This window comes from Parasteatoda tepidariorum, chromosome 3 (assembly GCF_982258835.1).
Source record: "Parasteatoda tepidariorum strain Cologne lab strain chromosome 3, Ptep-v5.0, whole genome shotgun sequence".
Lineage (NCBI taxonomy): Eukaryota > Metazoa > Arthropoda > Arachnida > Araneae > Theridiidae > Parasteatoda > Parasteatoda tepidariorum.
This window is the reverse complement of record NC_141757.1, coordinates 66,193,839-66,482,196: the sequence shown is the minus strand read 5'-3', so window position 1 is coordinate 66,482,196 and position 288,358 is coordinate 66,193,839. Positions and strand designations below refer to the sequence as shown.

The window sequence follows — 288,358 nt, the reverse complement described above, 5'->3', positions numbered from 1 at the left end:
AATCAATTAAAAAAAATCAGATACTGTTACTTCAATAGAAATTTACCAGGAATTTAAAAATGTTGAAATCCGAAATTTATATACACTGTTTTAATTCAATCAGTGGCGTACGCAAGGGAGGGGTTTAGGGGTTTAAACACCCCCCTTGAGCTCAGATAAAAGGGCAAAAATAACAATTTTTGCAGAAATTATGCGTGCTATTATTTTTTAAGACTATATATTTTTATTTGCCTTTTTTTCTCACGGTATTTCTCAGAATACTGAAAAAACATTTACTATAATAGGGTTGTACTTTTGAAACCAAATTCACGTGATACTGTTACGGACTGGCTCCTTTCTGTCCTGCCAGTACAGTTTTCGAGACTAGCTGTCATTCGCGAGGTCTTTACGCGTTGATTCTGGAATCCTAGACGTTCTGTCAATTCGAGAATTTTGAAGATGTGGTGAAAAATTATATAAAAGGGGGAACGGAGTACAGTGGAGTTAGTTAGTCAGACTAAGAGTTATCTCTGCCGCTTGTCTTTCGGAGCTCGTCGCTAAATCTGTTTTATTTTTGTCTTAACAAAAAGTTCATTCAATCGCCGAACCGGTCGTCGCCACTATTTCGACTAGTGAAAAAATCAGTAACAATACCATTGGAGATGCTGTGCTTATTGAAGTTATTCATTCCAGCTCGAAACTTTGAGATCCTAGCATAGCGGATATTTCTGTGCCAATATATGTATATATATATATATATAGATATTTGCTGTTCTTGGATCTTTAGGATGTCAAAACGCAAGACCTGAAATTAGTGAGGTGACAGCATCTAGTACCAATGTAAGTTTTTCTGTTGTACAGAAATGTGATACTTCCGTTGAAGAAAACGTTTCTAGCATAACAAAATCTGATGAATGTGAAAGTGGTCCTCAAAGTGTTACTTCCCACCCATATGACATTGGACTTTTTTCAGAAGATATTACATTATGTTCCTAAACTTAAAAAAATCAAATCAAAATTTAACTAAACAATGTTGTCGAAATAAAAAGTTAAATTGTCTAAATTAGGGAAATAATAGTGCTTTATTACAGACACGAATTACTTTCAGTAGTTTCAGAAAATTATGAACAACCCCCTTGAAAAAATTCTGCGTACGCCACTGAATTCAATGCACAAATTGGTGAATAGACGCGATTCTACTATTGATGAATTATTTATAATTCAGTATGTCATAAATGGAATTAACGAAACTCATTCTGAAAAAATTATTCTTCATGAGGCGAATTCATTTTAAGAATCTAAGCAGATATTGCGTACGTATGAAACTGTTGTCAGCAATCGGATCAATAATCCTCAAACGTCCAATCTTCCCCATATACATGATAGCCTAAAACAAAACAACTATAGCAAACCTTCAAAACTGAATGTTTCAAAATCAGCTAAAGTTCCTCAACGTTGTATTAACTGCAATGATATCGATCATTTATCTAAATAGCGTTCTAATCATTCAGGAGGCCCCAAATGTCTATCATGTAATCTGTTTTGTCATAAAGCTACACGAGTGTGACAAAAATAATAATTCTGTGCCTCATGCCAATGTAAATACTGTTCACGAATTTCCTTCTCATATTAATAGGTGTTAAGAAGTAATTATTTCTAATCATAAACTTAACGATTTAAAAGATATACAAGTAGAAATTTGACATTGCTAAGAAAAGTAGACGCACCACCATAAAAGAAACACGAAATTGTTTTGGCTTTTCCTAAACAAACATCATCGGTTCCTTTGATTCAGAAATTATTATCGATGATTTCCCTATCACTATTTCTGTTGTGCCGAATAATTGTAAAAATTACGATCTAATAATAGGCTGCGACGTTATTCAATAAGCAAATCTCTCTATTTCACTAGCTGGAGTTCAATTTTCAAAGATTTCTAAGCCCTCTGATACTGTAATTGAAAATTATGTTATGACAATTGCTGATGATTCTCCCACTTATGATATCGGTCCTAACATTTCGAAACAAACTCGTGTAAAAGTTGAGCAACTTTTAATGACGTATTCGCCAGACAAGACGAAAACCGCGAATATTGAACTTGATATCGTGCTAACTGACGATGAACCAATTTTCCATAAATCCCTACGTTTGCCATTTGCTGAGCTTGATTGTAGACGAACAAGATGACGAATGGGTTAAAAATGGAATTGTTGAACAATGTTCATCTCCGTGCGCTATTCAAGTTGTACTAGTTCAAAAAAAAAGAAGGTAAATCTAGAGTTTGTATTGATTTTAGACGTTTAAATCGAAAGTTAATTAAAGAATAATTACCCTCTACCTTTAATTGATAATTTTAGATTGTCTTCAAAATTACAAAGTTTTCATTACACTTGACCTAAAAAATGAGTTCTTGCACGCTCCGGTCAGTGAAAGAAGTTGTAAATACGCTAGTTACACATAATGGTCACTATCAATTCAGACGTATGCCCTTCGGACTTAGTAACGGTTCAACTTTTATGCGTTATAATTGCTATTGTTATACCGGCTGCTAATGAATCTGAAACTCTCGAGTATTTCGAAAGTGTTCTTGACGTAGCTCATGAACTCGAAATAAATTTTCAAAAATGCCAATTTTTAAGTAATAAGATTGAATTTCTTGTACATGTAATGGAAAACGGTACTTGGACACGTAAGAGAAACCCTTCCCCGTCCAAAACTAAAGCCGTTCTCAATCATCCAGATCTCAAAAATGTAAAAGACGTACGTCGATTTTACGGACTTACTGGTTATTTCAGAAAAGTCATGCCTTCTTTCCTATGTAAGGACAGCCCCTTTCAGTTTCAAACATATCAAAAAGCCGCATTTCATAAATTAAAATACCTAATTTCTCAAAAACCTCTCTTAAGTATTTTTAAACACGCATTTAGAGCTGTGTCCATTTTCATAAACACTCATTTTGAGCTGTGTCCAGATGTAAAAGCTTACTGTTGATGTTTACATAATTATTCTGCTTATATTTAAAGATATATTGAGAGATAAAAGGAATTTATGTTCACCAAGTTAGAAGGTTATTCTAACCAACCATTTGTAATACAAGTAATTTGCTTGTACCATTTGAATAATGGTAGAAGCAAAATTAAAAAATTGTTGATTAGTTAAAATATTAAAAATTAATAAATATGTACTAAACAAATATAACTACACTAACATGCATGATAATATAAATAACTAAACAATATTGAAAGTTTATAGAAACAGAGTGGAACCGAAATAAAGAATTTACTTGCAGTTTAAAATAATAATGAATAAAAAAATCGCACACTGAATATAGACCACTCACTCATCACAAATTCTTCAACTTCCCATGAAGTAAGAAAGCTAAATTTTGGATCATGTGTTGAATAGAATTAAAATAGAACTTATAATAATCGCAATTTTTTACAAAGTACAAGTATTTGGCTGGAACTAAATCAGAAATACAAAATTGTTCTTAAAATAAGTCAACTGATCGCAGCATCTTAAAAAAAATTAAATAAACCTAAACCTTTTAAACCTAACAAAATATTTCAATTTTAACTTTCACTTCATTTATGAAAAAAGCTCCAATTTCCAGACTACTTTCCTATTTGTAATAGGTCATAGCGATTAAAGTTAATAAAAATAAGAAGAAAAAAAGTTTCTCATGCTGGTGAAAGAAGAAAGATAACCTTATAAGGAAAAACCTAAAATAATAATAATAATAAATAGCAGCTAAAAAATTATTTCTGGAATGTCTCAACCTTTTAAAGCTTTAAGCAACTGTTTTGACTTATTCATTACATAAGGGTGTATGCTTAAGTTTAAACAAAATTTACATAAAATTTTTACCCCAATAAATGTTACCATAAATTTATTCATAAGTTAATTTTTTTTAAAAAGAAAGAAAAAACTCATGAGAATATTTTTATTATGAACATTATACAAAACAATGAGATATTTTCATTCATAACGAAGACACACTTCAATGTTGTGATACAATAAAATATAACACTGGTCTAAGGTTTTTATACATTCATCTTGATTGAAAACAACAGGTCGTAAAACTTTATGGGTAAGACGAGCAAAGTGACCACTTTTGATAACTGAAACCGTTGGATGTTGTCAGTGTAGCTTCATAGTCTGTGTCTGCTTTTAAACTCATTTTAATGCATATATGATATTATGGTGAACGCTCCATTGTATATTTAAAAATAATGGATGTCATAGCAACAGTGGATTTTTCTTACATAAGTCCATTTAAAAGTGTTTCTAGAAGCTCTTCTTTCAGGGAGAATAAAAAAGCTACCGTTTAACTCGTCAAAGCAGAGCTCTAATTTTAAACTATTATATTTACTCTCTTGCTAACAAGAAGGGTTTAGCATACAATTTTAGCATACAGTATTTGCTATTTTTTAAAAACTTTATTGTGTAATATAGACGATGCCCTAAAACATATACAGGGTATAAAAAAAAAGTCTCCAAATGCGTAAATATCTCAAAAATATGCATCAGATTAAAAAAAGTAAAAATTTATTTATTCAATTTCTTTAAAAGTTATTCAATTATACAAAACTCGACCTTCCATCTCAACCCCTGAGGCAACTTCCACCCCAAGCTTGAGGACATTTTGAAATTATAAATTAGGACTCCTGTTCTTTATTGCAGATGAGTATTCTCCAGAAAAAAGTGGCCCATAAGTTTGTGCATTTTGCTTCACAGATGTGCCATGAAAAATAAACATTGGGTACAAGCTGCTTAAAATGGTGATGTCTCGAGACTGATTATATTAAGAACATAAAAATATTTTGCATTAATTATTTTCAATTTTTTTTTTTGAAAAAGATATTGAACAATTTTTTTTTTCAGTCTAATAGATAGCATTTCATTTTAATTTTTGATGGTACAACTCCTCTTTGAAGCAAAATGCATATACAAATTAGTTTACTTTCTCACCAAGAATCCGAATCTATCCTAAAAAAAAATAATTAAGAGCTAATATTTAGAATTTTAATGTTGCTATTCATCTTGACTCTAGGTGATGACAGCGAAAGATCATGTTTAGTAACAATGGATAGCTTTTAAAAAACATTAAATGCGTGTGTCTATTTTCCCTTTTTCAATCCGATGGCTTCCAAAAAATTTTTTGACATCCAACTTGTAAGCTATTTTTAACAACTGTAATATATTTGGGAGTTTTAACACATAGTACTACTTTCTTTAAATGGACATTATTTCTTTCTGAACTGATTATTTGTCAAGTAAGTTAGGTACTAGATTACATTTCTGTACTTACACCATGTCAAACATAACACTAAGAGTATGTACTCAGAAAGCAAGAAAATGTGTATTCAATATTTTAAATGGTAAAAGAGCATATTGATTGTGACAAAAAATGAATTAGGATACATTATTTGCTTTATCATCTAAAAATTGAAAAATGATACATAATTAATTTTAAACCAAATCTTATTATGGGCAACTTAACTTATCTTCCACTTTAAAGTAACAACATGGGTATTTTTTAAAAAAATAATAACTTTTAATAATTAGTGATGTTGGAAAATAAAAACCTTAATGAACAATATATTAGTTGTATTACAAAAATACACTAGTTGCAAGACAAACTTGTGATTACTACAATTATCAAATAATAATATTACATTTTTAAAAATATATTATATCTTTTCTATTCAGCGAAATAGATTAAGCATTAACAATATTCTAAAACATAACAATTTGATTAATTTTCAAATAAATTTGAAAAACTTAATTAAAATAAAAAATAGCTTACACTTGTTTAGAGATACATATATAAGAAAATTATGATTTTTTTCATTGATAAAAGAGTTAATTCATGTTAAAAGCAGTTAGCCAATAGCATAATTTATTGCAGCTCTTTAAAGGCATGGGATGTAATGAGACATTAAATAGTTCTGTAAACTTTAATAAAATATTAAAAAGCAGTCGTACTGAAAATTAAAAATTCATACTGATAAATTCAATGGAAAGGATAAATTACACAATAACTTCAATAGATTGAGAATGTTGAAATAAATATTGCAAGTAAATTTAGAATGGAAACATCCAACATTTTCAAACTGGTCATTTGAAAAACATAAAAAAACAATATTTAAATTTCATATGAGATTTTAAATAATTAATCAGTAACACAACAATTTTATTGAATGCATTTCTTGAAATTGACAAACCTCATTTTATTCTACTAAGATTCAATACTCTCAAAAGCATTAAGAAAACAGATTCACAAAAGGCACGCATAATTATATTCATTTTAAAAAGGTTAAACTCTGATTCTCGTTGTTACTTCTCAGTTCTCTACAGCAAAATTTTTTTAACCAAATTAGCATTTATTAGTACTGCTTTGTAAATTGATTGTTATCCTGTTATGAAAACCAGGATCTCTCTATGAAAAATAGTACTTTGCGGAAAATATTGTATACAATTGCATTACTTGTAAGTCAATAGGTTTTTAGGACCAATTGTATATATTTCAAATATATATTTCATTGGCTATTACAGTATTCGATAATATGAAAATACCAGGTCTAGTTAAAAAAAAAAAAAAAAAAACACACAGAATTGAATAATTTTCTGTGTTTCTCACAGAAAGCCAGGTATCTAATAACATAGAAAAATCGGTTTTGCTATGTGGGGAAGACTGCAGGTTAAAATACGACTTTTTACGTGCAGAATCAACAATGGGTTAAATTTTTAAATACACTTGAGGAAAATTATCAATTTAAAGATACCGTTTGAATAATATTCACAAAAGAAATATCAAAAGTCATAAATGAAAATAGTTGATTACAAACTTTTTTTTTACAAGACTGTTTTTTCTTTTAAATATAACTGCTGAAAGCATCAAAATGGTAATAATAGTTTTATAAACAAACAGTTATAATTCTTTCTGTATTAAAAAATTTTTCCAGGCAAAAATTAAAAAAAAAGAAGAAAACTTTTCCTTCTCGAAGTATTTCAACTTTTTAAAAAATTCATCAAGTCTCCAATATTACAGTAAGTTAAATTACGTAAACATAATACAAAAGCTAAAATGACACAGAAACTATGATTCTGCCGTGATGGGTGGTTGCAATGTACCCTCTTCTAATTGCTGTTCTTCTTTAACTCTACGATAATAATTAGCTAAAGTGTGATGAATAGTGTCTTTAGAATATTTACATTTAGAACTGCCACAGTCACAAGTAAAGTATTTGTACTTGATTACCCAAAATTTCTCACAATAATCAAATCTGAAAAAAAAAAAAAAAAAAAAAACATTATTTGTGAAATATGTTATAAATACATCATTTTTAACAAAATAGTTATAAAAACAACTATTCTTTATAATAATTGCTTTTAATAAATATTTTATTACGTAGATGCCTATTTTTTACATAAATACTATTACTGAAAAATTAAATAAAAAGCTAACAGCTTTCTTTCCTCAATGAGGCCACAGCCCATTGTAGGCCTTTGTCTTCCTCAGAATTCCATTCCTAGCTACCCTATTTTTAGCCTTAAACTGGCATAGGGCATGTGGTTGGTCAACAAAACAGAAATTCAGGGGTTTAATTTTTCCTTTTACTTACTTCGCAAAGAGCCATTACAGCTATTTATTTATTATTAAGCATTTTAGTATTCATGGACAGTACGCATGCATTTTTTTAAACATCTGAAATACTAATCTTGACTTACTTCCATTTAATCACTAAGTTTACGTAATTAGTCACTGAGTAGATAAAATTTGGAAAAGGGAAAGCTTTTTATGTTTTTTCTTTACAGTAAATATTACATACATTTTATAAACAATCTCTTAATTATTAAAGATAAAAACTCTTTATTAAAAACTATTAATTAAAAATTAAGTATTCAAAAGAAAAATTTAATTTAATTTTCTAAGTACTTGGATGTGTAACATAGTTTGCAATAAATTTATATAATGAAATTATAATTTCTCGAAACTCAAAATAATTTTTGAGTCTACATTTTTACACCAGTGAAAAATTGGAAAATGTTTTAAAAAAACTCACACAATTAACTTTTACACACTAAAATACGGAAAATTACAACAGAAGAAAAAATTTAGATAATAACCAAACTTACCCTAGTTCTTCATATTGTTTTATGTCTCTAGAACTGAAGAAGGCTATCCGAGGAAAATTTAGATCCTGATGATCAACATACATTTTAACAGGGACTAAGTTAGGTTCACAAAGATGATTTATAAATCTACTAATATTTCCATAGTATCGAGCATCTAAACAATAGGTTTCTCCATCCTATGGAGGAAAAAAAATCAAAACAGCTTCTATTTTTTACTTGCATTAAGAACAATTATGACTTTATTTAATTAAATTTCACTAAATTTAACGAAAGAAAGTAAAATATTTTTTTGCGATTTCAAATAAAGATAAAAAGAGATACAGCAAAAGTATAAGGACATGAAATTTTATCAAACAATGCAAAAGTAATATTTTTTCTTGTTTCACACTTACTCGATTGTCTAGATCAAATAAATACGAATCATCAGCTCTTTTATCAGCAGCAGAGTCAGATATCATCTCACCCACATACCTAAATTTTATAATAGTTTTTTTTTATTAGATATGCAATTACATTTAAATCATTTTATATCAAATTTGTAAAAAAAGAAATAAAAATAATTCTAAAATATTATTTAATATACACAGTGTATAGTGAAAAAAAATCTCAAAACAATTTTAAACTTGTTTCACTTTAATGGAATGTCATCAATAGACTGGAATAGAATAAATGCTTTAAGAAAATACTAGAATTTCAAAAGTTAAAGTAGAAAATTGAAAAATCATGATTTATTATGATAGATCATCCATATAAAAAGTAACTAATTTATTATGAAAGAACTTACTCGCAAATAAATGTTCCTTTGGGGATATCTTTCAATGTTCTAACACCCCATCCTTTTCCTCTGGTACGTATGAGCTGCAGCCGACAACTATATTTAAAAAAAGAATATAATTTATCGTTGACTTTTAAAGGTTTATAAAAAGTGATAATAGTTAGAAGTAAAAATACAATAAAAATTGGTCTAGAGCTCTAGACCAAGGGGATAAGCAACAACAACAGTAAAAATAATACTTGTCACAAATGATTTTTGATTCAAATAATAATTTAATCTAAAAAAAAAATTCTCCTTATAAATGATTTAAGGCTGAAATAATACTTCAGTACAAAAATATTATTTGCTAGGGATGATCTTTGGTTCAAATAATAATTGTATACTGGATATAATTTGTGATTCAAATAGTTGAATAATTTTTATGACACAAAAAGAAATTAATAAAAATTTAATTGTAAAAAGAAGTATATAATTTTTGTATATTCTTCCTTATATAATTTTTTAATTGTAGTTGTAAATTTTTACAATACACTAGTAAAACTTCAATATTTTAAAACTTCAGAGGCAAAGAAAAACTACAATAAAGATGGCTGGAGCCATTTTAGCTCCACTCTTTAACTTAGTAATTCTAAAATAAGTTAATAAAAGTATTAAGTATTTTTGACGTTTCATAATTTCATTCAATTTAAGTGCCTATTTAATCATTCATGTGTTAACCTTAAAGGAATATATATAGAGAGTACTTTATACTCGGAATGACGAGGTGGGCCACAGTGATTCCTAAGGTATTTTGGTCGGTACTCCATAACCCCAGGTAGGTTTGGGTACCTTTAATAGGTATGAGGTATCCGCAGTTTCATTAAAAACACATATGTATTTTAACTTAATATTTGTTCTTATTTATAGAAAAAAGTACAATCAATTATATCAGAAACTAATTTTGAAACTAATTATATCAGAAACTAAACATTTTGAGGTATAATTAAAAAGTCAGTCCTCCAATTATCCAATTTTTTTGTATCAAATTGTTATCAAATCAATTAAATTACCATAAGAATTTTAATGATCCGTTCTCTAATATATTTCATATGAAATTATTTATGATTATATTCCATGATTTTTGATGTTTAATTGATTTACACAAAAAAAATCTGGGAAGGACCAGACTGGTCCCTTAGGACTTTTTAGGTATGTTGAGCCTTTCTACTGTTAATGCTAAAAGACAAGCTTTTAAAGACATAAACTATTAAACTGATGAAAAGAAGGAAAAAAAGAAACACAATTGTAATACTAAAAAAGAATGAACTTGTTCCAAAGGATACAAAAAAATTTTTTTTTTCAAAATATAAGAAATAAATAACAAGTGTAAATGAACAAATTGAACATTTCTTTATACAAAATTTCCACATTTAAACACTGGATTTAAAACACATTTAACTTTTTTTCACATTAAAACATTTTCCACATTTAAAACATAAACTTAATGATTACTAAAAAATAAAACATAAAACAATAAATAAAACTTACGTTATGCCATTTTGGACAACTCTATTTCGACAACTAAGTGCCCAACATGAGCAAGCCCGATTACATTCAAATAACATAGGTGGATCAACTAAATTAAAATTGGGCAGAAGCAGGCCATCCTATAAAATAAGATAAGTTTAATTAATCTAACACTGCTATGCAATAGAAAAATCAATTGTAAGAAACAAAAAATTAAGTATTGAGATTTTTATGCAATTCACTTTTTCTGAATAAGCTACTTATTGCTAAAAATATTTTTTTTATAAGTTTTTCTGACATTTTATTTTAAACTTCATAGCATTAGAAAGGACAAAAAATAAAAAGTTGTCAAGTTGCTTTTCCTGAAATCTATTGTTATTTAGTTACATTGTTTTTTCAATTGCATAACAGAATATTTTTAATTAATCATAACAAACTAAAATATGAATCTCAATATAAGGAAAAAATAACCTCAAAAGTTACACTGAATTCTTTGAAAAAGAATATTAAATTAGGCCATTCATTGTAGTCGATTTAAGTTGGGTTTTTTCCTAAGCTCGAAATAAATTAAACTATTGTGCTGCTGATTAACTTTTTTCTCATTTTTATAAAATATTTAGCTTCAGTTAATTAAAATAATAATTAAAATATAATTTTTTTTAAAAATCAATAAAAACATATGATATACATAACTTACCTTATCATACCAACACTGGTAACTAATGCTTGAACATACACAGTTGGATGACGAACAATCATCTTCACAACTGCAAGACTGAAAAAATACAGATATATTATATATGAAAAAATATATATATTCAAAATAATATATTTCTTTTTTATTAAGTTATAAAAGTATTTGGAATTATTGTGAAAATCTTCTTGGATTAACTACAGTATATTCTTGATATCTCAAAGATTAAGGAATTCTAAAAAGATTTAGATAACAAGTTAAAATGTAAAAAAAAATGTGTGGGATAGCATTTTTTCTTGGGACACAGTAATGTTGAGTGGTGGTTCACGGTGATTTTTCCAAAAAAATTCGTTTTTTACCTTGAAAAGTATTTAACATAACAAAGTTTTGACAAGAAACTCTTCAACATAAAAATTGCAATTAATATTAAGTGGATATGTAAGATTTATTAATTTTTTTAAATAATGAGGTTTTTGAGATATCAAAGTTCGATATATTGAAAGTATACAGTACATACAATTTTTCTCTCATCTTCAAATATTCAACACAATTACATAAATATTTATTGTTAGTATGTTTCCTTTGCTACTTTTATCATAGTTTTCACTCATATAAAAATATTAATCATTTATGATAAATTGATTTAAAACAAATCAAGGTAGATGCAGTGCAAATTAAAGTAACCCAAAATCAAATATTTTTTTGCACAGCTAACAAAATTTTTACAGGCTGAGAATATTTTGGTAATGAATAGCTAATTGAGTAACTTAACTTTTGACAAGATAGAAAATTAACACTAATGTTGATCATTATTATGAGATAGGTTGGTATAAGTTCAATATCACAATAGCCAGATTTGGTGAACAATGATGAAATCACTTATTCAAATTACTAGATTAACAGTACCCAGTCATGGGATGTGGGCAGGGTGGAACTGGGCCGTGGATGCTGATCGAGAGTTAAAAATAAATCTTGGGATAAAAAAAAAAACAGTCTTTCCAGAAGATTTGCTACTACTAGTGAAATGTAGTATTTCTCAAAAACTTCACATGTCAAACTCAAAACAGTAAAATAACATAATAAATACAAACTTATGAAACCTAATTCCATTGCAATACAACTAGAACAATCTATTTTTTATTGATGTCTGGTGTATTTTTGAATTAACTTAAGTGTAATCAATACAACAGTAATGACAAAAATGATTACTAATTTTTTTAAACGTGTAAGCACCTTCTAAAAAAAAAACTATGAAAATTGAGTACCTGCAATGATGTTATAGTTCTGTCAATGTTCAGGGGCGTTGTTTCACAATTTTCTGTGACATAAAGGAAGTCTAGCGGTGGACCTTCATCATCCACTTCATTAACACAAGGTATAGCAATTTGCTCTTTGCCTCGTGAAATGTCCCTGAAATCAAAAAGTCATAAATTTACATAGTTTCTTAATAAATAAAACAAATTATCATAACAGTAAGTTAGGAAAAATGTGAAAGACTAAAAGTGCATATTTATAAGTTTTTCAAAAAATAAAACTTACTTAGATAATATTTTTTCGGATCTATGTTGATATTTTCCAGCAATTTTTTTCAACAACATGTTTAGACTTAGTGATAAGTGAGTATCACTAGTCTTATCTATCACACACTAAAAAATAAAGTTTTATTTTCATGACCGAGAATTAAAAATTAAGAAAAAGAAAACAGATTATAAAAATAGCATAGCCTTCATGAATCAATCCTAATACCTCAGCTGGTAATTGGTTGTTTTTATTTCGTATTTGGACATCAGCACCTCTAGACAAAAATAACCTGCATAAAGAAAAGAAATATATATTAAATAATTTCATAAGTAAGCAATGAAAAAAAAAAAATTATGCAAGACAAAAAATAAACAAACACTTACGTGACACAAGCTAATGCATCTTGTCTGGCTGCAATATGACTAAAAAATTAAAATTTTAAAATCATTAACACAATGAGCTATTTTAACTTATTTCAAATAATTCAATATATCAACACTAAAAAATATAATAAACTCAAACAACATAAACTATATTATTAAGAGTATCAGATATCAAATAATAGTTATCCTTTATATATATATATATATTATAAAATTTTACTTACAAAAAGAAATACAAACTTTAATCAAATAAAGCGTTAATATATTATTAATTTCTTTTTCTCTCAAGTTTTTGACACGATGATGTGTTCTTAAAATATTTATTTTAAGGAAACATTTAATTAATATATCTGCCAAACTTTGAATGAAGGTCTTTGAGACAACTTTTAAACTTTCCAGATATATTTCCCTAACATATATTTAAAAACATCTTGTAAACTGTCATATCTTATAACTGGGAAATATTCCGTTAAATTCTGTGTAGAAAAAATTTCTGATATGACTTTTTATAATTATTTCAAAAATATTACTCATAAAAATGTTATTTTAATAATTTTATTACTCTGAAAGTAGTCTGATAGCACTGATCTGAAACTGGGAAATATTTACACACCCATTGATTGATTAATATTATATTGATTTTTTATATTTCAAATTGTAAATAATTTATGGATATTACAGAACCTTTGTTAAGAAATTTCTTTTTCAATTTTTTAAATAAATGGCAATATTTTTCTTGGTTTCAATTCTAAAATAAGGCACACAAACTTAAGATTTAGGAACAATTCTTTTTTTTATATTTACAATGGAAAGAAAAATAGCTGTAAAAAAAATCTTATTTTGAGAACATAGACAAAATCAACAAACGCAATATAATTCATTATAATTTTCCTTTATTGTTATTGAAAATGCATAAATCTATGCTATAATCAGTTTTAAATCTGCTTATTATTAATAGTAATCAGAGATCATTAATAACCATAAACTTGGGTTATTGGTAAAAATAAATTAACGTTAATTACATAGACAGGTCATTATTAATATGAAGTTAGGTAATTATCTATAATAACTGGTTAATGTGATAAATTCACAAAAATTATTCCCTTTAACCAACTTAATTGGTTCTTATAAATAGCCCTTTATTGTTGCCAATTAAAAAAGAAAAAGCACACTTGGGATCAGCCCCTGACCACGTTTTATAAGAGTGCTGCACTATGAGCAAACATTGTTTAAATATTATATTTGTACGAAGGGTTTAAAGGGCAAAGATAAATTAACTTTTAAACAACACCAGTATAGGGTACACTTGTCAAATGTATTGCTGGCAATAGCCTTTAACCTTATAATAACAATAGGGTACTTACATTTACTAATATATTTTAATACAAAACAAATTACGTTTTCTGAAAGCTTTTTTTTCTTCTTGTAACAATGTAAGTTACATAGATCAGTAAAATCTTTATTTCTGAGCAACACAAACTGACTAACACAAACAAAACATTTACAACAATAAAAAAATTGATAAAAAAAACTATATTCATGCTAAAAAATGATAATAATTTATCAAAATTGAAACATTGAAGAAATGGTCTTATAATTTATCAATTAATATTCAAATAGTACAAAGATAAAAAAAAAGAGAAATTTCTTTTAGATAATATAAATATATTATCTGTGTATTACTGAATTTAAGTTTTTTTTCCCCAACTGAATGCAGCATACAATAAATTATTTTATTAAAAAAAAGAAGAACTAATGTACTTACAGTGGGGTATCACCTCTTTCATTTCTAGCATTGATATCACAGCCATAATCTAAGTATAAGTAACTTATATCAACACTGCCAGAGAATGCTGACCAATGTAATCCTGTATTACCTTCCTAAAAATTAAAATAAGATAATCATTTCAAATTTCATTCAAAATTGTAATTGTAATACATAAGACATAGAATAAGCTTACTTTATCAAACCATTAAAGAATAAAAAAGTTTAATAATTAATGTATCTTTTATTTTTTTCTTCAAGAATTTAACTTCAAAATTCTCAAAGTTTCTTCATGTGTAAACTACTTTAATTTTGACAATGTGAACAAAATTTAAAAGTAGCCCCAAGGATTCATTAAGACAGTAAAAAATGTCACAAATTTTTAACTTAGTGATGAAAATTTGCATTAATCCATTCTTACACCTATACATTTGTGGCAAGAAAAATAAATTTTTATTTCTCAGTTTTCATATTTCTTTTGCACCAGTTTTTCCCTATCTGTTTATTAAACTTACAGTAAAATAATCGGAATTAATTATATTCAATTAAATATTTAAAGAATTTCATGAGTGCAAAAGCTCATGTAGCACATATTGCAGCTTAAATTTGATTTATCTACTTAATAAAAGAAAATACACTTAGGTAGCAAGGGAATGAAACAATTTTTATAAAAAAAGAAATTCACATTTAAATCACAAATCCCATTCTTTTTAACCAGAAATCTGAATCAATTAGCTTCAATTTAGTCACGGATGTTTATTTTCACTCCTCTTTTGCTTTTACTATCTTTTCCCACCTCTCCTCATTAGAGTGCTCCTGATATTATAAATAATTTATATTTATAGCAATGTTAAAATTTTATTGCAAAGCTTCTTCATTTACTTTACTTATTACATATTCTTTATGAAACAGAAAATAGACAGCCAATTTTATTTTTATGAATCTGGATTACATTATTTGAAGATAACGCATTGCGCTATTAATTATGAAAATCAAAATAAAATGACAGTCTCATCCTCTTAGTAATTATGATATACTCCAGCATGGAAACAGGCACTACAGATTATCACAACACCTGCAGATTATTTCCCACCACAAATTGTTTTCAAAATAAACAACAAATTGAAAAAAAGTTGCTTAAAAAAAGTAAAAATTGGAAAGAAAATTATTTTAAAAGAGTTTTAGAATAAAATGGAAGAAAAAAAAAGATTTTTTTTTTTTTTTTAATCTTTATTTATGAAAAATTAGGAACACTTTTCTTTTTTAAAATTTGTAAAAAATTTGATACTGAAATAAAGACACTTAATCATTATCAGCAAAGTACTTGTGATGATAAATGAATTTCCTTTAAATATCTTAAAGGAACTTTAAATAGGCACAAATCAGAACATCATGAATTACATTTGTAATTTTTTTTTAAATTAAAAGATTTTATTTTAATATTAACATTAGCATGTTCATCCTTTTGTTCTGATTTCTTTATTAGGCTTAGTATAAACATTCGTTTTTTCTTCTTTTGCAAAAAAATAAAGTATGATTTATGGAATTCATGTTAAACTTAAACAACTAAGTTTCTGAACATAACTGTATTATGATTAATATCTGCAAATTTTACAAAATTTGTGTTAGATTAGGCTCAATTTGTAAAATAATTTCTGCCTGACAGTGTCAAAGTTGCAGATAAATCTGATTTCTTGAAGATAGAGCTGCATATTGACCCTGTAAATCCTACGTGAGTGGGCCTATAACTATAGTAAATTCTACAAAATAGTTAAATTGCAACAAATAAAAACAAAATAAAAAAATAAATAAAAATATCTTACACTATCTTTAATGTTAGGATTAGCCCCTCTCTTTAACAAATATTTAACTACTTCATAGTGGTCATGTTCAGATGCCCAAACAATAGGTGTCCAACCTCCATCATCCTAAAATGAAAACATAGAAGTTAAGAAATATTTTTAGCATTACCAAATCAAAATGTCATAATAAAATGATGACTTAAAATATACAAGACAATGTCACTTTACATACATGTTAATCAGCTTTAAAACTAAAGCTTTCAAAAATATTTTTAAACATCTTGATCATAAAAGGAGGAAACAAAATATTAGTGTTCTTTGAAACAATAGGAGAATTTGAATAATTAGAACAGTTATACACTATTATTTAATAGTTGTTGAAAATTGCAACAATTTCATAGTTATTTAAAATTTCAAGTGTTATAAAGGAATAAAAATTCTCTAACTTTAAACCATCCTCTAGGTTACTCAGATAACTTAAAAGAATTTTTGTAACTTAAAAAAAAAACTTTATTTGTACTAATTAATTAGCATAACAGAAGTTACTGCAGGAGATATCTTTTTTTTTTATAGTGCACTGTACACATAAAAATTACTAAATGAGCAATGTGTAACAGTTTATTTGAAATAAACTATAAAAATCTTTGTTAAATGGATATCAATATAAAATATTATGTACAAAAGAAAATAAAGGAAAAGTATGTTACCTGAGCATTTATATCCACATTCCTAGAGCTCATCAACATTTTTAATATGTCTAGGTTTCCATTTTTAGCAGCCATGTGAAAACTTGACATTCCATTTTCACCCTAACAAATTCATAAAATAATAATCAATTAATCATGCTGAAATTTTAAAAATTTCAAAGAAGGCTAGCTCAAATTTTAAGAAATTAAAGTCATAGAATAAATGCAAAATATTAATGGGTTTATAAGACAAAATTTATTTAACTTGTCTTGTGAAAAATAAATAATATGTTTTAGTACATTTTAAAATATATTCTCTTAAACTTTTTTTTTTTGATGCACTAGGTAAAATGTTCATCACTCAATTATTACCCAAATACATAGTGTTTTGATAAAAAAAAAAAGAAACAACATTACCAGTACCAGGTAAAGTTATATTGCTTTTTGCAATCACCTTTATCATAAATTTAATTTATATTTTCCTGATAAAACTAACATTAAGGGAACAGAAATTAAATAAAAAATCAACTGGATTACACAGGCATAGTTTTTAAATACAAGAAACAGTGCAAAAATAATATAATACAATAATTAAAGAGATAAGAAAATGGATATATTAAACCTCTTCTTTAGTCACACTGTGAATATCTATACAAATTTTCTGCCAACAGAAAATTTGGATTGAATTTCAGTAAAACATTTTGTAAGGTATCTATCAATTATCGCAAAATATAATTAAGCTTTTTTTTTTATTCTGAAAATAATTCTTATGGTTATGTTATTAATTTTAATTGCTTTTTTTTTTTTGAAAAAATAAAATAATTCACAATTGAAAAAAATTAAATAAATATTAAAAGATTATTTAATGTAAATAAACCTGCAATAAGTAAGCAATAGGTTAGATTAACTGCAAAATAGCAACAAAAATTATACATAATAAAAAATATTTAAATAATTTTTTTTTCTTCTAAAATGATATTTATCATTAAGCTTTCTTGTAGTACTGCAAGTTTGACAGCAAACATAAAATGGAGCTTTTAGTTTTTTATAATATAATACAGCTATTATAAAATCTGTACTGAAACATACGAGTAAAAAACAAGTTATTTCTGCATATAAATTTATAGAAAAATCTAAGCAACGAAATTCTCTAAAATTTCGAAAAAACATCCAACAAATAAAAGTGTAACTTATCTTGTGGGCCATACAAAATGTAAATTAATATGAAAGATTATATTCAAACTTACTTTAAAATCAGCTAATGCCCCATTTTTAATAAGATAAAAAACTACATCTTTATGATTATTTTCAACAGCTAGCATCAGTGGAGTGTATGTTCGTTCATTCAATGAATCATTAATTGCTCCAGCCTGTAAGAGTAAATGAATATGTACTTAACCTAAAATACCATAATTTATAATTTTAGAAAAAAATTAATAAAATTTAACATTTGCAGCTAAAAAAAAACTTGTTGGGATATACAGTTATCAAACATATACACATTTATATTTAGGCACAACTCCTAATTTACACATTCAAACTGAAAACTTTTTGCACTTACTTAATGGAACAGCTACAATCAATAACTATCCAAACATACACATAATTAGAAATTGTACACTTTTTCAAAACACAGCAATTTAGTGAAACACTAGTGAATTTGGAATTTTAAGTATGTACTGTACTGAGTAACTTTCGAAAATCTCCTTGCTACACGAAAGAAAATTCTTTTTCAATTCCAGACAAAATAGATACTGTAGTACACTTGAAAAGAAAAGCAACATTTCTTTAACAGAAATTTACAAGAATGAACTTTTTCCAGCTATTGAAATATGCTATAAATTAGGGTTTATTAGGTTATTTTGTCTCAATTTCAATTGAGAAAATAGAAAAAAAAATTAAATTAAGAAATTCATTATAAAGGGGTTAGTTAAATCTTGGCCCCACTGTACAGCTTTAGACGAATTTCCTTTTATTAATTTTATACAAAATTTAATTTTAGCAAAAAATGTGTTCACACACACGCAAAAGAGAGAGAGAGAGAAAAAAAGATGAAACAGCTGTAGCAAAAATCACAAATATATTTTCACAATCATCTATAAGTTTTTTACCTGTATAAGTAAATGAACTACAGTAGTTTGACCATTAGCAGCTGCAGCATGTAAAGCAGTATCATCCTCATGATCAGAAAATTTTAAGTTTGGATCAATTCCTCTGGCTGTAAGGAATTAAAATATATATAGAGAGAGAGTATTACATTAGAAAATTTTACAGTTTTTTTTAGTGTTGTTTTTATATGTCAACTAATGAAATTTCCCATGAGAAAACAGTTGTTAAATACGTACACATAATAAATTTCAGAAATATTTTGCCCAACATAGTGTTGTTTTTAAAGGTCAACATAAATTAAATGGATTAATTTCTGCCATTATTTTAATTATTCGATATTAAAACAAAATGTAAAGTAGTTCTAAATTAAATACATTAAGATTAAAATACTACCATTAAATTGAAATGAAAACTATAAAATGAAAATTATTATATCTCATTTTTTTAAGCAAATGAAAAAGATTTCCCTTCTTTTCTCTCATGCTGTTTAATTTTCACAAAGCAAATTTATGAAACAAAACATTGCATTATTATTGTACATTGTATTACATAAGTTTCCATTGTATTATTACTTTTTAAAATTGCTCTTTCAACAAAGTGAAAACTTATTTTTGAATAACAACATAGGTGCATTTGTACTTTGTACCCTTATTAATATTTCAAGGTAAATATAATTAATACTTTACAAAAAATAAAATCTTAATTATTCACTTGCTAATAGCATAATACACAAAAACATCGTGTTACCAACATAAAAATCATGTTTTCCACAAACAAACAAAATTTTTGAAAAATATTTTTTTAAACAGTATGAAAATGTGGTTCAACATTACAATTTTTGTGAGCCCTTCAATTGGAAATTACAAACATTTATTTTTCATAATGTTTGACTTTCAGGTATATCATGTTCTTCTGCTTTCCCTCTTCGAGCAAAATATAATAATACTGTTTTTACATAATAATGAATGCTATCTTTTAAGTTTAATACCTAATATGTTCAAAACTTTTAATAAGTCGCCTTCAGCTGAAGCAGTATAAAATTCTTCATGAGTATGATAGTTTGGAATGTCACGATTTTCATTCATCATTTGAAGTAATTTATCCAATTCATCTTTTTCTGGTCCATTTTTCAAGCCAACTAAAATAAAATAAAAAATTTATTTTTCAAATTGAAACAAAATAACAAAAAATACTGTCTCACGTTCATCATATTTTAAAAGCAAAAGAGATTAATTTTGAACCCCAATTTTAGATAGAAGAAAAACTATTGAATCATAAACTAAATGCACACATACTGTTTGCAAAGATAACCACTTTTAACTTTAAGTAAAGTAAAAGGTAAAAAATACTAAAAAATGTTAGAGATTGGAAATTATATTGAATTCTCAAAAAATAAAATTATAAAAATTTAAGAAGTTTTATTGCAGTTTATATGAATGAAAAGAATTAATTTCCAAACTCACCAGATGACAATACTTTTCCTGTGTCTTCTATTCTGTAAGAAAAATCAACAACTTCGTCATCTTTCATACGCTCTACAGCATTAGAAATTGATATTCTTGCTTTCTCAACATGGGGTCTGAAATTGCAAAAATGTGGTATATAAGTAATGAAGAAAGGTTGCATAAGTATAAGCAATTACAAAGAATCAAAATCATTTGTAATACAAATACTTAATAAATATGCTTATATAAATAGATGCTTAATAATAATGCATAAATATATGCTTATATAATTATATGCTTAATAAATATGCTTATATTAAATAGCACAAAAATATTGAAATAAATCAAATAATTTACATAGAAAACTTTGAGAAAATATTTTTTAAATTACTTATAATATAAAACCACATAATAATAATACATTTTATACATAACATGCTGCTGTGTGATTCAGCTATAAGTATTCATATTTATGAATTTTAACATTAAAAGGTCCTCTATTGAGTAATTAATATTGATTTCAATTTACCCATATCGTAGAAGAATTTTCTTTAATAAGGTTGAAAATGATCAAGTACAAATTTAAAGAAAATGGAATTGTTGTGGAAGCCATTTGCAAAGATTATTCTCAACAAATTAATCTGTACTTTTAATTTTTTTTAATTTTTATTTATACAGATTGATACTTACAATGGTTGATTAGTTAGCTGACTTAAGAAAAATGAAGGTGGACTAGCCATATGCATTTCTAAAGTGACATGCTTTAAACCTGAAGTTGCACCACAATGCAAACAAAATGTCCCAATGCCTTCTTCTTTGGACTGACACTGCTCATGATACAGGTGAACAACTCTACGTTTATTTTTAAAAGTCACACATTGGATAAAAGAGCCCTATTGGGGAATAAAAGACATATTAATGAACTCATGCGATTGAGGTAGAAACAAAACAAATTAATAAGAAACACAGACCTGTGAGCAAAAAAGACCACAATAAGGACAAGAATGGTGATGTTTAAGCCTCCATAAATGCATTTCACACATAATAGTGAAAGGTATTTTCACTGAAGTTCGAACAAGTTTATTAGTCACTACAGGATTAGAGCATCCAACCAGCTAAAATAAAAAAAACTACACATTTAAAAAAGTTATTATTATTTTACAAAAAATTAAACACATTTTACACAAGACTATCCCTTGTGCAAACCTAACAATAACCAAACTTTAAAATAGTGCTATCAGATTACTTTCAAACTATAATATTAAGAGTAATAACATTATTTAAATATCATTTTTATGAGTAATATTTTTGAAATAATGCTAAGAGTCATATCACAAACTTTTTCTACACGGAATTTATCGGAAATATTACATAAATTAGACATTACACCTAACATTATTACTTTTCTTTAATCAAATTGCCTCAAACATAACAAAGAATAACACATAAGCAAGAAATTATCTGTTAAATAGTTGCAGGTTTTGACAATTATTTTAAATTATTATTTTATGAGTCAGAGTTTAGAACTTACCTTATCATCAATAGAATCAACAGCTTGGCAAAATACTCCTTCTTCCTCACTTCCTAAATTTGCCTCATATGTATCACCTTCACAAGTACAATTCATTACTGGAGACTGACGACTATTAAACTAAACAAGGAAAAAAAAAACAATAAAATTTAGTACAAAAACACTCACTAAATTAAGCATAGTTTATTATTCTATTATTGTTGCAGAAATATGTTACGATACATTGAGTATGCTGTGAGATAAAATTATATACAATCAAATCTTATTAATATGAACTAATTTTTGATTCCTTATCAAATTATATACAGATACATTGCTTTTAAGCACTTATAACAAGGATATGCGTAATGCGAAATATCTTTAAAGGTGAAATCTAGGTCAAAATATTACGTTTAACGCAAATTATACATTACTATTTACTTCTGTTATCGTAGGGGAACCTGAGTTTGATAACAAAAAGAATAAATATTTTTGATATTGTTATTTTTAGTGTTGATTATTTCATCATTACTGATGCAAAATGAAAGATAATAATTAAATCAGTCTTATGTCTTCGTAACTAAAATAACTTTTATATTGAAAAAGTAGAAGGAAAAAAAAGCCTTTATATGAATGTGGAGGAGGAAGGATATTTTTTCAATAAATCCTAGTCTTTCATTTTTTTTAAACTAAAAATAAGATATTTTGAATTACAAATGAACTATAAAATTATTGTAAAATATACACAAACATAACAGTAAGAATATTTAATACTTTCTATAAAATGAAACAAGTATATAAAATAAAACCAAGGAATTAGTTAGGTTTATAGTTTCTAAAACACATAGCAATATGAAGTAAATGATACAAAATTTTAGAATCCCTGATTTAAATAACCAGTTTGTTAATTTTTATTATCTGAAATATAACTAATGCTTAATCAATAACTGTTTACAATTATACTTCATTTAGTAAAACTAGAAATATTATAAGACCCTACATAAAATAAATCATTGTTCTTTATATATAATAAGCCCAAATTTTTTATAAATAAAATAAAATTAGCTTTGGTCTAATTTTTCAAATATGTTGAGTTGCATTAAAAACTTTTTTGTGTTTTTGAGTATGAAAAAAAGTTTCTCAATTTTTATTACTATTTAATTAATACTTACAATTATATCAATTTTTGTAATGGGGCCTTTCTTTGCTTCACTGTGAGTAATCGGTTGAAATGTCTCAATAACATCTGAAATAAAAATCCTCTTTGGAATTCTTTCTCTGACAAAAGCAATATAAAAAAGCAAGATTATAAAAGTATCGTATTTTACCTTTAGGTGGATCTGGCTTTGGAACAGGAACCTTACGAGGAGCAGGCATAGGATTTAAAGAAAGTAAGCCAACTTCTGTGTCCACAATATCATCTGTGAAACGTCGTTTTATACGTTGCCTGGATTTCACACAAGTTGCAATGGTGGATTGAGCATCAGAATCTATAATTTTATAGAATACAAGTCATTAGCAGGTCTATACTATCAAAAACAAGTAGCTAGTTTAGCTTGAAGCAACATCCAAACTAAAATATATTTTAGAAAAAATTAATTTAGCTAAATAATTTTTTAATAATAAGATATAAAACAAACTATGAATAATTTTAAATAATACATAAAAATAATATTGTACCTTTTTCTGGACTTTCACTGGGGGAAAATACTCCTTCACTATCTTGTTCATCACCACTTTTCAAAGCATTGTCCTGTTCATCACCACTTTTGAAGTTATTGTCTTGTTCATCACCACTTTTGTTATTACTGTCCTGTTCATCCCCACTTTTGACAGCACTGTCCTGCTCATCACCACTTTTGAAACCATCAGTCATTTTTTCATCTTGATCAGATTGATCATCTTGATCTATGTCCATATTTTCAGCAATGTCTTTGGAACTATCATTTATTTTACCCATACTAGAAGAAGAATCCATTTTTTCAGAATCATTTAATTCATCTGTAGTTTGTTCTTCTTTAACAGATACAGGAGATAGCACTTTGGTCTTCTCACTTGAATTCTCTCCTGGAGATTCTTTACTAGGAAAAACAGAATTTGAAAAACTTTCATTGCTTATATCGTCATATTGCATTGTTTTAGGAGTTTCAGATAAGAACTGTTTTTCAGAGTTAGCATTATTTGAATCATCCCACTGCATTTGATCTAAACTTTCAAGGACATCAGCAACATTTTGGATTGACTCACTACACTCACTTACAATTGCAGATTCAGGCTTATTTTCATCAAGTTCGCAGCTTTGTTCAGTATTTTCATCTTGCTGCACATTGTCTTCATCTTGCTCAACATTATCTTCATCTTGCTGTATATTGTCTACACGTTGCTGTATAGTGTTTTCATCTTGCTGATCAATATTTTCTTCTTGTTTTGCAACAGTTTCAGCTGGCTGAGAAACATTTTCATCAGCATTTTTACTCCTGCTTGTATTCTCTTCTTGCTCTTTTACCTCATTGAGTTTTTTGTCAGCATCTGTGCTAGTAACATCTTGTTTTGATTCTATGGTTTCTACAGAAACTGGAACAGGTGAATTTCTTGAATCGACATTATGGTCATCATCAGCGAGAGATTTTTCTGAAGCACTATACAGATCTTCACTCATCATGCTATTGCCTTCATCAGAATCAAGATAACTACTATTTTCAGTGCCAGCAAGACTGCAGTTATCATCTTTGGATTCATCATTAGATTTAATTATTTTTCGTTTCTTCTTTGACAAATATAAACCATAAGTGCCTCCACGAAAAAACCTTTTCTTCTTTTTCTTTAATTTGCCACTAGAATTGTTACTTTGATTTAAATTACTATTATCTGCATCATCAACTGGAGATGAAGAAACTATTGAAGTAGTATTAGAAAAAGTCAGTTGTCTGGAGACGGATTGGAGACTTTTATTGGAAGAAACTTCATTAGCTTCACTGACATCTTTACGCTTATCACTCAAAGCAGCACTTTGATTATTATCAGAAGTTTTTCTTAAACCAGATCTTAGACTAGATGGAGCAGACTTGGCTGCGTGAGTAGGTTGTTTCTGTAACCTTCTCAATGGCCTTGATGATTCACTTTCTGCAAAACTCTTTTTAGCCCTTTGATTTGATCTTAGTCTCTCAGCAGGATTTTCACTCACAGCATCCTTTTTTGTAATATTTTTTTCTGACTCAGATTTATTTGAAGTCTTACCATCTTCAGTAACTTGATCTTTTTTAGCTTCATTTGATTTAATATTTTTTCTTAAAACTTGACCCAGAGGAGTTTTAAGAGCTGACATGATATTTCCCTGCAACTTTTCCTTGGCTTGTGAAATTAGTTCCGATTTTTGACTTTGTTCTGCAGTTGATTTGAGCTCTTGACTCTTGCCTCTTAAAGATACACCCTCTTTACTTTTTAGTTTTTGCAAAATTTCTTTCTGTTTACCATCTCCAGGTTTTGAAGCGCACATTTTAGCCCGACCTTCACCCCTAAGCACTGGGAAAAATGTAGTTATTTTATGGGAATTTGAAACTGAGCCACTTTGTTCTTCTTTGGAAGTTCCAGAATCATCTTTAGAGGCATTCTTTATTGCAGGGCTGTTAGATGGTGTGGATGCCATTTCATAAATGTGTTGCTATATGTTTGTTTCCTAGATAAGAAAAAATATATGCACAATAAGTAATCAATTAATAAAGATTGTAAATGAAAATTTAAAAAAAAAAAGAGTTGAGCTAAAAACTGAACTATACTTATTCAGCTGCAAACATACAATAAACACAATTCATTCTCACAGAAAAGAGGAAAACTAAAATATCTAGCCATACTGAGCTATTGTTAGTTAATATTTAATTTAGCTACTGTTTTAGACGCTTAACATTGCATTACATTTTACTTTAATCTAAGGAATTTATTCTTTTAAAAATTTTGCATTGAATAATTATTATGAATACATAGAAAGCGCATTGAAAAAAATGATAGGAAAGAAAATTAAACAGTAAACACCTAATTTAAAAATAAATTATCTTATTAACTTATGACAAAAAATACCATGCAAGATGAATTACAGTTCAGTGAGAAAAAGCAAGAGAGTTGAAATTCATTATAATTACAGCACAGAATTATCTTAAATATGTGATGTTGATGACTTTATTTGAAAATACTGAATTGTCCATATTTAACCAAACAGTTTCAGTAAAATTTAAGACTAGATATTAGCCATACATTGTAATTTTTTGAAAGAAAGAATTTTTTTTAAAATTTAATGAGTCAGATGTTTAATTTTGTTAATAATATTAAGTATTCCTACATTTTACCAGATGATTTGGTTGGGACATATGAACAAATTAAAATCTAATTTATATAAAAAATATCAGGCTTACATCAAATAAATCCAATTTTTTTATTAAAAAAAAATCACAAATTTTGCCAATCCTGAGAGTTAGAGCAGTATATTGATTTTTTTTAAAAAGTGTATAGGTACATTTGGTTTGCTTTTGATCAGACTTAAAACAATTTTATTTAGCTTTTAATCAACTTTTATAAAAAGTTTAAAAGATAAATTCTAAATAATTGTAATTTGAAGAGAAAGAAAAAAAATTAAAAAACAAATTACATTTTTACATTCTGCTTAATGAATTCTATGTGAGCAATCTCTGCATACTATAACTTATAAAGTGAACTGAAATCATTCCTGAGTTAATTTATAGTGTTTAGAAAGGAAAAAAATCTTAAATCTATTACAAAATAAATATTTAATCATAAAAATTATTTATTTAAGGAACATAAATATTTAGGTACACCTTGTTCAACTCAAGGTTAATGGATAGATATAGTTGTGTTCTTTCTAATGCATTTTCTAAATTAAATAATTAAAGGGAGAAGGAGTTTTAGAAGAATTATCACACCTTTTTCTCTTAAAAACTTTTGTAAGCACAAAAAATTTGATGAGAACAGCCATTGACAAGGAAATAACCCCAAAGCTTTGAATTATTCTTAGGTTTTACTATGTTTTGAGACTATAAAAGTATGAAGGAAACTGAGACCAAATACAGGCCTTAGTTATAGTGCAGATGAAAACTTTCTTGTTTGAAAACACAGAAAGGGTTAATATTCATAAAGTAATAACTAAATACAGAATGGGTTTTCAAGCAAATGGAGTATCGGGACTGCATTCAGGCTCAGTGTTCAACTTAATTGAACCTCAGATATGAGAATCAAGATTAAGTATAAAGAGAAAGGTAAGGAAATAATTATAATGAACAGTATGATAACTTTTATTTATATTGTGTTTTTATCAAAAAAGTGATTTAAAAACTGTAAACTGATAAGGAATATTATTACATACAGAAAAATATTTATACATATTTTAATCCTGACATACTAACAATATTCAATTGAACATTAGAAATCAACATTAAGAAAAAAATGTTCTATTGAGCATTTTTTTCTTCAGTACAACAGTAATTGAAAAGTTATTGAATTTAACTACCAATAAATGTTTAAATTTGACTCGAATCTTGTTATTTCACACGTTTGAGTAATTATTTAAAAAATATAATTAAATATTTGAGTTAGCGGTCCACTGACCGTTTTCACCAAGCTAAACAAAAACAATTCACATATGTGCAGTTACCGTTAATATATGTTGTAAAATAAAAATTATTAAAATATTTAAATAACTTTTGATTGAAGTAATGTATTTTTAAAAAGTATGATGGTGAAAAAAATGAAATTTATGCTTGCTTTAGGTGATTGTTTTAACACCTGAAGGCTGGGTGTAACAGTTTCACTGTGACTGTGGTTAAATCTTGTAAGTAAACAAAACAATCAATCAGTAAAGATCATTCATTAGATTTAGTTATAATTAAACAAGGGAAAGTATATCACAATTTTTTTCATATAACCATGATAGCTTACAGAAGGCTTGCAAATTTTATTCCTCTTGCTGTAAGAAATTCCGCAGTAAGTTTTATGCTTCTTATAACTTTTATTCTAATTTTCCTCAAATTTATGCAAAATTTTATTTTAAATTTTGCATTTTTATACTATACAAAATACACCATGAATTAATTGGTTTTCTTCGAAATCAATGTCTAAAATCATTATTTATTGATTCAAACACATTTTTGATTGTCAAAGTATTATGAAAGTCACCTTTAATAGTCTATAATTCAAATATGGAATTAAATTATAAATAATCTCTTGATGGAAAAGGAAGATTCAGAATTAGTATATTGAAGAAAACCTATTGCCATTTTTTACATTGTAATTAGATCTCTACTATTTCTAAACCTCTAGCTTTGCGATATGATGACAGAAAAAAATTTATTAGAGCAATAATTTGGCCTTATTTCATTTGGTCAACAATAGAGAATATGATGTTATTTAAAAGTTCTCTAAATGGACTGAGTAATTCTTTTTTTTTCCCTTTCCTAACAGGTTTATTCTCACTCAAGAAGATTAAAAAAAGTAGTCTGCCAAAGCACCTGTCAGCATTTGAGAGCAATTGAATACCGCAACTATTTTACATCAAAAAGTGAGTATTACTGTAAACTGCTAAAAATCATAACAAAAATGCAAGACATTTTTTGTCAGTGAAAAGTCATTAGCCTACACAGAGTTCAATTTTATAAAAATATCAAATATTATGGTAATTACACTTATCTCATTTATAAAACTTGAGGTGAATATAGCGAATAGTGAATGCATTATATTGCATTGATTTTATTTTATAGTATCAAGGTTTCAGATTTTAGTCTTTTAGATGTTAAACTGGTTACAACTAGATTTCAAATTATTTCATAGAACATAATTAAAAATGTTCTGATTAATGATTGTGATTCTGATTAATGAAATGTTCTTTTATGATTGTTGCAAATTATTATTATTATATATATTTTTTTCAAATAACAAACTTTTCTACCAAGTTTTTTTAAAATTATTTTTCTATTAAAAGAAAAAGCAATAAATATTAGTTTAATCATCTATGTCTGAGGTTGTGAAGCGGCTGTTTATAAATTACAAGCTTGTAAAAAAAATGTGTTATTTGAAATAATAATTAATAACATGTAATACTGAATTATTAAGAGTGAGATTAAGAGATTATTCAATTCAAAACTACTAGCCATACACTACATTGCTAACTATGAAAAAAAAGTAGTGACTACAGTAGTTTCACTATATGTAGTGCACTACTTTGGGCTATCTGGTCGGTCTCTTAATCACCTATCAATTAAGTGCTTAATGCAAACTGGATGTATTTACAAACGTAGGAAATTTTTTTTAAACTAATTTTCTTCCATTTTTTTTTATACTGCAACCTTTACATCACATTTTATAAAAGATATGCTTAGTTTTTAAAATTAGCAATCCTTGAATTGTTGTTGTCAAAAATAACTTTTCTCTCATTAATAGTTTTAATGTATATCATATTTATTTATTTTTATTTGAAATTCTAAAATTTATAATGACATTGATTCTGAAAATACTCTACTTTTTAAGCAAACTAAAAAAATTTCCCTAGGAAAACTAGCAGATATACACAATTTTTAAACTTTGAGGAACAACAATTTTCTTCATAACTTTTATTAAGGACTGGCAGAATAACTTATTTTTCTAAATTTTATTTTGGGAATCTTGATTTAGTAGCTAAAAAAGTTGTGTGTTTGACCTCCAAACAAACATAAAATCTGTGATAGTTTTGTTTTGAACTTACAAATTATGTATCATACTTCGTTAGTTTTTTATGTAAAGATTCTAGTCTCTTTTGAGGGGTCTGCTCAGGCCAAATTTACTACCGTTAAGCAGTACCTTCACAAATTCAACTTTAGAAAAAACGGTAGTTTCACAAAATACTTTATCTTAAAATTTTATTTTTGTATCCCGTAAGAAACGATAAATTTCTATTTTTACCATATTTTTGTGTTGATTTTTTTTATGAAATTTTTATTTTTGACAAATTATGACTAAATTTTCACAAAATAGGTACCTACCAGAAAAACCTAGACAGTCCCCTGCCGTTACAAACTATTTTTTTTCTGAGGCAACTTCAACAGAAAAAAAAAATACCAAAATTTACAAACAAATACTGAAATTTATGAATACATTGATATTATAAATTTTAAGTTAAACAGAATGATATTTTCAGATCATAATTGCCTTTTCAATACAATAGGCCCAACACATAAAATAATCTAACTCAAACTAATTGGAAATTAAACTTTGATGCAGATTTTGGCAACCAGGATATAGAACTAGTAAGATTTGGCAGCAAGAAGAATGACCTGAAAAAATGTTCTAGAGAAAGCCACGGCCCAACCGAGGCTGTCATAACAGTGATAATAATTATAGTCTCCAAATACCCAAATTTCTCTTTTAATTATTTAGCTTGATGTGAATTATTTTCATTCTTATAAGCAATAATTATCATACAAATCAAAATTAAATTTTTATTTCTTAATTCATTAAATTCTTTTGAAGACCATCCAAAGATTAAAATAATAAAAGTTACTTAATTCAGAAATATTTCATGCATATGTAGTTGTGATAAACTACACAAATGATGAATATATTTATAAAATTTCACACATTTTTAATCACTTTTGAAATATATAAATTATGTTTCATCTAACTTTTTTTATTACAGTTTGTTTTGGAAAACTTGTTAGCTTTAATTTATCTGATATTGGAGAAGGAATACGGGAAGTTACCCTCAAAGAATGGTACATTTTATCTTTTTATAATAAACTTCATCTTACAGTATGAAACATGTAAAGAATATGTATTATAACTACTTTCTAATCTAGGGCATTGATTCAAAAACTGACTAATTGCTTGTTCCTTTTTGCTTGAATTGGCTTCATTATTTATCTATATCTATACATATATACAAGTATTTCTTACAAAGATATTATCAAATCAAACTTTTTTATTTATTTAAAACTATGTTATTTTTATGCTACATCAGCTGTATTGTTTTCAAAACATGTTACCTCATTTTCAGAAAAAACTGTGGGAAAGCATATGGTGCAGCAAAGATTTTGCTAAACTTTGAAAACGACATGTTTTTAGGTGCAATTACTTCTGATTCGTTTTACTAAAAGTTCGTCCCTATTTAAAGTAAAAGTAATACAAATCTCCACTGTAAAGATATACATATATAAAAAATTTGTGATTAGTAATTGATTCAGTGATAATAATTCAACAATGAATTATAACCAAAATATGTTTTCAAGAATGCACCAAATAATATTCAGAACATTTGACACACTATAGCATGTAAGTGAGATTACTAGTTCAGAAAACATTGAATAAATACTTCTTGTCTTTTTAAATAATTTGCTAAAATGCTGCCTAGAAATTAGAAAATTAAGGGACAAGACTGACTACTTTGGAATTAAATTGTTATGGAGGTGACGGTTTAACATGTTGACTGTTGTACTTGGGAGTAAAAAAATAATTTAAAAGTTTTTAAAGTTTAAAAGGGAGTATCTTGGAAAGTTTCACTAGAAAATTTAATTTCATAAAAATTGAGCAATTTGTGATATTCTTATTACCATAAAGTTCATTAAAACTGATCTTCTTTATTTTATCTGTGTTAGCATTGCTTTAAAAATACTTTGATAATCATATTTATAATTTGTTGTTAGTTAATCTATAATTCTTATTTTTTATGCATATATTTATTAATTTTTTACCTGGGAAATAGGAATGAGATTATTTTATATATTATAGTCATTAAAGTACTTCTCAGTTATTGGGATCATGCTTTTCCAAGTTATTGCCAAAGAAATCATTACACACGCATGTACATGTAACTATATACTATACAAGTATATTTATGGCAGTCTTGGCTATATGGTCTCTATAACAGATAAATACCATCATTATTTTTATTAGCTACTTGTTTAATATGATATTTCTAGATTTTCAAACAAAATTCATTTAAAAATTGAGCTATTTTTAATATGTTACATAGGTATGTCAAAGAAGGAGACAAAGTTAATCAGTTTGATAGCATTTGTGAAGTGCAAAGTGATAAGGCTTCAGTAACTATTACTAGTCGGTTTGATGGATATATTAGAAAATTGCACTATGAAATAGACAGTACTGCTACAGTTGGCTCACCTTTAGTAGAGATTGAACTGTTTGAATCTGGTAACTGTATTTTGATTTATGTAATTGTTTTTATATTGAAAATAAATAAGATGAATTGAAATTTTTATACATTTGATTCTCAGCAAAATGTACTTTTTCTAGGAAAAAGTTACCTTTAAATAATAAAGTATTTAATTTGGTTTTGCTACTTTTCTTCTTCTAATGCCCAAGTAAATTTATTCCCCAATTTTTTTTTTACTGTTAATGTAAACTTGAAAAATGATCCTATGTAGTTGATGCTAATTTATTTGTCTTATTAAATATTAACTAACTATTTGCATTATTGCTAATTATTAAGAAGCTAATTTGCATTATTGCTAATAATTAAGAAACTAATATTTGACTTTTAAAATTCTTATCTTAAATTTTACTGTTAAAAAGAATTGCACGTCATAAAAGGTTTCTATGTCCTGATTTTCCTGTTTCAAAATATTCTGTTTTTATTTGTCCTAATTTTTAACATTTAGTTCTGATACTTTAGTTATTTATTTTTTCTGAACATACCACTTTGACAAATGTGCTATTTTTAAAGGATAATTCAGATTTTTGAAAAATATTTCATTCAAAAGAAATCAGAAAAATTAGACATAATGTCAAAACTAACGTTTTTATTCAAATAATGAAACCTGAAACATATTTCAAATGAAAAGGAGTTACTGTGAGCAACAAAATCCCTGTCTTTATCTTCCATTTTTCTTTTAAAGAATGAATTATTTCTGAATCAATATTGGAACAAAAATTATCTTTATTAACCCCACCCTTTTTACGGAATATTTTTCTCAGTGAATACCTCTTTTCATCGTAAGTCAGTAACAGACGCTTGTCCTTCAGGTCATGAACAATAGGTATCTCAAACTCTTGAAGAAGAATTAACTTTTTAAAGAAATAAAACCTTTCATCCCCATTAGATTTTTTTTTCTTCATAAAAATATCTAACTCTCCACTTGTTGAAATTCAAAATATGCCTAATAAAAAAAAAAAGCTAAAAACTGTAAATATCCTATTGTGGCTCATTTTATTTTGATGATCTTTGTAACCAGATAACCACACATTATGTTTTCTTTAATTTGTATACATTTATCATTTATTCTTTAGTATGTAGATTTTATATGATATAGTTTTGAAGTAATATATTGTTGCATGAAAATAACTCTAAATATCAGTTTATGGTTATTTTGATCTCTTTTTATATTGAGGGATCTATTTCCAATGTCAAGAAAATTAGGTTCTGATTATTCTCCACATATGTATGTGGGAGATTGCACCACTTTATATAATTTCTGATCAACTTTTTTCCATGTTTGTTTTATATTTTAATGAGATGAGTTATTGTATTTTTTTTTTTTTTTTAATGTTGTGGAGAGCTAAAAAAATATGCCTCACAAAGCAAAATTTTCAGAGCAGTGGATTATACCATTTTTTGCCCCTTTGTTTCAACTTCTTAAAAATTGTCTAGTGTGTATTGCACCAAAAAACATCTTGATTTTTTTGTAAAATGTTTTTCTTAATTTTATTATGAAGCCTGCCATCTAGATTATTACAACAGTATATTACTTTCTTTTTCCATCAACATGGTATTTTACAGAATCTGTGGCTTGCTATCACGAAATGAAATATTTAGAAATGTGGATTGCACTATTTTTTATAGCCGTTTGTTTCAACTTCTTAAAAATAGTCTACAGTGCATTACACCAAGAACGTCCTGAGGTTTTGTGAAATTTTGTCCTGTCTTTTAATTTGAACCACTTTGAAGCCTGCAATATATGTTATTACAACAGTAGATTTCTTTCATTTTCCATCAACATGACATTTTATGATGTTTGTGATTGCTATCTAAATAAAATTGTTCAACTCTAACTTTCAGTATTAATTCAAGAATTAAATTGTCAAGTTTCAAAATTTTTATTTAACTAAAATTATTATATTCCATTATGTTTACAAGTTTTATTATTAGATATATTTAGTATATCAATTGTTTCATTCATAATTATTTAAATAGAAGGGAGTTGCAAATTTTTTTTTTATTTTTTTAATATTATTTTTTTTTTTATGTGTCTAGATGACTCTGAGGAGCAGATTGATCAAGTTCAAGATCAACTTGCTGCACCATCAGGCTTAGAAATTGACTTTTCTAGGAAATCTGCCAAAGTTCTTGCTGCCCCTGCTGTAAGACGTATAGCAATGGAAAATAATGTAATTTCCCTTTCCTCAATTAGTCATCTTGTTGCTTGAATGGAAAATATTAGAACAAAATTTTTCTATATTTTGCTTTGCAGGAAAACTGCTTTATCACAAAATTAACTAGTTTTTAATGTTTTTCTTTTCATAACTAATATATATATATATATATATATATATATATATATATATATATATATATACATACATATATATATATACGAAGCAATAAACAACAAAAGAAAAGAATTTAAAAGGAAGTTTAAAAATTTAAGATTTATTAACTGCAAATGATCTGCAAGTACATAGAATTCATAAAATATGATGAAAACATAAAGAAAACAATAAAAGAAGCCAAAAAAAAAATAAGAAAAAAAGGATTTTTAATTAAAAAAAGAAAAATTATTAGATGTAAAAAAATTTTAAAAAAGTGAAAATTAAAAAATTAATGAAATAAATAATAATTAGAAAAATTTTAACTATGAAATGATATCTTGTAGTCAGCCCACATAATTATAAGTGCAAAAAATAATACTTCCTAATATTGCATAAATATAACCAAAACAAAATATTATTATATCAAAATACTATTATGTGAGGAACACCAAAAAAAGAAAGACTGATTTGCAAATATATTTTTATCAAGAAAAAATGCATAGTAAAATTCGCGAGAAAGCTGCAAAGGCATTGTGTATTTACAAAAATCTTGCGGAAGTGATTATAGATGCAGTGGAAAATCTATATAACGCAATTCTCCTACCACACTAGCTGTGAGGGTGTAAACAATGATGTTTGCAGTTAAGAAATTTCTATAACTAAGCAAGAGCTATAAACTTTTTACATTTGTTATTTATTTGCTATGAGGTTAAAATTTCGAAAGCTAGGCGAACCAAAATTTATTATAATTTGTTTGTCGTCATTCTAATAATGCAGTAAATTTAAACTTTTTTCTGTAAATAATAATTTTTTTTTAATTTAAATTTTATTTTAAAGCATTTTATAATTGATCTGTTCCAAACAAACATTGCCATATTTAGTAGGTAAGTTTAAAGATAAGTAAAATGATGTATGTAACACAAAATTCCATAAATCGCAAAGCCCCAAATTTCAAGGTTTTGTCTTTGAAAGATCTTGTCTACTCTTATTGTAGTTGAATTCTCTAACATTCACATACTTTGGTAATATATAAATTTATATGTGAATTCAATTTTTAAAAACTATTGCTTTTTAAAAATGTTTACTATTTTGTTTCTGAATTAGATTTTGAATTATTGTTCTAATAAACTTAAATAAAAATTTGTAATTATTATTTTATAAATTAAATTTGTGGTTTTAGAAAAATATTTTAAAAGACTGTTGCAAGACATCACTTAATACAATGACAAGCCACCAATAATTGTGTATAAATGCATAAGGGTCATTCTCATGAAAATTTTACATTATCCAGATTTTTCATTTTTAGTTACTGTAATGTTTACATTTATTTTATGAAAGAAAAGGCTCATTTTTAAGATATTATTACTTTACATTTAAATGTAGAAACTTTACATTTAATTTTAATTCTGAAATGATATTCAGAACTTAATATTCATTTTATTTTTTTAAGTTGTTATGGATTGTAATTTAGACTTTATGACTTGCTTCTATTTCAATTAATTTTAATGTTTGTCATGACATCACAATATTTTTCTGCAAATTGTATGCTGCTTTTCATGTGTTTAGGTGAAGCTTAGTGATGTTAAAGGAACAGGAAAAGATGGCAGGATAATGAGAGAAGATATATTTGCTCACCTTGAACTTCTTAAGAGCAAAGAAACTATTGGTAAGGGATGAAAAAAAGAATCATTTTATTAGTAATTACTAAGCTCCTTACTTTTAAAAAATTTTATGAGTATCGATTTACAAAGCAAGAATCCAAATATGTATAGTAAAGCTTTTTTTATCTATCCATTATGCTTTTCCAGTACCCAGAACTAAAGGCCGTCAACAAATAACAAGAATAGCCACCTGTGCACACCGCTTTTAAATCCAACTGTATTCTTATGTTCGATGTGTTTTTGGTACAATGATCCTAATAGGACTTATGATTTCCTAAAAGAGTTTGTGACACATTTGCAACTCTGTATTAAGACTGAAGGGCATCACTTCGAAATATGTTAATGTAGTACTGGTAGTAATCTTTTTATATTTATTTGAGCTTTTGGTTTGTGGTATTGTAAGCATTAAAATGGTGTGTATGTGTATAAGCGGCTTCTTGTCACCTTGTATTCTTTGCAGTTCTCTTATTGACTTTCCTCTTTATTGCTCATTAAAGAAATTGCAAAAAGTAGAAAAGTATTTTGACTATTTTTCCTTAAAATCAAACTTATTAAAAATTTAGGAAAAAAACAACATCAAGTTTATGAATGTTAATGTTACACAGCCATTTCTTTTTGCCATCATTGTGGATAAAATAAATGTAAAAAAATTATGTAAAAAATTGCATCATTATTTTCATGTTGAGTGCCACATCTGTCAATGGTAACTAACACTGAACTACTTCCTGTTTTGGCCGTGTCGGACACTAATGACAGTAAAATATTTAACTGACAGTGTAAAATACGATACAAAATTAAAAATTTGCATTGTTTTAAGAAATTACTAAAATTTTAGTTAAAATTTACTTAATTTTTATTTATTACAAATCAAATTTTTGTTCATTTCCATCTATTTCTAATGTAAACATTCCTATACTTAATTATGAATGCTTCTAAGCAGGGCATGTGGCTTAGTGGAAGTTTCCTTTAAAATATGTGCTGCGTTCAATTTGTTAATCAGTGTTAAAATTCCCTGGAGTTAGACAGCTGACAAAAAAATATTTTATGCAATATTTCTTTGTCTTTTTTATTGTTAATCTTTTTTTGCAGCTCAAGTATCCAATGAAATTTCTATGCAGCATTCTCCAGAACAAATTGTTAAAGAACTTACAAAAGTGACACTGCCATTTGTTGAGCAACGTGAAGAAATGCCTGTGCAAAGCCCTTTACCTGCTGGAAAAGATGTAACTGAAGTGATTAAGGGGTATAAAAAGGCTATGGTGAAAACTATGACCAAGAGCCTCTCTGTGCCAACTTTTGGTTATTCTGATGAAATAGATGTCTCTAGATTTTTTGAACTAAAGGCATTTTTTAAAAAAATGATGGAGGAAAGAGGCTTAAAGTTTACTTTTATGCCTTTCTTTGTAAAAGTAAGGAAACTGCATTCAATTTCGCACTGTATAAAATATAGCAATTATTATTGATTAATATTTTAAAAATGATTTTGTTGCTGTTTTTTTAAATCATTGTTCACGTCATTTTAGCATGTTTGTTTATACATATTTTTTTTTTAATTAATTACATCTAAATAGCCCTTTTAATTACCTATACCCTATTTTTATTGATTCCTGTTCTTGTTTCCTTGCTTTTATGAAAGAAGCTTTAAAAATATATATTTCTTTATTTGCCCATAGTAGAGACTATTGACATTGAGAGACTGTTTGTAAGAGTAATTTATAAGAAATGTTATCAAATTCTTTTAAAGAATGCTACATTTTCTACTGCTTTTTCTGTATAATTTAGAATTTACCAATTTTGTAAAATGTCACAAATGCTTAATTTTTTTTTTATGTTAGAAATATTTTTTGAAAAAGAGTAAAAGTAAATCAATTGTTTTTACTCTTGCTTTAATATTAGAATGTTTTGTTGTATTTATAAAAAATAGAGAATTATACTTAAATATGAAATAATACTGAATTAGGACAAAAAAAGCGTAATGCTATATAAAACTTTTTCTATGGGAACTCTACATGCATTTGTGTGCAAACTTTTCTGTGAATGACTGTTTAAAAAACAAAAGTTTTATTTATTTTCCAAACTCCCACTTGGAAAAAACACATAAAATTTAGAAGAAATAGTAATAACTTGAAAAGTAAAGTGTACGAAAACATGAAAGCAAATGAAAAGCAATTATACAAAAATCTATTAAGTATACAGGTAGAAATCTCAATGAACTCATTGAAGAACAAAATGCAAATCAAAAATTGGTTTAAAATTAAAATAGTTTAATCATATTTTTATAAATATATTTGAAAATGAATTTTGGGCATATGTTGCTTTAGCCCTTTCCCAGATTTGACATAGATTTTGTTAGAATGCTACATCTTCAAACTGACTTTTAACAGATTTTTATTTAAGAATATGATTTTTTTATATATTTATTTTATTTTATAATATCAGAACAGATCAACAGCGGAGTATTTATATAATCTGGCTATTGCTAATTATGCTGTATATACTGACCAGATGCAATTTGTCGACATAATATCCATTGCAATCCCTTTTATTTTTCTTCCAGGCTTTATCTTTATCCTTGCTTCAGTTTCCAATTTTGAATGCAACTGTTGATGAAAAGTGTGAAAATATTACTTACAAGGTAAACTTACATGTTGCATCATTTACCCTTTGAAATATTTTGTGAGGTTTAACAAAATCTGAAAATATGCAATCTTAAATCAATGTTTCTTTTGTCTAGTTAGTTTTCTATCTTATGTTGATAATCATTCATTATGAACTATTTGACATTTTTTATCTTATTTAGTTTTGCTTTAGAAAGTTGGATTTTGTATTAAATTGATGTAGCAATGTTTTACTTTTATGGAGTCAATTATGGCAATCTTAATTCATTTCTTATTACTTTTTAGTTTCTAAATTAAAGAGGTATTGGAATGCAGATTGAAATATTCATTGAATTAAAAGCTCTTTTAAATGCTTTATTTTTGGATTAAATGAATGCTTTGTTTAATATTTATTTCATTTAAATTATTTTTAAAATTCATTTTTATTCACAAATGTTCCTCATGTACAGATGATAGGTCTTATTTTTTTACTAAACCCATTTTGATTAAAGGTTAATTTAATAATGTTTGTTAAAATAAACATTAAAAAAAGCTTTCTTTTATTTTAAAACCTTAGTTTTAAATGGCAAAATTTTTATGTTTCAAGACCAAGGGTTAAGAGCAGTTTATGTCCATGAAAGCTGATTCTGAATAAAAAATAAAGGGTGCATGCTCAGACAATGCATATTTTCACTACATGATAACTTTCTAAGTAGAAACTGATTTTCCATGTTATTGGTTTATCAAAACGTAGTAATCTTAAAAATCCAACAGATGGCGATTCAACTGAAATTTTTGTAACAAAATGGACATAAACGTTCTTCCTCCTTGATTTTCATTTGTTTTCTTTCTCATTTAATTTGAAAAAAAAACTGTAAATAACAGATTATACACTTTTTTGTGCAATAATAGTTTGAATAATTTTTTGAAAGATGACCTATTAATCAATCAATTTGAACAAGTGAATATAAAAATTTAACCCTCAATACAAATAATTTTTATCGATAAAATTTTTTTTCTTCCGCAAATAAAACAATAACTGTAAAATTTCTTTAGGCATTGTAATGCTTTCATTGCTGAACTAATTGGTTGAATTATTTTTTAACTACTGTACTACTTGGACAACTTGATACTAAACCAGTTTGTTGAGCAAAAAGAGTCTTAGCTAAGTTTACATATCAGATGATCGCACATCAGATAATTGTTTTGATATTGAAATTCTTTTTTCCCCATCTGATTTTAATAGCAATCTTATAATGTTTTACATGAAAATAATTTTCGTTAAAGCAAACTATTACATTTGACAAACATTATATTCAATGCATGAGAATGAATTATGTGTTTAAAGTTAAATGTTTCTTTTTTTAAACCCTATAAGGCATCTCATAACATTGGTGTAGCAGTGGATACCATTCATGGATTGATTGTTCCCAATATTAAAAATGTTCAGCAGTTGAATGTTCTGCAAATAGCTTCTGAATTAAACCGACTTCGTGATTTAGGTAGCAGAGGTAATCTTGGACAAGGCGATTTAACTGGTGGAACTTTCACTCTGTCCAATATTGGATCTGTAAGTTTATTTTAAGAATATTTTTCCTTATTTTTCTAATATTCATTATCTTACATCTGGCTTAAGCTGACTTTAACTCTTGATCTCTTGTAATTGCTATGATTTGTTTGAAATTCGCGTCTGAAGTTGTTATTCTTTTAATCTTTACTGAATTAATGTATTCATACTTGTATTGATTCTTGAATTATATGTCACAACCTGCATATTAAGGGCGTATATGTGGCATATAATATGCCACAATCAGATACTATGTGTCACAACCAAAGTTGTGGCATAACTTTGGAAGAATTTTTGTGTTGAAAAAAAAAATTTCTTAATTAGAATTAGAAAACTTCTTTAGACTTTGTAATGTTACCAAAGGATTAAAAATATGATTCATAGATTATAATTTAGTTCTAATTGTATTTATTATAAAAAATTCTTGTTTTAATTAGTTAAGATGTTTTTAATTATATTTTTTAATAAAACGTCATGAATTGCTATTTAAAATTTTGGAACCTCTTCCTAAACCATTATTATGTTTATATAGGTATAAATGCATCTTTAATTGTATGTTTGAATGAACTTTTAGATTGGAGGAACTTACACCAAGCCTGTGATATTTCTTCCTGAAGTAGCTATTGGAGCAATTGGTAAAGTTCAAGTAAGTATATTTTAATTTAATCTGCAGAAATTTTCACTTTTTTTCATTTTTTAACATTTAATTTTTTTAAAAAGAATTTTAATCTGAAACTTGGTCAGTCATTTTGTTGAAAATCTGTAATCATGGTCTGTAATTTTGGGAAAAATTTTACTAGAAAATCTGGGAATTTCATTTCTCAAAATAAATAGTAACCTTGACTTATTCAGTTCATGTATACTTCAAGATTTCAATGTTTTGCACCAAGTTTACATCTTTACAGTTTTATAGGGAATTTCGCATTGTTCTCATTTGTATTGTTTCTTAATGAAGATTTTTGTGTTGTAGAGTCTTCCTAGATATGATGACCAAGACAATGTTGTGAAGCGTCATATTATGGTTATCAGTTGGACTGCTGACCACAGGGTGATTGATGGTGCCACCATGTGCCGATTTTCAAACCTATGGAAATCTTACTTGGAAGATCCTGCATTTATGATTTTGCATATGAGATAAAAAGGAAAATCAACAACATATGACATTGTTCCTTGTTTCAAGTTTTGAAAAATTTATAAATGTTAGTCTTTTTAATGTGTTACACTTTTCAAAAATTTAATTTGTTTTAATATTTTTTTAGAGAATATGGGTGATAAAGCTAGTTACAGTGCCATTTTTCCTCTGTTTTTCATCGTTAAAGTCAAATCAAAACATTACAAAGCATTTTTTTCTTAACTGCTATCTTATAGCTAATCAAGGAAATCAAATTATTTTTACTGACTTTATAAGTGTTTCCTCGTTTTTATTTTTAAATTTTTGTCCAGGTTTTTTATATTTTCCATTAAAATTGAGTTTAATTGGATTAAACCTGAATATAAAATTAATGAAACTTTAATTAAATCAAACTAGGTTTAATTGAAAGTATTTATTTATTGTTCATCGGTTATAAGAGTTAAAAAGCTATATTCTTTTTTAATTAATAGTAATTTTTCATCCATACTTTTCATAAGATAAGCTTAACTTCTAATGTTATATTTTAATAATAAAATTGTTTAATGTACAATTTCAATTTCAAAAATTATTTACAATTCGCAACTAATAAATCATCCTATTGATAAATCATCCGGTAAGACTTCACAAATTTACATCAAAAGAGTGATGGTGTTATAATTTCAGTGTTTAACAATTCTCATTTCTTGCAACGTTTGGTTCGGTTTTTTTTTTCCTTTTTTTTTACATCCTAAAATTAGTTTATTTCAACTTAATGAACAAGTTTAAAGATTAATAGGATTGAAAGTGCTTAAAGTTTCACAAAAAAAAAACTTTTGCCATTTGTTAATCAAATCCAATTCTTTCCACTGCAGTTTTAGATCTGAGCATCCTTGAATATTGCTTTGTTGTTGATGGAAAATCGCATGCCCTGATCGTAAAGAGTTTTGTGTTGTGCCAATTGCTAAGAGCGAATCTTTAATTTCAGTTCAATATGCATTTTATTTAAAATTTGATTGTGTTCCTCTATGTGGCAACAGCATTTGCTGATGGTATTCTATTACTTTTAGCTATGGGAAAAATCATACAATATCATAGTAAACATATGCCATATAAATAATGGTGCACATTTTAAAAATTGTTATGAAGAACTATGTTAGTTTACTTTCAATTTAATGTATGATTTGTTGTAAAACTAATTAAACTGTTAAAATATATCATTGATACTGAGACTTTCAATTTAAATCCCCCTGTATATTAGTTATTGAGAATTACCTTTCAACAACTTGATCGATTTCCAAATAACGCTTCCTATCTTGTTTGAGCTCTGTTTTTGTTTACTTAACCAAGCCAAGTAACAGTTATCATAGGTTGTGTTATCTTGGCCAGAGTTGTCTCCAGCATTTAAGGTAAGGGGTTAATATCTATAAGTTTCCCTAATGTTATTTTTGTTCTTGATACTCTCAACAATATTATCTTCATTCATTTCATTTTAAGCATAAATTTTACAATTTGTAATATGCTTCTTTATGTAAGTTAGTTTCTCTTAAAAATTTTGTGTAAGTTAGTTTTTTTTTTTTTTTTAAACTTACATTTCAAAATATTTAATACCTAGTCGTCACTCTTAATAACTTTAACTTCGTTTTCATTATTTTTTTATTGTATAATTGAATACGGATAATCTATGTATAAGATCATAGCTGACATCTCTCCTTATGATTTGTCTGATGGAATGTAATTCTCAAGATTTATTGATACGTGAATTTATTTTTAGAATAACAATTTTTGCATTTATATAATATATGAATTATACTATATGTTATAAATATTTTTGTATTTAATGTTATATGTTTTATATTTAATAAAAAAATATTTTGCATATTATTTTTTGCTTTATTCAATAGCTTAACATGTACATTGAATTTTAATCAGTAAGCTGAATCCTTGGATTTGATGCTTATAATATTTGTATCACCCTTTTTGTTATAAGAACTAAATTTATCCTGAAATATTACCACCTATTATTACTTAACAAAAAAAAAATTTTTTAAATCGTTAAGTGCTTTTTTTTTGTTCATTGTGCATGTGCTGGCAATTTGACTCCTACGTAATGCATTCCATAACATTTTATTTTGTGCAAATATGCACTTGTGTGTCATATGCATTAATTTATTTATTTATTTTGTTTTGCAAATTAACTGCAATTTTCTAATTTTAATATTTTTTAAATTTAAGCGATGCATAATAAATGTTCATAACTATGGAATGAAATATAATTTTTCGAATTGATATTTGAATTCAGCGTGACTTATATAAAATTTACTGCGCAATATTTTTGCTATTTCAAAATGCATTTTAAGCTGTATCAAAATGAGTTTAAATATTTTTTTTTGACTAATGCATATTTGTCACATTTTTTCCATGCATGTTATGTTATTTCGACAATTTCTCACAAACTTTTCAGACAATTATATTGCAATCATTTCAAATTTTCGCAACTTAAAATTGCGATCCATATATTTGAAAAAATTAATACAATGATTGTCATGACATATATCCTATCCCTTCTAATATCATTTAATAATTAAATTTTCCATTATATTTGATCCTCTAATAATTTTCTCAATGGAAGAATCCAGAGTTTCTCCACAGCAATAATCTTCATCCTTTTTATAATGATAATAAAGTATGTTTTTTAAAAATTATTCTAGCAAAGTTTGTAAATATGTGCAAATAATATTTTGAATTATCTTTTAAAATCATAATTTGTAATAATTATTTATTATAAATGCAATTAAAAACTTAAACTTTTTTCTCACTTCAACCATTTTCTGTTCTTAACCTGCATATGTTTTTTTTTTATTATTATTTTTCTTTCAGTATCCTCATATACTGTAATTGCTTTAAATATCACCATATTAATTTAATAAAACAGAAATAATGACAGCTTTATGAAAACAAGCTTTGTACAGATTTAAAAATGTATATTTTTTTTTGGAAGAAAGAATTCAAGTAAATATTTAATTTATAGAGATGGAATATTTAATTCCAAGTGTTTTTATTATTATTAACTTTATAAATGTAATTTGCAGATTCAAAATAAAATGAAATATCGATTTCAAATGAAAAAATATATATTTTTGTTATCGTTTTAAATTAATGAGGAATATAACATTAACGAGTCAACATTGTCTAGTAATGCATAAGAACTTGCAATCATATGAAAAATGTAAATGACGAAATGAAGCTTGGGATTTTTTTCAAGAGATTTCATATAGCTAAGAAATTGTAAATAAATTCATTTACAAGCAGAATATGTTAACTGATGAATTTACTTTGCAGCCAAACATATTTTTTAAATTATAAAATACCAAACGTTTTTTTTCTTCAGTATTTTAAATAACTCAAGTTTGGTTTTGTGGTTCAGTATGTATTTTCTGTTGACAGTGAAATCTTAGTTTTAAGACTTATTTTCGAACAATACTATCATAATTTTCTTAACTGAAAAAGCCAGAAACAAATGGATAAAAAGTGTAAAACGTCGTCTTCGAAAATCACATCCCATTTTATATATATTTTTTTTTTAAGAAAGTAAGAAATTGATTATGAACCGAAGAAAAAAAATTAACAAGGAATATAATCGGAGGTAGTTTCAAATTTTAATTATATTGTTTTATTCTTGAATTTTACAAATATTTTGAGTAATTTATTAACGTTTAATGTAAATGTTTTTACATTTAATATGGTTTTCAAAAATATTTAATCTGTAGTTTCTTTTTAATTTAGTTTCTTATTATGCATAAAATAGTTACATATAGCTAAATTTTAATATATTATTAATTTGTATATTTTTAACATGAACTAAAAACAGGTAGATTTCCATATTGGTACCTCTGCGCCAAGTTTTCAGGCAGTTTCCAAAATCAGGCAGTGGCATACCAGAAACTTAAAAATGGCAGTTTACAGCCTTCTCGATTGATGTTGGTACAAACTGTTGATATGGGAACTACCCATTAGTAAAATGGGTCTTGATTTGGATTTCATGCTCACTTTTCAACTACAATAATCAAGAGTAATAGTAAACAGTGCGCATGCGTTGCTATGGCGACGACTGCTGTTTGATAACTTCTTTAGAATTTTTTTTTCACTTTTAATTTTGTTATGCATTAAATTGGTGAGTATTTGTGAGATATGGGACCAGAGAGATCCCATAAATACTTCTTGAGTTGTGTATAAAAGAGAATTTCATCATTAGAAAGATATTTTTGTTTTTATTGTTTTAATTAAATATCAGAAATTCTAACTTACAGTTCAAACTGGATCGTTTTCAATTCTAATTCAGGTGAATATCACAAATAAAGAGGGTCCCAAAAGTTAGAGTTGAAGCAGCAACAAAAAAAACGATGCCAAGGTCTAAACTTAGTCTGAAAAAGCCAAAGAGCGTAGACGGGAATACCTTAAGCGTTAGACACAAACGGAAAAACGAAAGGATTCCGTTCGCAAGCATGATGCCCGTCCCTCACAAAAATACCATAGTGGTTGAGAGAATTGGACCCTACCGAAGAGCGAATGGTGACTTTCCGAACCCCTTTCATGCAAATAGGAGAACTGGGTGTTGATCACCAGTTAGGAATAAAAGGATCCATTGTCAACGTACCCAATAAATTGCGCAAGACTGTAGACTTTTTTTCCACGCAATATAAATGATTCATTCACTATTCATGCAAAATTGAATAAAAGCCTAACTTTCAAATCATATTACATGTATGAACTTGTGATTCCGAAACGGGTGTTTGATGCAGCTTACAATCTGCATCAAACACCAATTTGTACCAATCCAAAAATGTTAATATTGATCGTGATTAGCTGTTTAATGTATATTCAGTCATCAAAAGAATTTACAGAGAATGTGTCTGGAGCTGCATTTAAATATGTCTGCGAAATTGTGTACCGAGCAGTTCAGGATTACCAGTTAAAGATATCCAAGAAAAAACACAATGAAAATTCTTTTCCAAAAAAAATTAGACAACAACCATTTTGTCAATGGGTAACCTGTAATCGCCGCCACAATTTTCTTCACTTTGTAGTGAATCGTATTTTATTACTTTCTTTTTTTCTCTCGATGGATTCGGATTCTTGACCCTCATATTATATTTCGTATTATACGATTTAAAACTACTATAAAGGTAATTAGTACGATCTACATCATATTTCCGTGTTATATGTAAGCATGGTGTATATATTGATGCAGTTGTAGTTATAAACAGAAGTGACTTTATTTCAGGCTTTTACTTTTTCCCATCCTTATTTTACGTATTCTAATATTTTTTTTCTTCCCTGCCCTAGTTGGGAAAGATGTAAGTTCTTTATTGTAATTATATTTTTGTATATAGGCTTACTTAAAGTATATATTTAGTTCTTTTTGGTTTTCTTTTCGTTCAGTTTTGACATAAAATCAAGGCGTCTTTTACTTGGCCACACTTTACCATGCAATTTTAATGGTTCGAGGGTTTTGATTTTTTCTAAATATCGCAAAATAGGTAGACATCGTTGTAGTTAATAAGACAAGATAATTACATTATGAATAAAAATAACCATACGTTAAAAATAAATGTGGAAACGAAACGTTTAGTGTAAAAACGCATCTTGTTTAGCACAAAACAATGTAATAATCGTTCTTTAAAATAAAACTTTTCTTTGAGATACAGAAGGAGGAAAAAATACCTAAGTTAAGACGTGACATAACTTGTTTTTCTTTGTCTGCGTTTATTTTTTACTTGTTCTTTTTTTACTTCATTAAAAAAAAGGATTAAGTGTACCAACTATAAAAATGTAAGAAAAAGGAAGATCAAGACAAATTTAATTGGTTTTAAAAACGAAAATGGAAAAAAAGGTATAAAATGAACAACAGGATGCAACTTTTGTTCGAATTCTCTTTTTCGATCAGTGTCTCACGGGGATGGATGAGTGTGTTTTTAGCTTTGTAAAACACAAAAACCTAACTTTGAAACTTTTTCATCTTGATTGGAATCAATTTACAGTTCATAGTTTTCTAAATTGAACACAATTTGAAAATTCCTTTAAGTTTCATTATAGGATTGATAATTTTTTTAAACGCAAAGTTTTGTGATTTTAATTATTCATCCCATTATACAATTGTAATAAAATAATAAACATTTAACATAAGAAGAAGAAAGAAAGTATAGGTTATTATTAGACAAAATTCTTTCATTTAAGATAACAGGTATAAAAATGTTTATTCGTTAACCCGATTAATTGAAAATAGCTTTATAACTACAATACACCATTATACTAATTCTCGATTCAAATTTTATGTTTTACAAACAAGTGAAGTAAATAAATATTATTTAAAAGGGGGAAGAGAGGAATAAAATAGCTCTTAAAATTTAAAGAATATGTCAGTGGGTTTAAAAAAAAATAGCGCCATTTTTATAAAATTGATATAGTCAATTTTAATACTTTCTTAAACGTGCAGAGAGAGAAAGAGAGTTAAGGAAACAAAAGAATAGAGGAGAAAAACTTATTTCTCTCTATATTAAAAAATTGTAAGAGTCCCCTCCGTTGCTATTTCGGGAATTCAGTTATGATAATTTTTTTTTTTTTTTTTTTGCACGAAAACTATATGACTTAGAAATTTGAAATGACGATATGAAGAAAAATGTACAAGGAGTATGATGGAATAAAAAAAATGTAACATTCGTCAATGATTTCGAGAATTGTTGGAAAATTTCGGGGGAACATGCTGCGCGGACTGCTCTGCAGCAACTCTGCAGTAACTTTCACCTCTATACTACCAAAATATTACTTATATTATTTATAAATAATATCCCACTTATATTTTTAGAACCATTCGGGAAAGGTTCCTGAAATTTGGACTGTATGTTAAAAGGGGAATTTAAGTCTCCGATCCCAAAAATTGTTCAAAAGTTACAATAGTTCGGAAGGAATATTTATTTATTTTAGCATTAGACATTTATTTGAATTAAACTACAGATGATTCAGTTTAATCAAATATTTTAAAGATAACATCAGTGAAGTTTACAAGGAAAAAGAAAATTTTATTATACGTTCTTTAATATATATATATATATTTTTACTCGTTATGTCAGGTAAGTTCAAATATTAACGTTGATGCATTTGAGGACTGCGTCATCTAATTAGTATTTCTAATATTATCTAAGATCACATATTTATTTTTATTGTAGATTCGCTTTTAAGGGTTTTCTTTAGGACTAAATAGCTTAAAAATCAAGGGTAATTGAAATTTAAAAAAATAATTTTTTTACAAAAAAAGCAAAATTATTTGAGAAATTTGTTTAGGGGAACCGTCAAAAATGCTAAACTATTAATTGACGATAATGGTGTTTGAATAATTTTGGTAGTATTAAACTTCAATTAGGGGAGAGTCGGGTACCCCCGCCCACAGTCAACTTCATATGTATAGAATATTTTTTCAAATCAATGGGCCATCGGACATTAATTGTTATATTAAAAAAATATTATTTTCAAAGTTTCAAGTATTTATGCAGCTGTTAACATGGTAAACAATAGTTTTGAAAACATGTTGAATACAGTAGTCTTGAAATTAAGAAAAATTGGTTGAATGTTTCGATTAAACTTCATTTTAATACCAAAAAATATTTTTTTTTTTTTTTTTACATACAGGATTAAAGTATGTAGTCTTAAGTTTAATTTACACGAAGAAAGAAGTTTATATGTGAAAAATTGTTCGAGTAATTACAAATTTACAAAAAAATTGGATTTCGGGTAGCCCCGCTCACTTGAATGTCGGGTATCACAGCCCAAGTTTATTTCGTAGATAAATGTACGGTTGCAAAGATTATTATTTAATTGCTTCAAATTTGAATGTTATATGCATTTTTAACAACAAATATTGTTGTTATTAAATGATTGTTATTAAATGATAGAATTCACTAAAAGTATATAAATATGTAATAAATAAAATAATTTTGTGATAAAAATGATAAATGAGGTTTATCTATTGTCACTACATTGATCACTTTCATTTATACCTGAAAAAAAAGTCAAAAAACATAATTTTTGTAACTGGGCGGGGCGCGACTTTACACATTGTCGACTCCCGGGCACTTCTTTGGCACCGTATTTTGAAATTCGCCAATCTTACATTCGCCAAGTCGGCTTTCAAATTTTCTCGCGAAAATCTTCGAATTTTCGAATTCGCACATGTTTCACTTGCGATATACGATTTAAAAAGCGCATGAGTGAACATGAGGTGTTAATAAATTTAGCTGCTTTAAAAGTTTTTGTGTATTATCATTCTCTTTTTATTCGGACTTCCTGAAACACATATTTATTTCTTACTTTTTTATTTCCTTTTTAGGATAAAGTTTTGTTGTGGGTGTAGGATATATGAGTAGGGTATAGCTTTTTAATTATTTTTATAAATTTATTGCAAATAATTTATGGTTTCTTTGCCAAGTATGTGGACACAATATTCAATAATGCAGCAGGGTTTTGTACCTTATTGTTTAGTTTTTAAAACCTTTAATTTAAGTAACTACACAATTTATGAGTTTTAAGCATTTTCTTTTTATATACGTGTAATGAAGAGGAGATTGTTGCTGTCAGCTTTATGCATAAATTTATTCTTTTTTACTTTTCTGACATTGATATCTATGATTAAATTTGATGTCATGATTCCCATTTGCAGTGCCAATAATATTTGCGTCCAAACAATTGTACTTAGATTTGACACTTTTTTGTAAATGTTATGTCCCAAATGATAAATGCCTTCATACGTATTCCTTCATACGTCCACAGCTTTGGTAGCCAAGACTTAAAAATTTATGGCAGTTAAAGTATATTTATGAGGTGAACACAATTTTGATTAAAGAAAACTTTTTATGATTTGTAAAATAAGAATATAATGTAAACAGTAAGCATCAACTTTGACATTCTCATATCATAACTGTATAACAATTTAAGGACAATCTGTTTATTTATTTCTGATTCATTAAAGACAAGATATTGAGTCAAATAAGAGAATCTTAACAATTTTTAAATTTAATAATTTACTTTAAATAAAGAAAGTAGTTTTAAAGCAATTGGGTTGAAAGGCTGAGGACTTACACTTTTCTCAAAAAAAAATTAATCGATGTTATGATAATAAAACAAAACTCTTGCGATCAGTTATCTCAGCAAAAGTAAGATTTTTATTATCAAATAAGAAACAATTATTACCATTCTGCAAGGAACAAATAAAATAAAATATGCCATACAGTTTTCAGACACACAGACTGCATGACAATCTGAGAATAAATATTTGAACTTTTAAAGCAAATTACATACAATAAAAGCTATTGTGTAAAAAAAAATTAAAAAATAAGTTGTTACAAATGAGACTATTATATTATTCCAGCAACTAAAAAATTCTTTTGGAATTTTAAGGACTAATGAATACCATTAAATAATAACAGAAAAGTTTTCTGTGTCTCTTTTGTCTCATTTTTGAAGCAGAATATAAATTAAAATACACATCTCAATTTTTCTGATCCTGCTTTTCTCTGAATCGTTCTTATTAAAATAGATGAATGGTGTTAAATTACGTTACCTTAAGTTAGTAAATGTGTTTTCACACTTAGGAGGAAAAAAAGGCCTAATTTTAGATTGACAATAAATGTAATAATTTTAATAGTATTTTTTCCATATCCTATTTAGAAGCCCAAAAATTGAATAAAAAAATTATAAAATATGTAGACCAATTGTTGAGTTATAGAATCTAATAAGTTAAAGTTGTTATAAAATTATGAATAAAAAGTTACAAGATGGATAAGTTATGAAATTAATGAAGCATAGAATGAAAGGATAAATATATATAGCAAAATATATGATAAAATTAATTAGGAAACAATTAAAACGAAGGTGAGTAATTTCAGATATATACAAATAATAGTGATAGAAGCAAGAAAAATGGAAAATATCGGAATTTTCCCTGACAAATTTAAGAAACATTAAAAAAAGTTAAGCAGCCACAACTTTAAGTTTTAATAAATATGATTTGATGTTATAAAAAATAAATTAACTACACGAAAATAGTAGTGAGTATGTCAGAGATTTGTTTCTTTATGTCATGGCTTTACTAAAAATATTTTTTCTCCTTGTTTTCATAATAGCACGCATTTTACAGAAAATATTTGAACAAATTTAATGAAAATATTTTCAAATAATATTACTCTGTAATATTGTCAATCAAAAGTTGTTCAGTATAAAATATATGCAATTTTCTTAAGATATTGTAAGCATTTTGAAGAATACATATTTTTTCCAAAATAGAAACAATTGAAAAAACCTGGTAAAAATGAAGGAAATGAAAATAATTATTTTTCAAACTGCGTAAAAATTTTTTTAATAGTTTTATCTTTAAAAATATGTACACTTAATAATGTGATGATTTATATAGGGGATTATTTTTTTAAACTTTGTTTATTAATTAAGATATTCGAAAGAAATTGATTATTCTGAAGATATAAATATTTTATTACTCCAGATTTTTATTTAATTTACAAGAATAGTTTCTATTTGAAAATTTTTTTAACCGAAATATGTATGCAATTAACTGAAATAATTGTGTGTATGTAAATTTTTCTTCCTCTTTCTTTATAGAAGGACGAAGTATTTTGTTGTCGATATTTGAATTTTTCTAGTCTTAAACGAGGATAAAATTTTAACTTAATTCAACAAGCAACTTTTAAAAATATCCATGAGCGCGAAGATTCGTTTATGACTTTTGCGAGCGCTGTATTGAGGCGAGCGTAGGGTTGCCTCTGAGTGAGGGTTACTAGATAAGGCGGTGAAACAGTTGACAAATAAAACCGCGGCGAGTGGAGGTGCCCGGGAGTCGACAATGTGTAAAGTCGCGGGCGGGGCTACCCGACGCATTTTGAAAAGAGCTGAAAAACATGTTTTTTAAATTTCTATTTTTTTAAGTTAAACTATTCTTTTTTTGGTTTATTCTTTTTGCATTATTTAATTAGATGGTTAAACAATAGAAACATCCAAAAATATTGATTATTACTCAATATTATACGGAAATATAAGCAATACTTCTTAAGTGGGCGGGGCTACCCGACTCTCCCCTATTAGTTATTACATACCTGCCAACTCTCCCGGATTTTGCGGGAGATTTTATTTTCATATTTAAAGTGGTAGTAAATATATACTATTTTTTCTTTTATAAATTTAATTTTTAAATGATTTTGATCACCACTATTCTTACAAAAATTAAGCTTATATAATGCGTTACTATCATGGTTGTCAACTTAATTTTTTTCAAATACAACGTATTTGTTTGCAACGTATTTTCAAATACAATAATTCCATTTTAATACCACTGGGAAAAATGATAATGGGAGGGATTAAAAATTGGCAGGTCTGGTTATTAATTGAAGCAAAATAAGCTATGTTCTAAACCGCAACACTAATGGACACATGTTGCTAATTCGTTTAAGAGAGCGTAAAAAGTCGGCAAACTATTATTATCGTCAATGATGCTTAATTATTTTTTGTCATAGGTACCAACTTAAATTTAAAAGAAAAAAAAAGGAAAAAACTATGAACTAAAAAACAAAATGTGGAGAATAGGTACTTATTCGTTTCGGGAAATCTTAACTAATTTTTTCCCCCGTAAAAAGAACGGGTATTCAGCTAAATTATGAATAAAAACAAACTTGGAATTATTTTAGCTTTATTAATTGCGTCCGTATATGTTTTTCACTTTCATGTAGACTTGTGTATTATTGATTATTTGATTATTTACTTTATTACATCCTGTACGAAAAAGAAGTATTTGTCTTGTAGATAGTAATGTAATTATTAAAAGCAAAAAGAAATAATATTACTATTTAAGAATTGTTTTCGTAAGTTGCTAACGAACAAAGCATTTGCAAAGAAGCTTAGATAATTGTTTTAATGTAATATTATTAAATATAAATGTAAAAAACAAATAAATATAAATGTAAAAAACAAATAAATATAATAATTTCTTAGATAAAACTTTTTTTCAGCGCTGAAAAATTAAAATAATGTTATAGTTTAAAGAAAGAAAAAAAACTTAATTCTTTTGTTCGCGTGTGTTATATTTCTTATTAATTTCAATAAACTAAATCTTCTCTATAGAAGCTGATTGAGTTTTTTTTTTATAAAAAGGATTGAAAAGGGAAAAAAAAAGCTTCTTCAGGATTTAAACCTCTAAACAAAATACTTCATTTACAGAACACTAATTATCTGTTTTTTTCCTTTAAAATGTTATTCAAATAAGTTTTATTTTTACTATTGTTCTTTTAAGTTAATTTTTAGAAGATTTTTTGTTCTTTATTTCCAAACATCCGGTTCTTTTAATCCTTTGATAAGTTTAAATTACTCTCACTCGAAGAAACATAGTTTCTCTTTTTTTCAATGCTTGTAAGGAATATTTATTATTATTATTTAAAACATTTTATGTTTTGTTACTTTCATAGAGACGTTATGTTAACGAGCATTTCTTCATGAAAATGTATATTTTGTTGCGATATTGAATTTATACAATTCTTTTGTAAATAGGCAAAATACAAAAATAAAAATATTATTGTATCATTCTTATGTATTTATGCATTCAGAAATGAATTTCTCTTAGTAGTTCGTCTGGGATGAAAAAATGTGTATGTTTCTCTTTGCTTTATTCGAAGTAAGGCATACTGTATAATAATTCAATTCATATTCTAAGCAATGTGTTCCTTAATGCGGATCTTTATATGTATCTCTCTCTCTCTCTCTCTCTCTCTCTCTCTCTCTATATATATATATATATATATATATATATATATATATATATATATATATATATATATATATATATATATATATATATATATATATATATATATATATATATATATATATATATATATATATATATATATATATATATATATATATATATATATATATATATATAGAGAGAGAGAGAGAGAGAGAGAGAGAGAGAGAGAGAGAGAGAGAGAGTTGTGCATTAGCAGTCACAAACTAATTTCCATATAATAAAAAATTTGAGTACAACTGAGTAACAAAAATTAAAGCTCTGATCAATCCCTGTTAAGATCTGTAAAAACAAGGGAGAAATTAAAATCATATAAAGCTAGCATATTTGAGGGATAAAGCTTGAAAGTGAAAAGTATACTTTTACTATAGTAGCGGTTAAGAAGAGAACGTTTGATCAAAGTTCGGCAAAGGATTAGATCAGAGGTCGCCAAAGTGGTCTATATAGACCCCCAGGGGTCTATTTAACAAAAGCGGGGGTCGATCTGAGACAGGGGGGCGAGTGGGGGTAGATTCGAATCGGAATGGTCGATTGTGGGTCGGAAAAAAAAATTCTCAATACGCAAATCACACATGCCTAATTAAGTATGTAAAATTTGTGAATTTTTTTATATAATTGACTCAATATCAGTTTCTTTATAAAACATAAATTAATAAACATATATTTATTGGGGTGAAACAAGTATTTACGTACCACTGCGCAGTGGCACGAACTCAGCGCAGTCATGCATATGTGCGCTTGTTCAAATGTCACGTGTGACGAGCATTGACGTTACAAATGCAAATATCATACGCAGTTTCAGCTATCTTTGCAAACTGTGTTGAATATTTGCAGTGTCATTATTAAAACTTTTATAGTTTTGGATAATTAGTTATTGTTTCGATAAAATCATTCGTTTGGTTTAGATATCAATTTTAATTATCAATGCACATAAAAGAAGGTAAGCATTAATAATATGGATAAGTATAGCCCGCGACAAAACTATAGCACACTTGTATTTTTTTACGAAAATTACAAAATTGACCAATTTTGACGAAAATTAAAATTGACCAATTTTGAACCCAATATAGCGAACCTTGCAAAAAAAACAAACACCAGGCACACCCATCTCATTGATCAAGAAGCAGTAAATCTTTAGTTACTTTACTTATTATATCTACTTATGCATAATTACTTATTATTTAATAATAAGGTATTTTAATTTCAATATTAATATATTTTTCATAAAACTATTGTTACACAATGTACTATTACTTTAATAAATGTTTAAAATCATAAAATAAATGTACAAACACAGTATCTAATAGAGTTTTATTTTAATTAGCAGAAAGTTACTTTTGTGGGGGTCGATGGAGATTTCGAAAAATTATAAAGGGGTCGATGATCAAAAAAGTTTGGCGACCCCTGGATTAGATAGTCCCTATCCATGACCCGTCCTAGATTATAAAGACTACAGATAGGACTTGAGACTATGCGGAAACGGAGCAAGTGTTTTGAGAGACAGTCGTATGGCCTGTGGCGAGCCTGAACTCAGCCATCAATTTTTGACTGGGCCATTTTGAGACAAACGATAATCTATTTTTTCAAGATTTTTGAATGTTCTTTTTGAACTCCTCAGACGTGGTATTTTTTATGAATCGTATTGTTCCAATATATGTACTGAAATGAGATCTTTGTTGAATCAAGGTATCCTTTTTGGCTAGTGAACTAACAATCTCACAGTTGTGGATTACAGATCAAGAGTAGGAGGTGTTACCTCGAATACCTTCCTTCGTATATGCTCTCCAGTCATAAAACAGGTATTTTATGCTTGATTTTTTTTTTTTTTTTTATAAAAAGCTCGGAAGTTATACGATGTTCAGACGTTATCAATTCTTTGACTTGGAATTGTATAGCCTGTAGATTTGATTAGGTTCATCTGTTAAAATGTTCTGAATTTCTTAGTATTGAGACCAGAGGTTGCAACGAATAAGCATATCCCTATTTAGCATTTGTGGAAAAATCACAGAACGGATATTTAAAAAAGTCAATAGTCAGGCCAAAATGCCTTTATATAAGTTTTGGATGCAGCTTTAATTTCTTTAAACATAACATAATTTCTATGAACTTAGAAAAGTGGTTTTGCAGTACAATCGTGGAAATATTATATATAAGTCGAATATGAATTATTTTCGGAAGAGCTTTAATTGATCTGTTTTAATCCCAAAAAATAAATAAATGAATAATACTAATTTTTTTTTTTAAATTTTAGTCGTATATGTACTCTTGTAGAAACTTATTTATAGATCAAAATAATCATAAAAGAAATCTTGATTAATGACATTCAAAGCCACTTTTTTGTCATGAAACGTATAATAATGAATATGGTTAGACTCTTAGAGTCGTAGAGACTGTGGTTCAAATCTTGGTGAAGGTCATTTGAAACATTTCTGCAATGTTAGTGAGACATTTCAGAAATGTAAATGAAAGAGTTTATTAGTGAATGCGTAAACGAAAACATTTCTATATCTTAAAGGAATAAACGCTTAAGCATTTTCAAACTTCAAAAATATTTCAAATAATTCTTTATGTTTAAGTTATAATTTGTTTGGAAAGAGGGAAATATGGTCCTTAATTAATTGTGTTTCGAATCTAAATTGCGTGTGGGTACTTTATTGCCATATAATTGTGGATTTTTATTGTACGCTTGAATTGTACGCTTTCATTTTGATGAAGATCATTTGAAATGCACTGTGTAGATTAGTTCATAAATGTAACAATTGACATAATTTGCGGAATTTTAAATTTTGATGTTTTCTCTAATTAAAGAAAATTATATAAAGCACTTTCTATTGATCAGAATATTAGTGATTCAATTTTTATATACTATACTCATCATTGAACTTTTAGATGGACGTTATAATGCTTCGCAATGTAAAATAACTTTTTCGCATAAGTCTTGAACCTATGCATAATAAGTCATTTTTCTATTTTCATTAAGCTGTAATAATTCTTATTTTGGGATAACAGTTTTTAATAACTATGATTTGTTTGTGTTCAGTATAACAGTATTATTATTTTAAATTTATATTTTTGTTAAAGGGAAAAATTGTATTGGTTTCATATAAGAAAGTGTATCCATGCATAGAAATGCATCTATCTAGTCTAACAAACTGTATATTTAATGCAAAATTAATTCTAAAAGATTCGCTATAGTTGTAGCTGATGATAATTAATGTTGGAATTCCCTTATTTCAATGAAACTCAAATGCAGTAACATCTAGCGGATTTATGAAAGATAGAGCTGTTTATAATGCAACAGAATTTATTTACTAATTTATTTATTTGAAATGATGGAGCTCATTTACTGTAACTAACCCTATCCATTACATTATTAAGTAAATTTTAAAGAAAAGCCCTATTGAGCAATAACAGACAATACATCAAAAGTTATTTTCTATGTGTAAAACAACTTTTTGATCAAAAACTAAAGGTTTGAACCTATAAAATAAATTCAGTTTAAAAGATCAAATTATAACTATTTCTAATTGATGAAATTTATTGTAAATTGAATCAAACTTTCTTTTGTAATTTAATTAATTTTCATTAAATTACTAACTGTCTTATGTTCCAGTATGGTTAAATTATAAGAATCTAATTAACTAATAAATTAATTATTTACACTTACGCTGTTCAGGTTATAAAATAAAACTAATTATGCGTGGGCAAAATTGTTTTTTTAGCAAATATTTTATCTTTTAAAATCGATTCAGTTTAAAAGAAAGAACTGTGATTATCTCTAATTGATAAAATTTGTTCATTCAGTCAAACTTTTCTGTAAAATATATTTAAAATTCCATTTAATGAATAAGTTAATTTGTTTTACATGTATAACGTATTTAAAATTTCACTAAATGACTAAATCAATTTGTTTTTTGATGTATAACATATTAAAAATGACATTGAATGACTAAATCGATTTTTTTTATGCATAGCATATTTAAAATTCCATTAAATTATTAAGTCATTTTTTTATGTCCTGCATAAGCAGGAATAAGGAAAATATCTGTACATACTTTTTGATTAATGTCGCTAACCCTCTTTAAGACCAGTATTTACGTTAATTAGGTTAGTTCCAAATGCGAAAAATCCCTCATTTTTCGAGACATAAAAAACATCTTTCGATATCCCCTACATTAACTATAACTATCTGTACAAAGAGCTACTTGAACACAGCCGTTGACTAACCGAAAGAATAATCTTCGTTTACTACATGATACATGGGAAAAAAGATTTTTCAATTAACTTATTTAGTGAGTTACGAGTCTGTATTTATAACCTTATCAAATGATACTTCCAACATATAAAAGAGTTTCATTAATTAGAATGAGAATTATTCTCGGTGGAAAAAGAGATTCATAACAATTGACAGGCGATTCGGTTGCGAAGTTAAAAGAGGGAATTGGGAAAGTTATTTATCTCATTTGCTAAATTAACTTCATAAATAAGAGAATAAATGGGAACAGAGATTCCTGAATGTGAGAAGAATTCAGGCTTTGCGAAAGGATTTTGGTCCTGAGTAATCAGAATTCTGGGTGTTATTAAATATTGTATGAGGTTTCTTTTTCTTTTTTTAGTATGAAAACTCTCTCTAAATTACATACAAACATCGAAATATAAAATTTGAATATTATGCAAAAACTTTTAAAGAAACTTATAAAGAAACTTATAAAGAAAAATAATAAATTGTATATGATGCCAAAGGCAACAAAAAGAAAACAACGTTTTTTAAGTTGCAATATCAAATAAAAAGTGCTACAAAACATTAAAAATAGCAACAAAGCGCATGTATGTACAAATGTTGCTAGTACGAATGACGCTACGCGTTGAGTCGGCGAATGACAAGACTGGTAACACCAGACTTTCTTTGTATAAATAAAGGATATCTAATTTTTATGACATTACTCACACCGCTGGTATGGAGTTGGGGGTTATGAGTTCGATCCTGGGAACGACTAAGCAACTGACATATATAAGCAGTGGCAAGACGCATTTTGAGTCTGTTGTTGCTGTAAGTTTTCTCTTTGGTGGATTTTGTATAAATGGAGAGAAATGCACCAGCGTAGATGCTGTCCCCGTCATCTGTCTGGGGTCAGAAAAACGCATGTCGCTCCTACTATGGCTGTTAAAAGATAAAACACGGAAAAATGGGGCTAGGAGTTGAGTTGGGTGCGTGCGCAAAGAGAGGTTTAAATGTGATTTTAAAAATGTGAAATGCAGAATATCATAAATGCAATGTTTTTCAGTTTCACTGACACAGTTACTGGATGTAGCAAATGCTTTTATTTTCTATTTTGTAACATAGCGTTCATGGCCCTTACTAAATTTACTATAAAATTTACATTAAAAACCTTTAAAAATTACCAGAAAAATGTTTTACTTTTTATTTTGATAGTTATGTTTAGTTTTTATTTTTACTCTCCAGAAGGTATAAGAAGATGGCTTAATCCACATTCAATTGATAACTTGATAGCTACAAGAGATACTCGTAATTAAGCAGATGGTTATAGGATCAATTTAAATTCATATATGTTAATGCAATTGCATTACACATGAATAAATAAATTTCCCTTATTAGTTTCAATCGCAAAAAGTATTTGCTCTTAAAGGAATTCACATTGAATTAAAATACGATTTTTCTAAAATTACATAATTCACAAGTATTTTCTGCATATTGCTATCACAGCTTTATCCATTGGCAGTCATTTCTTTCTTTTACAAAGGTTGCGCTGAATCGCCTAAGAATACAAAAGAATTTTACACATTTACAAACGAACTATACATTGAAGATGCAATGTAAAGAAGATTGATTTTAAAGCAGGATTTCATTAAATCTGTTTCGAAATATGTTTAAATCATGAGTATTTCTGATTCACATTGAAAGTTTAAATCGAAAATGCGATTTCCGAAAAATACGAAAGCGTTAAAATGTTTCCTTATTTTACAAAAAGTTAAGAAACATTGGAAGAAAAGTGACTTTTTTAATTTAGAGTGTATAAAATTCAGGACAAATAACGCTAGTTTTATATGCAAAGATCAAACTATTTTTATAAGATATTAAGTTTTCAAAAATTAAATTAAATTTTTTAAAAAATCAATATTTTTAATACAATTTTTGAGAATTCATTTTAATGCATTTGTAGATACTTAAGAAATAGTTTTATCTTAAGATAATTCGTATATATGAAGAATATTGCACGCAGAGAATGGAATTCTGGTGAAATTACCATTTTGTATGGTAGTGAAATTTCTGGTAAAAAATTCTGGTTAATAAAGCCAATACATACTTTATTTAAAACATACATTTCGGAATTTTTTTCATATTGTAACGGGGTATCGGTAGTTCTGGATTTCAGTCCTTATTACGATACATTTAATAAAAATAAAGAATTGGAAAGTAAATTTAACCAAATAAATGGCTTTTATGACGTGCTCTAAGATATGATAAAATTACCAAATTTTCCAAATTTGATCACATATTATAAAATACTTTATAGTTAATTTTACCAAAATTATTACCAAAGCGCTTCAGTAAAAATTATCGACTATTTTAGTGTTCCCTTAGAGTCAGAAACACGGTAAATTTCATCATATTCCATTTGTTTCGACCATACTTTTTCCCCTGTGTACAAAGCGCAAACTAATTTGATCTAAAATAAAATAAAATTGGGTGTTTCTTCTACTCGACATGTAACAGAGATTTAGAAATAATCAAGATGAATCAGATAAAATACGATAAGGCATGAACTGTGAGGAGACGCTTGGTTTGTTTTTAATTAGACTAGACTCTACAGTTTAGAGTAACAATGAAAAAACTACTTTATAGAATTATAGTTGCAGCAGTCTTAAGTGGAACATTTGGTTATGTATTTAAAACGACTAAAATCACATATGATACTGAATTCCAATGGATTGTAGAAAACCTAAACGAATTGCCTGGTGAATATAAGAGCTTGCCTTTATTTCAATCAAAAAACAATATCTTTGATGGTATACTTATTTTAACAGCAGATACTCGTCATAATGATCTGAAGATTAGTCTAAATCCCCAGAAACTTAGAGAGCAAGTCAGAGTAAATGGAACACTTGCCTTAAAAAATTCGACTGATCATATTATTTCGAAAGTGAAAATTGAAAAAAAAATTATCCACAATTATCTCAACCATTTATTACTTCACATGAATATTTTGAAATTATTTGGAACTTCTAGTTTGCCAGAAGTGTTTGAAATTCTTAATAATACTTTGATTTTGGACTTTTCTTTAACAGTTACTGCACCATTTACGAAAAAGGTAAAGGAGCTTTAAAAATGTTTTTTTTTCATCAAAGTAAAATCAAAACTTTTATCAACAAAAATGGAGACATTCTAAAAATGAAGACATTGTTAATCGAAGAATATATACCGAATATAATATGCAAAATTTCTACGAATATTAGTACTTATTCTTTATTTTATTAAACAACTTTGACTTGAACTTTACTTTTTTATTTAATAGGAATAAAATTTTAATCATTATTACAGACTTTTTACCCTCCTGATGACCAAGTTTTAAATAATGGCATAAAATGCAATTTTTACTAAGCACTAATGTTTACCTATCGCTACTGTAATTCATGAAATGAAATTAAATTTTTTAGTTGTTTTAATATATTACATAAAATCAGAGTAGTTTTAATTTTTATCACTTTTCATATGTTGAAGTATATTTTTGTTTTGTAATTCTTCCCATTTTTCTCTTGAAACCGAATCCACAAGACTCAAACAGTAAGATATTTTAAGTGTTATAAAACTGACAGAAATCCAATTTTCTACCTGTTTCAAATATTTTTATTGTATTTTATAAATTTTACAAAATTTTTTATTGTATTTAAAACCAATTATGTACTTCTTCATAGACAGTCGTTTTATAAAGACATACAAGAAGAAAAACAAATCTTAAAATATTATTTCTCAACAAATAAAATTGAACTTGATGCTGTACGGGTGGTCTCAGAAGGTTAAATGAAAATTTAATAAATTGCTCTCATAGTAAATGATAAATATTTTCAATTTATTAAGTTTGTAAAGCATTAAAAAAAATTCGAGTCAATTTATTGGTTTTTGGTAGAAAAAGTTGATTTATTTTTATTTCACAACATATATTTAATAAGTATAATTATTAATATTTTGTAATAGCATTCAGAGAAAAGAATTTCAGAAGATATTTATATTTATTTTGAAAATAATTATGCTTTTTATAACTTAATAGGTCACGATAAGGATTAGTTGTACTTAAAGTTCAACTAGTAATGCAACAATATTTTCTGTCACTGAAGTCATTTTTGACATAAAGGATGTATGTATATCCATAGTAAGTATGCGATAATGCATACATAATTTTGAACTAGTTCACTAACAATGTATCCTGTTTAATACATATTTTTATAATGAACAATCAATGTGCACATATTATTTTTATATTCAAATATGGTAATTATCCCATTAATGTTCATTAAAATAGTAACTTATAAGGATATGTTTAAAAAATAGGGAGAAAATTCTATTGAAAAAAAAATTACTCATTTTTTCAAAAAAAAAAAAAAAAAAAAAACTCTATAAACTGCTCTTACTTTGTTTTTTGTTTGTATTTGAATACTTTTTTTTATCTTTTATGACATTGTTTTTTAATTAAGATGCCTTTTTTCTTAATATTTTCATTGCCTTAAAAATTCCAAATACTTTTGTTTTTAAAATTAATTAATTCTAAATATCATCATTTCTTAATTTTCTTTTAATCTTAAGAATAAAATTTTCTGAAATTAATTAAGGATTTTCACTTGCAATACTTTTCTAAGGTATGAATAAAATTAATTGAGTTCTACGATGTAACTGATAAATTATCATAATAATTACATAAAAATGCATATTGCTATTAAAATATAGCAATATTATATTTTGTAAGAAAAATTTTAAAAATATTTATAAATTTATGCTTTTTTCAAGTACACAATATGCATATTTCAACGCCCCGCGATGTTTTAAATTAATGCAATTCAATACAACAATTATTCAAGACGAAACGGAATGAAAATAATTAGTTTCGTTAAATACAGCAGGAAAGTCAACTCATTTTTGTAATTGTGTGCATTTAAATTTAAGTATGTGCCATACATAACATTTTAATTTTTATTGTTGGATAATTCAAAATGTACAGTTGAAGTGTATATAAAATTTAACTTTTCGTGAATATTAAAACTACACTAAACTAAGTACTATTATTAATTTTAATAGCATTTAATCCTACAAGTAATTTTCAATAGCATTTCAAAAACATTTTTGTTAAAAAGAAATTAACATAAATTTTACATAAAATTTTATGTTTATGTTTCTATTATAAAATGCAATCTGCATTATTAATTTTTTGCGATAAAGTAATAAAAATAAATTTAACTATGTTACTTACATATGATATTGAATGATAAAGTACTATCCTTACTTTAGATTCTATTCTTTCATTTACGTTATTTATTTAGTGGATTTCAAATTAATTGCAAGTTTTTTGAGGAGCTGATTTAATAAAAAAAATATTCTTTTGTATTTTTATTAAATGGTTGCAATTAATTGTTCTAAATCTATCTACAACGCACGTTAAATACATTTTATATTATATATATGTAATTAATTATTTTATATATGCTTTTTATTACATGTAATTTCGATAACAATCATTGAAATTATTTTTAAAAATTATATTTCTTTTTTTAAAATAGCTAAATGTATTTTTTTTATTATACACTAAACTAATTCTCTTTCTTTTAAATAAAAATACCGATTGTTTAGTTATTTGATATTAATATTTAGAAAATAAAAAAATTTTAAAATTAAATTAGCACAATTTTTTTTCATTATTATTTCTTAAAAAAAATTTTAATCGAAAGTTACATTTTGTTCCAAATTCCGGAAATAAGAAGTAAAATATTCAAAATATATAAATCTTAGATTTCACAGCATTGTCTTGCGTAAGTTTTTGAAATATATTATTTTGAAGGTGAAAAACAGGAACACTGAAAAGAAAAATCATTCGAAGTTATAGGGATAAACAAAATTAATTCTTACTTCAGGTTTTAAGTGAGCTTTTAAGCTTTAAGCTTTTTTTTTTACTGTTCGTGTTATTTACTTTTTAAATATTATCTTAAAAATTTCAATCTTTTTGTGTTCCAGACACCCAGAAGTATAAATTTTGATTTTTTAACGAGCAATTTTTTAGTGATGAATCTTAAGGTGTTATATTGCTTCCCAGTCTACTCTAAAGGATCATAGTTACGATAAAAGGCAAACTTTGTCAGTCCAAATAATCGCAAAACAGTAAAAAGACTGTAAAGTGAAAATGTTTTAAAGTATTCAAATATTTATTTTTTAAGCAAAATCATGCAAAAATCCATTTTTCATACACTTTTATAGTCGTTTTATTTAAGCTTTTAAAGCATCTCACAAAAGCTCGCAAAATCGTATCAAACTGCTTTAAATGCTATGAAGTAAAAGATATTATGTCATCATTTATTCATAGGTAAAATACATCAATGGAGGGAAAAGAATACATTCGAACGATCTGAGGAGTTAAAATTTCATTGACCATCAAATTCAAATTTTAATGACTTTCAAAGAAATTTCCTTTTAATTTTTGCCAGTAAAGCATTCAAAAATATTTCTCTGATTTTCATTTTATGCTCATAAAATAGTAGATAACTGGGGTAGACTAAGATATTTTTTATATATTTCTGATTCTTTCATTCTTTTAAGCTTCAAATGTGAACTTTTTGCAACAAGAACAAAATTAATTTTTGAAACCTTTCTTCGATTTTTTATTACTTTACCATTTATTATATTAAATATTTTGCTAAATTGCCCACAAATGACTATCGAATGTTGCGCAAGCAACTTTAACTTCTAAATATATCATCTATTAGTTATTCTCTTCATATTATATTAAGTTTATTGATTAGCTAATAATTTTCCAAAATATATTCATTAAAGTCTACTTTATTTAAATAATTGTTTAAAACGCAATTTTTTTGAATTTCTATAAAATGAATTTTTCATCTAAAACAATTTATAGAAAATAAAATATTCAATTAACGAAATATTTTTACATAAATTAAACGGGGCACAATTTTTGTTATGTTTCTTTGTTTTCTGGTACATAAGATTTTTTAACAGATCTTAGATACTTTTTTATCGCTGATTCCGAATCTGCAATCGATTTCTCTCTCCAAGCTACAGATTTTCTTTTAAATTATAGTTTTCGTCCATCTTTTGTCGAAATGTACAAGATTATAAACATTATATATAACAATATACGTTGTGACGAACTTTTAAGGAAGCTAAAGAACAGGATTAAAACTACACACACAGGAGAGTTTCGCTTTGATGAACTGTTTCGTCGTGTGCTTCTGAACAAGTTATGATAGAGAAGCGCCCATAGCTGCGTACGACGACATTTCCTAGCATAATTTTCTGTGCAGTTTTCATATAAATGATGTGCCTTAACTCTCCTAGAAATTTGTAGCAACATCCATGCGACCACGTGTTATATATGTTACGGCCAAAGCCCGAAGTCGGCCAATTCGTGATCTTTGCCGGCCAGATCGCGAAGTGGCCACAATGTTCCGGTCAATGTTCGATATTTTCTTGATTTCATTTGAGACAAAGTAAAAAATTAAATTTTTTAAATTTCAATTTAAGAAATTTCTATTTTTTTAATATTTTTAAATTAGAAGATTTATATTTTTAAATTAAAAAAGAAAACAAAAGGGGCAATATTAGCAAATAAACTTTTTAATAAAACAACTAAATAGACAATTTAATAATCATTATTAAATTAATGATTATTTAATAGACAATTTAAAAACTTCTATTTTTTATATTTTTAAATTAGAATATTTATAAGAATTATTTCTATAATTATAGAAGGCCGCCAAAGTAAAATATTCACTGATCGCTTCAATTATTTCGCACTTTGGCAGGAACATCGTGGCCACTTCGCGATGGGCGGCCAATTCCCGAAATCAAGAAAATTTTGGACTTCAGGCTTTGGGCGTAACATATAAAACGTTCTTAAACTAGTAGATGTAAGCAAAAATTCGATTAAATATGTCATTTAAAAAAATCAGTAGCTTTAAGAGAAAAACTCATTTCAGATTAAAAATTCCCCCACCTGAATTAGTCATGTCAAGTACTTGCCTAAATGCAACAAAAAATTCATCTCCAGCTTTTAATTAAAGTTTAAAAAATTAAATTTGATTCTAAGAGCCTTACAACTTTTTTCTTGTAATATTCTAACTTTGCAACTTCTTAAAATATAAAAAAAATTAAGGGTGCAGTTTTTAGTGATTTAGTCGAACAACCAAGATATCAGAGAATATACATACTTTTTATTAGTCTTTTTATAAATTTAATTTTAACTGTATAAATGAAATACTCCTTTAAAGAACGTTATCTTTTCAACTTGAGAAGAACCTTAAAACATTTTGAACCAGATGGTAATAGACAGGGACAAAATATAAACCATTTCCATGGTAAAGGAGAAACAAATTCAAAACATGCTAAGATAAGTTTTGCTCTTTTTCTAATAAAAATGAAGATGTTTTGTCAAAGTGGTTTCTCTCGCATTTAAATTTGGTCAATCTATTTCAATATAAGATAGTTATATTTTTTAATAATTTATTTAAAATTAGTTAATATATAGCGATTTTTATGAGCCAGTGCTAAAAATTTTATATTTTATTCATTTTCTTTCACAAAGCGCAAACTCGTATACTTAAAAATATGAAATGTTTGTACGAAATTCGGCAAAAATGCAAATTAAATTTAAATTTAGGAATCAAATTGAAAGAAATTGAGTGTAAAATTTGCAATAAAATTTTTCAACTGTGCATAGACAAACAAAAGCAATTAAGAGAGTTGTAGTTTTCTGGGATTTAGAAAAAGATCTATCAATATATACTAGTTCTTTTTAACTGCTTAAACGACGAAAAAATTCGGGATTTGAATCCTTTTATGAGAGCAAAATAATATAAAGAGTGTTATATGTTAAAATTCACTGAAATTAAAAAATTTTAAAAATAATATATAGTTTAATATGCATTTACTTTCGAAACAAAGTATTTTAATTTTTTCTTTAAGATATAAGTTATTTATACCTCTAACGGAACGAAGTAGGCAAAAAATGCCTTTTTTTTCTTTTTTCTTTTTTTTTTTCTTAATTTTTTTTTTTTTTTTTTAGTGAAAGGCGACGAATTCAGCTTTACAGATAACACGATAAAAGTTGGTTTTCAAAGAGTTCAGCGATATTTTGCTGAAATTGACATATCAATTTTTTATTTAAAAAAAACAACAATCTTTCAATAAAGTTTGGGAAAGAAATTTTATTATATAGACCCCTAATATATATGGGGTGGCTACAATTTTGGAAACATGGTTTCAATAATTTTTTGCTCAGGAGAGCAGTCCTAAGTTTGGACCCCTTAATTTTAATTTTACTTATAAATTATTTTACCGTATCTCGAGAGCTTTTTAAGTAAATCGAAAAAAATTTGCACACAATTATAAAATACGTTAATTCAAAGATATTTCCACACAAAAAGTATTTTGTAACAAATTAGTATTTTTTTTAATATTTTAAATCGTTGAAAGCACTTTGAATTGCAAAGTTTACGATTTTTTTACATCATCTTAAATAATTTAATTTTACATGATAAAATATAAAATTTGAGTCTAAGAAACAGTTCCAAAAAAAATCGAATTTTAAAAGCATTGCATAACCCACACATCCCGGGTAGGTTATTATCATGTAGGGAAAATGTAGTAGAGCCTGTATATCACGATAATATTTGCCCTCAAAATGAAACCACGTGACTAGAGACCAAAGCAAGAGTGAAACTTCTTCAGTTTCTTCTTGTTATTTATGTCAATTGCTTTTAATATTCGGTAATAGTTTACAATCAAGGTCCTTTTACCATTTGGTGATTTAAAAGTAAACTAATATATTTAAAAATATACTAAAAACCTATCACGTAACGTCGCAGAAACCCGAAGGTGACGTCATTGAAAGCAAAGAATACCATGGTAACCAGAAACGAAGTTTCAATAAAACTGAACGAAAATTATCGCCATACCAATGGGTCTACATCTTAACTGAATGTTTTCGTAACATTTGTTGTTTTCAATATACAGTTAACTATCATTTTATTTGTGATAAACTTATATCAAAACCTCCGAAATTCACCATAAAATAATGTTTCATAAATATGCATTTTGTTACATATTCAGGCACAACACTTACTATGCTTCCTTAATTTTCTTAGGGTATTTTTAAAATAAAATTCATCTTTAGAATCAAACCACTTTTTCTCATAACATTCCTTGAATTGTAACCTCTTAAGTTACACATTAATTAAAGTATTGCATACTAGCAGACATTGAAATTCCAGCGAAACTCTTCAACTTACATTTCTACTTCTGTTATGGATTAAGTATCAGCGTTCATATAATTATGTTTCCCTTTTAAAGCTTCTAAGCTGTCAATTATCTAACAGCAAGTATTGCACTCTGATTTAAACCGAAGGCAATGCCGGTACTTTAACTTAGTATAAGTGTTAAATAAATAAAGTAAATTTAAAAATATTTAAAATAAGGGTAAAATTCTAATTAGTGTTTTATTCGACAAATTGAACCTAAAATTGTTTAAAGTTTTTATAAGCAATCAATGTTGGTTGCTTATAATTGTAGTTAATATATTTCATTGTTAATATTTAGGGTTTTGTTTGATTTGGGAAATGTTTCTTATTCAAAACTATTATTTTATTACTTCTTTATTTTCACAAAAAAGTTTTTCTTAAGTTTTGGGGGCGAGACTAAGGTCAAAGTTAAGTCAAATTTGAAAGTTATTTTAAGAAAAATATGTCGATTTACCAACGGGACTTTCGTTTTAGGCCAAGAGTGACCCCTGAAGTAGACACTTATTAGGTGAAATGCTACTTCCAAGGATATAATATTTTATGATTGACTCTTGGCCAAAAGGTCATTTAAAATTTTATGAAATAACGTTTCGACTTAAACATCTACTTGGGTCAGATACTTGTGTTAACTGCTAATGCCAGCGGTGAACCACAAAGGTATATATTTCAAGGAATACATATTAAAGATTAGTACTTAAAAAAGGATGATATACTTTTGGTGTGATCTTAAAATTAACGAGTGATTTTTATTCAATGCTTGCTGGCTTCGGCATCTGATCCTCCTTTTTTTTAATTAAGTAGAATTTTAAATATTGCGAGATTTAAAATGTTACAGTAAAATTCATGATACTATATAACTTAATAACTATATTACATAAAGTGACATTATAGCTTTAATTTTCACCTCGCACCCGGTTAGGACAATTACTTCAATTTGACATAAATAAGTATCGCAGTTAATTTTTTATTAAAAGGATTTATTGTTCAGCGTAACATATGCCAACATTTCAAACAAAACAAAAATATGTAAATTGGTACAATGGAGTATATTGGAGAATACCAAAGCACGTAAGCAACTTTTTGAAAATAAAACTGCGCACTCATTTGTTATTATAGAATTAAAGATTAATTATAAGAATTAAAACGTTCTTTTGCGAGCCAGTGAGTTTTATTTGTGCGGTTTTATGAACGAAAAAAACTTTTACTGTTGTAAATTTCTTTCATTTAAACGAATTCACAAATCTAAAACCGAAATTAATACTTTTTGAAACAAAAAGTAAATTCAAATAAAAAAATAATAACAATTTTGTTTAACGCCACTGTAGAAGAAATGGAAGACAGCACAATCAAGTAAATGGATATTTATGTTAAAAAGTTAAAATATGTCTTTACAAATATTTGACATGTTTAAATGGTAAATAAAATGACCTTTTGCTTATCAACCAGTTATATTTAGCCTTTTTTAATCCCAAACGAAAGATTTATTTTTATTATAGAATTTTTTGAATAAGGAGAATTTTTTTTTAATTTGAGACTTAACTGATTTATGTCTTTTTGAGTACTCAAAGATATAATTTATGCACGTTTATGGCATCGACCATAGCCACTGTTGACGTTCAATCTCTAGGAGCCTTATTACTTATCAGTTATGGGGACTATGCGCTGGTAACTCTTTTTCCGAGTTATCATCAGTCATACAAACATTAATTATATTCACTCATGGGTACAAATTTTAATATTGCGATTTATTGTCTAAAAGTGTAGACATTTAATAAATTCTAGATAATAAAATCTAAACATTTAATAAATCAATTATATACAGACAATTATGTTAATTTATATTGTTTGTACTTTGATAAATATTTTCGTTACCCAAATAAAGCGTAGCAACACTTTTAGTAATATATCGTTATCAATAGTGATCGTTATGTGTCATGATACCCGAAAATCACTCTGACTCATCGTAATAAAATCACCAAATTTTACCCCATTTACCAAATTTCATCACGCATTATAAAATCATACTGTATTGTGAATTTGACCAAAAACATTATAAAAGTGTTTCGGTTAAAAATTAGCAAACTTTTTGATGTTCCCATAGAGCAGAAAATACGGTAGAGTTTACCATATTCTCCTAGTTTAGACCATGTTTTCTTCTCAATGCTTAGTAGCACAGCAATTATTTTGTGTTTTGTAATATTGACGGTATTTTTCATATAATTTTTCAGAAATAAATAGTTTTTTTTACACAAAACAAACTATATAAACTTTGGTAACTGTGAGATTAAATTTACTTCATGAAATAATATTTTCCGAGTACCAATGAGCTATAACCAGTATAAAACAAATTTAACGGTACACGTTTCCCTTGATAGGAAATAATTTTGTTCTACGAAACCAAACTAAGAATAAAAACTTCATTTACTTGAAAAATTCAATAAAAGCCATTTCCATGAATATAAAACGGTACCCCGAAGAATTGATTATCTAAAAAAAGTTATTTGTTTCACATTGTCTGAAATTTGGGAACGATTGTTTTTAAAATTTACTCAAGATTGAAAAACCCAGTGAACCAAGGAACATAATTTTAAACGACTCCCTAGGGAAATCAGATATGTTGTGCGTAGATTGAATTTTTCATCGCTATTGTTGCTCTTAAGAGAAACGTTAGACTTCCTTTGCCAGGTAGACAAAATTTGAGGAAAGTATCTGGAGATATTTATGATTATAAAAACATAGTATGTGAATGGCATATTATTAAATGAGCTATCAGAAAAAAAGACATGTTTTGTATCAAATACAAATAACACCAAGGGAAAAAAAAAGGGGGGGGGGGATCTTTGGACTATACAGCAGCGCCATCTATTTGTAGTTCTGAAACTTTTTAAACCTGTTGTCTTAAATTTTGCCATCCTATTTCCTATTAAAGTTACATTACGATTAACTTTAAAATTTTAATAGCTTATAAGTTATCCCGGAACAATATGTATAATAAAAACTATTTTAATTATCCTATCAAAATCACGAGTTGAATTGAGAAAGCAGGAAACCGGGCAAATAGCATACATTTAATAGTTTGTATATTAAAAATAATTTTCAAATTTTAATGCGTTTTATACTCTTGTAAAATGATAATCTATCTTAAAATCATTATAATTGAATTTTTTTTTAAAATAAAATTTTAAATTTTCAGCTTTTGTAGATTTTGAAGGTATTAGAGCAACATGCTAATATGCTAAAGCAACATACTAATATGCAACATGCTGATATGCTATATGCTTTCATAAGTTAAATTTTCTTAAAGGTGATATTACAAAAAGGTGATTTTACATAAAACTAATTTTGAATACTGTTTTTACATGAGTGTTTTATCAGTTTCCAAAATTTCCGTTCGGTAACTATGTGCAAACATTTTTTTGTCTAGATAGACATCTTTGTCTTTTTTCCTACCAAAAACGTTCTCTTAAGCAGATTTATAATGCAGTTTATTATTTGATGCCTTAAACTCTTATTTTCAATTCAACAATTATGTTCATGACTTTAAGATCGTCAAAATATCTTTTATTTAAAAAGCTCTCGAACATTAATATTTAGAATATTGTTTTCTCATTAAACCTATCTTAAAGCTTATTAATCGTTACAATATATATAATTAAGGCTAGAATAACGGTAGAAATATACATTGCGACAAAAATAAAATCTTTTCTATTGTGATAATACAAAGAAAAAAGCGTAGAATAAACAATTATCGTAACGTTAAACTTCATTAGCTAAGAATCAGGCTATTTAACAAATTTCTTTTAAACACTTTCATAATTTAGCCTAATAACGCTATTTTTTTTAAATTTGTGCTTTGATGCAATATAACTGTTATATGTATTTTTTATGATGGTTGACTTACAAATTATTGTTTACGCATTGACATTGACTGTTTATTGTGGCATCGATTTTATGTGTTATTCAAAATCATAGAAATGATTTTATTTTCTGGAAAAAAATATAAAATACTTATTTCAGTTTAAAAATAAGTCTTAACAAGAAAAACAAACATGTTCTAGTTCTGAGCGATTTTAATTACTTCTTTAAAATTAAGTTGGTTATTTGTTTCTTTATTCTTTTCTGAATTCTTTAAAACTGAAATAAACATTAAACCTTAGTTATCTTACATACATCACTTATTCAAAACAACTTATGCGTGACTAAGATGTTTTTCTCAAAGCTTTTTGATGCTATGATGATAATCTTGAACACGAAATAATTTTTAAATTACATTTTTCAATACATTTACACTCTTAGGTAAAAGAAAAAAAAATAGAAAATGGATTATTTTCTTTTAACTTGAACAGTTTCCTTCGTATTTTTTTCATTTGATCAAATTTGAATTTGTATTTTCAGGAGACAAAACTCATTCTTTTGCAGCCTTTGAAGTTAGTAAATTAAATTTAGAAGTATAATTCTGCCGTAAGATAAAGTTTTGATGTTACAGAAAAGTTATTGAAATCGCTGCAACGAATACAGTTTTTGTTTTTTCATGCTTCTATTTAATTTAAAAATTCCATAATATTTAATAATACCGAAATATTTTTATGTAAAATACAAAACAAATTCTTCGACCGTCATCATTGTCGTTCTCAGTAGGTATTTTATTATTTAGGCTGCACTAACTATAATATTTACTTTATTTAACACTTATCTTTTGACTAAAATTTATATCATCAATCAAGTGTTTCTTTAAACTTATGTACGTTTGTAACTTTTCTTACGTGTTACTATTTGTAAAAAAATATTAGGATATTACTAATATTAATAAGATATTGATAATATTAATAAGATATTCATGATATTAATAAGATATTCATGATATTAATAAGATATTCATAATATTAATAAGATATTCATAATATTAATAGAATATTGTCAGTCAATAAGATATTGTAAATCAATCTTGAATTCGAAATGGTGTAGATGTATTTTGATATTCTTCTTTTACCTAGATAATACACTGTTAAATATTTTTAGAAAAATTTTAACTAGTTCTTGAACCATTATGGGTGCAAATCTACTGCAACGTGATGCCAAATTAATCCTTATTATCATGTATATTAATTCGCTTCTTCGTCTATTAGTCGCGCGCAATTATTAGTAGTGATGATTATTCACACAAAATTTGTTATAGGGAAATTCGTCGTAAACATGATTCGTCGCAGTGACAATTCATCCCGAGTACAACTCGTCGCAACAACAAATTGTAAACACGATTCATTGTAGGCACAATTCTTCCCGGTGGCAATTCGTTGTAGGTAGAACTCCTCTCAGGCACAACTCGTCGCAGCGACAGTGCGTCGTGAGAATGTTTTCTGGCGATTTTGATGAAATACACCTTTGTCTGGTGATTATAGCAATAAAGCAATAAAAAAGGTGTTTAATCATTTCCAAAGTGTTTTTTTTTTCAGAAAGCTTTTTTACGTCATAAATGATACCTGAAAACTCCCCTACTCTCCTCTGCTCACTCTTTTTTAGGGAATTTGAGATAATTTATGGCATAGGATTAAATTTCTACCAAGCAGGCAAAAATGAGGTATTTTTTCAGATTTATATTTTCACGATTAAGAGAAGGATCCCTTAAATGTTGGGAATCAAGAGAAATCAAGAGAAGGATCCCTTAAATGTTGAAAATCAAGAGAAAACAAGAGAAGGATCCCTTAAAAGTTGAAAATCAAGAGAAATCAAGAGAAGGATCCCTTAAATGTTGAAAATCAAGAGAAATCAAGAGAAGGATCCCTTAAATGTTGGCTACAAGGAAAGTTTTACCTTGCCTCATATCATAATTGAATCATGAACGATTTCAGCAAGATCTATGCTTATAATAAATGATAAAATTTTTAAAAAAATTAAAATTTTTTATAAATATTATTCAACATATGCATATGTTTTTGAAATTTTGACACTCTTACTTTCATTTAATAATAATACCAAAATTTTCCTTCATACCAAAAAAGTATTAAAAAAAACATAAAGTGTCCGATAAATGACCTCTTAAATGCAACTATCAATTATATTTTTAAACAAATGAAAGCAATGCTTGAAATTAATGCAATGCTTTAATTTAATATTAATATCAAAGTTCTCCCTTACACCAAAGAACTATAAATTATTACCCCAAAGATCTGTCATCTAAATTACCCCCTCAAATGCAACTATTAATATTATTATGCAAACAAACGAAAGAAATTCTTTAAAATTCTTACAAATATTCATTCTTACAAATATTCTGTAAATCAGCATAAGCATTCGTACATTCAGTTTCTTATAAAGAGGTCAGTTTTTTTTATTCTTTGAGTTTCCGTGCATCAAAAGGGAACGAATGTAGATGCAGATGATGAATCGTCGAAATGAATGCAGATACTTAAAAAATGAATGCAGATACTTAAAAAATAATGTTTTAAAAATACATTTTAAGTTAATTTAATTATTTTTTCACTCCTAATGATACAGACGAAGAGGAAAAATAAACGTAGAAAAAAAACTGTCTAACGTAATAAAACACATTTTAATTACCTCAAGTGAAACAGTTGTTAAGGTCTTAGGGTAATTATTGATTACATATTTTTTTTTATTGTCAGCAGTTTTACAAATTAAATCATGTTGTTAAGCAATTAATCTCAAGCAAAATTGAAATCTTAATAAAGTTCAGAATTAAATTCATTTAGTAATAAAATTATTTCCGACCTCATTATAAATAATTATTTTAAGATCTTTTTAATTCAACTCATTTAAAGAATTAAATTATAAAGATTTCAACAATGAAATCCGTTTTTTTTATCACTTTCCCTGCTAATTAAGTTTCCCATTAGTTCTGAAGAGCCATTTAAAAGATGACTATTAAATTGTAGAAACAAATATTTTGGTTCAGGAAAAATTAAATCAGTTATCTTAACTATATGAAAGGGGATTTTAATTTTCGATGCTTGAAAAAAGTAAGTGTTATTACTCTTGGGCGAAGTATTAAATTGTCTGAAATAAAATGCTTTCAATAATGCCATAAAACTTGCAATTTTAAGGAAATATTAACTGTTCCATAAATGAAATGAAAATTAGTAAATTTTATTACAAGACCATATCAACTCCTCAAATAACTTATGTAACTGCAGGGGTGAGTGTACTACATTACACCAATTCTGATTCTTTATTTTTATGCATTTAGTAACAATTTAAATCAAACTTAACTTTAATGATTTTTCTTCGGTGTTCTGGGATGCTTCAAGCACTAAAAATACCCGTTTCCGAAAAAAGCAAACCAGTTTTGAGTCACAGTGATGTGGTAGGTTGACAATGCTCTTTTACAAATGAGAACATTGTATTGAATTAAAATATCAATGTTGCCAGTATCCCAAGATAGCGTGGTTAGTAAGACGTTGTGGGAGTTCGAATCCTGCCTGCCGAAGAATCTCCGTGTATTAAATAGTGACTAGTGCACTTAAATCCGTCGGGGTCATAAAGCTTTCCAAGTTCCCATAACAAATCAATACCTCTGGGGGTACTGAATTAGAGATCGATCTTTCTCTGGTTAAATTCAAAATGACAATCTGTGGATGAATGAATAGAGTATGAATCAGTCCTCCATGTAAAGCAGACAGTGACGTGTGTGTGGCTGCAGTCGTATTCTTGGTCATAGATGGAGCCACTGAAAAAACTAGAAACGCTCCCTCTGCCTTAAAAATTCGCTAGATTTCAAGCAGGCTTGCTGACTTGGAAAGGCATGAGTAATAACAGCATCTATTGCCGAATTAAGAATAGTAACTATCAAAACTTTTTTTTTTTAATTTAAGATGTAGAATCTGAAAATCTCGAACACTTTTGGTAAAATATCCTGGTTCTCTAAATACCAAAATTATTTTAAATAAATTTTTTGCTTTTTTTTAAGTGTTGTCAAAAGAAAGAAATTCTATCCTTATCTCTTTAACGAAACTATTAATCATGCTTTATAACATGGTTTGCTCAACTAAAATAGTTGGATTTTACACCTACACCATGGGAATTCTAGAATTCTGAGGGTAAAAATAGAATTATTCGGTAAGAACATTAAGAAATTGACATTTAAAGACAATTCAGCTTATTTGTAAAGTTATTTTCCAATGCCTACCCATATATTGACATTTCTCTTTCGGGCATCAAAAGGGCAGATGTGTTGTCTGCTTTTTTAGAGGGTATTATATTAGGTGCACCATTGTTGCTCGCACAGAAAAGACAGATAGTACAGAAAAGCTGGCAAGATAATCCACGGCTCGGGACCGGGATTCAAACTCGAGACTTTTCTGACATTAGGTCAGCTCCCTGCACAACATACAAGTCTGCCGACGCAAGTCTGTAACTTAAATTCAATTGTTTTAAGTTTCTGAAAATTCCTTAAATTCAGTTAATATGAAATTAGCAAACAACTACATAAAGTAGTTTTTTATTATTTATCCCTAACCAAAGATAAAACCAATATTATAAATCTACTTTTAGTTTAGAAAGATATAATTGGTTTGAACAATAGAAGTATTACTTTATTTAAGTGATATTTTGAATTTTTTTATAATCTTAAAAGTCTATCAATTCCTCAGTTTTTAGAAGTTAGAAAAGTTGTCATATTATCTCTATCAGTATACGTATCAAATCTGTTATACAGTTGGCAAAAAAACTGAACAGGTATATGAAGCTTTTAAAAATAAAATACAAAATGATAAACCAGCAAAATAGTTTGGTGTATAATGGTATTGAAATTAAATATGCAATAATTAAAAGGTACGAATCATTTTATAATTTAACTTTTAAAACATTTACGCAATTTTGTATATTTTTAATGAAAGTAAAGTTAAATTTTAAAAAAAACTGTCATAAGCAAATACTGCAAATGGATGAAATAATGACCGAGTTGGATTCTGAAAATTTTAAAACGTTTCTTGTTTTACTAATAAAAATCATCATGAAAATAAAAAAAACAAACGCAGTTTCATGCTTCAGAATAACATTTATTAATTTACAAACACGAAATGGGCAATGTTTAAAAAAAGTACAACATAAGAAATTCTCCATAAGCTCAGCAGTCACAAAAGTTGAAAAATGATTTAAAATACATCTATACAAGACATTTCATAATGTTTTGTTGTTCCTTTCTGAAGGGAAAAAATACAAAAAAGGGATTTCATTTTTTTCCCCTCGCACACATCAGCCATTTAGGAATGATATATAGAAAAAGGTGTATAAATATGACAGTTTTTTCCCCCACAAGATAGGGACATGTTAAAAGACACTGGATACATAGCACCTACTTAAAACTGATGTTTTTCTAGAAATTGTCTGGAGGATACCAGAAGATTTATATGAGAAGGAAGTATCAAAGCAGCCTACTTTAAAATTAGAGAATAAAAAAAAGCGACAAACAGCTTGGAGCTCAAACATGGTTTTTTCTTTTCTTTCTATTGTGAATTTAGTTTGTTAAAATTCGGGAAGAAGTTTTGCTTTCAAAATAAAGGCAAGCTTAGATGTTGGTAATGGCGTGTCTAACCCATTAGTAAAAAATTTTTGAGAACTTAAATTTTCATGAACAAGTATGGTTTACAGCAGTGTTTCCCAAACTCATGACTTTTGTGTACCTTATCTAAATTTTTCGAAACGCTGTGTACCACTAATGAAAAAATGAATGTATTTTTTACTCTAGAAATTTCCACAAAAAATAAAAATCACAACTGGCTGTTGACACCGCTAACTACTAACTGTTAACTCTGCAAAAAATAGCCAATAGAAAATTATATAATCGTAAATTTTCATTGTTTTTAAATAAAAGTTTTTGGAATTTTTCGTTTGTTGCAAGATATTTCGCATATGAACGCGTACCCCCGTTAAACTGCTCTCGTACGGGGGTACGCGTACCACACTTTGGGAGACACTGGCTTACAGAAATACGTAAAAGTACAAAATATGAGAATTTTAAATAAATAAATGAATACTCAAATAGAATCTATAATTCATATTTTAAAACTGATCAAACATCGATAATTTACTGATATATAAACCTGTTCATACAAATTTATGCTTTTATTTTGAATTAATAATACTTTATAAATAGTATTTTAACAAAGTTAGTGACGAAACTAGATTAAAACGATGTTTTCATCGTTTACACTAATGAAATATGTTATTTTATTTCGGTCAACAAATAATCAAATTCACACTTTTACGTTTTGGTTCGATCTTCGGGCAGGGCAAGGTAGACTCAGCCTTTCATCCCTTCAGTGGGTCGATAAATAAGTACCAAGCATGCTTGGGAACTAAACACTGGTGGTTTCGCGTTCGGCTGACCACTTAACCGGAACATCTGCTCCTGCACCCCAGAGCCCAAAAGGTCAAGAAAACTGAGATGGGCACAGTAGGCCTTGACCCTGTATGCGCGGGCTGTCGTACCGCTGAGTTTTAGTTTTATACTTTTATGTGCTCAAATACTTAAGTACTTAGATGTAAGTATGATTTTAGTTTTAAGCTAACATTAAGGCATACCCGAATTTCAGCCTTTTTTTAATGTTTTATAGTGGGAATGTTTTTTTTCTTCTTGTATATGAATTTCTTAGAAATAATTACTCTAAATTAGCTCAAAGAAATATCATTCTAGAATATCTAAACGTGATATTAGGCCCCGTGGCTACAATATGGGGTGTATAATGGAACTAACTGCAAGTAAAAATATATTTTTACAGCAGCTATGTAGAAAATATTATCTAAAGCAACCAACTAACTTATAACAGTAACACGATAATCCAAAATAAATTATAGTTACTTTCGATCTTAATGTGCTTTCGTTTTGCTATTTACGTTATTAGGCACCTTCTACGAAGTTCTTTTTCCCCGTGCAAATTCCATTAATTTTTTTCTGGACCTTCAACTTTTTAAGGAAATATCCGTAAATTGATTTGATACGGAAATATTCGTAGATTTATTGCTACTACTGGTTAGATCACGTGACTCCTATAATTTTCTAGAATACATTCTTTGCTACATTTTTACAGTTGAAAACAATTAACTAATTAATGTTTCCCTCAGAAAAGAGGATTATGTGCGTTTTGGGACATTATTTTTGAAGAAACAATAAGAGATTTTGTTTTTTAAATATTCAAGGATTTCTGATTTTTTTAAAAGTTAAAATGAAATTTTACGTTATGCTATATTTATATTACTAGGTACTTTCCACGAATTCCTTTTCTCCCATTCAAATTCCATTATTTTTTTTTCCTGGTCCTTCAACTTTTTGAGGAAATATCTATAAATTGTTATTGCTACTACTGGTTCGATCACGTAAACCCTAAAATTTTGTAAAATAACTCTTTCGTTGCCACGTTTTTAAAACTAAAAAAAAATAATGAATTAATATTACCTCCAGCAAGGATTATGTCCATTCTGGAGTATATTCTTGTAACATTTTCGTTCTTTAAATGTTTAAATATTTTTTTTCATAATTTAAAATGAAACCTTACAAATTTCATACTAGTTTTTTTTACCGCTATGTTTATCAATAAATTTATCATACAACTCCTTTTATGCAAAATGTTTACGGATAAAGAATGAAAATTCTAAACATAACATAGAAATTGTTCGTGTAAAATTAAATAATTTATAGAAATAGCTGAAAACCAAGGATATAGTTTCAGAACATTTGATCATTCCAAATTTTTAAGCATGATTTTCTATTTAAAAACCATTGTATTAAAAATACATCATGATGATAAATTATTTTGCAACTTACACAATGACTAGACTCATTCGTAGGAGCTATAGATGTTAGAAATAATGCTTTAACAACCTTCTGGTTACATAATTTCATTTTAAAAAAAACTTCAGTCCTTCTCATGCTAGAGGAACTTTCGAGCTATGCATGAGTCAAAAGTTAAACCGAGAATATTAGTCATATTAATTTTATTAGAAGCTGTGGCTAAAATTGATATGAAACCAATTACCAACATAGATGAAAGTTAAAAGTGACTTGCCCCGAAAAAAAGCCTAATGTTTAATAAGGTGTAATCAATATTTTTTATGTTTCTATATTATTTACCTGATCTATTTTCAGGTTTCATACACTTATTTAATATATTTATTGATAAATTCAGCATTCAGTTTTAATACTAAAATCTTCATTTTTCGGTTTTTGTTAATTAATCCTTCACTGATGTCTCAAAATAACTACACAATTATTTATGGATATATAGCGAAAATTAAGATGACAGAATATTTTCAATTACTCACTCTTGAAGTAGCTTAGATGTGTAATTTATATATTTCTCTTTTATAATATTTAAATTTGGTAATTGAAATTTAAATTTCAATCTTATGCTAACAAATTAAATTTTTTGAAAAAATTATGGCGTATTCATCAGATGATTGTTAAAGCAAAATTGTTATGATAGTTATTTAAAACATAAAATTCTCGATAGTAGGTATTTTTTAGGGTCATAGCATCTGCAAAGTTGAATGCAAAGTTATGAATAAATCCATGGTAAAAACAAATTTGTTTGGAGAAATAGTCCTCAATAAGTCTAACTTAGAGCAAATGATAAACATTTCCGTTTCTTTTTAATAGATACGGGCAGATTCTTGAAACTTCGCCTTAAAGGAATTTTTAAATATTATGAATAATTCATATTATTTTGACGTATATAATTGATTTTTGTAAAAAGCTAAGCCTACTATGCTGCCTTCATTTCAATTTTTCTAGAAATTTAATTAATACAGCTTAGTTCACCTTCACTTTGAACGTCTCATTCCCAAAAAAGTTTTAACTTAAGTTTTTTAGTAAGAATTGCAGCCAAGTATTCAACGGTGCAAAACATTTTTGGAACATCTTGTTATTGTTTTTTCAATCTCATAATCTGCTTAGCGATAGAAAAGCATTAAAAATTAAATAGATGTAAGAGGCAAAATATATGTTATTATTCTCGACTTTAAAATAGACATATAGGCTTAGGTTTGGTCAAAGCGTAATCAGATCTTACTAAACTACCTATATACACCTCCTGATAAACTGTACATGCATTTAAATATAAACATTCAAAATACAATAGTACGAATTATTACAAATGATAAAAAAACTGATTGCAATTTTTTTTGACCCTGACGTTTCTTTCTTGCATTACAAAACACTTTACACAAACTTTATGATCGTAACAAGAAAAAAATGAATTTGTACAAAAGTTTAAAAACAACACATAAAATAATTAAGTAAACTATAATTTTAAAAATAACTGCTCAAAAAAGTTATTGGAACGTTTATTGACTATCACTGATATCATTTTTTAATCAGACACTTTCAGGTTTAGGGACCTTTTCACCCGCATTCCATCCACAGTTGCTGTTGACCGTTACTCGCAGCTGCCTACTGCTGTGCTGAAGCAGGGTGCCATCTTTCTTAACGCTACCACTAGTGGTGGCAGTGCTCGATGTCGTGGTGCCCTTTGTAATCTGGCGTGACAGGAGCCTGCTCCTGACATTTGAGCACCTCAACAACCTCATGACGCAACTGCGAAACTTGGAAGAGATTGCGTTGTAGAGAATTGGATTGATGGCTGAATTCATGTAAAGCAGCAATCTGCAAAAGTAAAGGAGGCTGTAAAAGGTCTCCATGCCTAAATGGGTGACTTCTTCTTGGGGTGTGATGATCATCCAGACAGTAAATATCCTGTAATAGCATGTTATGAATTAAATATGAGACATGTTTAACATATGTAAATGGTCAGAACATAAATAGATCCTATTAGGATTTATCAGTTTTTGTTCCAAATCACAATATTTTTAGCCTTAAGCATTAACATTTTGACCTGTTGCAAATAACAAATTTTAATATGAGTTATCTCTTATAAATATTATTTTTTCAAACTATTTGAAACTTAGTAAAGCTGATGTAGTACACAAATTATTTTAATATTTTTCTTTTTAATTTTACATTCATTTTTATAATGCTCGAAAATTCTAAGCTGTAAGGCATATAAATCTCTGCATTTTCTTGAACTTCAAGATTTTTAATGATATATTCGAAACTTCGAGCTAAATCAACTGAAAAAAAGAGTATACAAATCTAAGCATACAAATCTAAGGTATACAAATATCGAAAAAAATCTTATTTTGGAATTTTTAGTTCTCAAGAACTAATGAACAGATGTCGATAATTATAATTTCTGGTTTTGATATATCACACTCAGAACTCAGTTGGAAAAAGAAGAAAAAAATATTTTCGAACTAAACTTCTATCAAAATACAAATAAATCGTATGAAGTTTTCCTCTTAAATTTTAAATACCATTTAAAAAAAAAAGTACATAATGAAGCGCTTTAAAATGCAATTACTACTTTCGCTTACCAAAGTGCATAAGCATTAGCTAAACTATTAAATTTTCGAAAGAAATTACTCTCATTTCCATCTACTGCTTGCAAAGTGCTTTAAAACGTTTTACACCAAAAATTTCATCTGTGCTAGTTTATACAAAAATTTCCTCAATACACTATTTTCGCATTAACTTGTTTGTAGGTAAAGAAAAACAACTGGGGAAAAGGCGTCTTTAGACGTCTCAAACGTTCAGTCAGATAAAACGTTGCTGGGTTCAGACCAATAAGAGCTTCCAAAACTAACGAAAACAGTTGTGAATATTATCACATAGATTAATATGATGGAAGCTTAATTATAATTCTAAATTCGATGATTATTAATGTCTAGTGAAAGTATATTAATGTATTTGACAAATATCATCAAATACTCACCTGAATGGAAGTAGACAGATAAAGAAACTTAGCACCACAGCAATAAGCATAAAGACGACTTGCTTTCTTGCTCTCATTTGATTTTCTTCACTTGAAGAAGCCAGCACCCTCCTACCTAACATCAAGTGCTTAGCTATGTGGCAGTAAACTACTAATAGCACCAAGAATGGTATCACGAACAAGAAACCGATAATACTCATGTAATACAACTGTTGCCACAGCTCTTTCACCATTTGTAGACAAACTGGCACCATGGTGTCATCGTGCATGGCTTCTGCCATGTGATAGTCTATGGTCATAAGTACTGGACTAGTGAGAAGCGCGGCCACGAGCCATATGATGCAGATTATGGCCAGAGCCCTCATTTGCGTGCAAGTGTAACCGGCTTTCAGGGGCTCACAGATGGCATAGTATCGCTCGAAGCTGATGGCCAGAATAGTTAAGATAGAAGCGTGAGCAGCTGTGAGTTGGACATAAGGAACTGCTTTACCTAAAATAAGAAAGAGAAAACGTTAAAAATAAGATTTAATATAAAGTATCTTAATGTTACAACGTTATCATTATACACCGAAGAGCCATTACATTATGACCACCTTGCTAATAGCATGTTGGACCACCTTTAGCCCTCAAAACTGCTAGCACCCACCGTGGCATGATTCCACAAGGTGCTGATAGGTAGTCTGAGGTATCTGGTACCAAGCGCTCACCAACTGGTCCTGCAATTCCCTCACATTGCGAGGTGGTAGCGTGGCAGAACGAATTTGATTTTCCAAGTAGGTTCACAAATGCTCTATTGGATTAAAGTCAAGTGAATTTGGGGGTCAAGACATGACTTGAAAGTCACTGGAATGTTCCTCGACGATTCGACCCTTATGACATGGTGCATTATCCTGTTGGTAAACACCATTCCCCGCAGGAAAAACTGTTGCCCTGAATGGGGGAACCTGGTCTGCAACTATGTTCAAGTAGCTTACAGACGTCAGGGATTATTCTATGAGGATTATGGGTCCTAATGTGCCCCATGAAAACATTGATCCTGGGCGAGAAATCATGAAAACCTGGGCGAGCCCATTGTTATAGATGGAGGGTGGTCATAATGTAATGGCTCTTCGGTGTAATTCACTGTCTTTTAACAGAATGCCTGCCGCTGCCGCATTTAATATTTTTCATTGAGAATATACAAACTTTACCAATAAAAGAATGCAAATTTTTTTCTAAGGAAAAATTAAAACATTTAATGTAAATTTCTGCCCCAAATATCTTAGTAAAGTGTAAACTGTTTTTGTGAAATGTCTTCAAATTCGATGTAAACATACGTAAACTTTGTCTATGAGTAGATGTATTATTTCGAACCACATAATTGATTTATATTTGAATAAAAAATGCACTAAAATAAATTGATAACTAAGATATTTAAGCCATTTACGCAAATCGAATCTTCCTTATTAGTTGACAATAACATTGACACCAAAAAATAGGATCTTTGATATAAAGCTCCTTGATATAATAAACTTAGGATGAATTTTCTTCAATAGATAGAATTCATTTTCACATTAAAAATCAGATAACATATAAAACGTTAATATTTCTCTTTTATTTTATCATCATAAAAATTTATATTCTACTATATATTGTGGAATACCATTTTATCATTATTTCCTCAAATTTTTCAATTATTGAGGATTTTTATGAATTTTTAACAGAACTTTAGATAAATCGATAAAAACTATAGAATCTTTTAAAACTAATTATGATTTCACAAGACTTAAAACATCAGCATAGATCATCCCTGGATGAAACTTAATTCCCAAGATGGGTAATTAGCATAAAAATAAAATGATTTTCTTCGATGATGCATTATGCACCGATTTAAATTTTAGTAATTTTCTCTAAACAGATAGAAATGTTTAAGACAAACCTTTCGTAGCTTCAATATTTTGAAGATTTTTCTCAATATCTGAAATGTGTTTTCAATGTTAAAAGGTTTTCTTAATATTCTTGCATTCCATTTTTTCATCAAATCAAAAAGGAAATTATAAATTATACGCTAGATTAATTTACATTTATGAATATTACATGAAAATATACTTGAAATGGATGATTTTAAATTATATTTACATTTGATTTATAATTTTTGAATATGAATATTTTCTTTTCATTTGATTTATAATTTTTGAATATGAATAATTTTGACAGAAAAAAGTTTTACTACTCGAATTTTTTTCTTAATCGTAGCTTAAATTCATTAAAACCTAGATACTTTTAAATATTTCTTTTTTATTTCCATGATCCAATTCTTTCCAAACTGTTTATTGAATCAATAGAAAATAATAAAAGTAATTAGCAACTGCTTTCTTATTAATGCATTAAAACAACTTATAAAAGTCTTTCATAATAGAGCTGAGAAAACATTCGTGTAAAGCAATAGTTCATAAAAAGTTGTTTTTCTTCATACCTTTGTACACAAAAATAGTGAATCAAAATTATCCATTTAATTTTAATTGATCTTGCTATTTAATGCTGAAAAAGTAAAGTCTATAATTAAAATATATAATTTTAGCAGGCATTTTTTCTTTAATCATACCCTCCTTATTTATTCAGTCAATTTGTATTTATATTTCAGGTTAATTTTTTAGTTTCATGTGAAACTTTAATGTTTATAAAAAAAGTTCCTAATAAACGCTTAATGGTTTGGAGTTATTAAAAGAATAGTTAAGAACTAACGAGATTTTGAATTCTTAACTAAAATGCTCATTAAAATTCTATTATTCTTTAAGGACGGTGATATAAGTTTCAAGAAAGGAATATAAAACACTTTTAATCACATGTGACAGTATTCTCCATTATAAAAATTAAAACTTTTAAATAATCACTGAAATTTTTATTAATCAAATAAAGCATACATTATATCACAAGAATTTAGTCATGAGATATGCAGAATTTATCTGCTTAAAATAAATATGCAGGCGTAAAGAAAATTACTGATTTTAAGTTATCTCTTAACACAAAAGAAAAGTTATTAAACCAGGGTTATAAAAACTTTTAATCGAGTACTGCTGCATTTTAATCAATCTGGGAATATTGACATAGTGTAAATGTATGAAAATTAATTTTAATAAAATAAAATAAACTTATTACTAAAACATTCTGAATTTAATTACAGTCTTATCCAGCAGATTTAAAATAAGCTATGTGGGAATATATTTCAGCAATAAATATTGCTGATTTCTATTTCAATGATTATAAAACTCTTGAGCTTTAATTATTAAAGTATTTCAGATAAATACGATATGCTGAATGTAACAGCTACGTTCTTACTAACATTCTGCATATGTTCAGCACACCCAGATATAATAAAGAAAACAATACAGTATGCAAAGAGTACTTGATCTTAAGATCAAATTTCGACGTTTTAAGATGCATTATTAATAATTAGAGTGACTAACCTTAAACATACTAAAGTGTTTGTGGTGACGATATTTGTCTTCACTAATTTACACAATCAACAAATTATTAGAAAACAACTGCATAAATTATTTATCAGCAAATTTGATATTAGAAGTTGCACATTTCTACACAAAATAATTTTTTCTTTTAATAAACGTATTATTTTTGCTTTGGTGGTTTAGATTCTTGATCCTTTAAATACTGGCAAAATACGGTCCCAATAATTCAAACAAGACAGCGGTCAAAATTTGAAGCCCCTTTAGTTCCACTTTTTCACGCCGAATAATATGAAGTATTTCATATTTTAAATTACCATTTCTAAAGACTGGTTCCGATGATTTTAGTTGATTAAAAAACTTACTTATCTTAAATATATAATATATTTAAATGAACCTTACCATTGAAAAGGTATCTAAGTAACAATCAAAAATAATATTTAATATTTTTTTTGTATTTAGGATAAACAAGTTTTTACTATCTTTCTTTTACAAAACGAAGTTTAAATATTGATGCTTAATTTTAAGTAACTAAAATTAATACTGCTGGTAAGCATTTCTTATCTAAGTGTTGAGGATTCTTGTCTTAAGCCTCACGCAAATGCGTGCCTATATATCCATAAATAATATTTTTTGTTTTGTTTTCGCTCTCGGCAAGATTTCTTCCGACCTTTAAAGACTCTCTCTTTATAGCACTCTTAAAATGACGTGATTGCAAAATCTTATTTATGGATATACTTCTAGATGATGGTTAATTTATAAATTACACTTTCTGTTAGTAGTTTATGCTTAAAATTAATTAATGAGAAAGTATGCTTAAATTATGAGATGATAAAAAATATGAGCAATATTGAATAGCTATGACAATTAATGCCGTAGTTTGATGTCATATTTTTATGCCTTAATGTAGAGATAAACAAAGTTCCAATAATATTATTTAATTTGAAAATTCATTAAATATGAAATAAAAATGTGTCAGTTTTAAACCCAAGTGGTTTTACAAACGAATTTTTCTCATTTATGTTTTCTTGCTCAATTCCTTCTTTTCATTTCCACTGTAAAATCTTTTTGTTTTAAGATGTTTTTTGAAAGCTGATTTAACAGAAAAATAAAAGTCTCATTTCGAGTGCTTTAAACTTCAAGCAATTTTTAATTTTAAACTATTATTCTCTTTCTGTAAACTAGTGATTGTCTATAAAGCAGACAAATGTCCTAAATATTTAATAAATTATTAATTCTTTTTTTTAAATAAATCTCCCATTTGGCGAAATTTTCTACCTAGATGAAAACCATTAAATAAATCTCTAATTTTGCATGTCTTCATGAATCTTAATAAGACAGAGGTTGGATAAATTTTTCACCTTATAAAAAGATTAGATCACTATCAATTTTTATTTCCAATGCATTGTGTCTTTTTCAGATACAGGCATTTTGTGCAATTTTCGTACTCAGCATAGACAACTCTTACTAGAGAGTGACAAAATTTAACTTAAATGACCTGAACAGACATAAAATATCATGAAGGACATATTAATCACTAAAAATCATTATTCAATGAAGCGAAAAAGTCTTCAATAAGCATAAGCCTTAAGTCAAAAATTTAAAATATTATTATAAATACTCATAAAATTATGTTATTTGTATAAAACGATCAAAATATTATTTTACTTCCTAGAAAAAAAAGTTTCTTGAAGAAAAAAAGAAAAAGAACTAATTTTAAAATGAAATTTATCCTTAAATTGAGTTACCCCTTTTAAACTCTTAAAACTATTTACACGTAACTATTCTTTCAAAATAAGGGAAAAAGAAATCGATTTTTGTGGTATTTCTTTCAAAAGTAAATGATTTATGATATCCTAGAAAGGAGTGTATCTCCTGATTTTTCTCTCATAGGATATTCAAAGCCTATGTACGAAAACAGAAATGACGTTCAGTATCTCATAACTTATTTATCAAAAAGCTGTTGACTAGTTGTCAGTATTAAAGAAAACTAAAATATGGATACATTTTTTGGAAAAATAATTTTTTACGCGATACATCAAACTACAGAAATAAAACGTAAGAGCAGAATATTTTGAAATACGCCACTCAATGACAGGAAGAAAAAATATTATTGCTTTTATATTTTAATATTATAGAAGTATTTTTGCCTCTTGAAATGTTTTAAGGAAGTTTGAAAAATTAAATTTAAGTTTAGTAAAATAAATCTGCTGAATTATTAATTACAACTTAAAATTTTATTTCAATAAAAAGTGTTAAGGAGCTATTTAAAACAACTATTTTTATTCCTTTTTCTCAGTTATTATGATTATTATTATTATGCATTGCATGTTACTCTATAGACATCAATTAGATAATCTGCTGACTAAAACCCATTTTGACCTAGCGTGACATATACATCACGGAAGTTGAGAGAATTCTATGAGAATTCTTCTGATTTAAGAAGGTATCTTTTCACATCAAGCAAATTTTTTTATTCTATTAAAAAATCAAGTAGTAGCTTGCTAAACAAAATATTCATTTAGTTATAAAAAATAAGTAGCTAATAGAAGAAAATATTCATTCATTTTGTTAAAAAACATGCTCCCTTTCAGGATGAGCTTTTTTGCGTCTCGGTTTGTAAAAAAAAGTGAAGCTTTAATGGGTTAACTAGAATAATCCGTTAAAATGTGGAATCAAGTGTTTCTTGCACTTAATGTGCGGAAAAACGGTTTCCATTTCATTAAAGTTTAAAATTTCTTTCTTTCATTCTATCAACTAATTTGTTGAATCTTTGCTTGTATTTAGTGATTTTATTTACATATTCAAAAATAAATAAATGACAGTACGTTATTTTTTTAGTATTAATAATATTTCAAGCCATTTGATTCCTTGTATTATAGTTTTTAAAGTGATTGATGATTGATTCCATCAACTAAAGTGTTGATTAGTTGATTGCTGCAACTTGTTCCTTTTTTTAGATAGCAAATAATAAGTAAATTAAATTATTTTGATAGAAGTGTACAGTGTGCAAAAAGAAAACGGACCACCATGCATAGCTTTTGATCTAATGATAGGATCTTCGCGTTCTAGGACTCAAACTTAATTGTTTGAGGGAGTGGCTTCAAATATGCCAATTAATTAATGCAGACGATATTTTAAGTTACGAAATTAGACACAAAAACTTACTTTCTCTGAAAAAACGTATGCATTGTTTGACGGAATTCTGATTTCCAAAATATAGGGGGGTAGCTGCAATCTGAGAATTATGGTCCCCATAGTTAGGCCCGGAGAGCGATCCAAAGTTTGGACCCCGTAATGTAAATTTTACTTTTTGCGTATTTCGCAATATCTCGAGAAATTGTTTAGCAAATTAAAAATATTATTCACTCAATTATAAAATTTGTTTATCCAAAGATAATTCCCCGCAAGGAATAAATTTTAATAAATATTTATTTATTTTTTAATTATTTTATGTAATAATAGTCGAAAAAAGTTTGAGGTTTAGGTATACAATTTTTTACATTATTTTAAATTATATAATTTTACATCGCAAAATACTAAACATTTGAGCTAACGAAATCGATTGAATAGTTTCTGAAAGAGCGAATTTTAAAAAAGTCGCATATTTAAAAATGTATTTCTCAGGAACAATTCGATGATTTTGCTCAAATTATATATTTTTTCATACAAAATTACATACTTTAAAATGATTTTTTTTTTGGCACACTATACATAAGCGTTGTGTTTTTTCTAGAAAATATTTTATTTTCAGTAAAATGAGTGCATAGTAACTATTCTGAAGATAATCCAAATTAGTAGATAAGCTAATCCGTAGATTAACTTGCGTAATGATTAGCTAATCTGCAATCTAGGGTAATCCGTTAAAGTGTGAAATTAAGTATTTTCAGCAATTCAACTTTAATGGTTTACTGAGTAATATTAATGGTTTCCGTCTCGTTAAACTTTAAAAGTTTGCTTCTCTCTATCTGTCAACTAATTTGTCGATTTGCTTGATTGTATTCAGTGATTTCATCCTTTAGATATTTCATTCTTTAGATATTCAAAAATAAATAAATGATATTATGTTAGTTTTCTTAATAATAACAATATTTTAAGCCATTTGATTAATTGTATTATAGATTTTAAAGTGAGTTATGAGTAATTCTATCAACTAATGTGTTGATTGTTTGATTGTAGTAACTTGTTTTTTTTATTATTATTACGCTGTTTTTTCAGCAAAAATCTAATTTTTACTCTAAAGAGTACATAGAAACTATTCTACAGATTATCTAAGTTCAAATAGATAAGTCACATAGATCAGTAAGATCACATTGATAACTTGAGAAATAAAACTATTTTTTGGCTCTTTAACAGATCACCCTAAATATAATCTGCACACTAGCTAGTTAATCTGTGGAATAATTGATTTCTACGCTTCAGCAGTAACATACGTATTAAAAAACTCTGTTTCAATAAAAAGTGTATTGGACCTGTTTAGTTCTTTTATTCCTTCGGTCTATTGGACCTTAACAAAATAACTCCTTATTTTGCATCAGTTATTAAAAAAACATAAAAAATTTACTTAGATTACATCTAAGAACTTACAAACCAGAGTGAAACTTGTGAAAAAAATATGCCATAACTCTTTCCAGGAGATTGTTTATTTAAATTATTTTACGATGAAATATAATAAATCAACATTTTATTTTTTATAAAACCTTTTTTCTTATTTCAATTGAAACTAGTGTTTCATGCATACTGAGCTGCATAATATCATATCAAGATAGATTTCTTCAACATTATAATTTCCTACTAGATTTAATAAAAACATGTATATATATATATATATATATATATATATATATATATATATATATATATATATATATATATATATATATATATATATATATATATATATATATATATATATATATATATATATATATATATATATATATATATATATATATATATATATATATATATATATATATATATATATATATATAATGTTTTTCTTGTTATAAAAATGGAAAAATGGAAAAGAAATGAAATCGCAAGCAATTCGCGATCGCAACGCTCGAGAACGCCCTCTAGCGGGAGCCTGTAAATATCGGACATGAATTCATCACGTTTTTATTCAGTTCCATCAGATTCACTGGCAAAGTCGGTCGCCATTTTTCTTGCACGAAATAAGAAGCAAAATTTCCCTAAGGAAAAAGTTGAAAAACTTGAAAAAATTCTCCAGAACATTGTTAAATCTTTCAAAAACAGAAAACGCCAAACATTTGAAGAAAATTCCTCAATAATTTTCAATTTCTATTATCAACAAACTTGCAACGGATAACTTCCAATTTCGCTATCGCATACTGTTACAGATGTGTGTTTTAAGGTAAAATGCATTTCTTCTGTCTTCAATTCATTACAAATTAAACTGAAGTCAACATTGCTTTCGTCATCCCAATAAATAAATATGAATTCAGAACGTCAAGAACAGCGATTGTCATAGAATATTCTTCTTTGTTATAGAGCGTTATATATTTCTGTATCTATATAATTCGGAAAAGAACAATAAAGAATAATCCAAATTACTTGAAATAGTGTCATTTGTGCTGATGATTAATAAATTTTTTATCGTTTTCTTGGTAAGTATTTTTTTGTTTTGAAAGAATAGATAATTTCAACTAGAATTCAGCTGTTCTGTTTTTAAGCTGCATATTCAAATTCATATCGAGATCTTACAATTATAAAATTTTGATGTGTGGTATGTTATCTAAAAGTAATAAAGGGATAATCTATGTACATATTATTTGAAAATAAAACTTTCAAACGAAGAACATTTCATTTGGAATTCTGCAGATATATAAGGAAGGTAAGTGTCATGACTTTTATAATAAAAAATTAGCTTGTAAAATTTTTCTTCTTCTTATTTGATGATAGTTCTCTACAGAATGCTTTTTTACGTCTGATTAAGAACTATAAGAATAAAAAGAGAAACAATATGGAAGTTTTTTATTTCAATATTAAGAAATTTTTAAAATCGTTTTTTTTATTCTAAGAATTCTTTATTTCACGTTTTTTAGTTTATAATTTTTTGATAAAAATTGCTGTTAAAATAATTGTTTTGAAAAATTAAATGGTATAAAATTATGTGCTAATGTATATTTCTTGCATATTCTAATATTTGAAGTAATATGATTCAAAAAAGTATGGAATAAAAATTCGGTACTTACGTAATAACGCCACCGCAACTACAGATTTGACGGTTTTTAAGTGCCACTAATCTACACCGAAATTTTTACATCAAATCATAAAATAAAACACTTTATTTAAAATCAAAGTAGTTTATCGGATTTCGGTGGACAATGGGCAAAATATTTCGCTCCTGAAAAAATAAAATTGCATCTTGTTCTATTTTTGGCAAATCCCAAAGACACATTTTCGTAGCACTAAAAAATGGTAACAAAAATCGAAGAACAAATCATTTTGGAATTCTTCTGATTTATAAAGCAGGTAAGTGTTAATTTTTATAAAATAAAAAATTTTACTTTTAAGTAATTTTTTTCTTATTTGATGATAGTTTTCTATAGAATGGTTTTCTGCTTCCGATTATGAATCAAAAAAGAAAAAACATGAAAGTTGTTTATTTTAATGTAAGGAATTTTTAGAATTGGGTATAATATGAAAAAAACACAACTACTTCCACTTCGAAAATTTTACTAGGAATAACATTTACCTTTAAATTTAATTAATAAGCAGAGTTTTAAATATGTTTATTAAATTCATAAACCTAGATAAAACAACAAAATAAATTATTTCAAAAGAAACTAGACTAATACAATTCTAACCTGGTGAGTAGCGACTTATAACAACACACTTTGTTTAATGTTTATTTGTTGCTAGAAATCAGGTTCGCAGAAAAGTCTGTTTGCTAGTTAAATTTAGTAGGAATAACACGACCTGTGACGTAGGCTATAGTATACCCAATTGGGTTTTTCTTTTTTGCTTTCTATCGTAAGCATTCTTTATTTTACCTTTTTTAGTTTCTAAATAATGATTTTTATTGAAACTTGAAATTTTTTAATAAAAATTGTTGTCAGAAAACCTTTTTTACTAAATTAAATTTCATAAAATTATGAGGCTTATGTATACTTTTTGTTCATTTTAATTTTTGAACTAATATGATTCTTAAAACTATGGAATGTAAAGTTTAAATAGGCCTTTCATGTTATATCATTAAATTTAGTAAAACTATTTTTCGGGCATTAGGTTTTAACTCTTATAAGAATATACATATTTTTTTTCTGTTTATTTGCAAATATTTCTCCGATGTGTTTTGGATGTTCCTTCTCTAAAAAAAAGAGATACCATTTTGTTTTCGTTTTGCATAAGAAAGGATATTAAACATTTTTCTTTTTTAAATTTAATTAGCCACGATAAAAAGGGAACGTTGCAATGCTACACGCTGCATTAAAGGCGTCTCTAGAGTAAATGAATGACTGTTCATATAGAAATTGCAGGTATTAGTCTCATACAACAACGCCCCCTATAGTTCGTTGCGATCGCGAATACTGAATTGAAATTCCTAATAATAAAGAATTGTAAAGAAAATTTTCCAATTACAGTATTCTTATCTTTGCATATGAATTTGCAAAGAAAAAAATAATAAAATTGGTGAAATCAAGAAAACAATTTTATCGTGGTATTTAATTAATTTACTTATAGAAAACGATTATAGACAAAATTATATTTATTACACAGCAAACGATAATTCCTTTAAAACGATTTCTTTTGCTTTAAAAGAAATCAAATTCGGATTTGTGGTTCAGTAGTTATTTTCTCTTTGATAGTGAATCGTTAATTCTGGGCAATGTTTTTGAAAAATATTAGGCTTGTTTTTATTTTAAACAAGTTGGATTTATTTTGACATGGTTGGTTTTATTTTAAACAAGTAAAATAAAGCAGGAAATAAATGAAGAAAAAACTTAAAACGTCTTTTTGAAAATCTCGCAATTTCATGTAAAATCCAAGCAATCGATTTAGAACAGACAGAAAACCAAAGAATATTTTCAAATAATCAAGAAAGTTCCTTCTGTCACTATAGCATAAGAATCTGAATCAATAAGCAAGTAATTTCAGTTGTACTACTTCATTCTTTTATTTTGAAAATAATTTGAATATTTTTATAATGTGAATGTTTAAAACTAGTCAAATGATTTTGAAAAAGTACTAAGCTGTATATAAAATTACGAAAATAATTCTTTATGATAAAATTAAATTCATCACAAACAATATTTTAAAATCATAAATAGTAAAAGTTTTTTTTGAAATCTATATGAGTCTCGATATCATAATGGTAAATATTTCTCATTATGAAGGGATACTGAGGAAGAGATATCATTCTAAAGGTGAAAGGCGTGTAGGTTTTTAATAAAATTTATACGATTTGTGTTTTATAGATCTTGATTTGAATGAAATATTAAGCCGTAGTTTCTTGCCGTAATCTTTAGCCTCGTATACTACTGCCTCGTATACTACTTGTAAGGCATCGAATATGAACTAAAACTAAACATCGAATAGATACATTTATTCATAATTTGTTTTTCTGTAAATGTTCAACATGAAAGTAAACTTTATTTTTGAAATACTTTTACAAATGAAAATCGTTGATTTATGTAAATAATACTTTGTTTCCCCCAATACATTTGAAAAAAAAGTAAACAATTTTGATCAATTAATCTGTAGAGAAATTGAATTTCCTCTAAGCCTTAATTTAATCGTATTAAAATATCTACTATAACTTTAAATACTGCATTTTTTGCTTAAATAGCGGCATCAAAATTATTCTTTTGCAATTACCTTCCTTCCTAGCGCCAAAAATTTAAATCACTCTTTTTTTATGCTTTAAATATTTCTACTAAAATTCATTAGTGAAAAGTAGCCTTTAATTTATTTTTTTATTGTCCTAAGCATTAACCATACGTTCTACACTAATTAAATTTGATATCATTTAATTTTAATTACCAAATTTTGAATCGTTGCGAAATAAAGTGAACATTCTCTTACTTAAACTATAAGATATGAATAAAAACTGCTCCATATAAAAGATAAAGTACTAGGGAAAAAGGTTACTTTGAGTTAAATGTTTGATTTTTAATCTTTAAAAACTTGTAGTATCTCAAGGATTGCTGAATGAGCCTCAATTAGACTCTTCTTGGATACATGGACCATCATATGTTTTAATAAGGGACCGTAATTATTTTAAATCACTCCGATTTTTAGAATATAAAATGGATTCAAAATACCATCACATGAGTTTTTTTAAGTGTTTAAATTTTGGGGACTATGCGACAAATTTTGTTCAATATATTGGTTTTATCATTTAAAATTTAGTTAAGAACGTTGAACAAATTGGTATACTTAACAAAATAAATGTTTTTTGATCTTTATTAAATTTAAATAAATAAATAAATGTTATTTTTATCAAAATTAAATAAATTAATTTTGCTCCTGAAATATAGCGAAATTCGCAAAAAGTAACAAAAACTTTTATGAATTATTCAGAAATGCGCTTTGAAATATTCTCTAAAATAACTAATAAACATGTTTAAGATGGTTATCTCAGCAAGCAAGGAAGATTGATTGTGTGTGAAAATTCCTTCGATCATTAAATCAAAAATTATTACATTAAAAATTATAAATGTAAAACATTTTTTAGTCGACTGAGAACTAAAATAGTTTGTAAGACTGAGGGGGAAATGTAGATCAGACATAACAAGAAATATTTGAATCGCTGCGTTTGCTTTCTGATCAAAACCTGCTTGATTGTCCACTGAAACAAAATGGAAAGCGACAATTATTAACAACACTTTCAAGATTCTCCCGGTAATAAAACAGATTTCGGTGTTTCTTGCATCTACCTCCTTCTTACTTCTTCAATTCTAATTTTCCATTAGAGAGACATAATGTCATTTTCTATGAATTAATCACACAGGTAAAAAATAAGTCGATCTCTTTATTTCTGCGGAAATGGTGCTACAGTTGCTTTTTTTTATTAATACTGATAAGATTTCTATAACATTTTTGTTCCTTTCTCGCTGAAATATTGATTTTAATGTGTATACTTTTCTTACTTCATTTTTGACAATAATTCTATAATTAAATATTACGGAACACCCTGTACGGTTGTGATTACGGAGCATCCTGATTAGGAAACTATATTTATAACCATGTAAAAATAAAAATGAGGCGTTAAGACTTTATGCTTTTCTCTCTAAGAATATTAAGTATAAAAAAACATTTATAAAGAGTTTGTATCAAATATAATAAATGCAGTTATCTATTATTTTCAGATATCTCATAACGCACTAAATTGACACTCCATGCATTAGTTTTAACGTCTAAAATTATTACTATAAATCACTTGCATCGCCACCATTAATCATGTTGTCAACTCCCGTTCAGATAGCTATCATCTTTCATCACACGGGCATTGTTGACATAATAATTCTCAAGACTCACAACTTATGGGAAGTGAATAAATGATCATTTAGTCAAATAGTGCGCACTTAATTTCATCTGTTATAAGATAAATAGGGGATAAATGAGTTCTTTATAAAATTTAAAAATTACATTTTAACTCTGTAAAAATGTCTGTGTTTATTACTTTTAAGTTCAGAATATTATATTTATAAAAGATAACATTTACTATCTGACCTTAGAGTATATTTCTCATTCAATCATGTAGTAATATACTAATTAAATAGTCAATGAGATACGTGAAGACCCCTCTGAGTACTTTGTTTACAATCTAAAAATTGTATAACAAATTATTTACGGCATTATACTGCTAAATAATTAAAAAATGGTTAATAAGCTGTCGTCACTTATGATAAATATGTTTATAGTTAATATATAATATGTATATAGTTCAATGTCACAGATACTATTATAGGATCACTTTATAATAAAGCTACACCTTTATCGTTTAAGATTTAAATTGAAATGATAATCAAAATTAAAAAAAACGTAATAAATGACCTCAAATTAGATATAATGAAACATTTTATATGTGAATAAATAATATTTATTTAAAGGACAAATAATTTTCATAATTTTTATGTCAATGACAACCAAAGAAATTGAAACTTTCCTATCGTGTAAAAAAAAACTGGATAACACCATGTGGTTTATCTCTTCAATAAGAATGAATGCATGGTCATAATTTAGTGGTTGCAACTCGAGAAAAAGAATACCGCTAAGTCACATACGATGTGCGCCTATTTACATGACTAGGCATGACATAGCGTTACAGCTATTAGGCTTGGTTTATTATCACGCTGAATTATTTTTTTACCAGATTTGATAATATACTTGCAAGGCTCGTGTGTCGAACCTGATTGGTTTAGGAATCTTGGCATAAACAATTTACTCACGATATCCAGTTGGGAACAACAACTTAAACTATTCTCATTAAAAAGCTGATTCAGTTAATTAAAAATGATTACTCTCAACCAGAAACTGGTTAGTACTGGGAATAAAGTGATGTGTGATGTAGGTAATGATATACAAAATTTTCATCTGATTTTTATATATATAGACAAATTTCTACTGTGCACTACTGTTGGATTAATTCTAATTTATGGTTATAACTGTATGGTTATATCTGTCAATTGTAATATTTTATAAATAATTATAATTTTCAGTCATGTTTCCGAGCATTCTATGCTATTTTTAATACCCATTGGCAAAATGGGTCTCGGTTTGGATTTGATGGCGTCCTCACACTTTTAAACTACAATAATCAAGAGTAATAGTAAACAGTGCGCATGCGTTGCTATGGCGACCACTGCCGTTTGATATTTTTTTTAGAATTCTTTTTTCACTTTTAACTTTGTTATGCATTAAGTTGGTGAGTATTTTTGAGATATGGGACCAGAGAGATCTCATAAATACTTTTCGAGTTGTGAATGAAAGAGAATTTCATCATTTGAACGATAATTTTGTTTTTATTGTTTTAATTAAGAGTCAAAAATTTTAACCTACAGTTTAAACTGGATCGTTTTCAATACTAATTCAGGTGAATATCACAAATAAAGAGGGTCTAAACTGATTGACACGGGCCCAAAAGTAAGAGTTGAAGCAAGAAAAAAAACGATGCCAAGGCCTAAACTTACCGAGGCTGAAAAAGCCAAAGCTAAAGAACGTAGACGGGATTACCTTAAGCGTTACACACAAGCGGAAAAACGAAAGGATTCCGTTCGCAAACGCAAGCATGAAGCCCATCCCTCACAAAAGTACCAAAGTGGTTGAGAGAATTGAACCCTACCGAAGAGTGAATGGTGGCTCTCCGAACCCCTTTCATGCAAGTACGAGAACTGGGTGTTGATCACCAGTCAGGGTTAAAAGATCCATTGTCAGCGTACCCAATGACTTGCGCAAGATCGTAGACTGTCTTTTACGCAATATAAATGATTCATTCACTTTTCATGTAAAATTGAAAAAGACAAGCATAGCTTTCAAATCATATTTCATGTATGAACTTGTGAATCCAGTGTATGATGCAGATTACAATCTCCTTCAAACACCATTATGCCAATCCGAAAATATTAATATTGATCTCGATTGGCTGTTAATTGTCTATTCAGTCATCGAAAGAATTTACACAGAATGTGTCTGAGCTGCATTTAAATATGTCTGTGAAATTGTGTACCGAGCAGTTCAGGAATAACAGTTAAAAATGTCAAAGATGAAAACACAATAAAATTGCTTTTCCGAAAAAAATTTAACAACAACCATTTTGCCAATGGGTAACCCCTTGAGGCTATTACATTTCTTATAATATATAAATAGATTTATAGTTAGTGCATATATAACATTAAAAGTTTTTAAAAAAATATCATTGTGTCCCCAAAGTATGTAAGCCCTCGATATTATAATATATCCCTCTACAGCAATATATTCATTTTTTTACTGCTTATTTGATTAAACATTTATTACATAATTACTCAGTCAATTCGACAAAAACCACCTCCTAGAGCTCAAAAAGTTTCTCATATTCAAATTTTTTTCTGTTCAATTATTAAATAAAGTTGTTGTCGTAAAAAATTTATTTTTTATTTAGCCTGTTATCGAAATTTGAAAAAAAGCCTGATAAAATAAAAGAAGCAAATATTTATTTACAAGATATTTTTAGACAATGATCAACTCTCATTCTATTAAAAAAATAATGTTTAACTCTTATATGAATAATCTGAAAAAACTGAATCTATAAGATATTACTGCTATATATAAGCAGCAAGATTAACAAAAAGGGCAAATATTGAAAGTGGATGCCCATTCTTGAGTGCTTGAAACATAAATTATTTATACTTATTAGCATTTCTTTCGAAACAAATTGCTAATATTTATAAGAAATCTTTTATTTGAACTATTGAGTACTTAAAGGACAGCAAATTTATTAAATAGCAACTGGGTGTAACTTTAAAAAAATTGTAAATAATAAACCAGTAGAGTTATTCATCAGGAAAGTGCTTAGCATTTATACTGGTTAAGTACTTAAAATTAGTTCCTGATTCTTTTTAACTCTTTTTTTAAATTAATAAGTATATAACTTAAAATATTTTGTTGTATTGTTTTATAACAGTTTTATCATAGGTGCTTATTTGAATGGCAGTGCTTTACATCAGAATACACCTTTATAGATAAAATCCAATATATATTCATTTAATAAAGCAGACACCTATTACAACATGTCATAGTAAAGTTATATGTCCTAAAACCAAATGAATTTACGAGACAACGGCTAACAATAAACTATACCATCGTAAATCAAACACTTAAGGAAATACTCTTTGGGAATACATTTCATAAAAATGAAATAAAAACCGAACGAAACTTAATTACATTTCCCATTCCCCCAGTACAATATTTCATTACCTATTTAATAACAAAAGAAATTCCCCAAGGTGGAGAATTACATCTTTTCAGACCGAATAACCACCGCATAACTTAAATAATCCCCCAACAGTAAAGTCTAGCATTCAGCGTTATCAATTGCATCAATTGGCAAAACCATTTCCTTGTCATGATGGTAATGCTCCCGAGATAGCTAACTCTTCGAAACGTTATTCGCGTAATAGTATACCATCTCCCATGGTTCCATTAGCCCGAAAGACAGAAACATGGCGTCCTTCTAATTTTCATCATCAAAGTTTATGAGATTCCAGAAGAAAGGAAAAAGAAATCCCATTCCGAGAGTATTTTTCGAAAAAGAGTTTGTAGCTAATGAAAACTCTAAATTCGGACGATGAAAATGCAATTGTTTAAATAGTTGCTGTTCGGTATCTGGAAAATGATATCAAATATTCATTAAAACTACCCGTATAAAATTCACGATAGTGAGTTGCTGGAAAGGGTCATAAAATGATATTTGCTTTCGTTAATTGAATGTTTACTTTTACTATTTGAAATAAATATTAGTAGTATGATTTAAAAAGGAAATCAAAAGCATAGTTAATAAGATTACTTTTAGAAATATATTCAAAAATATTTTCTTGTTTCGTTCCTGAGATTTTTTAAGCAATTTTTTTTGTTACATAAAATTGCTTTTATAAATATATCATAATTTATGTTTTGTTTTTATAGTTTTGATCTGATATGGCCATTTAATTTTGTAAATTTATTATCATTATTTATACAGCACAAAAATTCACTCGAACAGCATGAAAATTATTAATTTATTATTTAGAGAAAATTTTTAATATCTTAAAGATCGATCATTTTATATAGATTTGATCATTCGATTCTATATAATAAATATGTTTCTATCATAAGATCTTGAAATAATACTTTGATAACGTATTAAATAATTTTGCAATGTTTGTTTTATATTTTAAACTGGTTTTTCAAAAGCAATTTTTTTTAAATAATAGACGTAGCGAAAATAATTTAGTGGTACCGTCGAGATCAAAAATTCAATTTAGTAAAAGAGTGAGTTAGCATAATAAATTAGATGTTTAAATTATGTAATCATTGAAGTATGTTAAACGGAACAAAGTTTAATCACGATTATTTTTTCATATTATGCCCATGGTTGAAAAATGAGTAGGCTTTGTCCTTGGAAATTATTGGTAAAAATGAAACATAGCAAACATTATCCAAAACGTTGTTTAAACATTTTTGTACCATTATTTTTTTTAGATTCATTTTATCTCATAATTAAAATTTTAAAGCTCAAGTTATTGAAAAAAAGTAAATCTAGGAAAATCTTACAAAGCTACTTTTCAGGAGAAAAAAAAAGAATTGTTAAATAATAAGGCATTTAATTAAGAATTAAACCAAGAGAAAAAAAGTCCTGTACACGAAAAATTTTCGTAAATTGAAGGTAAAACAATTTGTGACTTAAAAGAAAAATTGCAGATGAATATCTCAAATAAATCAATTATTACCCAACACATACATTTAGAGTACCCAAAATATGATATATTTTAACTGAGCTAAGTTCATGAAGAAATTAATAAATGAAAAAAACAGCTACAATTTTCTAACATGCATGAAAAATAAATTAATTTCTAATCTCTGAAAATGATTGGTTTACCAATTTTTCTAATCATGAAAATCTACTCATAGAGAATCTTTGTCAAGTTTATTATAATTTTTATCATAAAGTTTATTTTAATAGTTTAATAAAAGGAGACGAATATTGAACATAATGCACCAATATCCTAAAAGTAACTAAATATGAAATCATTAAGGTGCATGGAATTATTATCAAGGAACGTAATTGAGTTTTTAAACTATAAAAATGTGACATATAAAGTTAAAGAAAATTATTTTACTTGTAGTGAAGCAATTAAAATACATAGCAGAGTTTTTTTTATTGTTAAAGGAAGGCATCCTTTGGATAAAATATTCGTACTTAATTCACGTTAGGTAGATTTTATTTGAGTTTCTGCGATGATTCACGATAATTTAAATCTAAGACGAATAATTTTAAAACGTAATTTGATTTGCTAAGTAAAAATTTGTAAAATTAGTTATTTATTAATTAAAATAAGTAAATTTTATTGTCTTTTGAAATACTAAATATATTCTACTATTTAAATTCAAGATAATAGCTAATAGAAAATGTTAGAAAATCAAGCAATTTTATTAGAAAAAAATAATGCAGCAAATCCGGCTAATTGCAATAGTCAAAGTTTAAAAATGTTAAAGCAATTTCATTTAAAGTTCATTTTTATCACAAAAGGATATTAGTGATGAAGTCACGTTCGTAATAGATGAAACTCAAGAGTTTCATAGATTCTGTTTATTCAGGAAAAAATGGAGCTGAAATCAATATCCATAAATAAAAACACCATTTCTTGTTATTCCTTACTATAAACCTATGGTGGGGCAAAAATTGAATAACTTAAGATAAGGCGATGCTCTAAAAAAAGGAGCGAAAAAGTTGTTTTGGTCGTTCAAAATGCAGAATTGATTGCAAAATTTTACCGTTCAAAAAGATTTAAGGAAGAAAATGTATATAAAAAAATTAAATGAGTATACTACAGTTATCCAATTTCTTCCGTTATAGCCTCTAGACAAAATTCCATTTATTTTCTTTCGGAGGCAGAAAATCATTTTTCTCAGCAATCTATAACTCAAGGTAATGTGGCAGGTTGAAAGAAAAACTTTTTTTTTAATTTATGTAATTTGATAATTTTGGCCAAATTATTATAATATATTAATTTATTAGTTTTTTTTCTTTGATTTTAAGTGTTTAATGACATTTGCTTTGAAAATATTCAATGCTGAGAAAATTTATGAGTTACTCTCAAAGCATTGATCTGCATATTTAAAGAATATCTATAGTTTAACAAGTATCAGAATGTTGCAAAAATAATTTTATAACATTCTTTGTATTGTTTGAAATTAAGACAAACTTTTTTTTATCTATAGAGTACTGAATAAATTCTGTTGAGCTTGGATTTATGATAGAAAATCAAAGTAAATAATTATAGAGGATCTTCACTTGTATTAATTTTCTATTTAAATATAAAAATAACAAATCTGCAAATAAAAATTAATTGAACCAATGCCTCGTCGACCTTAAAACAGCTAAATCCTACCAGGTGCCAACCAAATACTGAAAGGTTCATGCAAAAGAGAATAATATAGGTCTCACAATAATAAAATATAAAAAAATAAAGAGTTTTTGTCATATAGTTAAGTTACAGGAAAAACAAAATTATTATAATATAAATTTGGCCATTATAATAATGAAGATTTTCTAAAAATAAACTAAATAGTGCGCATATTTACATACATTGGCGAATACATTAAGGGATACGCATCTACATTGTAAAAACTTTTGTGTCGAATTCGGTGTTGAATAACCCAAACAATTGTGCAAAGGAGCATTACATTTCAATACCAAATTCAACACCATTTCAATACTATTCACTACTAAATAGAGAGTTTAAATATACTTTAAAGGATGTACTCAAGACTTAACTCTGATAAAGGAGAAAGCTTACATCCAGATCAAGCGCATTCTCACCATTCGTGAATTAATTTCGCTTCCAGAAATACCAATTTTGGTGGTGTATTATAGATGCAGTCAGTTACCATTCTGGTACAAAATGGTGAGAATGTGTTGTTGGTCTTGCACGCTGCTGTCTTTAGAAAAAAAAGTTCACTATAATAAAATGTATGTTTTTAATTGATTAATAAGAATAATTATACTTTAGTTTTAAAATATCTGTCAACTATATCAAATAGTACTTTATTTTTCCTTTCGCTTATGTTCTGTTGCGGATAATTTCGTCTAAATATTCCCTTTGCTATCCATGCCGATGTTTTTGACTTGCTTTATGAGTGAGTGTACATCCTAAACTAACTCTTCTTTCTTTAAATTGTATAGGGCAATTATCTGTATTATATCTTACTGTCATTACAAACTTTAGTGCTAAAGTGTTACTGAACACTAATAATGTAGGAGATACTAACACCAAGAATAGTGTAAAGGAACATTCCAAGTGCTTCACGACACCAAGTACCTATCCTTGAAGTTTGTTCGATTTAAGCCAAAAATTACTTCGGATATTTCGCTACACCACTTTTAGTGCAAAGTAGTTGTACTATTTTCGTAGTTGAATTTGGTGTTAAGACACTAACTAAAATCTTCCACGATACAGAGTAGACTTTTGAAGGCTTCTCTAAGTATATTTCAAAACAAAAGACCCCTAACATATTTGGTGCCATTCTCCAATATTTAAACGTAAAACAACTTTTAAAAATCTGCGTGTTATACAAAAAATAAATTTACTCTCATTTCAGATTTTAATAACATTCATTTTAAATATTCTATACGCCATTAACGGTGCTTCTAATTTATTAACATCCTCTAAAGTAAATTCTAAAATTTCAAGTAAAACTTTCCGAGATAACATTGTTAAAATAGCCTCATGAACTAAAGTGAGCTACTTATAGAAAATATCAAAATCAGTTAAATTGTTAAGTCTCAGTAGAAATATTATAGCACTTATAATTTGAAGTATTTTTTAGTTGAAAAAAATACTACAAAGATCTTTGAAAAATTAATTATTTTGAAAACAACTAAATTGCTTTAATTATCAATCATTTATTCATTAATTGTTTGGAAAAAAACTAAAATTGTAATTCTATTACAAATGTAGGAGCAGAAAAATTACATATAGTATCAAACATTTCCCCAATTTAATCGAATATACAAAATAAGAAACAAAATTCAGTTGCGAAATTATTTAAATTTTGGTACGTTTGAAATAGAAATTTGTCAAATTTAGACTATTAAGTTAACATATTCTAAAAATTTGAAAGTTATTAGAGATTAAACTAATTAAAATAAGTCATTTAGATGCCAAGTGAGATAATGAGACTTTTCAGTGAAGGTGCGCAGTATAAACCATTTCCATCATAGTTAGCTTTTGAAAACTTTGCATCCCCATGTGCTAGAAACGTGTTTGGTCGTTTATCATTGCTTACATTCATTGTTACTTCTTACAGCATGAAACGTCACAATTACGTTTCAGATTATATGAAATTCTTGTAGAAAATACCATATTGTCTCAGGACGTTCCTGAAATTTAAGCTTATGAAAGTTTAATTTTGGATGACAGTGAATTATTTATGGAATGTCATCATTGAAATATTTTTGGGACTTTTCTGAGAAATTTGAGACACAAACACCTAACAAATGCTGCACAGATCATCTGAAAAATTACTTTTAACTCTTTTTTCTGTTAGCGATAATAGAGAGTACAATGACGATTGATATATATTAAAGTAATATTTTTAAATATGCTCGAAAATTGATTTATTGCGATTATTGAAAATACATTAAATTACCTGAGTGTTCCATAATAAACGCCCCTATAATGTATTTTTGAATTTTCGTCATAAAAAGACAAAAGCAAATACATTATGGAACACAAATAAATTTTAAAGCAGGGGAAAAAAACAAAAACTTCATCAAAATCTGTCTACTCATTAGTGAGGCGGATGGGACTAATAACACCAAAGCCAACTTGAATGTTTATTGAAACATGTCAAAAATCTGTTTAATTATCGGAGAATTACAGAGAAATTAGAAGCAATTATTAGAATCACCTCCAAGATTATGTAGACAATAAACTGGTTCTGATGTTTTCAGCCCCTCTTTCTATATTAAAGATTTGATAGATTTCGATAATTTTCTTTTTTTTTTCTTTGTTTAAATGTTAACTCGAACTAATTTGTAAACCTTAATACGAAAACTTTTTTTCATTTAATTTTTGACAATAATTCTAAAAATGTATAACGAAATCATTCAATGCGCAACAATCTGTATGTATACTAACTACATTATAAAAGTCGCATGATAATTTTTAAACTCTATTGAAAACATGAGTATGTCATGAGACATGCTAAAAACAAAGAGTGTGACCGTCCGATTCGTAGCGTTTCGGAAGTCAGATAATAATGCAAACATCGCAAATTAGGAAAAGTTTTTCCTGATAGTCAAGAATATAAAAATAAAACCCTATAATCATAAGATTAAAATTTTAATTAAATTCAGAATCCAGGTCAGTGATTATTTTGGTAATCCTGTTTCAAAATCATAAGATTTCCAACTAAAATATTTCTCAGAAATAAAAGGGAATTAATAAATTTTTTTTTTACAAAAACGAGTTGAAAGAATAGTTTTTGGAAAATAAAATGCTGCCGTCATATTCGTACATTGTTTAAGACTATAAGAAATACGAAACTAATTCACATAGTAGTTTATAGCAGTATTTTTATTGAAAAACAGGACATCTTTGTTAAAATAAATGACGTTTTCTATTAATTTATATAATAATCAGAAGATTACCGAATTTTAATCTATTATCAATAAAAACTTTGAAAACATTAAAAAAGCACATTATAAAGAACTTAATATATACAATCTATGTTATGTATATTAAACTTTGTTACTCTAAAGATTGGAATAACAATTTGCTGTGACTTTCACTAAGAGTATTGTTTCAAAAAACTTTCATTTCCTTTCTTAGTATAAAAGACATCTACTATTGAAAATAGTAACGAGAAAGTTCCTTTTTCGTATAATCATTTAGAAGTGAGTAAAAAAAAAAAAAAAAGATGAATAACGGTATGCTTCGAAAAAGAGGCAAATGAGATAGGTTTCGGAAATGGAAAAGTTTACATTATCTTGCTTTTCGACTTGCATTGAGTTTTGTGAGAAGTGAAGAATTACCCATTATTTGAATATTTACGCTGCTATATTTCTTTTATGCAAAAAACAGTTTCCAACCGAGAATGACTGAGTGTTTCGATAAATGGCATTCTTACACTCGAGTTACTTTTTACTTTCTCATGATTATATTTCAGCATACCGCAGTCATATGTTACAATTTAATCTTTATGCAAATGTTTAAGTACAGAGTAAGAAACAGTTAACAAATTTAATATTTATTTTTAGAATGTTCTTTCAAATTAAAAATCCTCAGAAAGAGGTACTATCAAAATCTAACGCATAACTATTGATAAGAGGGAGACTAATAACGTTAAAACCTGTTTGGAACCAGTTGGAAAACCTGTTTATAAAGTAATGTTGCACAAAGAATTACAATTCTAGTTTACTGTTAAGTTTTAAACGATATTCTGTGCTACAAAACTGCCATTGCAAGTTTATTTCAGTATACGACAGTCATACGTTGCAATTTAAGCTTTATTCAAATGTTTAAATACAGGGTAAGTAATAGTTAACAAATTTAATATTTATTTTTAAAATTTTCTTGCAAATTAAAAATCCTCACAAAGAGGTACTATCAAAATCTAACGCATAACTATTGATAAAAGGGAGACTGATAACGTTAAAACCTGTTTGATAAAACCTGTTTGAAACTTGTTGGAAAATAAAGTAATGTTGTACAAATAATTACAATTCTAGTTTACTGTTAAGTTTTAAACGATATTCTATGCTACAAAACTGCCATTGCAAGTCCATTGACGAGTTGCACATTCTAAATATTTGATTGAAAAATAGTTTCGGATTATATTTGAAAATACTATCGAAAACCAGTCATTGTAAAAATGATAGTTCACAAAATTCAAATATAAAAGGTTATAAGTAAAACAAAGCCTTCTAAACGTACTTCATCATACAAGTTAAAGTAAAATAATTGTTAATTATTCTTAAAATAAAATTTGAAGCACAAAGTTTAATACAGAATGTTTTCTTAAGCGAAGTTAAACATCTTTGCACACAAATATAAAATTCGTTTATCCAACGATAATTCTTTGCAAAGAAATAACTTTTAGTAATTATTTATTATTATTTTTTTATTTGAATTAATGATAGTCGAAAACGTTTTTTAATGCAAGGTATGCAATATTTTGCTTTATTTTAAATAATGTAATCTTGAAATACAGGACTTGCGGGAAGTCGGTCTAAAAATTGCTAAGAAATCAAATTTTAAAAAATTCAGATATTTACATCACGTAGTTCCACGCTTTTTTTTATGGATGACTTTCAACAGGTACAATATTTTGATCGATTTAACCCCACGTGAGCTGAATTATTATTTTAGTTTACCAACATTTACAGGAAAATGGGGTGTCAATGATTGCTTAGGTTGGAAGGTCAGTGCACATTTTCATTCCATGTTTTTACTCCTTTTATAGTAACACATTAATATAATAATTCGAAAAATGTAATCCGTGCTCTTTTATGTCCTGCATCGGAGAGTATCCTGCATCGTAGACTAGTGAAATATTTGCGTTCGTGCCAAAATGTCTATTTTATTTAAGTTAGGCATAACAAAATCAAAAAAGTACATCTTCGTTACACTTTAGATCAGTCTCAGTATTGCACCTTGGACTTATTCAAGGTATGTGCTACAGGTCTTTACGGCACAAATGTGGACCTTCGCAACGTGAAAAGTTCTTTTTTTTTCGTAAGGTATAAATTTTTGATGTCTTCCAAAAAATAATATTTAGTTCTTAGTTAATAATTAATTCGATTTTGTTCATGCTTGATTTGAGACTACTTGAAAACTAAGTTTTAACTGCATAGATATCTAAATTGAATCATTCAACAGTTTTGGAAGAAAAAAAACTCGAAATGAGACACATCTAGAGAGTATTATCTAATGGCGGACTTAAATGCAACATCATGTGGTACGTTGGGCCCAATTTTTCCTCGCTTAAAAACATTTTAAGAAATTAAAAGTGGTTCAAAAACACTCTCTCCAATATTCATATTCGAATTTAAGTAGCCATTTTAAATGAGTCAATGGTTACATAACCTTCACTAGAAATTATTTTTTTAGTTCTTTCTCTCAAAGGAATTTGCTCGTTAGTTTTCATATAATAATAAAAGCTTATTCACTTTTATATAATCTTAAATTTTCATTTATGCTTATCTCTTACATAATTTGTTTCATAGTGATATTTCTTTATGATAAATTATGTGATTCGGCAAGTAAATTTAACTCATCAGAGAAAAAATCTTTAAAACCATGATGATTTCATGCAGTCAACCATTTACTTCTTCACACCTTTTATAGTAATTTCAGAGGATTTTTTCCCTGTTTGAAATGATTTATAAGTTCCCTATGAATTTTAAATTAATTACCTTGGTAAAAATCATAAATAATTTAACATTATCATTAATAAACCATTTTAAAATTACCACTAAATTGTAATAAGAACTATAAGTTATTATACTCTTCTACAACCTTCTTTTATTATCAGTTTCGGCCTTTGTACTTGAAAGTTTGCAAAACTGAATTACAGTATTTTTTTAAATCAATGATGAAATGATTAAAAAATTTTATTCCATTGATATTCCTTATCCTTTTCCTCCTTATCTATAGAAATCATAAATCTCAACGTACTTCCTTCCCACGCTTTTACCTCCTCAATGAAGTCAAACGAATATTTATAATGGGCAAGCATTAAATAAATGGGGATTTCGAAATAAATAAAAAAGGCATAACAACTTTGGTTTTCTCCTTTTCAATAAAAGTAATTTATAAACAGATAAAGACTTAGCTCAAACAGAATGATTTTAAGAGTAAAATTTTATATTAGACCAGTAAGAATTAGTATCTGTTAAAATTAGATTTAGGACTAAATCTGTCAAACTTCCACATTGCATATATTTATTTTTAAATAACGTTTTGTGTAACCGTATAACCCTTAGAATTTTTTTTTTTTATATTTGAGGTATTTTGAAAATTCTTCAGTTTCATCAAAATATTTTTTTATCTATAATTTTAGTTCATAAAGAAATATTTCATTTTCATTTCGTTAAAATCAATTTGCATAAAAATAACATTCAGTTTTAAAAAATGAAGCGTTAAAAGAAAATAACTTTCATTATTAATATAAAAATTTCAAAAAATGCTTTTGTATAACACAAAAAGATCTATATATATTTAACTCCTACGTAACATTTAGTAATTTTTAAAATAATATTTACTCGAACATACACCACTTTAAAATTTACTTTACCTATTTTTGATGTGTTGGAAACGTTGTTCAATTATCTATAAAATATTTATAATAATTCAATTTCATCTATTATACAGGTTTCTAAATTTTTATGAATAAAATCCGTTTTTTTATATAAGTATCTATAAAAACGTGAAACGCAATTTTATAGTTTAGCACCCACACTAGAATTCAAAAGTTTTAAAATAATACTATTTCAAAATCCAAAAATGCTTACTTTACTTAATTTCATAGAGCTACGAAAATTTTTTAATTTATTAAAAATGTATCTAGATGAATTTCCTCTATCACGTAAAAGACAAAAAAAAATCCTTATATAATTGTTTGAATTTTTTAAAAAAGGTGTGGTTGGTGACTAAATAAATCAAAGTGCTTTCAGTAAAGCAAAATGGGGAGTAAAACATTTTCTTGAAATCAACGCACTTCACTTTATTTTCATTTTGGTTAAGAGGCATGGAGCAATTACATTTAGGACTAAAATTTCAAATTTTAGAAAAACTGCAATCAGGAAAGAAAAATAAAACCTCTGGCATTTAAATGCACACAAAAAATTTCGTGAGTAAAACGTGGGAGCAAAATAAAAACAAAAAAACTTTTTGCATGTTTTTTCTAAAGGAAAAATATAAAAAACTGTACTTGAGACTATGTTTAAGTAATTTACTATTAAATTTATGAAAATTTTTTTGCAAGAAGATGATGTTTATATTTACTTTGTTCACATTTTTTTAGAGATTTGATGCATACTGCTTTCTGAAAAAGTAAATATATTTATAATATATTTATTGACTATGCAAATATATTTATAATAAGTAAATATGTTGATATTAAGTAAAAATGTCGAAATGGTATGTTCATTTTGAATGTATGTATTTGTATGTATATATTTTGAGTGTATATATATATATATATATATATATATATATATATAGTAAATAAATAAAAATCCATTAAAAATCCAGGTAAATCCATTGCCAAAATTATTTACTAAATAATTTCTTTGTTAATTTATATAATTTTTCCATGTGCAAATCCATTTCGGGCAAATCCGTGGTTAGAATTATTTACTAAAAATTCCTTTACTAAATAATTTCCTTTGCTAATCTATACAGTTTTTCCATGTGCAAATCCATTTCGGGCAAATCCGTGGATAAAATTGCTTGCTAAAAATTTCTTTATTAATTTATACAATTTTCCATGTGCAAATCCATTTCGGGCAAATCCGTGGCTAAAATTATCTACTAAAATTTTTTCTTTGTTAATTTTTCCATGTGCAAATCCATTTCGGGCAAATCCGTGTTAAAATTATCTATTAAAATTTTTTTCTTTGATAATTTAAATAATTTTTCTATGTGCTAATCCATATCGTGCAAATCCGCGGCTAAAATTATTTGCAAAACAGGCAATTTATGTTTCTCTTTTCTATTTTATATTTTTTCTTAAATAAACATCTATCTTCTAAAACTATTTATGATCAATTTTTGAAATTATCCAGTATAATATTACCTTGCGCACATCCATTTCGGGCCTATCCTTGGTAACTAACAAATCAAAACTCAGAATAACAAATCACTTCAGCAGTGCAGTAAGAACGACACTTTAAAACCCTCTTGTTACACTCAATTTGCGCTTTTGTTTTCATATTTTGTAATCTGGCAATCTTTCTGCGAAAACATTTTTACAACATCTTATATCGAGGTCTGTCTGTATATGTATATATATATATATAAATATATATATATATATATATATATATATATATATATATATATATATATATATATATATATATATATATATATATATATATATATATATATATATATATATATATATATATATATATATATATATACAGGGTTATTCATAATTCCCTCCGGAGTTTCGAAGCGTTATAGTAAAAAAAAAGAAGACGAATATGAAAAGAAACATATGAAATTATTCCGAAACTATTCAAGTTTTACTTACATACACTACAGGTGTTCTATGTGTGAACCCTTGGTCACACGGCATGCATCATTGCGATAGTCCAGTTCCTGCCCGGAGGGAATTATGAATAACCTTGTATATATATATTAATGTGGCCAAATTATTTATCTCTGGTTATGAGTAACATATGCGAGCTAATATGATATGAACTGCAATTCCCTCACATGGAATCTTTTTGTGCATTACAGAAACGAAATCCTATATTTTGCCTAGATTATAATTTTTGTAATTTGACGCTTCACCATCTGAAAAGTAATAAATTTATTTAATTGTGTTGTTAAAATGTGAGTAGTAATTCGGTGTTCGTGGATATGTCTCCATTTTAATAGATGGCTAGTGATGTGTAGGAAAACAAAAATTGCAACAATAAAGTAACACTAACTTTCCAATTTTTCCATAAAACGGATAATGCTAGTACATCATTCACTTGAACTCCCAATATTATTTATTATACTTACATATAAAATAACTGATTTTTAAACGCTATATTTTTCTTAGAATTTGATCAAATTGACTAGAAAAATAATTTGTTTACGTAAACCAATCTGTTTTTCAGAAAATAACGTTAGTCAATATTATTTACACTAAAAAATATTTTACATATCGACAGAGATAAGATATTTCTTAACGTACAAAATAATATATAAATAATAGAGGTGCAGTTGCAATAAGCATCCTCTGTAGGAGACATAAGAATTTTTTTCCGTAGAAGTACACAGTTATACTTTTACTACAGCTACACATTCGTTAGTTTTGTATGACCTCTCTGTTCAGGTCTTAAGCTACAAATATGTGTAGAAGATTTTAAAAAAATTCCAAAAATTTTTTTTTCGTAACCTCTTCAGTGCACATGTTCTGAGATATTTAAGTTCAGAGGTCAAATCAAGTCACATTAATGCTTTGACCTAGCGTTATGAGTTTCGACAGAGTATCAATTGAAAGCTTTATCCTCTAATCTTATAATGTCATTTGGAACTTTTTTTTCACCACCATAGGAAAAAAAAGTTCCATTTATCCAAGCTTGTTTTTTTTATAAAAATTTTATACTTTAACGTGTCTATAACTTAGACACTTTTTAAATTTCAAAATCTAAAATTGACAGAATTTTTCATGTAGGTCTATTATTAAAATCAAACATGTACATGTTGAAATAGGATAGATCTGACTTAAAATAATTCAAAAATTCATAATTTAAGAATGCTACTTAAAGAAACAGAAATTTAATTTCCATCAGGTTTTAAAATAAATTAGAAAAGTTGTTAAAAAGGATGTTACTAAACTAAGGAGAACTGTAAGACTGTGACTTCAAAATAACCATGATTTGTTTCAACAACGGGGCACACTCTGCGACGATACTTAACTGACGATTTTGTAAATGCTTTATTTGGATTCTATGGGGCATGCAGCATAAATCAGTATTAAATAGTTTTTTCAGTCAAAAATTCCAAACATAGAACAATTATGTAACTAATTTAGAAATATTGAGAGGTTAAGTCTCGAATTCCTATGCGGAACGCAAGAAACCGTAAATTTCAATAATTTTTATCTCTTTAAATCTCAAGACATTTTTGATACAACCAGCATTATGATTTCTGCATAAAATGCATATGATGGCAAGGTTTTCATCACGCATCGGTCCCTGACATTTGGTAATTTTCTACATTAATAAAACAATGATCTTTATTAAATGTATAATCCCAAAAAAACTGAAGATAAAGGATATACCAGATGATGTAAAATTTTTTTTGCTCACAAAATATGAAGATAATAATAATAAAAGACATGTTTTGAGCTCTCAAATATAGGCATTCATTCTCAAAACTCGCCAGACGGAAATGAGGAAAACAGAAAGATTTGGAACAAAAAACAAAAAGTTGCCTATTGAAAAAGTTTAAAATAAAAAAGAAAGACAAACTAGGCGGTATCAGGGACTGAAACAGAAGTCGAAAAATAAATGAAGGTTAAAAAAAATTAAAATAACCACAGAAGCTGTGTGAAGCAAAGCAAAATGCATTTTCACGCTCTATTGAAGAAGTGGGGAGGAATTCATGTTGTAAACAAGGGAATCGATATTCATATGAGCGAAGTGGTTTAAATTAAATTTTGCTAACAGACATGAAAATGACTGTTAAAATATATAAGTTAGAGTATTATAAATTTCGAAAGACAAGCATATTTTACGAAAAAAACCTTACCATTTGTATTATCCATTTTATAACACCTACATGTATGTGTTACAAAGAAGAAGAATTGTTTTAAAATAATACAATGTGTAAAAAATTGTCGACAGTTACTTCGAGAGTAAAAATCTACAATATTTTCCAATCGATAATGAATAGAAAATGTATAAAACTTTTTTTCCAGTGGGTACATGTCTTGCATGGAATTCTAAAACATGCTCCATTTTCTTTTAATTTAAAGGAAAGAAAATAAAACATTTTCACGTAATTTAATTCATTACTTAAATTTATTTTTAGGAAAAGGAAATGAATTTAAAATATTCATTGATTTTTAAAAATATATCTATTAAATGCTTCTTATTTAAAGGTGACTGTGCTTTTCTTACTGCAAGGATATTTAATTTGTTGAACATTAGTTATGAACTGACAATAACTGTTTTCATTTAATTATTGACTTAAAATTCAGTTCCCCTTCGGTTATTGGCTGATTTCTTTTGATATGTTTATTATTGTTAACAACAAATTAAAAAAAACTAAGTTTTTCTCATCATGTCATTAAGTAGAAATTTTTAACTATAATGTTGCCATCGTTTCATGTAAAAATAACAGTAAAACAATCTTCATACAATTTCAGAGCTTTAGTAATTGAAATTGTACCTTAAAGTTTTAAACATTTTTGAAAAAAATAGAAGAGTAACACAAAAATAAAATCGAAAAACAACTATGGGGAAATTTATAAAAAGGGAAGACATGTTGGAAAAAAAGAAGTCCAACTTCAGAAAAAAAAGATTTTCTTGCGGAAGTTAGTAGGAAAGTTCTATGATGACCAAGAAACTTACATCGAAGCATCTTTGATTTATGATTGTTTCATTGCATTCATGCTGAGATCGTTGGGGGCCAAAACTTTTTTTCGTAATGAATATCAAAGAACTTTTTTGGTAAATTGCAGGAAGTTTTATTCATCCACTATAACAAACATTCAATACCTTAAAAAAACTTTATCTTCTGAATAAAAGACAGATTTTTGAATACTGGTACGATATGTTTTACTAAAAATGTTTGTTTGATCCGCAATTATTCATTTTATGCAGTGTCCTCAATATTTTCTATAACTCTATTGAAGCATAATAATTTTATATATTATTTATATTTGTTATTTATATTTACAATAAGTGGATGAGTTGTTAACGTTAGATTCAATTTCGGATTTCTATTTGTTCACTTGGGTTTTTAAAAATAAATTTTAAATCACCCTACAAATATCCAAATTATGTCTTTGTATCAATAAATAATAATTTAAATTGCAGAAAAACAACTTTAACAACAAGCAAATATAGTACAACATAACGTTTTACAGGTTCATACTATACTAACTAAATAAATTACTGAGTGTACCAAAAAAACACCGTTTGCCCTATGAAGAAGATAAAATATCAACACATACAGGTACGAACAGAAAAACTGATTTCTATTTTCTGTAGGGCAACATACATGCATTCTACATGATTAATTTCGTTCATAAATGTAAAATAAAGAAATAGTATTAAATAAAATAACTTCTTTTTAAAAATAACTAGGTTGAAATTTAAAGAAGGATGACTTTATCCCACCTATTTACTTTAACTAAAATGACAGTATAGACTTTTGAATAATAATTCGTTAAGACACGGTTCCCAGTAGAACACAGAAGTCAAGCATCACTGGCAGCGGTCAGTGTGCGGGTGGGTGACAAATTGGATCAGTATACGAAGAGATCGAGGGTGTGCGGTATTGGTCCTCGTTAAATTGTTTTACCGTAAAGTGCTCGACTTTGCGCCAGGTCGTCGGGCTACCGAAGCAGGGGGGCCATCCTCTCCCCAGAGGATCAAAACTGTGATGGCATGTCTTCGGATCATCCTCAGGGACGTTTCCCAGATCGTCGTCAATAGCCCATTGTGCAGCTCTAGTGCGACGTAAATAAAACTACAACTACAACAACGACAAGTAATAATTATTATTAAATAATAATAGATAATTGATTGTATTACAGATAATTAAAAATAAAGAGTACCAGAAAGGAGTTTAAATGTTCCATTTTGCTAGAGTTTCAACAACACAGTAAAAAATAATAATTTATGCTATACACATATTTTCAATTACCGAAAAAGATAAGAAAATTAATTAATGCTTTCAAAATCTTTACTATAGTGTTTCTCCCTGAAACTTTACGTTTGAGTGAAATATTAAATATCTTTCGATATTTTGCAAAAAAGTTGTCATCTCAAAAAGTTTCAGAAAGTAAAATTCTTTAGAATAAAACAAAACTTTCTTATATTGTTATCTATTGTGTCTTACACTTTTCGCCAATAAATTTTTTACCAAGCTATTAGGGAATTTAAAAATAAAGAAAATTCGAAACAAGAATGACATTCGAAAAATATCAGAGAAAAATAATTAGGACTGTAAAATACAAGGAATGAAAGTATTAGGAAATTAAATTTCCGATATAATTCATTCAAAAGAGGCAAATGCGTAGCGATGAACTAAAGTGAAATTGAAAGTATTCACGAAAAATTTATGGCGTGCTCCTAAACTTTTAATGCTTTAAGTCAATTAATTGCCACCATGGAGATTCACTGTATCTCTGTCTTCATCATTCGTAATGGATGAATACATCGAGGCTTTTGAATTTAATGCAAAATGAATTTGTATGAAAAGCTCAACGAATAAGTTTGTAAGATGGAAGATTACTGCATTTGCAATTATTCGACAAGGTCTGAGTAAACTCATGTTCTTAAATCTGCATTAAGGAGATAAGAGACTTATGGTATTGATGATCTCGGTAAATTAAAATTAATGTCTTCCGACAAGTTTAAATTAATTGAATAGTTTGAAACTTGTAATGATTTTTAATTTTCCTCCAAACATAAATATGGCTAGATTTTTAGATGAATAATGGCAGTAGAAAAGACTCTATTCTGAAGAGAAAAAGTTTTGATTCATGACCACTCTTTTTTATCAATGTAAAAGTGTTGTGGAATTATTGTTAAGACTTTTTTTCCTTATTTTCGAACGTAATTTTTTTATTAGCTTTATAGAAACATGTTTTTTCCCTTGAAATAAAGTACAACTTTTATTATGTACTCACAAAAATATTTCTGCGTTAAAGTTTTAAAAGTTTGTAGCACAGTTTTAACAAATTTGTACTGTATAAAACATTTTCGAGACATTAAATTTAGAAGTTTTCAGAAATTTAGTTTTACTAATCGATAGCACAACACTAATGAGAAAATTAAACTTTAAACAGTTATAAAAAGCTTTGTTATATTTCATAGTGTGTAATGGTTTATAATTTCGGCTTTTTAAATTATTTGTTCCTTAGTGCACAGAAAAATAACTATCCTGAATAGCCCTGATTCTAGTGATCAAATCTTCCCGCTTTACACTGTTAGAAATTTCCCGGAAAAAATGGTTAAATAGCTATTTATATAATTGTTATTCTTCCATATTCCAACAAAATAGTCAATTAACCATAAATAGGATGGTATTTAAACTGTTAACTGCAGGAAAAACCATTTATTAGCAGCTTTCACCTAATACGGTTAAATAACCAGAAATGTATCCCACCAAATAGACTCACCTAGATCTACCTAGACGCCACTTAATTTCTTGAAGCGGGATACATATTGGAGCAAAGAGGGCTAATCTGTCGACATAATGACCGACAGAAAGGGGGTACGAATTCCAGCGTTGACCTTAAGACTTTTCAGATAATACGATATTCTCATTTACGCATAGAGGGCAGCACTCTAAAGCTGCTTAGCACATTAAAGTCTAGTGTTTCCCACCTCTCATGGTAGTGAAAATAATCAAGTGAACTAACTAAAACACATCCCATGGTTCATTTGTTAAAACAAAACTCAATCACAGTATAACTACAATGACCATTATCTAACGAAAAGCCCAGCTTCAATCTCCAGTTAAACTTCTTTTTTAGATAATAGTTAAAGAGCCATACAGTTTTGTATTCATGTTTTCTTATCCATACTAGTTGTAAACGGTATCAAAACGGTAAAGGTGAAATAAATGTTTTTACCGTAAACTTTACTGTTAATTAGCTGAACAGACAGCTGCCAGTTATTTAAGCTTAATTTTAAATTAAAATTCTTACAATGTAGGACATATGGTTCGAGAGGGTGACCTCAAATATGTTTATTAATTATTGAAGATATTTTAAATTACGAAATCAGGCACAAAAATGTATGATCTCTGAATAAATATGCCTTTCTTTCGACGGATTCGAAATTCTGATTATTGAGGGTAGCCACAATCTTTAAAATATGATTCCAATAGTTTAGTAAGGAGAGCGATCAAAAGCTCCCTGACAATTATAAAATCTGTTAATCCCAAATATAATTCCATGCAAAAAATAACCTTTACCAAATTTAAATTGTTTTTTTTTTCTTTTCATTTTATTGAATTATAGTCGAAAGACTTGAATTGTAAAATATATAATTGCTTACATCATTTTAAGGTATGTAACTTTACATATCAAAATGCAAAATTTGTGCAAAATTGGTTAATTCCTGATTAACCGATTGGTTCCTGAGAAATCAAATTTAAAAAAAGTCGTATTTTTAAAAATTTATTCATAATTTCATAGGAACTATTTAACCGATTTCGTGAAAATTTTGTATGTACGTAAATATATATTTTGTATAGATATTTCTCCAAAATACTGCGTATATATTATTAAAGTAACACTTTAAAATCAATGAATCACTGCAATTAAATAAACAAAAAACGAAGAAATAAAATTTTATGGTAGAAATGGATTTACGATAAAGTAGATTTTACGGATGCTGTACTCAGGGTGTACTTATCGTAACACGATTTAGTGATTATCGTGATTTATCGTAACGTGGTTTTTTAAACACTGTCGGTACTAAATAAGTAGACAAATTAACATGTTACCAGCATAAAGTAAGAAAATTATGTAATGCATTTGAAATAAAACTTCTAAAGAGTTATTTTAAATTAAAATAAAAAGAAATATTTGTAAGTGGTTTTATGCACAATGTACTGCATCAAAAAATATTTACTTTCACTGCAGAAAAATATAATAAAATTAATGATCACATAAAAAGAAATGAATCTGTAGAAATGTAAATAATGTTTCCAAGCAAATGTATTTCCATTTCCTAAATTACCTTAAGTATAATTTTCTTTTAAATCCTGAAAGAAAGAAAAACTACTCCGATGAAATAAATAATTACATTTGTAACGAAAGAAATTGAAATGACTCGAACATTTTTGCTTTTACTCAAATTTGGAAATAAAATATTTCCAAGAAAAATAAAACCCAGTTTGCAATATTAGTTTCAAATTTTCTTTAAATACAGTAAAAAAAAAATTTGATTTATATGTCGCATTTTACGAACTGGAATCAAATGAGACGAAAAGTTTTCTGCTTGTTTCCATTAATATTTATAAATATCGATCCATTTCAAAAATAAACTAGCAGAACAAACTTTAAATAAATTCGGAATGGCCAGACTCGACTTTAAAATAAATGATGGGCTCATTTAAGTCGAACTGTTCATTATGGCTAGTTATTTCTATTTTTGCCTTAAACACATTAAAAGTCCAACATGAATAATAGTGCAAATGTGGGTAAGTGAAAAATAGAAATTAATTTTCCACAAATATTTTATGTTGAAAGAAAATTTAATTCAAAAGCTAAATTTCGTATAGAGCATGTAGCCTGTAATTGATCTTAAGCAAGAAGAGAAAATTTTAAAATTAAATTAATGTCAAAGATTAAAACGACCATGTATCTCTTTTAACCATAATGCATACATAAACTTACTTAACTATGAATAGTGTAATGTTAAGAGCGAAATTATGCTTCACATTCGATGCATTATTTAAACATTAAAGAAGTGGTAATGCATAATTTTTTATTTAAAGAAAAAAAAGCGGAATATTCTACAAATTCACAAATGTTTAGCTTCAAATTAACATTTTATTCTTGTAAAGCACTCTAAAAAAATTGAATATATTTTCAGAAAAGAAAGAAAAGAATAATGTAAAGCTTTTAAATTATTATTTAAGCCTTTTTTTAACAACGAAAAAATTTCAAAGAGTTTTTAATTTCCTGCCTCATATTTGAAACCGAAATTTTTATTAAAAATATTTTTTTAATCTGCTTGAATGATGTTGATACTAAACTGTGACGACAAAATATATAATTACATTTAACCTAATTTTGCAAATAATTTGTCACAACTTACAAAAAGCAGAAGTTTTATTTCCTAAATTGCCAGCAAAATAGTTGACCTAAAATCAATTTAAGTAAACCTCTTTTCTCCTTGACAAGCATTTTCTGTAAAATTTTATTACCCAATGAAAAGCATAAAGATGGTCTTCAAAAATTTAACTGCTTTTAGAAATTTAACTTAAAAAAGTTACGACTGCTCTGTAGCTAAAAGGATATTTAATTTACTTAATCTAAATGACAAAAAAAATATATAAATTACATAAATCAAGCTGTAAAATATTTTTTTTCTAACCCATGTTTGTTAAATTGTGTAAAAGTATGTAAAACATGTAAAAAAAAAATTTATAGACACAAAACTTTCTTTCTTCCTCTTGAATCTTATTTTCTCTTGATGTACGTAAAAACTTCAAATTACAAATAGTTGTATTTTACTGTTTTATACATTTCTCATTCATTTTGCATGATTTTTTTATTTCAAAACCACATCCATTAAAAAATTCGTTACATTCCTTGAAAACATTAAGATTTTTTATTTGTCTATATACTTCTTTTAAAAGAAAATGCGTGCATTCAACGTAAATGTTGGTTACAAAATTGTACAAAAAAATTTTTAGTTAATACAAATTTTCAAGAAAAATATTAGAACTCACTAAAAAGTTTCCATTACCTGGGTGATACATTTCGGATTAAAATGTTTTAATCTGTCATTTGGAAAAGTTAAAGTGTAGTTATCAATTAATTAATAAATTGATAATTTCCGATACCTTATTCTCTGGTGCGTAGTTTCGAAATTTTTAAGATACAGTATTTGTACAAGTTGCCATTATGAGTGTACATAATGACGTTTGTTCAACAGTTAACAGCATGCAAACAAAAAAGTTACATATTTACAATATTTCTAACGATAGTATAGAGTGATTATACCGCACTTACTAATATCTCTTTTCGTAAAACCTAATTCTTTGTTATCGTTCATAGACAGAATTTTATTTATGCACTCATTTATGTAGAGAATTTCATACGTAAGTCACGCTACGTGTCTTACGAGTTACATCTGGGGATCGTTCCCCTTCTAATGAGATGAACCGGGTTCGAATCCCAGAGACAGCTGGTCGATACTGACTCCGCATCCGGCTCACACCGACCACAGTACTGATGTAAAATATCCTCAGTGCTAGACTGATCATGGTTCAGTGTCCCCTAGCCACCAGGCTAACAGTGGGAGGTTTTCGTGTTTCCCCTCCCCATATAACGCAAATGTGGGTTAGTTCCATCAAAAAGTCCACCTTGAAGGCACATTTCACCCAATTCCTGAACCAGGTTTTTCCCTTGTCTTCTGGATTGTGTTCAAAATTACAAGGCTACGTATTTGAACACAGGTAATCGCAAACCTGAAATTGGGATAGCTATTCAACGACGATTACGAAACAAACTATTGTTAGTTGAACCATTATGGCTCAGTAGATAGAGCATTCGCCTTCCAATAAGGTGAATCGGGTTCGAATACCAGCCATGGCCGGTAGATACAAATTTCACCTCCATCTTGCACCGACCACAGTGCTGGCGTAAAATATCCTCAGGGTAGATGGATCATAGGTTATAGTCCCTTTGCCGATAGCCTAACCGTGGAAGGTTTTCCCCTCCATGTAACGCAAATGAACGTTAGTTCTATTAAAAAGTCCTCCACGATGACAAATTTCTCCCAATACTTTTGATCCAGGAGATCCCTTGTCCTCTGGATTGGGTTCAAAATTATAAAGCTACGGAGTTGAACATTAGAAGTCGCAAACACAAAATTCTGCCGGCTGTTCAATGACGGTAATAAAATAAAAAAAATATCGTGATTTCTAATAACTGCGTGATAAAGTGACTCATAAACAAAGTTTATTAATATGTAATATCAAAACTTAGATACAAATTAAACTGATTTAAGAATACGAGGAAAAAAAGTTTTCGTCATTAATCTGAAAATAACATCAGAACAAGTGTATTCACACCTTCCATTTCGACATAATAGGTTTATCGCAATAAATCAATGTTTAAATATCACACGTGACTTTTTTTTCGTATACTATACCGTTTGCAGGTTTAAAATTTCAGTTCAGAAGTTCAAACGGAAATTAAGCTTCTAAAATGCGCTAACAGGGATTATCAGAGATTAGTGGATTAGATGGAATATGGTATCGGTGTATAAATTGCGAAGATGATCCTCTTTCCATTTGCAATTTATTCAAGATTTAGAAACAATGCTACGCATCCTATAAACAACAACTAATATTACTAAAGAGTTCATAGATATTGAATAGGCATATTTAAGTAATTAATACGCATTTCAAATATTTTCAGTCATAGTCATTTTCACTCTATGAAATTAATATCTAAAACTATTTTTAGCACAAATTTTTTTTTAAATATAAGTCTTGTTTTATCCTGATGTTTTTTTTAAATTGTTATACAATTTTAATTAGATACAATTTATTTTTTACATAAAATGAATTAAATTTTTTTTTATTGTTTATCTTGTTCTTTGTTTATCTGTAACCTTTTTATAATTTTTTTCTCGTAGCTTTCACGTTTTTCTTTTATATTTTAAGTTTACTTTTTGTTGTGTATTTTCCTAATAATACTACCAAACTTTTCAAACAAGAAATTCCATTACTTCGCCCCATATTAATCAATCATGGTAAATGCTTAACTAAAAATAAAGGCTCAACAAAAATTTCAAAAAAGAGAACTGCCCTTCGCTCTATAGTAATTTTTGAAAAATAAAATTTGCTTTAGAATAATAATTGAAATTTATAATAGGATAAAACAGATACAAATCCATTAATCTTTTTACTTCCAAAATAAAAGAAGCTTATAAAAGAAAGGTCAAACTACTTTCAATATATTAAAAAAAGTAATTTTAGAAAAATCTTTTAGAAAACACAATCTTGAAGTTTCTCTTCCATTATGTATAAAAACTGATTTTGCCTTTAACAGCTCAATTTTTTATACACACTTTTTCACTATCTATGCATCTGAGCTGGAAGAGTAAAATAATGAATTTCGCAACTGATTTATGATACTTATTTGATTTGAATAAAAGAAGATAAGCGATAAAATAACATGTATTTACCAATTGGTTGTATGAAATGCAGATTAAGAATAATATTATTTAATTGTATATTACAAAATATTAGTTGCTTCTAACCCTGTTAAAATTTTCATTTCGTAGAAAATAATTTAATTTTCAAAATGTTTTAAAAATATGAACCAAATTTAAGCAAATTTTAATTTTTCCAATAATTTTCAAGCTCCACTTCTTAGTTATTTTAAGAAATTTTATGCAATAAAAATAAATGTAATTATAGCTCATTTTTTTTAAATTTCTTTCACAGTGCAGATGTGTCTTGTAATTTCTCTTAATCTCGTGACAACTTGGAAAGAACTCTATTTTGACCAGAAATTCATGAATAACCTAGGCTGTAAATTCTCATTATTGCTTTACAAAAAATTACAGGTAATCAATTCAACATAAAATAACTTTTTTGTTCATGAACTGTGTAAGAGATAAACTCTTATTTATTTTATTTTAAAAGATTACCAGTTTAAAAAAAAACGCTTTTTCTGTGAACTATATGTGTTACAGAAATGCATTATAATACATTTTATTGATTTCGTTCAAAAATGTAGCAAGAAACATTTCTCATTTTCAAAAAAAAAATAAATAAAAAAAAAATATATTGGTTTATACGTGTAATCAAATAAAAAATTATTTGAAAAAATGTTCTGCTGAAGGTAAAAATTAAATTAAGTACATATTTTCAAACAAAATTGTATAAATTTTTTCTAACTATTTTGTTGGAAAAAAAATATCTAAAAAATTGAGTATTTTTGTTATTGCGTTTTGTCCCTTTATTCTTTTAAATCATTGTTTTTTATCCCTTTAAATGTCTTTTGAAATGTAAAACAAAAATCTTTTAAAATTAAGTTTCACATTTACTTTTTTTGAATTAAATTGTTTTAAAATGAAATAAAATGTAATAAGTTCAATTTATAAGTTGTCTTCACCTAATTTCTAATTTAATTAAAACTGTTATGAATAACACCTAATATTGAAAAAGCTTCAAATATAGGATTTTCATCATAAGCAGTTTGATATATTGCAGCTGGAATTTCTTTTAGTTTGGTTTTTTAAATTAAAAGTATTTTCTTTTACAAAAAATACAAACTAATTATTTCGTGAAATACAAGACCAAAATTAGATTTTGAATTTTCGGATTCACAGCACGAGACAAGTTAATTAGTTTGGATATATTTGAAATGGAAACGAACATTGCATTAAAAAGATAGGAAGTTCGAGAAAATATATTCAAATAAAACTAAACTTTTTAAGAATTTTAAAAATAATAAATCTTTTGAAAATACTTCTCAGTAATTACTTAAAAAGCATGCACATACATCCCATTCATTAGTAGTCATAAATTAATCTTCATTATAGCGCAGAATTTTGAGTAAAAAAGTTTAAATAATAATAAGGCATCGACGTTGTCATTAAGGAAAATGGTACAATATATTGTCAACGATCTTTAATATGACAGATATCTTTCAAATACTGCTTTAAATATAAATAATTGAAGAGCTATTGTAAAAAATTTAAATGTTATTAAATTTAAAACTGAGTAATATAAAATAAAGTAAATATCTGCAATACTGAAGTAGCGGCTACTGCTACAAAGATGAAACCAGTGTTGATTTTTTGTAAAAGGTTTTAATAAGAAAAATTGTGCATAACATATCAAAGCTCTTTATACGGTAGTAGAGCATACAAATATTGCTACGAAGATGTGATGAATTACTGTAAAATTTATCAACGCTATTTTTATTAAGGAGAAAAGTGCATAATATACTAAATATAGTGAAAGAGCTTTCAAATATTGCTAGAAAGGCGAAGGAAGTGATTCAAAAGCAAGGCTTAAAATTAACGATGGACGTTAGTCAGAGATCACTAAAATTTGATTCAGGAAATTATGTATGAATGTGCACCGAAGAGCCATTGCATTATGACCACCCTGCTAATAACATGTAGGACCACCTTCAGCCCTCAAAACTGCTAACACTCGCCGAGGCATTGATTCCACAAGGTGCTGATAGGTAGTCTGAGGTATCTGGTAACAAGCGCTCACCAACTGGTCCTGCAATTCCATCACATTGCGAGGGCGTAGCGTGGCAGCACGAATTTGGTTTTCAAAGTAGGACCACAAATGCTCTATTGGATTAAGGTCAGGTGAATTTGGGGGCCAAGACATGACTTGAAAGTCACTGGAAGGTTCCTCGAACCATTCCATGACGATTCGACCCTTATGACATGGTGCATTATCCTGTTGGTAAACACCATCCCCCGCAGGAAAAACTGTTGCCTTGAATGGGTGAACTATGTTCAAGCAGCTTACAGACATCATGGATTGTTTTATGAGGATTATGGATCCTAATGTGCCCCATGAAAACATTGTTCCTCGGCGAGAAACCATGAAAACCTGGACGAGCTCATTGTTATAGATGGAGAATGGTCATAATGTAATGGCTCTTTAATGTATAATTTATATGAAGCACTATAATATATATGAAGAAATAGTATGTTGTTGTTTTTTTGTCACAAAATAGCATATTTCTTCACTTTTCATAGCATCTTCGTCTGTGAGTAAATTCTCTTAATTTTTTACCCTTGCTTCAACAGGGGTCAATATTATAAATTTTAAAAAAATAGTACAATATTAAATATCTTCAATACCATAGCAAAGCTTAATTCCCTGCTTACCTGAGTATTTCAACCACTCGGTTAATTAAAGGCATTTATGTTACTTAGGTAATAACTGATACGTTCCATACTAAACTAGTAACATAAGTCACACGTTCCTATACAAAATATTATTTAGTGAATCCTTTGAGATAACTCTAAATAGTTTAAACAAAACTAATCATAGATTTCATGCTTTTATTTTTCAATAAAAACAGAATAAATAAGAGGAAAAACTAATTTACAATTGATGTTGATTTTCATATTTTATAACAATTACTGTTTATTTTAAACTTCTAAAAATAAAAATTATTAAATAAAACTAATGTTAAAATAAGAATTTTATATTTGTAACAGGAATTTCTTCAGGAACAAAAATACATTGCCCTATTTGACAAAAAACATTTATTTGATTTATTACTGTGTTTATTAAGTAAATCATAAAAATAAAATATATTTACTCTTTATTCTTTAATTTATATTGAACGAAAAATCCGAAATACAGTTCTTCAGTCTGCAAAGAGTTATTTATTGTAGTTTATTAATCTAAACTTATCTTATAAATCCATGGACAGAAAGATAGACAGAAAACTAGCTTCAATGTAGCTGATAAGAAACTTTTAGTCCTCGTTATCTTACAAAATGTTAAATGCTTTGGATCGGTCAATGTGATATCACTCTTTGTTGTCTAAATAATGTATGGAATCCGAACTTGCTTATTTTAAGAATAGCAAACTTGCCATTCTGTTTTACGCGAGAACAAAGTTTTCACAATGAGAGGCATTTTTGTGTTTGTGTTTTAAGCATTTTATTTAAATTCTAAATTTTACAATGAGAATCTTTAGAAGTCATAACAATCTGTTTTTAAATTGAAAATCTTACATTGAACTAGACTTTCTATATCTAAACGATTTTTACAGAAATACGACACACAAATCTAAAAGTAAAAATAATTCCTAATTATTTTTGTGTTCTAAATTTAATTATAAATTTTAAATAATAAATAACAAATGTTAAATTTATAACAAGTTTGATGTGTTTGTTTTTTGAAATAAAATCACAAAAATGAAAAATAATTACGATTTTATAACTTAAAAAAACTATGAAAAATATTACATCAATCTTACTTTTGAATTGAAAATCTTACATTGAACTAGACTTTCTGTATCTAAACGACTTTTACAGAAATATGACACGCAAATCAAAAAATAAAAAAAATTCTTAATTATTTTCGTGTTCTAAATTTAATTATAAATTTTAAATAATAAATAACAAATGTTAAATTTATAACAAGTTAGATGTGTTTTTTAAATAAAATCACAAAAGTGCAAAATAATTATGATTTTATAACTTTAAAAAACTATCAAAAATTATTACATCAATCTCAGGGAAGAATTTTAAAATGGTCTCCAATCGGCACGCGATAATAAGCAGCTCAGCAAAATAAAACCTCCCTAAAGCACACAAATACTAATAAAAAATTTCCTCCCAGACTATTTTTGCTGCCTGTGCCAATGCGGAAATGGATGTCTCCACCTTAAAACATAAGCCACCGCCAAGAATCATTTTCAATTCTAGAGAATGCTTTTAGTCTTCGCAAACAAAACGGTGGTATTCTCGAGAAGCGGGCTGTTTTTATCAGGAATAAACAGACACAGCAAATTTTCCAGAAGGAAGTAAAGTGATGGAGTAAATGGACACAAACACACCTTTCTCTTTGTTAAGGGAAAGGGGGTGGCGAGAAAAACAACACAAGATTTTCTCCTGGAATCGCAAAATATTTCGGTGAAAACTCGTTCCCAAGCATGTTAGTGACTTGGCATACGAAAGAGATGTTTACTAACCTACCCCTTTGATATTCCCGGAACAAAAATTGAACCGCCTTCATTTTACGAGCAAATGAGATGGTTTTATGAGCCTTTACGTAGGCACCCGATGCCCCGGCACAGTAAAGAACTATCCCTTTTGTCCAAGAGATTAGAAATTCGCACCCTCAAAGATTTACTGCCCGAACTTACTACACAGTTTAATTTATCTCAGATGAGCTGTTTTTACTACTCGTGTAATTACAGCATCGAACTAATATCAAATCTCAATAAAATTCGAAACGAATTATGCAAATTAGTATACAAAATGAAGGGATTTATTTTTCCTTGTCGTAAAATGGTTTCACAACTTAATAAATGAACGATTACATAATTTGAAATTTAGTTTTGGAGGCAATAAAAGTATATGACGTGTCGTAAATTAAATGAGTTAGATTGCTCAGTCAACAAGACAGATTAAAACTTTATGGTAATTTCTAGTTTTCTGTCATAAACGGCAATTTGTTCCGAGAGGCAAATTTGTTTACAGAGGATCACACAGCATTAAATAAAATAGTGTTTAAATTTACATTAAGAGTTACAAAACTGTATGTTATATTTAAAATTTTAAGCTAAAGAGTTGATATTTCAAGACATTGTCAGCATATACTGATCTATTAAAACCTAATATATCAAAACCATATTTCGCATTTGTGATATGGTTTAAATCTCATTGAAAGTTAAGTGTTCTAAAGGAACCGAATTGTGCTTAGCTATATACGAAACTGGAAAATAGGTACGAACCATTGGAAAATTTATGCTTGCAAAAATCCACCATAAATATTTCACATAATATTTATAATAGAATTATAATTAATTGCAAATGTATTAAAAAAATTAATAATTTTTTATTTCATAATTACGATTATTATTAGGAATTTTTCTTTCATAATTACGATCTTTTTTTACAATATTTATAGTTTTTAAATAGTTTTTATGCTTACCAATATATCAAGAAAATTAGAAACTACAAACTAAAAGTATAAAAACAATTCAGGTAATATAATTATGATATATGAATCATATTCAAATAAAAAATATAGTGTTCAGACAAAAATATATTTAAAACAACATATGAAGTATATTTCATGAAAATTTAAGCACTAGATACATAACTATTAGCTGAAGATATGCAACTAACTTTGATTGAATACATTATTGCAATTCATGATTGAATAATTGTAATTTATTTTAATTTATTACTGAATATTGTAATTCTTCTAGAATAGAATGAAATTCTATGTAGCAGCCATTAAATAGAGTAACATAAAATTATTATCTATATTATTGAAAGATCTATCTATCACATAAATTTACCTCAGATATAATGAATAAGAGCTGTTTCAAACTAAAACAATAAAGTTCTTAAAATATATCAAATCAATTCCTTTTCAATTTCCAATTAATATTTGTATGAATGTTTTCTAGCAATTTTACAAGGTATTGAAACATAAGAGAGGCTAATACTGTTTCATAATGATAGTAATTTTAATAAATGTAGAAATATGATACATTTCATATAAAAAATCGATTTACTAAATTTGTTTTGATACTGTTTTTAAAGGATTTTCTCAATAATAAACTGTAGTTCTTAAACTAGGGACATTTTTTTAAATTTGTTTTAGATTTTCAATACATTTAAAACAATATGACGAAGCTTTAAGTCATAAAGTTTATGAAGTTTAATTAGTAACTTGATATAAAGTTTAATTGGCGTAGTTTAGTATTGATAGAAATAAAAGTACCTACATTTTATCTAATACAGTTTGAAAGAAGTGCAATGTTTATGTGCTAATGAAATATTTTATGCTTTAAATCATTATACACCTACATCAGAAAAATAATATTCTTCCTATACTGCTGAGCAAAACAGCATCATTTCTCATAAAAAAATATAATCGTGTGACTTATAATGTGGAAAACAAAACATTATTAACTTCCTCCGCAAAGGTCAGTATATTGTTAATCCATAAAACTTTGGAAAAATTCCCAGAAGATTTATAGGTTAATGTAATTCCAATTGTTGTCATGTGGGTTGATATCAAAAAGATAATCAGCACCCATACATCATACACTGTCATCGACCCCCTGCTGTTTTAACAAACAATTCGCCCTCATATTCCAAACGAAAGCCACTTTCTTTAAACCATTCTAGAACTTCTAAGAAATTACTGGTCCCATATTTGATGACCAGTCTCAAGACGCTTTCTTATCGTTTTATGATCTTATGGACAAAAGAGAGTCACTTAATTCATTCCGCGTAGTTTCGCATCTTTCATAAACTTCTTGTAATTTGTCAAAATTTTATTTTGTCATAGCGTCCAACAGAAATGATTGCTGTAGGTTAAAGATCAAGTTCAAACAATGGAATATGAAAACTACTCAAATAAATGCCATGCAATTTGAAATAAATACTTGACATAAGGCGTACTTAATATTGTTTTTTTATTGAGGCATGATGTTGAGCACTAATAACTTAATTTTGCTGATGGTAAAATAAATGTACATATTGTTTAGCATAAAGACTTAAAATGTGAAAGATAGTTTTCCTATTACTTCGCTGCCAAGTTATTGTCCACTTAGATTGATTAAAAAAAGAAGACGCATATATATATATATATATAAATATATACAGCAAAATAAATAAATATAAAAAAACACGAAGAAAATTAAGAAAAACAATAAGTTTCATTTATTGCGCATAAGCTGCAAGTAAATAGAACTCATAAGATAAATTCAAAATTAAGATAAAACAAAGGAAAATTGCAGACATATGAAAAAAGGGGGGAAAAGAAAAATAATAATAAAAAAAATAACAAACAACAGGGGAAAAAAAAAAAAGGAAATTTTTTTTTTAAAAATTCCGGGAAATATCATTAGCCTACACGATTATATAAGAAGAAAAAAAAAGAAAGAAAAAAAAATAAATAAAAAATAAATATATATATATATATATATATATATATATATATATATATATATATATATATATATATATATACATTGCTCTTACAAAGCTCCATCTGAATGACTTCCTAACATTGTATGCAAAGCATGGTATGTTCTAGAACATTCTAGAAATGCAACAATACTTAAAGCAAATTTGCGTAACTTCTGCACAAAGTTATCGAAATTATAAAACCATTAGCATACAGCTTATATAGAAAGAAAATAACGAAATCATTAATTAAAGGCAAATAGAGTCAAACCAACATATTTTCCGTAAACTTTGTCTGCTCTAATCACTGAACTATAGGAGCACTTTTGTGTGACCAATTATTGCATATATTTAAATTAAGTATTTAAAATATGAATTGTATTAGACAGTCTCAAAACTTTTGAAATCAGTATTTGAAATTTCCGTTAGGTGTTTGTTAAACATAAACTTTTTAAGTCTATTATTAGTTGTTTCCCATATGGGATGACTTAGCTACAAGTTGCTAATTTACATTATTAAGGAAATTCGCCTACAAAAATGTTAGATCTTAAAAACTTAAAGTCTCAAAACTTTTGCTCCCTACTATGCGTTGCGATTTGATTTATATGTATTCAAATGCTACATGAAAATTACATTTGAAATAAATAATTGCAAGAATTATTTTTCATTTACAAAGTTATAAATTTCAGTGGTTGGAGTAATTTCAGTTTTGCGATTTTTATTCTAACATAAACTTGTAAAATGTATTAAAACTAAACAGAACTGTTAACTAATTTATTATTGTACCTGCGCAACTTAATAACATAATTTAAAGAAATTTAAAACAGTTTGTTTGCTTATTTTTGACCTTTTATTTCCACATCCTTTATAGAAGAGTTCGTTTCAGCTCTTCGTTGCTCATGCGAAAAAATAATTTTCCTTAAGAAGTTTGCAGCAATGTACCTTAAAGCGCTCATACTTAGACTGCTCACTCTCTTGATATTGCAGTTTTTAAATCTTTGTTTCAAATATGGGAAAGAAATTCCTAAAAATTTTTTTCATAATATATGCATCGAAGTTTCATATAGTAAGGTGTTTTAGGGTTAGGCTTAAACTAATTTAAACTATAAGATAATTTAGACTATTTTAATAGTACTGTATTTAGAAAATATTAGTGACTGTTCTCTTCTTTTCTTAATAAGCTATTTAATAAATGAATTAAATGCAATCTTTATAATTGGTTCAAATAAATGCATTAAATAAAGAGAAGGAATTTAACGCAACCGGATACACTTTTCAGCTTATAGTTAATTCACTATTATAAAAAATTTGCCAACAAAAAATATTTCAGAGCTTAGAATGTATACCTGCGTTAAATACAAAATAAGTGCATTTGAAAAGCTACGCTAAATGATTATGCTATAATTTCAAGGCACTGTTAGTTTTAGGAGCACTGTTAGTTTTAGGAGCACTGTTAGTTTTGGTTAAATCCACTAACAACAGAAAGGCTCCTGTGTGTTTGCAGGCAGTGTGTCCCCTGATGAAGTACTGCTCTGAAGACACACATTTATATACTATATTTCATTTTTAATTATTAAGTATTTATGTCTTATTTCTAGTTTATGTAATACAAATTTGGTTTCAGCTGCCTTGTGCACTTTTCCAATTTGAATTAATAAAGTAAAGTTTCAGTGTGTTTATTTACCTCTTAGTTATCATTATTGACTTAGTAAATTGTATTGATTTTGTGATTGGATATATTACAATTTCATAACATGCTCTAATCTTTGCAAAAAATAACAATTAATAATAGAAAATAATTACTGTAACAGTATTTTATGACGAAAGAAACTTTTTTAGTTATTAATTGTATCCGTTCTTAATTAGGTCTTTAATGAACATATCTAAAGCATTCATATCTTAATCTAAAAGCAATGGAGTACTTTTTTTTACGTAAAATACTGTCACGAGAAGTTTTTTTCTTCAACTGTAAAAATAACATAAATTGAAACACATATGAGTACTAAATTCAAAATAGGAAGGTTTAAATAATTATTAAATTTTAATTGTACAGAGTTTTTTATAATTTTTTTTCAATATGCTTTAAGCTTTTCACAAAAAATAACCATAATTACTAGAAGGCAATCTCAAAAGATTTCAACTGCACCTTGAAAGAAAAAGTTTTACCATATATATAATCGATTATTACTGCCTTTTATTTGAAAAAAAAAGCCCCTCCATCATTAATGCATCAACCATATTCACCATGTTGAAAACAGGTTTAGAGAAAGGATAATCAGTATTGACGTTTTTCTGTATCTTAAATAATCACCTCCTCTCCTATCATCAAAAAGTGTTTTCTATAATGGCGTTTTTTGCAACCCAAACCTCATTACAACACAAAGCTGAATGATCTAACTTAATAAAAGCTTCTTAGGTCCCATGTGGTTTTATTACAAATCTGCCGACATCATCTTCTCGTTAGCGGAAAGAACAGCTTTAGAACCGATCTTGACACTATTTTGAACACTTTTATAGTTGTTTCCACGTAATAAGACCGTAAAATGTTGTTTTGAATTAATAACAATGTTTCAGAGGTCGATGAGGCATTTTGGCATGAGATAATGAGGTTTATTTTCTCTACAAAGAAATATTGGAGAAAAAACTGTGAAAGGTTTTTTAAGTGTTAATTGAAAAGTAAAAGATGTCCAATGAAGGCTTGAATTTTAAACTATAGTTTAAGGTGTTGCACCTAGTACAATTTTATTTTTTTACGTAGAAAAGATTGATTCAACTTACTTAAAAAATGCTTAATAGATACATTTGTCTATTGACATAAATATTTTTTGAGCGAGTTCTTGCATACACTTCAGAAAAAAAAGTTTTTAAGTATTGAAGATTAGTCTAAGGTACAGCAAGGTGTTGCATATTGGACTATTGAATGTTGCTTTTGGATAACATTCATCTTGTGTTTCCTTGTTTGAAACTACTTAGCTGATTGGATTTGGATATTCACGCAATTAAAACTAGTGGCTAATGTAGCTTGCATAAGTAATGCATCCTCCAGCTGCATTGATAGTATATCTCTTGAAAAATATTATTTCATGTAATTGACAGAGGCTTTGAAAAACAGTCTAAAAAATTTAAAGGAAAATATGAAAGTTCATATTTAAAGACAATTTCACATATTTAAACGAAAATAATTTTTATTAAATAAATCTCCCCTTGTTCTTCTTAACATATTTTATTTTATAACCGTCGTTGAACAGCCGACCCAATTTCAGGGGTTTACGACTACTTACGTTCAACTCCGTAGCCTTGTAATTTTGAACCAATCCAGAAGACAAGGAAACTCCTGAATCAGTACCCCCAGAGGTATTGATTTGTTGTGGGAACATGGAGGACTTTGAGACTCGACAGATTTAACGTGCATCAGTCACCATTTACTACACGGGGAGTCTTCGGCCGGCGAGGATCGAACCCACGACCTCTTGGATATGGGCCCAGCGCCCTACCGACCAGGCTATCCCGGCCCATCTATCCCGCGGTGTTAAAATTCTTAAATCTTTAAATACTAAATTAAAATTAAAGATGTGAGGCAAAATCAATAATAGTTACAGTCTAGCTGTCTGAATGATAAAGCAGGTTACAATTAGTATAAACTACAATTAATTCAATACTTGTATTTTTCTGCTTTTATGTTAGTTATAAAAGGCAGAAAACGGATAATTAGTATAGAGCTTCTATTATGTTCAGGCAATAAATATTTAACTATCAATCTGTATTCTTCTCTTGTCACAAACTTTATTGGTGCTTGCATACCACTGAAGATTATTTCTAAGTATATTGACGATATGTTGAAAGAGTAGGCTAATACTGATTGCGGTTTTTCAGTCCTTTTTGTGAGAATTAGAAAAAAATCAGAAAAACAGTTTTATTTATGTAAGGTAATGTAGAGTGCTCAAAATAGAGCCGAACTCTATATAGTCTATTTATCTAATAAAGGAATTTCAAATTGCATATAAAAATAACATAAAAATTATCCCTTTTAAACTACACTGTAAAAATTTTATTGTATCTTAATATCAAAATGGTGGAAACGACTTGTCACTAAAAAATGGTGCAACGAAACACCAAGTTTAAAATTTGGTGTAGTAAACACCACAAATGTTTCACTGCATTTCTTTTGGTGTGAAGTAGTCACTACCATTTTTGGTGTTTAGTAGCACCAAAACTTGCGAGAACAAAACATGACAATGCGATATAATTCTCATAAAAGTGAATACGTTATTTTTTCGAAACAATTTACAGCTGAAACTTTTTACTTGAAATGGACCAATTCTAGGATTCTTGAAATAAAATTAGCTTGCTTATCAACTCTAAGTACAATACCTAGAAAACATTTTAAAAAATTTCAGGCTTAGTAGAATGGATGCGGATAAGAATTATATGTCATGAAATTATTCAATACAACTGATAGATTTATGTAAATCTTATGAGGACATAATCATCCTTATTTCTCAACTAAAAACATAGATGATTTTTGCAACAGTGAAGTTCTGTTTTTGTAGAATATTTAGAAATGTGTGAGACGGGAACAAAGGTACGCCTTCAAGTGCTTAATAATAAACAATCTATATCGTGTCATCTAAAGCTGACATTCTCGCAAATAAAAAAAATTTATTCATTTAATAGTGCAAATAGTGTGCTTGGTGTAAGCATTCATCATCATGTGTGTTTAGATTGAAATATATCATTTAAAGTGTATAAAGATCACTTGAATCGATTTGGTGTTAACGTGAAATTAAACTATTCATTTACAAAATTTCTGAAGTTTTTTCAGTACTGAATTGGAAGAGGTATTGCATGACAGTTTCAACTGTGTTTGCAATTTTAAATGTCAAAATCCCAAAATTAAGTAGAATTTGTGAAATAGATCTTGACAATTCATATTCTTGACCTTCAAACTATGACTTTTTCTTTTAATTTCAATGCCCAAAATCTATTCAGAGGATTTTATTCAAGAAAATTATATTTTGGTATATTAAATTACATAGTTCAAAATGATATTAAAATTTGTTGCACCTTGCAGATTTTTTAAATATTATTAAATTAAAGGACAAAAAATAATAATAAATTTTTTTAAATAATTATTTTTACGTGAAATAATATTTAGACAATTAGGGTTTTGCTCAGAATTATTCAGTACCAGCCCTGGTGGGACTGTCACTGATACATCGGATCTGATACAACCCATAGAGATGAGGATACGGCTAAGTAATAGTCGACTATGTGGACAGCACAAAACACGTGTATATAAGTATCGGCATTGACAGTGGAACTTGAAAGAAGTAGAGAATGACTAGCCATAGCCAGTAGTGGTGGCATTCTCCTTGAGAAGTGAAATCAGGATAACTTCTTCACTTGTCAGTAACTTATTCAATACCTTCTTATTCAGTAACTTCTTCACTTTTGAAGAGGTCCAAGAGATCTTTGATAATCGTCACAAAGCCAAGGGCCAATGATGTGGGATCCGAAGCTGTGGTTGGAGTGCAACTCGATTTCATGTCACAAGATCTTCTGAGGTGTGTCTCGCAGCCATAGTAGTTAGATGTGTGATCACGCCGGCAGTTACAGCACTTAGCTGGAGTATTTTTGAACTTCGTACACTAATAGGAAAAGTGCCGATCGGGATATAAGGAGAGGCGGTGCATGAGCGTTGAGAGTGGCTGAAGCTCTTCGTGACACTAACATATGTAACATCCCGCGATTTCCACGGAAACGTTCTGGACTAACCGGGAACTGCTACGTAAGGATGTGAGAGTGTAAATCTTCTTGCGATTGGACAAAGCTTTTTATAATTGTGGGCAGAAGTTGTTGTTTTTTTTTTAAATAACTCTAGTGATATGAAAAAATACGCGAAAACTAAATTTAAAGTAGAAGTATAAATGTTCGACTGTTTTTCTGACTAAAGTATTAATACTATTTCTTCCTTCAACATTCAGATTGGTTTATGACAGAAAACTCCGTGTCTTTATTTGATTTCGTAACTTAAATATTATAAGAACAATTTGATGAGTAGTGAAAATTTAATCTAAATCAAAAGTTATTAATTTGCTTCATTTATATTTTGCGCACTGAACAGGGTGATTAGAAAATTGTTGTATTTATAATTTTCAGATTGTCTTACTTATTTCAGTTTGTAGCATATAATTAAAAGGCCTACAGAATTAAGCGATATTTCGAATAAAATTGTTGAAAAATTTTTATTAAATTGGTGTACTAATCAAAAACCTTTTTAACTGATGATATTTAAATTAAAACGCATATTTTTTTCAACTTTTATTCTTTTTGTATTTCGCTTTTTTCCTCCATTTTGTATCGTTTTTTTTTCTTCTTTAGATTCGATATCTAAATGAACAGTTTTAAAACAAGTGACGTTCTAAACGGTTCAATTTTGTTGCTCTTGGCATATCATACATCATCATACTTGGCATATCTTGTTCTAGTCCAACTGCTGTAGTTTAATCCAGGACGCCTACTTTTTGACCTGGACTGCCAGTCTTTTATCCCGATCACTTTAAAATCTGATTTCACAGAATTGAGCAATCTTTGTTTTTGCTTCACTTTTTTCGACTAGTGAAGGGCTTTGACACAAAAAATTTCTTCGTTAGATCTTTTTTAATCATTCTGGTAAAATGAGCACGAGCTACAGTGTTCATTCATATAATCTTAATCAATAATTTGATGATTAATACATCTAGATACCAATTTTATAACTATATTTGTGAGGAATGCATGGTAATATAAGAATTTCATTGTATAGTACTTATTTTCGAAAGTTGCTCTGTTTAACCAAAATTTAAGGAATTTTTAATTACTATATCATGTCATAAATTTATTTTTCGTAAGGATAATTAGGAAGAATCTATGAAACATAATTTATGGTAATATGTTTTTTTAATAATATAATTTTATTAATTTAATAATATAATTTCCCTCGCCTGTATTTTTTAATGATTACTTGTTTTTTAATTGTTCTGAAAAATATTCTTTAATAGATCATTCTTTATTTTTTAGGGTAAAAATAATTTTCAAATATTTGATGATTTTGGTTCGTTAGCAAGACACTAATAAATTTATTTAATATTTTTTCAAATTCCTTATGAATTTTAACTATTCTTAATAAATTGACTTAAACTAAAATAGTATTATCTTTTTTCGTATAGTACTACATTCACATTTTGTTCAAAAATACCAGAATTTGATTAAATTTACCGTGTTTCTGGCTCAATGGGAATACCAAAAAGTTTGGTAATTTTTACCGAAGTGCTTTGGCAATGACTTTGGTTAAATTATTCCTGAATTATCGAGTTGAAATATATGATAAAATTTAGTAAATTTCGTCATTTTATCATTATTTCTTAGACCACGGCACAAAACGATTTATTTGGTTACATTCGTTTTCAATTTTTCATTTTTTCCGAATGTGTGGTTTTTAGAAATACTATTCTGAAAACTATAATTTCAGGTAAACCGCTACCATAAGAACGGAAAAATTACCAAATGAAATGTTTATAAACACCATATATTTTAATTTTGTTTCTAGATTTATATTTTTTTTACCGGAAATGCTAATTGCCATAGAGTACGGAAATTTTACAAGAACTTGTTTTCTTCATGTATAAATACAATTTCATAACAAATAAAATCAGTATTATCTACAACTATACTACGTAAAATTATTTTATGAAACAATTACCAGATTTTATTATTTACCAGACTTACCCTTTATTAAACTTGAAACAAATGCAAACTATAATTTAACAAAATTTTATGTCTTCATCTTAAGACTTCTTTTCACATTTCACGAGATAAAAAGATTTCGTAATATTGATATTTGTTAAAAAGAATCCTTTTAATCTAATAGAAACCGGATAATAACCTCCATCAAGGTATAAAATAATCATGAATAAAACAATTTCCACTTGAGACGATGGAAAACAATCCCCTGAGATTTTTCCTGATTTGTCAATCTTCCAGAAACTTTTGGGGACGAGACTTCCGAAAACTTTAAGATCTGTTTGTCTATTATCATTGCTCGAGTGAAGAATATTGACAGAAGTAGTTTGTGAGTTATAAATGGAACATAAAATGTTTTAAGCCGATTAATAGCATTAAAAAGAATTTAGAGCAGTCAGGAGAGATTTATAGTTAGTACTAACATTACTGAAATTAAGAGATAATAAATAAGATTTACATCATGACAATTATTTCTTACGTGAAGTTCATAATAGCAGTTATTACTTTCTATTATGAAGTCAATTTAAGAGATAGATGCTATAAAACATAATTAAAAAAACCAATAGAACAAAACTTTTTTCATTTGTTAATGTTTTTAATTCATTGAAACAATACTTAAAAGCATGGTTTAAAAAAAAATGCTTTAAAATATTCAGAGATATTTTGTATCTTTTATATAAGACTGAATGAATATTTTTAGCTAAGCTCTTTTAAAAAAACAGTTCAAAAAGAAATTATTTCTTGTTAACTTTTAAAATTGAATTTAAAAAAATTTCGAAAATACATACACATGCTTAAATTTAACACTTCATGGAGAAAAAAATTTCTTATAAAATTACCGTTTTTTGTGGTACTGAAATTTTTGGCAAATAAATCCTCATTTGGTTAATAAAATTAAACTATACAGTATTTCAACCACTTATTTGGTATTTTTTCAGTCAATATGGTAACAGTTTTCCGGAAATTCTGGTTTCCAAAATTATAATTCATATTACCACACATTTAGTAAAAAATACAAAATTCAAAAGTAAATTTAACAGACTAACTGGTTTCTATGCAGTGCTTTAAGTTATCAAGATAAAATTACCAAATTGTTTCACCTATCTAATTTTATTACACATTATAAAACCATATCTATTTTTAATTTTACCAAAATCATTACCAAAGCACTTCGGTGAAAATTACAGAGATTTATACAATTTTTGAGCTCCAAGAACTTCACCACAGTCTGGTAGTTTCCTCTATTTTTAATTACAACTATATTTCTGATCTTTCAGTGTATGCATAGTGCTTATTTAAGCAACAATTGTGGCATATGTATTTAAACAGCTATTTTTCAAACATCATATATAATATAATCGTTAATTCTTTTATTCAAAGGGATTTTTTGAAGTATTTATTTATGCAGAACTAACTAAAGTATCAACTTAAAATATGAACGAATTTTTGTATTTATTTACCATATATATAACTCAAGTAACTATTGCTTTTAGATACATTTGGGCTTTCTACATAAGTTTATTTATTATAAATTCTGTAACTAAAATACAAAAATTTAGCTTAAAAATGATATTTTCAATGATAAGCTCATATTTCATGCAAGCTCAAATTGAATTATAAAGAGAAACAATTTTCAGAAATAATAAGAGAATCCTTATAATCACCAACTTACAAAAACATTTAAGCAGGTCATAAAAGTTTGATAAAAAAACTGCATTTACCTGACATACTATTCTCTAAAGAATTTTACACTGTATATTTCATGAATCAACGGAACATTTTCAAATGTTTAATTAAGTAGTAGTGTCTATCAAAATTATTTGTTGCAAAAGTTTAGGGACACCCTCTATTAAATAATACTTTCCAATATCAAAATAATAATTCTAATATTAATTTCAATTTACCAGTCATTATATATCTCATAAATATTTTAAAACCAAAAGAGTGCTTGCAATTAATCATCTCTAATGCTACAAGTATAATTAATTCTAATAATAAGTTCATCATACCTGATAATTTAAAATTTTCAACTTGCCATAAAGCTCTTGTCCACCCTTCCACGAAACGAAACCTGATGCCAGCTAGTTAAAGAGGAAAATACTAATTACGAAACTAATTACGAAATATAGCTTCTAAGCTCATTACTTGTAGCTTTAACGATGTCCTATTTAAGATATTATCGTCTCAAGTAGTAGGGATGAATGGCCGCTTAGCAAAAGTCTAAAAACACCCAGGAGATTTCCTGCAAGCATGTATTATCACAATCTAACACTTTTATTTAATTAGTATTCTATGATTTGGATGTTTCAGCTCTTCGACCAAAAATTATTCACTCTGAGATATTTAATTTTTTCAATATACTTTGTTTTGCATTACATAAAAGTCGATTCAAGAAAATAATTTTTTATAATAATAATAATATATTCTAGATTATTTTTATTTATAAAATGGGGTAAATGTAAAGTAATGAGTAGTAGTATACACCGAAGAACCATTACACTATGATCACCCTGCTAATAACATGTAGGACCACCTTTAACCCTCAAAACTGCTAGCACCCGCCGTGGCATTGATTCCACAAGGTGCTGATAGGTAGTCTGAGGTATCTAGTACCAAGCGCTCACCAACTGGTCCTGCAATTTCCTCACATTGCGAAGGGGTAGCGTGGCAGCACGAATTTGGTTTTCCAAGTAGGACCACAAATGCTCGATTGGATTAAGATCAGGCGAATTCGGGGACCAAGACATGACTTGAAAGTCACTGGAATGTTCCTCGACGATTCGACCCTTATGACATGGTGCATAATCCTGTTGGTAAACACCATCCCCCGCAGGAAAAACTGTTGCCATGAATGGGTGAACCTGGTCTGAAACTATGTTCAAGTAGCTTACAGACGTCAGGGATTGTTCTATGAGGATTATGTGTCCTAATGCGCCCCATGAAAACATTGTTCCTGGGCGAGAAACCATGAAAACCTGAGCGAGCACATTGTTATAGATGGAGGGTGGTCATAATATAATGGCTCTTCGGTGTATATTCATACGGAGTAAAAGGTTAAGGTTGAAAAGAAATGTCATATTAGTCCTAACACTTTCAGAAAAAGCGGCGATACGTTGAGCTATAGTATTGAACAATTGTACTGAGCAAATATGCTACGATTATAATAAGATATAACGTTAAACAGTATTTTAATTCAAGCTTAAACCTACGCGGAAAAAAAAATCTGGTAAAATCACCGTACTGAATGGTCATGACATTTCTCGCAAAAAGAAGAAGAAAAAACATAATTATGTTAATTAAGCTAAAATATGCTACATTTAAACCATTCATTTGGTAATTTTTAAGTTCATAAATGGTAACGGTTTACCAAAAATTCTAGTTTTCAAACTTATAACTCTTATTAACACATATTTAGTAAAAAATACAAAACTTAAAAGCAAATTTTACCCCATAAATGATTTTTTTATGCCATACTCTAAGGTCGTATCATGATAAAATCATGGAATTTTAACACATATCATAAAAAGCATACTTTACTGTTGATTTTACCAAAATCATTACCAAAGTGCTTCGGTAAAAATTTCCGAGCTTTTTTGTATTCCCATAGAACCAGAAACACAGTATATCTTACCATATTCTAGTAGTTTTGACCATACCTTTCTTCTCTGTGAAATCAAAGATTAAATTGCACTACAATATGGTTTAACTTGTCGTGTTGTTGTTAATGTCGCAACAAATTTGAAATATGGTATGGTTAAAAATAATCAAAAATTTCTAACTCTGTACCAAGTGACTTGAGGTTTGGTATGTATATTCATCAGAACAAAGAATTGAGTAGTATATCCAGTTGTGATTTTGAATGGAAAAAAATTATAATAAAAAAAGGAAAAGTTGTGTGCGTGGCCGTATGTGTCTCTATTTTATAACTCCTGAACCGTTTGCACCTCCCGAACTTCGTTTAAAAATTTCAGTTATTCCGTTCGAGAGAGAAAAGGGAATTTTTTTTTCATTGGTTGAACACCAAGCTTTTCCATAAATTAACCTGTATACGATATCGTTTTTTTTCCAAATATTAAAAAGATAACATCAATGGCATTCACTATCTTGCAGCTCTGATTTGATTAAAACCAAGTTGCAAAGAGTTTGCGGTATATTCTTTAATAATTATTCATCTTCAATTGATTTCGTTATGTAGGCAATGTCAAATTGACAGTGGGATAACGTCACGCTGTCATTTTAGCACATTTAACACAATTAGAAATTTGAATACTAATTGAAACCATATGATCTTGTTCCTTATAGTTATTCACTTTTAAATATATTTTAATAAACCTAAATGAAAAATCAACAGTAATTGAAATAAAATAACTAATTTATTAAGTGCAATTTATCAGGAGAATTGCTAGATTTTGATAAATAAGAAGTCTCTTATTAGATATCGGTGCACTTTTAAAAATACCGATTCAATGTCGAATCATTAAAGCGGTACCTTGAATAATATTACTGAGCAAATGTGTTGCAACTTTAATAAATATTAAACAGTACTGTGTGACAATAAGCTGTACTTTCGTTTAATTTTAACCTTAGTATTGTGTAATCAAAGAAGATTAAATTCCACGATAATGTGGTTTGACTTGTCATATTATTTAAGTTCAAAATGATCTAAAATTTCTAACTCTTTGCGAGTGATTTAAAATGAAATGAAATGATTTAAATATGATAATTCGTTCTTCTAAAGTCCAGCCATTGCGTAGTACATCAAGTGAACTTGTAGTGTTGCGTTGAACATATAGTGTTGTTTATCGTTGAATCTGCAAAATATCTATTTTCTTCCTTTAAGACTTTGTCTTTAGCATTTCTGAAATCCAACAACTTTTATCATTAAAACTTATCACTGAACTTGATAAATCTGACATAACTTATATGAAACCAACTTTTACTTCAAAAAAATGCAGTAAACAGCTCGTTGAAGGTATATAAACAATGGAAAATCTGATTATTAGAAATTTATTTAAAAATTCCCCGTGCAATGTTTAGTTTATGTAACATTTATCGAAAGAGTCACAATATTATATGCTATAAACAATATCAAGTTAAGCAACTTTTGCCAAACTTCTCAGCATTTCCAAGTTAAGTTAAACCAAAGTATAGAATCATATCATCAATTTTGAAACGCAACTCTTTATTGGTCAATGTCATTGTTAAATTAAGTACATTGCCTTCGTCTTACTAATCTTTAGTTTTAGAAAAATTTTAATGACATTAAATTATTTCGTACAATTTTATTTATTGCGTTTCAAGGAAGGAATTTAAGAGGAAGTCTTCTAATCAATACGAAGGAAAATTTTAAAAATATTTTATGACAGGGGAAAACAGCTATGCAATATCCATCCAATCAATCAAAACAGTGAGAAAATGATAAATATATTCATATAAATTCACTCCCGTTATGCCCAGACGTGACAAAAAGGTGAACAACCCTTGCACTATTCCTAAATCAGGAGATGGTAACAAAATAAATACAGACGAACTACTCATCTAAGTCAGTTTTATAATAGTTTTCCACTTCACTTCGACAGCATGAAGGATTTGCTTCGGATACATTTTTGAAGGCTCCTTTTTTAGCTTTTATATAACAATTTTTAAGTCCATCTTAAGTGGGAGTTCGATGCACCTCTTCTTACAGAGTATATCATGGCAGGGGTTCTTGACAACTTTCGCACACATCAAAAAGATTTTATAATACATAAAATGTTTTTAAGTCTCATACAGATATAAAAAGTTTCTTTAAAAAAACTTTTAAGACTTTTCGAAATCAAGTTGCTTGATTTTTTTTTAAGAAAAAAGTATGACAGATTGTAATAATTTTTTTTTTAAATTTCTCACGATGAATAGAAATGAATAATAGAAATATAGAGTAATTTTACTTTAAAAAAAAGCAATACGAAAATTAGTGCTGATGTAATACCGCTGTTAAAGTATGATCCATTGATTCAGAAATTTCATCTTAGCTTCGCTCAATTTTTCATCGCAACTACTCATTTGAATATGTAAAATGTTTAATTCATTTTTTTTACATAAAAAGTATATCGGGGAAAAAATTAAATTAATGCTACAAATTTCGCCTAGTTTTCGAACATTTAAGACATTTAAAGAGGATTTATTTGAAGCATCTTGGTAGTCATCCTTCAAAAAGTAGAAGAGAGCTTATTTTTGTTAAAAAAAATTAGTAATGAAGCACATAGACTTGAAAGGGAAAAAAGCTTTAAATTTTGTATGGAGCAAAAACGTGCAGTGCATCATACCGGCAAGAAAAGTTTTTACAATAAAATGTTTTTGCATTCCACTTCTTTAAAATAAATTGCAATATAAATTTCTAAAAGTAAATTTATTTGATAACTACAATACATTGAACTAATACAAACATCTGGTTTATGTAGTACAATGTAAAATATTTTTTTGTTACTTAAATTGGTACTTATAACAAAATATTGGTTTATATAACAATGCTTTTGAAGGTAATGTAAAATTTTTTTACTTATTGCAGGTGCTAATCCACATACTAATATGAAGAAATTATTTCATTTTAGAGATTTCTGAAGCTCATTTGCACATTATATAAAAAAATTTAAACGGAACAACGATAACAGTTTTATCTTAAAACTGAAACATGCTAAAAGAACATAAACATTCTCATAAACTCAACACTATTCTACACATTAAATCGCTGCGTAAAACTGGTATATTGTACTTTTATCCGAAGATTCATAAGCACTAGTGCCACAAAGATACGAAAAAAAATAATAAAACGGAGTGCTTATATCTTTTTGTAGCACAACTGTTTCCACAATCTATGATCATAAAAATGCTATTCTACCAAATCGCTTTCTACCTCAAAATACTCCATTCCTTCAAAATCATTTTTCGATTTTAAAAACATTTTCGTCGCATACAATCTTGTTATAGATCCTTCCAAACGATTTACCAATAATATTCTCCCTGCTTCGTATTCTTCGACAAATGTTTATTTTGTTGTTGTTGTAAATATTACTTGTTTTAACTCTCATAGTTCAAATTGAAACACCGCTTTGTTTCAAAAGTAAATAAATTTAACCAATATTACAAGTATTTATAAAATGTTAAATTGTTATTTTATGTGGAAGTGAAGCTTTCGTGAAAATCATTATTCGTTTAAATTCTGTAAAAATTTCGGTCTATAGTTTCCACCATTTTTGGTGATGTAAACTAAATGCACAGTTAAGTGCAAAATTGTGGATATAGCGATAAAAAGTATAGAACATAAACAAAACAATTATTTGAAGTGTTAGTGTAAATGAAATATTAAAAATGTACTTGTTTTTTAAACGAATTATTTTTGCAATGAAGCCGTAAATTGATTCTAATACGCATGAAAATATGTGTTGCGAATAAACAAACAAATAGGAAATGAGTATATAAAACTATAACCGAAAGAAAGTGAATAAAAAATATGAATTTTTACACTGAAAAACATTTTAATTTAATTTCTGAAAATAGCTAAAAAAATTTACACTGTAGCCATGATTGAAACATTTATATTTTATACTAGCCGCCTAAGGCGGCCAGCTGTCCGCCACGCTGAAGGTTTTCACAAATAAAGTTTTTTAAAACATAGCAGGAAATCTGAAGATTAGTGGACAATTAAAGTGTTCCTCTCCAGCAATTTTGTCTTCATATCCAGTTCTGCTGCAGATGTGTTATAGCTCTTGAGGATGTTTGAAATTATATAGCTACAACGCTTAAGAAAAAAAAAACTAAAATGCTAAATACATGAAAAGAACACGAAAACGAATAAATTTTTTATGGTATCAGTTTCTATTTCTATATAATTTTTTATGGTATCAAATTCTATTTCTATTGTAAGGGAAGGTTTTCTATCTTCCTACTATGTGCGATTTTGGATAAATAAAAACGAAGTAAATTGGAGACATCACAACATTTAATATACACAGTTATTTACAAGTTAATATAAAATATATAAATCCATTAATACCTTTACATCCCAATGTCTGGAACGTCAATATAGTAATTATTATTATTGAGTTGTCTTAGCAACGTTATTTTTATTTTTCATAAAACTAAATATAAATGTTTGTTATGTTATTGCTCTTGCGCACCACAGCACTCCCCCCCTAGTGAGTTACTCGAACGATGAAGAATCTCATGTGTAACGTGCTGGAATGCACACTGTACGTCCAGATCTAGTCACTTGGGGTGGAATAACAAGCTTCACTCTTTTGTTTCCATTGCCTTGCTTTGTAGCAGCTTTAGAAATTGTAGACGATGAAATAGGCCCAAAATTCTTTTCAACCAGTAAAGGTGTTTCTGAAGTCTTTTCAGATTCTGTAGAATTGTCCGAAAAATAGGGCTTTATTCTATCTATAGATACATTTACTTCTTTTTGCTTCATTTTAACAGTGAAAATTTTATCGGTTCTCTTTAAAACTTTATATGGTCCATGATATGGTTGTTGCAAACTATGACGAACACTGTCAGTACGGACAAACACGTGTGAGCAAGTTCTTAAATCTTTGAATATAAATGGTTTCTGCTTCGAGTGATGACGAAATGGGACGGGTTTTAATTTTTCCATGGTGCTTTTTAAATTCTGAATGAATTCTGATTGCGCTTCAATGTTTGAATTTTCAAAAAAGTCATATGGTAGTTTTATATTTTCACCATACAAGAGTTCTGCTGGGGTGGCTTGACAGTCATCTCGCAAGGTTGTGCGTAAACCAAGTAGAATAATCGGAAGTGACTTTGTCCAGCTTGGATTTTCATGACACATTATGCTTGCTTTCAAAGTACGATGCCAACGTTCTACACAGCCATTAGCTTGTGGGTGATATGCAGTAGTTCTATTTCTTTTAAAACCAAGTAATTTCGAAAGTTCTTGGAACAATTGAGACTCAAATTGCGCACCCTGATCAGTTGTAATTACGCTTGGAATACCGTAGCGAGCGATCCAATTTTTCAATAAAGCATCAGAAACTGTCTCTGCTCGAATATCAGGTAGAGGAATGGCTTCTGCCCATCGCGTGTAGCGATCAATTATCGTAAGGCAATAACGAAATCCTTCTGATGATGGCAAAGGTCCAATCAGGTCTAGATTAATGTCTTGAAATCGTTGACCAACTATAGGATATTCTTGTAATGGAGAATGAAATTGTTTAGAAATTTTGGATTTCTGGCATTTCAAACAACTCTTGGTCCAATCACGAATGTCTTTGTTTATTGATGGCCAAATAAATTTTGATGTAACTAATCGAACAGTCGCTTTAATTCCAGGATGTGAGAGATTATGAACACTTTTGAATACTTGTTTTCTAAAGTTAATTGGAATAAATGGTCTTTTAATTTTTGTGGTTGTATCGCAATATAATGAATGATTAGAGCCAAAAATAGGAACTAGCTCAAATTTCAAAGAAGAGTTTTGAGACGTCATTAAATCTTTTAACTCATCGTCGATTTCTTGAGCTTTGGCTAGGGACTCAAAGTCAATTTCGGAAGTAATTCTTATTTCTTCCAATCTTGAAAGAGCGTCAGCAACCATGTTATCTTTTCCAGAAATGTGTTGAATTTCTAATGTGAATTGGCTAATGTACTCCAAATGTCTTTGTTGTCGGGGTGATGCTTTCTCCAAGTTTTGTCGGAAAGCGTATACCAGCGGCTTGTGATCAGTGAATAACGTAAATTCTCGACCCTCCAATAAATATCGGAAATGCTTAATAGACGAATATGCAGCTAGCAGTTCACGATCATAGGTGCTATAATTCTTTTGTGTAGGTGTCAGTCGAACAGAAAAGAAACCTAACGGTTGCCAATCATTATTGACGAGTTGTTGCACCACTCCACCTATCGCTATATTGGAAGCGTCTACCATAAGGGCAAGTTTAGCAGATGGTACTGGGTGAGACAAAATTGCTGCAGATTTTAGCAATTCTTTGGATTTCGTAAAAGCATTTGAAGCTTCGTCTGACCATTCGATAGTTCGATTATCATTCTTTTTGCTGTTTTTTAAATAATCATATAAGCATGCTTGGTGTTGAGCCGCTTGAGGAATAAATCTTCTGTAGAAATTTATAATTCCCAAAAATCTTCTAAGTTGTTTGACTGTTTTGGGTTTATTGAAATCTTCAATGACTTTGACTTTTTCTTCTGTTGGACGAATTCCTTTTAGAGAAACATTGTGGCCAACAAAATTCACCTCAGGCTTAGCGAAGTTGCATTTACTGAGATTCAATGTTAATCCAAATTGTTGCAATCTCTCAAAAACTATTCTGAGATGTTGTAGATGTTCCTCTTTAGAGCGCGATGCAATTAATATGTCATCCAGATAGACGAAACAGAATTCTAGACCACGTAGAACGGCGTGCATAAATCTCTGGAATGTCTGCGCTGCGTTACGAAGTCCGAAAGTCATCAAAGGAAATTCGAACAGTCCGAATGGCGTACTAATAGCTGTTTTTTCTATATCTGCTGGTTCCATGGGAATTTGATGATAAGCTCGATGAAGATCCAATGTGGAATATATAGTACAACCTTCTAATTGGTGTGTAAAATCATGCAGGTGTGGTATAGGATATCTATCCGGTAATGTAGCTGCATTTAAAGCACGATAGTCTCCGCACGGTCTCCATTCGCCATTTTTTTTCTTGACCAGATGTAATGGACTAGCCCAAGGGCTGCTTGATGGTCGGCATATGCCACGCTCAAGCATGTAGTCAAATTCTGCTTTGGCGATTTTTAGTTTCTCTGGAGCCAATCTACGCACTCTAGATGTTATGGGTGGGCCTTTTGTAACAATAGCATGAGTGACATTATGGTTTAAGTTACCTTTATTCAGTTCTATTTTTTCTGAAGATAAGTTTTTGAATTCTTGCAGTAGAGAATGAATATCTGGATCTAGATTATTACTATCGAGGGGTGTTAAAAATGAAGATGGTCCTTTGATTATTTTAGTTGAGACTGTCAATGATGTTAAAGGATCAAGCAAACGTTTTTGTTTAATGTCTACCAAAAGTCCATGTGCCTTAAGAAAATCTGCGCCAATTATTGGCTTTGAGACGTCTGCTATGATGAAATCCCATTTGAAACGTCTTCTCAAGCCTAAATCTAAACTGATAAGTTGCTTGCCGTAAGTTTTGATTGAACTTGAATTTGCAGCATAAAGTTTAAAATCAGATGGGAACAGTTTATTGGGTTTTGGCGGTGGAATTACAGACACGTCAGCCCCAGTGTCAATAAGATAGTGCCTTTTGCTTGACTTGTCAAAAAGAAAGAGGCGGCAATTTGGATGGCCGTAGTCGTTGGCCTCTTCAATCGACCGGCCTGTTAGTTTTCCGGAGTATTTGTTGGTTTTTGAAATTGGCAAGGTTTAACACAGCGATGTGCCTTGTTTCCAAATTTAAAATGGTACCAACATAACGTATAACGAGAAGATTGGGATCTCGAACGACTACGGTCTCGAGCTGTTACAGATTTATCTTGAGATCTACTCCTTGTAATGAATGTATCAAATTTCTTAGTTAATTCTGCAATACTAATATCCAATGAATTAAATTTTTCGTTACTAATGTTATTATGCTCAAAAGTTTTACTGGATACTTTATCAACTGTACATAACTCTGTTGAGCTAAATATACCAATAATTTTGTCTGCCATCTCTGCCATTTTATCCAAAGAATCAGAGCTAATAGATAATATAGCTTGAACCTGTTGTGGTAGCCTCTGTAGCCAAAGTGATTTTAACAATTCCTCAGAAATGGAATTTTCAGCCAAACCTTTCATTTGTCGCAACAAGTCAGATGGACGCTTATCGCCAAGATTAAGTGTAGTCAACACTTTTTTTAACCTGGCTTCTTCAGAATCTGTCAATCTACTTAACAATGCATTTTTTAAGGCGTCGTATTTTCCATTCATTGGCGGGTTTAGCAAAATATCCTCTACGAAATCTAAGACATTTTCGTCCAATGAGGCGACGACAATGTTATTCTTAGTTAAATCACGAGTAATATTGCCGTTAGCAAACTGTGCTTCAAGTTGTAAGAACCATAACTTTGGTTTATGTCGCCAAAAAATTCGTGGTTTAACTGCCACTTTGTTTACTTCTAAATTCACATTATCTTGAGTTGATGAATTTAAATTATCGTTTGTGCTTTCCTCCATGTTTAATATAAAGATAATTATAAAATAATGTTAATGCACAAACCTTTCTTTTATCCAAATAAAATCTTCGCACTGTTAAACTAATCACGTCCTGAGGTCACCAGTTGTAAGGGAAGGTTTTCTATCTTCCTACTATGTGCGATTTTGGATAAATAAAAACGAAGTAAATTGGAGACATCACAACATTTAATATACACAGTTATTTACAAGTTAATATAAAATATATAAATCCATTAATACCTTTACATCCCAATGTCTGGAACGTCAATATAGTAATTATTATTGAGTATTTAGTATAGTAAAGTGCGGCGTGCTCTCTGCCTTCGCTTATAGCACTGCGTTTATATTATTATTATTGAGTTGTCTTAGCAACGTTATTTTTATTTTTCATAAAACTAAATATAAATGTTTGTTATGTTATTGCTCTTGCGCACCACACTATATCTGTTACGTCAAGCACTCAGGTATTATAATTTGATCTAGTTGTGCTTGTATAATTTTGATCTAGTTGCGCTTTCTACGTCATTTTGTTAACATCGTTTGGTTTGTTATTTAACATCATTTGGTTTGTTATTTCTAAGTTAACTTTCAAAAAATTGGCTGGCATCAGCATTTTTATTCTTTAAGTTGTTTATTTTTTCTTTTGGAATTCGTTCCTTTTTAGCGAAATGTTTTTCAACCTAATCGAATTCTTTGCCGACTGTTCTCTGTGTATATAAAGAAAATAAAGTAAATATTTTTAAAGTGTTGTGAAAAGAATTTTTAGTTGTACAAAGTACTACAATATCGCTATAAAAATTATCGTCTTCGCTTAAGAAAAAAAAAATAGAGCGTGAAAAGAAGAAGAAAAACTTATTATAACAATTATGAACAGCGACAAATATATCAAAGCGAAGCGTTCTATTTACGTATCGAATATGTTGCCACATTTTTAATACAAAAGTTAAACTTTTCTCCACTTTAATAAATGTAAACTAATGCGAACTTTACAATTAAATTATTAATTCCTTCGTATATTATTGGTTTAAGTTGTCGAAAATTAATATTTAAATTGTGAGGTTCGCATTAGCATACATTTATAAGAGTGGGGAAAAGTATATGCATTTTTTAATAGTTTTTTGAATATGGCTCTTTGAAGACGAAAAAGCAGACGAAAAGTATAGACTTACAAAATGACTGATAACTAAATAACTAATCAAAATTTTTGAAAAAGAAAAAAAATACTTCTTCATTATGTCAAAACACAATTATGTGCCGAGTTTCGTGCCTGGGCGAGACTTCTGGGGCGATATATTGTGATTACAGACACACACACACACAGCCGCTTTTATTATTATGTACTAGCCACCTAAGGCGGCCAGCTGTCCGCCACTCTGAAGGTTTTTACAAATAAAGTTTTTTAAAACATAGCAGGAAATCTGAAGATTAGTGGACAATTAAAGTGTTCCTGTCCAGCAATTTTGTCTTCATATCCAGTTCTGCTGCAGATGTGTTATAGCTCTTGAGGATGTTTTAAATTATATAGCTACAACGCTTAAGAAAAAAAAAACTAAAATGCTAAATACATGAAAAGAACACGAAAACGAATAAATTTTTTATGGTATCAATTTCTATTTCTATATAATTTTTTATGGTATCAAATTCTATTTCTATATCTGTTACGTCAAGCACTCAGGTATTATAATTTGATCTAGTTGTGCTTGCATAATTTTGATCTAGTTGCGCTTTCTACGTCATTTTGTTAACAACGTTTGGTTTGTTATTTAACATCGTTTGGTTTCTTATTTCTAAGTTAACTTTCAAAAAATTGGCTGGCATCAGCATTTTTATTCTTTAAGTTGTTTATTTTTTCTTTTGGAATTCGTTCCTTTTTAGCGAAATGTTTTTCAACCTAATCGAATTCTTTGCCGACTGTTCTCTGTATATATAAAGAAAATAAAGTTAATATTTTTAAAGTGTTGTGAAAAGAATTTTTAGTTGTACAAAGTACTACAATATCGCTATAAAAATTATCGTCTTCGCTTAAGAAAAAAAAAATAGAGCGTGGAAAGAAGAAGAAAAACTTATTATAACAATTATGAACAGCGACAAATATATCAAAGCGAAGCGTTCTATTTACGTATCGAATATGTTGCCACATTTTTAATACAAAAGTTAAACTTTTCTCCACTTTAATAAATGTAAACTAATGCGAACTTTATAATTAAATTATTAATTCCTTCGTATATTATTTGTTTAAGTTGTCGAAAATTAATATTTCAATTGTGAGGTTCGCATTAGCATACATTTATAAGAGTGGGGAAAAGTATATGCATTTTTTAAGAGTTTTTTGAATATGGCTCTTTGAAGATGAAAAAGCAGACGAAAAGCATAGACTTACAAAATGACTGATAACTAAATAACTAATCAAAATTTTTGAAAAAGAAAAAAAATACTTCTTCATTATGTCAAAACACAATTATGGGCCGAGTTTCGTGCCCGGGCGAGGCTTCTGGGGCGATATATTGTGATTACAGACACACACACACACACACAGCCGCGTTTATTATTATGTATAGATATATATGATCCCTCTAATAAACTTCTCATTGCTTTTATAGAATAACTACTATTACTTTTTCATAAAAATTCCTAAATTTAAAAACGTAGCAAATAATTTTCAGTACTAAATCTATATTTAGCAGATAAACTATGTAACTAATAAGATTTTACTAAAAATCACCATTAAATGTTTTTTCGTTTAGCAAAGCAAGCATATATTTAGAAAATAAATGGATATATTTATGTAGCATTTCCTGCATGTTTTTAGAAAATTATGCAACATTAATGCGAAAAATCTAAAATTGAAACTTTATTATTTTTCAATCCTTATAAGAAGGTGGAAGTGTTCCTGATACTTTAAACTTTTTGATGTTTTAAACTTATGTAAGTTATTTAAAGTATGGGGGTAAAAGTTCACTTATAAATCAGATCGATAATTCATAAATCAGAAATATTCCAACTGTTTCATTGTCTGCTCTATTAGATTAGCATTCTGTTAAATAAATAGATTCTAACATAATATTTTTCTTAAGTAATAGTACTTGAAACTACTTGAAACACATTTTCAAGAATTAAACATCCTTATAAAGCGAAAATGGAAGGGGTAAGGAAAGATTAAAGAAAAATAAACATATGCTTAGATTGTGTTTATTTATTTCTTAAAAATGAATGAACACATTAAAATCTTTTAGTACAATTTAAATATTACAGATAATAAATATGTTACTCTGATAAGCTTTTTTGTGCCTTGCAGGAACTGTTCCAATTGAAAACTAACTAAAGAAATTTATTAGTAATGTTTCTTCAATAGCTGCAAATTCACATTATAAAATTAAAAGCAACTTTAAGCATCCAACTACAAACAATTTCAAATTAAATTATTCATTAATTAAAGTTTCTTAAAATAAAATATACTAATTCAAAGTTCTTAAAATATGCGATACCATAAGCAATAATTAAAGCAATAAATACTAATTTAAGCAATAATTGAAATTTTAATTAAACGTTAATCTTTTATAAGACTTTTACGAAAATTGACAACATTAATTTTGAGTCAAATACTCTTCATTTCTATAAACCTAATTTAAACCCTAAGATAAGAAAGATAGACGTAAATTGTCGTCATAAGCGTATCTTGCGTCTACATACACCCTCAAGGGGAATCTTCTTTTAACTTTTTCTAAGCCTTATCAGCTCTTTTCTGAGAAGTGTTAATGAAAATTGTTCCAAAAATAGTTAGAGCAACGTAATGCTACGTAACGCAGTTTTTAATGAAAGTAAACTTTTAATAAATTTACAGTAGAAATCATTTACAGTAACATAACGAGAACCTGTACACAAGTTTTCTTTCAGTTTTGTTTTAACGAATATCATAATAAAAAGCAAGTAATTAAAATTTATGCTAAATAATCAATTTATTTAAAACTAGTTTTCTGTGTAGTATTCATACTGCACTGACAAGAAAAGTATGGTCAAATCTACCAGAATGTTGTAAAATTTACCAGATTTCTGTGTAGATGGAACTATCAAAAAGCTCGCTAATTTTAATCGAAGAGCTTTGTTAATGATTTTGATAAAATTAACAATAAAATATGGTTTATGATATGTGATAAAATTTGGCAAATGTGGTAAAATCTAGAGATAAAGAATGTTAGTGAAGAGATGGAGTCAACTCGCCACATAATTTTACCTTATTCAAATCATTTTATGAAAATATTGTTTAAATCGGCATTTAAGCTTATTAAGAGTTTTTTTAAATATTAAACAATAAATGGATTTTTTGGTTTGTTGTAATACTGTAACCTGTGGTACACATAATTATGCATATAATCTATATATATATTTCTCTTACACGGCGGCAAAAGAAAGCCTCATTACAACTCCCTGAATGGCAACGCTAGAAAATTGACCAATGATTGCCGCTAAAAATGTCACATGCCAAATCTAGCTGAGATGGCTCAACATATAGCGCTTTTAAAAATGTAAACTGAAATAACAAGAGAGAGCATAAGCTAGGCAGAAGTGAGTAGTCTTTGTCGATAGATCTCTATTTTAGTATTTTGTCGAAAGCGCTTTTTTTCACGAATATATATATTACGAATTTATTTGTTTTACTAGAATTTATTTGTTTATGCAGGTTTTTCCATTGCAATTCACTTATTTCAATTTTTAATAGACTTAATTATAGCAAAAATTTTTATCTTTTTAAGAGATATCAGTTTTAGAAATTTTATCTTAAGATTTTATACTATAGCACATTTCTAATAGGTTCAGCGAATTACATATTATTTATTTGAATTCAAATTTATTTTAATGACTTAGTATTTACTAAAAAGATGTAATTTTTTTTAAAAAAAAATTTTTTTATATGGATTTGAATGATTGCTTTGAATTCTTAGAATTTTGTACATTTGTAATGTACCTTAAGTTAGTAGCGAGCAAAGCGAGCTTGGTTTGCGAAGCAAACCATATAAGATTGCGTAGCAATTTTCGGGGGTTGGCGAGCGTTAGCGAGCAGGGGCGCAGCCCACTAGTATCATAAAAAAATGGATTATTGTATACATTAATGAATACATAATTTTAAATTATAATAAGAATTAGCTTTTCACTCTATTACAAAAAAGATGCTTTGGCAAAGATATGTAACGAGATTTTATAGAAACCACAAATTAAATTGAAATTAAAAAAATAATAATAAATTCGATGAAGTTGTAAAGTTGGCCGAGAAAAATGATTAGCCTTAAATTTTATCGTAATAGAATCGTGATTTAAATTTGTAAAACCAAATCTGCAAATTATTTCCGAATATTTTAATTAAATTTGAATTTTGATATGTGTTTATCGTCAAGAAACTAAAATGATTTCAACAATCGAGAGGGTAGATCAGTGAAGCAAGCAGTGATCAAATTCTAATATTGTGAAAATAAAAGTAAATTAAAGCAACAAAATCTATACACTGTTCGAAATTTCTTGGAAAAATGATTGAACAGCAATTTATAAAATTGTCATTTTACTATATTCAACCAAAACAGTCAAATAATCACGAAAAAAGATTTTGATATTCAAGTTGATAGTATTCAAACTGTTAACTGGAAGAATAATCGTTTATTGACCGTTTTCCCCTAAAACGGTTTATCAATCAGAATTTTATCAGCGCCATCTAGGACCCAGCCAATGAGAATCAATCTTAGTTCTTCGAAAGCTAGAAGCTACGCCATGTGATATAGATTAGGAAATCATATTTTTTTTTCCATCATCACATGAGCAACGCAACAGCGGATATAATCTTACGGTAATAAATATGTTGTAAACACTTTATGAAGCCACTTAGTAGCTCCTTGCAACTGGACCTACTGAGCATTACTTTAGGTGAGAGGACTAACCTGTCAATCTCATGAGCAGCTGTGAATCCCAGAGTTGACAACACGATAATGATATTTCGATTCACACTCCGATCCTTCAACACACGAGGAGTTTCCATTGTCCTGCATTCCTCAATTGGTGATCCCGGACTATTTTGAAATCTCAGTCACGCATAGATGTCATCCCTGGATGGCACGTATTTTATGGCCAAGATGTTATGCTGCCAAATAGAAAAGTCTAGTTGCCTCTCGCGCAAAGGGACCACTACGAGGCTAGTCTGAAAGCCTTTATTGGTACAAACGAATTTGCAAAAATTTAAGAACGTGTTAAAAGTGAATATATATAAATGTAACTGAAAATTAACATAATTTTATTGCAAAAATGAAAAATGAGAAGTAATTTTCAGATGTATAGAAATTACATTATAAATTTCCAATCCAGAGTTGCTATTAGCACATACAGAGATTTCTAAAATGAAGAAACTTATGTACAGTTAGCCGGGGGAAGAAACAGACCACTCTAAATGACTTTTTAGCTAAAGATCGGATTTTCGCGTTCTAGGACACAATCTTAAACTCTCGTGGGGGTGACCTCAAATATGCTAATTGATAACTACAGATGATGTTTTAAGTTACGAAATCAGACACAAAAACGCATTTTCCATAAATATTCATAGCAGTTTTGATGGATTCGGGTTTTTGACCTAAAAATATAGGGGGTAGCCACAATCTGGAAAATATGGTCCCAATAGTTTGGTTAAAAAAGAGCTTCCAACTTTGGATCCCGTAATGTTAATTTTACTTTTTAGATACTTCTCTATATCTCGAGAACTTACATCGAGAAAATATTTGCACACAATTATAAAATTTGCTTATCCAAAAGTAATTCTATGCAAAAAATAACTTTTAGTAAATATTTATTATTTTTTATTGCTTTATTCAATAATAGTCGAAAAAATTTTGAATTGTGAGGCATACAATTCTTTGCACCATTTTAAAGACGGTAATTTTACATGGGAAAGTACAAAATTTGAGCGAAAGCCTTCGAACAGTTCCAGAGAAATTGAATTTCAAAAGAGTCAGATACTTGAAATTCGACTTCTTAAGAACTATTCGCCCAATAATTGGCCGCAAAATTTTTTTTTTAATTCGCTTAAAAAGTTCCCGAGATATACCGAAGTACTCAGAAAATAAAATTAACACTACGGAGCTTTCTCCTAAGCAAATTATTGGGATCATATTTTACAGATTGCAGCTACCCCCTATATTTTGGGGTCAAAAATTCCTCAAGAAACTGTTACGTTTATTTAGAGAAAGTAAGTTTTCGTGTCTAATTTCGTAACTTAAAATATCATCTGCATTTATTAATTAGCATATTTGAAATCACTCCCTCGAGCCTTTAAGATTGAGTCCCAGAGCATGAAAATGCGATTAATAGATAAAAAGTTATTCAGGGTGGTCGTTCTTTGGAGCGCTATACCCCTTAATGAAAGTTACATCTATAAATTTGAGATTTGAAAACAGATGAAGAGAAGTTAATTCTCATAGCATGCATCTCACATGTAGCACAGCTCGTAGTACTGGCCATAGTTAAAGTTGATATTTATTAGTTACAGGAGTAGTAATTTCCCGTTATGCGTGTTTCATATTAGAAAAATACAATTGTTAGTTTCTTAACAACAGCAGCAACTTGAAATAATGTCAGTCAGTTTTTTCTCATTAGTGAAATTTCAGAGGGAAAGATGAGTTGATCATTCGCATTAAAAAATGCAGATGTAAAAATAAGATTTAACAGATTATCTTTACATAATTTTACAGAAGAACCATTAATTATAATGTGCTGTCTAAAAGAAATTCATTTCATTGATAGTCTTATTTATGAGCAATATTATTTATTAAAGTTAGGATACTAGGATCTAAGTCCCTAAGTAACTGAAACAATTTCTCTTTTTTTAAATTGGTCATGAAGTCTGTTTAATATTTGTATTAAATTCAGTTTGTACAGTTCTAAAGAGTTCTACCATGGTGTCTAGTACGATATTAAATATTTACTTATTATTCTAGAATTGTTTATGATTATTGTAGATCAGATTGCTACTGAAAATCATAACATAACCCAACTCTAATATCAAATAAATTTCCTTTTTACTGTTTTAAAACCCTGTCAGTTGTAAATGGTCACAAAGCCATTACAAAATGGTTACAGTTTGTATCCATGGCTTTTAAACCATATTACTTACAAACGGTTTCAAACTTTTAAACGAAATAATTATCACTAGTCTTAAACTTAGCGATTAATCGGATGAACAGACCACTACCGGTTATAATACAGTAGTTTTAGAATGAAAATTTTAAAAGTGCATGGCCAAAACTTTAAATTGTTAAAAATACCTGTAAATGATAAATATTCTTAAACACTATTCTTAAAACTATCACTATCATCTTATACAAAAATATATTTCTTAAAATATCTCATGTGAAATATTCTTTTCGGGTAATGCCAATTCATTCTTTCATTTCTATTTTTTCTTGTACTGAAAAAAAAGAACATCGGCATTTTTTACGGAGATAGAACAGTCAGTGATATGTTAAGACCCCAGAGAAGTTGTATTTTTCTCACAAAATAAATCGTTTTTGCACCTTGAGAGGATGACAGTTGTTTATTTTTAGAACACATTCTATTCAGAGCCAAGTGAAGATCTTCACAATTAATATAATGAAAGCTTTAATTGTAGTAATATGTTGGAAAACACAAGTTATTTTAATTTAAAAGAACGTGTACATAAGAAACTAGAAAATACATTTTCGTATTTATGATCAAAATAGCTTTTTAATAAGTAATTTACGAAAAAAATAAGAATCGTTGTTATGAAGATCATTTTTAATTATAGCATATTTTTTTAATATTTTTAGGTAACTTGTTATTTTAAGTCAAATCAGTGTTAGTTGACTTATTAGTCAAATTATTTTTTGATTACTTATTATACGTCATATTATTTACAGTTGGCTAAAAACTATTATTATTAGTTGATATCTATTAGTTAATAAAGGGAGACAATTATTGAACTATATGAAATGAAACGTAAATTATTTAAAAACTACTGAGAGTACAAACTTTATTCAACATGCAAGCGTCACTACAGATATTCGAATTAAGGTAATGCTATGTTCGATAAACATGACATCATTGACTATGATGTGACGCAGGCGAATAGCAAAATTCTGCATAACCAGCTAAAGTGTCGGAACATCAATGCTGTCGATGACTTCCTGAATGGTAATTTTTAGATCAGAAATTGCTTTGGGGTTATTTCTGTACACATTGTCTTTGATATAATTCCAAAAAAAATAAGTCATATGTGTCCAGATCCGGGGAACATGGCGGCCAAGCGAGTCCAATTCCAGTGGTCTGTCTGTACCTTAGAGCAAAAATGCGGTTCCCAAAGTGCTCCTCCAGGACATCGAACACTTTCTTGCTCCGATGGCGTCGAGCTCCGTTTTTTCAAGAACCACATCTTGTGAAAATCAGATGCACTTTGCACAACGGGTATGAAATTATTTTCCAAAACCTTCACTTATCGTTTAGTAATTACGGTATCGTCAACGAATATCGCATAGATTATTCCCGTTGTACTCACTCACAAACTTCCTTTAAGCCGCATTCCGGCTGTTATTGCTCGCATAGTAGCCTTATACAAGCGATATACACCGTGGCACGCTGTACCGTGATATTTTCGCTTGCAAGAGTCCGGCAAAAGTAATTTGCATGCTCATGCGCATGCTCAAGCAAATTCCCATCGTGCCCTGCAGCTATCCACGAAGTTTCAACCGTTCAGAAGTTTTTCAGTTCAATAATTGTCACCCAATATATAGCTGAATATAAACTCTCCTTAATATTGTGTTAACTTATAACTAAGTCAAAAGTAATTCACTTTTCTATGAATGAGAAACTTAAAAATTCTTTCTCTTATTAAAATGCCAAGTAGTACCATCGAATATTAAACTCTATTTCAACCATTTTAAATAGTATTATTGTTCTATTACAGTAATCTAACATTACAAGTTTAAAAAGGAATTAAAACTTGTTTTAATTAAAAAATAAAGTGGCATTGTATGTTTATTATCCTTAAAGGTTCTTTTTAATGGTGAAGTACTATCAATTAAATAATTTTGGACAATAATACATTAGAAAAGTTCTTTGTAAAATAAAATACTAGAGGATTTGGAGTTTTATTACTAGAAATGACTCATCGGAGTCATTTCTGCACGACGTGATGAATATTAGGTGTATTTAGCCCTTAACCTAACTCTTATTACTAGAATTCAAAATTTTACCAATGGAAGAAATTAGATTAGTTTTTTAGCATACTTTTTTGTTCCTCACCATAGATATTTTTATTTGATTGCTGAAATGTTTGTCCCTACCACGAAAAATGTTTATTGAAATTCAATTCTGACTTTTAGTGATTTTTTATATATATTTTAAAAAAAACAATTGCTAAGGTAGATTTTTAAAATTTTAGTGTGAATAAAAATTGAGTGATTGAGAAAAAATCTTCCCCTTTCCAATATCATTCGAATTTTCAAAACTTAGAATTAGCAATTTAAGAGAATGACTTTATTTTTATGACTTAATATTTGAGAAAATTTAGTCTTGCTATAAAAGTTCTTAACACTTTTTGACTATCTAGGGAAACTCAAATCTTTAAAAGAACTTCTTGTGGTGACATTTCGAGTTATAAATCGTTTTGCGACAGCTACAATCAAAATTTATCGTTATTACATCTTTAAATTGCATTTATTATTAAAAAAAATTTTGACCATGAACTTGGTATTACTTGATTATCAAATAAACATTGACTTTAAGAAAATGCTGATGAAAATAAAAGTCGACTTGTTTCAAGCGCTAAAATATAGGCTCCCATTCTCAAGATTTGCCGGGCATGAAACACTTCTACCTTTATTTTCATCTGCATATGTTTGTAGCCAATGAAGTTTTTTAATCAAATAATATCATACCACTTCAGTTTCTTGCGATTATTTAAACATAAACTTGGTAGTTTCAGTGCTTAAAAAGCCTTAATTTTTCTGACAACTACTACAGAATTTATTGCCATATTATCATGTAAAAATAAAAGTTAGAGTATTGTATAATCGCTAGAAAATTATACTATTATAATATTTAAAATATCATAGTATCACGAAAGAATACAAATATAGTCTATCCAAATTTTGTCTATTGGTTGTGATGCTCTAAAATAAACAGGAATACTAAATGACAATATATGTCACGATCGTTTTCAGTCCGTTTAAACAAAATTTATTTGCTATTTTACCTCTAGGTAGAAATCATCAAGAAACGAAATTTTCATATCTTTCCGAGTAAGCTAGACTTTCACATTTCAGCTAAGCTTCGGTGTCTGATTCAAACAAAAGTTGCAATTATACACAATAAAAGTTACAATTTATAAAAAATTGCAATTATACACAATAAAAGTTACAATTTATAAAAATTTATCTCCAATCGAAATTTTGATAAATCTTTCGCCATAAACAAACAGAAAAATACAAATCTAAAAGGAAGAAAAATATAAAATTAAAAATGATTTTAAAAAAAAAAAAAAAAAAAAGAACTACATTTTTAATTAGAGCAAAAAATAATAATAGAATAATATTACTATCCTTAGTCAAAAACGAAAAATGTAAGGCACTTCATGTACTATAAAGAAAAAATTCCCTCAAGTGTGACGAAAATGGTATGTCTTAACGTTTATTGTATTAGGTCTCACAAAAATAAAACTACTTTCTCCTTTTTCACTAAACACAAATTTGTATTGTATTTAATTGTTTTCACTTAACATTATGAGTCTTATGTGGTATTAGTATCTCGCAAATAATTATATTATAAGACTGTCACATTTGCATCCATGGTTATAAACAAATCGAAGCAATTACTTCCTACAAAAAAAAAAAAAAATCAAATAAGCAAAAAATTTATCAACAATAAAATAGCTCCAGCTTCCTGACCCTCTAAAAATTCGTTCAGAAACATGCTATTTTAAATATACAGCATGTTTTTGAGAGAACGTTTCTTATTTTATTTTAAGGAAGAAATTATAAAAGTCAGTCTGTCATTTCCCATTTGCCTCCATTCCTTATTCTAAAAGCACTCGGAGCCTGAAATGAGAAGTCGACTCGGAAAAATAGCTGACTTATCAAAATCAGGAGAATGGCAAAATTGGATGCCGGCTAGCTTTTAAACATTTCGTTACGAAGAGAAAGAACAGCTGGTGATGTCGCACTCCCGTCCAAAACGTGTCGGCAAAGCTGTTAAGTTGAACCCTCATGCGAATGTAAACGGCAAGAGAACAACAGCCTGGTTATTTCTTTTCAAGATACGGCAACGTTATGCATATATATTTCCGAAATAAAATTACGAACTCCTCTATACTATAGAAGAGCATTTCGTGACATTTATTAAAATGCAAAGAGGTGGAATGATATTTTAAACGGTTTCTTGTATGAGTATTTCTATTTACGTATTTATGTTTTATTTAAGAGTCAAAATATCTAGGTAGCAGGGAAAGAAAGAGGAATGATTTTGTCATCCGTGTTATTTAATATGAGATTTGTAAAATATGTAGAGAAATTTTTTAAAAATAAGGATTAAAATGTTAAGAAATGTTTATCTGAATTTAAGAATGAAACATTAGGAAATGATTTTATTTTTAAACTTTTAAAAGAAAATAGGTTTGGAAATGGAAAAATAGGCTATGTATATAAATAGAACTGGAAACAATTACACTCTATAGCTTAGAAACAAATTTTTAACTTTTTCTTTAAACATATTTATTTATTATATGTTATGTTTGTTACTACGAGTACTTTCTGCTGAACCATATATTTCGGCTGAAAGTGTTCATGCATATTGCATGCTATTATCACATATTATGTCAAATATACCACATATTATCTAACGGATTTTAACGCATATTAAATCATATATTATATAAAAGCTTTGTTCAACCCACTCCAAAGAAGCAGACAGAAAATGTCATAACATGTATACGCAATTGCAAAGTAAACAGAAATTAAAAAATCTATCATTAAAAAAACATTAAGAAAAGTAATACAAAATAATAGTGCACAACTAAGATGTGAAAGATAGCTAAATCAATAAAAGAAAATTAAATGAAAGTTTTCTTTCTAGTTATGAAGAAGGTTATTCAAAAATAAATGCTATTCATTTCATATATTTTATTTCGTTATTATACACGGCGCTGCCTTATTTTAAGCGATTGAATTCAAATCAAAGGGTAATAAGTATTTAGGAAAGCTTATTTTTGGGAGGACTATTTGGGTGAAACTAACAAACTGCGAGTCAATCCGTAGAAATTAAATTTCTTTTAAGACAATAAAATCTACGTTCACTTTTCCAGTTAATGTTCAGATAAAAAAAAATATTTTTTTATAGATTTGAAATTTAAACATTAATTACATCTGTAACATTTAAAAAAATATTAAAAAATTACATATTTACTTATATTTAAGCTTTAAAACTACTAACTTGAATGTATACATTTAAAGATACAGATTGAACCTGATACAAAGATGCATCTCAAAAACAAAAAATTCTAGATTTCATATGATTTTTTAACAGTTTTCAGTAATTGAGCTTTAATAGCCATGTCCAATAGCCACGAACTGACAATTGAATTTCCAAACACAGCGTTTTAATTTAATAACAGTACTTTTACTTGGTTTTAATATTCAAATCAGCGTGATATCCTTTCTAATTTAAAGCTAGTAAATTTTCTAGTTTTCTTAAATAGCTTTCTATTTTTCAGCTTCGGAATAAGCCGTCTATCAACAACAGCTTTAGTTCAAACGCCGACAAAATAAATCCGTCAACTTGTCTTCAAGTGACTAACACAGAAGTGTAAAAATAAATACTTCGCTAAACACTCCTCATAACTTTCAGAAGTTGGTTCAAAAATATTCTCTCTTTGAACATTTCCTAAATAATCGCTACAAGCTAAAATCTCGTAAAAATATGTTTAACAAGCAGAGCTAAGACACTAGTAAATAATGATGCAAGAAAAAATAATTACTTGGAGAATACTACAGTCGCAGTTACATCCAATTTATTTTTACTTTAATTGCATTCCCAAAAGCTTTGAATTTCATTGTTTTTGTCAAAAGTGTCAAACATCTTGAGAAACATCAACATCTCTCAAACTTAAAAGCCTGCCGACATTTCCGGCTTACGACCTCATAAAAACTAGCTACCATAAAACATTTTACACTGTAACTGGATTACGAAAATGAAATCGTTGAAAAGTCCACCAGTTAAAATCTTTTGCAGAAGATTATGATGTCTGTTTTAATAGAGATACTAAAGCGTACGCCTCCTGTCATCAGCTTTGTTCATAATAAACTTTCAAACGAATCGGCATGTTAACGTTCTATAAATATGAAACTAGCAAGAAAAAATAAATATGAATGAAACAAAATAAACTCATACTCGATAAAATGCTGAAACTTTTATGAATAGATGCAGGATTTACTTAAAAATATTTTTCTTCAACTGCTAAGAATAAATAAATAGATAATAAAAATTAATCATAAAATCTTTATATCTTCAACGTATATATATTTTTACCAGCTCTATGTAAAAAAATGAATCAAGGCACAGGAATATCTTTGAAGGAAAAAACTAGTTTGTTATTAATTTATTTTGAACTTAATATAAATATATACTTAATATAATGTTTAAATAATTGAAAAATATTTCGAAACATCAGCATTTCGATATCGAAAATCTCGAATAATTGCTTCCTTTACAATATACTTTTTTTCTTTACCATTGTCATTATAATTACTTACAAAAATAACAATAAAAGATTTAAATGCAAATATATTCATAAAATGTTTCTTCTTTTAAGTCAAATACTAAATCTAAAATAACGTAATTTAAATTATTAAATGCAGTTCATTCAATAGGATTCATCTCTTTTTTTATCATTTTAATACTGTCTGATAATACTTTTAACGATATATAATAAAAAAAAATACCTTTATCGAAATTTGCAAACACAAAACAAAATTAACATTTAATAAATAAAGGAAAAATACACTGTTGAAATAATTAAATGATAAATGGCCCTATTATCATTAAATTTATCTTTGTTCAAGATATTTGTGGCGGAAAATATTATATCAGTGTATTAAAGTATGTCTGGTGATACACTCTCCTCTTCATGGATCTATCTAATTTTACAATTTCGCAGAAAATATTTTCCTTTCTTTACGGCATATTTTTAAAAAATTCACTTTCAAAAATATACTGTTAATAATTTAAAGTGAATTATTAGCACCTTAACCTTAAGAAACATCAGTGCAAGGAATACCGGGCAGTGGCACTCAACCTTAATAAACATCCAGTCAGGAAATACAAGCAGAGTCAAACCTTAAAAAAAGCACTTTAAGAAACAGTAATCAAATGCATACAGGGAAATGGCCCAGTACAATATATATCATTGTAGAGAAGTCGGAAAAGTGTACACAGGTCAAGCATTTTCACTTTACTTTTATCACTATAGTTGCGATTATTGTTAATTTAAAATGGGTATAATTAATAGACACTGGCTATTTTCAATTGATTCTTTAAAAAACCTTAATTATCTTAACTGAGTTGTTCAGTGCCTCTTAATTGGTTGTGAGGACTTCTGTAATCATTGCGCAAGAGTTAGCTTTCGTGAAAGTAGACAGTGCGAAATTTTAGACGTTTCGCAATTAAAATTCAATTTGGACGAATAAGAATATGTACATTCAGAACAACTTGTGATGGTTAAATATAGTATTTCTTTAATTTTTGATAGTTTAGTTAGTCAACAAATTTGTTTCTACCACGCATTTTTACTTCAGCATTTAAACTATAAGCTTTAACTAGTTATTTAATACTTTTCGAGAGTCGACTACTACTATTTAAAACACTTTGTAACGAATTTCCATTGAACGTTGAAACAAGGAAAAAAACACATTTTTCAATATTGCATGTGAATGAATCAACGCAGTGGAATGGGAAATATTGCAAAATGATTCAACGATTTTTCGCAATCTGTAGCAAAACGCATCGCGTCAATCTCAATCAGTGAAGCCGTTTAAGAGATATTAAGAAAAGTTTAATCTGTAGCAATGGGTTACTACAATAAAATTCCTTATTTTTGCTATTGCAAACCGAGCTACACGATGCCTTAAAATGGCAATTGTTTACAAACCTCCACTTAAAAGAAATTACAAACTGCAGATAAAAACACGATCCAAATCGGACTCCCGCTCTCGAGTTATTAGCAAATACTCATGCAGACGGACACACGCTTTTAGTTTATCGAAATACTGCACTTTAAGAATTTACATTTTATGTTACCGGAGTTTTCTTTTTTTTTTACATCAAAATCACGCTGTTCATAAAATTGAAATTGAGAGGAAATTAAAGTTGGCGAAACAATCTTCAAAAAAAGTAAACTATAAATCTTCTATTTTGACCCCACATAGTTCTGTAGAGTTTGCTCGATCGAAGGGAATACCGAATCTGCAACCTGTCATCGAGCACATCCTGATTTTCTTTCTGCTCTCGGAAATTAGCCGTAACCGACTGCAAGATACAGATTTCATTTTTGTTATCGCGCACTTTTCCCAACAAATATAAACTATGTGAAATCACAAAGTATCTACTACTACTTAGTGTGTTATACACTTTTGTATTTTAATTTATTTTAAGTTAGTCTCTCAGTTTTGTGACTGCATCTTTTTCCGGAAAATAAATATTTTATTTTCATCCTCTGATGTATTCATGTTGTCTTTGGTTCCCGCAAATGTGAGAACGTTATACTAGTTTCTAAAGTTCCGTGCAAAAAGTTTATGTGTTTTAATTTTATCATCAACAACCTAGAGTTTAATTTTTAAGCCACATTACTCTTCACGCCGAAGGAGTAATTTTACAACATTCAATCAAAGGACAGAAAAAGTTGTTCACGATTGTGTCGAAATTTATCTACATAGCATTGAGCTATTTAAAAAAGCATATATTCCTTTTTTATATCTCTCGGAGCAATGGCATACAATCAGGATAAACAATTCCCTAACCAAAGTCTAACTCTGTAAAATACCTCTACTCCAACAACACTATCCAACGCATTACTCGACGCAGGTTGTTGTTAGTATCCGAAGGCAATAAACAAAAACACATCTTTTCCTTAACGGTTTTGTGTGAAGGATAGAGACTCCCGAGATTTCTTTTCTATTTTGTATGGAGAAGAGATTAGGACAAATGCGTGGCCATAAAAAAAGCTGTCCTTGCGCTTATCGTCTACCAACATTCTTCTTGCTTAGAATCCCGGCTTCTCTCTGTGCGCAATACAACTCTCCACTAAACACTTTATCTCCGAAAAATGAGACACTAAGGGTTGAGAGACGGTTCTTGATGCGTTTATTTCTAGTAAACAAGGTGCGGGTGGTGGAAATTAATGAAACATAATGTGATGAAATGCATAAATAAGTAGTTAAATATAATATTTAGATTTGCTTTTACTGGGTGCTAGCATCATTACATATTTGTAAATGAAATAGTAAATTATTGTGGCACAATAAGCAAAATTAATGACAACGGAAAATAAAACTTACAGAAGAAAATGTTTAGATGAAATCACTTTATAATTTGATGCATGCCTTGCTTAGACATATTTATATGCTAAATATATATTTATTTAATGTATATTTATTTAATATGCACTTATTTAATATATATTTATTTAATATATACTTATTTAATATATATTTATTTAATATATAGTTATATGTTAAGTATATTTATATGCTAAACACGTACATTTTAAATGGAAGCGGCAGAATATGCATTCAGGGGATATAATATTCTAACGCTACATCCTTACAGATCACATTCGAGTTCACATATTTTGTAGCAAGAATTTTTAAAAACTAGACACAAGCATTACATTTTACGTCATAGATGGCTGATATTCTTGCCTGATTAATGTTATCTATGCTTCTCTTAATATATTATTGCTATCTTTTATACTGTATAACTTTATTAATTTTACCTAGAATACTATTGTTTGATAATTTATACCTAAGATATTATTATTTGATTATACTAGCTGTAGGATACTATTGCCTTAAATATGCTATCCATAATTAAAAAAACATGCTGGTTACTTAAATTTCGATGAAAATTTTAATAGCAACTATCTTCCTTACAGTGTCAAAATGGTCTCAGATATGAAAGAAAAAATAATTTTAAATCTTGGAAATAATTACGCTATTTATTTTAATATAAATGCTGACTTTCAGTAGTTAAATATTTAAATAAAATAACTAAAAGGAATGAGTCTACAAAAAAATTCCAATATAATAAATTAAAATATATACGTCTATAAAATTTTTTATTAAAAGTAAATTAACAATCTCCAACAGGATTCAATGGCATCAGAAAGTAATTTTTACTAGTATTAAATTTTGCAAGATAAAAGGACAAATTTCTTTTTCAGCTTTGCTGAAGGCTTTTTAATTGAAACTCTCGTAGTACTCTTTCAAAACAGAATAACATTTATTCAAGAAATTTAGCATATCGTCTTTTATTTCTGAAACATAGTCTCAACGACTGCTTAGAGATTTTCTTTAGCATCCATTTTTAAAGAGTAACACTTCCAAAGGGATCGTTAAGAGTTAAGAAACGAGGTATTCTAAAATGGTGGATAATTCTCTCCAAGCTCCTGCTCATTTAAAGGTTTTCAGTATGGCTCAAAAGTAAATAAAGGAAGAACTTAAAACAACTGAAGCGGAGAACGTAATTTGTCTTTTTATAGCTAATAGTCTTTAAACTGCAACAAAAATAATCTCCAGCACTTAAAGTAGTTCTGGTAGAACTCACAATTCAAAGCCTTTGAAACGAATACAGATATTTTTTTTTTTAAATTTGATTAAGTACCATATGAAAGCATAGCCTAACAACCTAAATTAGCTTAAATATCCCTTTAAAAAAGAGTGCCCATAATAAATCTGAATATCTTAAATATTTGTTCTTAAGATACGATAAGATGTTTATAAAATCTTATTTCATTAACTTCTTTTGAAACAAAAAATTTTAGCTTTCTTTCATTTAATCTTTTCTTTGTATAACAATCATTAAGCTGTAATTTATTAACCCATATTATATTTTCTAAAGTTTTTATCTTGAAATATAGTTCTAGATAAGTATAATGCAAATAAGAGTTTCATAAAATAGTTTAAAAAATGAACATTTAAAAAAACATGTTTAAGCATAATATGCAAATGTTAAAACATGAAGATAATTTGATAAAAAAATGAGGTATTTCATCGTATTTCAAATATTATGAAATGAATTTAAATAAAACTGAATTCCTTTTTCACCATCATTTCACTTTTTTATTAAATAGACAGCTGTTTGGGACAAAAGGAGATGGAGAAATTAAACAACGGGATTTCTCTTTTTGTATTACAGCTCTAAGAAAAAATAACACGTAATAAGCTCCACGCGAAAAAAAAATAATAATGAAACTGTCTCGATGCAATAAAATTATAAATGATCATTGCTTTTGGTGTCAAAAACAGACTTAATCTAGATTTGTTTCTATTTCCTCTGAATTCAGTAACAAGTAATTATTACTGATTTTTAATATATCTTTCTCCGTTGGTTTTTAACTTCTTATCATACATTTATGCAATTTAATATTTAAAATCAATTTCAATATTATAACATTTTAAGCTTTTGAGAAGAAAAAAAAACAATTGATGATTATCTCATTCCTTTCATAGAAATTTATGCTATGTTAGAAATTTCTGAGCAAGTTGGATAATAGTAGCGTTCAAATGTGCAGCAATCATTCAAACATGGTATCAAGTTGAACTATATTAATATGCAAGACTTGGTTACATGATACTATAGTTTAACTTCAACTGAAACACTATTTAACAGTTAATTTAGGTTGCTGCAAATATGCATTAAGGTACTAACATTAGGATTCAACATTGAACTGTTTTTTTGAAAGTGTATGTCTTTCTTGTTGAAATGTAAAAGGTAAAAAACATAGTAACGTTTAGAGATTAGATTATTTATCACGGAATGCTAAGATGCAGGTTTCTGTTAAGACCCGTTTAAAATAACCCAAAGGTTTTCTTAAAAGCAATTGAATTTTCCTATTGTTTAGGAAACAAGAAAAATATTCTGAGACAAATACGTAGTATTGTTTTTTCGACTGCTGTTTCGCAATTTATAAAAGTGTTCTCTTTCTTTTTCAATTTCTTTCACAATTTTAGATCCACTTTTCAGAACATTGTTAAAGAAAAAATCATTTTGAAATAGGGTGATATGAAATTTCCTAATAAAAAGCACCATTCTATACTTTTCTAAAAACTAAAGTTAGCGCATGCGATGAGAAAATGTCATAAAACGTCATTCTAGAAACAGTGATCAATCAAAACTGGTTGGAACTTCCAACCTGCGTTTATCGATCATCGTGTGATCGATTGTCACCTATTCGATTTGAGCTTTATGTTATTGTTCTAAAAGTTTTCATAAATTGTGTACGAACTTCTGCGTAATTGGCATGCGTGCATAAATTAGAAATACTACTTTCGTATTTTCTACCTTGCTGTTCTAACTTTTTTACCACTTTGATATTCGAATAAGGTCATATCTTTGTACGGATCATTTACACAACTTCAAACAAATAAACTCTTCAGAAAAATTAAAGACTCTCGATGTAGCAAATTAAATTAATGAACTAAGACTTTTCAGGCTTGTATACTGCTCAAAAAAAGAATCACCCTGAATAAGTTTTTATTTAAAGATAGGATCCTCACGCTCTAGGACTCAATTTTAATAATTCAAGAGGGTGACCACAAATAAGCTACGATATCAGACGCAAAAGCAAACTTTCCCTGAATAAACATACCCTTTTTGAGAAAAATTCAGGCTTCTGACCCCAAAATTATAGGGGGGCGCAACCTGGTAAATATGATCCCCATGGTTTGAACAAGAGAGAAATCTAAAGTGTACACCTCTTTATGTTAATTTCTTTTTGCGTATTTAGTCATATCTTGAGAATTTTTTAATCAAATTGAAAAATTTTTGCACCCAATTATAAATTTCGTTCATCCAAAAATAATTCCATAAACTTTTTGTATATATTTACTTTATTTTACTATTTTATTTAAGAATAGTTTAAAAAAATTTAATTGTTATGTATACAATTTTTTACAATGCAATTTAAAATTGTAAAATACAAAATTTGAGTGAAATCGGTCGAATAGTTTCTGAGAAATCAAATTTTAATTATACGACTTCATTAAAATTTGATTTCTCAGAAACTATTCGGCAGATTTCACTCAAATTTTGATTTTACCATGCAAATTTTCATACTTTGAAATTATGTAAAAAACTACACAGCTTACAATTCAAAATTTTTCTAACTATTAAAATAAAAATATAAAAAACAATAAATAGTTACTGAAAGTTATTTTTAGCGTGGAATTATCTTTAGATAAACGAACTTTATAAATGTGTCCAAAAAAATCACTTCGCTTAAAAAGTTTTTGCAATATGGCTAAATATGCAAAAAGTAAAATTAAGATTAAGAGGTCTACACTTTCGATCGTTCACCTGACCAAACTATGGGGACCATATTTCCTAAATTGAGGTTTGCCTCTAAATTTGGAATAGATTTGAATTTTCAATTCAAATCTATCGAAAAAAGTTATGTTTATTCAGAGATAGTAAGTTTTGTATCTTATTTCACAGCTTAAAATATCGTCTCCACTAATTAATTAACATATTTGAGGTCACCCTTTCGAATCATTAAGTTTGAGTCCTAGAACGTGAAGATATAATCATTAGATCAAAAGTTATTTAGGGAGGTCTGTTTTCTTCTTTTGGTGCACTGTAAATATCGAATTGAAGGCAAACAGAAATGAAATAGTAATGCGATTTTTCTGTCGCTCAATTTTCAAACTTCCCCATTGTTCAGCTTACGCACCTCTCCTATTTCATGTAAGTGCGCATGAAATGTTTTCCCTTTTTCAGACACGAGAAACGAGTATTTTCAAGTTCTTGATATGTCTGGAAAAAAATATTTTTTTGATGTTACTTTTCAAATCAGCAATTTTAAGCCGTTAGAGTTTCTTCCAGCCATTTCTCACTGGAACAGAGCTTTGATGCTTGACGTCTTATGAGCTCTTCGTACCGAAATGTTATGCACATTTTGAATGATGCAGAAAAGTTTGTAACGAACATGCTAATAACGTTTAATTTTTTGCCATTAATATATAAACTTCCTTTTTTCATTCAAGAACTAAATATAACAAAAAAATAAAATCATTCATAAAAGAAATAATTGCAGGCAGTTAAAGTATAAAGATCTATAACGCAAGTTCCATGCCATGATAAAAAAAAAATTTTGATTAATTTAAATACTTTAGAATGACAATACAAAAAAATACTTTTCTGTCAAGCAAATTATTAACTTGGCAATAATGAAACAAGTAAATGAGTAAATAATTTGTTTTTACACTCCATTTTTAGAAATTCGATTTTCGACTCATTCATTATGGTGGATTCAGTTCATTAACTTCTGGCGAAAAACATTTCTAAAGTAATTCCTATAATCTAAGTTAAATTTAGATTTATTGATTAGTGCTAACAAAATATTTCATGCTTTATTTTCTTATCTTTAACTTTTTATTATGGCAATGCAGCTATTATTATATTTTTTCTTTCAGAAAGTGTCTCTCATTTTTACATTAAACTTTATTTTTATCCTACCATACTAAAAAACTCTCATACGCAGCTAAATTTCTTCAGAATAGGAACAGCGTACGTGAAAAGATGAATTATTAGAGCATACAGAATAATAAATTTTTTATTCATAAATTAAGCAGTATCCATAGTTCTTTAGTAATCAAAAATTTATCTTTGTATTCATTTTCCATATTTTTTTGTTGTTAATTATATATATATATATATATATATATATATATATATATATATATATATATATATATATATATATATATATATATATATATATATATATATATATATATATATATATATATATATATATATATATATATATATATATATATATATATATATATATATATATATATATATATATACACTACCGGTCAAAAGTTTGCGAAAATTTTTAAATCTGCAAAGAAAAGGCCTAAATTCAAATGTTCATAGAACTGCAAAAAATCATTCAAATGGCATGAAAATTTGATATGTTCTGAAGTGAACCCTCTACTGTTAGTTACATATGATCAAATTGCAATACTTTGTTTTTTGCGAACTGAATCCAGCTTTTCATCACGGATTGTTTTTATGGTGAAAAAAGTTGTTAAGTTTGAACACTTGCCAAACTTGCAAAAAATATTTTTTGTACTTTCTGTTAATAGAAAATAGTTATTTGAACAGTTCTATGTAAGCCCTCAAAATTTCAAATCGATTCGATTTTTTTTGACGAAGTTATAGAATTTTGAAAAACATGTGTACTTCTCTCGATTTTTGAGCATTCCACATATGCAGTCTTCTGGTCTATACATCTTCTATCAAAGAACTTTTTAATTTTTATGTTTCTATATTTTCAAATAATTAATATTTATCATAAAACAAATACTCTTATTCATTATTGTAATTATTATTGTTTATATTTATTGTTTATATTTATTGCTTACCTGTATTAGTTTTGTTGTGATATTTTTACTTTATATTAAATTAAATTAAAAAGTTATAACAATAATTACATAAATAATTCTAAAAAAATAATAACAATAGTATAAAAAATTTGCATTTTTATTAAACTATTTTATTTACAACAGGTCAAATATTTAACATATTCTTATTCGTATTTTGTAATTAAATAAATTAACTTTTAAATCTTAGATTCCTCGAACCATCCACCTTTTGCTTTTATTATAGCCTTACATATGCATAGCATTCGTTCTAATATACCATTAATCACTTCCAGTGATATAGAGTTCCATTCCTGTTGTAAAATGTCCCATAACTGACTTCGATTCAAATATCAGAGCATCGTTTGCAAGAACAAACAAATTTTAGATGAAATGTGACATCTATGAGATATTGTTTTAATTATATTCATAATAAGTTCCTTGTAGTAACAATAATTACAATAATAAATAAGAATATTTGTTTTATAATAAATATTAATTATTTGAAAATATAGAAAACATTAAAATTAAAAAGTGCTTTGGTCGAAGATGTATAGACCAAAGGACCGCAAATGTGGAATGCTTAAAAATCGAGAAAATTACACATGTTTTTCAAAATTCTATAACTTCGTCAAAAAAAATCAAATCGATTTGAAATTTTGAGGACTTACATAGAACTGTTCAAATAACTATTTTCTATTAACAGAAAGTACAAAAAAATTTTTTTGCAAGTTTGGCAAGTGTTCAAACTTAACAACTTTTTTCACCATAGAAACAACTCATGATGAAAAGCTGGATTCAGTTCGCAAAAAACAAAGTATTGCAATTTGATCATATGTAACTAACTGTAGAGAGTTCACCTTAGAACATATCAAATTTTCATGCCATTTGAATGATTTTTCGCAGTTCTATGAACATTTGAATTTAGAACTTTTTTTTGTAGATTTCAAAATTTTCGCAAACTTTTGACCGGTAGTGTATATATATATATATTTATACATATATATATATATATATATATATATATATATATATATATATATATATATATATATATATATATATATATATATATATATATATATATATATATATATATATATATATATATATATATATATATATATATATATATATATATATATTATGAATTATAACAAAACCTAATTGAAATAAATTTATGCTCAAAAAATAAATAGCTAAAGGTCGTACATTTTACGATATTTCTTACTGATATATTTTTCATTTCCATTGAAATGAAAATGTAAACTTAACTGATACTTTTTTTCTTGGGGTAAATATTATTTGTTTATATAACAGTTTTATCTTTCTAGCTATTTGCGTGCTAGAAAAAAGAGCAAAAGGAGGAAATTTAAGTTCGAAATTCTATAAGTAACGTTGTAACGTCTTGTTAATTTAATAACATTTATAAAAGAAACAGAAACTTTCACTCAAAGTAGCTTTGAAAGTAAGACTCCGACTTTTAGAAGTCAATGTTTAAGTTGAAAAGTGTCATATGACTTCGGATAAAAGTAATACGAGTAGACTTATAAAAAGGAACGAAACTCTGAAAGTAGCATTTTGATACTTTACGCTGAACGCATAATAGTAATTTGCGAAATGGAAAACAGATAGGTTTTCTGTGACTATATGTAGTTTTTAGAAGATTTGTAGTTTGAAATTGCCTTAAAATTGCAGTTAGCTGAATTATATAGAGGTAAATTAAAGAAAACTTCAGAATTACTTTAAAATTTCTTTTAATATACTTGTTTAGATATATATAGGAAACCTTGAAAAGTATATCTTTTTCCTATAAAGAAATTCGGGTGTTTTTAATGAAGAAGTGAATTTAATAACTGTTAGGAATTGGCATATGAAGGCTTCCATTATCGAAAATTAAGATTGTTTTCATAATTTTATATTTTAAAATGAATTAAAAAAACCTGATACTCTCTTTAATGAGACATATATTCTATTACGACTAACAAATTAAGTATTACTGATGATTTTGTCACAAAAACAATTTACCATACATAAATGTCCACTCATAAATAAATATGCATAAATGTCCACTCATAAATAAATATGCTGAAACACAAGCGTTCTTAAGTCATGGGTCTCAACCCAAACTTGGATTGCAGCATTTTCGGAGGTGAGTATTAAAACCTACACAAAAAATAAAAACTTAGTAATTTATTTTATTAACGTAATAAACTGAAATAAGCATATTCCTAGAGCAGACAATACTTTCTGCTCTACAAATACAAAAGAACTCGTTTGTGATCGTTATGAATATGCAATTTCTGTGTAATAGTGATAAAGTTATTTGGTAAAATACAATCAAAGGTACGTAGAAAATTTATCAAGGCATGCAATTTTAATTATAATACCAAGACTGCCAACTTTCTACGCTTTTTGTAAAAATGTATTCGAGTGGTAGCTAAATTTATGTTTTAATGTATTATTTTTATCCATTTAAACTTATTTTCTATACCACTATACATAAATGATTTAAAAGTTCATATCTAACGTCACTTTGTTTCAGCTCTGTCGTGGTGAGTCTTGTCGAATGTTGAATGTTGGCAATATTAGCAAAAATTCTGAAAGCTTTGGTTTTTAAAAGTGTACCACTCTATGAAATATTCTACAAAAAGCGTAGTAGTTAGCTGACCTGTAATACTATAATTGTAAATTATGTATACTCTATAGTTTTGTAATTACTAAGTGTACAGGACTGCCAACTGCTATGCTTTTTGACAAATATTTAATAGAGTGGTAGACAATTAAAAACTACAGCTTTAGGAACGTTTGGTAATCTTGGTAATATTTATAATAAAGACGCATCGCGAGAGATCTGGGACATAGTGGTGTCCCATATAAACTTTTGTATCATTTATATGTAGTGGTGCGAAAAATATTTTTGAGACACGTATACAAATTAAGAATCATACATTAAAGCATAAACTGAGTTACCGCTGGAAGAAATTTTTTCCCAAAAGCGTAGAAAGTTGGCAGCCTTGAGTATAAATGATCTTCATAAAATTGAGGTAAAAAGTACTTTTACCCTGAGTGCAGCATCTGTAAAAATCATTTTTAACAGTAATGTAAATTAATAAAAGTCATTCAGTAATTTCGCTGTAAAATTTACGGTACATAAGATTTCTTTCGTTCCGTTAAATTTTACGGTAAAAATTACCAAAACTCAGGGTGCTATACTTAACATTTTACGGTAAAAATTACCGAAAATCAGGGGGCCAGAACTTTTTACATTATTTTATCCAGTAATTTTATGCAAACTTTTTTGCAGTGTAGTTCTGTAATACGAAGTGATCGCTAGCTATATGAGCCTGTTTATTTGAGCAATTCCTTTTTTTTATCTTGTTTTATTCGTTCCAAATGTATTTTACAATTTTGAAGTGAAATGTTGAAATTTCAATTAAATTTTAAGAAATATTACTGATTTTGTAATATTTAATGCAAGTTTATTTTTGTATATAATTTTAAGTGTAATAACTGAAGACGCATTTAAGTACAGATATTCTTACACAAAAAAATAACAATATATTAGCCATAAAAAATTTATATTCTTTATTCATTTTAAAATTAACATAAACAAAACACTTACTTCCTTATTGAGCATTTGAAGTATACTTGTTTAATGATGAAGCATCACGTAAATATTCAAAATACTACATTCATTTTCAGAAGAAGAAAAAGTTTCGTATATTTATTATGACCACAAAATTGATTTTTTAACTTTTATAAATGTGAGTTACTATCATTAAAAGCAAAATCAAAATTCCTTTTAATAAAAGATTTTAAGTAAGCACTAATCTGAGTAAAGAAAGTAAATGAACACTTGGTGTAAATTGGAACACAAGAATAGTTTGTCGTTTTGAACTTAATCTTAAGGAATAAATTAGTCTCTCTCGTATCTAGCAGAAATCAATGAAACTCTAATGAAGCAAATTACTAACGTTAATTTCAAGAAATGAAGAGGAAGTATAAGATAAGACAGTGACTTTGAAAAAGTAAGCTTTTGTTTCCTTTGTAACAAGATGGAGTTATAACAATGAGTCTAGTCATTCGAAATATGCGATTATTCTAGCAAATGCCACTTTAAGAATATCCATATCAAAACGCAGCATAATAATGATTGTTATCAGCTGTAAAAAGCAATAAAATAGAAATTCTAAGTTATTTTGTGCTACAGGGAAGATGAAAAGTATATATTATCTTAAAGAGACATAGATGGTTTTTCCTATCAAAGTTTTCGATTTTTTTTTGGGGGGGGGGAATGCATGTTATGACCAGTTTTATTCTGAGCAATTTGACGCCAAGTATAAGACAATACATAAACAACTTGAAGTTACAGAAAAAATGCAGAAACTCAGTCACTGGAAGCAAAAAGTAACGCAGCCAATTTTTAAATTGGAATGGTATGCGAACTCAAACTCAAGTATTTTGTTTTAACTTATGTATTCAAAATTTTGTCGTTAACTCTGTTTTTTTTTTCATTCAAATTTTTCCATCTGCTGCGCAACAATACTCGACTTCTATGAAATTAGTGCTTTCTATGAACCTATGAAATTAAAACTAGTTATTTAATTTTTGTCACACAGAAATATATAAAGAGTTTCCACTCTAATGCTGGAGCATATCAAAATACAACGCATTCTTTTCCGATGCTTAACAAAATGGTAGCAATCTGGACCAAAGGGTAGTAGCGCCGCGCTACGGCAAAAAGCTTAAAAATCAGTTAGATTGACGAGCTGATCACTTTATCGTTTGCTTTTATTTTATAAAGTTCATTATACACAGCAAAAAATTCCGGATCAATTTACAGTATAAAGTACCAGGTTTGGGTGCATCATCTGTAAAATCCCCTTTACTGAAAAACCCATTTTTACTGTAAAATATTATAAAGTAATTTTTACAGTAATATTTATTTAAGTAAAGTAATTCAATGATTTTACAGTAAGATTTGCGGAAAATCAGATTTCGTTCCTTAAATTGTTCCGGTAAAAATGAATTTTACGGATAAAAGTAGCAGAACACTGAGTGCCAGTACTTTTTACCGGAATTTTTTACAGTATCATTTTTTGATCATTTGTCTTATTTTAGTTCTATGAAATACTTAGATGTTAATTCATTGAGGAAGCTGCTTGTTACTGAAGAAAAAACGGATTCTACAAAGTAAGCTATGAATTATTTAAAATATTTGAATTTCTCATAATTTTTCTTGTTCTCATCTTTATTTCAATGTTGAATTTAATACACATTAACAGGGATGAACTGCACCATTGATAGTTTTAAACTAATTGAAGAATAAATACGGATAAACGTTATTAGTGCACATTTTTTCCTTTCTCCGTTTATAGTAGAAATTATTATGTAACAGAATAGAAGTAGTAAAGAGTAAAACAAAATATGAAAGAAATACTTTTTACGTCTTATGTAACTAAAATGTAAAATACGAGATTTGGGGTTGATAAAAAAAAATTTTAAGTTTCTCCATAAGTGCACAATGAGAAAGAAATTTTAAAAATTAACGCAAATTCATGCAATTTAATTCATGCTTAATTCAATTATTTTAATTTAAATAAAGCATAAAAACTAGAATTTAAAACACTATATAACAAGAAGCATTCATTCGTGCTACAAATATGATTGCACAGAAATAAATAAAAAATATGACAGAATTATATGTAAACATAATATACTGTAGAGTGTCAACAATTCACATCTATTATATCAACTAACCGCTTCCTTCAAGTATTGCTAGAGGGAGCGGTAAGCAGTTTGGTCAAAAGAAACTTATCAAGAAACGCGTCGTCAGAGTGTATCGTTCTTAAGTATTATTTTTCATCGTTTCAGTATAGCATGCAGCTTAAACTCATATTAGCACATGGATGCTGATAAAAATTTTATACTTTTTGGAGGCCAAAATATTTTTTTAACAAGCATCTACAAAATTATTATTTTTTAATTTAAAGAATACTTTTTCTTTTTCAATTTCTTTTTACCTAGCAAGGTTTTTAAAAGAACATATTTTATTGCCTATTAAAAGTTGCTACAAACCAGTGACATGATTTTTATAACTTTTGTATATCGTGAAAGACGTCATACTACATTTATTTTACTTTCGAGTTAAGTAAAACTCCAAATAAAATTAAACTCTGAAAGTCGTTTTTTATTATTTCACTAAAGAGTTTACATCTAAATAATATGCTGCTATTTAACTCTTGTAAAGTATTAAAGTAAAGTTGCGCATACACGCTTTCTGAATGAAATCAAAACAAGTTACTGTTAGACCTCTTAAACACACATTATATTCATTTCCTCAAATATAGGTATTGCGTTGGACGTAATCCGAAAGGAATTTAAAGGAAAGCACCTAACATTAATATGAAAAACTCAAAGCAGAATTTTCATGTCAGAATAATTTTAACCAATTTGATATCATCTTGCTTTATTTTCTTACAATTTTGGTTTAGTGTTTTCTTCTAATATCAAAACTTAATCTTCAATAGTTTTAATACCATAACTTTAATGATAAAACGACAAGAAAATCGAAATCTACATGTTTCATAAAATTCTTTTAATTTTGGAAAATATTTCTGAACTAATTCTTTTATTTTTGAAGTTAAAATAATTAATTCTATCCAATATCCATTTCTTTTTTTTCGTGATTTTTAATTTGCAACACTTTTGGAATTCTTTTTTCTTTTTTGCCATTTTAATCTGGACTTTCTGTAAGATCAAATAAAAGATTAACCAATATATTTATCTTGACACATTCTATTACGTTTCCAATACTGACTGCATCAAAAAAAAAATATTTTTAATTTAACTTTGCTGTAACTGTTGTAAATTTAGGTGAAGAAAGAAGCTAAATTTATTTCCCGTTTTTTGGTGTACAATGTATTTCTATAATGAGATTTTCCTATAAAATAAAGTAATATTTTATTTCTAAAATGAATAAATTTTTTTCGTACCACCGTATAAATAATATTATTCCGTCATTTTTAAGTATTACAGGTGAAATGCTTTTCAACAAGACTGAAAACTTTGAAGTAAAAGTTTTGATGTTAAGTAAAGCACAATTAATATCTTTAGCGTTAAAGGCTTTTTGAAACAAAATCGAATATTTAGACGTAATAAATGTTTCTCTATGATAAGCTAGAAAGGTTTTTATTGTAAATAAGGGTTTTGAATTAAATAATAATTAGACGGGTGAACAACATTTAACAATAAATTTAATTAAACAAAATAAGTAACAAAAGTAACATCTCGAACACGACATTTCTATGCCATCACAACCCTGGGCACACATAATACTAAAGTAAAAAAATACAGTTCTTGAACGTTTTCCCCCTAAAAGGAAAAGTTTAATCATTCTCCCTTTCAATTTGGATTTTCCCTTTTTTACTTTTGCTCTGAATCTCACTCCTCCATTACACAATATATTTTATTTTATTTTATAACAGTCGCTGCACAGCCGTTCCAATTTCTGAGTTTACGACTACCAACGTTCAACTCCGTAGCCTTATATATTTGAACCCAATTCAGACCCGAAGACAAGGGAACATCTTGATCAATTACTGGGAGAAATTTACCTACGTGGAGGACTTTTTAAAGGAGATAGCCCGCGTTTGGGTTACATAGCGAGTAAAAGCACGAAAACCACCCACGGTGAGCAAGATGGCAAAAGGGATTCTAGCCCATAATCCGTTTGCCAGTGAGGATATTCTACATTAGCACCAATATTCTACATTAGGATATTCCACATATTCTATATCATGAGGATGTTCTACATTATTCACCCTCTCGAGCCATTAAGATTGAGTCCTTGAACGTGAAGATCCAATCCAAAGTTAGTTCGAAAGCTATTCAGGGTGGTACTTTTTTGTGTACTGTACATGAAGAAAAATTCTGATGAAATTACCGTACTGTATATTGTACTGACCATCATGGTAAGAAGAAAACCAAATTCTTGTTATTTAAATCAAAACATACGGCATCTAAACCATTCATTTCGTTATTTTTTCTTCCATATGCAAACGGTTCACTGGAAATTCCGGTTTTCAAATTATGAATTTTATTATCACACAATTAGTAAAATATACCAAAAAAAAGTAAATTCCACCGAATAAATTATTCTCATGTCATGCTCTACACTGTTAGAAATTTCTCGGAAAAAATGGTCAAGCAACAATTTAGAGAATGGTTATTTTGCCATATTTAATCAAAACAGTCAAATAACCATAAATAAAATGGTAATCAAACTGTTAAGTTTGAGAAATATTGTTTATTAACTGCTTTCACCTAATACGGTTAAACAACCAGAATCTTATCTCACCAACTAGAACCACCTAATGAAGCAACTTAATTCTTTGCAACTAAGTACATATCATAGCCGAGCGGGCTTATCTGTCGGTCTCATGACCGGCAGAACTGGAGTTCGAGTCCAAGTGTTGACACCACAATATTTCCTCCATTCCCTTCAGCACATGAAGAATTTCCAGAGTCAGGCACTCTCCAATGCTTATTACCTTACGGAATGCCGAGCTCCTATGTCTAGTTAAATAATTATTTTTTACTTTTAGGAAAATGCTAGTTGTAAATGGTTAAAAAACTGCATAGTTTTGTATTCATGGTTTTATAACTGTACTTTTTGTAAATGTTTTCAAAACCATAAAGGAAAAAAATGATCTTTACCGTAATTTTTACGGTTAATCAAATGGACAGACAACTGCCAGTTATTTTACCATAATTTTAAAAGAAAATTTTAACAGTGTAAGATATGATAAAAATACGAAATTTTATCACATTTATCAAATTTTATCACATATTATAAAACCATGTTTTATTGCTAATTTTTACAAAAATATTACTAAAGTGGACCGGTGTGTTTTCATAGAGTCAGAAGCAAGGTAAATTTTAACTTTTTCAAGTAATTTTGAGCACACTTTTTTTCTCAGTGAACGTTTAAATATTGTTTGCTAATTCATTTCGTCTGAATTCTAAAATCTAAATTATTTGAATAAAAATTTAAAATTTTTAACAAGCGAGCTTTTGTTAAGATTATTGCTCTGAAGCAAAGCAATAATTTTTGTCGCATAATGTTTAGAATTGTGAATAATGAGATTTGAATTGTCTACAACACCAAGGATTAAAAAGGCAGACGAGAACCACTTCAGGGAAGTGTCTTAACCGTTTTAAGCAGTTTCAAATTACCACATGTGAAAAAAGTAGCATAATTCTCAGCTAGAGCGTTAGATAAAAACAATTCAATGCCTGTTTGCTTTTCAGTATGTACTAATTATAACAAGTGTAATAATAATGTGTTACACTTCGAGAGCTTTTTTCTATTCAGTTAAGTGAACTGATAATTAAAAAGCCTTTTGAGATGTATTTAATGCAACAAAAAAAAAACTTTAAGTGTCCTCTGAATTATCAAATATCTTGAAAATATCGTTTCACTTTCTTCCGGTTGATAGTTCATTTTAAGTTTAGTGCTTAAATCACTTAGCTATGAGATTCAAATATTGAGTCCGTGGGTACATTTTTCACTGGCACGTATATTATTGCCAATTTGAGAGAAGCTTTTTAAAACGTTAGTAGAGTTTATAAGGAAATTAAAAGTGCGAGTAACTCAAATAGCTTGAGACTTCGTATGTTTACTGTTATCTAAATTTTTTAAATAAACATTTTTTTTCTGTTTATTATGTAAATAAAAATTGTTTTAAAAATTTTTTAAGAGACGTTTAGAAAAATATAAGAATAATTTTAATTTTTTCTTATATAACTAAACAAATCTGTTTCAAAATTTTTTTCTTGTACAAAAGCATCCATATTTAAGTACGTTTTTGAATTTTTTTAAAGATATATTTTTATGAAGTTAAAATAAAATCAAGGAAATTATCATGGGGCAGATTTTATATCATCCGAAATGTAATGTGAAGAGAAAAAAAAACAAATAAGTCACTATCAGGGTACAGCTAGGTGGTCTGGTTCAATACTAACCGAATTACTTTTGGTTAAATCAAAAATTTGATTCACTTCAATTAAAATAAAAAGCAACCAGCCTTGCTGAATCTTAGTTTCAAAAATCCTGAAAAGCATGTCTCGCTTTCGAATTGAAATAGAAAATATTTTTATCAAAAGAAAAAAAAATAATGGCATTATCTCTTAAATAGTAAAATATTTTTAAAGTATTAATAATTTTATGCTCCAAACCTCGCATTTCCAATAAATTTAAATGATTATGATCTAACAAGCGAAATTTTTGACAAAGATGATTTCTGAAAATGAAGTTTTAAATCAATATAAACAGTTCATAACAACCACCATCTTGCTTTGCAGTATATTAAAAAAAAAATGTATACACGTATTTCCAATCATGCAACTAAAATATTTTTTTGTTAATATTTAAGTTTTTTTAATATATACTTATTTTATTGATATCTTTCATTGTTCACGCATTTCTTTAAGAAACAAAATTAAATTCAAATTGCATTTACAGAAATTTAAGTCACCAGTAAAACAAGAAAACTAAAATGTAATTAAAAACATCCTGACAAGTTACAAAAAAAAGTCTAGATATATTCTCAGTATATTAGAATTTTTTCCTTAAATTTTAACTTCAAAAATCACAATTTTTAGTAAATTATTTTTAATAAATATTTTTAACTTTTTATAACCACATCACGAAAATTGCTGGAAAAAGATAGTAATATGCTCAAATTTTTAAACTAATATTGTATTTCTAACGTCATTAATTCTTCATAGGTGACATATTAAAATCATAGCAAATAACTTTTACGAACCAATAATAAGATTAAATTTCATCGAAATCGAAAGCCCATCGTTATTTTCGTTGGAGCAGCGTCATTTACCTTATCTCATCAATCTCTGTCAATTTATTCCCTGGATAAATACATAACCTCTTTCATTATAAATAAAAATTTTAAAATCATATTTATAATCAATGCATAAAAAAAAAATCTAAAATGTTTGCATTAGGAAACCCCTTCCACGCTTAATCAATGTCTTTCAAGAGACGTAAGGTTGACATTTCATTCAACGCGTACCATAAAACTGTCATGAAATCTCCACCGTCTACTGTCACCAAAGTATCCGCCTGTCAGATTCATTAGGCATGCCGCTAGGAAGTGATGATCAATTTCCGAGCACCCTCTGGGTATCCAATGTCCACCATCTTCAAAGTCCTTATTAATAATCCTGATAGGACTTGTCACTGTTTTAGGTTCTTTCGGAGAGTTTCATCGTTGCCTAATCTCTTCCAGGGGTGAAATTTTGAGACTAATGCAAACATTATTAAGCTTTTTCTCGGTCTCAGGAGGAGAAGTTCGTTACCCCGGAATTTCAAGTTGAAACTCAAAATTTATGATCTCTGCTGCCTCCGGAACATCGACCTGTTTGTTTTAAGGATGCTCTCTGATGGAAGCGCGATTCAGTCCAGAGAAAAGTTTAAAGAAAATTTTGACTTTGATAAATAACATTTTTGCAGAAGTAAAAAGGTTTGCTTAAAAAAGTTTTTATTTTACTTAAATGTTATTCTTTCATAGCATAAACGCGTAATTTAAAAGCAGGGCATTCAAAAAATGCGTAATGAAAATCATTAGAAAGGCGCTGATGCACGTTAAATCTGTCGAGTCGCAAAGTCCTCCATGTTCCCATAACAAATCAGTACCTCTGGGGGTAGTGGATTGGAGATTGATCGTTCTCTGATTCAGGTCAAAATTACGATCTGTGGATGAATGAATGGATGTATGAATGGGTTCGACCTATAAACGGGTGTGACGTATGAGTGTGGCAGAAGTCGAATTCTTGGCCATAGATGGCGCCACTGGAAAAACAAGAGCAATCGCACCCCTCTGCTTTAACAGACATACGTCAACATTAGAAAGGAGAAATATGGGTTGCACCCCCCATGCTAAGAAGAAAGAAAATTCTTATTAAAACCTAACGAATCATTAACTAGGAGATCGAAATTAAAGACATTCTATTAAGAAAAAATTTTAAGTAATTATAGAACACCTTCCAACTTCCGGTAATCAAACTAATTTTGTTACTTTTAATCCTGCTTTCTTCAATACTGAATTTTCTAATTTTTAAATCATTTTTTTTTGTTTTTTCGCTGCTTAAATATTAATTTGCGCCCGTTATTATGCATATAGTTTTAATTTCATTTGTGACAATTTTTAAAAATATATAGAGAGACCGGGGTTATTATTAATGCCCTTTATCATGCTTATTTTCTAATTTCAATTTAGACAATTTTTTTTTAAATATATATATGAAGGATGGTGTTATTAGTTTGTGCCATTTATAATGCAATTTTTTTTTAATTTAATGTTTAACAATTGTCTTTAAACTATATATAAAGAGTGGTTATGTCCGAACTCTAGCCTATGTACATAAAATATTTATGTTGCTGACATTTTACGTCAGTATAGCTTAATAATATTTCGAAATATAAATGTGAAATTGGTTACTCTTTTTTAAATCCTTCAATATAGACATACGTGATGTATACACTTTTTCTATTTCAAACTTTTCAGTAACTATAAATCTCCAAATCCTTTTGAACCTCCAGAAATCAAAACAGATATATCCGACACTAACGAGCATCTCATCAGTCATATTCTTTTGTTCCCATTTCCTTCTAAACCTCTTATATTTCCACCTCAAACAGATTATTTTCGATGACAGCCTATACTTTCACACTATTCATGTGTCCTCCTATTGATGCTTCGAATACCCTTTTTCGGGAGTTCTTTCTTCATTCTATTACCACTCTTTCTTCCAAGACTTAGCCACGAAAAATGGTGATGCATTCATAGACCTCACTGGCAAAAATTATTGTAGCGGAAGTTTGGATATTAAATGCTCGGAAGCAATAGTATTGAATTTGATTATTTATTGCCATATAAAAGTTAATAGTTATGATGGAAACTGGCTATACGTTTTAAGGAATTAAGAGAGAGATTTAAAGCTAACTGCTTGTTATATAACTCCAGATCATGTATTAGTAGCTTTATACCCTTTAGCAATAACAAATGGTTTTCGTTAATTGCTGGCCATAAATATTTTCGTCACCCATTTATCTTGTTGTCTTCACCATTTGTCTTGCTTGAAAATTTTCAGTTTGATCCAAAACAGGAGTACTGCTTTTGATCTCTAATTATACTGATGGTCAATAAAAAATGTATTCATTGATTTCAATTTGAATTAAATCAATTAAAAATTTATTTTGCATAATAGAAAAAATAAAAGATAAGTCGACAATATGCTTTAAGCATTCGACGTTTATTTTCCCTACTACACCACGTGGATGATAAAAACCAGAAATGTTTAGAAACAAGGAAAGGCACTGCTGCCAACAAAAAATAGCAGGAAAACTAATAAAGGGGGGGGAGTCAGATGTGGTCAAAGGACACATATTAAGGTATAAAATGTTTTACGTACCATATAGAAGTGAGACAAATATGAAAGCCATTTACTAACGAACAAACTATATAAAGAAATAATGGGCTGAACTTATAGGATATAAAATACACTTGTTACATCAAACTTGGAAAAAAGTTCGTCATGGTGAGAAACATCTTTTATTTTTGTTACTCAAAAAACATCTTATGATCTCTCTGGTCCTTATACTTTAAGCATATTCAAAAACTCACAATCACGTAACTTGAGGAAACTTTCATTAAAAAGAAATCGTAAATTAAACGATTTCTTCAGAATACACTTTTCCAATTTATTTTATCAATTCATTGCTTGCTTGTTTTTTTAAGAATCTGCCTTTGATACAAATCTAGCAGTTCCACTACAAAATTCAAAAATTAAATAACTAAAAAAAAAATTTTTTATTTTAATAAAGACTACTCAGAAAGTATTGATATTTTGTTTTCGATATAATATAACTGGAATTAGTACCAAAATATTTAAGCTAATTTAAATGTTATTAAAAATTAATATGATTTTTTTCTTAAAAATGATCAAGGCATTTAAAATGAAAGTTTAAGAAATAAAAAAAAAATTTCAAATTGGAAAAATGTAGATTAACTTCAATGACATGAACTTAAAATAGAAATTAGTGGTTGACATAAATAATTAAAAAACTAAAAATCATTTAAACAAAAATTTTGATATTTAATTCATATTAATATTAGTGGTACATAGTGCAATTAATATAATTTAATTTCCAGTCAAAATCTCAAAATAAATTATAAAAAATGATGATATTATTAGTGAAAATTAGATTTATTTTTCATTAAGAAGCAAGATTATGATGGTTGACACAATAATCTTTCAAATAGTACATGGTTGACTCAATAATCTTTAAAATAGTACGTTAGGAATTAAAAACTCATGACCACAATTATGCTTCTCTCCGTTTTAATTCAAGCAGTCATAGTTGTCCCAGGTTACATAATTCAGATCACAATCAAGAGAAATTCAATAAAAATAAGAAAGAGATATAAAAATATCTGAAATAGATTTTTTTTATTTCATTATGAGCCTTTAAAATTAAAAAATAGTTTTAATGACGTTAATGTTAATATAATTCTTTAAGAAAATTTCTTAGTTTCTAGAAGTTTATCAATCAAATTTAAAATACAGCTTAAATCTTTAAACATATGAATTCATTAATGAGCTTTTTTAAACTATTTAACTTTAGAATTAACTTATTTTATTCCTTTGTGAAATTAATGCAACTTGAAGATTTGAGTTTGAGAGTAATATAACTAAAATATTATAGCTGAATCAAAATGATATTATTAATGTAATGTTTATATATATATATATATATATCGTGATGTTATTGTAAGGTTAGATAGAGAAGTGAAGAAAAGACCAGGGAGTTAACAGATGGAAAAATATAGCATCGAATTGATCTAGATGGGGTAAACTGACTGAGATCACCTTGGCCGGTAACCGGCTGTAGTTCTTCAAGAGAAGAAGAAGAATGTTTTTATGCCATGTTCTAAGGTATCGCCATAAAATTAGCAAATTTTTTATCACGTGTTATGAAACTATATTTTATTGTTTATTTTACTAAAGCACTTCATTAAAAATTAGCGAACTTTTTGATGCTCTCATAGAACCAGAAGTAAAGTGTATTTTATCATATTCTGTTAGTTTTAACCATAGTTTTTTTCTCATTGGTGTATTCATCAACCAATAATTAGCCAATATAACATATTAAAGCGTAATATTTACTAAATTATAACTATTTCAAATATTATCAATAAAAATAAAAATATTTCAATTCCAAATTATTTTAATATCATTAATAATAAGGAAGTAAAAGATGCTTTATTATTTATTGCATTACAATAAGGTTACATAGGTTAAAAACTTTATTAAATATAACAAAGTATAAAAAACATGTTAATTGTAAAAAGATATTTTGATATTTTAAAAAAAATCAAATCATAATAATTTTTTTATACATTAAAATATATTTAAAAGTTTCTATTCCTACTTTTTTATATTCAATAATACAAGGATTTTGAATGATACAATGGTTTTGAATTATTAATTATTGATAAATCTCTTTCCAGGACCAATCGCTTATTTTTTATTCAACCTATTTTTCTTTATATTATTATTATTTATAGAAAGTAAATATTAAGGGTAAAAGTAAAGGTAAATATTAAAGGTAAAAGGAAATTATTAAATTTACTACCAAAATATTTAAATAATTAACTTCTTCGCATTTTAACTAATTGTTTTCTAAACATAATTAATTATTCCTTAAAACTAATTTAATACTAATTATTTAATTATTGATAATTTAAACCTGAAGGAATTTTTTCCCAAGAATTAAATATTTGTGACGATTGAAAAAGAATAAACAAATAAAAAATGGATTCTAAAAATAAATTCATCAATAATTAATAACTCAAAATTGCTTTCTGATTTAATGTAACAAAGTACTTAGAACATACTAATAAGTGTAACAACGCATATGAGTATACTAAGATAGAGCCAAAAATATTTAGATACTAAATTTTAAAAAAGAATACTTTTTCAAATCGTTTGACTCTTTACAATGATCCGAACCAGGAATAACTTCTCATTATTCTTGCTGTCATATACGCGAATAAAATGAGCCTGGGCACCTACCCAAGAGGGTGTAAAGGATAGACATTTCATCGCTGTCGGCTTATGGGTGGTTAAACGATCCGAATCTCGAGGAAATCTTCCGCCAAGGTTGGCCTTTACCGTGTCAATATGTTATGCAGGCATCAACAACCCTGAAACTGCTTGAAGATGATGCTGACGCAACTTAACTACCACAGAGCAGAATTGCCCATTTCGTAATTCCCAACTCTGTGTTTGCGTCGGCATCATAAAATTGCAAAAGGCCGAGTTTCTTGGATCATATTGGAATTTTTGATTTAAACTATAGGGGTTGTACAATGGTTATAAGGGTTGAAGAAATATGAAGGATATGGTAAACTTTGATGATTTTTTTTTTCAATTGGCAATACAAAAAATAATGATTGTTATAATGTATGTCATTAAACTAGAAATCTCTGTGAAGCAAAAAAATAAATTCCAGATCAAATTACGGTAAAAAGTACCGGCACTCAGGATACTTTTTACCATAAAATCCATTTTTAGCGGAGCATGTTATGGAACCAAAATCTGATATACCGTAATTTTTACAGTAATAACTACCGTAAAATCACTGAATCATTCGAATCAAATAAATATCACTCTAAAAATTACGGTATAATATTTTATAGTAAAATGAGTCTTACGGCTAATGCACTAAAGGTGCCGGTACTTTATACCATAATTTAATCCGGAATTTTTCTAAAAGTGTATGTGGTATCCACAGTGGTAAATATACATTATAGGCTATTATCCTAACAAAAATGAACTCAAATCATCTAAAAAGATCCACCGTTGAGATAGACATAAATACGATTGGTTATTTAAAATATTTAACCTTTCAGAATTTAATAAAAATTTTAAAAGTAAAATTTGTTTTAGTTTGTTTTAATTAAAAAATGAAGTGAGTTTAAAATAATGTAATGCAGAATAAAACTGAAGAACTATGAAATGGAAAGGGAAAGATAAAAATGGCGAAATGAAAATTCAAAAATATTTTTTTTTAAATCTTTTAGAGTAGTTTTAGTCTAAAAATGAACAGAAAGCGTAAAACAAAAGTTGCTAATCGTGTAAAAATATTTTTAGGTAAAAAACAATTAACAATGATTTCTTCATCGGTTTTATCAGAAAATGAATAATATTGTAAAAAGACTGAAATATTAAGTTTCTGGCATATAATATTAACTATTATTAATTAATAACTAATATTATATACTATATGTATATAATTATTAATTTTTACAGTACATAATACTAATATTAAAGCATTAAATAATAAATAATCTTCAAAAAATGTTGGTTATGTGCCTTGATTATTACTTTTCTTTTATAAACTTCCTTGATTTTTTCTGAAGTTCATAAACATATTATTCATTAATGAATTATTGCTAAGCATTATTAACTCGTTAATGAGTTGATTTTCTACATTTTATAGCATGAAATCATCAAATCCTAAATAATCCTAAATATATTAAATAAATTCAATTAAAAAAAACTTCCTCAGACTCTTGATTTGTTCTTTCGTACCCCAAATAGTATTTATTGACTTTAAAAAATGCAATGGCGAATAAATAAAAGTAGCAAATTACTCAGATTCATTTACAAACAAAATAAGATAAGCATAATGGGTAATTCGAATGCTCTATAAAAAGAGTGCAGCAAAAATGTTAAGCATTGCCCAGATGATAAGAAAAATTTCGTAAGTTTGTCAACAGACAACCCCTACAGGTAAGCAATGCCGTCGAACTCTCGTAAAAAAAGTAAAAGAAATAAAAATGATTTCGGCAAGGTCGTTTAAGTCGGCCTTCCTGTTTCTTCATCAAGAATGTTACCCCTGACGTTTAGCCTCATTCATTCAGATTTGTGAGAGAAAAATTTTTTATTAAAAAGCTTATGCTATTAAACTATCTTTTAAAATACAAATACAATTCCAGATATTAATTTTATAAGATCAAAATATATTTTTTAGTTAAAGAATAAGATATTGAGTTGAGTTTAATGTTGGAGATTTTTATTTATATATTTAATTTATAATTATTGACGATTTATTCGTAAACAACGCAAAGCAATGAATTTGTAATCTGGTAAATGTTAATTTTAATGACTTTTTATCTATTGACTGGATTCTCATGCCATGACATGCGTTTGTAATGATTTTAAACTATGTTACTTAAAATTATGAAAACCAAAATTTGAAAGAAATTCGCTTAATAGTTTTTGAAATGAGAAAAAAATGTATGGTTAAAACTGCCAATGTAAGCTTTACTGTGTTTCTGGCTCTACAACTTAAAGCAAAGGTAATTTTTGCCGAAGCACTTTGGTGAAGATGTTAGTGAAATTAACAATGAAATATTGTTTTATAATGCGTGATAAAAAATTTTAACTTTGGTAAAATTTGGTGAATATGATAAACTTTGGTAAATGTCGTAACACTTGATAATTTATCATGATACCTTTTAGCATGTCATAAAAACCATTTATTCTTTTAAATTTACTTTTCAATTTTGTATTTTTACTAAATATGTGGTAATTCGAACTATGATTTAGAAAACCAGAATTTCCAGTAAACTGTATCAAATGAATGGTTTAAATACCGCATATTATGGATTTTTTTTACCAGAATTATGGGGTTTTTTACCAGAAATGTCTTTAGCATTAAAAACGGTAATTTTACCATATTTTAACATTTTCATTTTACAAGAACTATTTGAGCAATTCTCGTAGAAGTTCAGATTTTGCCGTTTTAAATAATGTAATGTTAAAAATAATGTAAAAATTTATATATTAAACAGACCAACTCTACATTCACAACTTCCATGAGAATTTCATGGTTCATTTAAAACATTTTAAGCATATTCTGAACTATTTTGAGTAAATTTATATTAATGATTTCTAGGGTAAAAGTTTGCAAAAAATTGTGGTTGTTAATTATATAAATAAAAGGTTTAGGATTTTTTTGATAAAATGATTCCCTAATTAACTGGTTATCCCATTCACTATTTCACACAATCAGAAATTCCCTTATCTGTCTATTCTCTGGCTGAATCGTTCACCAGCTAAGCTATTCACTGATATGTCTATTCTACAAATAGGTCGATTCTCTGAATTTCTATGTCTCTTCTCCTATTCTATTCTTCCTATTTTTACTATCACCATCAATAATAAGTAATAATAACAGTTGCCGCAGTGAAATAATAATATTCTTTTTAAATTAAAAATAACCATTAAACTAAAACTGCTAAAATATGATAAAATTTATCTTTTTTTTCCAGTTCTAGGGGGATAATTAAAAGTTCTATAATTTTTACCGTTGCATTCAGTAAATGCAGTGCGTTGAAATCTATATAAATAAAATGGAATGTTAATATACATGTGTGTATGTACCTTATGTAAGTCCGCAATTCTGAACCAATCGTACCAAATTTGGTCAAAATACGTTCAAAGGCATGGTGGGCCTATCTGTCTACTTTAGAACCCCTTAGAACATCGGTTTGTGTGTCACATCCGCAAGAAAGAGCTTTCCAAATGATTTGATGAATATTTTATGCTAGCTTGAGCTCTGACTAAGCAAAAATCAGATTTATCGCAAGTTTTTATGAATTGTTTTCCTATTGTTTAAAATTTTAGGTTATTACTAATAAAATCCACGTTAATAATTTCACGACGTATGGTAATGATGACATCAAATTCGTATTTTAATAGGTATATGGCACCACGTGCTTCGTGTAAGAATACTTAGGCTTTTGAGGTGTGTCTCTATATACTTAAATGACGGACACTTAACACGAACTAACAAAATAAAATTGAAATTATCTATTAAGCCATGGGAAAATTGTGGTATAGTCGCAACAGTGCATCAATGAGTTTTGCATTTGTATTGAAATAAAAAGTTAGCCGTTACATTGATTGTTAAAAAAGAATACAATATTTATATTTGCTTTTTATAAAATGTAATAAGAATTAAATAATTGATTTAATTTAATTAAATTTTGATTAAGAATGATTTAAAAAAAAATAGGTTTAAGAATATTTAAAAGCTTTGAAATATGTAATGCCTATTGTGGCATCACAAGTTGTGTATTAGGGACCATAAATATTTAGTACTAGGAGGCTTCGCCCCCTGCTCGCTAACGCTCGCCAACCCCCGAGAATTGCTAAGCAATCCTATGTGGTTCACGCCGTGAACCATGGCTCGCTGCGCTCGCTCGCCAATGAACACAATGTTCTAGCACAAAGACATAGTATATTATCCTCAAAGTCACAGTATTTTATCATCAAAGACATAGTATTGTACTTATGTAGAAGAATTCTATAAATGTTCTTATTGGCTTTTTGAAAAGTATATTAGCTATTTAGATTGTACATGGTGAAAAAATCAAAACAGTAGCTAAATGAGAAACATATTAACAAAATAAATTATCAAATATTGCAGTTACTCACCTAAATTCAACTAAATGTGTGTAAGAAATTAGTTAATGCTAGAAATTCTGAAAGTTTTAGAAATTTTTTTTATTATTTTAAAATATAAACTTTAAACCCTAACTTTTCCTTGTGAGATAATAACCCTCAAAAAGTCTTTCATTTTCAAGAACACAAAAATTTGTTTTATCGCCAAATGAAATATTTTTTGGTGATCAGCATTATTGAAATCAATTTCTATATTAATTAACATTTGTGATAAAGTACATAACATTTTAGAACAAAATAAGGATGTTTTACATACAATAAATTAAAATGCATGGCTGTTAGCATTACCCGAGAAATACCACGTGGAGGTCGCCATGCTGCATTTCTAATCGGGGAGTTTTGATTTTGGCAGTTCCCCTTGCCTACTTCCAATAGAAGTTTCAATTAAATTTTTTCCAAAAAACATTTTTTTCTGCAAAGCTCTAAGAAATTAACACTAAGCATTTAAAATTTCTTTGAAAACACAATTATAGATTTGGCATCTTGGAGCAATTACTGAAAAGCTGTCAAATGACTTAACTCTTGACAGGCCAACATAAAGTTGTCCATGACTTAAAACTTGTTTAGTCAATACTAAACTGATTTTCTCAAAAGTCTGATCCAGCCTAATTAATTCCTAATTGAGTTTAAATTCGCGATCGCAACGCTCGAGTACGCCGTCTAGCGGGAGCCGGTAAATATCAGACATTAATTTATCACGTTTTCATTTAGTTCCATCAAAATCATTGACTGAATCAGACGCCATTTTTTAGCAGCAAATAAGAAACAAAATTTCCCGAAGGAAAAGGCCGAAGAACTTGAAAAAAATCTCCAGAATATTAGTAAATCCTTCAGGAACAGAACACGCCAAACATATGAAGAAAAATTCCTCAATAATTTTTAATTTCCATTATCAACAAACTTGCAACTGATGACTTCCGATTTCGGATACTGTTACAGATGTGTGTATTAAGGTAAAATGCATTTCTTCTGTCTTCAATTCATTACGAATTAAAGTGAAGTCAACATTGCTTTCGTGTGAATAAATTGCCAGTGAATAAATATGAATTCAGAACATACAGAATTGTAATAGTTATAGCATATTCTTCTTCGTTATAGAATAGTATATATTTCTGTATCCATATAATTAGGAAAACAACAATAAAAAATTATCCAAGTTACTTGAAATAGTGCCATTTGTGCTGATTCTTAATTAATTTTAATCGTTTTCTTGGTAAGTATTTTTTAGTTTTGAAAGAATAAGTTCAACTAGAATTCAGCTATTCTGTTTTTAGCTACATATTCAAATTCATATCAATTATAAAATTTTGCTGTGTAGTATGTTATCTAAAAGTAATGAAGGGATAAACCATGTATCTATTATTTGAGAATAAAGTTTTCAAACAAGGAACTTATCATTTTGGAATTCTCCGGGAATTATAAATCAGGTAAGTGCAATGATTTTTACAATAAAAAATTTGCTTGTAAATATTTTTTTTTCATTTGATGATGGTTCTCTACAGAATGGTTTTTTACGTCTGATTAAGAACTATAAGAATAATAAAAAAAGAAACAATATGAAAGTTTTTATTTCAATTCTTAAAATCATTTTTTTATCCTAAGAATTCTTTATTTTCCGTTTATTAGTTTATAAATTTATGATAAAAATTGTTCTCAAAATACTTTTTTTGAAAAATTAAATGGTATAACATTATGTGTTTATGTATACTTCTTGTATATTCCAATGTTTGAAGTAATATGATTCAGAAAAGTATGGAATAAAAATTCGGTACTTACGTATTAACGCCACCGCCGCTACAGATTTGGCCGTTTTTTAGTGCCGCCAATCTACACTTAAAATTTTTGCGACAATTCCTTAAAATAAAACACTTTATTTAAAATCAAAATAGTCAATCGGATTTTGGTGGAAAATGAGCCGATATAGAGTTTAGCATAGATTCAAAACAATCATATCGCCATATGAACTCTGATAAATAAGATTCCAAATGAAATAACATTTCCAAAACGTACGTTTACCAAGATAAAATTTCATGTTGTAGGAATTGTTACATTTTCGTTTTTGCGGTAAAATATTTCCCTCCTGAAAAAATTAAATTGCATCTTGTTTTGTTTTTGGCAAATCCCAAAGACGAATTTTCGTAGCAAAAAAAAATGGCGACAAAAAAGAATTGTTTTTTTGTTTTTGTTTCGTCAGCATTCTTTATTTTACGTTTCTTAGTTTCTAAATAATGATTTTTATAGAAACTTGAAATTTTTTGATAAAAACTGTTGTCAAAAAACTTTGTTTACAAAATTAAATTTCATAAAATTATGAGGCTTATGTATACTTTTTGTTCATTTTAATTTTTGAAGTAATATGATTCTTAAAACTATGGAATGTAAAGTTTAAATAGGCCTTTCATGTTATATCATTAAATTTAGTACAACTATTTCTCTGGCATTAGGTTTTAACTCTTATAAGAATATACATATTTTTTTCTGTTAATGTACAAATATTTTTCCGATGTGTTTTGGATATTCCTTCTCTAATAAAAAGAGATACCATTTTGTTTTCGTCTGCATAAGAAAGAATATCAAGCATTTTTCTTTTTTAAATTTAATTAGCCACAATAAAGAAGGAACGTTGCAATGCTACGTGCTGCATTAACGACGTCTCTAGAGTAACTGAATGACTGTTCATATAGAAATCGCAGGTATTAGTCTCATACAACAACGCCCCCTATAGTTCGTTGCGATCGCGAATTAAATATTATCATGTTTTTAGGGCATGAATCTGAATTGAACAACCTGATAATGCTCACTCTGGTTATTGTTTCCGTTTTTAAAAGCGCTATATGTTGAGCCAGTTTAAATTAAATATTATCATGTTTTTAGGGCATGAATCTGAATTGAACAACCTGATAATGCTCACTCTGGTTACTGTTTCCGTTTTTAAAAGCGCTATATGTTGAGCCACCTCATGTGACATTTGCCATGTGACATTTATAGCAGCAATCATTGGTCGATTTTTTAACGTTGCCATTCGGGGAGTTGTAATGAGGCTTTTTTTTTGGTGCCGTGTAAGAGAAATATATATATAGATGTTAGTATTATAGCATTTATTCGTTTTCAGAGGTGGTAAAAAAACAATTTCACAGTACCTATAGTAGAAAACTAAATTAGTATAATATGTTTTCATAATCACAGCACTTATAACAAAGATAAAAGATTTAATACTATTTTCAATTAAACACCACTGGCGTAATAACAGTCTTGCGATTTTTTGCGGCCTTCGAAATAAGTGCCAAAATTTGTTCACAAAAAGTGATTATAAGAATGATATCGTTGCTTATTATTTTCGAAAATTACAGATTAATTTCGGTAACGGGTAAAAAGGTGCGAGATATTTAAAAAAATTGAATTAAATAGTTAAATCAAGGAAGAAAAAGATACTTATTTGTATTTGAGAAACGTGAAAAATTGACATATTTTTATTGATGCCAATAATGCATAATGATGGTAATAAGTACAAATTGATTTGATAAAGGCCTAATTAAAGGAAGAAAAGTACTTATTCGTTTGGAAGTTAGATATAAAATCGTCATATTATTATTGATGCTGATTAAGTTTGGTAATAGATGATACTGGTACTGCAGTTATTGGTATTTTTAGCATTTGTTCGTTTCATAGCAAACGCTATTTTTCCTAATCAAAAAAGAAAAGCGAGTCTTCAGCTTTTTAAAACAAACAGAATAGTTCTGAGGTGTATTTTATTGTATAAAAAGTTTTTTTTTAATAAAAAATATAAAGAAAACGAAAATTTAAGAATTAACCTAAAATCTGAGATAGATTCGGAAGCAGTTTCTTAACGTTTAGCACACATTACAGGCATAGGCTATAGTGGGCTTTAAAGATACTTCTCTATTCGTTTTTTTTTAAAATCGTGAACTTATAAGTTTGAAAGGGAAGATTCAGATAAGTCATTCTGGTATAATTTACTTAAGATTGACTATACAGTGGTTGCTCTTCCTTGCAAGTTAAAAAGAAAACAAATAAATACAAAAAAATTTTAAATAACTAATCAATATTCACTTAAAATATATTTTGTAATTACTTTGGCTATCATAAAAGTATTGCAATAGCAATTTTAATATTTCGTGCAACTTTTCTAAACTTTACGCTACTTATTTTTAATTTAAAGATAAAACTTAATCTGGCTAGACTATTTTGCAATAAATTTTCATGAATAATTTTTTGTGAAAAACACGTTACTCTATAATAATAAAAGATTTCTGAAATCTTTTTTAATAATAACTTTATAATCAAGGCCTAATGTGTCATATTTTGATAATTTAAAAATAAGTCACGTATTCAGTCACATTTTAATGCGATTTGTATGAAACAAATTAATATTATTTAAAATACTAATAGTGTAAGTTCATACAAATGTATTAAAATCACTTTTTTCACTGACATAAAACACAATTTAAGGAAAACTATTTAATTATTGATAATTTTAAAATTATCTTTGTTATATTGTAAATTTTAGCTACTTTTTTCTAAACACCAAGAATTATTATTATTTAAATTTAATTATTGCTTTATTTTGAATGGACCACTAAAATGTGGAAATGAGATTTATCTCATCATTTTAATGCCAATCTACTCGAAATACTACTACTTTAATACTACTCGAAATGATATAAGCAACAGAGTATTCATCACATTTTGGAGGATAATGATTACAAAATATTTTTGAAAGATAAATGCATCGTTTAACATTTTCCCAATCATTTTAATATAATATCATTAAAAGCAAACCTAGAAATGAATATGCCAGAAATAATTGCTAAACTGGGATCAAATGATTTACGTAAATTCTAATTTTTATCTTTCATCTTTTCATCTTTTATTTATATTTTTTCCGTTGAAATATCTATATATCTTCAAGCACATTTTTACAGTGACCACACGACCTAATAGAACATCTGGCCTTTTTATTCGGGACACTGTTCAGAAAGTGTGTTCGTGAAATTAGACACAAATCAAAACTCGTTTTCAAGAAAATAGACGTAGTTCAAAATTCATGTTTAAGAAAATAAACGTCTCTATTTATGAGAATAGACATAGAATTTTAATTCCTTTTCAAATTTCTCTGATAAAAATAAACTAATTGATCCAAACAAATTCGTACTGAGTTGTCACCCATTCGCCTTAATCACTTGGTACATTATTTTAAAATTTGTCTTCTTTTGAAAGACGGAAAAGTACAACAGGTGTTTTTACAAAACAGTCACACGTCATATAAATTTTTAATAGTGATATTAAGATTACGTTATCCGAATTTATATATTTAAATTTTAGACTTTTTAACTTTATTGTTTAGAATTCTCAATACGAAGAAAACGCCTTAAAATTCACATATGTAATATACTTAACTACTCCGGCCCCGTAGTAAGGGACTTCGTCCCGTAATAATTATGCTTAGTGGATAAGTAAGAACGAAATTCCTCGTTCAGTTGTTAAATTTAGGTTGAATATTAAAAACGAGCATTTTTTGAAGTGTCCATTTTCTTAAACACGCTTTCAAAGTAAGCTATTTCCATTTTTCTTAAACACGCATTTTCAGTTGTGTGCAAAATAAAAAAATCTCACCGACGAGATACAAATTGTTGAAAAATAACTGGGTTTTTTTTAAAAAAACTTATTTCTTATATTATGAAAGGATGTGCATTGAAATAAAATAAACAGACACACAAAATAAATATAGAAAATCAAATAAAATAAACTTGGCATCAAAGAAAATGAAATTTTCTGCTTCAGCAATAAACTTGTTTTAACAGTTATGCAAATCTTTTTCATCTGATGTTTCAGTTCCACTCGAGTTTATTGCATTTTTGAAACCTATTTTTCACACTTTAAACAGTTTTCCTCACATTCGGACTTAAGGAATTTATGAGTAAGCAATAAAAAAGAATATGTTTAGTTCAATTTTAGAAACCGGTTTTATTTTAGTGAAAGAAAAATAGTTAAAATTTTCGTTTTAAATGGGGTATAAAAAATATCGTAAAACAAGTAAGTACCCAGTCACATTTTTATTTTTCTCGTATAAATTTTTTTCAAAACGAAAGCAGTATTTATGCTTTGAAAGATCATCAAAAATAGGATTTTTTATAGAACAAAAATTATGATATTCAATTTGAGAATCGTGAAGTTAAAATTTTTAATTTTAAATACGTTTCACTGTTATTACAAGCATAATTAAAAATTTTAAATGCCAAGAACAATACTTGAAAAAAAAATTTATAGACGATGACTACGAAAAGAAATCAGAAAAATCACTAATTTAATAAAAAACTGACAAATATGAAGTTAGAGCTACTAATGATAAATTAAGTTCGAAAAATAAAAAAGTGGGAAACTTTCGATCTAATGGTCAACCTTTTGCGTACAAACCCGGAATCGTAATAATTCGAAAGGCCTATCAATTCAATGTATATGCTTATTAATTTGCGCAGACAATATTTTAAGTAGTGAAATCCGACATGAATACATAATTCCTCCAAAAAAACATAGCTATTTAACGATGATTAAAAAATTTGACCTTAAAAAATGGAGACTTTTAGGTTTTTGATCCAGAAAAAAATTTAAAGGGAAGGTGTAGTCTTGTTTCCAATAGTTTAGTCAGAAAAGCAGTCCTTAATGTCAATTTCATTTTCGGAGTATTTTTCTCTAATTTTCGAACTATTTTAAAGAAATCAGAAAAAAAATAATGCTCACCATTAAGAAGCTCATTTAGCTAAAAAAAATTATTTAAAAAAAGTCTTTTTTATGGTAATTTATAATTTTATATTACTTTAGCTTTATGCTTCAATTCTGATTTTTTCTGACTAGCAAAAATGATATGCATTATTAACAGCTTTTTCTATTAAGAAAAAAATTAGATGAAGTTCTTTTTCTTAGCAAAAAAATTCGCTGAATTCAAATAAAAATATAAAATTGAAATATAAAAATCATACGCTTCCGGTCACAAAATAATATTTTAAATTTAGTCAAAAATCAATTGCACTCCGGGCAAATTGTATATTACGTATAAAAGTTTCGTTTAAATAATTAAAGCATACTAATTTAATGTATCGAATTCAGAATCGATAAAAACTCCATTTTATCTCGTTACTATGTCATATAATCATAGTTTCAACATTTTATGAAGAATAACACTTGATAATGAGCAATTTACGATTTATAACTATTTATTGTTTCTTTTCATTTCATTCAAAAATATCATAAAGGAAATATAAAATATCTTTAATTTATTGTACTAAATCAAAACCATTTTCAATATTGATCATGATAATACCATTCTACTAGAAATAATTTCCCTTCAAAAAAAATTATCATATGTCTCTCTTTTGTTTAAAGCTATAATTATTATTGGTTCTAGGAAAGTTCTGTTTTCTCTTTAAAGAGCACTTGAAAATGTAAGTAATTAACGTTTCGTAATACCACTTAAATAAAAATTCCAATAGCATGCACTTTTATTATGAATACTTTATTCTAAACTCAAATTAGAAGTTTTTCCAAACTTATTAGAGGCAGTTTTGTTCAGCATTTTGAACTAGCTTAACATTCTATTTAATTATATTCCACCAAAGTTCAAATTCTCTGACAACAACCTCGAAAATAATCATATATTAAAAGAAACTCATAATTATTTATTCAAAGAAACTGCGCGCATTAAACTTGTTCCAATTCCTTGGGAATGTTTAATGATGTCTTTTGCAAGTTAAAATTAATTTTAAATACTTCAAGTCGGTTTTTAGAAAAATATTTGGAACGAAATATTAAGCTAGTTTAAAATTCTTAACAAAGCTGTGTCTAATAAGTTTGGCAGAACTCCACAGCAAGCTCAAAGTATTTATTTAAAAAAAAATTAGCATTCTCTTTAAAACTTCCTAAAATCTTACCATAATGGAAGGTCGTTCACACCCACCTAAAAACTCTCTTTCTTCCTGCGGAAAGTTATTCTTCATTCTTTCAACCAAACCTCGCCTAAGAGTCAAAAGCTTTTGTTAATGCGTCAACTCATTTTTTTACTTTTAAGTTTCTGAAACTTTTTTTTGGCATTAAAAAAAGCACCCCCGCAACAAAAACAACAAAATCTGTACAGTCAGGAATGTATCAGTTAAGTAATGCAGATTTGTTGGCAGGGTAGATGAAGGTCCTATAAAGACGGGTTGACTATCATTTTCAAAAAAGAAATTCGTGTTTTTCCTATCAAATCTGCTAAATCGTCTTTCCTTCTGTGCTTTCCATTTTTCTTGGCATTATTTTTTTCCTAACGTTCCATTTGCGATGCTATCTGTGATCTAGCCCTGACGTTCTCTTCTGTTCCGTGTAGTTGGTTTTTTTCTTTTACTTCTGCGCTCGATTACAATCGGGTGAATTTTCAGAAAAAGCTATTTAACTTGTTTGCGAAGGAATTCGAAATAAATAATTCAAGAAAGCAGTTAAAAGGATATTTTTTATCCGCGTATAATAGTTGAAATGCGAATAAACAAAATTTAAATTTGTTTATCGTTCTACACTGGTTATCATAAATTAAGGAAAATTCACAAAAATCGCGATAACTCAAGAAATTACACATGGAATTTTATGAAACTTACCCACAATATACAACACATAGTAAGGTATTAAACAACATAAAAAGAAATTATCAGACATTAATAGTAGTATAGAAATTAGCACATGTATAAAATAAACAAATTGGAAGTATCGGTTTGCAATAGAAAAAGTACCTTTAATATGGAATATGATTGCCTCTAGAAGCAATACAGCACAAACAGCGATGTGTGATGCTTTCAATTATGCGGTCTATCAGTTCAATAGGAAGTGAGAGCCATTGCTCTTGTAAAGCAGTTGCAAGCGTGGCAAGGGTCTGAGGGGGCGGATTGATGGCAGATACACGCCTCCCTAGAGCATCCCAAACGTGCTCGATAGGATTCAAGTCCGGGGATCGAGCTGGCCACTCCATGCGAGTAATTGTTTCCTGTTGAAGATAATCATCAACAATGCGAGCTCTGTGTGGTCTTGCATTATCGTCCTGTAACAGGAAGCAATCACCAATTGCCCCGGCATATGGGCGCACATAAGCATCAAGGATGTTGTCTCGATAAACCTGAGCATTCACGGTTCCCCTTGGAAAGACATGGAGGTATGTGCGCCCTCCTAAGGATATGCCTCCCCAAACACAGACACTGCCTCTTCCGTATACATCTCTTTCACGGATGTTTGATGGATGATAACGGGTCCCAGGTTCTCTCCATATCAAATAACGTCTACTGTCACTTTCTAGACTAAACCTGGACTCATCCGTAAAGAGAACAGGCCTCCATTGATCTGACGTCCAGTGGACATGTTGTCGGGCCCACTGCAAACGGTCTCTCCTATGGCGTGATGTGAGCGGCACGCAAATGGCTGGTCGTCTCGCATACAGACCACCTTCGTGGAGCCTTCTGCGCACAGTTGACGTTGACACCAACCTTCCGGTGGCTGCAGCAAGAGAGGATCTAAGATGTGTCGGAGTAGCGGTTCTATTCCTGCGTGCACTTAATGTCAAATATCGGTCATCGGCACTGGTCGTAACAGTTGGCCGTCCTTGACTGAACCTCCTAGATGCCGAATCTGTGGTTTGAAATTGCCTCCAAAGTCTATGAACCACAGATGGACTCACATTTAGCCATCTGGCCACTTCTGATTGACTCTGCCCTGCCTCTAGTCTCCCGATGGCTCTCCATCGTAGTTCTTCAGGCAAATGATGCCTAGAGGTCATTATTACGAATTGGCTATCTCAGATTTTCAATGTCGCAATCACAGTAAAATTTGTGTGCTTTCTCTCAAACTTGGACTTTTATGCTCCAGGCAGATGACGTAAGCCGAGTGCAGCGCCACTAATTTGCATATTGCAATTTTACTCAGCTACTCTTAGTGGACAACATATGCAAATTTTGCACGGTTTGGCTTACTTTTGAAAGAGTTATCGCTATTTTTGTGATTTTTCCTTAATTTATGATAACCAGTGTATAACTAACTGTACTCGCAAATACATCAAATACTAAAGTTTATCAGAATATAAATGCATTCTTAGAAATTTTGATCTTCTAAAATTCAGTCATATCTTATTACAAAAAACGTTTAATAAACTTTTAACTCAAGTTGTACTTTTAGTTTCTGTGGATTTTTCTTTAAATGGTTTAAAGATTTATATTTATAAATTTACAAAATAACCCAATAAGGATTTATAAGGTCTTTGCTTCAAGTTACACTGAAAATAATTTAGAATCAAATCACGGTACAAAGTACCGGCACTTTTGCAGCAGCATCCATAAAATCAATCCATCATTTGGTTCATCATCCATCCTTTTTTCTGTAAAATTCATATTTACCGCAAAATATTAAACCATAATTTTTCCAGTAATATTTATTTAATTGAAGTTATTCAGAGATATTACGGTAATTATTATTGTAAAAATAATTAAACATAATTTTTACAGTAATATTTAAGTTAATTTTTATTGCAAAAATTACGGTTCATCTGACTTACAGTTCAGTAACATGTCCCGGTAAAATATGCCGAATAAGTACTCAGAGATTTTACGGTAAAAAGTACCGGTACTTTTTATAGTATTGAGATCAGGAATTTTTTACAGTGTACTTGTTAAAAAACTTATTTTTTCATGATCCTTCCAATACGTAGTTATACTGGTGTGAAATCATTCGCATGCAAATTAAATAAGCCATGATCAACATTTATTTCTTAGGGTTAATATTTAAATATTATATATAAATTCATTTTTAAAATTAGGATAATATTTAAATTCATTTCTTAGGTTTTTCAAAAATCTATACATTTGTAAAATATTCCTCTTCTACACTTTCTCTTTATGGTTAAACATTGTACCCACTATACGCACAATAAGGTAAATATGTTATGTAACAAAAACTCAAGGGCTCAAAAATGTTTATTATAGTTAAAATATAAATATATTTAGTTAAAATATATTCTGAGCTAGGTTTCGTATAGCTTACAGTGCTTAACTTTAATTTTAAATATGCCTTTATTATAACTATTTCTAAGTCACAAAATTCCATTACAAATATGTCTTTGAGTTTAGTTCTTTTAAATAACTTTTTTTTTGCTGTGGAAGATCAATATACTTCATATGTTTTATATTTTATTTTGTAACCAGCGTAGAACAGTCAACTTAACACTAAGTTTACGAATATCAATACTCAACTCCATGGGGCATTGCAATTTTGAACCCAATCCAGAAGACAAAGAAACTCCTAGATCAAGCATTGATTCAAACTTGACTTTTGATAGGACATGAAGAAGAAATTCTCAAAACTTCTCCCGGTTATATATATATATATATATATATATATATATATATATATATATATATATATATATATATATATATATATATATATATATATATATATATATATATATATATATATATATATATATATATATATATATATATATATATATATATATATATACCTAAGAGCCATTACATTATGACCATCCTCCATCTATAACAATGGGCTCGCCCAGGTTTTCATGGTTTCTCGCCCAGGAAAAAAATTTTCATAGGGCACATTAGGACCCATAATCCTCATAGAACAATCCTTGACTTCTGTAAGCTACTTGAAAATAGTTGAAGAGCAGGTTCACCCATTCATGGCAACAGTTTTTCCTGCGGGGGATGGTGTTTACCAACAGGATAATGCACCATGTCATAAGGGTCGAATCGTCATGGATTGGTTCGAGGAACGTTCCAGTGACTTTCAGGTCATGTCTTGGCCCCCAAATTCACCTGACCTTAATCCAATCGAGCATTTGTGGTCCTACTTAGAAATCCAAACTCGTGCTGCCACGCTACCCCCTCGCAATGTGAGGGAATTGCAGAATCAGTTGGTGAGCGCTTGGTACCAGATTCCTCAGACTACCTATCAGCACCTTGTGGAATCAATGCCACGGCGGGTGCTAGCAGTTTTGAGGGCTAAAGGTGGTCCTACATGTTATTAGCAAGGAAGTCATAATGTAATAGCTCTTCCGTGTATATGATATATAAATTCGCTTTTAAATATTTATTCATTAATTTTAATATAATTACTTAGAGACAATTTTATCAGTATATTTATTTTTGAATGGTAAAACTACAATTTGTTTCAAATCACATAAAAACTACTCATTATGGAACTTATTATCATTTAGTAGAAAAGTTTGTGATAACTAGGAACCCTGATGTTCTAACAGAAAATTGCCTCAGACATTTATCTATTCCATCCAATTGCTCCATAGAATTTTACATAACAGAAATATAAATTCATTGCGCTATTACTAAGTAAGATATGAAATATTATATTATTTTAAAACCATAGATCGGAAACAATTTGAGTATTTCAGTTTAAATGGAATTCGATGCAATATGTTATCTCAATCGGTTAGTCACTCTCGGCCATATTCATAAAACGCTGACCGTTATCCGATTTCTACATTCATACAATTACGCATATTCTCATAAATATACATGTAGAATTACCTTTATGCGTTTAAATAACGTATAACAATGGTTCATTATGATAAGAATCTCTTTGTCATTATTATGCATTACATAATTATAGCTTTCTGCCAAATAAATTTCGAAAAGTATTGTAATTTAAAAAATAATAATTTAAGAGGATTTCAGGTTGATAATAGTTGTAGAATAAAATTCTTATTAAAAATAAGTTTTAATTAATTTTAATATGCACATTGTGTGATAAAGGTTTGAGATTTTATCTTAAGTTATGCTATAATTGAAAAGAATTGCCTTTTCGCGAATTGACTACTTATTTTTTGTGTCATTAAATCTTTTCATGCGATTTCTGAAGAATAACTGAAAACTGATAGAATTTAAATTTAATTATTGTTTTGTTAATCAAGTAAAACTTTTAAAAACAATTATAATCATTAAAAAAATCATAGCAATTTTGTAACTAATATTAAATATATTTACATTGATAACCTTAGTGTTACGATGATTAAAAATATCCATTCACGAAATATCCATTATTAATTTTGTGCTAATAACGACCAAAGAGATTTGGATCATCAGTTGAAATCATATCGTATGGTTTATCTATTCAATGACGATGAGTGGAAAAGTTATCATCTTATTTTTATGTGAACAGAAAAATGATTTGCACTGATTGCGTATATATAAATATATTAATGAAATTTTTTTTTAGAAACTCTATGGAAGTATAGATATTATCCTAAAACCTGTTTCAAAATAAATAAAAAATAGGGAAACAAATTCTTACGATGCATCGGTATGATTTCTAAATTCCAGTTTAAAGATTACGTGGAATTGCTCGTAAAACGGTAACTTTATCTCGCCCTTACGTAAACAAAACAAAAATCCTACCTAAACTCTATTTCGTAAGAACAAGAAAAGTGTCAGTAATTTCATAAAAAAATTTTAAAAAAAAGAAACATCTACTTCAGTATAAGATTCGATTTCCAAAAGATACTAGAATGAACCAGAAAATTTTTTCAGCATTCATTCCACGTAAATTCCGGTGACGCATTTATTATTTTTGCCGAAACGGGGTCATTCTGAACACGGTTGCCGTTAGAAATCCAGAGGATGGACTGGATACCCGAGGGTAACCCATTGCTTATTTTCACTGTATTCCACGTAATCTGTACAGTTCTGATTCCTTTATCACTCTCTTCCTCATAAATTATTTTTTAGTATCCATTGTGATAAAAAGAAGAAAAAAAAACAGAATTCATGCTGTTGGGATTTCCTTCCCTCGAATCACATATTCAAGGAGTTTATGGCAGAGTTTTAATGCAATGGAATTTAAACATAAATAAAAATGTCAAAAGAGCAATTCCTCAAAAAATAATTAATCCTCAGCGGAAACAACACATAAAGAAAATGACTGTCAACATTGTTGCTATTTTTTCTCAATATGATGACGCTTTAAATAAGAAGATTGATGTTACTGCTGATTAAAGAAGAGGAATTAAGTTAACCGTTATACTTATAAGTTAAATTAAGTTAACCATTTATACTTATATTTTAAATTGATTTTTGGTATTCTTTGTGATGAAAAGAAAAAAAGAATTTAAGTAGTTACGATATATTTACCTCGAATTATGTAATCAACATGTTCATGTCAGAATTTTTATTTTATTTAACAACCGGCGTTGAACAGTTGGCTCAATTCTGAGTTTACAACTATCAATGATCAACCCCGTAGCCTTGTAACTTTGAAATCAATCCAGATGAGAAAGAAACTTCTGGATCAAACATTGGGACAAACTAGTCTTCGTAGAGGACTTTTTGATGAAACAAACTGGCATTTACTCCACATGCAGAGGAAAACCACGAAAACCTTTCCCGGTATAGCATGGAGATTCTAATCCGTGATCAGTGTGCGGGTGGGTGACCACTTGGATCAGTCTGCGTAGGGACCGAGGGTGTGCGGTATTGGTCCTCGATAAACTGTGCTACCGTGAAGTGCTCGACTTCGCGCGCAGGTCGTCAGGCTACCGAAGCGGGGGTGCCATGCCCTCCGCAGAGGATCAAGATTGTGATGGCATGTCTTCGGATCATCCTCCGGGATGTTTCCCAGACCGTCGCCAATAGCCCATTGTGCAGCTCTAGTGCGACGCAAATTAACAACAACAACAACAACTAATCCGTGATTCGTCAGCCACTGAGAATATTTTATGTCAGCACTTCGGTCGATGAGAGCCGGAAGCAGAATCCGTATCAACCAGCCACCGCTATGATTCTTACCTGGGTCACTTGATACGGAGACGAGCGTTCTACCCTCTGAGCCACCGCGGTTCTTATGTTAGAGTTTAAACCAAATGGAATACTAAAAATAAATTGCATGGTGCACAATAATTAAATGCACAACTAAGTAAAACTGTCGAATTAATTAAGCATTAAAATTCATTATGATCTAGAAGGAGATTCAAGCGTGATATTAAGAGAGAGTCTGTCAACGTAGCTATTTTCTTCCCGATACGATTATGTACTAAAAAATAAAGGTACAATAATACCGCTATAGATTGATAACGAAAGATATTTTACTTTTATTAAAATTTAGTTATCTAATAAATGTTATATTAAAAACTGAAACTACAAATTCAATTTAGTGCCTTACTTATCCATTTTGATTTATTATAATAGGAATGGAACCACGATAGCTCATAGATTAAGATACTTAAGTTTCATTATATGTAGGGTTTGATCTCTTATGGCGGCTTGATGCCCATAGAAGTTTGATTGAGAGGTCGTTGGTCAGTGAGCAATGTTTTCTGCACTCAAAACACTATGCCGTTGATCACATAGTTGTGGTGCCTTCAACTTCATTGAACTCCTGGTACAAAGTGGGCTGTTGACTGAATGTATTACTTTACAGTAAGAATGAATACAGTTAATATTATTCCTATATGAAAATGCCTTAAAATCATTTAACAGATATCTTTAACTGTAATTTATAACAGTATATTAATGTAATTTGCACAAAAATTAAAATTGTAAAACAGTTGATAAGATTAGACCACCTTTCTAAATAACTTTATGTTAAAATGTAGAGCAGAATTACATTATTATAATGATGAAAAAAGAACGATTCTCTTATTAAAAGCGTAATAATAGCAGTACAGGAAATTAACTTCAAATTAGGTATTCAAAAATATTTACAGAAAAACAATACCTTAAGGACTTTTATTAATTTTATGCTGATGACAGCCAAAACAATATGGAAATGAATGAGGAAAAACTGGATCCTAACACGTGGTTTTCGGGCCAATAAAAATGCACGGATAACAATAGAAAACTGCAACACCAATATTATATTTTTATATACAGTAAGATTCCCATATACAAATAAATAAAAAGCATTATATATTTGTTTTAGAATATGTAATTCTATTATACATTTTAGAATTACAATGCTCTCAAAACAACTTACTATTGACATAAAATGTTTCAAGGTGGAAGGTGAACGAAGGCTTAGAATCTTCTTGATATCGGGTCAACCGTGGATGGTTTTCGTTGTTTTCCTTTTCTATGTAATGCAAAACCAAGTTAGTTCATTAAGAAAACTTCACGTATACAAGATTTTTAGATTTTCTCAATGATTGGTCCAAAGCTGTTGTGGTTAAGGGAATAAAGCGCTTACCTCTTGATGAGGTATTCCAGGTTCGAATCTCAGTGGTCATTGGTTGATACGAATTCTTTTTCCGGTTCTCAGCAATCACAGTGCTGGTTTAAAATATCCTCAATGGAAGACGGATTATGTATTAGAACTACTACTGTTCATCGGTCTAACCGTTCAATGTTTTCATGGTATTCCCCTAAATGTAACGCAAATGCGAGTTATTTCTATCAAAAACCCCTTCACGAAGGCTAATTTATTCAAATACTTGATCTAAGAGCTTACTTTTCTCTTAGGTTGGGTTCAAAATTGCAATGATTCGGAGTTGAGCAATAATAGTCGTAAACTCAGAATTGGGCCAGCTGGTCACCGTTGATTATAAAATAAAATAGTTGATCCAGTTGTTAATTTGTCCTCAAGGTTGGGTTCATAACACAATCATTGCCAAGCACTTATCTCCATTTTTGCTAGCTCTATCTTTTAACCGGCCAAGGTAAAAATGCAACGACTCACGGAATACAATGAATAATTATGACCCCGGTTAGATGACGTGGATAGTGCCTGTGCTGAAACCCCTCTCTCCAAACTTCCTCAAAAGAACCAATGAACCGGTTGATTTGTCTGCAGCCAGGATCGAACTCATACCCCAGCTCTCCGACCAGCGATGTGAGCGATGCTTTAACCGATTGCCCCGCCGGGGTGCTTATTATTTGCTGTACAATCGCAATTACAGCCATAGTACAATAGGATACGATGTGTCGATACAACCGCATGATTTATGCATCTGATCATGCATTGTAAATATTTAAAAATCAGTTTATTCGCAGGAAGTAACATTTTTTCCCTTTTATTATTTAGTCATATTTTTGTTAGCCATATTATTTATTAGCCATTATATTCCTCGATATAATTCAGATTTACTTGTTCATTTTTGACAAATACTCATAGAACTATGATGTAACTTCGCTCTTTGGATTTTGTCTTTAACTACGCTTGTTTCAGAGAAAAAATATTAACATGTGCTTCAGAAAAGAATAATAACCTGTGTGTGTGTCATAATCATCCGAATAAAAAAAATTTAAAAAAATAAAAAGCAAAAAATAATCAAAATTCCCTAAATTACTACTTATGTAAAATAATCCAAAATATTTGTCAGATTCGCTCTAAAAATGTTGCGTTAAATAACAATTAAAAAAATATTAATTCGAGATAATTGTTTAACTATAACAGACTAGTAATAATCGCACTCTCTAATACGATGTATAACGCTATTTGTTTCCATTATAATTATTCTGCCATTTAATTCGCATTCGGATGCATACACCTATGCATGATAAAGCAAAGAAAGAAAAAAGGAAAATGATCTGTCATGACAAAGTTAAATATTAATTAGGAAATTAAGGGAAGAGTGCATTGCATAGGGAGCATAGTTGAGTTCGTGAGAAGAATCTCTCGTGATTTCCTCTCGTATATGACACGAGAAAGTACTTATCAGAAGTTGTATTGAATATGTTTAAGCTTTGACATTAGCATTCCATATGTGACACACATCTTCCATCACGGTATCTGTGAAAAAAGTCTGTAAGAAAATTTTTTTTCTGGAAGTTCATTTTACTAAAATTAAAGGAAAAGAAAGTTTGCTTTGTGTGGGAAATGCTTACTTTAAAATAAATAAATTCAAGTCTTTAAAAAATATTTTCTTCAAAAATATTTTTAAGGAAAATATTAACATTATAACAGCTTCCAATCAAAATAAACTTCTTATCAATGGAATAATTTTTTTATACGGTTTAAATTACATATCTTCCAAAAATAAACTTTTTAAAGTTATCTACAGTTATGATAAACATTGTACGCTGTGAAAAAAATGCATAGTCGAAACTACCAAAATATGGTGAAATTTACTATGTTTCTGGGTCTATGGGAACACTAAAAAGTTCAGAAATTTTTATCGAAGACCTCTGGTAATGATTTTGGTAAAATTAACTATAAAATATAATTTTATAATATTTAAGAAAACTTGTTAAATTTGATTAAATTTGGAAATGTAATCGTGATGCCTCAGAGGATAGCATAAGAACCATTTATTCGGTTAAATTTACTTTTCAGTTTTCGCTGAATGTGTAGCAATAACAACTATAGTTTTGGAAACCAGAATTTTCGTTTAAACCGTTTCGTAACGGAACAGAAAATTAGCAAAGCGAACGGTTTTTCTATACCTTATGGTTTTATTAAACAGTGCCGTACTGTATGGAATGTCATCCCATGCAAGATGGCAACTTTATAGAATTTTTACCGTATAAATAAAGTCTGCTAAAATAAATTCATGCAAGTTTATAAACATTGTTTTACATCAAATGAAAATAATAATAATAGTTTCAATGTAAAAAAACCAATATCTTAATCGTTGTACCATTATTGATATAACTGTGCTGAAATTTCCCTACCATGCACTACTTTTCCATTTGGAAAACCGGTATTTTGATAAGGGTTAATAATTACAAGCAGATAAAGTTAAAATTTCTGAAAAAAAAAATTTCATATTTTCTTTTCTGCAACACACTTTCAGAGTGATTATGTTTACTTTTTTTGTCTTAAAATTTTACTATAAAGCATGAAAAATTTCAAGCAGCAGTTAAGTACGATAGCACGATAAAATAGTAATTTAGGACTATAAAATAATAGTTTTGTTATTTCCAGTTTTTTACATTTCTATTATCCGTCTACATATCTTTTTATGCTTCAGGTGAATTTCTTGGTACGGAATAATAAATTTGTAATCATCGATAACAACATATTTATCTATTTAATATAATATTTTGGAATTCGGTAAAAATTATTGCCCTCATCAACCTCAAAAAGAACATACATAGATTAGTATTAATAAAGAGAAAAATTGGGGGTTTTTTCCAACAGAACTTTTGAAAAAATACAAAAAAGGAATTTTAATCTACAACTAAACGTAATAAACCAGAGAGAAAACCTCTAGTTTTATAAGTTAATAACAAGAAGTTTACCATTATAGTGTCTCAGCTGAAAAAAAGTATATTTTCCTTATAAAGATTAGAAATAAGCCAATTTTATGGGCAATGTGTATAGCCTGTTAAAAATAATTTTAATTTTGAATTTATGGAGCACTGCTTGTCTCTAGACACATAAACAGTAATATCGCTTTTAAGGATTCAGCATTGCACTTGTAATATAATACAGGACACATAAAATTTAAAATTTACCATATCATAATTTTTGTATTGCAAGCTTTTTTCATGACTTGAAAAAAAATATATTTTTGCTATAAACCCTTAAAAAGTGGTTCGACCATTATTGCAACAGGCGGTGGCATTTTGGTTCCTTGCCTGACATTTTATATATCCATATGGTACTATAACACCATTGTCTCTATCAGAAATAATTGAAGTTGTCGTATGCTATGGGGTGAAAGAACTTCAACTATTACAGACTAGACTTATTTATTTCTCAATTAGCTAAAGGCTCAAGCGTAAGGAGGATTTACGATTTCTTAAGAAACATGTTAATAACAAAAGTCTGTCGGAAAAGTTAAAAAACTACTAAAAGTTTCTGAAGTAAATCATGATTAGGTATTTTTTAATGATGCATTTGTCTAGAATTTATTTTTTATCCTGTAAAGTTATTTCTTTTTTATAAAATCAAACACACATTTTATTTTAGAGATAAACTTAAACATAAATTATCGCGACAAAAACTACGCAATCAGCAGTAATCCTTAAACTAGGAGGAATGACTTTTGCATTAGTTAAAAATGAATAAATTTAAATTTTATAAGCGAAATTAAAATGAATAACCATTATGAAAATGAGTTTGTATCAAAATTAGGATTAAGAAAGCTTTTTTTTTCAGAAAAAGCATTTATTGTGATTTTACGCATTAATTTTAAATGGAAAAAAAATTCTGGTAAAATTACCATTTTGTACGGTAGTAAAATTTTGGCAATTTTGGTTACAATCATTTGGTAATTTTTCTGTTCATATCGCAATGGTTTACCTAACATTCCGGTTTTCAAAATTATAAATCTTAATACTACTTAAGTAAATTTAACCAAAAATGGTTTATATGCCTTATTGTAAGGTATCATGATATAAAATTGCCAAATTTTATCTCATATTAGAAAGTGATATTTTTTTGTAAATTTTGCAAAACCTCAATGCCAAAGATCTTCGGTAAAAATTACCGACCCTTTCGATGTTCCCATGAAGCCGAAAATAGGGTAACTGTTACCATATTCTGGTAATTTTGGCCATACTTTTTTTCTCAGTGTAATTATAATGAGAGAAAGTAATTAAAAATATATAATTAAATTCTTTTAAGCTTATTTAAAAAAAAAATATTGATTAAATGATTTATTAATACGTTCATAAAATAGTATTTAAAATATAAATTAAACTTTAAAACTTATTAGATCCTTTAGAATTATCATCCATCGATTTAGGTTTAAACATAACCGATTATTTTAACTAGTTGACTTATACCCTTGTTTGGATTTAAATCACCTTTTCAAATTTGAGGCACAGTAAAAAATTATAATTAAAGATAATTACATTGAGATAATAGAATTGAGAAAAACATTTATAATATTTTTCTAGCCAACTGGATAATTTTTTAATCAACCTTGGATTAAAGCTACGCTATTACTTTTTCAGTTTCACTTCAAAAACTGACAAGATACTGTTTGAATTATAACTAACAATAAACTTATTACATAACCATATACCACTCTGGTAAAATTTTAACAAATTATGTATTAAAAAGTTACTAATAATTAATAAAATAGTTCATTTTTATAACAATTGTTTTAATTTAGGCTTAAACATAATATATTTCATCATCGAAATCACTTTCATTTAATTTTAAAATAAATGACGGAAACTGTATTTTCAAAAGCATAATCGAAAAATGTTTTTAAAAATTTTGACATAATTTATAAATAGGAAACAGAGAAATTGGTTATAGTACCCAACAAATTAAACAATGCTCAGAAGATTCTAAAAACAAACTTATTAAAGATTTTTAAAGAAAAAAAACACTTTTATAAGAATTACAAGAAGAATACGGAAATTTGACAACACAATGTAATATTTTTATACGTAATAATTTTATTTTTATTATATCATCTAATTTCAAAATTAAAAAACAATAAAGATTTATGTTGCAATAAACAGAAAAATTATTATAAAAATTAATTCATTTTAATAAAGGTAGCTAAATAAGTTGCACATAACATTATGGCAGTTTTTCATGAATACATTATTCATACAAACAAATGAGAAAATTTATTTCTTGAAATTGGTGTTAAGGAAGTTGCTAATTAACTAAACTATCGTGCATTTACTGTCAATTAAATTATGAATTTATGACATTTGTTTATTTAAATTTCAAAGCAAAATCACAAAATTTTAGAAAAAATCATTGTACAAGGTTATTTTATTTATTAAAAGTATCAAAATAAATTGCTTATTCCTTTATATCAGTTCATTTTAAATCGAAATAACTCTACCCATACAAGTAATAAAGAAAATTTATTTCCCTTTTAAAGTGATAAACTTTCACCAAGTAAGCCACCATCATCCACTACGGCTAAGTAAACCTTAAAGGCTTCTTTAGCGAGAAATAGCGATAGAAAGGCGCTTAGAATAACAGGACCCCTCTATAAAAGTGTATGGTGGTTTCCCCTAACATCGACAAAAAGGTAGCAGAGAACAAGCTCGCCTTTAGGCTACCAGAACAAACTCGAATTTTCCCTATGTTGGGGCCCCCTCATCACTTTCCTCAAAATATTTTTATGACTCTCATAATAGTTATTATCCCCGCTTTAAGAATGACGTTTTTTCCAGCATGATGTAAAATCGATTATAGACACAATGAAACAGAAACGAGAAAATGTTAAGGAAATGCTTTTGTAATATTTTTTTAATATATATTTATTGAAACTATAAAATTGTGTTCATAGAAAACAACCAATTTATTTCAACTGCTTTCTTTTTATTTTTCCAACGAAATAAAATGTTCAAAATAAGTTTCAATTTTAAATATGGGTAAACATCTTACAATCAATTTAAAATTTATTATAATTTAAATATGATACATCCGGAAGTCATTTGTCATTCTATCATTACCCATAGAATGAACAACTTTCCACTTATTTTTAATGATTATCAATAACAAAAACTGTTATTTTATTTCATTATTCAATTTTAATTACAGCTCAGAAAATAATTTTGTTTCAAATTTTAAGATTTATTGAAAACTATCATATATTATCTGCCTACCTATCATCACCTATAAAATAAACAATTTTTCACTTTTTTCAATAAATGTGAAAAACAAAAGGGATTAATTTTATCCAAACGATCTAAATTTCATAATTTTCATAATATTCATATTTAATATATTAATATTCATAATTTTCATATTATTATAATTTTTAATCTAGCTACAATTTTTATAATACTTTTTTCTCAAAATTTAAAATATTTATTGAAACTCTTGACCAAACAACAGTCACAAACTCTTCCATTATGAGTTAATGCTCAAATGTTTGACTGAGACTCTATTTTAACAGTATAGTGTATTTTTTCAACCACAGAATGTAGCTGGAGACTGATATAGGCTAACTCACTATTTTGTTGTAAGCTAAACTTATTATTTTATAGGTTAATGTAACTTTGTGCTAGAATTTTGTACATCTTACGGCCTACTACAAATATTCATTTATTTGTATTAATTACGAATTGAAGCTCTCTTTTCTTCTAGGTTGGGTTAACAATTACAAAATTACAGAGTTAAACATTGAAAGCTGCAAATCCAAAATGAATTATCTGTTAATTGTCGGTGTTAAAATCAAATGAGCTGGTTTATAATGGTTTAATTTTTCTAGATTTTATGCTCTACACTCTGAAGTATTCACTTCACTTTCATTATAACTAGTCATTTTGATAAAGCATCGCACTCATGTTTTTAAAGACAGAACCATCTTTCGGTAATTAAGAAACAAAATTTGCAGTTACATCTAAATCCCAATTGATCCTTCAATTCTCGAATACAGGCAGCCCTAAATACACAACGTACCATCTACACTAAGACAAAAGTATGGCTAAAACTACCGAAATATGGTAAAATGTACCGTGTTTCTGACTCTATGGGAACAACAAGAATCTAGGTAAGTACCAAATCGCTTTTGTAATGTGTTTTGCGAAATATTAACAATACAATATAGTTTCAAAATATGCGATAAAATTTGGTAAAGTGGTAAAATTCAGGAATTTTATCGTATCTTAAAGCTGGACCAAAAAATTTATATGAAACAACGTTTCAACTGCTTAATTAAAAATACCAAAGTTTGATCAAACAGGATTTAATTTCAGCAATATAATTTATTAAAAAAATTTTAAGACCTTCTGATTTTTGAACAATACAAAATCTTATACATCAAAATTGTCTTTAGAAATCTAGAATAAACTTTTCACACCAAAAAAACAACCAATTTTGCAGCGCCACTCTTGAAGAGCATAAATCTATTGAAATATAAATGAATTGTCAACTATCGATGCAATCTTCTATAAAACTTTCATTCATACAAAATCAAATAACAAAAATCTCCTCCATCAGAAAGAAAAGCAGAAGATTTTTCTTCATTCCAGTTTTTCTCAAGTTGAACGACAAAATTTTTTATCCAGAATCAGTATCGAGAGAGAGCTGAATTTGAGCGAAATAGAGGCTATTCGAACTTTCACTTTACCTCAGATGTTCAAATATCCAGCTCTCCGCAGGATATTAGGGAATTTATGAAAGTTTATGGTGGCATTTTATTCGCATCTCAACTCTTCTAGTCTCGCGAAACAAATTTATGTACGGGAATTGAGAAAAGTGAATTTGTTTCCTTTTCTGCACATTGTTACCGGTTAATACCGCCAGAAAAGTCTGATGATAATGATTTTGTGTAAGCTATATATATATATATATATATATATATATATATATATATATATCTATATATATAAAAGAAAGTCGTGTTAGTTACTTCACTTATAACTCAAGAACGGCTGAACCGATTTAGCTGAAAATTGGCAGGGAGGTAGTTTAGAGCCAGGAGAAGGACATAGGATACTTTTTATCCCGTGCGATAAACCGTTCCAGCGATATCAGTGAAAGTCGAAATGGAATTTTCTGATTGGTTAAAAGCTAGCCATTGTTTTAAATTTTGCTATAAACGATTCAATTTTCAAATATCTTGAAGATAACAACAGTGATATTTTCTATCTTATAACTCTATTCATTTAGAAAAGTAAATTAAAGTAAATTGCATATACTTTAATTTTTAATTCGCGGTTTTCTTTATGTCAGGTGAGCACAAGCAAGTAAAATCAACGAGAATAGATTTCTTAATTGTTGGTCGTATCACGGATTCAGTACTGTGAAAACTGTTTAATAAATATAAAGACAAAAGCAAATTTCATTCAAATTGCACGTTTTCAGAAATATTTATATTTAGTACGTAATTTTAGGTTAGCAAAATTAAATATACTTTTCGAAGATTTCAGTGCTGTGACAGTTGTCATTTGAAAACTATTAGTTTGTTTGTTTATTTATGCAAAGTTTTCGAATTCATCCATTTTATTTCTTTCATTTATAAAATTGATTTTTGTTTTAAATCTTATAATTTTCATATTTCTTATTCATCTCATTTTTATTGCTCTTTTTATTATTTAAAATATGTATGTGATATTTCGATTTAGCAAATTTGCGACCACTGCCAACTTTTACATTTCTTTTTCGTTGTCAGAAAGAATATTTGCAAAAATATGCCGCCTAAGCAAATCGCTCTTAGTCGGTCGACATCTCAAGCGCGCAAAAAGAGAACTACCCGTGTTTCAGAAACATCGGAGCAACGGGAAAAAGACTTGAAACTAATCGAGAACAGAATGCTTTTGCCCGTTCCTTAGAAACGTCTGAGCAACAGGAAAGAAGACTGTCAACAAATCAACTACGAACTACACAAGCCCGTTCGTCGGAAACATCAGAGCAACGGGAAGCAAGAATGAAAACCGACCGAGAACGCATTTCGCTATTCAGACGCTGCCAATACTCTGATTTGAATTTCAGTGCATTTCACTATGATCCGACAACAAACCATAGTCTTCCCCCAAGTGTCATCATCGGAGAAATATATCAATTATGTATGTTTTGTAATGCTCTCAAATTTAAAAATGAAACAGCTGAAATTTGCTGTTCTAGAAGCATACAGAAACTACAAGATTTTACGTCGCCTGCCGAGACATTATCAACCTTCGTATCAGGTCAAACAAACCAATCGAAACATTTTTTGGCGCATATACGCAGGTACAATTCGTGTTTCTAAATGACTTTATTCGGTGCTACACGTATCCTGAACGAGAATTACATCCCAACATTCAAAGTGCAAGGCCAAATTTATCATCGTGCAAGGATCACTTCTTTCAATGCCTAACGCAGATCATAAATTTCTACAAATTTATTTCATGGATAACACAAATGATCAAGTCAATCAACGTTGTCAGGTAAACAATGGCACTAAACGAAAAATTGTTACCGTATTACAAAAATTTTTCGATCAACATAATCAGTTAATTAGGCTGTTCACAATTGCCCTAGACTAAATGTCATCCGATATTTACAAAGTTGTTATTAGAGCTGAAAAAACACCTGTAGGCCACCACAAAGAAAAATACAATGCGCCAACATTGGATGAAGTGGCTATTGTTATAGTTGGCGAAGAATTTACCTCCCGCGATACAGTTCTTCATCGCAGAAATCGTGACGTTCAAAGAGTTCTCAGAAGCGTATCGATCATATGATGCATTGCAATATCCTATTTTATTTTGGTGAGGAGAGGAGGGATATTATTTTAACATAAAATTAAGAAGTCCGCAAACAGGCGAGAAAACCAATAAGAAAGCAAGTGCAATAAGTTTTTATGCATATAGATTAATGATTGCCAAAACGCTGATAATCATACTTTAAAATGTCGACAATTAGTTCATCAATACATTGTCGATATGTATGCGAAAATTGAAACTGAACGCCTACTGTATATTAAATTAAATCAAACCAAATTACGTTCAGAAGAATGCATTCATTTACGGGATGCAATAATTAATGATGGTAACGTTAATCCTAATGATGTGGGGAAAATGATTATATTGCCGACTACATTTGCAGGGAGAAAAACTTGGACTCCCTGCAAATGTAGTATTCATACATGTCTGAGTATTCATACATGTGCCTTGGACTCCAAGGCACATGTATGAATACTCACAGGATGCAATGACATATGTTCTCGCATATGGGCTCCTAGATTTATTTATTACATTTACGTGCAATTCTGCTTGGGTTGAAATTACAGATATTTTGTTACCAGGACAATCATCATCGGATCGTCATGATATTACAGCACGTGTGTTCAAACAAAAATGATAATCTTTACTTGATTTCATTGTGAAGCGTCATGTTTTTAGAGAGACACGGTGTTGGGTGTACTCTATTGAATGGCAAAAACGAGGATTGCCTCAGGCACACATTCTAATTTGGCTTATTGAAAAAAAACCACCTTCTAAAACTGATCAGATATCAGCAGAAATTCTTGATGTCACCATAGATCCAGTCTTATTTCAGATCATTGTCCAAAATATGTTTCATGCTCCGTGTGCATCACCATACATGTCTGTTGGAAAATGCACTAATGATATCCTAGAGAATTAACTGCTTTTTTTCACCATTAAATAAAATTTGCATTTCAAATCATAATCGCAAATGTCATTTACACACTTAAATACAAAATTCAAATTGAAAGCGTTGCAACGCACGCAGGGTACAGCTAGTATATATATATATATATATATATATATATATATATATATATATATATATATATATATATATATATATATATATATATATATATATATATATATATATATATATATATATATATATAAAATTGATGGAAAAAAGTTAAAATACTCTTCAGGACGCATTCCTTTACGACATCGAAAGAGATATTTCAAAATAAAGAATAATTATCCTTCATTCTTTTGAAATCACTCTTTATAATGCTTCCAGGCCTTTAAAAAAATTTATTTTAAATGAGTTTAAGATGAAAGAAGGAAAGCAGTAAACAAACTTACTGATATGAAATGAAATAAAATAAACAAGTGTTAAAATTAGATATACAGTTAACAAAAATTGTTAAGAAGTAAAATATAATTAATGAGTTTTTAGCTTGTATAATTAATTTATAAAAAATATATAAAGTAAATCACATTTCTGTGCCACCATCCATGAAAAAAATACTGTAATATTAATAAAAATTGGAAAATTTAAGCAACAAAATCCATAACAGGTAAAAAAAAGTTAATAAAAAAGTAGTATTTAAATTGTGTCATAAAAAAGAGAGAAAAAAAGACTATTTAAATAGGTAATATTTGTAGAGCTTAACATACAGACGTAAATTAGGAATAAAATTTTTATTGATTTTCTATCTTTCATAGGATAACTGTTTATAAATCCAAGCCTACAAGCGTGCATAAAAACCGCTTAAAGACTAAATACTTCATTTTTTATTTAAAAAGTTATAGTTATTTTTTAAATACAAAATTTTGTTCTTTCTATTAATTATATTAGTGTATTTATACTTTAACAAAATAAGTAGAATAACTATTTAAGAGAAAGTTAACTAAAACCATTTTATTAAATATTTTGCAAATAAAATAAGTTTACTTTCTCTTTTTAAAAAAAGATTAAGGGGAGTTTCAAAAATGAAACACTTCCTTTCAATAAAAATTATTTTAGACCAATTGTTCGTGATTTTTGTCATTGTTTCGAATAAATTTCTGAAAAGGAGGAGAATATCTACCTTACTAAACCCTGTTTACTCAATCTGTCAAACGCAATGAAGGGATTAACAATGTTTACAGATGGAACTGACGCAGAAGACTTCAACCTACGCGTATGTAAGTTGTCTTATCTGAAGTCAATGAAGATAAGAAGTGTTTGTTTTGAAAAGACTTATACTACAGAAGCACGTATTTTCAGTGCAATTATCAGTCAGCAACACTCCAGATGCTGAATAATATAGGAAAGCAAAAAAAAAAGGAAGAATTAAAATAGCAAAATAAGTCAAAGGCGTGAGTTTTGGTTGCATTGAGCAATCGATTTAGAAGATTGGATTTCTAAATACAGATCTACTCCGTTCTCCTAGAGAGTTTTTTAGTTTGGAAAAATCCTGAGTGGACTTCAAAATAAGCTTTCAAATCTTGAAGTGCTAGTTTAGAGACATATACTTTTTGTTCACTCGAATACGAATGGCACTGCTTCGAATTGCTACGAAAATTGATTCAGAAAAAGTTAAGCTAAAGCAGTTTCGCTGTCTGTTTTAGTAAAAGTTTGGTTTAAGCTTTTTTAACTGATTTAGAGTTTATAAATTTGATAACTTTAAAAAGAAAAGTATGAGACAAGTAAAGTTAAAGAAATAAGTAAGATCTTGAAACCCGGAGAATAAATACAATTTTGTTTCAAGAAATACAGCACTCGGAATAGAGTGAATGCAGTTTGAAGTTTGATGTAAGAAATAAGTTGACAAAAAATGAGGATAAATTTAAGTTTATTTTAAGGAGGTTTATTTTATTAAGTTTATTTTAAATTTGTTTCTAAAATTCTTTAGATTCTTTAAAGCTGTGGTGTTTAAATAATAAAATATGATTTATAAAGCATTTTTTTAAGCTGATAGTATTAATAAAATCAATATATACAGTATTGACTATCATAAAACGTACTTTGGTAAAACACTTTGCATATGCTTTATGATGCAATTAATTTTTATATTAATTAATATGAGGGAAAATATTGTAACACATTTTCAGGGAAAAAGTGGCGACATGAAAAGAAATGACAAAATTTTGAAAAATGGTCTTGCCGTCCAGCTAACCGTAGGAGGTTTCCGTGGTTTTCCTCTCCATGTAACGTAAATGCGGGTTAGTTCCATCAAAAGTCATCTACGGAGGCAGATTTCTCCCAATACTTGATCCAGGAGTTCCTTTGTCTTCTGGATTGGGTTCAAAATTACAAGGCTACGGAGTTGAACATTGGTAGTCGTAAACCCAAAAATTCGGTCCGTGGTTCAACGACGGTTATAAAATAAAATACAATCCTCCTAAATATGACCAGGTCCAATAGATAGTTGTCTCGAAGAAAGTCAATGACTTGGAAGGGATTTGAATAAATTTTCTCCATGGTGAGGCCCAAACAATCCAGTAAGTGTTTGGCAAAAGCCTCTTGATTGTGTCATTTCATGCAATTGGCAAAGATTTTTCTCACCATCTTTGAAAGAGAGGCTAATTATATTGCCACTAACTAGCTATGAGAGGGTAGTCTGAGAGCCTTGGTCACCAACTAGTTTTAGAGTCCAACCCGGTTTTTAATCCAAATACCGATGATGTACTGGGGGCACCAACCATTCAGTTTTGCATTGAGCTTTTTTCATAAAAAAAATAATAATTCCTATTGCTTAGAGCAGAAGAAGGAATTAGATCCAGCCTTCCTTCGCAAATTTGACCACCATTTCGTTTCTATAAAGCCCCATATAAGAGGGGATCCACTGAAAATATGTATCACGGTACTAAGAAATAATCTATAATTCTTGTAGTATAGCAAGACTGACTTTATCGCTTGCAAGGATCCTAAAGCTAAGAAGTTGTAGAGTGCTTTGGCTACTAATAAGTTCCACAGTTCATCAAAATTTTCCTCAATCAGTTTATATTTCGGCCATACATTGATTGCTAGTAGTTTGCTTCTGAAGACAGAAAGTGATCTGAGTAACGCTGACAATTGCAAAATATAATTTTTATAATCTTCTTTTGAAAATCATGAAATATAAACTAATCTGATAACTTAAAATAAAATGTAAAATAAAGTACAGTATTGAGGACCAGTAAAAATGTTTTAAACTTATATCGGACTTTGATAAAAATGAATTTAACTTGTAATCTGTGAAATTTTTCGTATTTCACCTGCATGCAATGGATAAAGAGTCGTACAAGCTATTCATTCATATTTATTCCTTTGGCTACATAATGGTCAATTTAATAATATTTATCTTAAGTAACAGTAGTGACGTGTAAACTAAGACAGTATTTTCAGATGGTTTGAGAAAATAAAAAAAGATGAAAGAAAAATAAAGTATGCATTTTTAATAAATAAATATAAAGTATATTTAACATGCTAAGTCTGTAGCTACGTTGAAACTTTGCTTCAACGGGGACAAAATTGGCAGAAAAACAGGAATAAAAGTTACTTTTTATGCATTCAAAATGTCATAAAGCTTGTGAACAACAAAAATGAATTCTTTTAAAAAGTGCAATAGTTTTTCGTAGAGAAAAAATTTTGTTGTAAAAAAATGAACTGAATTAAGAAAAAAGACACAATAAAGAATAACCCATAAATTACTAGTTAGTTGTAATTAATATAAAGATCTTGTACGAAAATCTTAGTATGAATACGCTATAAAAATGTATAGGGTAAACCTACCGGGGAAGGAACACTACCCAGTGAAGGAACATTTCATATATATTGATTAAAAATAAGAATTTGAAAGTTTTTCTTTAGATTGATTGGTAACAATAGCTTACTGCCAAACAAAAGGAAGTCATCTAGCAATGTTTTGGATTACCTGGTCAAATAGTCTTCTCTGGAAAAAATTTTGAATTTGTTATTATCTCTGCAACACCTTGTTTCTTTGAAAAAATTATAAGGTGAGTGTTTGTATTTATATGTCTGAAGTTAAATTAATTGCACGTAATAGTTTTATTTTTCTCACTGGGAAAAAGAGAATTCAAAATATAGTTATTGAAGTTGCGTTTTATTTTTTTAAGCATCATATCATAATAAAGTACTGAGATAAGGGGGTGTTTATTCACTGGATCACCAAACGATGAAAAACCAGTGAAGGAACAAGTGTTCCTTTACTGGGTTTTCTTCTAAGTTAATGAAAATAAAAGATAAACTTTAATTTTCTTGTACCTTTAGTGATGTTCCGCATCAAAAGTATGTTAAAAATACGAAAAACAACTTCTAACCAGTGGGGGAACAGGCATGTTCCTTTACTGGGCATAGATTTCCCAGTGAATGAACAGTATGTGTTAGTATGTTGACACTTAAATTTTCAATTCCTGATTACAAAAAAAGTTAACATTTTCCAAGTATTTATATGTTATAATTTTAAGAATAGGCTTGTTTTTAAATATTTGTATGGCTTATAAATTCATAAAGAGCATTAAAAAATAACCAAAATTAAGTGTTCCTTTAATGGGTGTTCATTCACTGGTAAGAGCTGTTCCTTCACTTGGTCTTCTTACTACTTGCTATTTGAACCTCCAAAACTTTAAAACAATATTATGTAAGTTCTCTACAATTTCTTTACGTAATTTGCAATTAGTAACAAATATGTTGACACTGTCATTTAACTAAAATTACAAATTTTGAAATTTATATGATTTTTTAAAAGGCAAGCGAAGCTTAAGTGTTCCTTCACTGGTTAGTTTACCCTACTCAAATTCCATGAATCTTTCTTCGTTTTCTGGGGAGGAAACCGTTTTTTGAGAAACGCTCCTAGCAAAATTATCGTCAGATTGAGGAGATTACTATCTCGATTTGGTTGAGAATAAAAATTAGGATTACACATTTATTAGAAAAATTCAATGACGCAACAAAAAGCAGGAAAAATAATGAACCATTTTTTGAACATCTTTTAAATGATCCTGCTGTACCCCGGAAACATTGCGATGAATGTTTGATTATCTCACACAGACTCACCGCTTTGCGGCTCAACATTGATTCAACCATAAGACAATAGTTAAAACATTAAGAGAATAGAAATCTATTTGACTCACTGGTTCACAGTAATTCAAGAATATTAGCTTACGAAATTTCTTTACAATTGATGATTGTTTTTAAATAACTGTAGAAACGTCAGTAAAATAATTTAAAAATACAATCAAGGGAAATTCAAAAAAAATGTTTGTAATAGGTACAAATGATTTTCAGAACACGGACAGTGAAATTTAAAAACATCAGGACGTATCTTTATTAGATAATTATTAGTACTTATTAATGATATGATGTATTTTCATTAAGATTTCTGCATAAAAAATTGTTTGCAATGTATTATTTTTGTAATTTATGAAGAAAATATATAAATTATTATATTTCCTGCAAGAAAGAAAATTTCTGGTAATTTCGTACATTATGGTAATGACATTTCTGTAAAAAGAATTCTGGTTAACAAAACCAAAATATATGGTATTTAAATCATTCATTTGATAATTTTTTCATTAAGATAATAACAGTTTATATAAAATTTTGGTTTTCAAAATTATATTTCTTATTATCACGCATTTATTGAAGAAAATACAAAATTAAAAAGTAAAACTAACTTAATAAATGGTTTTTACACCAGACTCTAAGGTATCATTATAAAATTATCGAATTTTACGAAATTTAACAAATTTTATCAAATATTATAAAACTATATTTTATTATTAATTTTATCGAAATTATTGTCAAAATGCTTCGAGAAAAGTCATTGAGCTCTTTGGTGTTCTTATAGATCCAGAAACACAGTAAATTTTACTATATTCTGAAAGTTTTAGCCATACTTTTTTTCTGAATGCGAACTGCATACGAAATAAAATTCAAATCATTTCTTTAACTTCTTATATAACTATTATGTCATTCTTGTAATTCGATAAGATGAACTTACTAAACAGAAAGATAACTTGCAAGTTCTCTTATCAAAATTTTATAAGAATTGAATGAAAATAGGTACTTCACATACGCTCCACTTATATTGATAAGATTTATTTAAAATTAATTATAAAAAGGGAAAAATAATATATTTTTTGTGATTGCAAGAAACAATCCTTAAGATTGCAAGAAAATTATTTTTTCTTAGCAACTGAATATGCCTATTTATTGACGATTTTTTAATCTAATAAAAGTTTTAAAATGAAAACAGTTTATACATTTACATAGCATAGGTATTAAAATATCCTATATATTATATGATTTACAATATTTTAGGTTTGTGTTCAAATACTTACTAACTTTCTTTCTTAGAACGATAAATTTACAAAGATTCTAAATTTAATTTCAGGTACTTTACAACCTCTTATCTTTTTAATTATATTTTCCTTAAATCTGTTGTTTTTCTCTAATGAAGTTCGTCATGAAAGATGGGCTGAGTCAAGATCTATTCATGCAGTGAGTGAATCCTATGATAAATTGGATTCCTCCGCTCCAGAATAGTTTTCAGCGGAGTATTGAAGCATTACAAAAATAAATATCCTCTTGTATTAACGTGTTTAGATCTCCCTTACTCTAATCAGTTTCACATTTTCAAATTTTATTTCAGAGTACAGACTTATAACAGAAATTTAAACTCTATTATTTTTAACACTAGATTTCCCAAGGAAGTCACTTTGATTGCTTTTGAATTTCAATTAGAAAAACAATGATGTATATAATGGCACAATTTCTTAGAATTTTGTGACTTATTGTACAACATGTAATTTTCTTTATTGTTAATATTTACTAATAACTAGTTATATAACTGTAAATAATGTAAAAAATATTGAAACATAATTTTAAACAAATTTCTTTACACATTAGTTGCTCTTTCGCAATCCAGTCATTTTGACTGCTTTTGGGCAATATAGGTATAGACTAAGTTTCAATCTTTCTAGTGTTAAAAATAGTGAAAGGTAAAAGAAAAAAAATCTGAATTACTTTTGTTTCTTATGTTTAATCAATTGCGATTTTCACTTTCTCTATTTGAGTTTCTGTAGTACACAGCTTTTAGAATCAAATTTCGTTTAAATTGGAAAAGGATTGAATATAAGGCAGCTGAAATTTTAATTACGGATAAATTTTCAATGCATTTATTTGTTTTGACTTATCATAAGCGGATTTCGTTTACAATTTAATGAACCACATATTGTTACTGAGATACATTACAAAATCAACTAAACTAAAATTGAAACTTTCTTTTTTTTTTTTCAATGCCCACCTGTGTTAACATTCGTCAATTCAGGCATATACAGGGCGATTTTGTTGACCTCTCTTTCAAGGGCACCACCGTAGTTGGGCCAACATCACTCCCACAGTGAGGGCAGATAGTGCAGAGAAGGAAAGAACATCCATGCCTTTCCCGGGATTCGAACCTAGAACCTTTCGGATGCAAATACAGTTCCTGCCCCCTAAACAGGACGGTCGACAAATTGAACATTTAAAATATAAGAAATGCCAACGTAAGTGACTCTAAGTAAAACTACTAGCATCAATACCAAAATTCAAAGTACACAAAATGTCAATTTAATTTAAAATTTAATGAACCACGTTTTATCATTGAAATAAGCTACGTAATAAACTACAAAAAATACAAACTGGAAAATGTAAGAAAAGTTTATGTAAGTATCGAAATATTAATGTACCTATATTTTTATAAGTATTCATATACAATATACCATCCATTGATATAATATTCCATGCACATAAAAGTTCATAAAAAAGCACCAGAGAAGAAAAAAGTTAAGGGAGAAAAAAACACTGCCACATAAAAAAAATTCTTTTAACCAGCATTGCAAGTTCATATATTAAAATATCAATATTAGATTAAATAATCGCTTAAATCCAAGATCGTCTAGTGCACAGTACGGTACTATTGTATAATTCACTATTCTTTATCTAATTCAGAAATGTCTTCATTTACTAGAATTGGAAACTTTGAAAAATACGCAGATAAGCTAAAATCGGAATTATATCTATGAGTTCTTATGATTCAATTTTAAAACAATTTTAATCTCTTTATAAGAAAATATTAAAAGTTAGTGAACCTCTAACTCCTATCACCTCCCATATTTGCTAAACTCTGCTGATATTTAATTTAATTCAGCACTAAAGTAGAATTAATAAAAAAAATATTAACGAATAAAGAATACCGTCAGAGTTATTGAGCAGAATATAATTGAGTTCAGTGTAATCTAAACGGATAATAATTGTTGTTATAATACAGGAAGACTTAAAAGCATCTGAATTTTAATGTAATATGTAAATAATGTTTAAAATAAAATTACCTATACCAAAATGGGCTGCTTGAAATTCAACTCACACAGAAGCAAATAGAAATTTGAGGTCGTAATTTAATTTCTCTTCCTTTTATCTAATATTTCAGAAGCATGTTCGTTTAATTTACCACTTTGATCCACGAGAAAAATTTTAATTTAATAATATAATGAAACAACATATTAAATGATTTACACAGCTAATTATCGTTACGCTAAATTAAAATGACTTGTTCTTAATAAATGCCATTAAGTAACTGAAAAGATACATTATGATATTATACGCTTCTAAATGTTAAAGCAACTCGTTTTCAAGCACAATTAATCTGCTTAATAATTAATCAGTAAGTTTATAAGTTCCTTATCGAAAACATAGTTTTGGGTTTGAGTGATTAGTACGATTAAAAGTGAGTAAAGTATCTTATAATATCGATTTAAACTAAACTCCATGAAGTGCTTGATTGTACTTTGAACATAGCTCGAGAGTATTTTCAGTTTAAGAGGTTTATTTAAGAGACGGGCTGGTTGGTTACTTGACATTTTTGATTTGGCTGAAATTCGCAGGATATAATATTTTGATAAAACTATTAGATAAGTATTTTTCTGTGTATTTTTGCAAAACAAAATTTGGGGTTCAAAGCTAAGGATTCTCTAGAATTTTGAAAAAAATACATCTATTTATGTATACATTAATACTTTCTGTAAGTGAGCCACAGCACTGACCATTATTTTGTATTCTACTAATTTCACACTAACTTTTGATAAGGTCGTCTAAGGTCAAAGGTCATTCAAAAATCTTTTTTAAAAAAGGCTATTTTCTTAAATTTAAACAGTCTAAATCTGCGCGTGCCCCAGTATTACTGTAACACACGTACCAACATAGGTATAGATTTCTGTGTATTCATACTAATGAGTAATACGTAAAAAAATCAATAAATTTGTGGTGTACATTTGGTGAGACCTTAAAATTGACCATGAGGTAGCAAGAAACTGAACTTATGCACAATTTTTGCGCAAGATCATTAACTATCTTCGTCAAAAGACAAGCATGAAATTTGCTGGAAAAAGAAGCCTCCTGTATAGCAAACTTAATTCACAGAACTATAGTTATTGATTCAACTTTTATATAATATGGCCCTAAACCTAATTTATTATGATTTAGTGATTTATTGAATACAGAAATTGTTATGGGAACGCTGAATTGTTTTAATTGAATGTAATTTAGGTCCAATATGAATATCTGAAGATAACACTCTCCCCCATTGTGAGATTTAGTCTATCTAAGCTTAACAGCTGGGGGGGGGAGCAAATCAATGTATCTAATGGCACTAAACTGCTTCTATTAAATTGTATGAAATACATTAAAAGCAGAATATGGAGTAGTTTATATAAATTATTACCTTGAGATTCAATTTTTCTTCTAATGTATTTGGTTCACCTGTATCATAAATACCAACAGCGTAATTTTATGCCTTTTCAGTTACTCAACAAAACGAAAAATTCCTTGGAACATTCTTACAAAGTTCCATGCCCTTTATTCATCAACTGACTTAATTAGTTTTGAAGTGTTATTAATATATTCAAAGAATTTCTAACATTTTAAATTATAAATTGAGTTTATAACGCTGTAAAAAAATCCAAATTTTTATTAAATTTATTCGTAACTTGAAGTTTTTAATTAATCATTTTCAGAATAGCTATTCTTTTAATTTACTAACAAAGAGCTGGTTATAGTAAACAACTTTAATTATAATAATAATATTTGCATTTAGGTTATACCAAACTCATTAATTGAAATTAATATCGATTTTAAATACAGCTTTAATATTTCATCGTTCAAAATTTTGAAACAAAAGAAAATTTAAAAAAAGCTCTACAGATAATTTTAATTATAAAAATAATTAAATTAAAATATCTTGTTTTAACAAGAAAGGTAATTGAAGTATAGAGTCTAAGTAGTTTTCTAAGGAATAAGCTTGTAAAAATCTCCATCTTACGAAATTCAATAAGTGTCAAACTGTTAAAAAGAAAGTTACATTTCTGTCAATACATAGAGATTTCTTAATTTGTGAAAATATTTATGGCTAGACATTTTATAAGCAAATACAAGGATTTAAGATTGAATTAAAAATAAGGCTTAAACTCGCACACTTAAAAGTCACACGCTGAGAAGAAAAAAAACCTGATCAAAACTACCAGAATATGGTAAAATTTACAGTACTTCTTACTCTATGCAAAAATCTCAGAAATTTTTATTGAAACACTTTGTTAAAGATTTGGTAATATTAACAATAAAATATAGTTCATAATATGTGATAAAACTTGGTTTAATAAGGTGAAATATAGTAATTTTATCACGACACTTCAGAACATGAATCAAAAATTATTTATTATGTTAAATTTACTTTTCAGTATTGTTTTTTTATTAAATGTATGGTATTAAGAACCATAAATTTGAAAATTAGAATTTCCAATTAACCGTCACCATATGAACGGAAAAAATATGATTTAAATACATTATATTTTGGTTTTGTTAACCAGAATTAATTTCTTTTTTTTTAACCAAAAATGCCATTACCGTATATTACGTTAATTTTACCAGTATATTTTTTAACAGTAATAGATAGGTCAAATCTTTTTGCTTCTTATTTGTCTATTTATCCAAACAAATTTTCCTTTTCGTTTGATACATCGGTATACGAACAACAACTCTAAAGATCTCCAGCATTATCTTTTAAAGTTTATAACTCATCTGATGTATCTTATAAGTAACATAACTGATGCTGACAAATTAAAAATCGATAAGCTATTGAAAACGCAACCACACTTTGGAGAAATTAATTCGGTAATAAACAGATATCTGCTGTCATGGTCCCTTTTCGTGGATGCATTTATATTTTCGAAAATGCTAAGACTCTGGTGATTTTCAAATAATGTCTTAAGCTGCTGCACTTTTAAAGATCATTAAGCAACTGCAAATCAGTAGGTTGCATTTTCGATACTCCCCGAAGGATAAATAGCATAGTCCATTTAATTTCCTGTTAGAAGTAACGGTTTGTTCAGAAAATTAGACTTTAAGTTAAAACATCCTTTGCGTGGATTTCACTAATATATAAATCACCTCAAAAGTTGGAATTAACGTAGTTAAACATGAATTTAGGCTGAAGAAGATTACAATCTACTACTGTTAGGGACAAAATTTTGTAAAGCGAATTTTGAGATCCTTGTTGCACTTTGAGAATACAATTATCTAGAAATATTATGTGTTGTTAAACTAGTTCATATAACTATTAAGATTGTTAATCTTACTGATAACTGATAGTCTAGTTTATAAAACAAGAGTTGATTTAATTTAAACTTAGAAAATATAAACTGTATTAGAAAACGTACCCCATTATTGTGCAATTCTGTTTGTTATGGGATAAAAAGTTTAGTTTCACTTCTGCAATAATCATATCTTAATCTTTCTAACTAAATACATATTATTATTATGTAACTTATATGTGTAATAATTGTACTTTCTAACTTAACAGAGCGGTCTTTTCTAAACTTATTCCTTAATTTCGAAACTTGAGTTTTATAAATTCAGGTTTTTATTAATAAATCATTCAAATCGTTAGTCTTTTTTGAGACATCAGCAGGGGAAAAATGAGTGCTACAACCCACTTTCAGGGTTGATGACCTTTCATACAATAGCGCTATGAGATGAGTGTTTCAGCCCGCTTTAGACCAATGGCATCTCATCTATAGGATGAGAGCTCAGATAAAGGATGAGAGTTCAACCCTGAAGATAAATTCCTAATTGGGATAACGTAGCATGGCTCTTTACGTGGCATAGTTTGGACTAAGCGAATGCAATTTAAAAATTGTGGGGTTTTATTTCTTCACAGCTATGAGTATATTTGAAAAATTTTACGCTAACTTTTTTATCTGAAATAAGTTTCAAATGAATTCCTCATTGCAAAACAAAAATCTCAATTTATCCTTCCTTATGCTAAATATATTAATAATCTTCATGTAGCATGGTTTGGACTAAATAAATGTTTCTTAAAAAGTTTGAGGAATTTATTTTTTCCTATTTATGTGCACATGGTTAAGATAATGGAAGACACTTTACAATTTTTTTTTAACTTTTTCCAATGAGGAATTCATTTGAAACTTGTTTCAGATTAAATTGTTAGAGTCAAATTTTTCAAAGATATCCATAGTTGTGTAGAAATAAATACCCAAATTTTTTTAGATGCATTTGTCAAGTTCAAACCATAATACGTAAAGAGCCATGCTACGTCATTCCTACTAAGATCTTATCAGTTTGTTTGAACTCTCATCCATACTGAGGAAGTGGGGTGTAGCGGTCATCTTCTAGACGAGAGGTCATCAACCCTAAAAGTAGGGTGTAGCCCTCATTTTTTCTCTACTGACATCCGATACATTTTTCAGTTTTATTGAAAAAAATTTCAAATATTGAAAAGTATTCAAGATTTAAAAACAAATAGCTACGATATAAATATTTGTTTAAATATGTTCGATGCTTATTAGTTTAATCTTTCTCAATGAATTTGAAAAAGTTTACATCTTCCCATAGTCCAATATTTATAGCAATAAAAAGGAGTGTTCCTTTGAAAATATTGATACCCCAAGCTTTTTCTGACAAAAAGCTTTATTATGTTGTAATAAACGATACCTGAAAATTCCTTTAATCTCTTCTTTACGTTTGCCCCTTTCTTGGATGAAAATGAAGGTGATTTGAGGGTGAAATACATTTTTGCAAACAAGACATTATTTTCGATGCATTTATTTACAATGAATTGAATGCGAATATTTCCTCTACAATCGGATTAATAGTTTAGTTTTTAAGGTTTTACATACAATAAGAACAACTTTTCACTCGAAGCTACTTGCGCAACTAGTTTTACTAACTAAACAAATGAAACATTGTTCCTCGTGTATTTTTTTACTCTAAATCGTACGAGACAATAATAGTCACTGGAAAAAATAGTTCAAAAGTAGAAAAAGTTTCTAGATCTTACATTTTCATGTATACAAAGTACTATTTTATTTATTATGCATAAAAATACATTTTCAGATGAAAGTTTTGATACTGAATTAAAAGAAATAAAATTCGAGTTAATAGGATTAATCGCTTTGAAGTTACTAGGGTTTTCTTCACAATAACTATAGTTCTAATATAGTAATTTTTATACAAGAAAAAAGTAACTTTTTAAAATATTAGCTTTTTGATTCTTATTTGATCTCATTCAATTAAATAAGGAACAATGCCTCACACGTCTGCAAAGCAATATAACAAAGCAATATAATAGGAAAATGCACCTTACACGTTCAGATATTTCCTGAAGAGTATACATAAGTACTTATCATAAGTAGTTCTTTTTATACACTCTTGCAACTTTTGAACCATTCGTTCAATTAACTTGTGAATAGTCTCATTCAGTTAAGCATGAAAGCATACGGAGTAAATAGTACCTCCCTTGTTTAGATAGTAATATCTGATGCGTAAATAGGCACAAGTACAAGTAATTTATATTTTTAGTACACGAAGCTCTTATAACTTCTAAACTATAAATCCGCTTGTCTCAAAATTGGTTTCATTCAATTCAATGTAGAAACAATACATCAGAAACAATGTCTCCCTTGCTTATTTAAAAAAAAATTCAATTCCCCACCATCTTCTTCAAAAAAAGAAAGAATCGGGTATTAACTTTTCTGAAGGAAAAGTTTAATTTTACTGAACTACAGGAATATATCGCACATTAATACAAACCAAAAAAACAAAATTCCATTAATAAATCGGATATGGTGTGGGATAAAAAGGAATAGCTGACAGAAGCAGATTTTCCGTTTAGCTGACTGAGTGGTTCTGAACAATCGTTGTCGTTGTATGAAGTATATCTGTACGTATCATAAGTATAGTTATATAAGTTATATAAGGCATAAAATATATAGAATAGAGATAAAATATGTTTCGCTAAATATGAAAGTATTAAAAATCTTGGTAGTTAAATAATGTCAATTATGGAACCAGAGTAGAAATTTACGTATATTTAAGAGGAAATTGAACAATGGATGTTATGCATAAAAATCAAAATTGACTGGAATTTTTAGAGTAAAAATGGCCTTATTCTTATAAGTAATATACCAACCACTATTTCTGATGAAAAAGGTTTTAAATCAATGCGTTAACTCACAATCAATCAATCAAGTATTAATTCACCTAATGTAAACAGAGGCTTAGTTTCTCACCAGCAAATCTAAACAGTAATTAAAAGCAGCACAGAGTGTGGGAAGATACTTTTCAGGTATTGCAAGAAAGGGATCGAAAGGTAAAAACAATGATAACACACCAAACAAAAGTTTTCAGTATCATCTAGAGCAGTGGTTACCAACTGGTGGCCCGCGGGGCGCATGAGGCCCGCGAAGTCTTTTTTTATGGCCCGGGAACTAAAATATATTAATTGTCATTTTTTCTGAGGACAATTTTCGTAAAAAACCTATATGGGTTTTAAATACCTTTAAGTTTTATATCTCAACAATTTGATATCTGTTGCACATTAATTGTTTAATACATAGGTGCACAATTAAAGTTATTGTAGCCAGAATTTTTTAATATGCAATTAAATATTTTCAAAAATCTACTTATTTTAATTTGTAATTCAGCACTTTTGTTTTGTACAATTTGATAAAAATCTGATAATAATATTTAATGTTTCTTCAAACATAAAAGAGTTCTATATAAAATTTTGATAAAGTTGCGGCCCGCCATTTAACCGGTGTTTTTAATTGTGGCCCCCTGCCTCATGTAAGTTGGAAACCCCTGATCTGGGGAACTGAATGTTTAAAATAGCAATGGGTTAGTCCAGTAGCTCAAGGAACTCAGAATTGCTAGTTTCATAACATCTTGGACTGGTATGCTTGTAACATTAAATGACCAAGAAAGTGACCCAGTACAAGGTGGTCTATGAAATCATAAAAGCAGTGAATATGCATTAGAAGACAAGAGCAGCACATCGAGAATTTATCAGTGGACTGATAAGGGATGAAAGTGATGATGACGATATTAAAATCATAAATGAATCTAAGTGGAATTCAGACATTCAGAAATCAGACATTTTGTTTTTGTCTTTTTATTTATTTATTGTTTTGTTTATTAAGATGGACAGTTCGATGGCTACCATTAATCAGACTAAAATTTTGAGATTAATTTAAATCGAACTTAAACATCCATTTTTTCAAATTGCGTTTTTTTTTTTTGGATATGGCTTCTTAATACTCATTTCATATGCTCACTGTGCATGGGACAAAATTCTGCATTTCAAATATATTTAACAATAATGTAAGCAATAATTTAAATATAATTTTGCATTTTTAATATTAAGAATGTTTTTTTTAATTCTGCGCATGCTACTTTTTGAACGTAACTTAATGCAAAACTTAAGAAGCATTGCATAAACTGCTTTTTTCAATGTTTCAAAGTTTAGTGAAATTTCTCAGTTCATTGATTGCGCCGGTGGATTTGATGTTTAAATTAAATTAAATATAATATAAAATGAAATTATATTAAATCGTTATTTTGTGAAAATTGCAAACTAACTAGTACTAACTGCACTACGCAATTTACAAGACTTTTTATTCAGCTGAAACGTTTTCGCATATAAAAGAAGTGGTTCTAGACTTTATTTTCAGAAAGTAGGCGTGAAATTCCAAACACATACAAAGCGGAAGAACTTAACAACTTTAAAGCAGAATCGTGATTCTCAGTCATCGTATATTTTAGATAGAAGCTGATATTTTTTTGTAGTTCAATACTTGAATAGAAGAATCGAATTGAATGTTTTAGCAATCATTCTATTCTATAATTCATGGAGTGCATTTGAGAAATGCCATTAAAGAATATCTTAATAAACTGATATTCTAAAAACATATTTAATTCAGTTTCAGATTAAATTTATACAATTTTATAATGGTATGAATTAAATTCGGGCATATCTGTTCTGGACTTTTTCGTAAACATATGGTGCCGTAATTCATTTGGAATTTTCAAAAATTAAAATGCTTGTTTTCTTTATTTTTGTTGAAAAAATCACCAAGATTTTCAAAAAAATTAAAAAATAAACTTTTTTGTAGAGAAATTCGATAAATTTAGGGAAAAAACAGTCCAAATTTGTTGTTTTTGCAGAAAAATACAAAATGAAATTTAAAAAGGAAATGGTAGCAGTATTTTCAGAAGGAAATATAACTTATAAGTTTAACAAAGCTAGTTAGAAGTATATAGCTGTTTCATTGATCTTGACGAACAGCGCCATTGCTTGAAATAATAGTTAAAGATAAATATCTGGTAGAAAATATACATACACAATTTGTAATATGGAGAACACCATTGTCATAATATCAGTAAATAAGTAAAATAGAAATAAGTAAAGTATATGAAATAAAAATAAGCAAAGTATGCAAATAAAAATAAATAAAAATAAAACAAAGTGTAAAAGAATGCAACTGTTGCAAAAATTAGGAATAAAATTAAGTATTAAAATGATCAAAATGAATCGTAATGCCATATTAGTACGCAATGCCAAATGCCATAAACATTTTAAAATATTTTTTTCCATATAAATACGAGTTTACGAGTCCGATCTCTTCTGTGATGTTCCAAGCTTTTATTTTGCTTCTTCCTTTGTTTCTTCTTAAATTTTGCTTCATGCTTCTTTATAGTGCCATTTGATTTTGTTACCTTGACTAGGGGAGTTTTTTATTACTCGCATAGAATTACTAAATTGAAGAATATTACTAAACAGAATTACGATCCACAAAATCTCTGCTGAAATTTTCACTTAGAAAATATTGATTTTAATTTTGCATAAAAATTTTAATTTTTTGAAAAAATTCTTTTTGCTAACTTGATGCTGATAAAACTTATTTATTCATACAGATCACACAATTAAAAACAATAGCATAGTTTGATTACTTCATAATATAAAATAATGTCATTATTTTATACAGATAATAATCCAATTTCTCGGTTCTAATAAATGATTAAACCACTCATAAACTAATAAAATATATAAAAGTTTTTATTTTGATTTTACGAAATTACTTTATCCTTTAAAAGATAGAATTAAACAGTAATAGAATTAATGTTACTGTCATGATTTGAATTGCTCACATTGAAAGCTTGAAATAAATTGTAGTTTTTCAATAAAGTAATTTAAGTAAGGGAAAGAATACCTCTAATTTTCTTGGGCATTGTGTCTTTTGGCAAGACCATTAAAGTCTGCAAGACTGATATGCAATTAAGAAGATCATTTATCCATTTTACTCTTCCTATTGTTAAAGGAGTGATGGATACCATAAGTTACTTTCTCTTTCGAACTACTAACATATCAAGACTTTGTTCAAGTACTTTGAAAGATCATTAATCAATTTTAGTACTGAAATACGAATTCTGAAAATCTGTTTGGGAAAGCGCAATTTTGAATTTATTTGAAATTTGTCTTTTTGGCAGGTAAGGAAAAATGATTTTTGAATAGAATACATTTTTGAAGATTTTAATGTTTTATTCTATTGTTATTGATGAACACTCTGTCTATATAAGTGCATTTAGGATATTAATGTTCTCCTTCGTTTATAGTTGAACACAATTCCTAAGACAAGGAAACTCTTGACTTGTTATATTGAGTATATAGTTTAAAGAAACAAAAACCAACCAAATTCGGCTAACACATTTCAGTAAATATTGCGATAAACTTGTTATTGTATAAAATTATTTAGTTGAAACTGAAAGTCAAACTTAGGTTGTTGTTCTTTTTTGGACCGAAAACCCTTCAAAGCCTCCAAACCGTAAACTACTACCAATAGTAAAACTCTAATTCAAGAAATATTTATCACTACGAATGTTTTATTTTATAACCAGTGTTGAACAGCCGACCCAACCCGATTATCAAAGCTCCACTATATAGCCTTGCAATTTTGAATTCAACCCATAAGACAAGGAAACACCTAGATCAAGTATTGCGGCAAACTGGCTTTCGTGGAGGACTTTCTGATGGAACTAACCCGCATTTGCGCTATATGGAGAAGAAAACAGCGAAAGCCTTTAACGTTCATCCCGGTGGCATTTGGATTCTAACTCGTGATCCGTCTACCACTAAAGACATTTCACGTCAGCAATGTGGTCGGTACGAGCCGGGAGCAGAATTCGTATCAACCAGTCACCGCTAGGATTCGAACCTGAGTATCCTCATTGGGAGGCGAACTCTCTATCCCATGAGTCTCAAAAGGAATATTAGCAATGTTATCAGAGTAGACTTTTTAAATCAACCATTTATCACTATCATGGAACCTTCTCAAGAACATAGATCAGGGATTGAGCTTCTCATCTATCAGGCCCTTGTGGCCCTAAAAGTGTTTTAATTTTTTTTAAAAATATGAGGCTTTTGTTGCTCATTTTTCAGTCACTTAAATATTCGTTTAAAAGGTAGTTTGATTAACTGTACTATATAAATAAGTATTTACCAACTCTTTAGAATTTCAAATATCATTATATTTTTTTAGCTAAAACAATGTAATTAATGAATGGTATTTGGGGCACATTCCTTTGAAGTTTATAATATTATTTTATAATCATTAATAGTATTCATTTAATAAAATAATTCTAAAAATATATAAGAAGGAGGAAATTTTTCAAACAATCATTTTTCGTAGAAGAATAATGACTTAAAAAGGATTTACGGGCATCCTCCAAACTTTTGGAAATATTTAACAGCAAAAATGCACGGGCTTGATGTATAAACTATTAATGCTGAAATTTATATCTTTTTAAGTTATATCTTCTTCTTCTGTTGAAAGTTATATCCTTCTATCTTTATATCTTTCTATTCTTCTTTCTTTGAAGTTATATCTTAAAATATTCCAACTATTAATTATTACAATACTACAAAGTTAACAAACATTTAAAAAAAAAGCTATACCTTATTAGCGTGATAGACGTGAAGACGAATTATAATATTTATTAAGTTCGATTTCTTATAAATAATCGCAATTTTAGGCGCAAAAGAATAAAAGACTAATATATCTGTTCTCTGTTTCAGTTTGCTGTTAGCTTATTTCTCTTTTCTCCATATTGAAACTTATCGATCATCAAAGAATATCAAACGGGAGAGAGAGAAAAAACTTGTGACAAGAACCGTCGTCGAACTTATCGACTTGATCTTCCATAAGTTATCGACCAAAAGAAGTTGACTGTATGGTTGGAGCCTCCTATGAACCGATAATTGCATTCGTGAAACTGGGAAGTTCCTATCGAAAATAAATCAATTCATCCCTCTGACAGTCAATATGAAATAGCATAAAGTCTGAATGGGTTGATGAACTGAATTCCTTTGTTCCAACTTAAATTTATGTTTGTAATTGTGAAGCTGTGCTATAACCCATTTTGGAAACAATAATTTTTCGCTATGTTTACAACTACATTTTCAAACTATTTATTTATTAAACTTTAAAATCTGTTCATATTATGAATCTGAAGTCTTATGGAATTTTAATAAATGCAAAAATAACTTTAATCACGATCCTTAAATTTATTAATCTAAAAAATAACATATTACAAATAGTATGCAATTCAGTAAAACATAAAATTATATTTCAGTTTTGACCTCAATATGCATCCCTCTGGAAGTTAAGGAACAGCCTGTTTTCTGTTACAGTTGAATTTTTGCATATATTTATATCAGTTGGTTAAACTTAAATATTTTTTTTCTTTTTAACCAGCTTACATAAACGAAAGTCTGATACTGTGCTAACGGAAAAAGATACATCATTACTGAAAATTACTGGCTACTTATTATAAACATTTGACTCATAGTAACTAAACCTTAAATTCTGCGAGTCTTCCTTTGAATTCCCAATCACATCTTTTGAACAAACTTGCATATCAAGAGAAGACACTGTGCTGAGAAGAAATGATGCATAACATAAAATTGTAGACTGCTTGTGGTATCCACTTAACTCAATATTTTAAACCCTTAGAAACTAATAAATTTCCTTCGTAACTGAAACAACAAAAATTGTTTTCCATTTGAAAAATTAGTTCTTGGTCAAAATAATGAATGGCAAATTCTAGAGAAAATGAGTGCTAGCAAAGAATGAAGTGCATGAATTAATTTCATTCTGAAAAGTTCAAAATTTAAAAAAAAATCTTTCCTTTTTGAGTTAGGTATAATTTTAAAAAAATCATCATTTTAAACATCCGTCCTTTTTTAATTATAGAGGTAGCAAATTAAACAAGAAAATCAAAATCTCTTTAGTTGAGAATGTTTTTAGTTAGACATTGTGTGATATGAAATCTTTCAGTGAAGCTTTTGTTACTAATTCTATGTTTTGTTGGTGGTAGTAAACTTGATGATAGTTATTCTGAAAATATTAAACAAACTAGAAACAATATCAATGCTGGCTTCTGAAACCTTATATTAATGTGTTCTACATAGGATTCGTTCTCAAAATATCGATTTAATAATGAACCATAATATCGCTCATTTGGTGAAACAATGACGTAACTGGTATATTATAGAAACTATCAGTTACGTCATTGTTTCACCAAATAAGTGATATGTTGTGAACTGCCTGCAACGTTAATAAGGTGCTAAACTGTATAACTTTTTATTCAATTCAAACTACATCTACTACTAATCGTGAAGCATCTGTCGAATTCTTCAAGTAATCTTATTAATAAATAATTAATGTGTATGATTATAGGGTTCAACTTTCAATCATATAAAGGTTAAGGCAAAAATGCATGATGTCAGAGTTCAACAAGCTCCGAAATTCCAATCTTCGTAAAGATTTAACAATTGAAAGAAACATAATTGTTTTTAAGCTACCTAATATTAAGGATTTTAAATAAAAACTACAAATACATCAATAAATCATTTAAATTTATACATAATTTGAAGTGTAATGAGAGAGAAAAAAATCAAGGAAAGTTATTGTTATAGAAGATTCATCAAACTCAAATGATTTATTTTTCAAAACTAAATTAACTGTTTTATTATTGACAAGAAAAATAGTGTTAAATAATTGTGAAAAATATGTTTAAGTAATTTGTTTCAACATTGGTTTGTAATTTAGCATTTAGTTAAGTGTCAGTATATATTTAAAAAGCATATTTTACTTTCTGTATTCTAGAAAAGAACTACTATACGATAAATCGAAAAAATAGGTTATGAAAACCACAGCCTCCAAGTCGCACTAAATTTAGTTTAGTCTTTGACTTTAAGAATGCATGCATAAATGATGAGCAAAATAACATCTAACTTTTTTACTTCCAATAACATATTCAGCTATGCTTCTTTCAGACAGAATCAGATAATAAAATAAGCTTTTCTTAGGCTATATGCAAATGCATAAGCTAAAAGTCTATAGTTTATATATTTTTAAGGAAAGTAAATTTTACAGTATCATCTTGGAATTATAGAGAAACCTTTTTACATTCATAAAGCATAAGCCTTGACATTTCTGCTTTTTTAAATTAAAATTTCATTCATATCATCAAAGGGTGTTTTTTTATTTATATGTGAATAACCAAAACAAGTTGTAACCAATGATGATTATTATTATGAACCAAGCTTTAAATTTGAATATTCATCCGTGGTTGCTCAATCTATATATATCTACAATATACATCTACGTTGAGTACAGTTTAAATATGACGTGTTTTTTTAAATAAATTAATTACAAGTCTTATGTAAAAGTGGGTCAAAAAATATTAAAGTCTAGTAAAAAAAGCCGTTATTTGATAAGAAAAAATACTACAATCATCGAAATTTTGGAGATCAGTCTAATATGAAATATACTTTCTAATTTGTCTTTACAAGAAACTAACAGCCATTAGAAATGACTTTGATTTTATTTAGCCATTGAAATTTAGCTTTTTTCAAACTGAACTCAGTATAGGGACAGTAAAAAACGAGAAAGAAATCAAACATGTTTTGATGACAATAGATGATTGGATTTCAAATAGAAACCAATTCGACGCGTTGAATCGTCGATTTTTGCACAAACCCCTTTCATAAAGCTTATCATATTATTTGTTTATTATATGTTATTATTTGTTTTAACAACTGTTTGAAATACGTTTTAGAAAAGAATATTTATTTTCATTTACTTATATTATAATATTCTTATGTCAGCTTATATATTATTACTTATGTTCATATTATTTTTAAATACATATTTTCATCACAGAAAAAATCATCGAACTGTCCTCCCATAAGAAAGCAATCAGTTAAATTCGTGAACTTAATATACAATCATTAAACAATGATCCAAACAGAGAGAATTGACAATAAATTCAAAGTCCCTTTTGAGAGAAAAATGCATGCTCCTTGCCTTTAGTAACTATCACACAGTTCTTTTAGATTTATTTTACTTTAATTGTTGACCAAATGATGCACGGAAAAACAATCCTGGTAAAATTATCGTACTATATGGTAATGACATTTCTGGTAAAAGTAAACTATAATTCCGGTTAATAAAACCAAACTATATGATATTTAAAATTTTCCATTTGTAATTTTTCCGTTCATATGGTAGCGGTTTACCGTAAGTTCTGTTTTTCAAAATTATAGTTCTTATTACCACACATTTTGAAGCCTTGTCAAGAAATAAATAAAAACATACTCAATAGGAGTTATAAACCAATATTGAAGCTTTAAAAAAAGGGAAAATGTAATAATCTGTCGGTAAGAAATACGAAGTAAAAAATATCAAAACTAAGTTTTTTAACTGATGAAACTTGGAAGTATTTAAATATCAACTTTTTCTGGAACCCTCTGCTTCCTTCAGAAATCCAACAGATCTTACTTTTTTTATGCTCACTTTACTCCGCACAGATTTGTTTGTTTTTGACAGCATTTTTATATTGTTCATATTTACATATTAATTTTCGTTCACTAATGTCAACTTTTTGTGGATTATGAAATAATATATGAAGGGGGATGATTATGGACAACCCTATATTTCTCCTAAACGTTCAAAGATATATCTTGATACAACTTAACTTCCAAGTGGCAGTAAGTGTTAGTACAAACAATAATAGTATTTACATCATCATTCTATTATTATCATATTATTTTATCATCATTTTTCTTTGCTTCTTCTCTTGAGAATCATGCAAAACATTCTTGAATCATACTAAAATATCATCTACACTAATTAATCAGCAAATTTTAAGTCCCCCCTCTTCGAACCATTAAGATTGACTTCTAGTACGTGAGAAATAAATCTAGTGAATTGTTTTTTTTTTCACCTGATATCATGTACAAGACTATTGTTGTCGAGAAAATAGCATTCTTGGAGAATAAATAGTAGTACGATACTATGTGGCAAAGCGAGGAATTGCTTCTTGCGATAAATTGAAATTCGATCAGCCAAGACGTTCTTTTTATAAATGATGCGAGCCATTTCTAAGAAGTGACTCTGGCTGATCATTTTATTTCATTTCCTTTTACGATCGTGCAAATGAATTTGGTTCATTTTTCCAGTACAGAGATTTATAAAGTCACCTTATATCAAATACCTTTCGCTTAATTAGAGAAAAAAATATTTTATTGATCAAACAAATTCATATGTGTAGGTAAGATTATCATAAAGTAAAATAGATTTAATGAGGTTTGGAATTTTTCCCGGGAAAAACATTTTCGCGTCTCTTTATTTAAAGGTAAGTCAATCAATTCAAATGAAGTACAGATACGTGTATAAATAGCTCTATTTTATTCATTATGTTTGAAAATTAAAGACAATTATATAAGAAATAGAAAAACTCACGACTAAAAAATATTATTTGTCCTACATTTCGCTAAATGTTTTACTCTTTGCAGTCATTATATTTCAACACTCTAACTGGAGTTATTTTCTCTGATATTCCGTCAATTTTTCTTTCAAAACTATCCATAAATTTGTTTATCTTTTAAGAATAGAAGATATAAATTAGTTTTTAGCTTCTTTAATAACCACGAAAAGAGTTTTTACCCGTAATATAAGTTTTTCCAGTCTCAAATGAAATAAAAAGAATACTTTATCAAGAAAACTTAGTGCAATAGCTAATTAAAAAATTTTATTTATCAGGATTTCAAAATATAATGTTCTAAGATTTAAAATTTATAATGCTAAAAAATAATAATGATAGCTATAAAAAATTATAATGTACGCATTTATGTAGTTTTTAATACTTCTACATTTTATTCTTCAAAAAAATATAATTAAAGCATCTTTTTTTACAATTTTAACTTTATTCCAACTAATATCAAAATCATCATTAAGAAAAAGTCAGCAAATCCTTTTCTGTGATTAATAAAGCAGAAATTTTTTCCCTTTTCTTCAAAAGACTGAATACATCCAAATTTTGAGCAAAATAATAAAAGAAGGCTTGCTTAGTAAAACGTACATAAATTCAACAAATCGGTTCTAGAATTTATAACTTAACATAGGACAGTTTTTTAAATTAACTAAAAAAAATATCAAAACTTCCTTTTTCGCGCCAAATGTAACAACCGGAATGGAAAAAATTACATTTTTTATTTTGTCTTGAATAATCCTTTCTTTTCTTTTCCGGCTTGCTAAAATCATTTACTCCAACGTCGGACCGGATCCATTCATCCGGACTTATCTAATCAGATTACATAATTAGGACGAAAGGGCTTTTAGTGATATTTATAAATGTAGTACACAATGCTACTTAGTCACAGAAAAGGACATTTCAGTTGAAATAGAAATAGTTGTGGGAAAGAAAAATCCGTTAAGAATTTTTTGCTCAACCTAGAAAAGATTTATTTTTATGTTTTCTACAAGTTTTCACTGCAGTGCAAATACAGTTATTTGCTGAAATTAAATATTACTCTCTTTCACGCATATTTATATACTCATTATAAAAAAAAGATAACACTAATAAGCAGTTTTTCAAAGTAACATAATATTCAAAGAGACATCATTAATTAGTTTTAAATGTCTGAAAAAACAATTAAATAAACATATTCTCTTAAGTAATCACTCATCGTGATATTTTTAGAGAAACTGCATCACTTTAACATTTCAGTTTCTTCGAATAAATTAAGCTAGTTTCTAAGGTTTTAATAAAGTATTATTTGAATATCAAACATGGACAGCTTTATTTATGTATTTATAAAATTTGAGAAATTTTAATGAAAAGCCACTTTTTAAAATTACTCAAAAGAGAGTTTATGTAAAGAAAAGAAAAATCAAGATTTCCAGATACTTAATATGTGGTTTCTGGGAATTGTGTCGCCATCTAGAAAAAAAATTGAAGAAGATTGCAAAGTTCATAACTGGAAACTATGATAAGGCACTAAGTCATTTTGGGAGAGATTTGGGTCTGTTAAAAATGATACCTTTAGAGAATAGTTCACTATAAAATAGTCTCCTCACAAAATATTTTATCACGAAAATAGACTCTTCACAAAACTCTTCTTTTGAAAATTTGAGTTGAAATTTTTAATTCCCAATTTTAAAAGGAAAACCCCCTGAAAAATATGTTTTTCTCTACTTTTTGCTCAAAAACAAGATTTTATTTTAACATATTCATAAAAACCCTATATAACCCTCTCAGAAGGAACGTTTTTCGACAATAATTGTTAATTAAAAAACTTTTACATTTTCAAGAAAACACGATCTTTCACCGAAAGCTCCCAACCAATTTATTCATAAATGAAACTTCGTTTTTTTACTTAAAATTAAACACATTTTTCAAATAATTGCATATTTATAAGTAAATATTTTTCAGAAAAATTTTTACAACCATCAATATTTTTTAAAAATAAATAAAATTTTTCTTTTTTTTCTTTCTTTTTTTTTCTTTTGCAAATGGATTTTTTTAAATTTGGTCAGAGAAATTGTGTAAGCAGAATTAAAGCTCAAGTAACTTTAAATTTCATTAAAATATGCTTAAAACTAATAGGATATTCATACATTAAAAAATATATTGATTTCATTTCTAAAAAACCTAAAAAGAGCTTAAATATTAAGACCCTGACAATATATTAAGAGCAAAAAGGGTGCTCCGTGAAGACCCTCACCCTTGTGAAAGATGAAGTAAAAAAAGTACACTAATTAGTGGTCGGAAATTAACATTAAAGCAAGGGGAAAAAAAGGGCTATCGAAGTTTAACAAACTGATGAAGGTGGAACTGAAAACCTTAAAACTGATACGCTGCTGGTAAACAAAGAGAAATTGAAATATGATTCTAACTACTACCTCATAGTTCCTAGGTTTGTTAAACTGATTTCTGATTTTCAGTCTCGCCTTCCTCAGTAGTGATTTGTTAGAATCCAATAGTTTTTGCGTTTGTTATGTTACGTGCTTAATATAGTTTTTTAAAGCTCTTTTGCCAAGAAAAATAAAAAAAGCCACAGTTTAAGTGGCTTTCACTTCAAAGCTATAATTTTCAGTTATATATGCCAACTTGCCGTAAAGAATCATGTAGGCTAATTATGAGGGCTTTAGATCTCACAAAAAACTAAAATATTTTAAAATTTATTAAAGTTATTAAAGTTATTAAGAGACCAATTTGTTGACATTTTTCCACTTAGATGAAAATTATCAAAATCAATGCTTTTTTCCTCATTTCTCATATTTTTTCATGAGCCCAGATAATACAGCTTTGGAGTAAGCTTATTAAAAAAAATAGACCACAAATCTTTTCATTTTCTCATATCTGTGGCCACCATATTGATGTTTTACGCCATTTTCAGAATAAACATTGATGGTGCTGACTGAAGATAAGCTAAATTTGGCCTAACAGTGATGTTGCAAACTCACAAAACTTATTAAAATGGCATATTATTTACAAACAAACAACAACATCGCATGCAATTGAAGAGCCTTCGAAACGCAACCTTAGATGATTAACTTGAAATCTCTGAAGAGTGTGCACTTTTTTTTTTCATTTTTGACAATCATTCTAAAAATATTAGCAAAATACGGTCATAACGGAAAGCTCAGCTTATTATAAATGCAATCAATCAATTTTATTTCTTCTTTTTTTTAACTAAAAACTAGCCAATATTTTTACATCCGTCAATTATTAAAAAAGTAGTTACTTTTAAAATATTATAAATTTCCAAATTACCTCGCTTTTATAAACATAAGCAATATTTTATAATTTTATATTATTACACTTGAAATGAAAAATGATTTCAATCTTTAAAAAATGTATGAATGGCTTTATGAAGAAAAATAGCTGTCAGAATGAAAGAAAATCCAAACGAAACGCTTTTTATTTATCAAAATCAAGATAAATCATCATTGGAGAGATTAGGATGAAGTGAAATCGTTTTTTTCTTCCTTATTTATAAACAATATCTCTGTAACTGGAAAAAAAAAACTTTATTCAATGGTTCATTTAATAGGATTAACTCTGAGGAAGATTTTATCTATTACAAAAACATAATACAAAAAAACTAATAGATAACTAATGACCAAACGGATAATGTGTTCTAAAGTATAAATTGTCCCTATTTGCGTTCTCAATTCTCCCTCTCCCCCCCCCCCCCAAAAATAATAATAATTCATTAAAGTGATATTTTATTTTTAAATAGATATGGTATTCTGAAAACTTTAAAATTTTTGTTTGAAAATATCTCATATTCGGCAGTAAATATGGAATATTAATTTTTCCGTCGAGTTTGATTTTAAATAAGATAGTTTTGAATAGGAAACGCATATTTGAAATAGATTAATACTGTTAAGGCATTTTATAAAGCTGATGTTAATTAATTCACTAAAACATGATCCAGAAATTCATAGTTTTCAGAAGTAACGGTTCCACGTTAAATCGATACTTTGAACCATTGCACGGTGCAAATTTCATGCAATATTAATTAGGTGTCAAACCGTAGGTACCATTCAAATTAAATCATAATACCATGTAGTCAAATTTGGGTTGTACGATAATATGGCTCAACTTTGCATTACATTAAGGATGCAGCAAATTTAAACGATATTATTTTTCAACTTTATCCAAAATTTTGAAGTTAAATATCATCTTTATTACTATTGAGCTCTACGATAAGTAATAAAGATGATATTTAACTTTAAAGATGAGTCTTTCATAATATTTGATTTTACATCCATTTCAAAAATATGAATATGTATTATTATATTATTTTGTACAATATAATAAAGTTGCTTTACAAAACAATAGATATTTCAGTAAATTAAATTTGAGTAAATAATATTGCAACGTTTTAAGCAGAAAAATATTTATCTTAGCATGTTTTCCACCTTTCGTCTTCAAAATATATTTTTATAATTTTGATTAAAAAAAACGCACATTCGAAAGCTCAAATCAATATTTGAACTGGAGAAAAATGTTATCGAAACCTTACAAACTTTCCACAAAGAAGGGGAGATAAGAGGATAAACACCTATTGTATTGCTAGAGATAATTGATAGAAAGGGAATAATTTTAAATATTTTTAAGGCCAATATGGAAATCAAATTGATCGTCAATGTGTTTTCTTCCACCTTGTTCAAAAGTTATTGGTCAAATTTAAATAGTGTTTATTTTTTCTAGCTTAAATAATTGTTCGAAACCTTTAATTAGCAGACTTTTTATTATTTAATTTTAACAAGAATTTTTTAAATGTATATCAGAGCTTTTCGATTACAGAATATCCACATGCCGATAATAATTCCGGTAAAATTACCCTACTGTAAGATAATGACATTTCTGATAAAAATATATATATATATATATATATATATATATATATATATATTATTTTGGTTTATAAAATCAAAATACACGATATTTAAACCATACATTTGGTAATTTTTCTGTTCATATGGTAATAATTTATAAGACATTTTGGATTTGAAAAATAAAATTCTCATTTTCTCATATTTAGCAACAAATACAAATCTCAAGAGTACATTTAACTGAATAAATATAGCTTTTAAACAATGCTCTAAGGCTTTATGATAAAATTACTAAATTTTACCACGTTTACCAAATTTTATCACATATTATAATCATATTTTATTGTAAATTACACTAAAATCATTACCAAAGCGCTTCGATAAAAATTACCGAGCTTTTTAGTGTTCATATAGAACCAGAGACACGGTAGATTTACCATAATCTGATAGTTTTGAGCACACTTTCTTTCTCAGTATTGTATCTTAAATTTTTTTACACATGTTGGCTTAATAATATGTACAAATATTTGACATAAAATCTCTGTAAGTTTAATATGTATAAATTTTATAAAATTCGTTTACCAATAAAGTTTCAAAGCATATAAAATATTACCATAGAATGTGTGTAAGTTTTATTATTGTAGTTTTAACATAATTTTAATAATACCATAAAACAATCATTTAATTAATATTAGTGTTGGCATTTCTGTTTATCGCAAAAACATAATATTCCATCACGCAAATATCGCAAAAAAAATCATGTTAGTTGATCCTATTCTTATTAGTCACGAAATCACCGAACGTAATTCTGTATTGAATAAATAATTATCTGAAAGATCACCTTTGTTAATTCCTTCTTTTATATCATTTATTGCATTTACCTTTATTATTTAGTTACTATTTATATGGCAAAAGCATTTATCATCAGCATTCTTAATTTAGAAACAATAAGACGATAATGGGTATGAGATAAAAACGTAGTAACATTTCCACGAACAATCGCTAATATTAGTGAATCCATTTTAATATTCCGATAGGTAATGCTTATTCCAACTTTCCTAGAAGTTTAGGTACAATATCACTTACAACATTCATTTTCTACAGATAAATTATTAGCTTCCAAGTATTCTAACTTCTATGTATCGCACAAACTTAAAACTTTATGTCAAAAAAATATTTTGAAAAATTTATATATCATATATAAATATATAATATTGTTGTAAAATTATATTTGTATCCATTTATTTAAAAAAATTTAATAACTATTTTGTTTATAGTATATTTTTTTAATCTATTTTTAGCATACTTCATTCAACAGTGATAAATTTTATTTTCTTAAGCTCTTAGTTTATAGGTTTTCTTTATAATCAATATACTATTTCAATAGTAAGTTAAAACAATTCAAAAATAAATTTCTAATTTTGATTTTCATATTAAAATTTACTGAAATAAAAAATTCTCATGCAAAAATGAAATTAAATTGTAATGAATACATATGTGTGGGATAGAATAATATTTTATGACATATTTTACTATGATTACGGACTTCGATTAGTCACTGGTTTTATTAGTTTTGATTTATGATACACTTCAATTAGTCACTTAGTTTTCCTTTGATTACTCACTAAAGAAAATAAACAACGCCTCTTAAAATGCTTTACAGTTTTAGAATATTTCGAGATAACCTAGTTAAACATTAAAAACATTTTGTCGAAAAAAACTGTTCACTTGAGATGAAGATTAGAGTTGTAATTTTATTTTCTATAGAAATTTTAAGCAGTAAAAGAAATGGGTACAAATTTCAAAACAGTTGCGCAGTCTGAAAAATGTGCAAATGTAAACCATTTTAACTGTTTATTTTGCTTCTATTAAATTGAATCAAGTGTAGATTTTTCTATTTTCCAAATTTATGAGAAGGAAAGTATTTTGAGGATAGTTTTCACACAACACCAAAATACCACTTGTTTCGAGTGAAAAAAAAAAGATGAACAAAATATCTGTACAAAAAATAAAGGTACTTTTCAATTTCTCCAAAAAAATTTGCATTTACTTGCATTCATAATTTTGCATTGGCGACAAGGAAAAGTACCGAAAATAATAAAAGTAAGAATGTGGTCTGAGTTAAACAGAAGGTTTCCATTAAAAGATATAAATTTTTCAATACGATTTCTATTCAGAGCCATGGTGGTTCAGAGGATCGAGCTTTCCCCTTCCAATGAGGTGAATCGGGTTCGAATCCCAGGATCAGCTGGTCGATACAAATTTCGCACCCGGCTCGGGGGGTTCTCGTGGTTTTCCTCTCCGTGTAACGCAAATGCGAGTTAGTTCCATTAAAAACGCTCTCCTCGAAGACAAATTTCTCCCAATACTTGATTCAGGAGTTACTTAGCTCTCTGGATTGGGTTCAAAATTACAAGGCTACTCCTTAGCCTTGTAAACATTTGTAGTCGTAAACTTAAAATTGAGTCTGCTGTTAGCAGACGGTTATGAAATAAAATACAATTTTCATCATTCCAAAAAAATATAGAATAATTTGTAAAAACAAAAGTCAGTGTTCTTAGCGTGGACAGAAAATTCACCAGATCTTAAATTCCATATCATCAAATGGCTTCTGAAGAAAAAACTTCTAACAGAACAGAAAATAGTATAACTTGTTTAATTATTCAAGTATGGTATTGATATGAAGAAATAGTCAAAAACTATAAAACGCTAGTATAATTTGTGCAAAAATCAATGAAACTTGTTCGTAAGGGAGAATATATTAAATATTATTTAAGAAAACATTTCATAATATTTCCAATAAACTGTTATTTTCCAAAATGTGTGCTTTGTTCTACTATAATCTAGCTACTTTACTAGCTGGTATAAATACACTATATATTTAAAGGCATGCTCTGCAAACTTACCCAACAGGCTTAGCTTAGTAAAGCAGAGTCTCAGAAATTGATAGCGATAATGGATTTTAAAGCAAATGCTAAGCAGAATATTCTCCTTTATGTATACAGTCACATCTATCATACAACAATAGACAACTTTCATCATATAGTAGTACCTACTAGTGGACTAATTTTAACACCATTCACCTGATTTATAAATAAGTATGTCGAGTAATTTAAGACGTGTTCTTGGCTTAATTAAACAGATAAAATATAGAAATTCAATAAAGATTTAATTACAGTTAATTAAATTATGTTATAATAATTGTCCTAGCCCAGAAACTGTGGCAGTTTTAAGCGAATAGGAGATCAAGTACAAAACAAAAAGTAAATATCATTTGTGTGTTTAGTGATGCGATCTGATTGAATAGTTTTAAATAAAAAATATTGCCAAAAACGTTTTCTTTGCTTATCAGATAACAGTTGAAGAGATTGATAACTTGAAAATACATTTACAGCTTAAAAATAAATTATTAAATCATAACTTCCAACATAAATTAAAATTTAATTTATTCCTTTAAATATTAATTATGATTAAATTATTATTTGATCAAGATTTCTTACATAATATAATGTTAATTTGGAATATGACTTCACCAATAATTTATTATCAGAGTATAACTCCTTTATCATGAAACTCCTGCTATGTATATACATAAATACATAGCATGAGTTTCATATCAGCAACAAATTAGAATTTTCAAAAATATAACACGTATTTCAATTAAAGAAATCTCAGATGGAATAGCGTGGAAAAAAGCTTTAAGTAAGTTTTAATTTTCTAATTGTGGTGGCTCATTACACCAATGTTATTACCCGAATACCAAATTACATTCTTTTAAAATATATCCGCTTATTTAATATGGAACGATTTTAATAAATTTTGCTGCTGTAAAGTCCGTAAATGATTGGCACAATTCTAAAAAAGCTCACAAAGCAAAAAAGTATTTTAAAGATTTTTTTACAAAGATAAAAAAAAAGCCAATCTATAACAGTCGCATGTATTTCTGCATGAGCCATGGTGGCCCCGGCGATAGAGCCATCGCCACCCACTGAGGTGTCACTGGCTCGAATCCCAGCAGTGGCTGGTTTGTATGAATTCTGCTCGTAAAATATCCTCAGTGGTAAACGGTTCATGGGCTAGAATCTCTTGACATCAAGCTAACAGTGGGAGGTTTTCGTGGTTTTCCTCTCCATGTAATGCAAATGCGGATTAGTTCCGTAACAAAGTCCACTATGAAGACTTTCTCCTAGTGCTTTATCCAAGAGTTTCCTTGTCAGCTGGATAGGGCTCAAAATTACGAGGCTACGCGATTGAACATTGATAATCATAAACTCAGAATTGGGTCGATTGCTGAACACCAAATATAAAATAAAGTGTGTTTCTATATTTAATTTAAATTAATTCAATTATGATCAATTTCTAATAAGTACTTTTCTGATCTCTTCAGTTTTATTCGACTAACAATTAGTTTTAACTGACGGGTTATTTGTGAGCCTTTTAATCCCATCTCTTCTGTGAGCTATAATCTCGATGATGATTAGTCAGATTTGTGTAACAATCCTTAATGTCAAATTTTTACCTTTTTTAGCAAGGATTCTAAGAATGTATATCAAGGTCAGTAATTACGGAACACTTTGCCTAAAGTAAAATAAAATATTTTATAAATAAGATTGTTAACTTATATTATCTTTAATCTTATTTCAAAATTAAGATTTTCTTTTACTATTTATAACAAAACTGCACATTAAAGCTAATGTAACTGTGATTTCAATTATTAATTGAACAACTAATAGTAGAGTAATATAACTCTTTTAAAGAAATTTAAAATAATCTATCCAAATGTATAGGCTCCTTGAACTTAAATAAAATATATTCATTAAACGTTATCTAATTTAAAATTTTATTTCATTGAATGATTAACAAAATCTTCTTTATTCAAAGGAGTAGTGAAATGAATCTACAATGAATTTTCGGAAACTTCAGAGCAAACTCATTTAGGGAACTGGTTATTTCAATAAACTTAATGAAACAGTTGAGATAACTAAAGACGAGAGAGAGAAGAGCCCAATCTGGATTACAATTAAGACTGGGCAGTTAATTACTTGTATTTCAACGGTATAACTTTAATCCCGAATATAAATGAGAATATTGGAAAATGCTTAAATAGTTAAATGATTTAAACTTTTCTAACAACTAATTAAGCTTTTTTAATGAAAGATTATTTATAATGCAAATAGTTTTTTCCTCTACAAACGTCTCCTTTCTTACATTAATCGAAATTCAAGTTAATTTTTATTTTTTTTAATTAAACAATTTAACTGCTTCGGAACCTTTTGCTATCGCAGCGAAATCAAAAACCTGAAGAATTGAAAAACAAAGTTCCTATGTTCCATTTAAGGCTGTTAATATTGTTTTTCGAAGGCTTTGTCATCATATGAAATTATGATTTTTTTGCGAATAATATGCTGTTTTCATAACAGTTGTGAATTTGAAACAGCTACTCTATGACTATTAAGACAAGTTTAGCCTATCTAAAAGCTATCGCTTGTCTATGCTTATTATGAAAATGGTGCAAAACGTCAACATGGTGTAAAACTACAGTTTTGTGGAAAGGAAAAGTGTTTGTGGTCTAATTTTTTAATATTTAAAAACTTACTCAAATGCTGCATTATCTGGTCTCATAAAATTTTGCAAAAACTGAGAATAAAAACAGAGATTTCGATAATTTTAATTTAGGCGAGAAAATTTCGTCAAGTAGGCGATTTTTAAGAAAGTCTAATAACTCTTAAAATACTTAAACTAGTCATCAGTTCTAAAACCCAGATAATTCTTCGCGACAAGATGATATATAGCTTAAAATTATTCTTTTTCTTCAAGTGTAAGGCACTTAAACAGTGGCTTTTTCATTTTCCTTGGCAGCAGAAGTTTTAGTTAAAGCATCTTTTTTTGCCATTTACTTATTTTTTAAATATTTTAAAATGCCTATTATTCAATGTTCAAAGTCTGGAGCAATATGACCGATAGTATTATTTTGAAATAGGATATTTTTACTTTTCATCAAAAAAGTTCATCAAAATTCGATTTCTTAAGAACTATTTAACCAATTTTACTCAGTTTTGTGTTTTGCCATGTAAAATTATGTTATGTAAAATGATGTAAAAAACTGTATATCGTACCATTCGAAATTTTTTCGACCTTTTTTGAATAAAGTTATAAAAAATAATAAATATTTACTAAAAGTAATTTTTGCAAGGAATCATCTTTGGAAAAAAGAATTTAATTATTGTGTGCAAAAAAACTTTTAATTCGCAAAAAAAGTTCTAAAGATACAGCGAAATACGCAGCGAATACGAAGTACAATTAACATTAAGGGATCCAAGCTTTGGAGCGCTCTACTGGCCAAACTATTGGAACCATATTTTCCAGATTACTGCTACACCCTATATTTTGGGGTCAGAAATTCGAATCCGTCGAAAAAAGTATGTATATCCAGAGAACGTTCATTTTTGTGTCTCATTTCGTAACTTAAAATATCGCCTGCACTAATTAATTAACATATTAATGTCACCTTAAAGATTGAGTTCTGGAACATGAAGATCCGATCATTAAATCTAAAGTTATTCAGAGTGGTTCGTTTTTTTCCACTGTACATCAAAAATACAGGAAGCAAAATAATTTCACAAATTTTACTCATTCAAAAATTCAACAGTAAGGGCAATTAATTTTGAATGAACTTTTCAAAGACTTATTCTAATTGAAATAGGATGATAAATATAACAATTAGAATAGCTATTATAAATGAATTTCATTTTGAAACTACAATAAGAATTACTTTAAAGTTTTGAGACAAATAACAAAATTAAATCGGCATTGTAAATACAAACACTTCCTCTGAGCATTTTCGGATGACGTATTTTTAACTAAACAATGGGAATTCACTAAAGAATTAATCAACTAATCAAAAACGAAAGAGGTTCTTTTCTGACATTAGATGACTTTAAATTGTAATTAGGTAACATCCGATTAAACAAGAATTATATAACAGTAAAAGAAGGGAAAGTATTTAATTTCCGTTCTTTAATTAAATAAGCATTTTGTTAGTAATCCTAGTTCATTAAAGTCTCGTTATTTTTCTTAAAAAATATTACAATTTAATAATGTTATCAAATTACCTGATAACTACCATGTAAGTTTATGTTTCCTTTTTTAATTTTAAATTTAATGAATTTATATTTATTTTACATGCAGGATGTTTTGTAATGACAGACTTAATGCATGGTTTAAGAATCCTTTGTTGAGAAGGAATTCAAAAGGTCCCAATAGGGGTCCCAAAATAGTTTTTAAGCGTGGTAAAAACAAATATACTATCGATATGTTGCGAATAACTACGGAGAAAAGCGGAACTCGAAAGATCAAAACCTGTTTAATTAAAGAAGGGAATCAGTAGAAAGGCAATTATCAAAAACACATTCATGTCTCGTGGGGCAATAAAATTGGTTTTGATTTTTTGTTCCTTCCTCCTTAGTGATTCAACAGATTTTGATAGCATTTTTGTGCTTTCCTCACTTGAATATGAATTTGTGATGTCTAAGTGCTTCCCTTTTGACTCCATTTACAACTGGAGTTCATTTCGATTCGAGCTTATGAAAATGATTACTAGACACCCTACATAAAAATGTCTAAAAAAATATTCAATTAATGAAAAATAGATGAGAAAATTTTACTAGAGACACTCTAAAGATTCATTGTAATGATATGTGAGGCTAAATCTTTAAAAAGTACCCCAAAATACTTTTTTAACCATTACTAAAGAAAGAACTCTTAAGAAAAAGCAGTCACTGCTAAGACACATTTATTTATTTTTTATCCATGGCTATATTAAGCAAAAACTTTCTGGGTCATCACTTTTCGGTATAATATCAAAAACTTTAGTTATTACTTTAAAAACACAGTCCAAAAAAATAATTATTTTTAAAATTAAAATCAAATTGGGAAATAAAGTAATTGATTTCTTCAAAAATAGAGAGAGAAAAACTAGATTTTTTAAAAAATAAAATATTAGAAAATGGTCTCTAAAATATCGGGACTACTGTGCATGGTGTATGCATATCCGCCTTAATTCTATTGGTCTATTTCGAAAAATCAAATCACTTAAGTGAATCAAATGTTTAATCAAACTTCTTCCTTCGAAAAAATCAGATTGCTCGAATCGCTTTTGTTTTAAAAAGTTTTGTCTGATATTTATTCAGTATATGAAGTACTTAGAATATTTTTTGGTAACATTCAGTCAGCTAATTAATTAAAAATAAATTCTTCGTCTTATTCCCTTTCTTTCATTAAAACTTTCAAATAATTAGCATAAAAAAAGTATGTAAATAACAAATAAAAGCTTTAAAAGTTTATATCTAAGAATTCAAGTAGAATTTTTTTACATTTCATTCATATCTCAACATCCCACATGGCGAAATGAAACTTCTGGCTTCTACCTATATTTTTGATTCTACTCATATTTCGTCACCCAATATTAACACGATTCCGGAAAACATTACATTTTAGCTTTATTTCCTGGAAGTTACTTGTTTCGCTTTCCTTTTAATCAACTTTTGATTAAACACATGAGAAGATCAAATAACTACGATCCGAAGAAAAACTCCGTAAATTGTAATCATCTATCTTTCATTACCCCTTACCCTCTATATAAATGAATTTATGTTAAGTGTTGAACCTGAAGTATAAACACGGCAGCTATAGACAGTTCTATCAGCGAGTTACGCAGCATAATCAATCTCGTCCTTCTTGTTTGAAAATCTCTTTGCCGATCATCCACAAACAAACAATGACACTGAAATGAAGCAATGCGAATTTCATTGCATCTTGGCAAAGGTACAACAAGGTCGATTCTCAGCGTGCTCAACGATGATAATCTTTCCCTCCCACAGACTAAGTAGTACTCTTCCTGAATACCAATACCACGAATATGACGTTTGTTTTTCACTTAGGACACTTTCCAAAAATATTTGTCTCTCTAATTCAAATAGTTTCTTCGCTTTTAATGTCTTTTCTACGATTTTGTATGAAATTCATTTTCAAATAAACCTTTATTATATTTATTATCTTGATTATTAAATGATTGAAAAATGTATTTGAATTCGCGAGACTGATATTAAAATAAGACATGATTAATTAAGTATTTATTTAAAAAGCAAGAAGAAAAAAACTTTTCTTACTTAAATGAATCATTATTATTACTGTTTCTATTACTTTAATAAAATAAAAATTACTTTTTGAATGTATTTTTCTATTATAAACACTGCTATTTATTGCGCATATGGGATGATGTTCAGAAATAATGGAGTGATGTTCAGGAATGTGAACATATGGAATGATGTTCAGGAATGATTTTTCCATATTTCTTTCATAAATTAGCAAACAAATTTTAAAAGATTTCGCATCTTCTTATGTCACTAGTGCACTGCATCCGAACGCAAAAATGAATAAAAGAACTGTTAATAAACAAAAACTGGAAGAAAAAAAATAATCGAGAATTTTTTTTTTCATAAAGCTTAAAAAACATTCAAAATAAGAAGAAAATTTACTAGAATCCTGTGTAAAATCCAGGTAAACGTTTGTAAAAAGGGTACCAGATCGGACACAAGAGATTGGAGACAAAATTAAGTGATATTCTTATAATTAAGGTCGTTAAGGGATAGGGCCCTAAAAACAAGACTAGGTACTTGGTCATGATTGGGTGCTGTATATATGTAATAAATAATTAAAAGACAAGTTTACAGACGATAAACCATGACAGTTCACATGTCCAATAATACAAAAAAACGTAATATCAGTATTGTTACCGTTCTTGTATTGTAAAGACATTTTTAATATTGTATGGTAAAGACATTTCTTTAATAGTGAGAGATATTTTCCTTTCTTTTACCAAACACTCTGAAGCATAAACTAATGAATTCAATATCTCCATGCAATCTCTCTCATTTTTGAGTAATATATTCTTCAATTAAAAAAAAAAGACACGCTATCCTTTCCATTGCATCAAGTACACAAGCCTGCATATGTATCTAAACCAAATTTATTTATTTTTTTTGTTACTCATACAGAGTTACTGGGGAATTCGTAGTCCTGGTCATGAACTTAAGTTGGGAAACGGGGCCACGAAGCAGTTCGTATCCCATCCAACCTGAAATAGTTTAGCAGTGAGATAAGAAACAGTTTGAAGTATGTCACAAGTGAGAGTGTATTCGTATTCAGGGAAGGGGGGATTCGAGAACCATGTAAAACGAATAATTAAAAAAAATTACAATTCCAAATAAATATTAATTATTAAGCATACATATGCCGACCTGTGTGCTGATTGCAAAATATTATTTATCATAAATCTTTTTCTAGTTTGGAGACAGATAGCTCAAGTAAGAGAAAGACTTTACAAAGATACATCGATTGTAGCGTGAAAGTATCGTGTTCAAATCCCACCGTATCATCGGATAAGTCTTTGTGATTTCCTTTTCTATCTGTTCTTGTGCTATCTATTCTTCGGCTTTACAAGGGCTCATCGGCCGGACTTTTTCAGGAGCAAAGAAACATGCATATGTATGTGTAACAATAAGTAAATATAAATAAATGGAGGAATCCATTCTTGGAGGTGGGATTCGTACGCTCAAATTTAAGGATGATAGGAAAGCCGGTTTCAGTTCAGCCATGCCAAGACATTTGCATTTTGACAAATATATTTCTTTTAGTTGTGAAATATGATAGATGTGAGGTTATAGCTTACATAGAAATAAAAACAGCTAAGCAAAGTTAACAAGCGTTTACTAAATGAAATAAAGTTTATCAAGCTGAAAAATTTTGCGTTACCTCAAACTATGCCTAGTGCTGTTGAAATTACCCCAACTCTTTTGGAAAATTTACTAAATTTCACCTCATTTATTACCAAACAGTGTGCTAACAAATTGACGTTTTCCTTTTACTTTTACCAAAAGTCATGACCAAAGCACTGAGGTAAAAATAATCTTAATTTTTAATGCTGCCGTAGAGTCAGAAAACACGGTAAATTTTTACTATATTCTCGTAGTTTTGACCATCCTTCATTTTAGTGTAGGTTTCCTAAACTTGTAAAAAAATTTTTAAAAAAAACTGTAATAGACTTATAAAAAGTGCAAAAACTTATCATTAATGCGTTATCTTTTAATTTAATACTTATCAGAACATAAAACTAACATTTTAAAGCAATATTTATTTCTTTAGCACATAATTTTTATAATTTCAACAATAATGTTCAACAAAAATTATCTAAAACACGAAAAAAGTGTTTCTGTTCAATAATTACTTGACAGTTCGTTTATCCATGTCTAAAGTATCTCAATTTGTCGATAAAATTTTGTTGATATAAGCAGTGGTCGTTAAGTTAGCTGAAAGAGTCACCACAAAATCTGACAGAGCATGAAATCGTTACGTTGAAACAAAGCCAAAAAGCAGCGACAGTTGCCAGAGAGACAGAAAAAAAAATTTCCGTCAAAACATTTTTGTAATTAGTTTAGCACAATGCCCTTTGCATGTTCATTATATAATAAAGCTGAATTCATATAAATATTTTGAACTAAATTTAAAACTTCATGAAAAGTATGAAAGAAAAATTGGACACAAATGAAGAAATAAATAATGAAAGTAAATTTCTGTTATCACTTTGCACCTGATGTTAATATTTTATTAATCTTTGCATATGAACAATGCGTTATTTCATATGTAATCACATATGGATTACGTAATAAATATAATATGTAATAAATTCATATCTAATAAATGATGAAAGGAAATTTTTTATCGCTTTACTCGTAATATAAATATCTTCTTAATCTCGACATATGAATAATGCGTTATTTTATATTTAATCATCATTCATAAAATAATGCATTTTTCATATGCAGAGATTTAGAAAACATTTATATTACGTGTAAAACGATAAAGAAAAAATAACTTTATCATTTATTTCTTCATTTCCTTATTAATGTATGTATACGAAAAGTAGAAAAAAAAATTTAATAAGAAATATTTTGAAAAGTAATCATCAATAATCATTAGCTTATAAAAATAATAAATCCTTTTTAAAGACAATTTTAATTATATTGGATAAATAAAAATTCACTAATCCGTTAAAATTATATTTTAATGAATTTAAAAACTAATGTTACAACATTTTTTAAGTTTTTTTAAAGACCCCATTTAGGAAATAATCGGTCTTTTTTTATTTTAGACGGAAAAGTATTTTGTAGTAATTTAAGAAAATATTAAAGAAAGTATCTCAGGAATAATTTATCCACTATTGAAATATTTCACCACTTAAGTTATATTGAAAATCTTAATTCCTTTAATATTACCAAATTAAAAAAATATGGGACATTAAAATATTTTTGAAATATGAAAAAAAAATTTTGATGTTCCTTACTTTATGATTATGACTAAATGTCATCTTAAATAATATTTTCTAACTTAAAAAGAAGTGTTTGTAGACACTTAAAATTTATCTTTTACCTAATTCATACAATATTTCTTGCAAACGCTTATTGAAACAACTACTTGCATTTAAAAAATGAATCAAAGCCTTCCAGTTTGTACAAAAAAACATTGATTTATAGGTTTCTGCTAATGTTAAGATAATGGTTGAAAATTGATTGAAGACATACGTTTTTCTTCTTAGAGGGAAAGTTCATTTTACCGCCAATCTATAACTTCTGTAGTGTATCATAAAACAGAACACCGGAAAAAAGAAATTAGTTCTCTCATTTGAATTTTGAGTTAATTTTTAACTGATATTTTTGATTTAAAACAAATAAATTTTAATCAAATTAAAAACGATTTAAACAAAAAATATTTTCAATTACCGGGACAATTTGTAGGGTAAGATACTTAAAATGAGAGATACATTGACCTAGCAAGCTCTTAAAATGAATCAAAAGAAGAAACAGTTATTTTATGCTGTTTGAGTTAAATAAATTATCAGAGCGAGAAACAATGTATTTTAAAATTCAAAGTCGTCCAAGAAGAAATAGTTGCCTAGTTTTTGTTTAAAATTCATATTCTGTATAACATTATATAGATAAAAAATAAGTGCCCAAAAATGATTGATAATTTTAAAACCAAAAAGATAAAAGTAGAACGGAGGATGCGGTGCGCGGTTCGTTTTTTTGCTGCATGTAAGACCATTATAACTTAAACATTTGCAAGGGTGTATTTTAGTTTTCTTCTCAGACTGCGCAATTTCATTGTTGCAAAGAGTCGTTAATTTGAAAATTATGCTTCATAATTTTTCTCATCTAACAGTACTATCGTTTGATAAGCTTTGTAAATAATCATAAAACTTATTGAGAACAAATTACTTGTATCTTAAACAAAACGCAGCAAATCATGCATTTCTATTCGTTTTCCGGTTTTAAATTCAGAGACTTGGGGAGTTTTGCTTTTTTAAAAAGCGTTTTACTATTGTAGTAAATATGAAAATAAATTTGTTATTAGGAAGATATAACCATTTTTAACACATAAAATAATCAAGTCGTTTAAAACCTCTTGAATATAGTTTCATATTCTTGAATATAGTAAGTCTAAGCTTGTTTTTATAATACATTTGACATCAAACGCCTATTTCATATCTTGAAAAGCCATTTTTCAAACTTCAGAAAACAAAAATTAAAAACTAATTTTTTTCCATGAAATCATACCGAATTTCCCGAAAACAATACTGAAATTCCATCACTCGGCTGCTTACTTTTTTTAACGATTTATTGAATCAACCTGAAATCGATAGCTTTTCGATTAAAGTTAACCAACATAACATTAAAATAATTAATGAGACGTTATCGGTTTCCTTTACACACAGCTAAAAACAGTTTGCGTGATTCTACACTGAAGCATTTTCGAATGATACCATGTCAAGAATTAACGAGTTTCACAAACTGTATTAGCATCTTGTGACAAGATCGAAATTTATAATCCTCACCACAAATAGCTCTGACTATTGTCAGGGAATAAAATCCACAATTCGCGAATTCGATAATATATACGAGCATTATCTTCCGATGTTAAATAGTTAAACATCTACATTCATATTTTCTGCAAATATTAAAATACTAATGACTGTCATATTTTACACAACTATGGAGGAATAATAGTTTGTTAGATAAAAAATATCTTCGAATATCTTATTTAATTTAAGAGAAAATTTTTAAATGGATCATCAGGAAGAAGTCGAAACATTTATAAACTCATTCTCAAGAAAATTTTTTTGTTTTTTTTTTCTCTTATCAAATTATTATATTTGAATGAAGTAAGGTATATAAGGACACTTATTAATTTTATAATTTCTTTATTCTTAAAAATCAATATCGCATCAATATCCTTTACACCAGGATTTGAGCTATGGACTTTACTTTGAAACTAGATGGCATTGCTGTACTCCCTACACTGCATGAAAAGCAGCAATGACTTTTCAATATTTGTTGTAAAAATGTCCAATTATATTGGCGTTAAGCATTAGAGATTTTTTAAAAATTAAATTTGCAAACATGTAAAAATGACATCGCAAACTAATTACCGTAAAACGTACGAAATGAAATCACATTTTAAATAAGTAAAATACGGAGAAAGATAATTTTTAAGCCGCAGGGAGGTTACAGTTTGCCAATAACTTTGTTTCAAAAAGAGACTTATGCGATAAATGATTTAATTGTAAGTTGCATTTGTTGTATTGTCTGAAATAGGCTGGTTAGACTTTCTCAGACAATATAACAAATGCTATTGCAGTTTATCTGAATGACGAATAAACTTCTTATATATTTTGAAAATCAGTTTCAAAATGTCTGTTATAACATTCAAATGGAAAAGTCTCTTTATTTTCAAACATTATAACATAATAATATTAACAAAAGCTACTAATAAAATAAATACCCGTATAGTAAAAGCATAAAAACTCTGAACATTATTTTAAATGGTAGAGAAAACGAAGAAAAGGGATAACTTCTTTAAAGTATACAAGAATTTTTTTTCCATTGTTATTCAAAACAACTAAAAAGAAATTAAAATCAGAGAAGTCGTATAAACTTTATCAGCGAAAGAGAATTTTCTTTATCTACGAATAAGAATTGTAAACGTTATCGTCTCTTTATCTATTTTGACAATTAAGGAAAAGAGCAGAATGTAAAGAAAAACATTTCATCCGAAAAATTAGTCGAGTTCCTTAAAACAACCAAGTTACTCGTTCTTTTCTTCTTCAAACAGAAAGTTTTAACTGTTTACTTTTTCCGCGTATCTGCTCTGGGTACATTTAGCCTGATTAAAGTGCTCCAAACTTTGACACACGTCTTTTAAAAAAGAACATTGTTCTATTGTTTGATATTCCACTTTTGTCCATAACTGAAGATGATTGCTGAGGGAAAATAATTTGACTTTCAATTATTTAATTTAAAGATGACATAGCGTGTGAACAGAAGAAAAAAATCAGTTGTAAGTTAACAAAAATACTAGTAGTTTGTTTCAATAAATATACGCATAGAATAGGAAGGGTCTATCAAGAATTTTTTCTATAAGGTCCTGTTTTTGTTAACTTGGGAAAAAATTTCACATAATTTTGGGAATTAAAAATTAACGCTAAATCGGGTTCTTGTAGACATGATCCTTTTTTTGATGAATGTTTGAAAAAGGCCCAATTTTACGAGTTTTGACAATTAAAAAATTGAGTTCATAAAAAGGTTTTTATCATTTAAATAAGTTATTAACATTATTCAGAGAGCCGAGATAGCCTGGTTGGTAGGGCATTGAGCCCAAGTCCAAGAGGTCGCGAATTCGATCCCCATAACAGATTAATACCTCTTTGAGTACTGGATCGGAGATTGATCCTGCTCTTGTTCTGTTGAAAATTACGATCTGCGGATGAATGGTGTGTGAATCAGTCCTTCCTGTAAAACGGGCTGTGACGTATGTGGGAGGCAGAAGTTAAATTTTTAGCCATAAGTGACTTCACTGGAAAACAATAAGAAGCGCACGCCCTTGGCTTAATAGGCTTGTCAGTACTGCCAACGGCATGCTTCTCTCCCATCACACATGAAAAGCAAAGCAGTCACAAGAATTTTATGAAGCATTCATTTTTAAAATTAAAAGTATTATTAAAGGTCTGTTTTTAAAATGGTAATTATTCTGAAACATCTGCTTATGAAATAAAAAATATTGTGCAGGGTCAGTTTTAAGACAAAATGACGGACCCAAGCTTCTTCTAAACAGATTCTCATACAGTAATGATAATTCTCAAAAGATCAAGAACTTATAATTTCAAATTGTCACTTTAAATTTCACATAAAAGAATAAGTAGTTCTCAAATCTAGTTATGAAGGAGTGACACACGAAAGCAGTAGTAGATATTAGTAGTAGGAGTTCTTCGCGAGAATTGAATTTTATTCATTTTTATATTAATTTACTATTGCATTTATTTTTTCATTTATTTACTTATTTAATACTTTTTTTTAGGATTTTCAAGTATTAAATGCATTTTTCTTCCCCTTTTTCCATCAAAACATCGGGATGAATGAACAAAAAAAGAACATTTTTGTTTAGCTTTTGTCATCTTGACTTTCAATATGACTTTTTTTAAAAAAAAAATTAAAAAAAACATACATATTTTCTTGCTTTACATAAATATATGCGTGTAATACTATTATATTATTGGAGTTATATATTTACGTAAGTGCTTTAATTAATGTTATATAATATAATATTTTATGCATTAAATTATATTATATTTAATATTTTTTTATACAAACAGTTTCGTGAATCTGGCTTTAAATTTTAAAATTAACGTAAATTTCTCTATTTTCTATAAGATTTTCCATACAAACTATATCTTGTAGAATTTCCTTTTGGGCAAATCAAGTGTTGAGTCTGAATAAATTAAATATAACCATATATTTAAAAATAAAGGTAATGCGATAACTTGAAATGAATCTCAATTCTTTTCAAGATATTCGGGTAATTAGTACTAGTATATTAATACTAATTATCGAGCACAGCGGAAGATTGTTCTCAGTAAATTTTTACAGAGAATTTCAGAACAGAAAAATCCAAGCTTACATTCGTGGCTAAGTCATTTATCAACGCGTTTATTTTTATTGATTGCCAATCTATGTCTTTTAAAACTTTGTCTCATTACGTAGTCTGTTAGACTAATTAATTTCAAATTAAGAGCATTAGATGATGATCATTATGTGTTTTATAAGATTTTTCTTTTCTTAATCTTACTGTTTTTTTCTATTAAATAAAAGTGATGAAAAAGAATTACAAATTTAATTACCAAAATTAAAAATAATTCTTTACTAACCTCGTTAATTAAATATAGTTTTTAAAGAAAATAACAAATTCGGTTTTTAATTACCAAGCTTTTCGGGAGAGAAAAAAGCGCAACTTGATGCACCTTTCAAGCGCATAAAGAAAGAAAAAATTTTCGGTGTTAAGTTGGAGAAAAGAAAAATGATCTAAGCTGGTTGAAATCTTCCAGCAGAGGTGTGGCGCCTGTCATCAGCAGGAAGCAGTAATGATCGGTACCGCCCGACGGATATTGCGATAACGTCCGATATCCACTTTAGGATAATGCGCGAAAACTTAAAGAAATTCTGTATCTGCTATCAGTTTTCAACCATGAAAATGTATTTTATGACACATTATTTTTCTTCACCCTATCAAAAATCTGTAAAGAATCAGTAAATGCTGTTATTAATCTTACTATAATTTACCAAACCAAATATTTGAATTTTCAAAAAATTAAAATGATGATCGCGGTAAATTCTATTAGCGGTAAATTCTATTCGAAAATAATGCATGATATCGGTTGTAGTTTTTTACTTTCACTTGTAAATTTATGAATCATGAATATTTTTTCGATTATTCTACTTAATTTAACGGTTATAAAATGTTATAATAAAAACATATTAAAAAATACGGCGTTTAGCACACTCCTTACTCACAAAGTAATTAAAAAATAATTTTAAAGCAAATAATAAAACTTAAAGAAGTTTTTTTTTAAAAAAATCATGTCATAAAAATTAAAAACACACAAAAATCCTGAAAAATAAGATAATTTTTGAGAGAAAAACATCAAAATCAAAACATCTTGAGTAAAAGTACCAGAAGGTGGAGGAATATACCCTTAATTCTAATTTAGATGATTTTGTTTTTATCCAATCCAATTTTTTTTTTAAAAATGGATTCTTTTTATTCCCATTACATTTAACAAAATTGTTTTGAGCATTTTCTTGGTTTAGAGAAAGATTCATTTCACTCACTTATAAGTTGAATTACATTCACGTAAATATTTCCTCATAAAATTAATTTTTTGAATACTGAACTTCTTAACGTAAACGTGCTTGCACTAATAAAGCATTTCTCTTTGAAAAAGGCATTATAGGGAAAATGCAATCGAATTTCATACATGTTGACAATGAATGGCATACTTTTTACATTACAATTAATAACTTTACATTTGCTCATTTGTTTTTTAATACTTTTTAAAGTTATATTCGCCATCATAGAAACTCAGTAAACTTATTGATATTCTTTTCACCCATTTTTAAAGTAACGTTATTCGTAATCGAGATAATACAATTTACTTCCTGAATTTAATATAAATTCTGCTATTTCAGTATTCCATTTCTGCATAATTTCAATGATACGAATACTTCGTTCCGAAACCACGAGCGCATTTACTTGAATTTAGAATTGCTTAAGCATTACATAATTTTACCAGATAATAATATCTTCATAAATTTAAGCTTACTAAATCCAAAAAAAAAATTTGATTTTTATATCTTGACTTGTTTTTAGCTTAAGAGCATTAAATGCTTTTTATTTATACTTATTACTACATGTATTTAATTAAAATTGAAGTAAACATTTGCTGTTTTCTCAAATAATTTTGCAGAAATCTTTATTTGCTGCACCACCACATGAGGCACAATGCATAATTTTCAATACTTTAAAAAAAAGATTCTATTTGAGTCGTCTATCAATAATTTTTAACTCTTTCAAGCCTAACCGTAACGAAAGGCTCCAATCTAATAACTATTTTATATTTTGCTTAAAATCAATATTTTTAATAAAGCATATTTGATAGGAAATTAAGATTATGTAATGCTTTTGGAAGACTTCAATTATTTGAAAAATACAAATAGGAAATTTCATACCTGCGTAAGGTATATCTGAAACATTACGTACTTTTAAATCAACCGGAATACCTAAAAGGGGGGCTATTCTCATTTTTTCTTAGCCTGATTACAAACAGTTAGAAATTCTACCACAAATTAATTCATCCTGTATAATAAGTCAAACAAAGGTGAATCGCTAAATTACTTTTCATCGAAAGATCTGATTACACTGCATTGAAATTTATGTTTCAAACTTTAAATTTACTGGTTAACATACTTTAAATTTACTGGTTAACTAGTGCTATCTATCAATTAAATTGCACAAAAACGTTCTTCCTCTGAGAGAACATAAATTTTTCCTACGTATCCCTTTTAAATAATTTCAAAATTTATGTGGTTTTTGTAATATCTTTGCAACTATATACGTAAATCGAAACTTCTTACCCCAAAAATGGTTTACTCAAAGATAAATGCATACGAAAATAATTTTTAACAGTTATTTATTAGTTTTATTTAAAAAATTATTATTAAAAAATAATTAAAAAATTTTCACAATAAAATAATTTGTATGAATTTTTACTGTTGTAGTGATTAGTATGTATATTTTCAACAATATTATAAATCAAATACATTTAAATAAGGGATATTTAAAAAAATTTAGACGTCTTTAATTAAAAAGTGCATATAATACATTTTAAAACATTGCATAATACATACGATATGAGGCAAATACTTTTTTATTCATTTTAATTGCCATTTTTGCTATGTTTTGACTGATTCATTATAATTTTAATAAACAACTTCATATAGTTCATTATATTTTTCGAAACTGTAGTTTCTTTTTTATACCTTGATTTCATTGTTATATACAATTTATTTTATAAATTTTATGGATACGTGTTGTAGTTTCATACTTTAATTAGCTTTATATTTTATTATTAATGGTTTTAGTTTTCAAAATATCATTAAAATTTTAAAAAATTATAAACAAATTCTAAAAATAAAATTAATTTATTGAATTAATATTTTTCGTTGAATGAACTTTCATGTTCGCAAAATAATGTTTAATTATTTAATAACAATTGAAGAACTATTTTAAGAAATGATAGTAATAATTCACTATTTTTTGGAACATGGTACTTAAACATTAAATTATTTCTTACTATTATTCCCTACAAAATTCACGAACACATCTCATTGTTGATGTATGAAGATCATGATGTTTCTCATCAAGCATGCCAAAAAAAACTATTATGTGTTATTTGAGAACATGGCCAATCCTTAAATTGTACAAATCGCTTCAATTTAAAACAGTATATCACAGAATACCATAAAATATCACAGACATTTAGAACTATCTACAATATTACAACATACTGTAAGATTCACTTTATGATGCTTAAAATATTTTTGCATTATGTGAGTATCATTTCAATGAAATATGTTCTATTTTACTACTTAAAAGAAACTATGCAAATGAATAAGATAAAATACAAACAAAAAATCAAAGAAAAAAAGAAACGTATCAAGAAACAGATATATTGCACAACAAACATCAAGAATCAGTGTAATGCTGCGACCTATTTAAAACTATTCAAATTCTTGAGACAAACGAACAGATGCTTTAGTTTTGATATTGAATTACTAATTACAGCAAGATATTCAATTACTAATCTCTCCAAATTTACATATATGTCTCTTGAAACGTGCCATGTGTGTCCTAAAAATCAACTAAACTAAATGTTATGCTTATCTTTGTTATGCTATCATTCTTTTTATATTTTCATTTCCATCTATGTAACTTCATAATAAAGATATACTATAAGAATTATCTCTGGTCATTGCAACTTCAAATCAAATATGTTTCACTTTGTTTCAATTTAGATCTAAACTCTATTTTCTCGCATAGAAATATTTAATATAGTTAAGATTTTATTTTATATATTATATAGGTATATTTTAATCTCATTTTACTAATAAAAATGTATTTAGAGATGATATAAAATTAATCAATCGTCAATGTTTCAAAATATGCAAAACAAACCACTAGATTCACAAACGAAAAATAGAACCTTCAATGAACAAAGCTAATTTACTATTTTCAATAATTTCTTTTACCAAACATACCTTGAAGCTTCATACATCTAAAATAACTTTACTTATAAAATTATTAGCTCCCTTATTTCTTAACGTGGTTTTAATTCTTCGTTTAGCTTAAGCTTAGTAATTTTTACCTACTTTTATTTTGCATTTAAATTTTCTGTAGGCAAATTTAACAAAACAAAAATATATTCAATTTTTAGTAATGATACGATGGAGTATCATTTAAAAAAATATATATGACGGTTTTGGGGTCAAACAAAAACAGAGAATGCTTCACCGCTTTCTTTTTATCGAATTTTTTTTTAAGAAAAATAAAACATTCACCCATTCTTAAAACTGAGCACATGTGTGAAGATTAAAATATCTAAAATGTTCTGAATATCATTCAAATAAATGTTTTCATATCATTTGTGTATAAACAAAGTAAATTTTTGTCTTTCAGATATAGTTTAAAATATGGTAAATCAGGAAACATTTTAATATATCATTATAATATATCCAAATACATAACGATTCTTCATTGTTGCTTTGAATTATTTAAACCTATAATCATCTAAATAAGGATTGATTGAATTGTTTAGTTTTTAATTATAAGATTTGTAATCTATCAATTAAATATTTGGAACATTTTATTAATAAAGTAATATTAAAAATACAATTAATTTCCTGTAACATAATTTAAATCTTTCATCAATAAATTGAAAATATCGGGGAAATAGTTTATGCCGATTGATTAATTTTCAAATACTCATCAAGAAAAATTATAAATCCCTTTTGCAAATCTTTTAAGCAAATCCCTTCATAATTTCTGAAAAAAATGTTTGATTGTCCTTAATGGTGATAAATCAGATTTATTTTTGAATTTGAATTTAGTTTCTATATACACTGAAAATGAAATATCATTAAAATTACCAGAACATGGTAAAATTTACCATATTTCTGACTCAATGGGAACATCAAAAATCTCGATATTTTCTATGAAGTGGTTTGGTAATGAATTCTAGTAAAATTAACAATAAAATATGGTCTTTATATGTGATAAGAATTGGTAAATATGTGATAAGAATTGGTATGTGATAAGAATTGGTAAAATATTTTATATGATAAAACTAGATATTTTCTTTAACCATTACCAAGCAAACTGAAAAATTACCAAATGGATGGTTTAAATATTTTGGTTTTATTAACAAAAATTATGGGGTCTTTTTATATCACAAATGTCATTATCATACAGTACTGTAATCTTAATAGTATTTTTTTCTCGTGTACCATTTAGGCATTTGGATATTTTATGTACTCTTAATTTCAAAAAATGAACAAACTGACTTACTTTCATTAACAAAGTTAATCAGCATTCTTTCCCTGTATTCAACAATCTATTAAAACTTTTCTACTCAAAACTTTTGCATATTTCAACTTATTACGCAATAGCCATTGTTATTAAATTATGTAAGTAACTTTTTAAAATTATTTAAATAAAACTGATGAGTTAAATTCCATTACTTAACCTAAAAACAATGAATCATGAGATAATTTTCGATATTGCACCAGTAAAATTTACCATAAAAGGGAATTACCAAAAGTATTTTCAAAAAAAGATTATCTCACTTCCGCAAATAGCTATTCTTGCTAGCGATTAATTTTCTACGGTGAACTTTTCTGATTCATGCATGTTTTATTTCAAACAATTAGGGAACATAAATTACAACTTTGTGACGAATAAATGTATTTTCCTTTACATTATTTCTCGAAAAGGAATGGATTGTTCGCACTTCTCAACGCCTCTCGACTGAATTTTTTTAACTCAAATATTTTCCACGAAGAAACAAATATTAAATACTTATGTTTAAGGTTTCAAAAAATGAGATGTACGTGTCTTTTTTAAATAGCATTTTCCCAAATTCTTAAATAAATGAGTTATTACAATTTTATCAATTTTTTGATTACAAAAAGGTAAAATTAACCCACATTGTGTGTTAGTTTCATTTAAGTATAAAGTAACTCATTATATTTTTTGTCCGGAATTCAAAGTCCCTTATAGCTAAAATTTTAAACTAATAGCATTTAAATATTTAGAAATTGACGCTTATGAGTGCTCTTACCATAATTTATTTCATATATACACAATTTAATTTCAATAAATTATAGTAATGATATAACTTTAATTATGAAAACTTGTAATATTTTATTTTATTTATAAATAATTCAATTTCAGGAAAATGTAACCGTATTCTAATTTTTACCTTAACTTTAATACATAAAATTCGAACAATAATACAAGATAACATTTTTCATCATATTATGTATTTTAACCCAGAAGAAAATTAATGTTTTTAAGTTTCAAATGTTGACAATAACAGCTGATCGAATATCAAAAGAACAACAACAAAAATTTGTGTAATAAAAGTAATTGCATCATAATATATAACTGTCGACGACAATGAGTTTAATGTAAAAATATGAAATGAAGCATCAATAATCTGTAATGATCAATCATTTATAAATGGTCATTTCGATTATGGAGTAAAATAAGCGTCTGCGAGTCCTTTTTATGCTTTGCATTGTTATAACAACAATTCTCTTTTTATATTTGAACTTCTTATCCCATATCTATTGTAACAATCCTATCATTTTTACAAAACGAGTGATATAAGTCACAATTATTTTCACATCAACACTAAGCCTGTTATATGAATGCAAATTGTGTAAGCAGAAAGTTCTATATTCTGATAATGTGCATAAGTGATTTCAATAATAAAACTATGCCTATTCGTTAAAGTGTGGAAGACTTTTTACCTCACCTATTAGAAATTTTAGAAAGCAAAATTTATTACTTTATTTAAAAAGAAATTACTGCATTATTGTTTTTTAATCTTATTTTGTTATTAGATAATACAAATTAGTCGCATAATAAATTTTTCTTGAGGCTAAACTCTCTTATTTTTTATTCATATTATGTTCAAATTATCTGAACAAAATGTAAATATGTCTTCATAACATAATTTTTCCTTAGTTCAAAGACAGTTACATAGAACAAAGTTAATTTCTTAAAATTACAGTTATCTGAATAAAATTGTACTACGTTAAACATTTTGTTAACATCCAAAGGATATTGAAAACACAAAAATATTTTTTGAAGCACTGAAAGTAATTTTATTTACAATGATCAGGTTAAGGAGGAAACCAATTTTTCTGAATAATTACTTCAAAAAAAGACTCCTTTTTACTAAAGATTCCTTCAAAACACGTATACGATAATACAATATAAATTACCAATATCTTAATCTTTAAAAAAAATTTCATTATATACTTTTTGGATTGTATATTTTTGAAAAAATATTTCTGGGTACACATCTGCAAATCACATAAAAAAAATTTAACTATTCACCCGTCAAAGTGTTGTTCACTCTTATAAAAGTATTATTTACTATCACAGTAACTTACAATACATAAAATAACGAAAAGAATAGTAAATTGGTGAAATAAAATTAGATTTAGGCAGTACTTACACATTCCTTCTCCAAGCAACCACACTTCAGGCATAGAGTGCAATTCAACAAGGGCAGGCGGAACACAAACAAGAAGAACTAAGAGATCAGCGACACTCAAGTTCATGAGGAAAAGGTTAGTTGAGTTCCTCAACTCCTTAAACTTCCAGACGACAGTTGCAACAAGAACATTACCAACTGTTCCGAATGCGAGTATAACAGCACACACTGCCGTGGCCGTTATTCGTATGTAAGATGGCAATTCAGTATACGGTGGGCCATTTTGTTGCCTAAGACGGGAACAGCCAACTGCACTGCAGTTGGCAAGGTAAGTCAGATTCTCTGGAGCTGGGAAATTAAAATTTCCCGTGAAATTATCGTAATCGATCATCATTATTAAAAAACGTCTGTAAAAAACAGCACATCTTTAAGTTTACAAAGGAGATTTTCCAGTAAAAATACGCTTTAGAACTTTTCTTTTACGATAAAGTTAGATAATTTTGATGTCCTCTGAATTTCTTCACTTAAATGTCTGGATATAATTGCCATAGTTTTCATCAGTGTGATATAAGTGGAAATACTTATTTTATCTATCCGAAATATAATTGGCGTTTACTATCCATTGGAATAATTTCTCTTTTAATTTAATACATACACGAATATAGAATTTATTAATTTTTGTCTTTTCATTCTTCAAGAATACATAAACTGGCATGTAGTAGTTCTTAAGCTACTTGCTATTTCATTATTTGCCGTAAATTTGTGATACAAAATAATATTTAACTAGATGTGAGTTAAATGTTGTTAATGAATCTTACTTCAAAATAATTTTAAAGACTATATTGTATTTTCCCTAGCTATTTTCATAGGACCTCGATCATAAAGTTGAAGCCTATTTTTCTATAGTACTTTTATAAATACACAAATTAAAGAAAAAATTATTTTGCAGATTTTTCAAGTGATCCTTTGATGTATAGAATATAAATCATATACATTAGTTTAACTATTTTTACAGAACCTTTTAAAGGGTAACTTAAAATCTTTCATTTAATATATAATTACGATTGATATTTAAATAAATCTCAAATATTTAGTATCACAGATGTAAAAGGATATTTTCAGAAATAAATTTTAAACTAAACTTTGTTATTAATAATAAAGTAGGGAATGTACAAGATATGTCATACGTGCTATAAACAATTTTATTAAAATGTTGTCCAACCAAAGATGTTTTTAAATATTCTCACAATTTCACCTTTACAAAATGAGTTTACACCAAATCTTTTTCTTGCGATAAACATATTTCCATGAATCAAAGATTATTTTCGAACATTTTGGTATTGGGTATTCTGCAACAATTTCAGCTATGGAAGTGTTTGATAGCCAGTATTTTCTATAAAATATTTTTTAAAGGAAAAAAAAACTTAGTTAACAACTTGAATTATCTGTAAAGGTCAGGCTGAAATCATCTTTGTCAAGTTTTTAAAACTTTTCTTTATTTCACCTCTTCTTAGTTTTATCAAGTTTTTTATATTAGCACTGAAGGTATTTATAAGAATTTCTAATGTAGTTCTAGCGCTGTTAGAACTAATATTTATCTTTTAAATATTTTTCAGGGTGTTTAAATGCATAAAATTTATCTAAGACTGTTAAAAGTAAGTACTCAAAATATTTTGTCAATAGTACTTACAATTTCATTGAACTCGTTTGTTTTGACTGTTATGCCGAAAAGTAAAACACAACATCAACTTCTTGATTTTATCATTGGAATCACACGTTATTTCCCGCCCTTGCAAACTCGTTACTATCTTTCATCCCTATGTCTTCGAAAATCACGCTGTACACAACGCGGGCGAAAACTTTACTAAACCTTCGGACCGATATTCTACGAGAAGATGAGCTTTCGGCGCAAGCGCATTGACGAAGAGATGTTCTTCAAGAATGAAAACGATCATTCGCCTACATAGCGCATGCCTCTCGGGTAGAGGTGGCAGAAACGAATCAAGTTTAGTTTTTGTTTCGTTTTTTACTTATTTCTAACTACGACTTTTCCGAAACTGAAAGTGGTATTGCGACAGATCGCTAGAAAGAATTCCATTTTAGAAAGGTAAACAAAACTGACCTTTCACAATTCTTAAAGTTTTTAAACTAAAGGAAATAAGAAAAGATAAAGAATTTTGCTTTGATTTCTTCGAAATAAAAACATTTTAAACATTTTTTGAGGGACGTAATAACTTGTACACAAAAAAACAAAATTTGTCTCACTTTAAAAATATTTTTATTTCATTTTTTTGGATGAATAAATAAGTTATTTTAGTGATATAACAACCACAAATAAATGTTCAGCAGAAAAGTACAAAAAATATATTCTTAAAAAACGTAATAAATGCTGGTTTATTAATAGAAAACCAAAGTCAGGAAAAATATTTTTTTAAAAACCCTTCCTTGTTCTTTTGAAAATTAGAATAACTGTTTCGAAAACCATAATTTACTGGTTGAATTTTTGGGCAACATTACAAAAAAGTATATGTTGCCTTATTCGCGTAATATCACGTTCTGTACAAAATTTTAAACTGGTTAATCAAACAGTTATTAACATTTAAATTAATTACAAGGACAATCAATAATGTTAAACACTCAAACTCTATCAAATTTTATCCCGTTTGATTCGAAACCAACACCTTAAATAGCCTTAACTTAATTTGAATTCGCTAAAAGATTTTTTAAAAAGAAAATAGCAGTAATTAGTGGAAAGTATACAAGAAAACTAATTTACTAATTTTGAGTGAAGATAATCGCGAAAATTATATTATCTTAAGCATTCATATGCACATTTTTTTGCACAAAAGCTATTTGGAACCAGTTGGAAAATTATCTGATTACCGTTTGCTTAAATTGGCTTTATTTTAAGCTCTTTATAAAGTCTACGATTTTAAAAAATTGATTGGCCGAATTTTTTTAATAAGTCTAAAAACCAGCAGAATTTGCTGACTCCCTTGCATCAGATAACGAACTAAACAAAATTGATCGGAAAATGTCGAATTAAATATGTATCAAGTTTAAGAGTTAATAGGTAAATGGGTGAAAAAAGAATACAATTCAAGGGAAATTAATGTCACTACTAAGTATCCAGTTATACAAATTATCTACTATAACGTTGCCAATCAATTTTTCACTCATGATTCACGTGCTGAAACATTTGCTGCTATGAATAAAATGTATCATAGCCAGCTTGGTATATTTTATTAATTTTGCATTATACAGAAATAGCTCTTCCGTACAATGCAAAAATGTATAAAAAATCTTCTAGCACAAAAAAAGTGAAAGCTTCATATAAAATGGATCTAAGTATCAATAAATCAAGTAGTCACATCACATATTAGAAATTAGAACTTACCTCACAATACATTCTTAGCTAAGCATTTTTCTATACTTATTGTGGATGTGCTTTTCTTTCCAAAAGATCAATCTATGTCAGAATTTCTTCTAAAGGAAGGTAAACAGTCGCAATCTGTAATTTAATCAATTAACCCTCTGACCGAGAAGTTTTTAATCAAAAATCAATTAAAGCTAGACTATTTTTCATTCCATAGATCAATTTTTCAGACACTTGCAATGAGAATTATGTTGATATTACCAAGAAACCTAGTTTAAAGATTGAAAAAAAGTCATATAATATCTGTGTAAAATATTTAAAGTATCTAACAAAAAAATAAACGAATCATTAAAATGTGTAATCGAATTAAAATTATATTATTTATAGTTGTTTTAAAACTTTTACTTCTTCTCACTTTCACATTGTTTGTATTATTTGTACTTATTTTATTTCATGACGAAAGCGGCCTTATTATTTAAGCAAAAGTAGTGTTGATATAGACATAAAAGGTTTTTCATATCTCTAATACATCTCTGATACATCTGGTTAAAATGTTAAAAATTCATTGGAATCATTTGAAAATCATACAGAATCATTTGGGTTGTAACCTTCACATAAAGTTTATTTGTCCAGAGGTGTTTAGCGTCAATGCATTGCTACTTCTTCATAGCCAGCTTGATATCAATTCCACTGCAAAATTAAAAGAATTGTAAACTGGAGAACTTAAAACTACCTATAACACAGCAAAAATCCATGAAATTTTACAAAAACCTGAAATTCCGCTGCACGAATCAGTACAAGTGAACTAACTTTTACTACACCAGTTTGCAAGTCAAAAATATTTTACAAATGTTTTCATTCGGTACATATTTTCTTCAGCTATCATTATGAAAAAAATGCTTAATTTGGAGGCGAAAAATTTAATGAATGGTAACTTTCTATTTATTTCCTATAACCAATATACATTCTTATTAACTGAAACTATTGCATATGAAATAAACTAAATTTTAATTCTTAGCTAAGTATGCTTCTTTTTCAAGTAATGCACCAACACTTACAAGTAAATTTCTTACTTTAAGAACAATTTCTTACTTTAAGAACAATTTATTATTTTATTAACTTTTTATTATTTTATTATTCTTTTATTTCAAAATAATGCAATTGATAAGAAGCGATATTTTAATAACTTTTATCATATTAATGTTACATTTAATTTATAAACATTGATATTACTTTATCTGATTTATATCTCTGCTCAGAAATAAGAGTTCAAGTTTGCTACGCTAAGGAAATAGAAAATTTTCATTTATTTGTTTTATGCCAACTGTTTAATCTCTCATTAGCGTGTTCTTACCAGAATAAATTTTATTTTATGCATGAGGTGTCTCCCAAAGGAAGAATAATGGGACCAATGATGCCCTCCAATTACCTGAAACAGCAAGTGACCTTAATATATTTAAATAAAAATCTAAGCTCCTTGTAAACAAGAATATATTAACCTAAATACTTAATAAATAGCTTCCAACAGTTTGCTCAAAATTCTGATTTGAGACATCATTTTGTATGCACTATCTTACTGTCGTATTTTCTATATTACATTCTAATTTTGAAAACGCTTTTATTATATCACTTCTAGAAAGCATTAATTTTGATGTATGCGTGCATTTTCTACGGCTATTTTTGGTTTTAACTTAAATTTGAAATATAACAGGCAGTAAAAAAAGTTTTTTTTATTAAAAAAAAATTTAGTATTTTTGCTTGTATGTTTCATTACGTTCTAGCATGTTGCGTATGTTTTATTAAACATAATTTTGTCATATTTAGTTTATTGTGACCTTATTCACTTAAAACTTAAAAATAGTTATGACATATGTTGTAAAAACCCGTAATAACTTGGCAATGAATAGTACTTGTAAGTAATAGAAGAACTTACAAGAGTGTACAAAAATTCAGTTATTAATGAATACTGCTCAAACTAATCTTTTTTTATCTATATTACTGTACAGAATTCTAAAATGAGCATTATGATAAAATAAATATTTAATACCTTTAAAAAAATAGCTTTTTTATAAGATTCGAATTGTTTAAATAACACCAATGATATTGAATATATCACATTTTGCAAAAATTATGATTCAAGTATAAAAAGAATTTTTTTATAATTTCTCACAAACTTGCACTTTATTATTTATTTTAACTCATGTAATTTTTTTAAAATTGTAAAATTTTTAAATGCTAATAAATTAAAATAATATAAATAATTATTAAAATAATTATTAATAAATAAAGCACTTATTTTATAATTTGAGGATGCAACTGCAGAGGAATTTCAATATGCAATATTTTTCTACGTTCTGAACCAATATCATTAAGTAGTGGGAATTTATGCATGATTTTTTATGAAAAGTTTGTGAAACACGAAAAAATATCAGCCTCCCTGCTATGCGTTGAAATTTGAACTAAAGAACGCCAATTTAACTCATTCTTGTTTGCTTGTCATTAAAAAAATCAAAGGAATATATTTGAAAATAACGAATGGAACGAAATCTAAGGACTTTTACTTTAAAATATTTTTGCACCTTATTTCATTAAAAGCAACTATGTTTCTCAGATCATATTCTATTCAAACATTTCAAAATAAATTTTCTTACCATTTCATCTCAACTGATTTTAAAAACATATATTTAATTTCAAAAAAAAAAATTTGACTTTAATAAAAATAATTGATTAAGGAAATAATAGTTTACCTTCATTTTTTCTTGTTTTTCTGTGTTTCTCTTAAAAATTATGATCCGAAAATGATATTCTTTTCACAAAATTTCTCTTCCGAATAAAAGCTCACTCACGCATACGTATTTACGTAGAAACAAATTATTAAAAAAAGCGACCTAAAAAGAATTTTTCATGCATCGTGTTAAAGAAAAAGAAGGCGACTAGTTTTGAAAAACAGAAAACGATTTTTTTTTTTTGATTATATAAAAATCAATATTTTGCAAATAATTATTTCTCATTATTAATTTTTTAAACAACAATTTATGACAAATTAAACCTTCTTTTACGGGGACGAATTTTACGAATAAAACCTTTCAGTTGAATTAAAACAATATTTAGCTAAAGTAGTTATTGAAATGAAAACTCAAGTGCAAGCGATTTTAAATTTAATTATTGTTTTGCATAGCCTTAACTGTAAATTTCTCTAAAAATAAGTAAATGAGGATTTTACTTTTAATTTCCTTGCAATGCTCTATTACAAGATATAAATGTTTGCTTCTTTCTGAAACTACGAGAAAAAAAGGCATAAGAATAAATTTAAATTCTCTTCCATGGTAAGCTTTGTTTCATTTTCTTATTCAAATTTATACTTTTATGAAGAGAAGTAGAAAAAAACTCTATTCACTATATTAAATATAATGGGTAAGAATTTATTATGGATAGTTATTTATTTATATTAAGGAAATATATAGGAACTCTTATAAAGATTTATTTCGACGCATTTTTAAAATAATGCCAAAAAAATATATAGCGCTGAAACTTAGATTTTTCTAAACTGTTTGGCTTTGAAAAGTTGCTTATAATAAACAAAGGTTAAGAATGAATTTATTGAATTTTGCTCGATATTTTCCTAAAAATAATTTTAGCAATATTTCATTGTTTTTCGCATGTTATCTGCATAATACAATTATGATGGGAAGTTTCTTTTTATATTAAATCTGCTAAAATTAAATTATTTATTAGTTGTAGCCGAATAATATTTTTTTCTGAAAATACGCCTAACGAAAATACACAATATACAAAAATGAAACAACTTTAACATTTCTATAGATAAAAATTTATTTTAATTTAATATCCCCAAAATAACTAAAGGCATTTTCGATGCTCGTTCGAGTAACTTTTTAAAAATCATAACTTGTGTTTTCATGAAAAAAAATAGATAAGACTGCTGTGTAAACTACAGCTATAATGTCTGCCCAGCTAAAATAAATTCCATTAGTTTTTTTCAATCTAATCTAAAAAAAGGGATATTCTATTATAGAGAGAATACAGGAGCCAAACATAAATATGATAAATCTACGAAATTTTTAATTTTAAAAGAGGAAATACACCAGTTAGGAACATAGTTAAAAGGATGTTGCTGTTTAAAATAATCGAACAGTTCTAATATCTTTCGTTAAAATAAATCTTACTCTATTCAAATTTTTAGTAACTTCTATAGTTCTAAAAAATGCATAGCGATTTAAAACTGTGTGTTACTGACGTGACATATTGTGGTTCATCCGCAACACCCAGCTTTTACTTTTTTACATTTTAAAGATTTCTTATGTTTCTAAAAATTAAAGTAAATGTAGAAATCTTTTTTAAAAAGTAAAAACTCGGTGTTACGTCCATAATGCCCAGTTTTTGCTTTTTTGAAAAAAATTCTAGTTTCTTAAAATTTCTAAAAATTGAAGTAAGTGTAAATTAATATTCATGATGTTGTTGTTGTGGCTTATTCCCTTACTGTCTGACTTAACCCTTAGAAAATCGAGAGCCAAAAGGGGAAAAGCGTACAAGTCTTCCCTGAAAAACCCAAGCAGTCCAGGATTAATATTTATAATAAAATTATGATAATATTATTAATTAATATTTATGATTAGAAGTGTTAGATACGCTTTACTGTTTTAATTTGCATTAAAGAAATACAACTCCAAATATTGAAATAATTATTTTACTTCCTCCCAAAAAATTCAGTCAAGGAGGGTTACATTGATACACCTTTGCTTGAATATTTCTAGATCTCATTTTCTAAGTAATATAGAATGTTATTATATCATCTCCTTCAAGCACTCTAAGTGATGAATTGTTGATGCTAATCAATTAAGCTCTCGATTACAGCCCACTACTTGATTCCTGCGCTAGACCAAATACAAAAATAAGGATTCCTATACAAATGACAATATTTTGTGTTATTATCCTCCTAGATAATTTAAAATCTATTTCGGAACACACCAGCAGAAAGTGTCGTTACGATATCCGATATCATGTTCAACTTGCAGTCTTAAGAGCAAAACAATACTATGCGTTCCTGGAACAGATCAACATCAAATGATTGACATATTACCTGCAAAATTACTTCATCCAAAAAACTGGAGTTTCCAAAACTTTGCACGCACAAATTGTTGTCATCACACAAAGATTAATAAATTGACGTTTCATTTAAGAGAATTCTTATCTAATGTGTTGATTTTTGTTATTGTAGTATACATTTACTCCAGTTATCTATGCGTGTGGAATTATTTTTATTTTAGTATTTACTAACATTTTCCCTATCTATGTATTTTCTTTGTAAATTATTTGAATTTCGAAGCCTCAGATTAGACAAAGTAGGACCCAAAGTTTCATATATATGAATAAAATATAGTCAGATATTCACTTTATTTGTAATTACTTTGGATATAATTCTGGATATAAGTTATTAATATGTCAATTAAGAAAAAGTTTTAAAAAAAATCACTGCAATTTTTCGAAATGCACAATAACGAATCCATCTGGAAGAACCAAGTATAAAATGCTTCAAAAAATTCATTTCAAGCAATTTCTCATTTGAGTTCTAATTTAACAAATAAATTTTCATATTAAAAATAGGCTTGTTAATTATAGATTTGTACAGAAGACTTGAATTAACTACTAAGAACAGAATCGAAATTTTATTCTAATTTCTTCTATTTAATTTTTTTTTAATTTCAGCTTTCTAAAATACAGTTCTGGGTGAACAAAAAAGACTAAAATTAAAGTAATCATTTCTATCCAGCAGCTCTTTGTCTACAGTATGAATAGAATTCGGAGAGGTATGACAGGCGAAAACTGTAGTTTTTGGATAATTTATAATTTTACCAGGGTTCGGCCATCCCCCTACCGATATCACTTACCACTCATCGGATTAGCCTTTGCTGTTCATTTCGGATCACTTCGAGACCCGGATCACTTAGATCTTTCACCAGAAATAAAACATAGCAGCCTATTATTCCTATATACTCAATATGCTCGTAAAGAACCAAAAAGGCCTGGTATTTCAACAGTACTCCTACAGCAACCTTCCATGTCTTAATTTATTGAAAAAGTAATACATATGATTGTTAAAATTATAAAATAAATATTGATACTCTCAAATATAAAAATATACTGAACTTACCAAGTAAAAAGCACTTAACCCTATTCGTTTTCTTAAATCAGCAAATTCTTAGATCACTTAAGCTTATCTCAACTATAAACAATATCATACTAATGTTTGCATCTTACCACTTACATTTGGTACGTAATGAGAAATTAAAATTTATTGCAATATGTTAAACAAATGCCTTTATGCTTACTTTTCAATAAATAAACAAATTAAAAAATTCAGCCCAACTGGTGAGATTTATTTCGAGTTCCCTTGTTAAAAAAATATTAAGGAATTTTTTAACCATTCGCCTATTTTCCTTGCGTATTATTTGAATTTCAAATTCTCAGAGCATCAAAATATATTAAATGTCGTTGTTATTTAGTACGTACGTATTTAATTGTTCAGTCACTATCAGCTTCCTTTCCGTGCGTATTCCATAACAACTTGAATACTTTAACACTAAAATCTAAACATTTTAATGCAAAACATAAAATAATTAAAAATATTATTAACAGCCCTTTTTGTAGCAAAGTCTACTTACTATTTTCTCCTATCACACTGATACTAAGTCAAAAAACCGAAACCCTGTAGCATAAGACCTTTAATTAGAAAAATATCTCGGAAAATATATCACACGCTTTTAATTATTCAAAACAAAATCCCGGTGAAATTGTTTAGCCCGATTCTTATACTTTCTAACTGATTTTCTGGACTCGTTCCAACAATTGAAGCGCTACCAAAAGATCTATGTTCAGTCACATAAGTTACAACATTTGTTTAAGACTGCCCATTACTTTCATCTCAGAAACTATAAATAGGTGTCACTATTTTATAAATATTTATTTTCTTCAATTTCCTACATGTCAGTCATAGTAGATTTCTTACCCAGAGAAAAATGCCTTTTTATGGCATTATTTTGTATCAAGGTAGAAAGGATAAGCTTAAAGGAAATAAATTGTACTGAAAAAGTGTGCTTTTTTTCATTCTTAAGCAATACATTATTATTTTAAACTCTTTATTGATTCTTCATAAAACACTTGTGGCTTCTGCTTGTGCTCATTCAATCCGAGTCTGTAAAGATTCCTCTTTTCAGAATGTATTTTTCTGGAGCTCTCTAGAGCCCGTGAAACTTTCGAAAATTATAGCATCTGTATCATAATGTAAGTAAATTGAGTACGTGCTACTATATGAGGCTGCTTACAAACTTACTTGATGGTAAACTGCGGGATTTCGAAGGCAGTACGATAAATTACAAAGCTATAAAGCATCGTCGAGCTTAAAAAAAGTTTGACAATTGAATAAGGTAACTTTCAA

At 27.9% G+C, this 288,358-nt stretch overlaps 3 protein-coding genes across 4 annotated transcripts; 1 reads left to right on the top strand and 2 right to left on the bottom strand.

The window, feature by feature from the left end:
- Positions 1–7,047: 7,047 nt before the first annotated feature.
- Positions 7,048–28,113, bottom strand: LOC107441994 (histone-lysine N-methyltransferase EHMT2). 2 transcript variants are annotated; one of them, XM_016055423.5, is made up of 24 exons: positions 27,833–28,113; positions 23,998–25,993; positions 23,646–23,807; positions 23,490–23,563; positions 22,339–22,458; positions 21,779–21,922; positions 21,498–21,700; positions 20,826–20,941; positions 20,351–20,500; positions 19,365–19,471; positions 18,501–18,623; positions 17,275–17,376; positions 16,589–16,693; positions 14,766–14,881; positions 13,001–13,039; positions 12,843–12,906; positions 12,636–12,742; positions 12,362–12,506; positions 11,100–11,177; positions 10,424–10,542; positions 8,906–8,992; positions 8,514–8,592; positions 8,122–8,297; positions 7,048–7,268 (listed from the first exon to the last, which is right to left on the bottom strand). In XM_016055423.5, exons 2-24 carry the CDS (start codon positions 25,961–25,963, stop codon positions 7,082–7,084), a joined length of 4,569 nt encoding a protein of 1,522 aa, XP_015910909.1. In that variant the 5' UTR covers positions 25,964–25,993; positions 27,833–28,113; the 3' UTR covers positions 7,048–7,081. The 2 variants fall into 2 exon arrangements, with proteins under 2 accessions (XP_015910909.1, XP_071036817.1); XM_071180716.2 differs by having other exon boundaries at positions 27,689–27,955.
- Positions 28,060–43,650, top strand: Dbct (Dihydrolipoamide branched chain transacylase E2). Its single transcript, XM_016055424.4, has 11 exons — positions 28,060–28,305; positions 28,783–28,879; positions 30,989–31,064; positions 32,321–32,499; positions 34,559–34,692; positions 36,400–36,499; positions 37,584–37,903; positions 39,052–39,129; positions 40,470–40,661; positions 41,233–41,304; positions 41,629–43,650. The coding sequence occupies exons 1-11, from the start codon at positions 28,249–28,251 to the stop codon at positions 41,794–41,796; spliced, it is 1,473 nt and encodes a 490-aa protein (XP_015910910.1). The 5' UTR covers positions 28,060–28,248; the 3' UTR covers positions 41,797–43,650.
- A 34,500-nt stretch (positions 43,651–78,150) lies between these two features.
- Positions 78,151–279,451, bottom strand: LOC107442009 (QRFP-like peptide receptor). Its single transcript, XM_016055445.4, has 3 exons — positions 277,551–279,451; positions 83,938–84,427; positions 78,151–82,862 (listed from the first exon to the last, which is right to left on the bottom strand). Exons 1-3 carry the CDS (start codon positions 277,921–277,923, stop codon positions 82,484–82,486), a joined length of 1,242 nt encoding a protein of 413 aa, XP_015910931.1. The 5' UTR covers positions 277,924–279,451; the 3' UTR covers positions 78,151–82,483.
- Between the last annotated feature and the right edge of the window lie 8,907 nt (positions 279,452–288,358).

Bases quoted from the DNA above. Each gene is read 5' to 3' on its own strand.
- LOC107442009 (XM_016055445.4), bottom strand. From the start codon at position 277,923: ATGATGATCGATTACGATAATTTCACGGGAAATTTTAATTTCCCAGCT. The intron at 84,428-277,550 runs GTAAGTACTGCC...TTCTTATTTTAG, and splicing joins GTTGCTTGGAGAAGGAATGT to GTAAAGCAGTTCCTTATGTC. The intron at 82,863-83,937 runs GTGAGTATTTGA...ATGCTATTACAG, and splicing joins ATCTGTCTACTTCCATTCAG to GATATTTACTGTCTGGATGA.
- Dbct (XM_016055424.4), top strand. From the start codon at position 28,249: ATGATAGCTTACAGAAGGCTTGCAAATTTTATTCCTCTTGCTGTAAGA. The intron at 32,500-34,558 runs GTAACTGTATTT...TTATGTGTCTAG, and splicing joins GATTGAACTGTTTGAATCTG to ATGACTCTGAGGAGCAGATT. The intron at 34,693-36,399 runs GTAATTTCCCTT...TCATGTGTTTAG, and splicing joins GTATAGCAATGGAAAATAAT to GTGAAGCTTAGTGATGTTAA.
- LOC107441994 (XM_016055423.5), bottom strand. From the start codon at position 25,963: ATGGCATCCACACCATCTAACAGCCCTGCAATAAAGAATGCCTCTAAA. The intron at 14,882-16,588 runs GTAAGATATTTT...TTTAATTTTTAG, and splicing joins ATCCTAACATTAAAGATAGT to GAAGGTAATACAGGATTACA. The intron at 12,743-12,842 runs GTATTAGGATTG...TTTATTTTTTAG, and splicing joins ACAACCAATTACCAGCTGAG to TGTGTGATAGATAAGACTAG.